This window comes from Lineus longissimus, chromosome 1 (assembly GCF_910592395.1).
Source record: "Lineus longissimus chromosome 1, tnLinLong1.2, whole genome shotgun sequence".
In the NCBI taxonomy this organism is placed as follows: Eukaryota; Metazoa; Nemertea; class Pilidiophora; order Heteronemertea; family Lineidae; genus Lineus; species Lineus longissimus.
Window position 1 is genome coordinate 6,426,714 of NC_088308.1, and position 243,793 is coordinate 6,670,506.

The 243,793-nt window shown below is 40.6% G+C and overlaps 6 protein-coding genes and 1 long non-coding RNA gene across 20 annotated transcripts; 4 read left to right on the forward strand and 3 right to left on the reverse strand.

Moving 5' to 3' along the window:
* Nucleotides 1–20,655: 20,655 nt before the first annotated feature.
* LOC135487054 (allatostatin-A receptor-like) lies at nt 20,656–183,403 on the reverse strand. Of its 11 annotated transcripts, XM_064770392.1 has the most exons (8): nt 182,713–183,403; nt 169,130–169,173; nt 141,154–141,215; nt 114,287–114,358; nt 85,582–85,625; nt 62,642–62,756; nt 29,601–29,658; nt 20,656–25,750 (listed from the first exon to the last, which is right to left on the reverse strand). In XM_064770392.1, the coding sequence occupies exon 8, from the start codon at nt 25,676–25,678 to the stop codon at nt 24,581–24,583; it is 1,098 nt and encodes a 365-aa protein (XP_064626462.1). In that variant the 5' UTR covers nt 25,679–25,750; nt 29,601–29,658; nt 62,642–62,756; nt 85,582–85,625; nt 114,287–114,358; nt 141,154–141,215; nt 169,130–169,173; nt 182,713–183,403; the 3' UTR covers nt 20,656–24,580. The 11 variants fall into 11 exon arrangements, with proteins under 11 accessions (XP_064626462.1, XP_064626453.1, XP_064626496.1 ...); XM_064770383.1 differs by lacking the exon at nt 169,130–169,173; XM_064770426.1 differs by lacking the exon at nt 114,287–114,358.
* Nucleotides 183,404–194,000: 10,597 nt separating this feature from the next.
* LOC135498581 (uncharacterized) lies at nt 194,001–198,082 on the forward strand. The gene is made up of 3 exons (XM_064788886.1): nt 194,001–194,521; nt 195,400–195,600; nt 196,137–198,082. Exons 1-3 carry the CDS (start codon nt 194,421–194,423, stop codon nt 197,764–197,766), a joined length of 1,932 nt encoding a protein of 643 aa, XP_064644956.1. The 5' UTR covers nt 194,001–194,420; the 3' UTR covers nt 197,767–198,082.
* A 2,423-nt stretch (nt 198,083–200,505) lies between these two features.
* On the forward strand, nt 200,506–204,403 carry LOC135498584 (plasma kallikrein-like). The gene is made up of 7 exons (XM_064788900.1): nt 200,506–200,528; nt 200,954–201,015; nt 201,519–201,777; nt 202,359–202,489; nt 202,729–202,875; nt 203,234–203,373; nt 204,154–204,403. The coding sequence occupies exons 2-7, from the start codon at nt 200,958–200,960 to the stop codon at nt 204,316–204,318; spliced, it is 900 nt and encodes a 299-aa protein (XP_064644970.1). The 5' UTR covers nt 200,506–200,528; nt 200,954–200,957; the 3' UTR covers nt 204,319–204,403.
* Nucleotides 204,404–204,731: 328 nt separating this feature from the next.
* LOC135487102 (actin, non-muscle 6.2-like) lies at nt 204,732–208,642 on the reverse strand. Its single transcript, XM_064770486.1, has 2 exons — nt 208,481–208,642; nt 204,732–206,125 (listed from the first exon to the last, which is right to left on the reverse strand). The coding sequence occupies exons 1-2, from the start codon at nt 208,604–208,606 to the stop codon at nt 205,121–205,123; spliced, it is 1,131 nt and encodes a 376-aa protein (XP_064626556.1). The 5' UTR covers nt 208,607–208,642; the 3' UTR covers nt 204,732–205,120.
* A 4,026-nt stretch (nt 208,643–212,668) lies between these two features.
* Nucleotides 212,669–214,681, forward strand: LOC135498592 (uncharacterized). The gene is made up of 3 exons (XR_010449108.1): nt 212,669–213,040; nt 213,549–213,836; nt 214,486–214,681. It is a non-coding gene; the product is annotated as an uncharacterized LOC135498592 (long non-coding RNA).
* A 42-nt stretch (nt 214,682–214,723) lies between these two features.
* Nucleotides 214,724–220,103, forward strand: LOC135496900 (carcinoembryonic antigen-related cell adhesion molecule 5-like). Its single transcript, XM_064786472.1, has 13 exons — nt 214,724–214,766; nt 214,939–215,226; nt 215,626–215,910; nt 216,031–216,315; nt 216,435–216,719; nt 216,839–217,123; nt 217,244–217,528; nt 217,649–217,933; nt 218,054–218,338; nt 218,458–218,742; nt 218,863–219,147; nt 219,264–219,551; nt 219,796–220,103. Exons 1-13 carry the CDS (start codon nt 214,724–214,726, stop codon nt 219,813–219,815), a joined length of 3,204 nt encoding a protein of 1,067 aa, XP_064642542.1. The 3' UTR covers nt 219,816–220,103.
* Nucleotides 220,104–220,403: 300 nt separating this feature from the next.
* LOC135487110 (atrial natriuretic peptide receptor 2-like) lies at nt 220,404–243,197 on the reverse strand. Of its 4 annotated transcripts, XM_064770504.1 has the most exons (25): nt 242,992–243,197; nt 242,115–242,216; nt 241,266–241,429; nt 240,522–240,774; nt 240,177–240,322; nt 239,727–239,885; nt 230,609–230,744; nt 229,726–229,820; nt 229,192–229,327; nt 228,399–228,495; nt 228,058–228,154; nt 227,491–227,559; nt 227,300–227,380; nt 226,781–226,885; nt 226,391–226,462; nt 225,492–225,636; nt 224,768–224,917; nt 224,306–224,480; nt 223,661–223,801; nt 223,259–223,382; nt 222,854–222,922; nt 222,376–222,550; nt 221,851–221,949; nt 221,436–221,527; nt 220,404–220,890 (listed from the first exon to the last, which is right to left on the reverse strand). In XM_064770504.1, the coding sequence occupies exons 1-25, from the start codon at nt 243,155–243,157 to the stop codon at nt 220,831–220,833; spliced, it is 3,108 nt and encodes a 1,035-aa protein (XP_064626574.1). In that variant the 5' UTR covers nt 243,158–243,197; the 3' UTR covers nt 220,404–220,830. The 4 variants fall into 4 exon arrangements, with proteins under 4 accessions (XP_064626574.1, XP_064626583.1, XP_064626568.1 ...); XM_064770513.1 differs by lacking the exon at nt 221,851–221,949; XM_064770498.1 differs by lacking the exon at nt 220,404–220,890 and having other exon boundaries at nt 221,444–221,949.
* Between the last annotated feature and the right edge of the window lie 596 nt (nt 243,198–243,793).

The window sequence follows — 243,793 nt, forward strand, 5'->3', positions numbered from 1 at the left end:
CAATCTACCAATTTATGGTTTTACGAGCAAGTGCATCAGCCATTCTCATTTTAGTTTCAAATGTATCAATCTATAGGCGATGTTTTATTATTTTGTTTACGAATGCCCCCTGATAGATGGACATGCCTGCGCTTTTTACGCTGTTGATACTAAATAGCGTACTCTAATGATTTTATCGGGATCTAATCGGCCAGTGTCAGGCACATATGAAACAAAATGTCATTGTTTCGATGGTAACAGATGAATGGACCCTTTGACATCACCCGAAAGTACCACCCGTAATTGAAAGTAAAACATAAAAAATAAAGTCTTTTCTGATAGATCTTGCCAAAGGCATTTTGGCTCACCTCTTGTCACTTAACACACAGCCATGGGCAGCCGGTGTCATAGTTGACGGACATTGTATAGTTGACACCGAGAAAGAGCATTGTGACCTACCCCAAGGATAATCAAGAGTAGTTTACCGACCAGCCTGCGTCATTTCTGCCAGGTCCAAAACAGCTTGATCTTCGCGTATGGTGCAGATCGATGGACCTGCCAGCGCGATTTTGGCCAATGAAAAAGTTTGCTCGGCCTACTCGGATTGGTCCCGGCATCGACTATCTGACTTGTAAGTTATGTAGTCATCGTGATACAGACCACACCTGTTCTCTTGACTACTGGAAAGTACGAAATAAAATTGTTGCTTTACACATTGGAATAGTTCTCATGTTCGTAATGGCGACACAGAAGCGGGTGCAATGATTTCTTTTCGTTTCTCGTTGAACCGTTTCCCCATTGTATTTTCCCCGTAAAACTTAAGCCTGAAGCCTTTCTCCTACTGATAATAAAACGTGAGTTCCAAATTTTAAATAGTACGTTACTTGAACAATGATTCCAAGCTAACATCTTCCAGCTAACCGCAACACAAACTTCCATAAAGTTCACACAATGAACGAGTTAGGAAAATTCGGGCGACTGAAAAAAATCACCAACATGCTAAGTCACCTTCGCTTCCCAACTAATTTGTCACCTCAGGCATGCAAGCGGCATTGTCAGCGAAGGAGGTGTATACATCATGGTTGTTAGTGCGATGTTGACTCGGAAGAGCTTGGATGAAATGTACTACATAGAGTTATATCAAGTTTCCACCGCTCGTTTGCAAGGCAAATATACCGTTAGCAGAGATATTGTCATTTCAAGCTGTTTGTTGATGGTGGGCGGAGACCCTGGTTGATGGTCGTGGATGATACCCGGGCCATGTAGAAAAGTATTGGGAAATGAAAAAAATGTTTTGTTTGAATATCAATTGATTCAATAGAATGAAAACGAGTATATGTATATGCAATGTACATTGTATGAACACACTGCATTTATAATGGATTATCAGCAGTTCCTGCATGGTGTCGAATAATGACATAAATGCCATTGGGGCTGCTCATTTAGTACGTACGCATTAAGGGGAGGACCATTTTAGAATTTTTAGGCGATTTTAGGCAATTTTGCGTACACGTACGTACGGGCAGAGTTACATCGCGTACGTACATGTATGTACAAATGTACATGTACATGTACGCCAGGGGTGCTTGCGTACGCTTACGTACTGGAGGAGAAGGCCGTAAAAATCGAAAAATCGTGCGTACATGTACATGTATATGCGTACTGCTACTGGCAGTTACAAAAAAATGTACTGCACAGAAAGGGTGTTTGAGTACGAATTCCTCAGAACCACATGTATTGGTGAACGTACATCAAATGAACGATATTAAATGAAATTGATAGTTTTTCCATCGGGAAAACGAGTATTTATGTTCACGTAATAGCTGGTTTATAATAGCGCAATATGTTACTTTACTGTGATCTAATGGGGAACTTGGGGAATGACCAGAAGTGAAATAAACAACGCCGACAGTACTAAATCTAAGAATTAACTTGACATATCGTCGATGTTATAACGTAACCCTGATAATCGCAAATGGTGGTCACTATAACGTAATTACAGTTATCGCTTTTGTGGGTGTAAGTGGTGAGTGGATGACGGCGGCCTCTTTATCGTGAAAACCAAGGGACCAGTGGTGATGAGGTTGAGCAGTATTTTGTCGTCTTGCCAATCCAGATGAAGGGCAGACGGTCGTTATACTGGCAAGCCAATGTCATTCTTAACTTATTTTGATGACATGGTATTTCAATCATCATATCCGTCCCGGATTCTCAATCGAATCCTGCTATAGACGCCCGCCTGAGTCACCATTTCCTTCTAGCTTACGAGCAGACCATATAGAGGCGACCAGACAGATTCTAAACCACCGTAATTTGGCAGGGTCGATGGTATGGTACATGTACTGTACATGTCTCTTAGCATTTAGTGTTTTTCAAAACCATAAAAAAAAATTCTGAAGTTGATTTGGTGGGCTATACCAAGTTGTCCGATGGCCAAGACGCACTACTCTTTTCTTATGACATATTTTTTTTAGTGAGTCACTTATTCCCCGAACATTATCTAGATTGTCAATGCATTTTTCCCCGAAGCGCAAAATCCCTGGAGGTAAAGCGATGGATATAATTTTCGAAAAATTATGAATTCAAGAAAGGAATAATAAAGTGTATTTTGAGCCGTAATTCCTTCCGCCATATGAGGCAAATGGCAAGAGTGCGGGCGTTATTTGTCCGATAAATATTTTAGATGTTAACTTTTCATACCACTCAGTCACTTACCTAAAGTCTTGCATTCCTGACTAAACTATTGAATTAGGAATAAGTTTCCATACATGAAAAAAGAAGATGAGATGCATAACTTTTCCGCCTTCTTAATGGTAGTTATAAATGTGAGGAGTGTGCAACGCGAATCATGAACGAAACTGTTGGATGTACATGTAGTAATATTCTCCTAAGAATCAAAATGACACTATTTTTAAAATGCCGGTGATAGATTCATATTCTAAGAGTATATTTGGCAAAGTATAGGCGTAGCTGCATGGAGCTGTCAATTGTTTGCTTGATGTTTTCGAAAATGCCCGGGTACCGGATACCGGTATTTGGTATTGGAGGTAAAATAAATAAATTACTGACCCTACATACGCATTAATACGGCTTCTGTAAATTATTTTTTACTCAGTGTCGTAAATAGCGATATGATGATGTAATGGGTGAGAAATATCTTATTCACAGCCCACAAAATGTACATTGTTTACTTTCAATTAATTTTCCGTTGGGTTCTGGTTTTTTTTGTGGGCCAACCGCGGCAGGCTTCAAGAAAACCCCCTCTAATGTCGCAAATCGTGTCTGTCCACCTTGGTGCTAATAATAGCTAACACATGTATTAGCCGACAGACGCGCTCTGCACGTAGATCTGATAGCCCTGCTAAGCCGGTAACTGTTTGTAATTAATTAGTATATCAGACCTACTTGTATAGGGCTGACATTCTGTGATATTCATCTGAGGATGTTTATCTTTTGGTGATTACCACCATTACCTCACGTAACTTGCCCCGTCCCTTCCTGCAAATTGGTCGGTGGAAATATTATCTGCGGTGAGAAAACTGGGTAATCTACCATCTGCAGTGAGGTTGCGGTAATTGAAAAATGGCAAAAGTTATTCTTATTATCAACGACAGGATTCTGTCGTAGCACGATCTTCGCCTCAGAATAAACTGATGTTAACTGTCCGTTTTTCGCATGAGTTGTCTGTTCCATTAATAAATTATACAAATTGGATCGTTATTCTGCACCAGCCGATTTAATTCCATAAAAAAATTCATGTTAGAAAATGAACGGCCATCCTCTAGCTATACATGTACGTTTTCCCTAAAAGCTCCCAATAGGTGGCCAGTGTGTAGCCACTTTTGGCCAATCACAAGGCAGACTCGAAAATGTAATGCATGAGTCTGCACGTGACAAACAACGGCCTTAATCGGCTGTACGATGTTTAGTGCATAGGCTACAACGATTTTTTACGAACTGGATGCTTCTTACACCCTCCGAAAACCAAATGGGGCAAAAACTGCTCAAAACCCGAAAGTTATCATCATCATCATCACTTTCTCTTTTTTCAATGTGAACATAGAGTCTCGTCAATGCAGAAATCATAATCTAGCAGAATTAAATCTATACACGAATCCATCTTATTCATCGTTCGATCATCGCGTGCGGATTTCAGAAATCGTGACCACACGTACCATCGGCATTATTGGTTGCAAATTGAGTCTTGGCTTGTCCAAATTAGACTTTGCGTGCAAGTAGATATATTTCTTCAACCAATTCACTCAACAATTTAGGCTGCATGTGATTATCGGAATGCGTTGAGTGTGTTAAGGTAGTGGCGTGATACAGTAGATTACGATAATTTCGTAATGATGTTCACTTTCTCAAAAATCTAACACGTAAGGCATTCCGATAGTCGAATCGGGGAAGGAAAAATATACAATTCATTTGCATTATCAATGACGCTGTTTAATTTGTTCCTTTTTATTCAAGTTCTTGAAATTTTCAATACACATGCAGTCAGTCTTCCTTTAAAGAGCGTAGACGATTTGTGATCCGTCACAGCAAAACCAGGCGCATGTCGCTCTGAGCTTGGCAGGTTGAGACGGACTGTTTGTTTATTTCTCTATTGTCTGCCTTTTGTGAAATATGAGCACATCAATTTCTCCCATTATCTTCTGGTGTCATTTAGGCTCATCTTCTGTGCGACATGCGCCTGGTTTTGGTGTGACGAGTCACATTTTCTAATGCAACATTTCTAACACTTCCGCCGTTTCATTGGCCAATCAAAAGTAAACAATCCGACTACTTCGGTGCAGTTTTCTGATTTGAACCAATGAAATAGCTGTAATGATTTGGGTATAGTGGTGTCGGCCAATTTTTATTTACATCAAAGGCATTAATTTTTGAATATGTTAAAACCGCTCACCGCTCTTAAAATGATGAACAAAGAATCAGGGTGATCGACATCTACACAGTGTGTCCCGAAAAGAATTCAGATCATGTCGAAAACGATTGTGAAATCGCGCGTGACATATATTGTAATGTAAAGAGTACCACGTTACAAGTGAAGCCGTGACTCTATTGTATGTGTAGACCCATCATTGCCTCATTGCATCAGCAGTAGCAGTTCTGGCTGCACTCATTTCATTGGCAGCAGAAAGTGTTCTCTATTGGCAAACTGTGCTAATTACCTTGAATATAGCATAGCTACTCATATAACAATGATGCCAATTACACGGAACGCAGTTACATCAATATATTCAATTACACCTTTGGAAATTGATGCCAATAAATGCAATCGGATCCCCGTACCAAACACTAAATATCCGATACCAAAGCAAGTAAAGAATCAATATCATCATGTTTCCTATTGGCCGTGAGAGGTATCAAACAAACCAACACATGCCAAGTTCCCGCGTAGATTTTCGCGGGAGATTTTCTCAACATGACCAATGGCCAGATTTATTCTCACAGGGATCAGACGACATGAATTTTCTCAAAAAACCCGCGGAGAAGGTATTTTCGTGTTTTCCTGTGATATATGCCGGTGTTGTCTGTTTTTGCTGGGAACTTGCGGCGACTTTGATGGGTTTTCCAAAAATATAGTCTCTTCGGGCTTCAAGGCAATTACAACAAAAATATCATCGTTGTCTCTTTTTCTTTTTTGTACCAGCAGTTTGAGATATCGTTTTTTCTCTGTTGACAATAAGCTCTGATCTGAGGTCGGCTGAAGGTTTTGTTGTCCCCCAACAGACAGGCGATTCTTTGATGCAAGCCCAGAGTTAAGACATTTCGACATGGTAGTGTTTTACGGCGGATTTCTCATCTCGCGGCCCGGCCAGCCGTAGTCAAAGCAGAAAGACGATTTGCATTCAATATGATGCGTTGAAGTCTTTATTATATCAAAAGCTACGTGATTTGTAGGGTTTCTGTGTTACACTTTTTTAACGTTCCTTTTCGAAAACAAAACATCAGCGAACAAATTCTAAAAACAACAACAGTTTTCAGGCCAAGTAAGAGCAAAGGTACGCTCTTAAAATTAAATAGTAAAAGTATTTTTACTACTCTGGTATAAGTTGCTATTGCACCGACTGTGAAATTAGTTGTTTTAACTACCAAAACTACCATTTTAATGGTAGTTTTTACTCCTTTTTTAGTTTGAACATCTAATTAATAGTTTGTTTTTACTTTCACAATTGGTGCAAAAGGAACTGCCAATTATTTGTTTTTACTAATAATTTTTGCAATTGTACACTATCACTTCCCAAAATTTTACGACACCACCAGTCATAACATATTAAAACTAAAGTCTGTTTTTTCCACATCATTTGGGGCTCTTGAGCAAGATAGACTACTGGTTAGATTTTTATTTGGTTTTTATTGATCTTAGATTCGCGACAAACAGAATTTGTTTGCGTTCAACACAGCCATGACAGTGTAGAAATTAAAAAATCCTTCATCGATGCTCAATGGTAATAAATCCGTGGGTCAGGGTCCGCTGGATAGACACATCAAAGAGATGGACTGGATAGTAAAATTCGGTCTGACGGGCCGGATGCTCGAAGAACCTTAGATTAGAATAATATATCTGTGATGTCAATTGATTTGGGTTTCTTTGTGAAATATATCGCCCGCGCTGTTATACAGAATCACCAAAGTTCCCTCAAACTGATATGAATGGACGTGATGGAATGATAGCCATGCAGCAAAATGAGTACGATATACCAGCTCTGTTATTCTAATCATGATGAGATATCCGCCTAGTTCTTGTCAGGGTTAATTGAGCAGCTCGCTTCTTCTGTAAGCAGCTCGCATGGCTGAAGATTTACCAATCTCGGTTTGATATTGTTTCGCACGGTCTGAAGAACGGCTCCGGAAACTTGCACTAACCGAAAATCTATGACCCCGCGGCGGGAAACTTGGCAGAAGTTGGTCAGGATATTGGCGATAATCAATCGTCTTTTAGAGTAATCATGACCGTCACTGCATGTCGTGTGTACCTAAAGAAATCATTATGACATGTCCGACTTTAAGTCGTAAGCACATTTAAGAAGGATTTCGTCATCAGTTGTGGCACACGGGATAGCGAGAGTGAAACATCAACCCCCTGAATTCAAACTCATAATCGTACCGTAAGGTGCATTGGAATGTCATTGCAACCCTATGCACATGTAGAACCGAAGCTAATATTAAAGTAACTGGTAACGTTTCTTGTTTGTCATTCCAACCAAAATAGTTTGACGCCTTCGATAGTGGTAAGGCAACAACACAATGGACTCTTACATGTATTATGTTATTTAAATAACAAATACAGTCTTTTGTACATTGTACTTTAAGTTCTTTGGTAACATTTTTCGATCAACGACAGTTTTAAGACAGAAATCCGAAATGTTTATCACAGTCTCAAGGTAGGAGTTAGATTTACTGCAAGGATGAGATAGGAGAAGATGAATCACATTTATGGTCTCGTTGGTCTCTAGTTCCTTGAGTTAATTAAGAACTCTCGCCTTTTATGCTCTTGTGTCTTTCTCTTAATTAAGTGATAAACTTTGAATGGCATCACAGTTATTCATTGCAACACCATCAACATGATCAAAGAATCTTTTCCATGCAACGAATCCGTCATGTTTTGTCGTGATCCTCTAACCCCACCCTGAAACCTTGGTTGCAATGTTTCATTTGTATAATGGTTCATATACTAGTCTCGTTTTTGTTTTTGCGTGCGACAGTCATGGAGGTATAGAATGTGCCGGAAGCAGCTTCTCGGTGGGTTATGCCTAAAGTAATAAATATATAAGGCGATCGATTTTGCTAAAATGTCTGAAGTGTGAGGTGTTTCAGCATAGAGTGGAGCTGTCATTTTGCCAAAAAACCTTTTTGGTCTAAACTTGAGTTCAACCGAGGCGGTGTTTGGTTACCCCAAGTTCGGTGTCAGTTCCTAAGGCCCACTAAGCATGATCTAAAGAAATTGATGTCGTGATAAGATGCCAGCATTTCAAAGTCAAATGTACTACTGACGAAGATTTGCGGCGATAAGAACAATTTGTCTTTATGTACAGCCTTCTTATACGTATGCTATATGAGGCGGATCCATCACAGCTATCAATGTATTTCCGGTTGAGATGAATGACCCAACTTGATCATGTTCTTCTCTTCAGTGTACCAACCAGGGACTCACGGGAAACTAGGATGCCTTTCTACAAAGATTGCCATGATGAAGCAAAGCCCGCTGAACTCTCGCTACCAGAAGCTTACTTCCTACAACTGCGAAAGTCAATCAAACAGATCAGAAGAACGTCAATCAGAAGTCGTACAGTGAAATTGAATTCCCATCATTCCTTAAATATCTTCATCTATTGTCGTCAGGGCCTGGGTATTACTTGGGGTTGTAACCATGGTAACTGTGAGTGAATGAGACAGACACGGAACACTAGATAACCAATTAGATCGGCAGCTAAGGGTAGTTTGCCCAAACAAAAACGCCCTCCTCCCCAGGCCTACATGCAACAGGGTTCCCCGCTGGACTTTTGAATGTCCTAGGCTAGCAGTCTAAATTTAAATAGACTCGGAGTTTATCCTAATGAGCAAAATGCCATTAATTCCCCCTCGCCATACGGTTGCTCATTGCCGTGTAAGGGAATCAGACAGAATGGATCCGGACGTCCGCCAGAGATTGCAACTTGAAATCGAATTACGCATCACCCGGGTCGGGATACTTGCAATAGGGATGCACCTGGAGAAGACTGAAAGTATATGCAATTAAATTAAAAGCTTTGAAGCAGGCCTCACTGCATGATGACAGCACTGTAGGTTACAACGCAATGTCTACTTTCTCTTCTTCGTGTACTAGTAAACCAGGATTTCACGTAATTTGGTCCTTTTCCTCGTGAGCCTGCCGAACAACTGACCCGAACAACTGAACCCTCTTCTCCATAAAGTCGCTCATTGCCGTGAAAGAAAATCAAACAGAACGGACGTCCGCCAGTGAAATCGAATTCCCCATCAATGTTGCCACCTGTGTCGTGTTACTAAGCACGAAACTGTCACTGAAGGCGACAGAGGCCATGGAATACAAAGCCAATTAAAAGCTAGGTAGCAGACCTCGTTGCCACTGTTGTAGCCGCAGGGCTTTTTATCATTTTGGATGAAGATAACGCGTGATGTGATATATTGTAGGCGGGGCTGGTCCACAACCAATACTCTTTTGACATGTTTGAGATCACCTCTGATCTTAATTCGACCTTGTGCGCGGTCGTTGACTGTGGGCGAGTTACCTGACTCTAGACGTACCATCTCACGATAATAGACCGGATATTTGTCCAAGCTCATCGGCAGTCAGAAGGCGCACAGACAGATAGGAGCCCCGCGATCTCCCTACCAAGAAAATAATGGATACTGATGGCGGAATAATGGCCGAGGCAGCGCGAGTTATCACATTGTAAGTGCATCAGGAACCATGAAATCCGGGCATGAAATATTAACCTCGAGGCTGTTCAGAATGCTAAAGTTGTTTGGGTAATTTCAGATGAACTTTGGTTGATTTGTTGTCATTGTCTTTGGCAACGCATGCGTGTAACATGATGTTGGAAATACATTATGAGCTATGAATGAAAGATGGATTGGCCGAGAATGACCTTGCTTCTTTTTCTCAACCGGCGTGTTTTCTACGGTACCGCGTCCAAACCGCCTGAAATATTCTTCGATAAAAGGACTGAGTGAACTACATGTAGGAGGAAACTGGTAGTCCGGCACATCTGAGTGCTTCATTTATGCTTCAGCGGCACAGTGGTCACCACTTCTAGAATAGCGGGTTGAATGCAAGTTGAATGACCAAGCACATAGCGCTCACACTGATCTGGGCAAACTCCTTCGTCTTTGCGAGGCCTGGTCCCTACATTAGCGAGTAGTCAGAAGTGGCTAGAATGGACTTGTTAGATTTTTAAAATGCCACATGTAACTCACTTGCGAAAGTGACGCCATTTTATTCTCTGCGGACGAGTTTACGATGAATTAAGTGGTTCTTAGCCTCTTCACTCGTTGTATGAAGTTGATCACTCCACCGCTACGCATTTCCGGTATCCTTCTCAAATAGTGCATGAGTGTGTCTGGTGTTGTGTAAAGACTTACTTTCTGGTCAAAATAAGGAGATTGAAGTATACTCATAATCGGATCGCATAAAAGCTCCTGGGTGTTAGGCTGTACTTCACCCATTTCATTAGTAAACTATCGTGTTTCTGGTTTTACCCCTTAATAGATCGTAGAAAAACGCCTTATTCGTTATTTCCAGCACGTGCACGGACTGGCGCTAGAAAAACTTCTCGCCGCCCGAGTGCACCCCAATGTCGCCCTTACGTCAGCCCCGATAACACGACAACCATGCCAGTTCCATTATCGTTGCTAATCTACACAAAAACGATCTGCTGCATGGAGGGCTTACTTGGGTCCAGTCGCTATCGGAATAGCGGGTGTTCATTAATTCAGTCAGATTTGTTAACTTTCCATGTGCACTATCGATGATAGGAACTGTACTTCTGTAGATAGGAAAGAAAGCTGAGCTACCGACAGCTTGGCAATGATGGCCTAAACAGTTCCATTGATCCCCTAAGCATTGACTAAACGTTAAGGAAAGAACCTATCGAAGGTTGACCATGCCATCAGGCAACGGACAGACGTCAACACACATCTGATATTGGCAATGCTGTCTTAACAATGCCGGCGAAAGAATAAAAGACCTAGAGTGCACCGGACATATCAAGGCGGGAAAAAGATTTAAAGATGTTTTCTGCCAAACATTTTCTCAATGTCAGTGCGGGAGCGTCGTTTGTTCATTTCTTATTTCAAATTGGGTTAAGACATCAACGTCGATACGGTTCAGTGGACAAAGAGTCCGTGGCTTGATCTGTCCCTTTTCCAATACACACACTAGAATAAGATAAATCAACTAAATGATGATTTATATTATCAGGAATCACACTCATATAAGCTGTCAGTGTTTGATGGCGTCCAGAATAGGCCCGGTGCAGAGCGTTGCAACAATAGAGGGGGAAGAAAAGAAAAAACAACATATATTTCAGGACTAAGATAGCCTACAATGGGGAGGGTGGGGACGAACAACAATATAATTATGACAACAATAATATTTTGCCTTGCCTGATCCGACGTAACCTTTTGTCATTGGGCATCTTCTACTTATTGCAATCGCATATGAAAAATGAGAATTACTCAAGGACATTGTCCGGCCTTCTTACAGGGAAGTAATCGAAAGGACTCATTCAGCATAATGATTATTAGTCGCCTTTGGTGTCTCAGCCTGAACAGTCTTAACTGATTTGAGATGGTGTTATGGCTTTGCGCTAGTAATTGGTTTGAGTGCTAGTTAATGTTCCATATCTATAGCTGAAGGATATCGACGATGTTCTTGAATCGGATGGGAATCATTAAGTGTAGATTAGGAAGGTAAGTAGGTGAGTAGGCGAGTATCGCTGATATCTTTTCTGATGTGATTCGTTACATCAAGGTTGTTTGGTACTTGGCGCTCTCTTGTCGTAGGCCTACTTGTAAATAACTGATGGTTATCAAGAGCACATCAGAGTACATGTATGCTCGACGCTAAAAAAGCCAGAAGAACAGTATGTAAAATGTACCTACAATTTTTATCATTACGAACACCAACGACCAGAATACTCACAACATAAATCTGAAAACAGCAACAGTTGAGGAAGAATTATTCGCTTGCTGTTACACCAATGGATATGCTGATGGAGGCAGTATCACTCATCAACTTTTCACCAATACCACAATAAATGAAACACTGCGTAACACTGGCCTTTCAATGACCCACAAGAATATCAATTCTTGGCTATAGCGTCAATGCCCTTAAACACACTGCAGGGAAAGAAGAAGATGTTTGGCAGTTCAGGAGAAGGAGTCGTTGCGCCGAAGGCTTGGCTGCGCCAGGGTCCCCGTGGTCTTTTTTGGAAACAGAATGAGGATGGGACCGCTATGGAGTGAAGCAATGTTCCTAGCCACTCCTGGTGCAGCAATCGGCGAATTTTTACTCTCTCTCCAGATAAAGAAGACGAAAACACCACCACCTTTCATTGGATCCTCATGAACGTGATCATGCATAAGAGCAGAGACGCCCAATTTAGGAGGGCAAAACATTCCGTAACTATTTCTTGGATATCGAAAGATGGCCCTTGATGTATCTGAATTTCTTTGATCTATTTTTTCATGTAAAGAGCATTCCAAAAGAAACATTACAGAGCAACCTCCTTTTTTTAAAGATCATGTTTCGTGTTTTATTTGAACCGCGGTTTATTATAGTGTACGATTTATACCTTGTGGTAGTGTGGCAGGTACCCAGTCTTTATATGCACAACGCAATATGCACGTACTGAGAAACAGAAGGAGGAAGCAAATATCGAATTTATAGAATTTCTAAGTAGCCTGCATGTATTGTACAATATTTACATAAGCGTGTAGGTTGCTGACCGTTATACGATCATTTTGGTATTTGCCAAATGGATGGAAACTCTCTCGTGAGTGGATGGTATACCCAACACATATTGCAAAGAGGGCGTTCAAAACACTTGAAACGTCAATAGCCATTCAGGCAGTTATTGCTTCATAATAAATCCCACTGACAGTGTCATCAGTTCATGAAACACGACAGCAATTTCAACAGAACGTATATGAATATTACGGCTGTTTACATGTAGTAAACGTAACTAAACCGATCTACACCGACCCGAACCGCTAGATTCTGTTGCCGCGTAAGCGCGTACATACATGTACATATATTTCTGAGAAAACCGTGTTGACGAGCCTAATAAATTACCACCCCCAAGTAAATATCTTGCGAAAGAAATATCCCCGATATAGCACTTTCCCTTCATGTAATTGCCCATATAAAATAGTGACACTAGAGTAAGGCTTTTAAAACTTGACATCATATCATATATCATTAGCCCCGTTACTGCCAGTTGACAAATTGTTCTTGTCGCCAGTTATCATTGAATCATGAAACTTTATCCCAAGTGAATCTAGAAAGACATTCTACTTTTTGGTCGTTGTGGCATACTAAGCTTTTCGATACACTCCCTCTAAAACTATCCATACTTTGGATAACGAAGCGTTCTCAGGATATGCGATTGATAAAAAGATGAAAAATTAAGAAATGATGTGTAAGGTAGTTTTTACCAAACGATTTTTTTTCTATAGGCATTATTTGCCTACATGTAGTGCGTCAGACTTTATTACAAGAACTTATTAAGTGTATAGAGACTTAAAAAACATAGCACAATGACTGAAATTGTATGAAATTCTTAAATCCACAACCCCAGCCCTTTCAGAAGTTCTCGCCTACAGGCATTTTGACAGGTACGGGACACATATCAACGGACATGTCAACGGGCGATTAAAAGAGTCCCGCCTGAGAGTGATCTATGACAACATAACATGATATGATATTTGAACAGTTCGCTGCTTTTAAAGGAAATATTGGAAATTTGAGATATTGAAAAACTTTTTTACCTCCCGCCTCCGCGCGCCCACTCTTAATTGCAGATGTTTTCTGCATTCATCGTTTTTTTTTAAAGTTTACATGTATACGAGTCCTTGCAAACGCAACGTTTCGGTAATGACAGACATATCATTTTGTCAAGAAGATTCCTTTCAGAACAATGGCAATACGTCTTGGAAGAGAGCACAAGTTCTTGGGAAGACAATAGAACCATACTAGTAAATCGTAAGTCATGATGATCATTTCCAAGGGAGTATTCGAGTGGTCATTCTTGATGATGTTGATGGGAGCAGCATTGCTACGTCGCTTGGAATCATGGAGAGTTAGATGAGAGGACATTTTACGTGATTAATGGGCTGGATTTTCATAGAGCTACTATACAGCGCGGGCGACCAATATGTCATCCAATCAAACCTGCTCGAGTCCAGGAGTGCCGAAAACAGTTATTTATTTATTGCGCAATATGCAGGATAACTAACGAACAAAAAGCAGATATGAAATAAATTTAGCCTCACGAAGAGTGGAGAAAACTAATAACACGGCGCTATGGAATTTAAAATGTTTCATAATTCCCAGCAATATGACGCCGGCGTAAGCTTATACAAAATATACTAACAGGAAAAAATCCCAATCGACACGCGGACGGTATCGATAAAATCACATTCCAATATTTCTATATTGACTGCTGATGCGCTCTTTGCGCCGAAATCAATATGTGATACATGTATGAGGTTCAATAGTGAGATTCCTTTTTTTACTGAGAGGCATTGATAAAATCAATGGTGTCTTATTAACAGATGCTATGAACGGATCGATCCATCAGTTTTTGTCAACGATGTCCCGAGGTCAAATTATCCTTGTTCCTGGTGGGTAAGAGTTCCCATGGGGAATATACATTGCGATTTCTTCACGATGGGGTTGCAATACAAGGTGTGGTCAAATATTTTACGAGTGTCGCAAGCATCACATCTTTATTTCAAGTCCGGTGAAGGTCTATCGCAATATGGTTGATTCCCCGCGGGTTAGACATATTGAGTTGAGCACTGAACATCAACCAGGGCATTACATGTAGGTCTAACAATATTTGACGATTTGTAATTATCTCCTTTCACATCAACAGATGCACATAGTTTTACCTTCATTCGTCATTCACCGAGTCCCCATTGTCTTCTTTCAGTAGTCGCACTGCTAATCAGAATCGTCCATCTCCTTGACCATGAAAATTGATTGGAAAATCTCGTCGCTTCGTAGTTGCTAACAAGCATTTGCAATCGACATAGTTGATAAATTGACAATTCTAACCGCTCCATTGGGTAACGAGAACTGGCTGCTAAGTGACAAGCTCAATGATCACTGCAACGCGCTGATGGTCATCAATGGATGTCTTCCGAAGTCTCTTGCACAATCCTTTCTTCAGCCTCAGGTGCTTGAGGACATGACGTAGGATATTTTGAGTAACAGCTCAATCACGCTTTACATGTACTCCAGTTCACCATGCACCATTGCCTCGTCTTAAGAATTGCAAGTTGGTCTGCTGTGCTTACCTGAATGTGAATCCATCATGTAAAGTGAACCATTGAGAGATGTAATGTTGCAACTTCAGACAATGGCACGTTACTAGTACTACTACATGATGGGCGTGGCATCACTTTAATCACTGTACTGTCACAGTGTGTAGTCTACCATGATTGAAGACTGTTGCTTTGATGGATGTGAACATATACTTTTTTGCTATTATTTTCTTACAGGTGAAATAAGGCCCTGACGATTTAAGAATAAGATTAAGATGGTGATGATGACGACGACAACAATAATGATGACATATTTGAAGTAAATGTAGATCACGACCGTACAATCAGACATGCGACTCCACATAAAACTACATCATCCTGACAATAATGTCAGGATGAATTTTTGTAATTCTTTCGTTAATAAACGTGCATGTAACTCTGAACTCGCTTGATGATCTTCGCCGCTAATTCCAGAGATTCATGAGCAACGCAAATACAAGTTATTTCTAAACTATGTCAGACAGACAATAGCAGTATTTGATGAGCGAACTTGTAACGAAAAATGCAAATGTTCTTTAGGACGCAGCGCAGGCATTATAGGCCAATATTGCCTTGAACTACGCCATATTCGGCCTGATAACGATTCATTAGCCGTTTTATTAGCGCAATAAAGATGTTGGTAGTCAACAACAAATTATGATATTTAACCTGATTAAACAATGCGGCAAGCTGATGACAGTGGTTCTTAATTAAACAAGGTTTTTTTTATCAATAGTGGCAATCTGATGTCAGCTTTCTGTAGATAACGCAACTTTACGACCATCCCAGTGGCACGAATCAAGTGTTTCATAAACAATAATATCATTTAATATGGATGCATTTTCGCGAATGGATCTTTCTATTCCGAGCAAATTAATCAGTGGAGAGTTGATATAACAAATCTCCTGCACGATTACGAGTTTTAACGGACAAGTCGACACCCAATTGATCAAAGTGACTGTAGATAAACAATGGCGATATTCCTGAGACGTTATAATTAATGTGTATCATGCACTACATGAGCCTCGCTTATTTCGGTCTCTAATCTTGGCTTATATGATTGGAACATACATCACAGTCATGACTTTCTTTTTATCTGATTACTTGTAATGAATCTCATCAAAATGTCACTCTTCATGGACTTTTAGATTGAGATTTGGCTCTGTTCTGACATCACAAAGAGACATGATCGAGTTGTGGCTATGATGTCAGAGGTTGTTGAGAAGAACATACATCTTCCGCCAAATCCATTCCACCTTGGCACTCGGAAAGACATGTTCATCAGTGACAATCCAGTACATCATAATGCACGCATCGTCTGTGTACATTTAACGTGGAGTAGACATTTATTCGTCGATCTTGTCGGTACTACTTGGGGCAGTGCTTAATAGATGCAATGTAGCTGGAGAAATGATACTGTGACGGTTGCACTCAATCACTATTTAGGAGAGGTTAGTGCACAAGATATGAACCAGAAACATGATAACACTTGATTGTGGAAGGACGAAAACATTCCTTGCCGTGAAGGACAACAACCATAGACTGCACATGCAGGGCAAGAACTGTTTTGTTTAAAGGCGTCAGCCTTTTTTTCTCTAGCTTTTGTATTAAGAAAGAGGAAAGCAACACCACTGGGAATTAAAGCTTTGATATGAAAGCAAAAGCTGCCGCCAAAAGCAAAAGCAACTGGGCCTCAATGTCAAAGAAGCGACAGTTCAAGTATAGAGAGCAACCTACGCAACTGATGGAAGCGACTGCCGCTGAAGAAAGTGATAGCAACGACAATGGAAGCAACAGCTGCTTGCTGTATAAACCGATAGCAAAGGTGTAATTGAAGCAGAACCTGCCGTAGAAAGTGACAGTAGCTGCATATATACATGTATTTTGGAAGCAACAGCTGTTACAGAAAGCGACGGAAACTAGCGTGTCTTATGGGAGCGACAGCTGCTTTAAGAACGAGAGCAACAACTGAGGCAATAGCTTGCAACAGCGGCTGTATGACTAGGAATACAGCCGCTGTGTTACGGAAGCGACAGCCTCATCAGTCGGTGTTATTCAGGCAAAAGAAGCCTTTGCTCTATAAAGCCCATCGGTCACTTTCGAATTTATTTATTGAAGATAGGGAAAGCTGTATTGTTATTTGAACATGTATCGTCTCGAGTATATTGTACGGGAAGCAGGCCATGAAACAACTCCTTGCTACTGTTCTTTTTGACGATACACCGAAGACCGACAACGATATCTGAACCACAACTGAAGGAGAAAGCCCAGCAACAACTGAATAGCAATGCGAATTAAGGTGAAAAACACCGCTCCCTCCAATACTAAACCCTCCAACACCGCAGAAACCATCAGCTTTCTTAAGTGTTTAATTGCGTCGATCCAGCGGCAGTTTCTCAATTCAACAATACGACGAGGAGATGAAAACATTCAGGGAAGACAAATCAATAGCCATAAATCTGGATTCTCCATCAAGGAAATGCATTATCTCTCCCAAGTCGAGTGGAAGATGGCAACGAATACACTTTCTCTTCAGTTACAAGTGTGGCTTAACATTTTTGTCGATACCGTCTGACTCTCCTAAGTACGTTTGTTAAAATGTCGTTCCAATTGTCGTGGTATTGGTTGCGATTGTCACATCGAGTTGATATTGTCATTCAACAATAATATCCTGACATTTAATGGCCGGTGACGCGCCTTTTTATGATTTTGACCTTGGTTCAGACACTGAGCACTCTCAGCCTGATGATAAGTTGATTTTAAAGCACTAACATTTAACAATTTTTATTACATTTTCAAATTCTTACATCTTTGGCATAATTGAATTATATATCATGTGTTATAACATGTATAAGTAAGTTCTAAGTTCGAATCTCCCCTCCTCCTGATAGTAGGTCTAAATTCAACACTGAAAGGGCGTGTTTTTTACGTCCTGTAGGATTGACGGTCGAGAAAGCTTTTTTGCGCCAGAGCAATGTGGTTGGGGCGCATAGTTAACGATGAATGACTTCACAACGTCGTCAGACTTTCATTAAAACAAACAATAGGGCCGTTTAGACGACAAAAATAAATCCGGATGCGATCCGATCGAACCCGAATCCGGATTTTCTTTCTCTCGTGTAAACGCAAAAAGATCGGGATCAATCCGGATTTTTTAAAAACCACCGATTGAGTAGGTTTAATCCGGATCCGATCGGAATGCGGTCTTTTTGCCTGTCGTCTAAACGGCCCTAATACCATATGAAGTTTTCGCTTGCATTCTCTGTCTCCCTTTTGATTTTTTTGGGAAGCAAAATGAGGAAGCAAATTTTCATGTTCAAGTATTACCCGATGTTTAAGTGTAAGTTAAGCCTACGCAGTCGCTCTTGAAACAGACCAACGTTTAGTGCCTATTTCGTTCCGATAATTCTTGAGTGCTTTGTTTACGACCAATTTTGATTGTAGACTAATTCTGTGCTGCTTTCATGCCTCTCATCGGCTGTACTTTCTGCCTCCTGTCATCTCTTTATCATCTGACAAAATATTGTTTTGTTAGTTGAAGTACGACTGTTACGTGAAAAAAAGGCCCTTTTCGTCGGCTTTGACATGGAGAAGCAGCTTTCAAAGTGCCATTTGAAGCGTAATGCATGTGCGTCATCTAACGAATAGGGTTGGAAAGTGGAATTACTCCTCTTGACGGTATTCCGCTAATGCAGCCGAGAACACAGATGTCGCAGCGTACAGAAAACTCAGTCAGGTCGTCTTCTTGCTAATTACTGTAATCATGTTCCATTCCGCAAGTCAGAATTTGTCAATATCTTTGTTCAATTATCGACGTGCTTTTCAATGAAAATGTCTCCAAGTACTCACGATCTGTCACTTACAGTGCATGTGAATATCGCTTATCCTGCGTACGCCTTAAGAAATCGAAAAGGGAACAATGACACCACTGTCATGGTTCGTTTCAAGCACACATCAAGAAGAGAACTAAGTCTTTCTCCCCGACATGTGTCTTGTCACAAAGCATGGTTGGTTACATGTTCACTTTATGAGAAATGATTTCAAAAACAACCTCACAGTGGCCGACAGTATACTGCAGATCAACTTGTAGACAAAAACCCAACGGAAGCAAGATCGACGTGTATACACCATTCCAGAAATGGGGCGCTGAGTGTCCGAAATAGTGATGTCATAAGGGGAAACTGTAGGCCTTATGGTGGAGGAACAAAGGAGATAGTCATGGTTGACCAACACACTTGAATGCCTTTAATGACGGACAAGGGGGAAAAAGTTAGTTCCAATGCAAGCCACCAATTTCGGGAAGCATGTATATGGAGTCTACTTGTTTTCATTCGTCGGTCCACCATGATTGAATTTTCTGTTAGATTTCCACGTCGGGGTTTCGTATCACTCCCACATGTCCGACTCCGACTTCAACTTAGAAGCTTAACGACATGTAAGGTCCTCTTGTGACATTTTCGAAATTCGATTTGAACATTGTATGCGGAAACTTCGCCTAATTATTACGAAACTGAATTCATAGACAAGTTCGCAAAGTCATTAAATACATTGTAACTCTATCAGTTTGCGAAAGATTATTTGAAATAAGCAATAGGCCTTTGCGCGAGCCAGATGTTCTATGCAGTGTAATTTCAAATTGAAGAGGTGACCCACGACTTGGAATACGATAGAGTTTTCCATCTGGAATTTCAACTATTCTTATACTTGTACATTTACTTTTTCAAACCTGGTCATATGTAAATCTGAAAGGTTCTTGCCTCCCTATGACTGTAATTCAACCTCGAAGTCAGTGATGCGTAGCTTCTCTGAGGTGAAATTTGTTCCCGATGTCGAAAGATGGTATTGGATCTAATTAACTGATTGACAACCTATCAGACGTTCAAGGTCACATGAGCACATGTTGATTGGTGTAAACATATGATTATTCTGCGACCTTTGACCATCTGATATGCAGACAATACGTGACATCCAATACGATCGTCTTTGGTCGAGTGTACAGAGAACGAGAAGTCGATGCACGCCTTAACTGAAAAAAAGAAGATTATTTCCAAAGTGCTCGCTACATGGGCGTCCAGGTGTCGCGAACCTTCCTTTAGCGAATGCATCGTGCTAGACGTTACTTACATGTAGACTCAGCCTTAGCAGTCTGTCGCCGGGAAGATTTTAATGAAACTATTACTCCACACCGTGCGCTCCAAGTCATTGAAGGCGCCCGTGCTTACATGTACGTCATGCTTACAACCGTGCAGGCGGGAACATCCTTCCATATAGCAAGCCTTTGGATTTCTCCTCTCTCTTCATGCGAGTGTTATGAGGAATACGGACCACCCTAACGCAAGCTGGAGTTCAAGTCGTTTTCGTAAAGTCCCTTAACCTGCCTATTGTACTGTGGAGTACAAACATTTAAATGTCGTCATTATTGTATAAGAGGTGTTTGAAAATAACTTTAATCGACGATTTTAATAAAATCCAAACTCTCGAACCCCGGGAGGGTTCTAGTGATCAGACTCATCCAGTTTGGTTTCGGTGCACAGTACCATATAAATGCATGACATGCGCACTATTGGATATTGAGCGAAGTTGAACTCACTCCAGTCGTAAAAAAGAACGCAAAACAACTTGAAAACAATAGGATTATATTTCTATAATCATATATACCTTAATACATAGTCTTCAACTACATTCATAAGCACTATCATACACAGGTTCCACAAACATCGGACAGATTGATGTCATGATTATTGTGAAGGCAACGGTAGGGCATTGAGGCAACTTATAGATGTTGGGATGCTCTATAACAACGTGAATATAAGATCCGGAAGAGATATACTTATCATATACTTTAAAACGGAACGCCGTTCGTAATTACTTCTGCTCCAGGACAAAAGGGATGCAGTTATACACAATGCCATAAGGACAACTTTGCTGAAACGTGGTTCCAAGTATTTTTATACGTATTTACACAATGGAAATCTTGAAATTTACATTCAGGACGTGTTTAATACGAGATTGAAAATTCTCAAATTCAAATACAAATTTTCAAATTTTTAACGAACGGCGTCGGCCTTTAATAGAATGTGAGCCAATCACAGAGTATTTTTTTAAGTGGAATGATTTTCACAATTCGGCAAACTGGCATGACTTAGTAGACGTCAACATAATCCACTTTTAATGATCTAAGAGTAACAAACATGCAGCTAATTCGTATTCCCGTTGAGATGATACATAATATGGTTTAAAAGCCTACACGCGTCGTTTGCGTTCAGTGATAAAACATGTCTTGTCTTCTGCTGCAAGTAAACAAAAATAAATTGCCACTGTCCAGTAACCATACCAATATCCTTCCTGTACACATCTGCAATATTGGGATTAACATTGTATTTACACAATTGAAAAATCTCAAATTCTCAATTTCAAATTTCAAATTATTAATGAACGTTGCAGGCCTTTAATCCAGTTGATAATATTTGATGAATGAATATATTCGGTACTAAAAAAGGGTTAAGAACCTCACGATTTACGATATTTACGCCGGCATATGAATAACAAGTCGTAAATCTAATCGTAGAGACGGACAATCAAGTAACTTATATTTATATCTGTTTTTTTATCCATCTCTTTCGACGCCGACTCTGTTGTTTCACTTCAGAGACGGACCTTGAATACATAAACCTGATATATACTCTGGTCGGTTTGGCTTCAAATATATAATCGATTATGAAGTAAACGATTTTTATTTTAACATTTATAGTTCCAGGGCAAGTCAGAATTCATTGACAAAAAAAATAAACCCTACAACTCGACTAAATGATACCGTACCATCAGAATGAGTGGAGCCGTATCAGTCCCTGCTTCGAACCAGCATCCGCAGCACTCGGGCTACGCCCGTTGTGGGTGATACCTGCGAACGGGGCTTGGAGACGGTTTGTTTTCTTAATGTGAAAATGATGCTGAACACAAGGTTGTCCACGTCAACATCTCATCATGATGGTTTATTGCGGGGGGGAAGTTACTGCATATACAACCAAAGATATTCACAGGCGAGCTTAAAATTGTTGATACCCCCCCCCCACAGCCTCTTGTACACGTTTAAGAAATTTGTCCGTTCAATCTGTGCAATTTGTGCGTCCTTTCATTACGTCACATGTTGTACTTGCTTTTTGTAATCTATTTTTTTCCTGGAAAAATTAAATGGACTCCTCACTCAGCTCCCCTATGGCGCTATCACACTAGCAGTAACTTCTGCTGACGTTTGTAAATTTTCACCAACACGCTGGTGTGCATTGACATAAGTGAAGTGTACATGTACATGTAGGTTTGTTAAACAATGTCTATATGTTAAAAGCACACTAGTCACACTACAGTTTATGACGTATAGTAGTAACTTATGACGACGTACATGTACAATGTACGTGAATTTTCATCCTGGTGTACGCTGACATAAGTTAGGGGTATGTTTGGCACATGTACGTTGTATACATTGTACCAAGTATGGGTTAATCTATACTTGATTGTACGTGCATGCGCAAACATCATACAATATGTATTTCGGCCTCTGCGTACGACAACGTACATGTATATATTCCAGCTTTACCAGCGTGCTTATAACGAATATAGTCAAATTCGTCATAACAGATATGTGCCTGTTTGTCCTGAGGCAGAAAATCTTTAACTATACTGACCAAGGTGGAGCATCCGGACCAGGTGGTGCCAGCCGGATACGTCACGCCACAAGTTATTTGAGGTGTTTCGAGAAAAAGTTTGCTACGTTTACATGTGTCTTACTGAGTGAAGTACTAGTTGAAAATTCCGTGACAAAAACTGCCGCACTATGGTTTAAGTCTTTCGATATTTTTTTGTTAAAATGCGGCCGTGCGACGGAGTCCCACTTAGTTTCAATAAACGAATACCGCCGTGACGTAAGCGTCTGGTCACCAGCCATCCGTATGAGCGGTGAATCGTGGTTGAGTATAAAATTTATAACATATAACGTCTCTTTTCCATTTTTGTGCAAAAGATTTGAGGCAAGTAAATATCATTTCCGACATTTGAGTCAAAGTGCATCACACCCTCAAGGTGAAATGATGATGCCGGCCTTGTTCCAGTTCCACTGCTATTTTTGGAGGAATATGACTCATCATGTTCATATTCCTCTGGACAATAGAGGGGTCGCCCTGCTACTGACGAGCAAGTAGAGTCAGGACAGGATGAAACTTTTTATACAGGTCACTGGAAGAAACATTTTGTATGTTGGAAGCTCAGGCATTTCGATATGAATGCAATCCCTGAACCAAGTTAATTGAAACAAACTTTACTGGTAATGTAAACCACCGCAAAATTTGCGCGCCTTTTGATTTTTACGATTTGTGAGAGTGTCTGAAAAAAGAATTTTTACGATTTTTATTTGGCTGATCACTAAATTTCATTCCACTTTCAAATAGGCAACAAAAATCGCGAATAAATACCGTTCGCGAAATCCGCGAAACTAAAACGCCAGCGAAAAATTGGCGGTTTACAGTACCATTTAATATCAACTAATATTCTGGCTGCGGTGCTCAAGTCCAAAACAGAGTGCGGGTGACACCATACATGTTTACATGTACTATGTACAGTGTTTCTCTCATGCCCTCAAAGTAGATAATTATACATACTGCAAAACTGAGTGGATATAATACATTAATATAATAGATATCTCACTGATGGTGGTGGATGTCCCGGATGTAGTATCCAAGATGGCGGAAATGGCGGATGGATCCTTACGACTATTTACATCCATGTTCATGCGCGCTACGTTTTCGTTGAAATAAATCCGGTCCGACAGCTGCCAGAACTACTTTGTCCACGTGTCTACATGCAGCATGCATGGCATGACTTATATTGGGATTCTACTAGTTCGTATTCTGATGAGATTACGCAGATATAAACAGGGCTGACACAGACATTTTTATCTCACGAAGTTACCTAATATTATAGTCTATGTAAATATGTACACATTCTCCACCGAACGCGCGGTATATATATCCATGTTTTGGTTAATATTGTCTTTGTACAAGTCTTATAAGAATCTTTAATCAATTATCTGTAACTGGCGCCTTGTGCTCGAAAGTAGCGCCACAATCATCTTTGTCTCATGCACATCATAATGACTCACCACTGATCAACATATTCATATCATGTATTTACATATTCATGCACAATCTTCGCACTATTACATACACAAGAATCCGTTAAAATCCCTACAGAAATAGTCAATAGCACAAGATTATACATTGATAAAATATCCATGAGAATGCTAGAGGTCCGGCGTAACACGTCCTTTTGATCAGGCGACTTGTACTGATATATCCAATAGGGGCCAGCACTGCTCTTCGTGGCGGCAGCACTGTCTATTTTAATTGTGCACTACATTGGACGACATGTGCTGCAACTAGAGAGACGCGCTGGCTCCTATTGATATATAACAGTGGTATTGGTAGCTAGAAACTGCTTCCTTTAGTTTTTTCTCCAATTTATTGCAGCAGTCTTATTTAGAGATACACAACGGTTACAGCCCGTTCTCATTGGGAGAGGCCCCCGCCCCCATGGACCTTAGGCTAGTCGCGCCAGTTGTACCTGTTAACAAGGGTCTGGTGTTGGTGCGCTCGAAATCCAGCCTTGCATTATGCTTCGTCGCCAAGCAGAGTATCTTGCGGAATCCTTTCCTAAAATTCTCCGAGAGAAATGCATATAGAATAGGATTGACGCAACTGTTGGCATACGCTAAGATCCTCGCGAACGAATGAAATATATAGAAGTACTTTTCAGTCGGAGGATTCTGTCTCCAGTACAAGATCATAAAACATAAATGATTCGGTAGCCAACTGACCGCGAAAATCACAACTACAATAATGACCATGCGCGTTACCCTCTTCCTCGATCTAATGGTCTCCGCTGATTGGCTGCCAGCACCAACGCTGTAAAGTAGTCTGTTAAGCATAAAGCCATAAAGGATAATGATGGCCACCAGCGGGAGAACGAAACCGAACGCCAGGAAGGTTGTGAATAAATCCCGTCTTCCCTTCGGGTCGAACGGTATACACGCGGCCCGCTCGCTACCTTCGTGAACGTAGGAAAATATGTTATACGCGAAGCAAACTGGTACGTTGACTGCTAGCAGGATAATCCACGTGATCGTAACACAAATGTACGCATTCCGCTCCGTTCGGAGGTTCATGGCGGCGATAGCGTGCACCACCGCCAGGTACCGGTCAAACGACATCAGCGCCAACGTGTATATACTGACGTAGGCTGTCACGAAAGTGACATACTGAACGATCTTACACCAAATCTCACCAAATGGCCATACGGGAACAGTGACTGAGACTGTCGTGAATGGAACACAAAATATAATAAAACTTAAATCAGCGATGGCCAAACTAACTATGAGTATATTGGTTGTATTCCTCATTTGTCTGTTAGATACAACTACTATAATCACGAGCAGATTGCCAACGAATCCGACAATTGCCACAAGACTGTATATAATAGGCACTGCAATCTGCATTGCCCGCTCAAAGCTATTATTTCCTTCTTCTTCAAAACCCTCTGTGCCGTTCGTGCCGTTCGTGCCGTTGGTGGCGTTCCCGTACAAGTCGTCCACCATTTTGCCACGTGATGCGTAATGTCCCGGATATGTAACCTTGACCTAGTGCCTATGCAGCATAACGACGCCCACCTGTAAGGAGAAACAACCGTAGACTTAAACATCCTTCCGAGACAGAAGTAGTGACGTCACAACAAAAAATGGACACAAGGTATATGAATAGGGACAATGAAAGCTGATACCAATTTTTGATTGGCCCTCATGCAACTGAATCTTTTTACTACTGTTGTCATCAGAATAGTTTTTATGGTTCAGAATCCGCATTTAAAAAGATTCTATCATCGTTTAAGATGTTTTGAGAACGAGACGTGCTTGATGCCAAGCAAACAAAGGTAATTCTAGAACATTTGATTTGTAAATTTGAGGTCAGATCACAATAAAACAAGACAGTGGAAAGCTGATTATGTTTTGTTTCTGTAAAATCCGAGACATTTTGAATTTACCTGACTGAAGCACGGAGTTACATGTATGTAAAACACAGTATAATTTTGCACCTGATGTAAACGGTTGTATCCAAATACGTTTTGGAATAGGTACGACACTTTGATGGCCTCACACATTCCTCACGTCAATACGTCCATGATATACACAATGCACAACTTGGTAGCTCAGCCTATGTGCCAGAATGATATACCACTTCATAAATATTTGAACTGGCTTAGGTGCAATTTTCTGCACTTTAATTCATTGGCCAAGTAGACTTGTGAGTACTTCAGATCACATGTTGCTCATTTAAAGCAGAATAGATTGAGTTTTACATGATGGTGCTGGGTATGCTTACTTAACGATAATAGTTATTTGGGTCTAATTTTCTAAAGACAGCTAACCTAAAGGAGATAGAAATTATTCTATATATTAAAAAAGGATTCAGAGGTGATGTCAGTTAAAGTGATGAAATAGGTCAAGAGTAGAGATAAAGATGAATAATTTGGAAAAATCAGTCACATTCCTGTCTTTTTTTTGCCAGTTGAGTGATAAGATAGCGACTAATAACTTGCATTCATGCTGTGGTACGTGTCCCAAAAACGTACATGTAGGATATTTAGTAAAGGATCTGTCCCTATCCAGTACCGCTGTTGATAACATTACTTACATGTCCCGTAATGAAATGCATCAAGTGCCCACCGACTTATATGAAATATGGTACACAGTTTAAGACCACCATCAAGCAAAACTCTTCATTTAGTTTAACTTAACCTTCCTCCGTTCTGGACGAGCTGGTGATGTAGGATCCGAGTGACACTACAGCCCACATCGTCATCGGTGGAGACTCAATGCATCCCATGCAGTAGATCAATACAATGGAAGATAATAACGGCATCCAAATGTCTTTTTTAAGACAATGCATGGTTGTGCACTAAACCTGATAAGCCAAGATAACTGTTAAGGGGCTTTTGGCAGCAATTGTAGCCTATCCTTCGCTGCTTTTGAGCCGGCTGATATTAGAGTACTTAACATCGTTTTCATTCGCATGTTCCCAGTTAATGTCTTAAACTTGTGTTCCAAAATCGACCCCATATCTTGGCTTATGCTTCAGTACACACAATTTTACAATCAAGGGGGGCTGTGGAGAACCGTACACCAGATCTAACTTAAAAATGACGTGCAATATGTGGTTATCAGTTGGATGAACACGTGGTATCATCGAATCAAGATGAAAAAACGTTTGATAAAAAATGAGAAAGGGGAGATTGAGATGATGCTGAGCAGTAACATCATATATTTACGGATGTTCATTCCTGCCTGTGACTACTTCTGAAACTGTCATTTAGCACCCAAATAAAATTGCCCCAGAGAATGGGGAGTAACTTGAGTTTTAACCTTACTCGGATTTGACTACGATTTTCTTCTTTGTTTTATCAATGATTGGCAAGTCTGATACTCTCGGACGTGTGGACTATCTTCACACAAAAGGAGAAATATATCCTACTAGAAAATTCAAACTGTAATTTCGTGTATTTCTTATGAATTTAATACCACGTGGTCATCTAAACAGCATTCGAAAAAAAAGAAAAAAAATTGATACCAGTGTGGCACACGCCAAAAGAAGTAGCTGTACCAAGTGATTAAACGTTCTAGTGCACCAATTAGAAGAATGCAATAGTTGCCCATTCACCGAGCCAATCAAAATCCGTCTTACTTACGTCACCAACAAGACTGGGCGTCTACTTCTACAAACTGACCAGGTGGACATGTACGACGAAGAGACAAGGACGATGCTTTGAAACACACAGACAGCTACAGTAGCTACGGAGATTAATCATGGTGGTACAGTTGCCATCAAATCCAGTCAACACCAACCTGCGTCTATCCAGGGTCAACATTCAGGACAAAGGTTTTTTTAGTGCATTTTATTCCACCGTTGTGATCCCCGGTCCGTGCAGTTGGCATGCAATGGGCGGTGGCCAAATATGGTGTGGGTACGACGATACTGGAAGCTCCACATTGCACGTGCGCATTATGTTGCCATGTATGCACGTGCGCTGTGTTTGTCGCTACGACGCTGGAACAGGGGGAGACATGCAATATCGCTGCAGCTGCGTACGGCGACCGACGATTTAAAATACGACGACACACAATTTGGCCACCCCGAGAACGACGACGTTAAGCTTTGGAAGCTGTGTGAGGTTTCATTGTCAATCTTCGTCAACATTTTGCGATGACCGAAGCACATTTTTCTCGCAATAATCCGTCGTATAAAAGAGCCTTTTAGATTCCTTTTGATCCCCTCCCCTGCCCGGCGTCCAGGGGTGGGATCAAAGTCCGTTCTCGTTGGTTGATGGGCCAAGAGACCTCAACGTCGTAGCTCCAGTCAGCAAAGGCCGTGTGTTCGTTCTCTCAAAGTCCATTCTACTGGCATGTTTGCTTCCCATGCAGAGAATCCGACGGAACCCCTTCCTGAAGTTTTCTGACAGGAATGCGTAGAGAATGGGATTGACGCAGCTGTTACCGTAGCAGAGGATTTGAGAAATGGTCATGAAGGCGGCGAAGCCTGCGGTACCCGGGTGGGGGCTGTATGATATGTACATAAAAGTTATATGGTTAGGGAGCCAGCTAAGAGCGAATATAACTACGACGATGACCACCATTTTGGTGACCCGACGGCGACCTCGCATGCTCTCTGCTGATTGGCTTACGCCAGGGGCGACGCCATACAACAGGCGTTTCAGCATGAATCCATACAAAATTATAATAAGTGTCAATGGAAGCAGGTATCCAAAAACCAAAAAAGTCGTGAACATGTCTCTTTTCTTGTGAGGATCAGGGATGCAGGCCGCTCTAGTTTCATTATTATAATTGTATTCAACGACTGAGAATACAAAACACACTGGAATGTTAACAGCAAGTAAGACCACCCATGTTATAATGACGCCTATGTAGGCGTTACGCTCGCTGCGGAAATGCATGGCGGCTATAGCGTGGACAACTGCCAGGTAGCGATCGAACGACATCAGTACCAAAGTATAGATACTGACGGACGCCGTTACAAAATTCATGTACTGAACTATCTTACACCACGCCATTCCGAAGGGCCAGTAAGGCACTGTATAGCTTATAGCTGAAAAGGGCACACATATGATAATAAAGGACAAATCCGCTACAGCTAGCCCTATGATAAGAATATTCGTCGTGTTGCGCATTTGTTTGTTATTAACCACAACAACTATTACAAGAAGATTTCCAACTACCCCGACGATCACTACGATGCTATACACGATGGGAACCACAATGGCAAATATCCGGTCGAAGTAACCAGTTTCGTCGTCGACCTCCTCTGCGCATGCGCCGGTACAGTTTGTCCCATTCAAGGTCATGTTGCTTTGCAACGTGACACCTGCATCCATTTTGAAAATATCGCCGGCGCCGGGAATTTACGACGAACACAATCCAATTGTTGACAAATCTAAGTTTTCTAACTTGCCTTAAGTTAGCAAGTCAGCGACGACCATGCTTCCAGATTCTTGGGCACGGCGACATACCTGAAAGTATAAGAAGTCGAGAGTACATTAACAATAACAATAATCATTGGAAAGCAAACGGTTAATCATTTAAGTCTACCAAAAGCTGTAAAGAAAGGTACACGCACATGCAGATACCAAGTATGTCTTCTCGGGATTGTCAAAATTACGACCATGTCCTCACCAACATCCCCGAAATTCAGTGTGAGTAAAGGCACTGAGAGTTTCATACAGCACATCATAGTTGAATATGAAAGAACGACGAATTCAATTCCACGACTAAACCGCTCTGTTCGTTGTTTTTTCCAAACCATCTCTTGTTGACAGAAAACTTCACCTGCCCGCTCCAGTAGTTTCAATTTTGAAACCATTGCACGTTTCAATTCAACCCAACACACAATAGGCTGTGAATTTGCCTGTACAAGAAATGGAGCAATCATAGCTATGTATACCATCGGAGACAGTCGAGTTTCCGACACCGGATATGAGGTCAAAACTTGATCCGGTGAAGCAGACGACTTATCGATTTGGTATCCGATGAAGTGATGCGGGTTCCGGTTTCGGGGTGAGCCTCTGCTGGCGGAACCATAACCACAATTCAAACTATTCAATGGGGAATCTTCTTCATAGCAGATACCTCTATTTCCCTGATATTCCCTAAGGACACCAGCATATCAAGTTAATCAAAAAGCTAGATTTCGGATACACGAAGTTTCGGCTGTATCGATTATTGGAGTTTTGAATCACGAATACACCTTTTTAATTTTGGCTTTGAATAGAATTAAGAGAGGAATGAAAGTCACAATACTACATTAGTGATACTAGTATACAAGCATTAAGACCATGCGGTTGCATGGTTCCTCTTCAGTGGAACACAGTGGGATCTGGATGGTCATTTGACCGAGATACATACGAGCCTGCTCAGTTGAGCCTTTCACATATATATATCCCGTTACCCATTGGTTGGTGCGATGCAACAATTCCTAGCTTTTCACGTTAGAGTATAATATTAAAGGATAAGGCGCATCAAAGTCCACGTAAAACATGAGATGCTATGACACTGTATAACAAAATAGATAAATCGTATTTTCCCCGAAGATCGCGGGACCGATTGTTAACATAACGCTTTAAATCGGAATATTATACAGCAAGTCGGACATTTGACGTAAAAGATTGGTACCAGGTCGAGTAGCTTGAGATATGGGTGTCTTAAGGTGTGTGGATATATGTGCGGTGGACTATTAATACATGACAAGATATGCGCTAGTGGACTGTAAAATAGATTTACGTCAGTAATAAAGATTACCACAACGGCACATCGGGGGGGAGTTATCGACCGATATGTTTGATCGCTTGCAATGCCTTGGTATTAGGAATGTGTTATGAGACGTCGGCAAAGTATTCATCATGAGTTCTTTAATATTATAGTTCGGTCTGAGTTTTAGCAAGCGGTAAATAATACCATCAAAATAGACTTGATTGATTTTGATACCAACGCCCATGTTCTAGGGGGCGTTTCATTTTTGATTTCGGTGGCATTGCTTCAAATAACTTTCTTGACCATATTCACACACAATTCGACCACGATTTCAAGTACAATGCATGTTTATATCCTAATATACCTCATATCCTTAAATGTCTAGTTTTTTTCATATCCTCGAATTCCATACATGCCATTTCTTTCACCAAAGCAGGACAGCTAAAGGAGTATTTAACATTTCGGCATAAGCTCTCGCGACTCTCGTCATGTTCTGTAAAACGTCTGATAAAACAAAGAATATCATTTTGTCAATCACAGTGATTATCCGGCGGCCCTTCATGACAAGATAATTGATTTCCCCCATGACGTGTAAAAGTATGACGGCAACCTCTCGTCCGCTGACCATTCCCCCAGGCGAAGACTCGCCTTTCCAATGGTGCACTCGGGCATATCTGGTGGAATGCAGATGTTGTCGCGGTCATGTTTTTACCATTTCATCAGGTGTTCCCTGAATCAACCTCAAAATGATCTTATTCCAGACTTTTAGGACATCTGTATATTTTGTTCAAGAAAACAGGACCACATCTATTTCCAGAGAGGGCTGTCAGATAATGACAAAACAAATTAAAAATAACACAAACTTACTCCGTAAAAAGGACTTGTAGAATTGATTTATTATAGTGATTCGTCAGAAGTGGCCAGCAAGTTTGATATTCATGTATGTCAGAATTGAGAGATATGGTAATGGTTTTCCTTATTAGTTCTATTGCGTACCCTGAGCGAGGTTGAGATCAGCAACTTGTATTACGGATCCATAGATTATACGTAAATGTACACGTGTAAAGCACTGTTGAAAGAGGACGAATTTTGTGTACATTTCTATCTGTATACGTATAAGGATCCATGATACATGTAAGTCCCTGATCTTGGTCGAACGAAAAACTGAACAGATGGTCTAACGATTAAACTCATTTGGACCCTGGCGTGGTATCTGGGGTCACAGCATCGGCTTTCCTTGACACGATGTAATTGATTTGACTGTCGGAGTTTACCCAGAATCAGTCATAGCAAGACTGACACTTCTCTTCAGCAATCACACTGATCTTTCCCAGCTGACTCTTTTATAATAAACCCGAAAAGTCAGCTTGCATTAACGCCACATCCATCTGTGGTATCGAGAGACAGACGTGAGAATAACGAAATGGCGTACCAAATTGAATTCCGCATCACGTCCGATTGAATTTGGCCAACACTTCTAAATTAATGCAAGCCAGAGGCTTTGTGTGCCGGCATGAGCTTATGTGGACATGATGTTGCTCGAAGGTGCAGTGTTGGCTTAAAGTTAATTTCGCACGTTCAATCTTAGCCTACTTTATTTGAACGGCTAATGAAAATGTGCCTTCTCATTTCCTGTTCTAAACTCAGGCGCAGTTCAATTCGGTCTGCTAAATCTTTGAACAATAAGATTGCTTTCAGGAACTTGTGCATGGGAATTCCATAGTAATGACTCGATCCATCAATTACTTTGATACCGGCTGAGGCGCCAAAACTTGAGGAGCAATACGTTATGGTCTTGCAAAATTCACTTTAATCCTCATTTATGTTTAAATTTTGATTCCAGCAAAATTGCTTTTGCTAATTTCCATATCTGTTGCTGACATCGAAATGACTTCTAATTTATAAAATTCGATTGATTCTCTGCTGAATCAACTATTTTTACACCTCTAGCATGGCGACCCTAGTAGTCAGGTGGTGATGGATCAACAGAACTGTTTATGTCCTACAGCAAAACAGACCATTTAAGCACAGCACCAGCATATTACGCCTTGCAAAGATTCGATCTAATTTTCCCCCTTCACCTCTTCCAGACCATGGCAGTAGCTAATGCGCCTGATTCTAGAGTAACTAAAGACAAATTCCCTGGCCTACATTATAATTGAAGGATCAGAAAGGAGTAGGCGGAATTTTAACAACTCGCTTTGGATTCTGAATCTGTTCATGAAGGAGTATAAGGACACTTTTAGCGTAGCAAAATAAAAGCAGGAAAGTAAAAATCAGGAGAGTGCAAGAAATGATAGGATACGAGATGCGGTGCATCCAAGCGTTACAGGTCGAGGCATCAGCAAATGTCATGTTTACTCAGCTTAATGTTCAGATTTGTTTTTGACGAGTAAGACGTCACGTTGATTTGGCATTGATTTATTTTGTCATAGAAGACCAACCATCAGCTAGAAACTGATTGAAATTTTCTTTATGCAGATTGATTTCATTCCGATTCCTTTAATTTCGCGCCAGCTGAGCTATGGTAAATCTTAGGAGGAAACAGTTAGTGCAGCGATGTGATCAGAAAGTGATTATCTCCAGAATGGTAGGCGATGACGACAACAATGTTTCGTTGATGCTTTACGAGATGACTGCTCTTCACTCGTATGACCCTCACAGAAATCATTCCGAGAATATCCCAGCCGTAAACAATCGCATTCATATTCTGAGCTCATTTGGCTTTTTGCGGCAGAGAGCAGTGATTTTCGTGATCCAACTTGCAACACGACAAAGCAACACATTATTGCAGGCTGCAAGATCGTAATTATCTTTAAGAGCTCTGTGACACATGTGGGTCTTCAACTCATCATGGCTAACATTCATGGTGAAATAAAGCTGTCATTGGCTTCATCACTAACAATGGCTTCATGACTCATAAAATATGTACTTTACAATTGAGGAGGTGTACTAGGACAGTGCGACGTTGTGCTCCGAGTGCGACTCGCATGTCTTGATCAAATATAACACGCCCGATTGGATCTCATTCTCTTCCTAGTCAACAGCTGGGCTATCGATGGGCCAATAACGTTGCTGCTGCTTAAATTGTCGGAAATATCATACAACACTGTTTGCTGGTTTTCTTTCGACATTTCACCTCCAGCAACGCCTACCCGAGTCAATATACCGACGTGTATCATCCTGTTCCCTTTAGTTCTCTTTACTGTTTCATACAAATCCCCTTAAAACACTGTCGAAGAGTGCAAGATAAAAGGGAATCATAGGAAGCGAAACAAAGAACAAGTTAGACAAATCGTTTACAAAACTTCTTTGGCTTTGATGGAGGAGAAATAACCTTGGAAACTTCTGACAACAAAGTTGGCTGTGATAAGAAATAGCACCATTCCAAAGAATGTCCTCACACTTTGTGTCATAGCTACTAAATGTATACTGCAATATGACCAATTACGTTTTATGACCCATAACCATCATGGCCCGATTCCACTAAAGCGTTTTAGCGTTGCGTTCGCTGCCGTGACCTAACTCGGCTCCTGCAGTAATTTGCTAACTATTGTAGAAACTATCCGCTGGTACAATTTGCTGATGCTTCTTTTGGTGATGCTTCTCTTTCCATTACCTACACTGATGAGTAATTTATATTACCAAATTACCGTTTACAGCGACAGTGGCTGCAAGGGGATCATGCTTTTAGTGGAATCAGGCTTTGCTTACCCTGTTAATACACTGTTAAGAGAGAAACGCCCTCTATGCCACCACGCAGCCAATTTCATGAATGGCGTCGCAAAGAATAATGCCTGGCACTGATAAAAACACTAAACCTATCATTATAATTCACCGAAAAGACAGTAAAGTTGAGTTATCGAGCAAGCTATAGTGGTTGCCTATCCTTGTGCATCAATTCTAATTCCTATCTGCCACAATAATGTTGATTTATCCTGAATTTAGTATTCTGACGGGCCAAAAAAGCACACCACGATGAAGAATGGGGCAACTGGCGTAGAGCCCCGGAAGTACGCCTCTCAATCCAGGACTGTGACAGCCACCTAACGAACGCAATATCTAATGAACAGCAGTCCCCCATGGGTGGGTGAAATAATGAAATATGCAAAGTCTCGAGGGCCCTCTCGGCTAATATCCTATACTGATTAGGTAATGGGATAGAAAGGTCCCCGGACGTGCAGGCCATAGTAAATATATAGTTTTTCTTCTCGGCCGCATTTCGTTTTGAGTGGTTGGTCAAGTTGACAACTGATGGCCAGGTTTTGTAACAGAGTATATACAAAGTGCTTAAATTATTTTAATCTTTGGTATAATAATTGACTGGAGTTGCGACTACATGTACGGGAGATTTGGGCCAACTCTTCTGAATTTTGATAACGGCGGCTTATGGTCGGTCCCCGCTTGACCGACATTGTTTGACTTGTAACAACTTGTTCTATACTGTCAACTACTTTCGAACTAATCTGCCCACCCTTGAGAACTTAAAATGCCTTAATGTGTTAAGTATGTCAAATGCGACAGATTTTTATACCCTGAAGGGTGTACGTGATCCTCCCATGAGTACGTGTATCCTCTGTATGTGTCAAATTGAAGAGAAGGCGTGGATAAATCAATTATTTAAAAAAAATGCAGAGAACTTATAGTATACCCAGAGCTGGGTGGTGCCTGATAGAACTTCAGTATTCCCAAGACAGGCTGATGCCACATCTACGTGCTAATGTTCGTATCAACGGGATGTGAGATACTTGTGATATTTGCGACTGGGGAGAATATATTAGGGATACAACTTGGCATACAATTAGATTATTGAATTATACGTAGACAGGCAAACGGTTTACAGAGTATGTTAGCCAGTCAGTGCATTTTCAACTAGGGCAGGTTCCAAAACGGAGAACGAAGTACAAGCTTCGAACCAAGGGTTTTTCTCGTGCCATCAATTCAATGTGGTAAATTCATTTAAAAACACTAGAAGATCATATACATTTGTATCTTCCATATTTTGTTGTACAACCAATCTAGGAAATTTTCAGAAATTTCCATAATTCAGGGGTTGCAAACCTGCCTTCTATCACATTTCTCCGAGACTTATAATATATCAAAATGGCGTGGAAATTGATAATATTACCGTATCATTCCGTGGCACTTCGTTTTTGGCTTGGCCTTGTACATTATTGTCTAGACGTTGAGCAAATTTCGATAGTTTTAGTTGTAACAAACCTGAAGACAACTCAATCTCAACCAGACCTTGAGCTGCTGAGCATCATTTGAAAAACAACACTCATCTGCAAACGATTTCTTTAAACGCATTTGTAGGTCAACCATATTGTCAGATTCAGACATTTCAGAAAAGGTACTTTTTAACTTTTGATTTGTTGCTACGTGTATTCCTCCTCGTTTAACAGTCATTCTTTTGTACACTGTCCTAATAATGTGAAAGGGCAAACGCTCAAAGGTAACTAACAACCTTTACTTCCCTTCATCTTCCCTTACAAGAAGCAATAGCTCTTTTGATAACGTCCACCGCTGGTCACAAAATTCAAGTGCAAAGCTGGACCGGACATTCAGACATCCCTATTATATTATTGTGTCGGGAAATATGAAAACGGATGAGCGCCATGGCCTGGGGATAGAGTCATCTTGATCAGCGGTTAATGTCCTGTACAAAGGCAGGAACCACCAACGAGAGATTGATGAGACCTATTTGTCCTTGCTGGCAGCCATTTGATCGTGACAACTTTGATCGAGAGAAACTTGTTTGGCGAATGGACGTTTTTGGTTAGTAACCAACGTACCCGAATGCGTATTTGTAATCATTTGTTAGGTTAGGTTGTCCGGAAGAGATATAGGTTCGTGTAGTTGTTCGGGGGCTCATCGGTCATTTTGTAAGTAGTTCTTTCATCAGGCTTACTGGACTTTGCGCAACGAAACGAAACGAGCGAAATGGGGGAGCGACCATTATGTTTTACCCCGGTACGTGATGACCCACACCCACCCAGGCAGCTGAGACACATGTCTTGTTGGACATGCTTACCGATTTTTACTAAATAAAAGCATAACTTCACTTCACACATTTCGGGGTTGAAAATGTACTCACGTAAATTACCAAAATTACATGCCAAATTCGCACATGACCTGTTATTTCTCAAAGCTTGGAAGCTCAAATGTCTGAATGTAATGTATGCGCGTAATGTATACTCTCAGCAAGCGAATAGTTGTGATCGTCGGTTTTTGATACGAATCGTTTCCTGTATGGCCGTTACAAGCCGTTGTCTGAATATGATGTGAACCTGTTTACCGTTCAATGCTGCTCCCTGTGACGCTGTACCCGCAAATGTTCAATGAAAAAAAAGCTGATAATGACTTTACACGGCTTGTTCGCATCGTAAACATAGTGGTACCCGGGTTAACTGTCTTTGCGTTTGGCCTAATTTTACAACGATTACTCCCTATGTAACCACGATCTAGAATGGACAGGCTGTGTATTATGAATAGGAAAAGTCACCTAGGGACCGTTGCGTAGAATACTTTTTTTGCGAAATATTGCGCAAAGTCCGGTAAGCCCTTTCATCACAGGAGGACACATTTATTTGTAGCAACATGCATTCGTTTTTGCCTAGGCAGTGGCAGCAAAAGGATAATTTGGCAAAGTGATTTGTGTCGTTTTGACCCAGTCCTAACCACCGAGTAATCATTTTCAGAATACTTCCCTCTTGTTCTGTCAATGTTTATAATATAATCATTTGATCCTCCAACATTAAAACCTGATAAACCCGAGTGCGTTGTTATCAGAATGTACTATAATGTAGTTTCACGTCATATCATTGCTTCAATCTTTACAATTTCATGTACATATACAATGTAGCAGTACACCCGTTTACATTTTTTCATTTAATAATCAAATAACTGAGTTGCATTGAAGGTTACCTACAAGCACCTTCTTAGGAGATGTCAAGAGCTCTCGATGATTTATTTAATAGCCACTTGGAAGCAGTCAAGTAGAATTTGAGGGCATTCAACCATTGATAGTTTACGATTTTCGTACCAGCGATGTTAGTGAAAACGTGACGTAAATATCGTAGCGGTAATCATTCCTCATTGGAGAGGCTTTAATTGCGCATGTCGCGGCAAATACTGAATCTTTCATTTTAGTCAGGTGAGCAAAGAATATAGCGACGCATACATGAAAGTAAACACACCAAGATTTTTTACCCACTCACCGACAGAAAAATTGTAGTTGTGAAAGGAAACCCTGTCCATTAGATAAAGTGTCTTGGTAAAATGATTCAATCTACCAAAATTAAACGCCTACGAAAATTTGGTAGTTTTCAGTACCTAATACATGGCTTGTTTTCGGATGTAAAAAATATGCCAGTGTTATTTCTCTGATATACTTGGAAATGACTTGATCGAATATATGTAGCTTAAATGTAAAGTTGAATTTTATTCGTGACTAAATCTGTACGGATACTGGGCGCCGATGCTTCACCAGACATCATGGTTCTCGCATTTTGCAGACAGGGCAACCTCACCTCGAACATCCAGACATATAGATTTTTCACAGGTGGCTGATTATATTTTCTCACTTGATCAGCATCTTGTGTTCTAAGTGATTCTCATACCAGTATTACGTCCAATTCAATTACCGCGCCATAATGACCACCGTTAGCACACCACGGTAACGAAATTTCTCCCAGTTCCATCAGCGGCGAAGAGTCCCCTTCATCATGTTCATTGCTACCTCCCCCGAGGCGGACTCAGACTCGATGGCATTAGTCGCCAGATCCTCCCGTAGAATATGAATTGCACACGAAGTTACGGCTGAATGTAGCAAGCAATTTGCATATATTCTTTGGCTCTATTGGGAGCCGGGGCAGAGTAATCACTTTCACTGCCGAGGGCCTGTTGCAGAGTCTACCGGAGCGTGCATGAGGAATGGACGTACCAATTGATGTAAAGTAATAAATAGCACCACTAACACAACGAAATGAAATACTATTTCGCATGCAAGTATATTTTTATAGCAGTTTTTTTCATCTTTACTGTGACATTTTTTGCACCAACTGAGTTATTAAGGGCATTGCTATCAATCAGTTGGCTGCCAAGTCACCTTCCACTCTTATAATGCTATCCACATCTACAGTTAGTTCCCATCATCAAATTGCACACTTTAATGTCCATCAAGGGAAAGAATTTTTTTTGTACATCCATTCCATGATAGTCCAATATTTCAACAAAACACAACACTCACTCATTAAAGATTTGATGAATAGTGGTTTTGCTGAAGCTTTGGCAATGAATGCCTCAGCAAAACCAGACTCTTCATCAAATCTTTAATGAGTGATGTGTTTTGTTGAACTATTGGACAATCATAGCATGGATGTACCAACATTTTCTCTTTTTCTTGATGAACATTGTAGAGCACTGAAAAACATTTGGACTTTTCATTAACAATAGAGTATGTGTTGTGTATTTGTAGCATTTTAGGCATGTATAATGTATAATGTATCATGTATTATATATGTAATTTTACTGTCAATAAAATTAAGGAAGTATTGGGTGGCTATGGGACATTTGACCAAATGGTCTCGTTTCAAAAGTGATAAACTTATCCACATATAGACTTTCATGTCGACCAATGTCAGGGACATATCCCCTATACCGATGCCAAGGTCAATGACATGCATTTTCATGTGTTCCAAGGTTACATGAAACTAGGTCAAAAGGTCAATTCATCCCATAGTCACCCAAATACTACTTACGTCAACAGTTTGCGTTTACGTCGATACAATGTATGAAATATACCCTAATGTACATCAATAACCACCGCCTCTTCAAATGGAAAATCCATAAACTGGTCTGGATGTTCACACTTGTTTGGCTAGGCAGGGCTATAATAGCCTAACCTCTCACTACCGTACCAGAATAATAGACTATCTTTGGCGGGCCGACCACTTTCTGGTCACGTTATCAGCATTGTAAAAGCGCATGCAACTAAATTTCTGTATGAGGTGGTCTTTAATTAGATTGCACTTAGTTCGATAAACAATGTCATGTTCTACGGAAACATACCGAAGAGAATCATGAATCGAAGTCATTTCCTGAAGTGTCTTTCAAATGAACGTAGCTTTAGGGAAATCGGATGCACGAAGCCCTCATAAACCTTTCTGTACTATGAAAGTGGGATTATACATTTCGGAGGTCCACAAAAGGGTACCAGTAGGACTAATGCAAGTATCAATTCGTTTCTTGTACCCCCCCCCCCCCCCCCCCCCCTCCTCAAGGGTAGTTAAGCTATCACCACTAATCTTTGCCGATGCTTGAGTAGTATTTATTTTTCCTTTAGTGAAAATTTGGCGAAGCTGGAAAGAATAAGGATGCTAATGTGTCGATGTCTTGTCGAACATACAGCCTTACCCAGTAAAATTAGTTCGGTTACTTTATATGACGGTGATAACTGATATATTGTTGATGGTGATGTCTTGACGAAAGAAAAAGTAGCATTGGTGAAAAAAGGGTGATGCTTGAGCCTTAAGATGTCGTTATAGGGTGATAAGGTGTCGTACCCTTGAGGAGGGGGGGGGGGGGTACAAGATACGAATTGATACTTGCATAAGTAGGCCGTCGTCCTGCCTTATTGTGACTTGTCATGCACAATCTGCGAAGCGCCGCTTCCAATACCGCCCTGGAACATTGACTAACAAACCATTAGAAATACCCGCTGGTGTGGCTACAGATCTTTAGCCAATGACTGTGACGACCTGTGCATACAATAACATTTAAATAACACTGTTCATAGAGTATAAATAGCCAATTATGATACATGCAATATATGGCACCCCAAGAGGCCTCTTCAAAATGGCACCCGATACCGGTCTTCACGAGGACGACCTGTATGTGAAATCACGTCTGGATAACGCATGTTCTCACACCAAAGCCTCAAACGGAACATCGTCATGAAACTTTAATCATCTCTCGCATGTTTTCTACCAACCCTAATGGCTATTGTTTCACCTGTGCACCCCTCGGGGAAAGTGGCTGACCGATGAGGAGTGAAGAAGACTATTAACCCTTCTTGAGGGCGTTTCTAACCTCCTTTAACAAATCGGACATTGTCGTCACATGTACACGAGACACTAACTACAATGTTGACCCTGGCGTAAGTGGGTGGGGACAATGAATTTGCTGAGTGAGGCAATGTGTAGTGCAATCTAAGAGGTGAAAATGAATCCCTCGCAACACGTGGTAACTCTTTATATGCCTACAGCATAGAAACACACAGCGTCAGTTTATAGGGTAAATGAGAGGTTCCAGACCCATACAGATTAGAGAAAATACAAGAATACAATAATACAAAAATAAGAATCTGCATTTGATAAATTTAAGCGATTTAGACATCGGTGTCTCCTCTGTTAGATATGTAAATGATATCCTGACCCAGTGCAGGGCATGCTGTTCTACAATACCCTAAAAAAAGGTTTTGACCATTCGAAACAAAATTACGGGTTTTATGGGTAATGCAATAGAATGCACACAGGGTGCTTTTTCCAAAAGCTGAAAATCTTTTGAATAGGGATTTTTCTTTTTCTCATGAGTGCAAATTTAGCTGAGTTCTCGACGGGACGAATTGGAAAAATCAATCAGCTCTTCTTGCCAATGATCCAGCAAACAAGGAAATCAGTATCACCAAGAGAAATTACATCGCCCTCGCAGGTTTATTTAGCAAACTTGGGCAGGAAAAATACAGCGCAGGAAACTGCATCGATCGCTCCAATGGCTCAACCAATAATCATCCAGAGCTTGAAGTACGCATCCGCGTGCTGCGTGATTCTGTTTGATTTCGAATATTTCTGATTAGCCAATTAGTATCACAGGGAGTCCGGAATTCGATGTAATGGCGAATGGAGAACGACTTAACATGATTTCCTCGAATTCTATTTTGGTGGTCATGGTGAGAGGTGCTGTCCTGAGTAAACATCGCGAATGACTTGACCATCGAATGATGACAGATTAAGTTGCTTGGCAGCACGTTGTGAACAACTAATTCGAGATATGTTAAGAAAAGTTGTGATGTCAGTCACTGGGAGGTTTTTTTACATATCGTGACTGTAGTGAGACAGAAATACGTCTAACTTTCTTTGCCATTTTCCCTTCGTCTATATGCTTCGTCTAATTCTGTCTCAACCAAAGCCAGTAAATCTTTCACAGTCGGCATTATATAGTAATACTGGGTATGCGTTTCTCTGATCAAACTAAGGCTCTCACGAAAAAATTGCTTTGTCAATCTGGAAAATGTTTCTTAGTTTCCATCTTGCAGACTTTTTCTCTAACTTTCTTACGTTGCATACTTTTTTAAAGTTATGTATCTGTCATCGCTAGTAAGATCTCCAAACTGTTCACACGTTTCTGCTAATTATAAGAAGATGTAATTTTAGCTGTCATGCTAGTTCAAATGAAATACACAAATGATTGAAATACGTTTTTCCTTGTCGTCTGCTTTGGTCGACTGAAAATAAGAAGATTGAATCAATCCGAATATAGCCGGAGCTTTATTTCACAAGTTGAAGTTCAAATCAGTAAAATTGGCAAAGCCGAAAATATCGTCAACGTAAACAATTTGCTCCACATTGTATATTATGAAGTCAGCCCATTTTTTTCGAGCAAAACATGGATACTGAAGATTGGAAACCGCCGACAAACGACGAAGAACAAACAGCGAAGGTGCGTCGTGTCACGGATGTTGTTTGCACTGCATCCGTGGTCGTGTTAAGTCCTGTGCGAATTAATTTACGCGCCACTCGTAAACCATCTACTTTATGAGTTTTAGCTGTTAGTAAGAAAGAATGTCGGCGATAAAATATATTTGCATACATGTACTACACGTACTACATGCAATTTGTACCTCGTCATTCGTAGCTCTGTGAGTGTAAATGTTTGCGAACCTGGCTATAAGACGAGTTTCGCATCCCCAACGAACTTCGAAGGTCTGTCGTGTCATTAAGTCTTGTGCTAATTGATTTACGCGACACTTGTAAATCAATAGGGACGGAGTTTTCGCAAAGCCCTACACCAACACACGTGAAGTAGCGGAAAGTGTAAGTGTCTTGTTCATAACCAAACAGCCGCGCGATCCGACAGTTTACGCATTCAGAACATGACAGATGACATCGAAATCGTTGCAATTCTTAAATTTGTAAGCAGTCTGTGGAAACTGCTGAGGCGAAAACCTGATAAGGCTACTCATCGCACTGCGACGGATGCAAGTTTATTAAAAGATGCAACGTACGATTGCCAAGAGTACATTGCCATTATTGTACTTATGTGATCATTGAATCGTTTCAAGGCACGGTTCAAATGTATTTAAAGAAAATTGAGGATATGGCTAGGCCATCTGTCCCTTTTGTAATACAAGTTTATTAGAAAAACGACCTCCCGGAATTCCTGTCTATGCCTGTAGCATACCAAGTTTGATCAACCTTTACATGTAGGAAAACGACATAAATGATACTATGATCAATGACTTTTTCATATCAGGAAACATTGAATCACAAAGAATGAGCAAATGGAAAATTACATCGAATCTAAGCCCTTCTGTCGACCTCGTTAGATCACTCGACACGTTGCGTGACGGAAATTAAATGGCGCACCCGGCCCTGTCGAGGTGGATTCGGGTGAAATAACTCATACAATCTAGTTGACCTAATGATCCCGGTAAATAATCAGAGTCAATTTGATTTCCACAAGCTTCAATCGCAACCTTGTCAGAATCAGTTAAGGTTAACTCAACAAACAGGCCAGTGTAGACTAGACTTGAATTCCGGCTAGTAGGACGGCTACAAATTGTACGGCCATACGAACCTAGACTTCACCCACGCGTCGGCAATATAACTAAATTCTAGCAGTTCTGTCGGCCAATATCCTGGGCCAATAACTGTCATGAACCTGGCAAATATCGGAAACATGTCGGTTGAGTCTAAAGCCCGATTAAGAGAAGAATACACGTCAATTTCGCCTACAAGTGGAAGCGGAGCGATTTAGGCGTATATTCCATTACAAGCACGCGCCCATTCCCGTATTTGCCAATCATTTGACAACACTGGACTGGCCATTCCATATATTGTCAACAAGAGGTCTTGGAGAAGGAATGTAGGTTAAATCAAGGCAAACGTGACTTTGAGGCTATGAAATGTACGATATAACGAGTCCTGCTTTACTGGATAAATATCAAGTCAAGAACATGTATTTCCTTTAAACCCGAATCTTGCGAAACTTCGTGACTATGTTTTTTTAATAGGACTAACATACAAAAGTATTTAGGCTAAGAGGCGAACGCTTTGCTAAAACTGTTCTTGATACGAATACACGAATAAATCCCGTGGGGAAGCTTAGTTGACGGTTTTACAGGGTACGTTTGGAATAAGAGGCAATTTGCCAGCAACATTGATCTGGTGCATGAACGAAGCGCGTGCTGGGATAGGGATAGGGATGAAGGTACGAAGAAGGCAGGGGAAGACAATTCCGGCTGGACGACATGACAACATTTGATAGCTGTTTGCTGCAGCTAAGGAAACACCTGCAGTTCCCAAGCAAACACCGACTCCGCTATACACAGTTTCACACACAGTGCCATATGCCAATAACTTCGAAAAGCCCAGAGGGGATAATATTCAAGTTGTATAACAGACATCATACCGCGTCCCACGACAAAGTTGACAACAATATTGGGATATGTCACATCACTTCCGCCGCGCGTTGCAAACGTACACTTATTGGTGTGAAGTTCGCATCCTCAATATAAATGTGCAGGCAAAGCCATTGACTGAGGCGATATGTGTACCATGCCTTGTGTCAATAGCAGAACGACTATCCAGACTATTTAGCATACATCAAAGCAGTGACCTACGGCACCTTACTATTGCCTACGCTTCGCCGAACATTATACCGTACAGAAAATCATAGAGGTGCTTGATGAACTATTAAAATATGCGCTGGAGCGAATATCACCAGATATTACTCTTTGAAACTGGAAGCGATTTTTCGGTCGAGCTTGCTGGAGATTGGATAAAGGGATTAGATTCGTATTTGATACAGCTTGGAAGGTTTTTCACGCTTATAAAAATTGACTGAAGAAGTTATGTCATCAAGCACAACTGGGGAGTTGGTCACATTTAGTGGTGTACGTTCTCTTGGCACGCTGTAATGGCGCTTGATACATCAGACACAGGAGCTTTGTGCAAACACCGCACTTAGAGTACATAATTATACTCGTACATTCCTGGATGGCATTTCTAGAAGAACCGGTGTGGCTTTCAAAGAACTTAAATTTCTGGCTAATCCTTCGACGGGCGACGCAAAGTCGAGGTTACTTGTATCTGATGTCTACATTGTATGCCGGGGCAAACAAGATACCCCACGGAGTGAGAAACAAGAGTAGCTGGCGTAGACTCGACCTCTGGCAGAAGACTGCGAGGCAAACAAAGACAACTGGGCCAAAGGACCCCCAGAGAATAACACATCCAAGTGCAGAGCGAAGGCCGAAGAATAAGAATTTGTTGCATTCGCTGCTCGGCGTGATAGGCTCCTCTGCATTCGCAGTGGCGGGACCAAAGCTATGGAATGAGCTGCCTAATAGTGTTCGTGGCCAGAATACCCTGGGTCGTTTTAAAACTGCACTAAAAACTCATATTTTTAAGAAATTCTTTTGTCATGAATCCTTTGCACGTATTCTTTAGTAATGACTTTTATTCTATCATGTATTAATGTTATGTTTTATTATAAATTGTAAAGCGCTTAGAAGTTTAACAACGTTAAGCGCTATAAAAATGTTTTTGATAATAATAATAATAACAGCTTCCACACGTGGAAGAGCTGCGCTATATTGATCACTACTGACAGGGATTTTTTCAAATACCTTCGCTGGCATGCAGGAGGAATTTGATCAAGCTCCCATTCTTCCAAAGAGCGAACAAAAACTTCCAAGAAAAAACGCTTTTCATATATCCCTTTCTTCTAAGGATTTTATCAACAAAACGGGCAAAATGCAGGAAATAATATGCCAATTCAGCTACAGATAAACAAGTTTTGTTCATTTTTGGCATCAATAATTGGAGGAAAAACAAAGAATCTTTGCAGTCTCATGATCAATCAAGTGAACAAGGAAGAGCGAGTTTGTTATTATCTTGTTTCCTTATTTTTTCACTGATATGCCGTGTCAGCAACGAGTTAGCAATCTGATTAATAACTGAGGATTCGTATGATTGAGATGAAATACTAGTGAGGTTTGGCAAACTTTACGAATACGAATTATGAATCATTATTTATCCTAGAAAGGTACCGCACGATCATTGTTTTTAGAGCTGATGAACGGGTCTGTTTGAATGCAAAATTCTCGTTACCAATCCATCGAAAAGTCTTAGACGCAGGACAAACTTGCTGAGTCATTCGTTTCCATTGTCGCAGTGTCTGTTTTTCAAGCAGCGCAGGACTGGCCGTCAATGACCTTCAAATAAAGAACACTGGACACAACCGACTGCAAATGGAATGTCGCTTACTATAGAACAAAAACTTTATAATTCCTAATGCCTTATTTTCGTAAGATTTGTGGAACTTGACTCTAACGTTCTTACCGACGACTCTAACTCTCACTATCAACTAAATTCTTTTTAAACATCGCCTTGCTTGGAGATAAAGAAATAATAGTAATCGTAACCGTGTTATTCTTACTCAGTAATCACATTAACTAAAATCACAATTTTAACGATGGGTTCTCCTGAACGCCATAAAATTGCTGCATCTAATTTGCTCCCATAAACTTTATTTAAGCAGCCTGCGTGCAAGCTATCAATTTCTTTGATCAGTGCGGCTGATTACATTGACGAATGCACACGGAGTGGAAGCAGGCGCACATGTAGTGTACATCACCAACACTGCACAGTTTATGTTTTGTTTCAATGAGATTGACATTGAAGCAATTGGAGGGCACATTTTTGGATTAAAGTGATTTGATTCCACTTGGGTGCCACTTAATTTAGAATCTCTTAATTGTGTAGCGAGAAATGTGCCATGGATACAGGAGTTATAGTCATCATGCACTGAACTGGCATTAGCGGATAAAAAGCAATGCATAAACTATTGCGTTTGTGAACCAATTCAATTTGAGTTCTTTTGCTTGGTTGGTTCCAGCTTCAGCGTAAGATACCATCAGAACATGATGTTTCCGGAGGACAGGAGTACTGATGGTTGTCTTGTACACAACTGCGGATCAGCAGAAAAGCTGCAGCGTCGCAGATGGCGGGAAAGCGATCTGCCTGTTTTTCTTGTATGTAATAATTTAATTGGTCTTTAAATAGGAATAGGGGAAGTTTGAGAATAAAGAGTTGCTCGTTAGCCAACTCAGGCTGGCCCTTTCAGTAGGGGCCGACACTATATCAAGCAAACTTCGTTCTTTGTACTTCGTTGTTCGTGAGGGATGGGAAACATGTTTATCACAGACTTGCGTACTCCTCGTTCGTAGGCGTTGAGGCACCTGCCATTTTGGTACGCCCTCATACGGAGATCAGAAGCACTACATTTATTAAAGCATTCTCGGTCGAATAAAAAATTTGCTTGGCAAACTCCGGGGAACTCTTAAAAAGAAATTGCAAGATGAACGCCGTATATAGGATCACAAATTTATTGTTTGCAGTTAACTGATTCCGAATGATTTACTGAAATGAGATATTGAATTGGTTGACATGTTCCCAATCCAAAGCTGTAATTGGCACTGTTTCGCTGATAAATCGAATCTTTGGACTAAAGTGGCACAAATAAGTTCAATTGGTATTAGTATAGTTATCACATCAATAATAATGCAAGTACATATTATCCAATTTTTAACTCCAACTAGGAGATATATTTGAGATAGTTATCGGACCTAATAACTGTGTTGTCTGTTCAAATCAGAACAGCAATAAGCGGTATATCACTATCAGTGCCGTCACATGGTTGAACCCAATGAATGTTACAACCCTTGATTCATATAAGGCCGCATAAAGAAAAGAGTAGTTGTCGATCGTTCCTGCCAGCTCCCACGAAACGCTACATTATCATGTTAACGCCACCTTATCATGTTATCAAAAGGAGAAATACGTCTTCAGATGATATTCAATTTGTATTAGACCACTTTAACGAAACTGAAATGATTTTGAATAATGAAAATAAACACCATCCACCTAAGCGAAGATTTTTCGAAAAAAGGATAATCAAACAATGTTTTTGTGACTTAGCACAGCCGGACATCCGCCTTCACCATCCAAATTCATTTTTTTCTTGCTCATCCTGAATGACTACACCGTTCTCAGATATTTATGATGACCAACTTTGCAAATGTCCAGCTCCAGTGCACTAGGTCAAATACTTCAATTAGAAAATAAGCATCATTTAAATCAGAACACGTATGGATTGTAATGTTGCAATTTGTTTTGTAAGTAATCACCACTAAGGGTATCATTAGGACCTAATCTGTAATCGATATTATACCAGTTATATGGGAAATAGATAATTAGCCACAAATTAGTAGTCATCCTGATATTAATGATCAGATGATACCAGTGTATCAAATTTCGAGGCGGATTTATGCTGGAGAGAGCTATATGGAACTCCGTGCTGAAGGCCATCCCATTAAATGTAATCCATAGATCAGAGTTTTCTTCTCCGACTATCAGGTTTACCACAGAACTGAATTAGAGCCTGTCACTAACCTAGAAACAACGGCTTTTGAGCTTCTTGAAATCTTTAAAGCTCTTGGCCAACACAAATATGCGCACCGTAAAGGTTTTTCGGAAAAATGAAAAACCCCTACCGGTAATGGTTTCTGAGATTCTGAAAAACCATCAATTCGCAGAAAAATCTCTAGTGAAACACTCCGTGACCAACAGGACAACTGTGAATGAAAGCAATGTATCTTATGTAATGCTTTTCTACTTCTCAGTCATGTCAACCAAATGTAGAGAACGTTTCCTTCTGAGAAATTAAGTTATCTTTAAACAGCTCTCCACGTTAGGGATGCTACAAGTGTTATCTTTACGCGTTGGCAGATTACAAAGAAGGTCTTCAACTCCTATGGGCCAGTTAAACACTTTCTCCATTAAGATAACTGCAGAAGATGATAGAATTCGTTTATGTGGTTAAATCATCAACTACCAACTTGTTTATCCTCAACTTCATTCGCAAATAAGACATGTTAGATTGTAAAGTGACTACAGTTATCTTTTTCGTAACTGCTGTTAGGCTTAGAGCGAATTGGTTATCACTGAGAAGGCGTTTAGAATTCAATACGTTCGGTACTTCGACTCCTTTGAACTTTAGAGGTTCTACGTTTCTGGAATAATATGTGTTCATGTCAAAGTACACTTTCTGCTTTTGTCTTTAGAGAGCTGCATTGGCTTCAAACATGTTAACGGCAAATCCCACCATATTGTATTCATGCACCCAAGTCGATTGCTTTGATGTCTTGATCAGAGAACTTACACGCAAACTCTCTCTCTTCTAGAGCCAAATATAGCCCTCACCTGTACACACATGTACATGGTATTGCGAAGTATTGTATGTACATCAAAGTGATTGTCAAATCAAGGGCATCAGCGTGTATAAGTATAGAGTTGTAATTTAAGACCCAGTCTGGCCAGCTTTGTTTCGACAAAGAGATTGATACCGAATAGATGATAACCGAAGCAGTCGGTAATGACTAAATATATGAGTATAAGAACAAGATTACCATGTGCATAAAAAACCTAACTTTACCGGTAGCGACAGTAATACAAAGAGATAATTTAAAAAACGATAAGCAGGTTTGACATTTAAGTGGAGAACTACTGCTGTTCTTGGAGGCCAAGTCAGTAAAAATGATCACCAGAATATTTTAGTGAAAGCGTTGCGAAAATATGAGCGGAGAGTTGCTTCAAGAGTGATACACTTGTAACTTAGTACCATGTCCTACATAGCCCAGAGGGTCTCGTTAACCCCCGCCCTCATTAGTATTTCCAAACAAGTTGATTCAGCAGACTACAAAAGGAGGAGATGATTATCAAAATTAGGTTAATGACTCAAAGAGAATGAGGCAATTGCTTGGAGATCTTGTCAAGAAAAACTAACTCACTCCAACAAGACCAACATACACACACGACATCTCCATTACGTTCCATTACCGTCTTATGTTCTAGTTTGTATAAGAGAACGGTTCATGTACAAGGGGACGTGCATTATGGAGATTCGTACTTTGCCTAATCAACCCCCCTGAGACATTAGCCATGTTCATAGTAATAGCTTGAGCTAAGATTTAATTACTTTTGATGTCGAACGACCTCCTTTCTTTTAAGTTGAACCAAACGTTCGCACAAGTAATGTGAAGTGTCACGTAGATGTGCTTAGCATTCACATCAAACTTGATAAAGCGAATTTTAATTACACTTGCGTGCCTACATGAATATACAGCTTTAGGATATTTAAAAAAATATTTACTTGGGCCACATGGAAATACACTGAACACAATCGGCGGCGGACTTAACACCATGGCTGGGTTGTTCAAAACCACGTTAGCTTTAACGTTCATGTACTGTAGTCGCTAATTCTCAACGCGAAAATGTTAATGTTAATGGGATTAAAGGGAACTGGAACCGCCGAGCGATTTATTCAACTTTTCGACTTTCACCGCCAGAGAAAGTCAAACTTCCAACTTCCTATTCGAGTTCAGATTTGTAGCTCCGCCCCCAGTGCCCGAGCATGCGCAGTTCAATTTGTTATTATTGAGAATCATGTGAGAATCACGTGAGTCATGCAATCTTTCATTCATGAGTTTTCGTAGTAAATTCCATAGTAGTGACGTCACTCAATGATTGACAGCTGGGCGCCTTTTTTTATATTCATGCCTCGTTCTGATCACCCGATACGCGGGAAATGAAAACGAGGTCATACGAACTGGCTTGGCAGTTCCAGTTCCCTTTAACTGAACGAGATAACGTTATCCCTGATTGTCAGGAGACATGTGAGTAGCCCTATATGGATAACGCTGGATATTGTGCTTTTGAACAACCAGGCCCAGCAGTGCCAGTTACTTTGCAACTGCTCTAACTGCGATACCACTAAACCACAATAGCAAATCGGAACGCGACAAGCATAAATCCATGTAGGGGAACTGTAGAGCTCGTCAAGAACTTTTCTTCATAAATAAAATTCAGCAGCCATCTTCTCCATTGCTGTTATTAAAATGATTCAAGTTTTTCCCCTCCCATTTGAATTCAAAACCGGCGTTCACCTTCGATTTGTCACGTTGATGTTTCCCTACCCGTGAAAATGTTTAGAATAATCAAACTAAAAACCATGAACCAGTTTCATCTGACGTCAGCTCACCAAAAAAGGATACTGATATCAAAATTTTAAATTCAAATTGGAAATCAAGAAACAACATTTCTGGAATGATTGTTTTTTTCTTCACCAACTGATTATAGACTAACAGCCAGATAAAGTATGTAAATTGCGAAATACAATCGCGAGATGATTTTGTGGCTTACCGTGCAATTACCCCAGAGACGTGTAATCAGTGTTTACTCATGGTCTTTAGTGAACTCGGAGATTATTCAAGAGTTTGCACAGTGGCCATTTCGATCGATTTGGTGGAAGGGGAGTAATTTCATCGCTTGGTATGAAATGACTTTGGCGGTGAGAGGGATTGACGGTTGTTTCTGCGGTATTGGCGACGTATCATTTTACTATTTCATACGACAGGAATTCATATAAGTGTTTACAACAGCTGCAGACAGGGCCCGGAGTACATTCTTAGTTGTTCCCCATATTTCAGGGTTTCCATTCTAATGAACAGCTGGAGAGACCATAAGGGGAAAGAGAGAAATAAGAGTCAATCAATTTATCTTTCAGCATACCTTTTCAAACGATGGGTGGGGGGGGGGAGGACCCCAAGAAACGAAAAGAAATCCCTCAAAACGTGACACTAGTTACTGAATGAGATAACGCAAATTTAAAGTCAAAACCAATTGAGAAGTTCGTGACTCCGCACGCCTTCTTTTCAATTTGTCATCAATGAGTGAATTTTACTAATGCATCTCACCGGAGCAAATACTTATAATATCCAAGATCTATAGCCAGTTATCAATGACAAGAGGTATTGTTATCGAATAGAAAAAGGCAATTAACCAAAGAACATAACATTGTCAGGTACGGACACCAAAACATTAACTAAAGCTGCCGGCTATAAAATAAACGGTGCAAATTTTACGATAGTTAAATCTCTTTTGTCCACGATATTTGGCTGCAGGCAGTACATTCTTTACCGCAATACGCTGAAGCAGAGTCTTTCTATATATAGACTCTGGCTGAAGTAACAACTAAGGTTCATAACGAGCATCAGGCCGTAATGTCTGCCACATTGAGGGCTTCACATTTTAATATATACTAAAATACGTATTAATAAAGCTCATCTCGGTTTGAACCATAACAACATTAAATGAAATGTCAACTGAAGCCATAGTTGTTGCCTTGCAATATATCAAACCTTCTGCGAGTTCTTATTGAGTTGAACTTTGGTTCTTGGACTGAATATTGGACTGATTATCTCATTATTTCATCATTTACAGGCGCGTTTTGTTGTCAAGTGGGCGGGAGACGTAATCACCAGACGGTATCTTGTATCAACTCAGAAACAGCTGCTGGCGATAATACAGCCTGTATCGAGAGTAATCATGGTTTCATAAAAATGTACGAAATCTAAAAAATATTTGATAAAATCCCATTTTTAAATTATGTTTTTGCATAATTTATAGCATTAGATTAGAGGATCACTAGATCTTAATGGAAGCATATGACATTAATTAGCACATTACCTTTTGTCTTTTTCACAAGGTAGAGACAAAAGTAATTAATTGATAGAAAATAGCCTACTAATCAATTCCCCCCAAAATATAAATGGAATGCGAAGAAATTTAATTAGTTTTATAATTCAAACTGGGTCCTTTGGAAATGAATAATTCAATATTTCATTTTGACGCGAAACATCTTTGTGAAGATTGTTGAAGGAGCCAATTCCAAGAAGCAATAAGGGAAAAAAGTAATTTGATTGTAATTTGAGATTTCATGACTGCAGATTGCCTTTGGCTAATGAAATGAACAAGACTTTTGAATTTGTCTGCATTAAGGGAGTGCTAAGCCGAGTTTTTCAAGGACTTTTCAACAAGTATTATAGTATCGCCGCTGGAGTTACTTTCATAAACTATGATTGATTTAAACAGTTTGCTAAAAATGTGAAGCAGATTTGCCCGAGATCCACTAGCCAGGGGATTTTTATACATTTTTACATTTTTATATTTTTATTTTTTACTCCTTTAGGGGACGACGGCTATACATTCACCATGACGTGAGATTCAATCGTATTGTATCTTGTGATCCGGCTTTCTTTACATAGAATTCACGAGCAGTAGAAATTTCATCTTGAACACAAATGCCAAGAAGACTGTAAATGATGGACACGATCAGCCCTCAAGTAATAAGAAGTGCGGTTACCCACAAAGGTCTTTACATGATTACTGCTCCTCAGCTAAGAATTCTAAATCACCTTATTGATTGCGGTGTTATTTTCTAATAATGGATGTATTTGTCCCGTTTTGACGTGTTAAAATGCGATTTAGTTCTTGCTCACAACACAAACTGTTCACCTGATGACTTCGAACCCTCCAAATCCAGGGTAACAACATAAACACACATTTAAGTGGGCGAAAACACAGATAATAGTCTAGGAGAGAAAGTAAAACGATATCATTACCGGTGTGGCGCGCTGACCGTTGCGGGAGAAAATGCGCAGTAACGTATCATATGTCTTTACAAAAAAACCACTTACATGTAACTGAGACTCCTTAGTTAGTAAAGACTTGAAACGAGACTAATATTTTCCCCACCAGACCTGATTATTTTTGTGTTGCTATTGCCCTCTACAATCACTTAAAGTTTAAGAAACAAGACGAAGGTTTTCCCTCAAGAAAATTACGTATAAATTGCCTTTAGGGTAAATATTGGCAAGGCTTCAAGTTTTGCAATTGGCAAAATTTTATGGAAAAAAATCACGACGTTTATGTTCACGGCTTGTACGAGATTTTTTTTCCGCTTTTCGAATAGAAGAGTATATTTAGCAGATGGAGAATATTCACAAATATCTGCGAAAAAAAAAACACCCGCAAAATGTTAACTGTTTACGGTTACGTCTATTTGCCTTGCCAGTGTAGACTTTTCGACCCCCATGAAAGCTATTACAAAAATATGCTCCGATGACCCTTTGATAAAACATTAGAACAATGGGAATTTAGGCCAAGGTGCGTGCCGGCTTTGTAAAGACAATAGACCATGCATTCGGCTAGGCCTGAATTCTTTTAATCGCGATGTAAATGTAAGGGGCAAAATAACGCTGCTAATACTGTTGTTCAAATATGCCGCTATACCGGTAGTGTCACAAAAAACATCAGATCAAAACTCACTGACGTCATGTTCAAATATACCCCTGATCCTTTCCTCAACAACATGCGATATAATACCAATTATAAAATACTTATTGCATTACTCTAAAAATAGTCAAAGACCCTCAAAAATATCAGGCTTGTTGTGGACATCTCGCTCCTTTCATCATGATCATAAACAAAAGGATCATTCAGTACCAAAATAGACTAAGACACGTTTATCTGCTTGCCCTTTAAGCCGGTGACCAGACTAATGACACTCAACAATTAGATTTAGATGTACTTATGTTACTGTATGTACAAGTATTCAAAATTAACCAATTGAGATGTATTATTACGACTTTGATCAATCTGCGCCACAATCGGCTGAAGTTTAAACAAAATTTCCCGATTTTGTATCCGTTCACGGATGCGTAATAACGAGTTAAAGGAGTTCGTGTTCTGGTGCATCAGTCCCCGAATACAAAATCTGGAGAAAACAATTCATACATCTGCCGATCTCGGCGCTGATTCAGGTCCTCACAGGAGTATAGTAGTTCTGCTTCATAACCACAGACTAGACAAAACTATGTCTGACCAAAGGGTATAGTTTTCACGATAAAGAGATGATAAAATTACCAACCCCGGATAGGCAACAGTAAAGTATCTCACTTGAGGGAAAACAAATCAACAAACATGTAACTTCAAATGGATTTTGTCTACAGCTTCTTAGTTCTTCAACAAACAAGGTATCCAAGAAACATTACATATCCTATAAAAAACTAACTAAGCCGGAGACTTTCTCGATAGATAATCCAGCGGACCTTAAACCTTATTTCCCCCATGTGTCATTATTACAGTTGGATAAACAGAATCGTGATCCTAATGATGATGATCTTCCGCGATACCTCTAATGAGTTGCGTGTAAAAAAGTGAAGGAATCAGGCAATGTTTGCTGCTCTCATTAACCTTTTCGTTGACGTGGTCATTGATGAATCGTTTTCTCTACCTCCTTATCCGTCCATTGAGTTGGTTAAATGGTTTTATGATGAGTGTTGATAATAAAGGAAGATTTTGCCAGAGCATAGAAAGATATCTTCCTTCTTGCCAATACAATATGTTGCTGTATATTGGAAAACGATACGGAACAACAGGACAAGGCCAATGATCAGTGCCTGCTGAAACGTGTCATATACATTCTTGTTGAATCAGGTTTGGTCATCTTGATGCACAATTAAGGCTCCTAGATCGCAAATTCCCCTCTAAATGAGCTCTACATGTACATGCATATCTTGACCACAGGAAGGCTGCTAACGTGCATATCACATTATTTGACTGCGATTTAACGTAATTGTTACCCTGAATCACCCTGAGCAGACACTTAGAATTCATCCAATTTCATGCATTACATTTGTTACAGTAGACTACACCGTTTTATGCAACCCAACAAATGGGTCAATTGTACTTTTAGGTTAAGCTTATACGACTTCAGGAATCCCTAGTAGGATGCTTATAAGATATAATGTTACCCATTGGTGTGAACATAAGTTGATTAACTGCTGCAAGCCTACGATGTACATAAATGTATTGAAATTATTGGTTGGGTTTAAATCAATGGAATTCACCATCTTCAATTACTTATGTGCAAACAAAACAGTTCATTCGGTCAATTCGATGAGGCCCACAAATATGGATAATATAAATCTGGCGAATACATGTGTGTTTCTTTCAAACAAAGAAGAAAATGACTTACCTCTCTTTCGTATCAAAGGACTTTATATGTAGATAGTGAACAAAGTAGGCCTGTCTGTTTCAAAATGGGATGTCTATGTGGGTCCACTTCGTTTAAGGCAACTATCATACCACAAATAATAAGTATAGCAATGATCTAAATGGTATGTAGAGAGACTCTTATACCATGGTAAACACGGTCAAATTTCATTACTACATCATTGGTTTGAGAAATAGGCTAATACTCTTTGCAAGTTTGATTTCACGATAATTTCGGAGACTGCAAATTACACCCATTACATTGAAAAGAAGCATCAAATTACGGGTCGTGGGATCGATTGTCTTCGAAATTGGCAATCAAATGATATTACTAAATTTAACAAGAACTTCAACTCCAAGTTGATACATGTATACCAATGCTCTATGCTGCTCCTGGAGTACGAACACAGCCACGACAACGAATAAAATCTACGGAGCGTATTGAAGAAAATGATTTATAGTTGTGTTCTGTGAAATAATTTTCTTTGGAATCATTGAGAGCTCTCCAGAGTAGTTCGAATAGGGGAACATCGTGTCTCCTAAAAATGACATTTCTATTTCAAAAACAAAATCATTGTTTCAAAGTCTCATCGCATCGGCTATGCTTTTGATGACAAAAGCCGAATCACCTGTGTCATGGCGGCCATTCACTGGTAGCCCTATTTACACGTAGTTACGCCAACTCATGGGAAGCAGCAATTTTCGACCGGATGCAGTGACATATACCGGCGTGAAGGCGTGGGCGAGTAATGATTTGGATTGAAAAGTTCACTTGGTTCATATGTCAAACTCTATGACATAATGTTAGCTAATATTCAACTTCTGAACCCCTATTTTTGTTTTCTGTTGCTTTGTAATAGGGTACCTGAATCAGTTTTGTCGTAAAGGTTAGAATATAAAATCGTCAAAATGATACTTCTTCATGTGTTTCAAATATCATGGTACCGACATCAATGGCGACCTATCACAATAGAGAACAAGCCATCGGTTTTATAATGATACAAATGACGGTACGTGGCACGTACAGACCACTGTGACTGCAGCTTATAACCTTTCCTTCACGAAATACGTATACATCACCAATTCGAAGTGCGCGCTATGCGGTAATTGTTGGTGAAAGCCTTGAAGTTAATGGATGTTTTTTTGGCCAGAGTTTTTCTGGTGGTGCTTATACGCAGCTGTACATTCAAAACAGCTATTATGGTCATTAAATTCCTCAGTGAGATTAATGATGCATGATTTCCGTTCCCTTGGCTCACTATTAAGCGGAACCAAATCAGATTAGTCCGACAGCTGCAAAAATATCGCCATACTCCAGACTATACGCAAATGAATTGGGTTTCACCAACATATGTCAGCCAAGTTTCCTAGCTTAAAAGCCAAAGGACGGTGGCGAAGTCATTTCATTCGGTCCAAAAGTGCAGAGGGCTATTTTTGATAAAAGTTTATAGTCGGGGAACTTGTTCTCGGTTATTGACCTAACTGCGTGAGAAACTTCTTTTAAAACGGACCATTCCCTTTGAAATTGGAGGAAATATCACTTTGAACTAAGATTTGTAAAGAAAACGACTTTCATATATTTGCTATTTTCCTGAAGAAATAAGGTTTTGCGAAAGCAATTGCCAATCACAGTAATATTGCGGTCATAAAAGGAGATTGCGCTGCGAAATCATTTGTTATAATGTACCAGCAACTTTCATCAGTGATGAAAGCGTAACATGGAGAGAAACAATCAATTCGTACCAACTGTCCCGATTGGTCATCCACTCAAGAATATTTTGGTCTGTCTCGATAGAGTTCATATCAAATCATTGTCCTTTTAAAAGTTCCACTTGTTATATGCGTGGCAGGGCTGAAATCTGTTCACATGTTCACATGCATGCGCAGTGTACATGTAAAGGCCGCAATGTATAGCAAAGTGGTTACAGGCTAATTCAAAATGCCGGAAACTGGTAAGTTGATGTCAAGAAATCACCTTGACTCCTGTACGTGCTTCGTAGTGTCTGCAGCCACTGGGGTTGTCTCAAATATCAAACGATTTCATCGCTTTGGCGGCCAAGACGATAAAGAAGGAAGCAATAACTGTTTTTTCGTGTTTTTCTGCGTTAGGAATGTAGGAAATGGTGGCAAGAAAAAGTAATAGAATATGGCAGACCAACTTTCTTCATATGACGCTTGGAACTTTCGTGGCAATATGCTGATTGTTTCTGAATCAGCAAAGCAGGAATGATTTTTTAGGTGGCATTACTGCCTCTCAGTCGATTCCTAAACCTTCCCCATTTTCAACTATATGTAGCCATGCGATATTCTAAATAAATACATATTCCTGTACATTACATCAAACACATCCAAAACATAATGGCGTTCCCCTGCGGCCCATTACCCAGAATATTTTTTGCACTACACGAAAAATGTATAAAGAAAATTAAACAAACCGCCGATACCTCGATTAGAATAAGGAAACTGTTCAGCAAGGGACATGATTTTATTCCAAGCCCTTGAATACATGTAACATCAGTATCAAATCCCTTATATGTTTTTCAAACCTTGTTTTTGATATAGAAAGATCCCGCGGGATGGTTTAGTCCTTCAACGGCTGGGGGAGTGATATATTTATCATTCGTATCAAGGGATGGTCGATAACCATAAACTAATACAATTAGCCGTATTTTAAAATTAATTTTCTAATATCTATTCCCAAACCATCGAACCGTAGCATAATTACGTTTTTTCCAAAGATTTGATGTGGCTTAAATTCGCAAGGGAACTTATATGAAGCTAGACTGAATAGTAATTAAACGGTGTTATCATTTTATTAATTTAGACTAAAAAAGACAGAATATCGGTTTTTAGGCATTTTAGAAAACACTTTCGCTCAAACGCGACGTTCTATGACGAACGAACATTCTGCCGCACCAAACTGGATTATACATAAATTAATGAGGTTCTCGTAAAGGGATTAAACACCTCATTATTATACCGTCATTAATCTGAGAGGGAACGTTGTTCGAACTCTTTTTTGGACAGGTTCGTCGACCTGCAGCCAATACGCCAAAATCACAGTGTACCAATGCAAAAACTATAGTGCACTACCTGTAAATCTTTCTTACATTTTTATTTGCTTTTCTTGCTTAGCCACCATTTTCAAGCATATCACGCCCGCTGTAACTGATAGTGGCATCCGTAGCACCTGGGATAGCCACGGATCTGTGTAACTGGCTTTTCAGGGTCAAGTCTGGAAGAGACAGCCATGCGAGAACAAAGGTACTACATGTATTAATCCGCTTTTCTTTCTTAGTGGCATGAATGTATTGACAACTTCAGAAGGTTTTTTTCACCCATTGCAAATATGGTACTAATGTATCTTTTTGTCAAAGGCGTTTACTTTTTACCAGGAAGCTGAAACCGAAGCCGTGACATGCTCTCATCCGAGATCTAACATCTTGACACACATGGCTCCGAGATCGCTCATTCCTTTTAACGAGTTCTTAAGCCTGCATGTTGACTTGATGAGGGGATTGGACGTTTCACTGCAACTGCAACTGCGGACGTTTAACTACAGTCTTCATTTCCCCCCGTTGGACCTGAAGCGAACGTGGCTGTTGCCCCCAATACCATTCGTATATAAAGTAATCATTCCAAATATCAAAGGGTTTGATAGTAAACCCTATAAACAGACTATGATCTGACTATGGGATTGATCATGTACATCGTAATTGATTTCATCAATGAAAAAAAATCCGTATTTCTTGAAACGTCTTTCTAGCGTTGGTTCAAGTTGTAATTTCAACGATATGCGTGCATCATTAATAATGAACCGTAGTTATCGAAAACTACTTTGCACAAAGACAAGCAGTCTGTATTCAACACGGATATCACCTGTTCATAAGGAGATGTCAATGTCTTGCCTCATTTCTTATAAAACTAATGGAAATTATTCGAGCTTCCTTCCTGTGAGTAATGATGGGAGCATGTGAGGAAAAGGTGTTTTTACTTCTTTATGGAGTTATTAGCTTCAACTGCGATCCACAAGATGCACAAGATGCAATTATTTGATTAAAATAACTATTTCTCGGTTTTTAAAAGTGTAAGATAGAAGGTGGTCTGACCAATTCGAACTGCGTTTGGTCTTACTGTGACGAATCGATATTTGTGGCGGTCAGAGGGTTTGTTCACTTCTGTACGCGGAGCACTCGAACCAAGGGTTGCGGCCAACACGACATTAATGACACCTCATAGTATCACCAAGGGGCGATGATTTCGAGTACTTCGTAGCATCTTCCACACAAAGTAAACCATATAATTGGTAATTGTAACTGAAAGGCAAATTCTTTTCAATTTAAATGGTCTACATCCCCCACCCCCTCCCATTCAGACACGGCCCATCCACAGATGAAGCGCATTTCCGTGGGTGTCGATGTCTAGGCTTCATGGCGTTCCATGCAGTTACTGATATGAGACTGATCCCCTAATCTAACACTGTCAGAACAAAATTACCGGTATGTTATTGAGTAAATGTCATGATGGACATTTCTTCATTGAAACATATCGCAATGGAATGGCTGGTGTATCAAGTTCGCTGATCGGTGATTTAAAATAACAACAGAATCTGAAGCAATAGCTTATCGAGTAGCCTGGCAGAGTCCAATTTTATCAACCAATGCTGCTTGATTGAAACATATCGGCAACAAACCAGAGTCTGATATCAATTTTATAATGGACACGGACAAAAAATGGTGATAAGGAAAACATGTTTATACTCAAAACAATTTTTCATCAGGAAATGCTGCGAAAATATTTTTAGTTCGTGGACATTTTTATATTAATTGGATTTCTTAGAAAGCCTGCCATGGGCTGAAAATATCGGGACCACATTCAATTTAAATGCACCGAGGTGGTTTATTTTTTGATGCGAAATATTCAGAAATCGTTATTTTTTAACAGATTTTGTTCGCTTAGCTGCAATTGCGAACTGAACCCGGGAATAGATTGAAAATATTGATATAAACTCTACATTAATCCCCCGACAATCACATAAAAATAATTTCAGCGACATTAGAATCCAAACTCTATATCTTTGTCAAGAACCAAGCTCTCGTGAAACTTTTTGGAACATGGAAATTTAATTGAAATCAGCGTAGTCGTTTTGGCAAAGGCTAAAACGCTATCCATTTTGAAAATGTAATAACCTGATGGAGTATTGGTAATATCTTTCCCCCAGACATAAACCATAAGGAATTCAATGGATGTGATGTTTTGCCATTTTTAAATTGAATGTCACAAAAAGCCATGTATGTTGTAGCATTAGTGTTGTACATTGTTCGCCTGTCAATGGTTGAACGAATGGTATACCAAGTGCATGATATCATACATAACGGGGTAAATCAGAATATGATAAGATAAGAGATGGGAATATACACATAAATGATGATGGGAATTCTGTTTTTTTCTTCTGTTGCTTGGCACCACTGGTCGGTCAGAGGTACACCTGCCGTGACATAACTAAGTGGGTATGAAAAATGACTTCGTATGTAAGCCTACAAGTACAAATCTGTGAGCAATCATGAAGTGGGCGCAGCTAAATTTAAGCAATAGTCTGAACTGCATTGGTACATCTTCCAACTTATCGGCGGTAGGTCTGCATGTATATATACCTGGCACAGCAAACATCTGCCAGCATGTTTCGAAGTGATACACTCCCCTCCAAGCAAGTTAAACGAAACAGTACAGTAGACAATACAACTCAATATATCTGAGAACAATGATGCGGGAGTGCATTCTGAAGTCAAGTATGTTTTGACAGTATCGGCCCAAACAAATCTCACAGTATACGAGCCTTGGCTATTCTTGTTGCGATAACATTGCAATGGACCTTGTTTAGTCACAAAACACGGCCATTCTGGATTATCAGTGAAAGGAAACAACCTCATGGTCCAAAATCAATACTTTGTAGCAACTGCTGCAGAGAAGAAAAATAAGCTTCGATGCCTTCCGTGGCTTTACCGAGAAATTCCCAACCACCGGTAGTCATTACAAGCATGTAGTTGGACAGGTGAAAGAACAAACTCCCTATAGCACAGTCTGCAAAATTTGTCAGTTTCTCAAGAAACGGTTAGTCTAAAAAAGCCAGCGTTGATGCAGTGGCTTTCAGATGTTTTCTCATACAGCCAAATATTTTGAAGTTGTTTCGTCATTTAACCTTATGGTCCATCGTGCCGTCATAAGACTGACGTTGTGCCGGGTACCACCGTATGTCACAGCTACTAGCAGTCTTGTGACAACCCACTCCCTAGAGAAAGTCATCGTCAAAGATATTACGGATTAGGTAGAGATAATTATGTTCGTGTGACTTGCTGGTGTGATCTGGCAATCGCAAAAATCGAGTTGTTTAGAGCCAAAATCTGATTTCAACTTTGCCTGCAAGTAATTTGCAGGTGAGGCACATGTATAATCTATGAGTGGCAAGGTTGCTTCAAGTAAGGTAAGATAGTGGATGCATGCCTACCTTTCCTGACTTCGACGGAAACCCTCCAAACAGATGTGATCCCACGACGTACGCGATACAGCTAAAAACTGATGATGCCTCTGTGGAGGCAAACTATGCTTAACATGGAACAGATCTGCAAATAAAGAACGAAAAAATGATCAGTGAATTGTCGTTTATGTCCTTTGAACGCTACGTTCAAATATTAAGAGTATGTTGTAAGTCACAGCACTTTATATCGTTCTGATATTAATAAGCTGTAAATCACAAAATATAATTTTATTAATAGGCTGTATATCACAGGAAAGCTGAACATGTATGTCACGAAACCGTCGTGTAAAAATAAAGTTGCAAATCACAGTACATGTACTTTCATCATTAAAGGTGGAATCACTGACAGTACTTTCGGCATTCAAGTTGTAAATCACTGACAGTACTTACGTTGTTCAAATAGCAATAAGCTGTAAATTACAGCAATACTTTCAACTTTCAAATATTAATAAATTGTGAATTACTGTATTTTTACCGTTCATAAATTCACTAAGCTTTAGCAATAGGTTGTAGTTAAGCACCGCAGTGTCAACAGTAGCAATATATAGAGGCAAGCAGTGAGAAGTGCTTTTTTGAAGTAGCTTCTTTTTCAAACATTCGGTATTTAGTTGATGGAGGTTTAAAGGGGGAATGAGGTCACAGTCTAATTCTATATTAAATTTTGAAAGGTCAATAGTGCTTGAATCTATGTCACTATTTAGTGTGACGATGATATTGAGAGTGTTATCGCCCCTGAAAAATATCAAAGCATGCACATTGGTTACTTATCATATATGCATCAGAATGTTAGAGAAGTGTTTTTAAAAGTTAAAAACCGGAGTTATGTCGTTAAATTAACAATGCTTAGTCATGTTAGCTGATCACATGCGAAGTATGATAAAAATAATTACCGAAATCCAAAAGATATCACAAAACTGAAGTTGTATCACAGTGCACGTAAGAAATTCGCTAAGATCCTAAATGAACCGACGCCTTCGGAAAGTTAGTCCACCTGTTGCCCGAAGCTTCAGATTGATTGATACAGTAAATACACGTGTTTATCATTCTTCAGCTCTACCTCATCAGAAATGGGTATTAACCTCACTGAGAGAAGGTAGCCCATGTAGCAAAGATGTTTACTTTTCTGACTTAGTTTAGTAAAGTGGATGTTTGTCTGTCGAGTGGAAAGGGCTAATAAGATGATATGGAAGTGTCCATACCGTGTTATAAAGGTCTATCGCACGCTTCGTTGGTGATCGCATACATTGTCAAACCTTCAGAAAATTTATAAAATTTTGAGGGGGGAGTTTTCCTAAAATCTGTAGTTTCCAATACTCCTCATAAAAGTCGTAACCTTTACAAATACTCATTTCTTACTACTGGCTAAGATCAATATCTGCATAGTTCAGATCATCGATATCAGGGTCAGGACTGGGTAAGAGAATTTCAGACATTTTCTAATATTCTGTAATGTTTATTTTGTGCACGATCCCTTATTTCGGTCGAGCTTTACCATGTAAAAGGTCAGGATCGAGCAAATACCCGATATACTGCTGCCTTGCGGAAATGCAATGCTGGTGTGGACAGGTAGTAAGTAGTAGGAAAATCATTCTGCATGTGAGTGATGATTTGATTACAATAAGATGTCGGCCTCTTTGCTTTTGAGATTGGTTTACATTATGATGTGATAATGATAGCGGGCTACAGGAAAACACTGTACTCAGACGAATTTTTGAAATTGCCTGCAGCCCAGAAATGATAGATAATGGCAATATTGCTGATCCGCAGTTGAAAAGTGTGCGCAGGGAGTTGCATCACCGAGGTTTTGCAAACCGATCATGGAATACGATATATTCGCTTAGAAAATCGTAACGACTGCTTGATATCATGTTCAGGTATTTCTTAATTGAATCGTTTGATCTAGTTGATTGATCTTTAATCTTTACAAGATACTTCTAAAGATGCGCGTTAACAAACACAGTTCCATTTGATAACAAATACATGTAGGTGAAGTAAGTGCAGAAATACCCTTCTGTGGTGAGAAGAGGAAAAAAATCGCTCATTCCATCTTGACTTCTACATATTTTAAGATTCACATGTTAGTTGTTCCTTATACTCCAACAATTTGCTACGATTTCTTAACTTTCTTTCTCGGTCGGAGGGTAAGCAAGGCAGAATAATGCATAGAAGCAAATTCTAAGGTGCAAGCTTATATCAAAAAGGATTGATTGTAAATTCATACAATTTGATTACTTTGCTTTTAAGGCAACTTTTATCTTTAGTGTGTCTGTTAGGAAGATCATGGTTTTAGCCAGGCCTATTCACGGCGGGCTTTCTGAGTACGACTGAATACCTCAGTAGAAACCTTTTAGTTAAAAGTTCAACTGCTTTCAATAGAAAATTGGACATGACAGATTTTGTAACATGACATGAAAATTACGCTTTTATTCCGATACTGGTATAATATCCTCAGGCGTTCTCGCGCAAAAACCTGCCAACAATGCCTATATTATGATACCTGATACACCGTAAACGAAGTCGTCACATTTAGTATTTTTATGTATCGATCCGTCACAAAAGATGATCCGGGTGTAAATGTCAACTCACAAAGCACCAATTCAAAGTAACCTTATCAAGAAACAAACTAAACGAATGATAAACACAGCAGCGGAAATATGAGTTTCGGGGGATTACTGGGCTCCAAGTACAAGTTCTAAAGTACAAGACAATGCCTACCGCCTTTCTTGGTAAATTAGTCGGACTTTTTATGTCATACTATATTCTGGCGGCTGAATATGACTAAGAAGCTGTTGGTAGAATACGGCGTTCATCCTCGAACTGATTGCCTAGGAAACCGACATGTAAGGCACAAAAATCTTATGAATCACTAAAAAAATTATGGGCTATCCATTTTTCAGGAAAATGATGGGGTTTCCGCGCCATATTCCACCTGCAGTCGGACAAACATCATGTGACGTCATGGTCATTACGTATATGAAATATCGGCGGCGTGCATGTGCTGTTTCTCTAAATGTGGTAAGCTTATCCGAGTCAAGAAATGTATCAAGCTATCTATCATGGGGGGTCAGAATCCATCTTTTGGCTACGTTTACCGGGCTTTTACATGACAGTGCACACACAAAAATAGGTATTTTAGTCCCAATTTTCATTTACCATAGGTAATTGTAGGCAGGCCTCCGCTAAACAAAAAGTGTCAGCATTTCCTTATTAAAAGCTCTTTGCTTCGAACATTGCTTCCATCGTCTTTTTTAGATGATTAAACAGGGACCCGTTTTTGCATACAAGCATATTCCACGTTCCAGTCCTAAAGTAGTCACAGAGTAAGCAAAGATATCGATGTTTATGACAATGTACAGACACGCGTCTTAAAATAAGTGTATTTGTCATGCCAAGCGATAACCCTGGGAGCAAATACTTTCCCTTTTATTCCTTTTGGTGTAAACAGTTTATATCCTGTTGTCTGTTCAGCTGAATAGCTGACAGGTAACCAACAGTATCGTTTTCAAAGTGATATGTCACTGGCTTAACCTAAAAGGATACTGCGCAACCATGAGGGGTTAGTTTTAACAGAAGCCTAGGCAATATGGCCATTGTACAGTACATGTACTTGGAATAAATCTCATAGATTGGTCCATCGATATCATATAAGTTAACTTTGGTTGCATCCGTCCGCTCTGTCAATATGTCATTCTATCATGACAATAACCAGAGACAATCCCTCCTTAGGGATGAACCTGATACATTCCACTATTCATTGGTAGATATTTCGGAATTTTCGGATACTATTGACAAAGTTCTTGAATAACCAAGACAGACATGACAGAGCGAGACCATTAGCTGGGCGAAACATATTTCCGGAGTTGGTCATTTTACATCTCTCAAGAGGCCGCCATTCTAATCCTAGACAAGACAACTTTATATTGACGTACGGATTCTCTTGAAATGTTCTTATTTCACTGTCAGTTTATTGTCTGAGAGTCGCTCAAGTCAGATGCCCCGAAAAACAAATTCATTACACGTCTTATGTCAAGAATAGATAAAGACTAGTATCTATTATTCTTGATTAAACCTATGCAAATCCTTGAAACTGACAGCCCTATTTTTATAGACTTGCTCCAAACCAAGTTTTCAATTCTAAGATTTTAGATTCTTGCTCACTTGATACTATATTGTCTTCTGAGACTTGAAGACATTCTCTCATGAATTGTTTTCAAAATGGGTCATGCTTAGTTGCGTTAGTAATGGGATTAACTGAAAGTATTGTTAGCTTTACCTAGGACCGCCGTAGGCATAATGGTTCCAAGGATAATATTACATCAAAGAAGCAAATTAACTGGTAACATAGACAATGCAACATAAATCGAAGTCAGTTTTAATAACTCCCCCATTTCTATCTTTTGCAGAGAAAACTGGCAAATTTAATTTGCAGAACAGTCCTTTCCAGCGAAGCCAGACACACCACATGAGGTCCGAACCAGTAAAGCATTTCACAAACAACCCACACCTGTGTGATCCTCAGGGGACCGGTAATAAAAGAACAGGACAAAGGCATCACCAAAAAAAATACGTCTTTGTACCACATCTTTGTAATAGCACTACATATAGAAAAAAGATCCTTCAGTAAAAATGTAACCAACATCTTTAAAAAATCCTATATCAATATCCGAGATTTTCTCTAGGTGTGTTTTTTGTACCATCGTATTTTGTTATGTTCTTGCGGTGTGCGTGTGCGTGCGTGTGTCTGTGGGGGAGATGGAGGGGCGAAGGTACTGTGCGTAGCAAATTGGTTAAGACCGACAGTACTGAAAGCCTAGACTTTGTTTTTCACATTTAGGGTAAAGTGGTAAAAATGATAACTACACAATGACAAGCAGCTTCGATGGACGCCACAAAGACTTCTTTCCGTCCATTAGTTACTTTGTCAACAATGACACATTCAATATTATGTGACAAGTCTTCCTGTCTAAATGTCATGCTTTCTTTAACGGTCCCAAGTTTTGATAAGAACGAAATGGTATCTTCATTCGACATTGTTATTGTGAGTTTGTACTAAGCGATGTGGTGAAGCATTGCTTTGATGCCATTAAAGTAAATAGTTCCATTGCTATCGAAGAGTAAATGCACCAGTGCCCGTATACAAAATCAACAAGGACGAACAATTAGAGCTGCTAACTTCTTTTTCCAGCCTGATGTAGTCTTCGCAAACATCGTCAGCTTAGAAAAAATTAAGTAACGCCTCTGCGTAGTGTAAACAATTCTTCTTTTCATCTCGCCATCATTTTAGTTTTTCTACATAATTACATCCAACAAGTTGAACGCAATATAAATCAATTAGTCACTACTGAGGTTTCAGCTGTAGAAAATCTCCTCTTTTATCTTGATTTAAAGTATTTAGGGACTCAAAGGCAACAAGATATAACTGGTATAAGACGCAACGATAGTGTCGGTCAGGATATATTATTCATAAAATCCCGCTCCAACTCTTTGTTACAATTTTCCTAAATTTACTAGTTTTCTTGAAACTTTTATCAATGCTGCTTTTTAATGAAAACGGCAAGAGAAGGGATGTTGTTCAGTGAATGCATGATTACAAGACCCAACTCTCTAACTCCCATTACCATTGATTTTCACAGAATAACTTATTGATCATTTTTAAGTGAACAGTACATTACGGAAACTGATTCTCGCAGAAACAATCATTCACCAATTGCCCAGATCTTGCATCTTCTCTTAGCGCACCTGTTACAGTATTTAACAGTTGGAAACGCAGCTGGCATTGGGAAAGGACAGCTCGGTTAATTTGTTTTAGTGGAAAATAAATCTTGTTGGTGTCTCGTTCTGACGAAATGCAAATTCATTCGTCTTTTTTGAAATGAAGAATTAGAACATGGGCTTTTACAATTATCTTATTATGTAAAGATGTACTAGAAAGATCGCCATGTCAGATACTCAAATAAGGAGTCAAGTAAAAATTTTCAAAACAAGGATTCCCAATTCTTTACCTTTCTTTACCTTTCTCTACAATTCTCCTTTACTTCTGCTGCTTTAACTCGAACAGTTAATGCAACATATACATTATATGAAATATGGCCTTGATTCTTGGGCCTCTTCTTTGGATCTAACCATTTTTACCTTTAAAACGAACGGCACTACTGAAAGAAGTTTGTAGGAAAAAATAATTTTATACATTGTAAGAGCTTAAGCATGGCTAGTGGTATTAGTTGTCATCAATACTATATCCGAAGGTTTTTTTTTTGGATTATCTGATACCTCACTGTCAGTATTGATTGTCGCACCAAAACCGCTCGGGTGGAGCTAAAATATTGGCCAAAACCGAGGCGTATACATTTAGCTCCACCCTCGCGGTTTTGGTTAGACAACCAATACCTCCAGTTCGGTATCAATTCCTTAAACCAATGATCATACAAAAGTATTAAGAGAAGTTTAAAGAAATTCCTTTGATAAAGCGTTCTTTCTCACCTAGAGATTTCCACGCTGTCGCCAAGGTAACAGCTTGAACTTCTATTCACATCTCTTTAACGTGATCTGCGTATTTCCTGTGCAGACGCAGGGTCTCTGCAGGGGATTGAGCAGTCCACTGTAGCGTCAACAATTCACAGGAAAGTGGAACGCGTAGAAAGGATATGAAAACCATTTTTCCATTTCTATTTTTCTATATTGATGGATTAATCACATGAGTCGGGGTTGGACGATTTGAATGAGATGAGAGACACGAATGGGTTCGTACAATGATACAAGGGGATTATTGCACGACTAACGTATCGGTCTACTTTCTACATTTTCGCCGGCGGTGAAAGTGCACATTCTTATTTCCTGTTTATAAGTTTAGCGCAGTTATCCTGATTCGCCCTGATGAACATATGAACAATAGGGCCCACAATAGGCCTCTTTTCAAAAACTCTCGTAAGACTTGATGATGTATTATTGCTTTGATACCGACTGAAGCGCGCAATGGCCATTGTATTCATCGTGATACCAATTTAAAGCATATCTTCACGTTATCGATATCACGGTGGCTAAAGGTATCGGTTTGCCTAAGAAAAATACGTGATTACCTGGAGATGACGACCCAAAAGAAACATACAAAATATTAGTTCATTTTGAGGGGCGTAAGGCCCGCATCTATTATTTTTATCCGATTGTACCCCTCACAACACTGTAATAGGAGTGTTTTGTTTCTATCGGGTTGCAAAAGGCACATTGTAAACCTAAATACATTTTCTCACCGTGGAAATGAGGGCAAATGTCAATGCCAGCTCTCTGGGTATGTGGCGGGGACGGTGGTGACTTCGTGTTGTTTTACAACTCGGTCCATGTTCAGATAGCCCATGTCAAATAGACTTCATCAGGATATGGCCTTAACTCCCCAATGTGTGACTTAAGCAGTTTAAGTACTCAGTGCTTGAATTATCAACAAAGAATGTTACATTAGGCTTAGTTTGCTGATATATTAACTACCTAAATTTAGGAAACCCCAATGCGTTCCCGACACGCCATGGGGCATCATCTCAATCTAAAACCTCTATCAAACCGCGTAATTACCGTGACTTACATACCTAATAGCAATATAATAGCCTGTAATTGTTTCTTCCATAAGAAAAGTGGCTTACGATTTGCTACTTTCCTATTACTAGACAATTGACAATTCATATTACAATGATGGATGTCATAATGACACATGATAACAGTAATAGTGCTCTGATCAGTCATCAATATCTTTTACCAGGAGTAACACAATCCTGACAATAAATGAAAAAATAATGTGCCGATATTACTAATGATTAGATAGCATCATTGTTAGCCGTCTTACATCGGACGGAATTGAATATTCTAGACTCACAGATCTAAGACCGGTTCATCAATTTGAAGCAATTTTCAGTTACATGTAAACATGTTAAACGATATCAAACGGTTTCTCATATCGACACGACTTCTCAGAAATGTCAGAGGAAAAGATATTTTGTACAAAGTACTTGAAAGCGGCTTTACCCCATCCTTTACCCTTACTTCAGTCTTTCCCATTGACTAAGATGCAATTTTCATTTTAGAGTTAAGTTAGATTCCATCATAAGAACGTACTTCTTTCAGTTTCCAAAACTACAACTTCCGAAACAGGCAGTTCAGTGCGTTTAAATCTAACTGCGTCAATTATTTTGTTCAATCATTTCATCAAATTCCGGAAACGTGATAATTTCTCTCCGATTTCGAATGTGGTTATCGGAGCCTTTCACCAATTACGGCAGAAATCAAACGCGTGCAATCGTAAGATACGTGTAGGACGAAAGAAAATGCAATTTAATAGAGGTTAAGAAGATACGAATCCGAGTACAATTAATTCTTTTTTTCGCCATTAACTTAAATATGTCATGCAAATTGCACAGAACCCCTTGGAAAACGCTTTGAAAATGAAGTACGAGGTCCCTCTCTATTGGTGGCCCTTCATTTGCACAACCAAGCAGTAAAAATGGATCTATACTTCAATTATATTTTTACGGCTATTTAGAGCGCTGCATTTGCTGCACTTTCATAAAGGAGGTTTTTTAACGACGTTTTCTCCTGCAGAGTTGCTATTTTATAGCGAATTGGGCTGTGCGCTGCATGAATTAAACCATCTGACGGGGAATGCTCACTTTTTTCTGAAACTGTTGATAATGCTAGTCCTCATCACGAAACAACAAAAAAGATTTTGCCGTTAAGTCGTGAAGTTGGTTGGATCAAATTAATTTGCTCTGACGAAAAGTTTGATAAAGTTGCCTCTAGTTGTTTTGTGGTAGCATGGGTCAAGGTTGAATTGGTTCCAGATAGCTATGAAACTGCCATCCCGCACAGAGTCATATTGACCCGTAATGTATTGACATCAGCTTCCAGACAACGCACGACGGGCAAAGGCGGTAACCGGAAAAACGCTGACCGACCGACCTACCGACCTACCAACCCAAGGAGTTTCGTAGTTGAGTCTTAGGTCTCATAGGTCAATGTGATATATCCAACCCACGATAGCAGGTCATGTGAAATGAAATTGTAAACAAGCGCACGTGCGCTGTTCAAATGACAACAAATGCATGTTGCCCGTTGCAGTTCATGCATTGCATCGGTCGAGACACTCGATTAGAAAAACTACAGTGCATAGATTAGGCCCAAATCATGTTTTTATATCCACCGACCATGTAGACAAAGCATATCTTTAGAGTATCGTTATCAGTTCCTTACCGCGTGGGTTCGTTTTCCCGGTATAATTGACTGAATATGCTGCTGTCAGACATGTCGGAATCCATCACGTCCATTGCGCTGGGCACTACACAGATACATGTGCTATAGAAAAGCGAAAGGGATATGACGGTAGGTCGGTAGGTCGGTAGGTCGGTAGGTCGGTCGGTCGGTCGGTCGGTCGGTCGGCGTTTTTCCGGTTACCGGCAAAGGCTACGGAGGCAATACCGCTGGAAGTTCAGTATGGCACAGGATATGAATTTATCTAACATGCTGTGACAGTTACAAGAGCCGCAAGCATATGACACGTGCCAGTGTTAAGTTTGTCATGAATAATCTTGAGGGGAAAATGTGTTGTTGTCATGATATGCAATTCATGCATTGATGATGCAATGACTATTGCCATACACTGCTATTGTTATGCATGATAGGGACTGTTATTACATTTATAGAGCATTCGCAAAAAACGTTTAAAGGCCAAAACAAATCCGCAGCCCGTCGTAGTTTTTCAACGTAATTAATTCTCCTTTAAAGAGAGGCCCACGGTCTTCCACTGCGCCGCTGACACAGATATGAAACCGAGAAACTATATCAAGATGGTTAGTTCCCTTGCATGAACAGTTGCAAGGATGACACTGTTGATGACACTGTTGGTTATACGAACAATACGCGGAGCTGGTTTTGCATACTTGTATATATCCAAGCCAGTATATGCAATTCCCGTATGCAATTCTAGCAGAGTAACTAGATAATACATGCATGTTCATGACAAGATTGATTAATGGTGACGACGAGATTATTTAGTGCAGGGCAGCAGTAGCGCTGTGGAAGTGCGTCAGCCTCATAATCGAGAGGCTGGTTTTCTTCGATGTGAAAGGTCATAACATCTCTAGCTGTCTAAGGAACGAGAGAAAAAATATATAATAAGATAATAATTCTCACGAAAAGCCATGTGAGCCAGGTTCGATCAAGTTTAACGGAAAAGGAAGTATAAACATAAGTATAACGTGTCACAAGTAGACATCATTGGTAAAGGCAAAACAGCGACAGAACACAATATAATATATCCCTACAGTAGGCCTAGACATGGAACATAATAGTTATTTCGCTAATCGATATTTTTCTAATTGCATGTATGGATTTAGAAAAAGGGGAGTATTCGCGGGATGAAATGACGCTTAATCGCTTCTTGAAAGAGTTGAGTGCCGTTATTTATTATGCGTTCAGGAAATACATTTCAAATGTTTAATTAAATTGGCATTACAGCCAGCAATCAGTTGCTCATAGTGGACGTTATTCAGCACAAATAATTTAATATTATACTCAATGAAAACCATTTCCCGAAAATGCAATTTGTGTAAAAAGCAATCTATCGATTTAACTCTTTTTTTAGTATTCTTTAATCTACCACTTGTGCTTAATAATTGTGCAATAAATGAAATTTAATTAGCCTGCTCAGAGATATTCGCATTAAAATTAAACCAGCTCTGTCAACAGAAGTCTCTCCTGGACGAGTCAATTATGATTCGGATTCGATCGAACACTTTTGGCAATACTCCCGGAATGCTCTAGGCTTGTGGTTTCCACCAGTCGACACAGCGTTCTCTACGCAGTCATTTCATCACTCTCTCCCAAAGGTCGGCACGAAAGCGATGACCAAATAGCATGCATTATGTAGCGGTCCCCTGGCCCATCAGGATGCGTGACCCGACAACAACTATTGATAATAGTCCTTTTCTTCAGTGTCTGTTGAGACTCATTGTCGAATACGGAATACCCTAGATCTATTGTATATAATAGTAATTCGAATGATTTCATTAATACGCCATGCTCATAGAGCCTGCAGTACATACATACATGTGCATTTCAATAAAACTTCGAGCGCATGTACCCACGCTGGGTATCGGTTTGCCAAAGAAAAATACGTGCTTACCGGGAGAGGAAATGACGACACAAAGGAAAAAGACAAAAGATTTGTTCATTTTAAGGGGCGTTAAGGCCGCACTGATTATTTTTATCCGATTGAACCCCGTAACACTGCAATGGGAGCGCCTTGTTTCTATTGATTTACAAAGGTAAACCAATACGTACCTTTACCCACCAGGGTACCTTGGTTTCCACTCCAGCGGGAACTCGCCGGCAAGTTACGAAGTCACCGAGAGGGACATACTCTCACAGCTAGCACAGCAATACTATTCACACTTGTAAGAGAAAGTTATAACTGAATCAAACACAACTTTTGCTCATGATCAGATAAACGTTCCATACGCGTTATCGTGAGTCGGAGACTCCAAATTTAACCCTTCTGCCTTGCATTTCCTCTTCAACATCTTCCCTGAAGACGAAGAAAAAAGGTAAATGAATCTGGTTGTTGAGTGGTTAAGTAGGTACATGTAGCTACCGTTTAGGGAGAATACTTTGCTCTACATCCGTGAACTGCCGGAAGAAAAAAAAGTTTCACAGTTAGAATATGCCTAATCAGCAGGTAGCAAAACAAATAAATTAACTCGCTTTTTCATTTGTTTTGAAATAATGAAGATTATTGGTTGCAACATCACAATGTTGTCGGCTCCGAAAGCATTGCTTCATGATGAATGTCGTCCCAGGGCTGAGTGAGGCATTACATTTAAGCGATATATTTTGCTGATAAGAATCTTTCTTTTTAGCACCCAAACAACGAATCAAAACCGGATGATTCGAAGCAAAAGTTTTATGATAAAGCAAGGTAGGGAAAACTAACACGAAATCGAGGATGCAGTTATTATTTGATAGCGTCTAAAGCATCACCGATATACATTTTTATCTTGATATGGTGATTATAACGTCCAAACGTCGCCTTTGTACCAAACTTTGGTGAATATAGATAACCACTTGCCCAATTTATATCTCATTTGGGAGGGGCTTTCACGAGTGAGACAGGACACTTGTACTTGAGATGCTTTGTTCAGACAAGGATATGCTTTGTTCAGACAAGGATTATAAAGACATGTCCATTAGATGGTATATGACACCAGACGAGTAAATCCCGACTAATGGCTTGGAAAAAGCGAATGACAGTATTAAATAGAATAAACGGTGCAGTCTGATAGGGGGCAGGCTTATGGATTAGAGGCTGGATAGAGAAAAGATGACAGACGGGCAGGTCATAATGGAAATTCTACAAAGTCTATGGATGTTATCGAATAACACTGCGACGTGTTAGGTCGTGGATTAGGCCATTTATACCGCCGTGGCATCGGCACAAAAAGTGGTAATTGTGACCAAGGTGAAAGGCAAGAGAGACTGTTTTCTGTTTTCCATCAAGTTTCCATCAAGTTTTAAACTGCCCCAAGCCCTTTGAGCAGAGGCAAACCTTGACAAATTCAAGAGACAGTTGAAAAGGTTACTTTTTGAGGAGTGGAGAGGGTCGCTTTGAGCGTGGTTTAATAAACCGTGGAAAAGTGCCATACAAATGACAATTACTATTATTATTATTATTATTGTTATCTTGCCCCTGATATGATCAGATCTCCCTGATCGGCACTCTTTCATTTTCTAACAGCTCACCCATATAATACCGGAAGTGATGAGTAGTACACACAAACTAAATTGTCCTTTCACCCTTGTACCATGCTGATCAAATACCTATTATCATTCTTTCCCTCCAGAGATTTTTGCCTTTGAGACAGTTCTCAGAGTTCCATTCGCCACCGTCTTGTCGGTGCAGGAGGCCCTCGCAATGACAACGCGACCTCACTAAGCAAGAGAAGTAGCTTGCGATGGACTGCTACCTTTAGCCGAAGACTAAAACCGGCGTCTGACCGGAATTTAAAAACGCTTAACCGGCCATGGAGGAGTTCAGGCTTCCAAAGATTGATACCACGGATAACATACTGCTGAGCGAACGCTGATGACTATGACAGAGAAAACCACTGAGGACATTTTTCTCCGACTTCCTCACATTTTTTTTCGGGACGGACAAACCCCGCCTTGCCATGAATATGCAATCAAATAAGCGCGCTGATGTGACACTTGCATGTATACTTCATTGTAATAATTATCTGCTATTTGCATTATTCAGTGAGAACAATTCATTTCAACATATGTTACCAAATGTAGTGAATTGAAATAATATTATGATATTTGTCGGTTTTGCCATTCAAGCCTGCTTGTTTACTTGGAACAACTTAAGGTGTATGCCTACGATAGCATGTCACGTTTACGCTTTTGACTGCAAAATCAAATGAAATCTAATGTATAGTGCTTTTTAGCCGTGTTTAGGTGAGTCTGTTGTAAGCTCACAAGTCATCACAATTTTTAGAATGACCTCTTCAATCGACAATTGACATGGAATCCATACACCTGGGTACAGTATACCGATGGTACAGTACATTATAGTCTCTGCAATATGTATCGCATGAGCGTATATCGTCGTGTTTCTACTTTTAAATACTGACTCTAATCGTAGTCATTTATTCGTCTAGATCTTCTTCCCACCGGGGTTTAAATAAACGATTATAGATCAACAATCATAGTTTATATTGCCGTGAAGACCTTGACGTAACCTCAGCTCCTTGGTTATACTCCAGGCTGGCTGGCGTGAGACATCTACAGAGTGGCTTCCTGAGTGGGGTCAGGAGATCCTAATGTGATTTCCAGTCTTAATGCATATTTCATGGTGTAGACTCCCAGTGGAGGTCAGGATGACCTGTACGGCCAAGGAGTGAGTGGAGATAGCTGAAGTAGGAACTGACGACATGATGTTGTTGTTTTGTAATGGTACATAAGGTTGTTTCAATGGTATGTTGTCAACTAATACGGGCCAACTGCACCTAGCATTTCTACTCCATAGTATATGCATATATCTTCCAAAGTTCCTTTGATACACTGAACTAATTTAGTTTGAAAAATAGACAATTGCAACGAGACAGTTTTATTTAACGGCGTTCGTTGTTGGCCGATCGGAGATTGAATTCGATCGATTGATTTGAGCGATTGGAACTATATTGAAATCTAAAATTGACAAAATACCAGTGTCACGAATTAACAAAACGGTATCCGCCCAGTGTCGAAATTCGCCAAGAATACTTTAAAATTGGCATTTGAGGTGCATTATTGACTCAATTATCGAATTGGATCTGCTGGGGGCATGTATTCGATATAAGGCGGTTTACATCGATTTCTTGATCGATTTCAATTCACTGATGGGACCTATTAGGTTTGTAGCAAGGAAACCATATTGAAGTTACAGGAGAAGTGATTGATTGCCTGGATGTCCGGTCGCCTGCACTTCACATAAGAGGACTGCGGCCCTCTAATTTTATCTCTATCGGACTAATGGTTGTTGTCAGGGAATTCAGACATGTCAAAATTTGAGCACAGATATCGAGTCTCAGGAACTAATGATGAGATTTGAAGAAAGTATGGTTTCCAATATCATGCCTCTGATGTGTCTGACAGCGAATTGAGCGGATCTCTCACATATTGCCAACTCAACTCGTCAAGATTCATGTCAATACTCGGAAAAAAGACAAGAAACGAAATACGAGACTTGAGAAACGACATATATACACACACAAAAGAATTGTGAGATATGTTCAGTCTCTGTTGTAAATGTCATAGACTGCAATATCTCCACAAAAAAGCTTTCGGAGCATCGAGACGCATGCATTACTAGCATATATGACATAATTCATGATCGTGGAGCAAAACAGATTTTTCCACCGACCCCATTTTTTTGCTACTCTTGAAATATCAGTTGTAATGCATTTAGAAGATGTATGTACGCGAATGCGATGAAAGTTGGCAAGAGCAGTATTTGTAGTCTAAATGTACGCACACAACGTCGTTGTCGAATTGTGTCTTCAATATCCAATTTTAACTGGTGACAATACAAGCTCGACTGCACCATTTTGTTTCGACGAATCTCACGCTTCAAATTGTTAATGAAATTCCGATATCAACATAAGGAAAATTCAATTCAAGTTTGAGATGAAAGGTATTTGCCAGATAAATTACATGTACGTCAAATAGTATTGTTTGAATATCACATCCAATACGCGCTTCAGTTAACGCTGCCACGCACACGGCCGATGAGCAGACGTGAGATAGAGATATCAGGTAAAGGTGTCAAGCCCGTCATGTGTAGAATTCTTCTCAGAAATCAGCGACTGTAACTAGTTACAGTATCAAAGGAAGATTTTTTTCTTGTTTTCCTTATATCGATAACCTTTTACCGTTAGGGTTGTCGTGATGATTGACGTATGTGCGAGGTTTACTTGCATCTCCAATTACAAAACTTTACAAAACTTCATTTTTTCCTGACTTTTATTTTTGTTAGTCGCCATTATTCGCAATATCCATGCAGTAAATCAAATACCCGCGAAAGATGGTGGCTTCCAGTATTCGGATTCGCAGGTCTTGTTAGAGACTTCATTTCTCCATCAAGTGGTGGTTTCGAAAGTCAGTTGTAATCAGACAACTAGGCTATACCCTCGTGCCATCAAAGTGCTTTCATCACAAGTATCAAAATAGAACTGCGCTTTCTGAAGTGTTTACTTCGGCTTATTGAACAAATACACCTTCCAATTGAAACGCAATTCTGTTGAAAATGGCATGCTCTCCAAAGCTTTTAGGCTGTTTTCTTTTAGGCCGTTATCTCCTTTATCGAATAGCAGTGTTTGAATAGGCATGTTACGGGAATGTTATATCGATGCTAAAAGGGAATGGTGGCTTGAATAGGCATGTTACGGGAATGTTATATCGATGCTAAAAGGGAATGGTGGTTTTAACTGTCAAATATGTTTGTGTGCTCACTGCAAACTTGAATATTGATGCTGCCTATTATCGCCAACCCTACCTCAGTGAAAGGAAATTCTAAGGTGAAGGTAAGTAAGATGTCATAGCCAACATGAATGGAGGGACACTCTCCATGCAGTGATCCATTGACCAACAGCTTTCTATCCTCCCACTAAGGCCTTTGTATTGTCCCTTGAATACACTCATCGAAACCCTGCTGAAACTGGCCTGATTTGGAAAGATATATTGGCCATTACATCGATGTACATCACTCCAACCGTCCCATCTCTGTCTACACATTGCCACCTCGCCGCCAAAGATCCTATTTAGATTTGATACCTAGAGGAAATCCCTCACAGCACAAGGGGTTGTTCATCTCACGTGCGAGAACAAGACAGTGGCCAAACAATTTGATCAATGTGGCGACGGTTTCCGGTAATTTGCCAACAGTACTTGTCAATTTAGTCAGTGACATGCTCCTCCAGTCTAATTGTACCATCGGAAATATGTATCAACTAAGTGGCCCATCTTCATCTGGTAAACAGAGTAACTGTTCACTTAGCAAGATCACTTCATTATCAAACTTATATTGCTTAAAGTTATACGTTTAACCTTGAAAGGTGAGAGAACTATTTGCATTATGTCAAGCAGACTACTGAATAAAGACTTGAAAGAGAAAACGCGGAAGGATAAAACTTGGAAGAAAAACATATGTAATGAGCCCCGTTTTTCTGAGCAGGTTTTCTCACTCACTTGACGTTATCTCTTCAAGTGCACTAAGCGTGAAGTAAAGTAAAGTTTGCGTCAAATTACAGACTAAGGTTTTTTGAACAACTTGGCCTTGATAAAATAATGGTAACCAAGACAGTTGATGGTGAAATAAATTGCTAAAGTACCACCAACCACCACATTTCTGCGAAAAAAAACCAGCGAAAATGACTAAATGTTTCATATCCGGTAATAAAAATCGTGAGATTTTATCGAAATGAAACACGAGTCGCAAATATGAATATAGGCGCAATTTTACAGTTTACAATAATTAAAACTTGACAAATGGAACGTCCTATAAATTGTACTTATCATGGAGGTGTTTTGACAATGTAGCAAATGACGATCTAAAGTTCAAATTGGGGACACTTCATGAAATATTTATTAGGGATGCCTAATATTCGCTGCACCTGCCGCTGGATTGCAAATGTTGTATATTATTCATACTTGAAGTATCGGGTGTAAGCAGTTAAATCGTTGCTTTGTACCGTAAGACGGCATTAGAATCATTCAGCTGATTTACCCAGCTACATGTAGTTCAGACGGATTTACAGATCAACATTTGAGTGGTTATGAGACTTTGTTTCGAAATGATTTAAAGGATGCTGGTACTAGCCGAATCGAATCGAACATGTCCTTTTTGTACGGCATGTACTTTTTGATAATCGATAAGACTTACGTGATCAATTATAAGAGTGTTTCAGCTCGTATATAGATTGGCGTCTGCCATGAATGGTCAAGAGCCACGCCGCGCCACAGATACATCACTTCGGCGTCCTTAAGTGTCCTTTATTAACAAAATGTCACTTGCGAGCGACCAATTGCAAATGGCGCCTGTAGAAGGACGTCAAGGACACTTCAATTTGATTCTTGAAGTGAGACGACAGGTGTTTCTAAAAAAACCAACATATAGTAACACCCCATCTCATTTTTGTAGCCAGCTATACCTATAAAGGACAGATGATGAAATGGCCGCTATCATAAAAGGTAAAGGCTACGGTTTATATATGCTGTACTGTGCAGCAAGTAGACTGAGCTGACTTGACATTCATTATTCATGCCAGTCTCTTCTGAAACCTCTTTGGGGAGCTTCGGTAGTTGCTCAGCGCTCATTGTTTATACTGTTTGAAGTACACACAACTAATGGTTATGTGTTTTTCCTTAGGGCACTGATTTAGAATCAGTTTGTGGTTCCACACAGAGTCGAACAGACACAACTTCATTTTACCCCTGGCCGCTGACTCCACTGGCTGCAACAACAGAGAATGAAGAAAAAACAACAGAGAATGAAGATGACTAGATACTTAAATCCCATGACAAAACACGTCTGCATCTCTATTCGCGTTCAAAGGAGACCAATTAATGTCCCAGCCGAAACACCGCTTATATCGTCCAGCCTTTCATATCGTACGGAGGAACATACCCGCGGAGCATAGGGATGACCACCCGCGGAGCATAGGGATGACCACCAGCGGAGCATAGGGATGACCCCAACTGATATTGTTGATTCCAGTAACGCTGAATAGCAGATTCCGAAGCAATATATTTGGAATAGCTTTAAATCATATCATTTTGTTGATTGCCGTTGCTAACGTCCATCAGTGCCTGTACCCTGGAGGCCTACTCGCCAGGACACATTTAAAACGACTACAATTTCTTTTACACTGCCTTACGAGACTGAAAGAGAAATTCTGCATCATACGAGTTATCCCCAAAGGACACAAAAAGGCTGCTGCAATGTGAGAAGGTAAATGGTGCTTCCACTGATCACCCCAGACATTTATCATCGTAATGCATAAAGGTGCTACGTGAGGGAAATGCCTAATTGGTGTAACCTCGTTTGGCAAGATGTGGCAAGGAAGAAAGAAACCTTGCAAGAGCTGCTCGTCGCAATCTCCAAGCAGACGCGATATTCAGTATATTCTTTCTGCCAGTTTGAAAGTATACAGTCACGTAAAAGTAAAACGGTTCGACTAAAAAGTTTAAAGGGTCTATTTCAACCAATGGCATGTCTTACGTTTTCGTATCAAGATGTGCATTGGGGGTCTTAACGAAAAGGCCGCCAAGTCCCGAGCTATTCGGAGGCATGTATAATGGCGGCCAATTGAAGCAGGGACGGAACGGCGGCCAATTGATACAGATGTCCAGTCATGCTCGAGGAGAATGAGGCGTTGGGATGGAATTGCCGCTGCAGTAGAACACATTCTTCTTTCGAATCGACCTTGGCGATTCAAGCTATTCAAAATGTAATCGCAATATATTCCTCGACTATGGTAATCCTCGCAGATCCAACTGAAGCCAAATAAATGAAATCGCCCCGGGCAACACAAACGTCACCCAGGGTTTTTTTGTATGAAGTGCAAGGATGTGTTACCACACTTCAACAACAGACATCGGGAAGACGAGTCGTTTCATACTCCTTATAAAGGCATTGCAACCGAATGTTAACATGATTTTCATGATCGATAAAAAGTTTTGTAACACTACATACTTGGGAAACATTCTGCGTCAACGAAGGCGACATCAACCCTTGTGGCCCGACTATAAATAAACGTGTCGTTTCAACTTTGAAAGTAAATTAGACTCACCTCCCCAATTCTGCAGCTATTGCACAGCTTCCTCCTTTATTTTGATGTCAAATGCTTAATTAATATGTTTGTTTGTTAATCCACACGGTGTAACTTTATCCCAATTGCATCAGCACCACATATATCGATAAAATCGAGCTGGGTCCTATTCAATGCAATAATAACAGAGTTTAACACTAAACAGGTATGACAAGGCAATCGGTCGCAGATGGCGTTATTTATAAATATCGCTATATATTCGCCTACACTTCCATCTGGAGAAGTGTCTCGTTTTGAATTCCCCGCAGCGATATAAGCGCAGCTGTCAAGCCTTCAATCGATATAAAGTAGTCGTTGTTACACTTGATATACCATTTAATTTAGAGTAGAAATGATGAGCGCCTATATACACAGGCGTTTGTGAAGGGCGTTTGTGAAGGACTATGATTCCAAGGACTTTCTTTCCACTTACACCACCACCCATGCACTCTGCAAACGATGCACAGCTAATGTACGCCTCGTGGATCATACACAGTATGACCCCATTACATTGTAGTGCTGTGTACATTCGCTGTACATCGTGCACATAGTGCTGGATGGTAGTGTAAGTGGAAAAATAGTCCCTCGAATCCTTGTTCTCCGCAAAATCCTGTGCCTATAGGATGCGCGATGCATCGCGCATCCTATAAGGAAACATATTGTTCCATAGTTTTCAAAAGTTATCGGACAACATCTTGTCATGATTGACACTGCACATGATTGAAACTGCACTAGAAATACACACATATCATCATTACATCTTCCTACAGCAGCAAAAGCGGGAAACCGAGTGGCTGGCACCGGTGTGCAAGGGATAGTAGTCCTAGGGCTGATAGTCCGTGTAACAATAGCCCACATTGCTAAATGTTTTGGTTAGGGTTAGCGGTACAATAGATCATGCTGCTTAATTGGTCAAATACAATGCTACCGGACTATGACTCCAGGGGGACTATATCCGCTGTCACACCGGCATTGGCTCGGCTTTCGGTGGCTTTGATTGTCATAACATTTGGAAGAATGTTTACTATGAGACAAACCTATCTTCCTGACTATGCCGGGCAGCATATAAGTTTAGATAAACAGCTCAATCTAGACATACCCCACCCAGTACAGAGCTTAAAGTTGCAGGTTGCCAGCTTTCAAAAACCAAACAATAATCTATCAACAGGGTATATTTTAGATTGTGAAACCAGACTGTGGAGCAATGAATCACTTTAAGCCAAACAAAACCGACACGACCAAACGACAACATAAACAAAGGGAAAAATGTAGCTGTTCGAGTCGTAAGATTGATACATCATAAAGTGAAGATCAAATATTGTGAGAGTGAGCCCATGTAATCTAGCTAGTTGATTGATATGTTATCCTCGACTAATCAGTAATGAAACAACGTAAAATTTAGATGGATTGACATGAGAGTTTTGATGTGATCATAGACACCCGCGCAAATCCGAGTGGGGTTACATTTAACTTGTCATTTTAGGAATTGAAATGTAACAAATTATTGCAGGCTCTACCTCGGCGAATCAGTGTTGCATTTTAGAGCCGACACATTTCAAGTGAAATACGTCCGTACCATAACCTATAGAGGAACAGTCGCCTGGCAATTTCGAGAGGGGCTGGGATGAGAAACAAGTTTTTGTTTGAACCAGCACGGCCAGGCCTTGCCTATGATAAATTAAAAACCAACCAGGTGTGTTACCAAGAATACATGATAACACATACCTCATTATCGTACAATGAAATATTGACAAGCATTTTTTATATAATGCCGACAAATGAACAATACAAATATATAATTCAATAACTTTTTTGAAAGAGCCTTCATAACCACCTGCATGATATTTGTGATAAACTTCAGCGGAATGTGATATATTGCACGTAAAGAAAATTATCGACAATTGCAATCCGTAGCACATGCTTTATTGTGTCTTTTTTATGCAAGATGAACTTTTCATATTTTTTTGGCAAATTTGCTTTGGAAGCAATAGTTTATGGGAGATCCAAAGTTGCTTAATCACATTGTGAACACAATTGGGCCAAAAATGTAATAAATATTGCCACCGTCCTGGGGATTTCTTTGAATATGATAATCTATCTAACGGCAATTTGTGTTTCATCCGTCCTTTTGATGATATACTACAGTGCATCTGAAGATTTATTGAATTAAACCGATTTTTTGTTGCAGAGTGTTTGCTAACGTGATTATCAACAGCTTTTTATCAATTATTCTAGCCATTATGTTAAAGCTCACAGCCGGTGCCTCATGGACCCACTCTTTATCCCATTGATATTGATACACGCAGCCACATATTTAATAAAGCGTGGAAATGAATGATTGACCCCCAGCTGTTCGATAATTGGATGTAAATATTAGAATGAAAAGAACAATGCATCACTATGTGTGAAAGTAATTTAAAATTGAGACGTGCATGCTGTTATATTACAGTCTGACACTCTCAATTAGAAGGCAAATTGCATATAGTGATTAGTATATCATGTGAACGACACCGAGGAACTCTGAAAGCATGTTTGTATTATGCGCTTTTTCCAATGACAACTCCATCCTTTTCGAAGAGCATACGGAATAGTTGCATAATACTGGCGTTATCGACAAGATGAAAGATGGCGTATTCATCTCCTAGCCTCATGTCCTTTATTGACGTATTTTTAATCAAAGGAATGGCATTTTAATCCCGAATAAATTCCGGAATCCGAATGAAACATGTATCTATATCTAAATTCTCAATACTGTCTCACAAATGTTTCGCCCCACAAAAACAAATATTTTGTTCTAATACCTACATGTATAACCTTTACATTTGCATTTTTTCATTTCTTTTGCTTTTATTTCGTAGACAACATCTTCAGTACTCTAAAGTCCACAAATAAGTCTCCTCGGCGTCTTTTTCCTGAAGTAGCTTTTGAAACAAATAATACATAGAAAAAGCGCCTTTCCCTAAAAACTGCTATCAAGGACAGCAGATAATCATCATGACAAGTACAGTAAAGCCAAATACCCCACTCTGTTCGAGCAATGTGCAAAAGGGCTTACACAACGCGGACATGACATATGCATTACCAGATGGAAACAAGCAGGCTTTCACGCCAATTCAGTCACCCAGATTCAGCCACGAGACATCGGAAAAACTTAAACTAAGTAAGATGACATATTTCGATTATCTTAAGTGAAATATTTCATCAGTTGATGGGTGTAAATGAATTGTATCTGACGTTGATGGGAGCTGGTTCATGAATCGATTCAGTTGAGGATATGAACAGTTATTAAGTATTCTGGGGAAGGTCGCAGTTAGTGATGATGGCTGGTGTAGAACGCTTTGGGTAAACGTAAGTAGTATAGTCGGTAAGTCCAATAAGTGTTGAAATGCCTCTATTTATAGATTTCTAGGAAGTTGTGTGTCGTGTTTGCACTTAAGGTAAGTAGGTCCATGTATGCAAATATACATTTAGAAATGAAAAAAGAAGTAAATTCAACTGCAATAAAAATCCAAATGGAATGAAGAGACTCACCAGTTCTGAGCTGAGTATGTCTTTGGCCTTCCTTTATTCGTTTTCTGGAATGACACAAGGATAGGAAATTGTAATCATCGTCTAGCAAGTATCCAAAGTGATGGACGTCATGTGCAGTCACACGTCCGTCAAGATATGGGGAGAATGGATACCTCGGACCAACGCGCAACTGGCACGACGTCCGACCCGGATAGGGTGGGTGGGGTGGGTGAAAGAAATCTCTTTCGTCCAACGGCTGGTGTCGAAATAAGAATGAAATGCCAAAATAAGTTTCTCAGCTCTACGTTGTAACCCGTGGTCTCTTTTACTTTGGCTTGTATATCATTCGCGTTATACGACACCATCGTGTGTTTTTTGGAGAAGCTCGCCAACTCTGCCTCCGGTACATCTTCCGCCGTTGCTTTCCATCCGAGAATCAAAGGGAGGATATCTTTTATTTAAACGAATGTTCGGGCTTTAGGCAAGCTGTCACGGGCTTTGTTATTCCGATTTTTGCAGATAATGGCACGAGGCCTTGTCCTGTATTTATATATGAGTAACACACCTGCGTCACGTGAGGTGATTTCAGGTGACTTGAATATTCTGCCAAACTCCTTTGTCCAAGCCCGCAGCTGACCCGGGATTTAATTTATCTTTCGAATTGAGCCGACCTGGTCTGGCTCCTCCTTTATCCCTATGACGTTCTAACGACAATGGCATGTTGCACCCAAGCTCAGTCGTGACCTGCATGGTGGAACTCTCTAAACTAACATTGACTTTTGTCTACAGAATTTAATACCTACAGTTTGACAATGTGGTTGCTCGGTACTCGCACTCAAATTACACTCCAACCAGCAACTAATCATTACTGATGTAGGTACTAAAACTTACTTCTTAACTTCACTTAGTTATGCTACTTTTACCATACAATGACTCCCTGTCATGAAAGTCCTTATCAATTATTGCTCTACGTGCTATACTTGAGTATCAAGTATAATTACTCAAACTCACATGAAGTTCCGTTTCATGAGTAAATCTTAATGCATAGTAGCCCTTCGCTATGCTATCTCTCTCACTGCCATGGTCTTCTTCTATCATGACCAACGCATGACGTCACCACTTTGGATTGATACATAATATAATGCTATCATTGCCATGGATTGATTTGTTTAGCCTTGACTTGCATACTATAATATCAACATTGAAGGCAGAACGATTATTCCATGTAAATGTCGTGTAAATTTTACGATGGAAGTAACTCCTTTGTTAAGATAGTGAGTGCAGGAGCTATATCATAGAACGAAAATATAAAATTGCATTATAAGTCAAGTCACGACATTTTCTGATCTCTGAAAGACAATCATGGTGTTTTAAGAAAATTAGCAGACATTCGCCGTACAACACATGCATTTCTCTTTCTCTTCTATTTGCTTTTTTGATCTTAACAGATAGACAGTCCTGATCTGGTGCCAAATGTCGTTGTGCCGAATGGCCAAAACTTCTCCCTTTTGAGCTGCCAGTTTTGGGTATTGGTGCAGGCGGAGCTCTATCTATTCTATCTATTTAATAGATGGTGTCAAATTCTACAGTGGCAGGCGCACGCAGTCGGAAAAACAAACGCGGTATGAAGAAAGCAAGTTAAAATTCCGTGCCAATTGCTAGTCCACTTGCTGCTAAAATTTTTTGTTTGACAAGTGTCGGTTATTTAAGAAGATTTCTGACAGGTGTTCCATTATTGGATTAGGAAGAAACAAAGTGTCGTAAGCTTATTTTGCTGCTAAGAGTTATCGACAGGGTGGCTTATCGTGTCGTGTTTTATCACAACTCTTACCGGAGTGTTAGCGACAAGATAAATCCATACAACTAAGGCTCCTTCGAAGCTAAAAAAAACTTGGGGAAAATGAAGGATGGATGGACGTGTCAAGAACCGCCAGTCGATTGATGGCTGTTCTTCAACTGAGGTACATCTTATTTGATTTTGGACCATTTTTGACGCTAACACTCCTTTGAGGACTTTGAATTGCATTTCGTAACCGGATACACTGTCTGGAAGTTTTGTTCTGATTTCAGCCGATTGGTGTTGATTCTATCGAACCAAGAGACGATTACATGTAATGAGACACATTGTGGCCACCGCGATGCCTTAGTCGATTTCACGTATCAACCCTGACTGAGGTGAAATATTTTTTGAACATCTGTCGAGAATCTGTACCACAGTCAACGCCTGTTACAGCCAAGCCATTTTGTAATCTTTTTGAGTGCTTTGGTTAATGCATGTTCCCCCTCATTGCTTTATAGGAAAACAGATATGACATATGACAGGTAATCCCTCATCAAAACTTCATAGACCTTTTCCTGACTGTTGCATGAAAGCACTGAGATCGGTGACATTAAAAAGTTAAATCTCACGAACAGTGGAAATCATTTCCACTTAAGGGTAAGCATAGCTAATAGCACTGCGAATAAAAAATTGTGGTATTGCAACCGCATCTTTTTGTGCACATCGCTGTGTTCAGACATACTCTGTGCGTGCTTGTTCATAAACTGGAGAGAACGTCAGCAATAGATTTTAAAAAAACGCATCCATCTTTAGCAGTCGTGAGTACAATAGCATTCCGCGAAGATGACGTCACTGCAGCTGCTGCCCTCTATTTCCCCATCGCTGAATTACAGGCAATGTCGGACAAACATGCGGTTTCGTAATGGATTCAGGCTTTCTAACTGGGGCAGTTAGATTCAATCTGGCACATGTCCGAGTGTTGGAAATACTACATAATTGTTCTGAATATTTCTCTCTCTGACTCTATGGTATCATTCATGTTAAAAACAATGCAGGGTCAAAGATAATTGACTTTGAAATAAGCTCAAATGCGTAGAAATAAGTGTCGATGTCCGACTGTCACGTGACTAAAACGTCATCAATATCTTATGCAAATGACCTTGTGAGCTATAAATAGTAACTTCGCGAAATGCTATTGGGTTCTATTTCACCTCACAAGCATTTGTGAGGCATATATTTTATCACCCCCACTGTAATACGCCTCCGATCATGATTTCACCCAATAATGCGCTGTGCATACTGGCGGTATGTTGGTTGTACATCCAAAGGTAATGACCCATTCAACAATAGAAAGCTCAAAAGCAGCGGAATGCTTCGTCTTCATCATTTTGATTAGCTCCTTTCACAACATTTAGGAGGTGACACGGACATTTTGGGTGAGGAAATTACCATGGTTCCTCAATTTGCCGATCTATCATTCTATTTGGCAGTGTACACTGGAGGCCAATAGTCAACGATAATTGCTCTGGGCCACAATGGGGGCTAATTGTAAAAGCAATGGTGAAAGCTTTGGGCGCAATCATAGATTTCACCGGTTTATTACTGAGGCCATTGGGTGTGTAGCTCTTGGGAAATCAAATGGGGTGTTTTTTATGCTGGTCATGATTGCTGAGAATAATGGAGTGACCTGGCAATGGTATTGACGTTAGCAAGTGATAAAGCAATGGCAATACCGATGATGCTATATAAGGGTGTTCCGACATTATTCCCAGGATGTATCCAAGTGCATTTCGAAGGCCATAAAATATGTTCGAAATTGTTAGGAGGTGACAAATGTAGAAGAGTTATACAAATTGAATAACGTTACCCTAAACTTAATATGGTGGTCTCTTTTTGGTAATTGTTGTAATCAGGGAAAAATTACTTCAAAACTATTCAGGGTTGCGGAACTCTATCAATTCTATATATATATTCTACTTATTTAGGATATTAAAGTTGGAAACTCTCATCATGTTTCCTTAGTTCAGATGAAGCTTAGTGTATCAAAGACTTGTTACCATGAATTAGTTATCAAACAGTATATGTACCGCTAATGATTGTTAGCTAAGGAAACAAAACTTCGAACAGCTGAACCACATTAACCTAATCCGTCTTGCTGAATGTGCTTGATGAGTTTGTTCCTTCAGGTTAATCGCTTGCTATTGCTTCCGAAGACCGAGCACGTTTGCGAGAATTGATTAGGGCAGCAACATTTCAGTTAGTCGTCTCGCTAATCAAGCTGATCGCGCTAATACAGAGTCAGCAGGATGATGGAGACGATTAATTAAATGCTTTCGAGACAGTTAGGGTGCATTATTGAGACCACCGATTCACAGCTGCCAAGATCCCAAATGTTGAAAAGGCGAAATTTGCCTCACATGCTGACGGCTTTGACAAACGTCTCAATGTATTTGCTTCGACATCGTTGATTTTATTCTATTCAAAAATACCGTTTTAACTGTCGTTCTAGTTTTCTTGTGCTGCCTCCGCTTCGAAACAAGTTTCAGTGAGACCATGGCAATCCTCCGTTAAGACTTCAGATAACACACAAGAAGGAGAATCGATTAAGTTACATAAATTTTATCAGATCATAACAATTAAAAGCACACCAATCCCCCTCGTCTTAGATCCATTTTCGGATGATATATTTGACGAAGTTGGCTACTCATTGGTTTATGTCAAAGAAGTAAACAGAACAGGCGACCTTTCAGCATGGTTGTCATCATTACAATAAGACGACTGAAGCCAACAATCAGTGGCCAATGGCAGTCATAATGGGCAAATGCCAAGATTGAGCCGCGGGACATACAGTGCATGTTATGAACCGGGCAGACCATTATAGGACAATCAAGCCAGAAAATAGCCATCTTCCTTTTCTAGTCATAGGAAGGGCCAGACTCTGAGGCAATATCTTTGTACGACAGCTAATGTCCTGATAATGACACGGCTTGGTAAATGTTTGACTGACGACTATCTGACCAGTCATTGTGTACATATATGATATCATGGTCATGTTTTTCGTAATAGGAGAAAGCCATATCCGAACTGAAGAAAACAGGATTTGAAGATAAAACAATTTATCGATGGTCAACTGGTCGCATTGCTAGACTGAACCTTAACAAAACTAGTCAGGTAGTTCCAATTGCCCGTGACTGATAATAATTTCTTGCGCAACTTTTTGGAATATGGTACAATGCCCTTCCGCATGGTGGTAATTCTATTTTGATGTCTTTGTCATGTCCTCGTTCATAGCCTACGGGAATACTTGTACCGGTGCATCTGGCTAATGAATCGCGATAATTAGTTCAGACAGTAGTCATATTTGAAGTGAAGCAGACATGATAATCTACTTATGATTAACTTGATTACAGTGAAGACATTTTGAATGATTAGATATTTGTGGATATGTTCTGGTTAATCAGACGTGTTTGCAGACTAGGTGAGTAGATTTATCAGTGACAGCAACATACACGTCTCTGAAATAGAGACAGATGCAACACAACTTCTAGGACGAATGAACGTTTCCTGGATTTCTTTAAATTGCTAAACTTTTCGGGTGTTCTGTTTTTGCGGATTCCATGAATAACCTATATTCGCAAAATAATATTTTGTTATTGAAAAAAAGAAATTTGATAATCGGCCAAAATCAAAATCGTAAAAATTAAGGTCATTAAAAAAAAGGCAAATTCGCAAGACAGCAAAGTACAGAGATCACAAACATGTTGTGGTTTACAGTGGGCAAGAGTTACATTTTTTCATAAGCTTGGTCGAAATTATCAAGGTCACCTAATTAGGTTGTTAAAGCACTCTCATTTAGAATTTTCGTCTCAGTCATGACAAGGGAGTTGAATACGATTGATCGAACGACATCAAGAAAGACTGGTTGCCCCACTTCCTACTCGAGTAAATGTACGTTATAGGGCAAGCTACAGTTTGTTGACCAGATGACGGTCATTCAGCGGGCATAGAAAAAAGATGATGGTCATTCAGCGAGCATACGTATCGAAAAAAGATTTATCATCATTGGTTTTGACAAACATAACCAGCAAGAAGTGATAAAGGTAGCTATCGAATCGATGCAGACCACAAAAACTATATCTTGACATGTCAAATACGTGTTCAGAAGTTGCATCAAGTTGTTTGTGTTAGCCAAATAGAAATGCACTAATAGTACTAACACACTCGGGTACAAACTACTATATGTGGTAAGATATTGCGTTTCCTCGCGATTAGTTGGGTAAGGAGAGAGAGAAAAGAAATAACTCCAAACTGCATCCCTAGTGTCTAGATACCGGACGTATTTCATTACCCTGTATCTTTTTCCTAGGCTGCACTTTTAAACTGATAGCTTCTTACATGTCTCACGTTGAATTCGTTGCATAAAACATGCCATATTCCTCTTTTTGTCTTTGGCTTCTATGTTCTACCGACTGCTCTTTGAATGGTAGATGGAAAAAGTCTTGATTCTCATCAATTAATGTACACCTGGCAATAATTTTCTGACCTTTCCAACCGAAGGAAGAAAAGTAAAATCTACAATTAATGCCGTCAACAATCGAACTAAGACTGAGGTAGTTATCAAGCACTGATTAATCATTTTAATGCCGAATGTTGGTAGCCTCACACACTCGTGTGCACATCAAAGATATGGGACATTATATACTTTGAATAATGTTTTGCATCAATCAAAATTTCAGTGAACATGGTTAACGAACTACATTCATGTCTTTCTCCGCGTAGAAATCTGAAAACATAGACAGTCTGAGTTAATAGGAAAAGAACCTACTTTGTTTAATCAACTTGTGACCAATTTCTGAATTTGGGTATTAGCCTAGCGTTCGCATAATCATTCAATTCTGAACTGAGTTCACGATATTTCCAAGCCCTTTTAATACACATCTCGGCAGCTTAATCTAAATACTGATAGGAATCATTCCTTATTCTGTCTGATATCAATTTTATTGTAATACATGCTGAGCAGTGCGAGACGGAGCTGCCAGTAAGTAGCTATAATATGGGATCATGAAAAAGTTTTAATCTTCCCTATGCTTGGCAAATACTGTTATGAAGATTGGCATTAATTTCATTAATGGACTGGGAGGCAAAACGTGTATCATGTTCATGGCTGGGTAACAGATACTGTCCTGCTTATCATATGTTTGCCTTGAAACTTCACATTTATTGACAGCTGAATTATATCAGGCAGCCTGTTGGTTATCGCAATATGAAGAGCTGCTTTCAAATTTCCGTGCAATATACTGCAACACAGTCACGCATACCCAGCGAATTAAAGATTGACAGGATAAATTAGTGTGAGTTTTTTTTCACATTTCCAATCAGATTTTTTTCTTCAAAATGTTTTCGATTGCCTAATGAGAGCTGAGATTATAATTTCAGATTTTGTTTACAATGACTTACACAACTTTAGCAGTTCATAGTTTAGTGAATGAGTTTTTGTTTAAAATCATCCTCCAGTTTCGAGAAAGTACTGTTAAATCAGTGGCTTTTGATTGCCATGAGAAGTGGTTGTCATACATGTGTAGGCCGCCAATCACCGTAATCAAACAACACTTTCTAACAATAACTTTCAAAGTTACCTTCTAGTTTTGAATTGGCGTTTACTGTTGCGAACTCTTCAAACAACCCAGTAGGTCTATATGTGGTGCTAGCAACATTGTTAGCTATTTCCTGTCGAGATATGTTTTTTAAAAGTAACTTTCTGTCCATTAACTTCCAAGCTCATTTATGTGAAATAATCAAATACGATGTACTTAGTAATTGAAGGTAAGGATGCAGTACAAATCTTTCGGTTGATATGGTTTGTATATCAGTACCAGCTAGTGGACACAAAAACAATCATCTACAATATCAAGCTTTCCCTTCAGTAACAACATGAACAAGGTGATCAATAGCCTCGGACGCCAGCTGCCACAAAGGTCAGAAAATGTCGGGGAATCTGTCATCACTCTCTGCTCTACTCCGTGGTAGACTTAACCTTCATTTGCATGGGATAATCACATTATGACATGACAAAACATCCATCCTAGTACAAGTTTTTAGTGTAACGACCAAAAGTTCTTTTCACGATAGCACGATCTACGATACAAGTAAAATTATGTAATGCTGTTAATTCCTATTATTCTCTGCATAATATTTCGTTACTCAATACATGTCCATGCAATGACTTAATACTAGGCCTGCGAATCTAGGTCCTTGTTTTCTTCCAATTACCTCACATGTACTTTATTATTCGACCTGCTATCACTAACATTCTATGAATGATGGTTGCCACTGTTTTGATACAATAAAACATGAAATGAAACAAGAAATTACCCCTTGCCAATATTATGGTGAACATTGAAGCGTCATGTTCAATTAAACAAAACATCATTTTCTGTTTTCAGTTTTCTGATGACAACTTAGGTAAATCTAAAACATGCTTCATCAGACATCCGTACGGAGACTCTCCCAGTGGGATCAGAACATACATAATGGCTTATTCACATCGAGAAACAGCGAGGTCAGGAGAGATACTATTGGAATGTTCTGTCTGTCATACCAAATTGACTGCCTTCGGTAAACGGACTGCTAATCAAGAGAAACAATGACATATACATGTATTTAAATGTGCTGACACGTAATTTAGACACGAATTCGTGTACAGATACGTGGATCCATTCTTTTGGGAGTTTTGCGGATGAACATAATTACACGCTAAATGTATGTGGCGTATCGAATATAATTGGCATATTTGAGAGAGTGGCGTGTGGACTACTAGTTATAGGCTGACAGACGCGACGACCTTGTTGGCTTGTTGACAGCTGTGTGACGCTGGGTTTATAAAGGGTTCACTCTGTCACTGTTACGTTTCACTGGTCACGAGTTAAGGGTTGATGAGAGGTACCACCAATTTGGCTAGAACTTGAAATCTAAAAGCAATTGAATATATTTCAAAACAAATCGAATGGCAATTTCAATGGTGGGAAGTTGTTCTTTGTTTTCTAGAGAACGGCCTCCCAGGTTTTTAATTTCCATTTAAAAGTTGACTTTACGGTACCAAGGTATTTTAGAATCGGCATTTTAGAGCGAATCTGATCATCGTCATCTTGAGACAGCCAGTATGCAACTTCCCCTGCAGGAATCCCGGCATATGCGAATCAATCAGATAAGCGAGCCATTGGGGTATGGTCCCTTGACTTATCTGATTCCAGTACGAGATAGTAGGTAACATCGCCCATATCGAATGTCCCTATCTTGCCATTTGTTAGGAATGACAATCACAATGACTACCGGGTTTTCCTTATATCTGGAAGATGCGATCAGGTCTCGGGGGACATTCGACTGACTGTAGAAGTGTTTGAGAGACACGACCAAATGATCATGACACATTTATATATACAAAGTCGATGCCGTGAATGCTTCAGAGAGTCAGAGAGTGCCTAGTTAGCAGAAGTGCAGCAGTCGCTATACCTTTGGCTGAGGGATGGTTGGACACGCCATAACAACAGAAGCCATCTGCTCGTTGGCTCCTTTATGTAATTAAAGGACGCCAATCCACCTGTCCAGCACGTAGCATCTGATATAAGAGACCAACGCTGATTGGCCTGGCTGTATTGGGTACGATACCTGATTTCTTATGCCAAGATAATTACCCCGTCTTCGGCACCGACGTTATTAAGGGAATCACTATGACCTGGGTATCATCATCATCATCATTATCGTAACTGTCGTCGTCATCTCCATCGTCATTGTTATCATCAACATCATCGAATCATGACCAACAAACTGAGATACAATATAAGTAAGATGTAAAACGCAATGGACGGGTCACGCACAACCCGAAACCCAGTAAAGGTAAATGGTTTAAAATATGGGTTGATATCGGCAACATTCTATAGGAAATATTTTCTCAATAATAAAAGATAATGAAAAACAAAATCAATCAAACCAGAAAAATCCGTTATGCATTTGAACGCAAGAAAATATTGATCTGTTTTACTTCAACGTGAAAATAACAAATTGGGCCATTATCTTTCAACGATTTACCTTTGTGAGTTCCTTCGAGGACACAAGATGCACCAGCTCGTAGGAGAATAAAAACCTTTCATCATTGTTACACTGATTTTTCCGAACATGCCTCAGCTGCAAATTCTATTTTCATGTAATGTTCCCGCGCACTGTAGCCAAGGGCGCAAACAACGCTAATGGCTATTGGCAGAAATGGGAGATGAGAAATTCTAGTGTGGATTAGATATGACAACGCATGGGAGTCGTGACGCTGGGAGAATTCATCGGAGGGGTAATCTTGATCTTGATCTGTTGTTTGTGTCCTAAACAGGACTGTACATTGGCATCTCTATACATACCAGAACAATGCTTCTTTAGTGAAAATAAAAGTATGCTTGTGCTAACGAATGATAGTGTCCTCGGTATTAACATTGGCTTATTGACGACGCCAATTTTTTTAGTTGAGTCTTACCAAAATCACTCTCCATAAGCGACGTCGACCTATAAAGTATCTACAGAAAGGTGAAACAGGCCATTAAAATCACTTACATGTAGGAAAGGAGATTCACTAAAAATGTACATCCATTCAGAAAGAGTAAAAGATTTATTCGCGGCTTTGCTGCTTTTTAAGTCACTGGTCCTTTACAAAAAGCACTTACATGCACTGCTGATGACTGAAACGCTCTGTGACTCTTTTACCGTGTCGTGCAGAGTCCGGAGAAAAAATCGACTCATGCAATCTTGCATGTAGCTTTATCGTTAGAAATCACTGTTTTTTCCTCCTCAGTTTCTTGTTTAGAACATTCCTAGTTTTGATAGTCTAAAGCTACTGTTGTGAAAAGCAATTTGCTGAAATTTGACTATTTTATCAAACTTCAGTTGATTTAATAGCCTCTTCGGAAATTTGACCGGACAGTTATTCAAAATGGCTGCAGTGTCCGTTGCCCTTTCGTACGCATGGTACCGAGATTATATTTGAATCTAAAGGCGGTGCCAACTAAATACTTCCAATGGAGATATGCATATTCAATTTTTATGTCTTTTTTCACATCAGACATGCCAGAGGTCATGGTATCTACTGATCATTATCTATTTAATAAATCATTTGGAACTGAGCTGTGCGAAACAAATTTGCAATAACTTAGCCCCCTGGTCTAGATCTACCCTGATTCGTGGTATTGTAATCACTTGCCCGGTCTAGCTGGTGGCAACCATCATTTTTTTTCAATTCGTTCACTGCCAGAGCAATCATTTATTTTGCCTGTTGCACTTAACCAATTTTTTTTTAATCAGAAAAATCATTGAACTTGATTTAATTTTTCACAAAAATGCTTCTATATTGACCATAACATTAAAAAAATTAATTGATGTCTGAAGAATATCATGCAGTGCTCTGAGTAAAAATTCGATCCTCTGTCGTTTTTGCCCCCCAATCGCCAAAATCTGCATGTTTCTGGTATATAACGATTCCAAACCCTGAAAATGCCAAACAGCTGCCCCACACGCTACGCTGTTGCATTCAAGTTACAGTACTCGTGTCATCTAGTGTTATGGTTGAGAGCCCTTTCGTTTCACAACGAGTTTGGCAGTGCTGATGAGAGGTTTTTGGTTCAGAACGTGTTTGGCAGTGAAAAAGTCAAAACAATGACCCAGCCCTCTGGGATACCGTGACGGACAGATAGTTGCTCAAAAAAAGTCGCGAAACTTACTAATATCGAGCGTCCACTCTTCCTTGGCGCAATCTCATTCTCTGATCCACCATCGTATAGTGAACAGTTAACGCCAAGTTAGTAAATAACCTCTTTTGAACAGCCGAGTCCAGGGAGGTAAAGGAGGAATCAGCCCAATTAGGAATTTCGATCAGTCTTGTCATCCGCACTTAAGGCATTTGTATGATAGATTACATTGACGTCTGGTTCAAAAAGCAACAACTCGTTCTTAGCCTTCTCTGGGGATAACATATTACAATGTGGCGAATATTTTGACGAATTTGATTAATATAGCCTACGGCATCGGTGTCACCCTTAATAAGCAAGGTGGTGAACGACAAATGAAAACTGAGCCATCGAGATCAAAAAGCACGGTTACCGGACAGGTAATAATGTGAAAACAGTTACGAATTCCAAAGAGAGGAAGTAGAGATACATGCCCCAAGCCGAGCAAAATATTATAAATTCACAGACTTCAGGTGTCCAGGATATACGTATCAAGGCTGAAGTAGTATTCTTTCGATATCATCATTCGGCTAAACTTGTCAAATCTAATAACAGGACTGATTTCAAGACATGATATTGTCTCAATTACCCAACCCGAGTCTGTTTTTTATTCTTTTCACACGTTAGAAGGCAAACTACTTAGTGTGTATTATTAAGTGTATTATTGTTTATCTTGTGAATCAGTCGAGATTGCTCCTCGTAAACTCACCCCATAAAGACAGAGAATGGACCATTTGCCAAAAAACTCTCGGGCAGCTGGAAAGGAACCAGGCCAGCTCGCTACTGACCGAACAAGGATAACAAGCTAAACCAAGGGGTCGCCCACGTGAGCTGAATTGAGCAGTCGTAATGGCAACCAAATGGGATATCATGCCAAATGGCTGTGAATTGTTTTATGTGGTGTCGGCGGTTGACAATATTCGCGGGTTAAACCGTCATGTGGGCAGAGGTGCGTTAACGTTAGGCCCAAAAATAGAATCTCTGGGGAACAAAATATTCTTTAATCCGACTCTTAGGTATGGGCGGTTGTCTCCATAGGACCACCCAGCATAATCTGTCAGAATATGGTAGAGCCGGGCACTTAGGGGAACATTTTCGACTGCTCTACCGGGATGATGGAGTCCATGCCATGCACCAGAATCGATCAAGCGCGAGCAGTGAAGTTTATTTAGGTATGACAAATTTATTGCAAACTAGGAAATTCCACAAAGAAATCCCAAAGATCCCACAGCATCAGAACCTCATTTCGACATAGTGGAATCAACTTGTGTAAGGAACCGCTGAGATAAACATTGCAATTGTGGGCTTATGATGTTCAGCTTCAAATTAAATTTCGCCGCTCCTCGCCTTAATTGGAAAAGGTGTATATGTCCGTTGTCAGTATATGATACTCAGTTTTCAGGAAAATGACCTCACTAGAGGTCTGCTGCTTCCCAGAATTGCTGTAAAAAATATTCTATTTTTGTTCTTTTATGATACAGAAAACTCATTACAAAACATTATTATGATTAGAAATGAATATCAATTATCGTGGTTTCCCAGACATCACTATCAAAACCTTTTCATATGCGTAAAAAAGGTAATAAAGAATGGTGGGCTTATGAATAAAGGATGTTAGTTTGACTGGCTATATATCAAACGTACAAAAGAATAGACATTAATGATACCCGAAGCTCCCTTAATAACCCCAGTGTTTTATATATATGTCACCGCAAGTATAGCATCGCGCAGGGCTAATATCTGGTTTGCTTTACCAAACAAATTCGTATAAAAAGGAATAAAATGGTGACCGTTGTGTCAAGTGCCAGACATGCCAGAGGAGAGATGATATAAATCACGATATATCAGCTTTCTCAGCCTGAATTCTGACAACTGAATTTGACGTGGATATCTTTGGGCACAATGAAAGAAACAATAGCTTACTTGGTGTAGGTTTTGTGGCGCCATGCCGAGGTTCTCCAGAGCTTGCTATTACAATAGCTAGCATTACATCGAGAACTAATGAAGATACTAGGATTGGTGGCCATTACAAGATTTCCTGTCAGTTTGTTTGTTCTTCTTCAGAGATCTCAAGACTTTTCAAAAGTCTCTTCACTTAGTATGATCAGTCCTCTCTGAGCTGAGAGCACACAGGGGCAATTTTACGCGAGAGCATGGTCAAGAGATCTACGACATGATTTAGAAAGTGACTAAAATGTTACAACCTCTGTTGGCGCCTTGCTTTACCAACTAAATTCGCATGGCAGCACGCTCTTCAGCCAACTTGACAAATGTAAGGTATGTGACATGTATGAGAGAGGTTACCTTTGGTGAAGGTGTACACTGAATGCGACCATAACCTTGACCTCTTGTGAAGGTCAGAAAGGCTGGACAGAAGAGTACATTGTAAACCGCAAAATTATTGCGTCTTTTTTGTTTGTTATTCGCGAAATTTTTCCAATGAAAAATGTTTTTTTCACGATATTTAATTTAGGAATCGAGGTTCTTCGCGAAATCCGCGGACTGAGTAAAAAATGTTTTTGAAAGTTGATAGTATTTTTTTCAAAGGCCTCGTTTCTGGATTGCTTGTAATGCAATGCACACTTTAGTCTAGTGTTTTTTGCCTGCGTGCTATTTCGTCTCACTAATTACTTAATGGTAAAGAGTTGCCAGTAAATCTTCCTCAGTAAAGTATTTTATAGTAAAAAAATTGAATGAAATAAGAGCTAAATTTGATCTCAATTTGCATAATTTGCAGACGAATAATTGGTGCGTTAACACTGGTTATTGTGACAAAAATCGTGTTTAAGAGCAATAAAATAGATTTAATGTACCGCGGGGAACACAAATTGGTGAACAAGATCTAATAAAGCCTAGCAGAATTACATGATGCCTATTTTCTTTTGAAAAATACTGATGTGACCAATTTTACTATTTTATTAGTTTGCGTGTGTAAAGGTTCCACAACAGAAAAAGTGTTCGGGGGGGGGGAGACTTGTAGTGCCCACTCAGGCAACTCAATTCTTGCTTGAGAGAAACATCTCCTTCATTAAATTTTAGGACTTTATTACGTAATGATTTACAATAGTAGAGTTAGAACGCAGACATTACTGCTATTGCTGAATGAGCAACCGGGCCTTGCATTGGTTACGTACATGTATGCAGCGACGTACATTGTATGTACGTACATACAGTTTTCATCTAATGGTTCAAAGAGGCACCAATAATTGTGTCACGCAATCACATCATCAATACCGTAACGGTACGTACAACATTAATAGGAAGGCCATCAAAAACTCATCAGTATGATTGTTGTAATCAATTCGAAGTCGAATAAAGTTCACGCCAAGGTCATTGACACATAAGAATGTGAACAACATTTCTTCACTTTATGACCAAGAAGGTATATCACTGTGTTCTTGTGATCTAGACATAAAGTGATTTTCTCCCGGCCTCCTGATTGCAAGTTTTCCTCAAAGGACCGACATGTGTTAGATGGTAGTTATAATCCAATACTAACGTCCTACAGTCATCATTAGGTGTTGGTTTGCTGCGGTATCTATCATATTTGCAATCGATGTTAGAATTGGCTCACCTCGACATGTCATTAAAAAAACGGAGTGGCATTTTCACAGCCCCAAAAACGATATCCCTCTGGAAAGCATTTGCATAACGGAGAACGTTTCATGAATCATCCAGAGAGCACGGAAATCTATTTGTAATGAAAGGGATTGAGAGCCTGAGCCAAATCAACAGATGACTAACAGCGACCAGACAATAATAAAAAATCTATAGATCAATGGGCCTCGTTCTCTAAGTTCGCAGCATTTCAATCGTCAAGCGCCGTAGTTACAGCTTATGCCATCTTACAGGAGATGCTGTAACAATTTTTGTTTAATTCAGCCATTTGTTTGACTAAGATTCTTGTCCACATAATGTTTTAAGTATTTGCAAGGGTTTGCCTTTTCCTGGTTCTGTGGCAATCCCGCGCAGGGGATCCTCACCAGAATTTTGCGGAGGTGTGCCACTCATGAGGATGATTCGAAAGGCCGGCTGTGATGTTCGAGGCTACGATTTGTCATGAGAAATGCCACGGTGCAAAGCCTTCCTACATTACAAGCCATTATGTAGGGCAGCTTGAACGGTTTGCGCCATTATCAATGCACATAACGACGCTGTTAAGACAGGCTGTCATGGGTCCAGATGAATTAATAATGTATTGCCAATAAAATTAATTTATTAGCCGATTAATTTATTAGGTGCACTGCCTACTTCGTTTTATAGCCACTGAACATTGCCATCTGTTAGCAAGTCCAACATTTTTTATAAACATTAAACATGATGAAAACAAGGAGCGGACTTTTAATGAGAAAGCTCAAGAGGCAGATGCATTGTCCTCTGCATAGCCATGATTTGTTTTCATCGGCAATCTTTGCCTATACTTTTTATGCTCGGAAATGGTCGGGAGAACTGCTCGGCTGTTTGAAGATCGCTGAAAGGGCTCCTTGTGGATGGATTTGCCAGAGTAATCGATTGGCTAAAACTTTGGTTTCCCGCGGTTTCTTTACCACTTCTCGAACACCACGAGTCAGAACGTTCGAATATTCAAGTATCCCATATCGTATCACGGTGTCTCACATAACATTTAAGAAAATATGGGAACGTTTTATGTAGTTCAGATGCTCTCACTGTTGACATGTTGTCGTTCGAACCAATCCGATCACTCGGATTAAAATGGGTCACGTGGTTGGTTAAATCAATGTAAATTAGGTCTTCTTCATTATAACATACTGCTGAGTGCAAATAGCATTAGTTGGGTTCAGTTTCAATTTCGTCATCTTTGTCAGGTATGTGTTAAAATATGTTGTCACAGTTTATGTTAATGTGTGAATATGTACCCGTGCGTAATTAACAACACGAGTTGCATATTAGCGCGCTAACACTAATCAAACAAGACAGAAAACTACTCCCATTATTTATGTGATGGTCCCACGGGTCGATAGCGCAATATAATATCCAATGAAGTCATTGCATTTTCTAAATCTGCCGATTCATATCAGAGTGCTTATGAGAGCGATGTCGATGAGGTAAAAACTCGCAATCGTTATTAGGAAGGAACTGTTTATACCCAAGGGCTTAGGCTGCGGATGCGGGGCGCACTAGATGCATATCCCACCCCGGTGGAGGGCACTATGATTTATGGCAATTATCTTCGGAAGCACTATAGTCATCGTGAGACAATACAATAGTTTGCTGCGTGCGTTGGAAGAGGAAAACAATTACAAAATATCTCTCTCACTGTGGCCACATTGGGCTCTTGCAATACAAAAATCCAACAATCTACCAAAATGTACGGAAATCTTTCAGACAAAAATAGCGGGTATACCCGGTACTAATGGATCAGAAAAGGAACATATTGAAAGAGTAACAGCATAAGGAATAACAACACAAGTTTTTTTTTATAGCAAATATTCTGTAAATATATTGGCACTTAAATCTTACCCTAAGCGGAATTTTTCTATTGTCGTTGCGCTTGCGATTTAACCAAGTCAACAAGAAACCAGACAATTTCAAAGGAAATGAGTTATCAATATCTGTCATCAAGAAAAATGCGATACTTCCCCCAAATTCACCATGAGCTAAACATACACTGTTTGCCTTTTATGTCCCACATTCTGGAGACAGGTCATTTGTCACCAGGGAAATAAGGCACTAACGGTTATACAGTAAAAATAAGACCAAGACTATCGATCATAATATGTGTATTTTTTATATCTTGATTCACGGCGGATTGCTTGTCATGGTTTCCAACATGTTTCATATCAACCGGTTGTCCTAGAAACAATGTTTGCAGAAAAGCAATTAATCACTGGTTTCTGCCAAGGCGGCCAGTAATCCATTGTTTATTGTAATAATCTCCAATATCTAACATGAGACTTGGAACTACTCAGCGACTTAGTGCTGACGCTACATCAGGATAACGTACGCTTTGTCACTAGTAAACATATTCTCTGACCACTCTTTTGAAAAATGATTTTATGTACTCGCTTCAACTTTGCAGTTGTGGCTTCTCATACTGGTGGGATACTGTTGACCAGAAATTACCGGTGATCCAGGAAAATAGAAATGCAGTCTCCCGCTATTTCAGTTTCAGAATCCATGCATCATCATATACAGTGTGCTCCGCATATGTCGGAACAGTTTTAGATTCTTCAAAAGATCTGTCATCCTTGGAAATGACCCAAGTCCGACCTCCGGCTATGATGTCCCAGCACTCTGGGTGATCACCTCGCAGTTGCAACAGTCATGCCGTACCCGAACGCCTATCACCAGCAACCGTAATGGCATTTCTAGCAGTCCACCTAATGCGAAAACTTCATGACCAGAATGCTGAGTGCAAACATTATCCCACAGTCTTTTTTGATGCAACATGGAAATTATTCTGCATAATCTCCGTTCGTAACGGAAGGCAACGTTTCCAATTTACGACAAACTCAAGCCTTTATAGGTTACCATGGGAAAAAGAATTTTTTAAAATCTCCTTTAATTTGATGGATTGCACGGTTCTGGCAGCGTTGTCTATCTTTATGATGACGTTGTAAATCAAAACTTCCTTATCACTGGTATACTGGTCTTTGGTGATATCACCCCAACAGAAAGTGACACATTGCACCTTAGACATATCTTCATTTCTCGAAGGACAGGTTGACAGAAAGCCCTGGATGGAATAGGAATAATTCGTTCTGTAAGGTTAGAAAACGTTACTCTTCTTGTTGATATAGATTTTGAACGCACGAGTTATGAAGATTTGCCAAAATTCCAAAAGAGCACAAATCGTTATTTTACATTTCTTCATAATTTTGCATGTTAAATCGCACCGTTCCTTGGCGACGTCCGGCATTTTACCAATAACATAAGCAGATCTGGCGGTACTTTAGACGCCATTACCAAAAAGCTTGTTGTTCCACCTCATACTGAACTTACAGCGGTATTGCCTCCGTAGCTTCCGCCGATACGAGCAGATGCACACCGTGGCGTAGCTCCCCTCGACACCCCTAGTCCTGAATACCGTACGGTGCATGGTAGCGCTGTCTTTGAAGAAGAATCGGCTTACCTTGGCAAAAGCCCGTTAACCAGGCCTCGATAGCGACCAAGTAGGCCTAGCATGCACACATGTCCTTAGTCTGATAGAGATCAAGGGAACCAGATATCCTACTGGGTAATCCCATTTGATCTGCATCGATCATTCTGCCTCCTCCAATAACCTAAATCAGCGGCGAAATATTATACAGGAAGAAAGAAGACGTTCACTGCGCGATTTGATGTTTCTTGATTGAGTGGCGTAAAAGGCGCAACCCAATTTCAGAACATGTGGCGGTATTCCACCATATTTCGATCCATCACAATAAGAGTCATGTTGGCTTACCCCTTGTGGGATGATCCTGATCCGTTTCTTTTTCTACTTTAATCTTTGAAATGTACGTCAATTTCTACCCATGCTAGAGAATTTTGCAATCAGTTCATTTCTTAGCTGAGGAGGAACGTTTTGACACAGCTCTAACCGCCAAATTTTGTGGCCTGCTCCATTACTAGTGGCAACGATGCCGCCGATGACAAAAGGCCGTATATCCTGCGCTACCACTAGTATCATGCATTTTCTAGAGCTTTTAGCCTCCAATGCCACTCTTCAATCCATACTTAAGAGATAGACAAGCTTTCGCACCATCTTAATCAATTAGGATACATTTCACTTGCTCCTTGCGGCTCAGCACTGATCTGCAGCTTAACAAGCCAGACCTGTCCATCAGAAACCGATCGATAGATAAAGATCTATTAGCAGTCCTTTTAAGTCGAGACATCCAAGCATTTTTTCTGGGTGCTCAGCGGTGTATGGATTCAGCCGGTAATGCATTTACCTTGTGTCGTTCCGGGGGACAGAATATTTGTGGTGTAATGCTTGACTCGGCCAACGATTTTGTTGTGGTTTGTGTCGAATGACTGTCCCATGTCTCTATGAGGGCATCGATCATCTTGACCTACAAGGTCACAATAAGAGATGATGCATCATAACCCCTTTACATCAAGGGCTATGAACATATGCATCGCCATTAGTTCGAAACCAGAGACCAGGTTGTATACGGGATATTTGACACCGGATCGTTCTTATGCACGCATGCCAACTTTAATATTTGATATTTCTTTATCTGACACTGTCATTGTAGGCTTACGTTCTAGCATATTCATCCTTGTTCACAAACATGATAAACTAGCGTAGAAAACACGACTCTCCAATAAGTGGAGTCGCGTGATTAATTCAGCATAATCGACAAGAAGGACCAGAACTGTTGATAGGTAGAGCTGACTGTTTAATTGACACTACGTCACACTTCACACTAGGATTTTTTCCATTGATTCGAGACGTTACAATTGCATGATAGTTAAGCTGCGTGCGTGCCAACTCCGCGGAATAAGGAGCACTTTTTCCCGCATCAATGCAAGAAGCGTTCTGTTGACGCCCGCTTGCATTGCGGAGATCTCTGAGAAAAGATATCCATTGATTCACACAAGAAGCATTTTGCTGGTATAAGATGCATTGGAGAGCATGTTTTTACAGCCTTCTCCGGTCTTCTTTTAGATATACCGATTCGTATGGAATCGTGATGAAGTTCTTTAGAACTGTATTTGCCCCAAACCGAACAGTGGTTATTAGTAGTTGTTAATACTAATATCTGCTTATACTTTAAATAAAGTAAGGATTGCTGTGGATATCATCATGGGCTTAAAACTGTACATAATACCATTCTAAAACATATTGGTTGCAATGTTTCTAACGTTTGCTACGTTCAATATACAGCACCTACCTTTGGCCGTATAGAGCGGATTTGGTTTCGCAACCATAACCGCTTGGGTTAGTACAAAATTTGAAAGGACTTGAAAAAAACACACCGTCAAAATCAAATTTCAATCTTTTGTTTGAGGCATTTTGGAAAAAGAATTCGATACGTAATTCAAGTCACTACTGTCTGCTCTGATTATCCCGCCGAATTCCGATCGGCTGGAGCCATCATTTCGACCAAAACCTCGGTGATTGAAGCGCCTAAAATTTGGCCTCTATTCTAACTCCTCAAAATTTTTTGGCAAAAGTGGAGAAAGTTTTACGGACAAAATATTTACTTTATCTCATTATGATCACTGGCGATGGCCTTTGAAAAGTACCCAGAGGGGTCCCATCAAAATGTCTAAGTTCTGCTTCCATCTCGTATAACTACGATTATTCCATCCAAACAGCAATGTGATCTCCATCCTTTAACAATGAGGAAACTGAGCTAGGCATTGTCGGCAACCGCGTGAGATGGCTTATACCAGGAACACCATGTAAACATTATGGCGTTCTTCATGTTTCCCCTTATTAGTAACTGATATGGCCTTAATGAAACGCTGTGAATGGTTTGAGAATGAGGAGAGCGCGGTATCGGTTTTTCCCTTGGGGGTGGGTTCATCAGCCGGTCGTTGGCTACCACTCGAAAAACATATTTATCTAGTATTCTTGGCTCGGAGAAGTTTATCTTTCATCCACGTTCTTATCAGCAATGCATCATAACACAAAACAATATTGGATGATATTTGTTGTTGGTTCTCAGTAGTGCATCAAAAATGTCTTGCTGCATAACTGGGGTCTTCTCCGTCCAACCGAACTTGGCAGCAGGTGAATGTAGATTGGCGCATGCGGTTCAATGGAATATTGAACTATTGTACAATCTGATGAAGCGACCACAAGTTAAGGATTATTGTTGATTTATTATCATTGCCTGACTACAGGGAACAATCACGGCGAAGGTAGGATAATTGATGCCATAAAAAGAGAAGATAATGGCGCGAACTCCTATTCATCATGCTACACCTAAGCCTCAAATGGGATATTCATCTAGGGTTTTTTTCAATGAAAAGACTCAATGCTTCCTGAATGGCCGAGTAGACGAGGGAACAATATTTTTTCTAGAGTCTCTTGAGGTGGCTTATGTCATTGAGATGCCCTGATGAGGTCCCTTTTACCAAAGTCCGCTTCCTGAGGAGGAAGCAAGCGGATAAAAGCATGCTATATATAACACCAGCATAGCGTCGATTTGTTGATACGAATCCGTGTTGCTTGCAGTTTTATGAAGTCGTTTGATTTCGAAACGAAGACGAGGAACAGTGGCAATATATTTTCTTGATACTATAAAAGTATTGCCAACAAAACATTTCATAGCAATTTAACTGTGCGGGTATTTCATTGCTGACAAAGTGACAAGGTGTATTAATAAAATTTATACACTTTAAAAATGATACTACCGCTCATTCAAGGCATTATACATGTATGGCCTTCACTTAAACCACTGCACGCTAACTCAATTTATTCGAATTTAACTTCATTGACCTTGGATATCGCATGGTCAACTATCAAATCTCGTACACGAATGAAATTTCCTTGAAACTAATCAAATCCTTATCATGCAATCCAGTCATCACATTTGAACAATGATGGATATCTCCACGCTTCAATCGGATTACATTCGGCGCGAAGAGCTAAATTGATGCTAGGAACCACGTTACAATGAGATTAAACTTGGAAAGATACGAAAACGTGGCCGCGTTAAATACATCGCTTATAAGTGTAGAAGGAGGGAGAATCGGCCGATATTGATAAGTGATCTCATTCCACCTTGATATGGTTTTGACTCTGTCCTCATGAGACCAATTTTGGATGAATTGAAATTCTAAACAAAAACGACGTCGGGTTTTCTTCATGCAACTTTGTTGTGATATAGACGTGTTTTTTTCGCTTTTGCTTTTTACACCAAAATATGTCATGTTGGGCTAAAGTTTTGTTTTGTACATGGGAGTTAATAAATTAAGAAATCAGACATAATCTCATACTCTTTCGTAGCTGCCTTGTTGTCTCTATAGCCTCAGTCATGTCAGTATCACTGACGCTGAAAGGGTGGATGTCGTCCTGGGTGCCGACAAATGGTACCCAGGTTCGAGATCGACTGGACAATAAGCACCCTGGGTGCTATTACACTAGACAAACAGCACCCAGCTTCTTTTTGACTGGCTTACGGATCTTAGGGACGAGGACGTTTCTTGCAATCTCGTTTTATCTCCACCCTTTCAGCGTCACTGACACTATTAGTTACATTGTATGTGTGTTTAAGGAAGTGTTTGTGTCGTGTCTGTGCTAAATCATCAGTTTTGGGTTTGGTACGTTCTGTCTTAGAGTAACAGCCTAAAGTGCTGTCAAGGACAAGTCCGTGGTTCTGTTTTGGCGAGTGAAGTATTGTCGGTGCTGAGTTAGAGCAGTAGCGGGTAGCACTCTATCTTGAAGAAATACCCAATCTAATGCCTAATGATTGTGACCGAGTTGGTGAGATGATGTTGAAATAATGACAACTTATCCTTGATGTTGCCTATTGGGAGACACGTCCCATCTTGTAATAATTTTTTTAATGCATCATTCCTGGTTTCTATCATTTGTGCTTCATCCACGCTTCTCATGGGTGTCATCTTACACGTGGTGATAGCATGGATTAATCAAGCAATGACACCGGTTAAGGCCGATGTGATCATGATGCTAAACTGGGACAAGTATTGTTGGAGAAGGAAACTAACTGCGGGAGTATGTATTATGTCAAGAAGTGGTACATCCATATTGCCTCTTCGATTATCCAGTCTTTGACATAAATCAGCCACTATTGTAGGCCGGCAATGGTTTTCCAGAATTCTCCTCTGCTCGCGATATTTCCCCATATTTCAGAATCTCCTGCCGAACTTGTAAATCCTTACAGCACGCCTTCTCTCAGAGTTCCCCTGTATCGCACCAATCGATGGTATCATGTATCTGCGAATTCCATCAGAGAGCCCAAGTCTTTGCTCAGTCCCTAACAAGATTAGCCTCAAATCACTTCTCAGCTCCATTCATCGTTTACTTGTGCGTTATCTCGATCGCCCTCGGAGTACAGACTCCCTAAGCTGACAAAAACATCTGTCCGGGTGGCTGCTGATGCCGGGTCATCTGTAAACCACGAAATGACTAGATGTAATCGAAACGAAAAACATGTAGAAAGTAACTCATGTAGCAGATTAGAGTGGTATGATGACATTGGTTCGAATGACAGAGGAAACTCAAGCGTAACAGCAATTTATGTTCTGCAGCCTCTCTGTAGCAGAAAATCACCTATCAAACAAACATTACGGTGTTGAAAAGTTCGTCTTTTGGTTTAAGAAGTTTCTTTTGTAACGCAGTCTTTTATCTTATAAATTTCTTTATTATCGCATAACAATTGTATATTCTACTGCTTGTTCATAGTGAGGTTTCGTAACCATCCGGTTAGGCCCTACGACGACGTTTGTCTATTGTTCGGGTGAACTCACACAATAGATAAACGTCGTCGTAGGGCCTAACCGGGTGGTTGCGAAACCTCACTAATGGCTCATAGGTCTACTACGTGTAGTGGGCTTACCCGTCAATAGGGTTCCTTCCATTCCTAAATGCGCAGAATAGGTACAAGTTAGCAAAATTTATCTCACCAGGAATGAAACGATATTGTGATAATAAGTAAACCCTGAATTTAGCTAGTAATTATTTTCTGTTTGAACGTATTTTATATAGAACGCTATCAATCAATTACTTTGTAATTTAAATATGTATATTGACCTCCTGTATACTACAAATGTGATCGATGGAGTGAATAAACTTACTTCCTTACTTACTTAGAATGATTTTTCATCCAGGTGCCGCCTGCATTCTTACAAATTCTAAACACACTTTTCATTTCATTTTTATTTTGCTGTTATTTCATTTCGTCATTTCTGATTTCGCGGTTTACAGATATCCGCCGATTAATCTGATGCTGTTGATTGCTATGCTGGCTAGTGTGGATGGGTTCCATGCCTTGTGGCCGTTGAGACCATCCATCAAACCGGCGCTGTGACATGTTGCGTTTCACTTTGTGCTAGTTTGCACACTCACACTGTGAACGTGTTAGCCACCCTCGGCCTTGTCCGGTGGCAAACGACTCAGATCGATTTAACACGGAAATTTGCAAGGTGTCGTGCGGTTTTACGGTAGGAGATGAGTAATTACCACGAGAACCAATTGACAGGCACTCGCCATGCTTCGCTTGCGGACTATGCAATGACTGGTCTCTTTTGGAGCTTTATCAGTTGATGAAATAACTTATTTTATTTTTTAACCATTACCTGTTGTGTAACTGTGATCAAAATGCCAGGTCGTTCTTGAAATAAAATCCGAATCTCTCAGTCTATTGATCATTCAAGGTCAGGGGTAGAGTGTATAACAACTCTCAATGAAAATGTTTTTGTATTGCGAAATCATGCATACTCCTACTTCTCGTGAAGATGGAAACGATGAACTCGATATCACCTGAGATCATGTTTCCCTCAAAGAAACGGACGAGAGATATCAGCATCCTTGAAATAATTTCCCTGATCTTTTTAATGTCGAAGCAAGCGCGAAATTCCTATATCTGCTGTCTATAATGACAGGGTGGGATCAATGAACTAGCGCAAATGGTGTCGGATCCACTTTGACACTACAGTCATTTATGACAACTTCTATTTGAACTATCGATTTTATCAGAAGATGTCACGAAGATCACGAAGATTGTAGCCTTGCTATCATGGGAGATAATGATGTACCATCATTCACTTCAGTAGACTTCGCTTGAAGTCACCTACGACCTCCACGCCAATTGAATCATCAATATCATTAACGTGTCATTTTTACATTTTAAGACTATTTCTTTAATCCTTTCCTCGCTTGTGAAATATTCTAAGCTTATGATACATTCAGTCACGCTTATCTTTATACTCAGTAAGCAGCTTACGATAGACTATTTTTTTAGTTGTTTTCAACTGAACTGCCTTGAAATATTTGATACTGGTATTTTGCAAAGGATGCTCGAACCGTCTTGCATCAGACAAGTGCTGCCATGTAAACAGAAGCAGATTCTCTTTCTGTGTTAGCTAATTTAGGGAGATATTTTGTAACATAATCGCCGGTATGTCTGGCTGGTGAATTATTAGTAGCTTGATGCATACGTACATACGTGTAACGACAAACAATAGAGCAGGTTTATACTTTGCATATATTACAAATGCGTGTTTTGGGTAGGAAAATACTATTCTCCATCATAGGATCATTCTACCATTCTCCATCATAGACTCATTCTGCCATTTCCATCATATGACCACTCCACCATTCTCCATCATAGAATCATTCTACCATTCTCCATCATAGATCATTCTACCATTCTCCATCATGGAATCATTCTACCATTCTCCATCATAGAATCATTCTACCATTCTCCATCATAGAATCATTCTACCATTCTCCATCATAGACTCATTCTACCATTCTCCATCATAGACTCATTCTACCATTCTTTATCATAGGATTATTCTACCATTCTCCATCATAGACTCATTTTACCATTCCTACCATAGAAGCATTGATGGCCTATGGTAGCATCTTTTGATCACAGTCATAGATAGTATAATGGAAACGCTTTCCTGTGTAAACGACATCAAGTTGTCTTATCCGAACTTTTCATAGCAGTTTTAAATATCCAGTCTGTTATCAACCAAATACATTTACTGGGCATATGGGTCTCACGGAAAATCGACCACTTCATTCAGAAGGAGGTTGCCTCCTAGAATATGTATGAAACAGACTTACAATAGAAGTAAACGTACATTCATTCCCGGAATCCACTCCGGTCAATATGACTGATGTTGAAGCCGATGTCTACAGCTCTTGAGGTTTATTGCCATCAAGGTCAACACCATATCAAATAAAGTGAATGAGAAATTGAGATGGAACCTATCAGTTCGTAATACTTGTTGGTCTGCGGATCATCTCGTTGACGCTTATTTCTTTCTGTTCACAGTAAATACATGTAGTAAAGCAACAAAGTGGGAACTGGAGTGGAAGAGAGGCCCGCCGGTTGAAGAACTCATCGACGGGATAATAAACACAACTGTGTCAGTGATACATGTAAGCTGACACAATGTAATTATAAACATAGATTCCCAGAAAAAAAGAGTGGGAACCAGCCAAAGGCAACGTTTGATTAAAAACAACCATAATCTTACTGACATGACCTATAGTTCTGCTTGCAGCCACGAGTTCACTAAGCGAAATGTACATATCCCTTATTGGTTAAGATGACCAGTGACGAAATTATTTTGGCCACATTTATAAAGTTATTAGATAGATGAATTCATGCTATGATAAAAAATAATATGATACATAAAAAACTGTTTGTAGTTCAGAATCAATCGAGGGGTCAATACTATTGTTGACCCCTCCCCCCCCCCGATTCCAGCAACAGAACATATTCATTGATCCGTGGTTAAAGGCGAACATACTTTGAAATTATCGGAAATAAAAACTGCATGTCCCCGAACCAACTGCGCTGAAAAACCCAATAACTAGCGCCTTTTTTCCGTCGAAGGTAATCAAGCGTAAGACATGTATGAGTTCTTATTGATTTAGCCTAATGTGCCGAGGAATGAAAAGTCAGAAATTAAGTTAGAAACTCTCAGTTCGACGAAGGAAATAGATTTGCATGTAGGATTGGAGACTAATATCATAGAACTATGCTCAAATGCTCTTGGAAGAAGTTACAGGGGAAAAAATGGAAAATTGATTGGTACAAAAATCAAATTTGTTGAAGCAGATATCAGATGGCCTTTTAGTAGCACTTCAATTTTATTAGATATGACGTCAATATACGGTGATATCTATCAGAGTGCCCCGCAAACGAGGGATTCAAAGTGCATATGACGATAATCGCTCCTTTGCGGTCGCTGTCATCGCAGCCGTAACCTCCGATCGAGTTTATATCAAATCCAGCGATTACCGGTTTTATCCGCAGACGAGAGTTCCTTTTATCGCACTAGCAGCGATTATTTTTGCAGGTGGCTGCCATTTAAATTTTCTGTGTCATAGGTTTCGCGAACAACATCGACTCGCAAAAATAAAAATCGCTAAAATGACACATGTAATCCGCAAAATATAAATAGTGACATTTTTATTTTATCTAGAATTTTGCGCCAATAACAAAAATCGGCGGGCAATATATTTGCGGTTTACAGCAATGTCCATATTCTAGTCTCCTGCATTTGTTCCTTATAATATCCGGAAATAATCGACTAGCCAGCTGAAATAAGCAAATCTGGCAGCCTCTCACGGTCTATTCAGAGGTCGTCCTTTTGATCCACCACTGAAATGGCCATACAGATTCATATCGATTTAGTTGTGTTGCCGTTCTCTGTAAGGGCTACATGCCGTGAATCAAATAAGCTCTAAACGATTATAGGTCACTACACTGGTCGTGTGCTTCGTTGAACGCCGATATTATGTTTCTCAAAGTAATACTGACGTACATGCGTTCTTAGTAATATCTGGTTCAAACAATGTATGTTTGTAGTAACATGCTCAAGGCCTTGAAAACCCCTGACAGGCGTATCAGATTTCCAAGTCGTGCTGGGAAAGATGAATATGTAATGCAAGAAATATGTTTCTGCTTTCTTACCAAGGAAAAAACTTAGCTCTTCATAAGAAAAAGACAACATTCTTAAAAGAAAATAACTTACTAAAAGAATTTTAGTAGTCGATGGAAACTACGAACATTGAGTAGAATGGTGTCAAAATTTGAAAACGGCTCACTACATGCAGTACCATTGAATCAAGGCCATTGAGATGACCTCTAGGTAATAAAATGTCAACTGCCATTCGCAGTCAAGGAAGGCAATTATCCAAGTAATCTCGCTCAGGAAACGAGGGAAATCACAAAACTTGTGAGCTGGTGACAAGAAGCGCTGCAGAATGGTACAGAAAATTGACATGTATCCACCATGTCAAGAAGGCAAAACTATAGGCATTACATTTGACACATTAAGATTTTGAAAACTGAGATTTTGTTTAAGCGGCGACTGTGCTATTCAAGAGGAGTGGCAGTCTTTTATACGCAGGGTATGCCAATACCAGGGCAGGTTTTCGTATCGGCTATACACCGGTGTCACTAAAATAAGTAACATGCTAGTTGCACGATGGCCCACAGAGTATAGAGTCCTGAAAGAAAGAACGTTCATTTGGCTCTCTTTCAAAATGAGCCAAATTCAACATGAACAATCAACCTACCAATTCAAATATTTCTTCGGCCTATGGCGTGATATACCTGCTAGATTCCTCACCCTGCAAGTAGCACAGAATCTGCAAGTAGAAAGATCACACTAATATAAGGCATACCTAAATAAGGCGGGTTTAATGAGGCGGGTTGGTTTTGGCAAGGACACACTATACATCATAAAAATACGTAATTATGGGTCCGTGGTTTAGGGCAATGAAATAAGTATGAGGGAAATTTATTTAATTTGCATACGTCGTTGCACCTCGTAAAAACAAGTCATGATATTCATTCTCAAAGATGTACATGGAAATCTACTTAGGGCATGACACGGCCGATGGAATTTATATTAAGATGTTATTTATTGAATTTTGATGTGTTATTGAATTCTTATGTGCGTTGGGCGCATATGCATTCGCCTCGGTGGCCAAACCAATATTCTCAGATTCAATAAGTACCTTGGGTGTACTCGTCTGCATGTGAGCTAGAAATTGCCATGTTTTAAAACGTTATTTACATGCTTTCAGACAGTCAGAAAAGAAGAGAGAGATAAGAAATATTGCCGGCTAAAGCTTTCTCGCGATTACCAATTACCAGGCCGGATTTTGTTTGGGTGAAATAGCCCTCAGTTTACAAAACACAGGATTCCAGTAGAGTCACGAAAATGAAGAAAAAAACACTTTTCAGGGACAAAAAGAATGATTAACAGGTAGATTTGTCGAGGTGAGAATATGATGTTTCGTTATTGGTTTCTAATCCTACGTTTCCAAAGTCTGAGCATTTTTCAATCTTTTATGTCCGCCATTATAGGCCAGCGTTGGAAAGAAAATACTTAACTTATTTGGAAAGAAATGTCAATTTTATACATCTCACCCCTTTGTTTGTCGCCTTTGAACAAAATGCTATCTACAGAAAGCAATTTGTTATTCAAAGTGTTCAGCGAAAGGAAAACTTCTCACGAGAATACAAAAACTCGCGGAGAACAAATGTTGAAGTTTACCAGGGGAAATAATTCATCACGATCTCCAAATCATATTCCCATAGATGAAAGAACTAATCAAAGCTGCCGCTATTGTTTGCAATGGTTTGTTGGTTTCATCTAAATTAGGCGTCCCAGGTGAAACATAATGATGTGGGTCGAATAAAACGCAAAGTTGTTGTGAAAATGAATTATATTTTCAAGGCACTGAGGAAAATAATATTCTGATACGATGAGGTACATGTATATGATCTTCTTAAACAATCTATGTTTTCAAGATCTTGTAAGATTGTAAAATGTATGTATCATTTAAACAAAGATCGTAGAAGACCGCTGTAACATTGTATGTAACCCAAGAAGTCAACCAAACTAATCAAGGTACGAGGCACGATGTATTACGACCAACATCCGCCCTCTCTTTCCGTTTTGTTCGTATCATTAAAGAACGCCATTGACCAATGAAAGTGCTGGTCTTATTTCAGTGTCTTTATAATACCTCTCTGCTGCCAACATGGCCATAGGGATATAACGGCGGCAGCAAATGGCAAAAAAGCAACAACACGTAACCTAATTCGATTGCCAGTGGCCATAAAGATCAGAAAAAAACACAAAAAGCTTGACACTTGTATTATCCTCTTGAGGTAATCCAAGTTGAATAATTCATGAAATTACTCACCACCATTTAGTTGCGAGGGTAAAGTAATTGGAGGCAAGCAATTTTTCTAAACTCTTAAAATGGTTCCAACTGGTTGCTGATTGGGGAAAGGCCAAACTTTCAAGGTAATGTAACTATAGCTGGAATAGTAGACGGTGATTCCTGTGTTTCTGGTCACATTATCTGTACAATTAAATAGAAACGAATGATTCTAATGATAAGCGAGGTTATCGAAATATCGTACATCGTTAGAGTCCGGACTCAGTAGTGTAACCTTGTTTCTTTGAACTGGCCATCAACTAACCTGCCAACAGGAAGCAGGGAAAGGAACGGAAATAGGTTGTCCGAAAATCTTAGACCTGGCCTACCTCGTCAGTGATAGGCACCGAAGTAAAGGCTTACATCGTCAGTGATAGACACCAAAAAAAGGCCTACCTCGTCAGTGATAGGCAACCAAACAAAAGGCCTACCTCGTCAGTGATAGGCAACAAACAAAAGGCCTATACCTCGTCAGTGCTAGGCACCAAACAAAAGGCTATGTGATAGACACCAAACAAAAGGCGTACCTCGTCAGTGATAGACACCAAACAAAAGGCGACGCGACTCTAATATCAATTAGCCAATCTGGGCACTGCATGGTCGGCTTAACCTCATATCTCATTAGCTATAAACTCTCAGCCTTTCAAACCTTATTAGTATTGATCATGTAGATCAGCGCTGACTGGAATAAATCAGTTTGACAGTTTACTAATGCCTCATACGCAACGAGCCCACATACACGACAGACGAGTAGCCAAATTGACTGTTATGTGATCAGCGTTTGCTTAAAGAGGCAGAACGGTCATTCAATGTTCATGCTTCGCTGAGTATGATACGTCCAGGAGCTGGCGCAAGGTGGTATTTAGTTCATCCATACATATTCTGAGGCTTCCAGGTATTACTTCAGCTATTTTTTTCGGCCAGGCCCGCATGTGCTTTCAGAGGCGATCGTCCATGAATTGTTTGGCTTCACTAAGTAAATCCACATGTTCAAGAGCTTGGCGTAAAGGCAGTAATTTGGTGCATCCTGACAAATTTGAGGAGAAACTTGATTGGTTTATCTATTTTCTGTTGCTTTATGATCAGGCGAAGACATAAAACCCTTGGATGGTGCTTTAGAGACAGGGCGTCTATTGATGATCAATGATGCTTTAATAGGTAATAAAACGACAGAAGAATGTCAACACCTGGGGTGTACCTGGTGGCATTTGATATATTCTTACAAATTTGAGTAGAAGCTGAGAGGGTTTCAGTTATTCTTTGTCGATAATAAACTGAGCAACCACATGGCTGCTACATGTATGTGCCCCATGCTTAATTCAATGTCCATTCAGAATGATGGCGTTCACTACATGTTAAAGCATTATCAATGGTGAAAGACCGGCAGTTACTCAGAAAGTTTCGCAGACTAATCTTGAGTAGAAATCTATAGATTCTTATTTTGGATTCATCATTTGATAATGATTAACCACAACAAGCCAAATCGTACATGGAATCCGTCGTTTTGTCTTTGGTTACCGAGATTGTTCCCAATACAAAGCCATTCACGTCAGCAGCGCATTCGCCAGTAACCCACCACCACCTTCTAGAATCCAATTATTAGTATGATGGACGGTGGTTACAAGTACACCGAGACAGCCGTACTCAAAGGTCGGTGTCTGAAAGAAAAATCCCCCTGATCTATCTACCATCCTCAACACCGGAGCCGATAAGAGGTCTATGTGTACTAAAAGCCTCTATTCTATGACGTATATAATAGATTGCTGGCCTTTGGCCTCAGCCTACTACTACTTAAAGCAATATCTGATGGTACATGACAACGTCAGATTCTATGATCACTGCCAGTCGGGACGGATTATCTACAAAACCTTTACTTGCCCCAGGCGTTCTCTGTCGCATGCACTTTTTCCGATATTCAGATGAAACTCTTAGCTAATTCGGGCCATGTTACGGCATTAGTACGGCTGCCTCCTCTTATCGTCAGAAACCAAGAAAGTGGTGGTGAGTGACGACCTAAAAACCCTTAGGTCAACGTGCAGTTTATGTTTATCCTGATGTGGGTTACTTCTTGGGTTGTGAGGTTTGATCTTTGAATTCCTCATCGTTTAATTGGGGTGAAGCAGGTGCCGTTAAAAATGTTCTGAGGATCGTGGTCGTTTTTCAGGCAAAATCGAAATCTCACCTTTTCTAATTATCGAGGCTTGGATAACATGAGTGGCACAGACCACTAAAAAAAAAAAACCTATTAAAATTCCGACCAGGTTTAGTTACTCTGTGATGTAGACATTGTGTTTCCCGTTCACACAGCACAACTTGAAACAGTCATGGGCACCTATGTGAAAACGCAATGCAGCAATGCAGCAATGCTCTGACTCCGTCTATCACGTATTAGTATAGATTTCTAGTCATTGGGCTTTGTAACTTCATATCAATTTCAAGGCCGATGTCATCTTCGAACCTTCGCCAAAGTCAGTGGTGAATCGTGCGTAATCACCACCAAAAGTATATAGAGGTGTAATGAAAACTCTTAATAGCGTTATGTGATAGCCTGCCTCCTACAGAAGAAACGACGGAACAATTTGAGATGATCGTTTCGCAGTTACCTGAGCCTTTTCTAAAGGATTCAATTGTTCTGAACCAACTATAGGGTTCATGGTACGATCAATAAGCACTTGAACCATACTGAGCCTATTCGGTTGTGTTAACGGGCTTTGATTTGATTTGACATGAATGGAAGATGGAGCAGTGTTGGACCTTCTTGTGAGTGATACTATGCCGACTAGACGGGTCCACAGCGCACAAGTGACATAATATTGGGAAGAGCTTGTAAAAGTGCCGAGTTTTGAACGGCCCGGTAAATACCTGATGAGGGAAGAGGTTCTCAATCATACATCTGAGCAGTTTCGAGGACACTAGACGGTGGCACGGTACTCAACTTTATTTTCGTCTCATGAAAAGCATCACCATGTACTTAATTGAATAATCTAAATCAGACCATCAACCAAAATTCAGTCAGGCGTTCCATTGTATTGCAACAGAACATTTCATTTATAGCGCTAGTTATGTTCTTCTGACAGCAACGTGGCAGGACTTCTTTAATCTCTTTCCAGTTCGCTTCGGATGTGACGGGCTTCAAAGAAACCAGAATAACAAGGGGAAATGGATGAGAACACACTTATATATGCCCAAGCATGCCTCATATCAACTCATGTCAAAGGCAGGAAGAAAAAAAGAGGATTCGCCGAACCTATACAAACTTTGAAACGTCTCATTGCATGAAGACAAACAATAGTATACTATGTATCTTTATCTTCCGTGATCCCGCATACACGAACTATTTGTCTTATTTCGGTCTATCAACATTGTCCATATAATAGGATAGTTTACTCGACCGCTGTATTATGGACAAAGGCCCGGTGTAATCCAGGATTGCTTGTATTCTTTGAACTACTATTTATCATTCGGCCATCTTTATAGACACATCATGCCTGCTGCTCCTCATATCGTGACCAACCAGCGAGCGGTCCTCGCGAAATCCTGTCTAATCAGAGCCATCGAATCGTCGGGAGTCTCTGGTATGGTTAATTAGAGATCCTTCTGCCTGGTTTGTCACGACTCTGGTCTGAACGGACTTTGGGCGCAAGATTGACCCGGACAAAATGCGTAACTAGATTCAATTACGGGTGAAGGAAGCGGCGCTAGAATAGATTCTCAATTTACAGTATTGTCCGTATCTTGCAAAGGAGCGTCCTGGGGGAAACCACTGGAAGTCATCGTCGTGTCATGGTTATAGTTTACATTGAAGATTCATGAGGGAAGGCTAAAGCTAACTAGGGTTTAATTCCCTCGCGAACAATGCATAATGCTTGCGGTCGTAGTCAAGAAGGAATCAAAACACACGATGACAATATGTTCCCTTGCGGTATTAGAAAATCACAATGATGTTTAACGCCGATAGATACACAAAATGTCAGTGACTGTTGATTTAGTTTGCTATTGCTAATGCACAAAAGGACGGCGTGCGTCGAAAGCGGGATCGGAGTCCACCGTCGGTCAGTGACGGGCGTTCGATAGGGTGCATGATGTTGTAACTTAATTCTCGTCAACACCAATCGGGCCTGTATATTAAGCAATAATTGCAGAGCCGAATTATCATAATTATGCCGTTCTGTTATTCAACTGACATTTTACTTCAAGCGCCGTAGAGATCCCTTAATAGCAGATATGAGCCCACTTACTAAAAGCTTCAGGACCTACTGCGAATAGGGCAAACCGTTGGAGTGCGAAGCCGTACAGTAATGGCAAGTAATAGATAGATTCGGAAGACCTATCAGCGCTGTAGCTATATTCAACTGTTCATCTAGTAATCACCTTAGGGGAGGGGGCGTACATATATAACGAGATAGCCTACAGCTAGACATTTAAAGAAAACTGGACAACTGCGTATATTTCGCGCTTGATTTCAAACCACGTTTGATTGTTTATGGGTGTCGTGCAACCGGAATGGACCGATCCCCGTGTTTCTTAATTCTATCTGATTCTCTTCCGATCTTCAAAACCTAGAACCAGCCTGGATAGATAACTTTTTTCCTAACCTCAGCCGAAGTTCGCTCCATATCCGCAGATTGCGAAGAAGCGACATTATGGTATAGTTCAACTGTATCACTTATCAAAGGAAAGATAGGGCATTATTAGCTCCTCGCGTCGTCTTTTTATTTCAAACTTATCATATAGCCGATAACACCCTTAAGCTAGGTGAAATTTGTCATTCGCGTGGAAGGCATTTCTTTCCATTCACAAGGCGGCATGTTCTTTTTCTTCCGTACAGCATATCAGATTTCTGTATTTTTTTCACTCCACTGTATGTAATCTGTCACAACAGATAGCAGACAAATTCTAGCTTGCACTTTGAATTTGAATGCGCCTTTAAAACCAATTCGTTTTTTTCACAACCATAATCACACAGTCGTCATTTTATGTGAAATGTTTTTCCAAGGTATATGAAACCTTCACACACATCAGTGACGTCACATGAGTAATCCTTTAAATGAGGGTCTGGAGAAGACAATAAGGTGGTTTCGCAGGCGCCCGGATAGCGCGACGTGAACGTTTACATTTAAGTCTAGGTGGCAACCCGACTTCATTATCTGTTTTTGCCTGCATGGATAGGCGATATCGACTACAAAAGCCAGTTATTTACAGCACAATATTCCTAATAACTATTACAGGTGCTGCTCGGGATGTACGACTTCTGTGTCAGTGAAAACTCGTCAAATTTGCTGTCCGTTTGCGTTTACGTGTATCGAGCCCGCTATCCGTCTTTTCCCTCCGTTTACGCGTAGGGACGTTGCGTACGACGTCACGACACCGCAAGTAGTGATGACGTCACCGCTGCTAATTGTTCACGTTACTCTATCCGTGCGCCTGCGAAACCAATCTAATGACATAGTTTTGGTTCCGTCGACTCATGAACATATTAATCAAAATCACGATTTCTGTCTTGCTGTCTTGCTGAAATTCATTGTGTACTTTTAAATTGTCATACCCTTTACTGTTGATAAGACGATCAAAAAGAGCTGAATACAAAAAAATCAAAGTCTTTTGCATGTAGTATCAGTGTGAAATAACGCCTTGTGTACCGCAAATATTTGAATAAAATATCAACGACCTTTGTATTTGCGGAATGCGAAATGTCTACGCTTTTCCCCATGAAAAAGATGATTGCGCAATTTTGATTGTCTCTTATCTCTCTTTGATGTCTTCAAAGACTACGAAAATAATACAACCGCGGAAATCTGTTGGGTATAAACAGCAGGGCTGATTTCAAACTTCTTCATAAAACGACAGAGTAATTCGATTCATCCTTAGTGAAGAAAATATGACCAGCTGTATCACATGTCTTTTTTTAGCAAGAAATGTTCCCCAAAGCCTTTCTGAGATATCGAGTGCTTCTTCTTCTATTCGTCCTGACTTCTTCCTGCACTTTGTCAGTGGTGGGGGAGATCAATTCGATATCTTTCGTTGCGATAACTGTCGGTCTGTTCGCTCAGCCGTGAACGGAAGCCCCGGGCATGATGGATTTCCGATACATTTGTACACATAAGGAATGACTACATACGTTATTCCTGGACGTTAAAGTGCCTGATATATTACAGGGACCTATCGCTGTTTTAAACAGATTTTATGTCATAAAGTGATTTTATTTCAAACCCTACGTGTCTGTCCGAATATCGCTCACGTGTAATACACGTGGACATGAATCCTGAATGGTGTGGGAGGCACGGCGCGTTTTTGTGTCACCAGTCCGCACATTATCCTTTTGCAATATCGTTAGAATGAGCTGCATGTCGTTTCAACTGACCAGCTTCAATTTATGGTAAGCCAAAATGTACGAGCTCTGACCACCAAGATGATTGAATTCTGGAAGAAAAACCTGTCGCCGACTTCAGCCGTGATCAATTGGCAGGAGCTAACGGGTGGTAACGGCGCCTTATTGACTGGTGATCTGTATCAAAAGTTGTTATTGAGATGCACTGGTGTGTTATTGCTAGATGTGACGATGGCCGCAAGAGGAACAGATGTGACAGACGGATATTATGACATTGCTTTATACAGTTGCATGCCACGTGCCAATACAGAAATATCCGATTCCTTGCAAAAGATAAAGTGACCCATTTTCATATTGATCCTGGCTAATAATCATCAAATCGCTGACCACAATCAGTACTCAGCCTGGTATAAACCTCGCGCTTCCCTGCGCGATCTCGTGATATTTGGGTGGTCGATCGCTCCGGTCAACCTTGTGTCAACCTTGTATCAGGAATTGGCGGAGGCGCAATGACTTGGGACAAGGCCGCATCATCAGGACTGTGTGTGTCCTCCAAAACAGTCGGAAAACCAATGGTAATGATGACAATGTTGCCTGCTGCGCAGCTAGACGGAAGCCAAGGCTCTATAATGCGTGCGTGGATACCTGCTCCGGGGTTGACAATCTTAAGTCTTAACTCGTAACATATAAAATGAGGAGAGGGATACATTTATCTTATCTTGACTCCCCCCCCCCCCCGGCCCACAGCAATTCACAATCGTCTATAGTGTCATTATCACGAATTCCACTATACCAGATTACTGAGTTTTCCTTTGTGCCTCACCACTGATTCTTATTGATGGGGTTCATAAATGATATACCGCAGAGTTCCTATATGATATTTGATTTCACTTTTTGTTCATTTGATATATGGACGAACCCTAGCACCATACTTCGTGATTTGTCATATTCAAAGGAAAATATCAGAATGTGGCTGACATACAGAAATTGCCCAGCTGTAATTGCGGCTGTCATTCGCAGAAGTTAATTGTGTAGATGACAGAATGCATCGACGGCATATACAATTGAATTGGTGAAATGAAAGTATGGGATAGTTGACCGCCGGAACAGGGCAAAAGTGCATCCGGTCCAGTTAACATGTGCGTCCACCGGTACAGGGAAAGTACTTTCGGTGCAGTTGATACAGATGTCCGCCAATACAGTTGGGAGAAGTGCATCGGGGCAGTGGGCACAGATATGTCAGCGAGTACAGTGGGGAGATGTGCATCGGGGCAGTGGGCACAGAGATGTCAGCGAGTAAAGTTGGGAGATGTGCATCGGGGCAGTGGGCACAGAGATGTCAGCGAGTAAAGTTGGGAGATGTGCATCAGGGCAGTGGGCACAGAGATGTCAGCGAGTACAGTTGGGAGATGTGCATCGGGGCAGTTGGCACAGAGATATCAGCGAGTACAGTTGGGAGATGTGCATCGGGGCAGTGGGCACAGAGATATCAGCGAGTACAGTTGGGAGATGTGCATCGGGGCAGTGGGCACAGAGATGTCAGCGAGTACAGTTGGGAGATGTGCATCGGGGCATGGACACAGAGATGTCAGCGAGTACAGTGGGGAGATGTGCATCGGGGCAGTGGACACAGAGATGTCAGCGGGTACAGTTGGGAGATGTGCATCGCGGCAGTGTCACAGAGATGTCAGCGGCTACAGTTGGGAGAAGTGCATAGGGGCAGTGGACACGGAGATGTCAGCGGTTACAGTCGGGAGACGTACATCTGCGGACGATACGCCAACTAATGGACAAGTACATGTACGTACGTTGACGCGCAAGTGTTCAAGTGAACGGATTCACTCACGACTTTACTTGGTGGATAACGAAATCTCTCTCCTGTTTCCAAAAATAAAAGAAAGATTTTCGCGGCTCTTATTAAAATTCGAACCGAGACTATTCGCGAAATCTAGAAATATAAAACTCTTGCAAATATTTTGCGGTTTACAGTATACTTATAAGCCCTTCCGGCTCATGCAGTTGCCTTCCTTAAAGAGAAGAACTCCTTAGAAATGTCCTCGTGGCTTATGTCATTACGCTCCAAAGGGTAATCTACATTTTGTAAGTACATGTGTGTTGTGTCGGTTTGGGTCATCAAAACTACATTTGCTCGCGTATATACCAGCTGCAGGTGCGCCCTTAGACAATATACTTAGTGTAAGGATGTCATTTATAACACCCGTTTTACCAAATTTAAGGTCAGCCTACTTAAGTGTTACAATGAAGATTGCAAGTGTGACTATCTCTGATCTGTCCTTGTGGTTTGCCCTCAACGCACTCGTTTGAAATATGCAAAGAATGAATAAATCTTGACAAGTATGATTACTGTGCGTCCAGCTTGTATTTGCAAGGGGGCATAATATGGATATTCAGAAACAAATGAGCTTACTGGAACATTTGCAGTAACAAAAATGATATGAAGACAAGGTATTTCCTGGCGTAGAGGGTAACGCAAAACGTAAACTTCCCAAGCAATGGAGTTAGCATAATGTGTTTGTCTACAGCACGACGTCCACCAATCAATTCGTTTATCATCAGTGGTATTACTAACCCAAGCGGCCTTATTTGGTAGATCACCACTAATATACCAAGTCGTTATCTGGCGCCACCCTTCATCAGTTAGGCAAGGGAGTATAGCAATAACCCGCCCTTCTCCCGAGTTCGTGGCAACCAGCCATCGAAGGGGTCCTGCAATCGACCGGGTAAATGATATCCTCTAGACGACCGTATCACCAATAGAAATCTTAATTACACCGACCGCAAATCGATTACGAGTCCTTACGGCCTTAAGCGTATATAAATCTCTTTTTATAATTGGTGAAATATAGAATATCTCCGACAGCGATATGGCTGTAGCACGTTGGCGAGTCAATAGTCTGGGTCTACAGAATTGTTGTAAGGAACATCTCATCCCCCACACACATGCTTGTATATTCTAAGTCAACGAGCATATACGTGGTGTAATTCAGCAAGTCATTTCGTTAATAGCATAGCTATTTAACCATACGTGTACCGAGTGCTAATATTTCATATATGTAATTGACATCAAGTATGTTGCCACTTGTTGCTACTTGAATACGGTGAAAATATCATTCGATGGAGTAAATCGACTTATCAGCGCTTATAGCAATCCTTTTCATTTGTCCCGGGTGCAATTTATAATAACTTTCCGGCAGAAACTAATATGAGTGACCCTTAACCGTAATGTTTGATATACATACAGATATACATCAGCTTTGTCAAGGAAAGGGCGAATACGCGTTGCATCGGACAATTCTTGCTTGTGACAGAACTGATTCTACACTGAGAAGATGCCTTGCCTTCTGTTTATTTCAAGACTAACAAGAAAACTTAAAGGAAATCTGATCAAACAAAACATGCGATTTTCCAAATAGCTTTTGGCCTTGATCATTTGCCTCTATCTGGTAGCGTTCATATCTATTTCGACGATTCTTTGATTCCTATCAGAATCTTCATTTAAATAATATTTGCTCTACCGTGACTTCTGTGTGTGTGTGGCTTTATCAATAGATAATAATATTCTGTTCGTATTTTTCAGTGGCTGACGTCAGTTACTCTGGAAAAAACCTTGAAGAAGCTAGTTACCTTTGATTCAGATGCATTGGAAAACCGTACCACTGGATCAGATGTCGGCATAGAAGAAAAAGCATTTCGAATTACTCATGCATTCTCAAGTTTTACGCCTGTTCGGTTTGTGAAATTCTAACATTTCTTTTTTGGGCTCAATTAGAGATTGTAGAGAACTCCAGCGACGTGACACGCAGTGAACAGGTACAACATGTCACAGACTCATCGATGATGAGGTGGTAATGGTATATCAAATCCGCCACAATCAATCTGAATCAACGATTTTCATCATATTAGTTGGCAGTTCCAGTGGCAATTAATTATGTGTCTTTCGTCGTTAGACAAGTGACGTGACCAGACTAGCTGGCCATAAGATTTATTTTTCGTCATTGAACACCATAGGCAACACAGACCGCGACGATATACACTCGAATGAACGAAATCGTAGTTTCAGGTGATTGCTATTGATATAAAATACGAAGTACGTTTTGTCTAGTTGCTGGAAAATATTCGAATAGGCAGTAGAGATAGCACTGTAACTCCTCTAAGACGTCTACATTGCCCAAGTTTGTTATATTATGGCAGTTAAAGAAATCACTTTTCACGGTGGCTGAAAGTATTGGTTTACCTTTGCAATACAATAGAAATAAGGCCCTTCCATTACAGTTTTGGAGGGGTGCAATCGGATAAAAAAATGCGGGCCTAACGCCCCTCAAAATGAACTAATAATAATAATAATAATAATAATTGAGTTCTTATATAGCGCATTTCCAGGTTCCCTGCTCAATGCGCTTTTGGGACTACATTATTATCATCCCGGTCTCCACAGAAATCAATCTGGGGTTTCAATGAGCGCTCGATTGAACTCGACCAGTAGGAAGTTTCTAAGTGGCGACTCAGCCGGGAATCGAACCCACGACCTTCCGGTTATGAGACCGGCTCTCTGCCATTGCGCCACCCCGCTTCCAGTCTTTTGTATGTTTCCTTTGTGTCGTCATTTCCTCTACAAGTAAGCACGTGTTTTTCTTCGGTACACCGATACCTTCAGCAGCCGTGCTTTCGGTTTGATCCAAGAATAAATAAAACCTTTTCAAATCTTCGTTATCCGCGAAATCCGCAATACTAAAAAGTAGAAGTTGGTAAATATTTTCTCGAGCGGCAAGGCTTGTTTACATTCGCTCACATTTTCGGTCTATTTTTTCAGATGCCCTAATTTGACCATTTCGGTGCCAAATCCTCATCATGGCAAGGTCCAAGATTATTTACACCTACATCCATAGTGAAATGCTAAAACCATCCCGTGTATTAATAATATATTATTTGCACTTGTTGATTCTACCAGATTTGCCTTGACATTAATTCCACAATGGAACAAAATCCGCCTTTGTAAACGACATTTACATATCGTATAGCGGAGAAAGTCAATAAGTTGATAACCAATATCACTGAACACATTCAGTCAACATCTCTCCTTGTTTAGCAATGCTAATCTTACATGATTGCACCGGACAATTTCCGATTCAGAAAATCGAAAGCCTTATTACAATATGAAATGAAGGCTATATTCTACAGTACAACTATGGAAAACTCGATTTCAGTCTTGAATAATTAGCAGACTCGTGGACCAGATGAGTGATGAGGGTGATAAATCTAGTTGGGCAGCAGCTTCAAGTTTTTCTGTTTCAGAACCGATTTTAATTGTGAAAAAGAACACAGATGGGCTAGATAAAGGAAATGATAGATATACTGTACATCAAATAATTTGATTTGTATTTGTTTTAGGGTATACCAGGAAATTTTGAGTTACAGTTTGTGAGTTCATATAAAAACGTATCGCTGTACTTTTGTGCCGAGGATTATACAACAAGAGTATAAAAGAAGCCTGGTGAATACGCTTCCACGCCATCATCAACTGGAAACCGGCAGTTCTAAAAACGGCTTCATCAACTACAGTATTCTTGATAGCTCCTTATCTGTACAGGACGGTACATATTTATTTTTGCCTGGAGCATTTGTCCCTTGATACAAAATTGCGCAAAATTGGCTTTGCGAAGGCGTTGCTGCTATTATAGAACGGATTCAACCCAAAACGTGGTCGTCTTTATCATTGGCGCGGACATCTGATTTGACATCCGGAGCAAAGAGTCATTTTTCTCGAGGAAGTTCATTTTTAACCATGGATTTTCCTTTTCATAGCGTAGATGGACACTTCAAGACAGCCTCACATATAAACAATTTCACTGGCAAGAAGCCTGCAAAACTTTGTTGTGAAATGAAAACTTTGCCCGGTATTACGTCCCAAAGTTTAATGCGCTTTTTTAGGCCACCCGATACAGCCTGGCGACGTTCGCAGAAAATGACACTAGAGATCCGGGACATAAAATAATGACAGAAAAATAATAGCACGAAATCGGATCAGTGCATTGCTCCTAGCGCATTTAATCATTATCCGAGTGCATCGATGCAGTAACAGATCCTTAAAAGAGGACAAGAAATCGAGAATTCTTCTTCCATCAAGTTTAATGCAGTCTTTTATTCAGATTTTTAGGAATTTAATCTCATTAGTCGTCTCCCTACTTCCTATCCTGACAGTTTTTCTTTAATGACTTGTAGATTAAGGTAGAGTTGTGGTGCCGCGTCTGTAATCGCAAACCGATCTTCCGATTCGATGTTCCCAGATCGAGCATCTTGATCAGTTTCTCATGACATCCTGATTATCAGTTATCACCCTATTCGGTCTCGTATCAATCATTGTACACAATATTTATTCAGGATTCTTGTGAGACTCATTGAGTTTCTTTCAATCGGCTTAACCGCGGTTTGTCACCAACTTGGGCACAACTTGCTCATGATTACAGAATCATGATTTTTTATACGTTGTTTGCAACTGATAAAGGAGTGGTTCACCGGGAGGACGTTCTCCTTTCGTACGAGTCATTATTTAGTGATTTCGCTTGGGATGGAAAAGAAGGCTTGCCGTATAAATGTGAAAAATAGATAGGAATACCGGCCAAAGGACACCAGCCTGACCACAAAGCTCCGGGCTGCGTGGTGGAACTCTCAAGGACAGCCGACTTCGTAACCTGGCCAAAAACGGACGACTGTCCAGCGTGCAACTAAATAATTTCGAGCGTAGAGGAAGATACCAAACGAATTAGGAACGTCAGTTGGTGCGTTCTCTTTCGAGGGACGGTTATAAACTATGTGACGTTAATCTATTTCTGTACATTCCAACTTCATCAACTATGATGAATAATGGACAATCAAACTTCTAAGTTTTCCTTCAAGTTGTCACCAAAATGTTGCTTCCTGGAAAATCAGTCTTGAATAGACTTTTGTCATATCCAAACAATATCTCATTTTATAATAACATGCAATTAAGTGTTGTTATTATTAAAGCACGATGTCTGCCCATAACATATCAAATTTCTTTTGAAATTGCAAGGAAACCTTAAGCGACCTAATATTGTGGTATAGAATATCGCCTTTGAGCAGTTCCTTTCAAGCTTATTCCTATGTAGTTTTAATACGGCTTTCTCTATAATCTACCAAGAGATTACCATGGAAACAAAACTATCGTTTTAGACTAATTTGGCACGCCTGTTTCTTGTATGGCGGCTAGTTGCTGGGGAACGTCATGCAGGAACATCGCCGTGTCAGTTTGAATTTCACCTTTGTTTCACGTCAAACACTGCAATGTGTCCTCTTCTACAAGCTTTCATTTATGTGAGGAGAGTGATATACCCATAATTTGGGCAATGTTTCGAATATCAAAAGCGAAATCTGTACAATGTTCCAATTACTAATGGCGTGCTTTTTATGTAAGAATGTAAGATTGTTGCCTTATAAGATTTCCAATCATGTGTACCGCGATGGCAGTTTGCTATATCGGCGTGAGCTAAAGTTCGACCACGGGAGCACTCGGGCAGGGCGAAAACTTTCCGCACCCACGCAATGAGTTATGCGCGCTAAAATGACGAATACGCGTTTTTCCCCGCTCCATAGAGTTGAAACAAATTATAGAGAAACGTCCAGAATTATAAGAAAACTAGTTGCAAATGAACAGGAGAGAAACAAGAATTGAAGAGGTATGACTCTCCCAGTCCTTAAGCTGTATCCAACAAACCAGTCTGTGTACTCAATCCTGACGGTCGGTAAGTACAATGTAACCGTACGCAATGTGGTGTTTTTTTGAGTTTGGAAAATCAGCTCTCGGAAACTCCGACGATCTGATACTTGATGACTTCTTCGTCTTCTTGCCGTTTCAGAGGGACTTATTTTGAGATAAACCCCTGCCATTTTAGTATCTATGGCACACCTCAAATGCCCTAAATGAAGCTGCGTCTGAGATACACCAATTTGCAGTGAAACGTCCTGAAAAACTGTTTTTCTCTATTAAAGATAATGACGCCTACACTAGTCCCTCCCTTGAATGTCGTATGTAACCTTATCACTTTTGTAAGGAAAGTGAAAAAATACAAGCAGACGATATTCGCTCTATTCAACACTGCACATCTTTTTTTGTCCTATCTAAAAGAAATTCAGTTGCTTTGCTTATATCAAAGGTTAACTAATATTCCATACAAGATGAAACACAGGCAAATAGCCAGAATCTTGCAAAAACGTTATAACGAACCAGTTGACCGACTTTCTTCACCATGATTGGATCCTTTCATTCAGGACTAAAGATCAACATCTTCTCTCATGTGGTTTGGATGACATTTCAATGTAATCATTGCACTCAGCAGGGTCAGGTTACAACAATACGAGTTTGCCGAAAACATAAATTGTTCTTTGCTATTCTCCAGATATAACAAGTAAACCAAGTTCAGAACTTACAATAAAGTTGTCTTTGATGCACCATGACGCAATAATGCAGAAGGAATTGTACTATTTTATGTTCTACACACATTACATAGCATAACAGCTTTTGTCTACCCTCACATTGTTATAGTATCCGCACAGACGCAAGGGTCAAGCGATACATTCCTCTCCTTCTTGTTACTTCATAAAATATACATTTGGCTTAATGAGAATGTGATAAAAATAACAAGCTATGACATGTATGGTAATCACCTGCTACTGTCATGTATTTAGTTCAGCAACTTCTAAAACAAATAACACTCTGACACGAAATCACGGTTTCCGCGAATAGATCGTTCGTTATTCATTACCAAATTTCATGTCCAACATTGGAACAAAAGACGGTAGGCACTGGATCTGGCCTACTGGCTGCAAATACTTCGGGCCCCTTGGTTAGGTACGATGCAGCTGGATTCGTCACTAAGGATTCGTGATAGTTCGAAATTGATAGCAACCGCGCTAATAAATAACATGCTTGGAAACCAACGCAGGCAATTAGCATTTCGATATTGGGTGTTCTGCGTTCTGCGGATGGTCCGCACATCATGCGACCAAGCATAGAATAATAGGCTTCACACAGCCAATCGTGCTCCACGAGACTAATGCTAACAATTACTTAGCATTTGCTGCGGTGGCTGTATCGTAGTCAGGTCGAGTGAGGAGATAAAAACAGTACAAATAGAGTAATTGCAGGGCGTAACTCTACATTCAAGTGAAAGCGCACGTTTCAACAAACTGATTGAGAATTGATGATGAGATGCATGACGCTTTTGTCCACCACACCATGTACTAAAACGCAGAATGGTTCAGCTATCGGAACTTGAGATAGAGGGAAACTCCGACAGGTAAATCTGGATAGAAAAGGGGCATTTTCAAAATATGACCAAGTCTCACTGACGTGAGATAAAGACACCGATTTGACGACTACATAAATAGGAGGCACACGAATCCCATTCATCCATTTGCTCTGCTGAGGGTATTAAGAGAATACAGAGTCATGGACATGATGGAGCCAAGATGAGTAAATAATCGGGCCAGTATCCAAACGTTGCAGCAAAATATCTCTATTGACTCTTGTAGATCTGTTGTTATTATATGAGTGGAAATGAACGGTCAATGAGTTGTAGTAGAATCGGGTGTCGTGGATAACGAAATAATAAGACCTTGGCATTCTGTAATACAGAGGCAGTCATGAAGGAGATATTAGTAAGGTTTCGCGATCCCGAGCTGATCCGAGAATCAATACACTTTCCCGTTATCAGATATATAGAAATGGGTTTCGCATTCCAGACCGAGATCCAGCAGTGATTGACGCTTTTTCACGGTTTTCAGTGCTTCAACAGACTGTTTAATAGTGTAGTACGGCCTGTTTTTCACGTTGTCTCGACTTGCTATACTGTATCTGGTCAATCAAATGTGAAAAAAGCAATTTGCCGCCGAAATGTTCCACAAATTTGCCATGATTTGTTCGATTGATCCCACGGTCCCACGGCCTGATTCACGGTATCCGCTTTCGAGAACAGGGAGACCTGCCCAAAAACCGATAACATGATATACACAAAAAGTTGTCATTCTTGGTGAAACGGTTCTCGGAACGGGATTGCGAAACCTGGCGTAGTACTCTCCGGACGGAATCAGGTTGTGATATGAATATTTCATCGACCCTGAACGATGAAGTAGACTTCGTTCTATTCTTCAGACAGTCTCGGATTATTACTTCAGTGTTTATACTTCATTTATAAGGACTCAACACGTAACAGAAATCCGTTTTTACGAATAATGAAAGTGAACTTCGCACAAAAATCAATTTTAACGTATCTATCGCTTTCGTTTGTGATTTATTCAAGAGAATTAATCAAAATGGTGTCCCGCTTTGTGGCTTCTGGCACTTAAAACATATCCTCCACAAGATTTATGATACTAATATGAAAACAGTCACTTCATTCAATTGCCTTTGCAACTATGTGTTGACTAGACAATATTTATCAATTTCACCAATGTGAAACGTACAGTATGGATAAACAAATTAAGTCACTAACTTAGTTTTTGTTCAGTCAAAAACCAAAATATGATATTCCCTTGCGTCATATCGCATTATGAAAACGACCTCCGACGATGCAAGGCAAAAATATTCCAAAAGCCCAATACACGTCTTCTGACGCAGGCATAAAACTATTCATAATTCATTTACATTTAAGTGGTTCATCCAAAACCATCATCGTTTAAACCCCTAAAGGCGAAATATACTAACCACACGTCATATTCCATGTCCCACGTATAAGCGAGCTGAGCATATTATACAGAAAATTTCAGTAAATGAATTACTGTCGAATCTCGTTTATCTAAATAACATTTATGTTGCGCGCGCGGTGGAAATCATAGTCATTCAATATGATTTTTGAATTTATTAAACATTTTATGACTTAAACTAATTTTCTTAAATCCATGTGGAGTACCAGCTTGAGTTTGTATCGGTAGCGCTAATCATCAATGTTCGAGAACGGCCTGGGGCTGTTAATTATTGATTCTGGTCAGACTCGGAATGTGATATTTTAATTGAATCTCCCAGGTGCGTTCATCGGTGCAACTACATGCAGCGTCTATCGGGTGGCTAAACAAATATGCACTGAAATTTAAGCACCAAAACATCATGATCGAAGCGCTATATATGCTAACGGAATTGTATTTTGCACACATTTAGATAACAATGTGATTTTCTAATGGTGCAATTCTGAAGACATCACTTGCCTAATTATTACTCTGACGAAAAAAAACAGGCATGAAAAATAATCAAATACCAGGGAAAAGCACATTTGCTACGACAACAACCTACTTACAATTTCAAGTTCCCTCTACAAAGAAATATGGGTTAAATAAACGTATGTGCTACACAGCATCGAACGGTTACTCATGGTTTCTTGGTTCCGGGCAAATTGGGGAAAGTAGGCCTACATAAACGTCGACCCGCTCTTTGATTGTTCCGTCACAGGTGCATATAAAAATAACTGTAACCTTATATAGTGTTGGCACATACTTTGCATTCGATGCATGTGCAGGAAATTTACCAGAGAGATATAAAAATATAGACAGCTGCCCATGAGTGCAGATCTGTCACGGGATTGTTAAAAAATACAAAAACAATGAATGCAAACTTTTATTAAGCAAGCTAGTAGAGAATCTGCCAGTGACCTCTTTTCCGTGATATGGCGCTGGCTCACAAAACTTGCCCAGAGCTTTATTACCGAACTCACTCGTTTAGTCATAATGGAGGCGATACGAACGAAATTCTAGACTAGGCTGGGTTATTTGGTATCATGGCTACTCCGTAGTTTTGTCACAAATACACCTGTTCAGACTGTTCTATCCAGTCAGGCATGTACAACAAACCGAAATGCCATCTTCAATCGACCGCTGCCTGCCGTATACATAAGAAACCGTATCCTTATTGGAGTGGTATGACTGGTGTCGCATCTGTTTTATATAGTCTTCCCAATAGGATGCACCAGAAACAAGATGATACACTTTCATCTCGTATCGACTTCCGATCAACGAAGCCTGAAGCATATGTCTGGTCTGCTTAATTCCTTTGGCCGTACGTGGCCCGGTGATTTTAGAAGGTCAGAAAAAGCGTCAAATTTCCCGGATCAATGTCTTCAAGCTGAGCTCCACAGGACCGATGAACCTGTTATGTTGCGGGAACCAGTCCTGCATAACAAGGTATATGATAAATTCGAGTGGTTTTTAGATGCCGTTCTTTTCAACAAGGCATCGGAATTGTCGGATATCAAGGTATTCAATCAAGCAGATGACCTACAATTCGAGGACTGTGGCAACCTCTACGGACATATTGCATACTAAGGTCAAGGACTGGGTAGTCTTCAACCCTGAGTACATATAATTGCTGTCAGTTAGTTTTGTTATAATGGATACGGCCCCAATCATCCGCTGGCATAATGCTGGTAGTAATGAATCAACGACACCTCAGAAAAATGAAACGACACGTCTAGGCTGCCTCCGCCATTATAATTGGGAAGGAACAATCACAGAGACAGGCAGGACAGGTCGGGTATGGCATCGATGCGTCTACGCATGTCAGTATGAGGATGTGACTTAACAGTCAAGGCATGACTTTAGTATTTTAACATCAAACATACAATAACCATGGAGTGTGCTTGTAAGGCGCCTTAGTTCCTTCATCTCCTTATCTATACGCTGGTTGCTCGATCAAAAGTGATCAACAACTTTGCGGTGTGTCAATCATGTTTGGCTCTTGTCAATGGTATTATCCAAACATCACAATATGCAATCTAACGGGTTTGTTTGGACCTATTATCATAAGTTTTCCATGATCATACTGAAGTTGAGGTGTTCCCCGCGTATGGTGTTTTATATGATTAAATAGAGAAGTTGGAGGTGGAAGCTGTTGGAGGCTGTTTCCTATCACACACCGACACATTTCGACAATAAGTCTTCTGCCAATATAAAGATGCACCACGACTCTCCTTACTTACAAAGCCGTGTTGGCCATTCCACGAAGCCATCTTGGTCATAATTCACATTCAGAGGTGGATAACTCTGTCTTTATTTGATCTAGTCGAGTCGTGAATTCAATAAAGTGATATCAGTCTATCGGAAATGTCAGACGATCTGCTTTTTAAAAGCCGGACATGTCCTTGGCAATCTGGTCGAGTCCTCATCAAACCGAGAAGAAAGAAAGAAGCCAACCATGGCAATGTGATAGGGCAATGACGTCGATGAACCAGGTCCTCAACTAACCTGCGGGCATGACCACAGCTATAGCTTGGCTGGTGACTCCTGCTTATCAAGACCGATCAGCCTGCGGCCAAATTCCTTTCGAGGTGCTTCAGTAATGGACAACTCTGCTTGTAACGTAGTGTGACATTGTCATGGTGTGAAAAGGATTAATGTATTTTTATAGAGCATTTTAAAGCAAATGTATAGTTAAAACGTTTCTACATTCATCCTCAGACTATTAATCCAGAAAACCTTTCTGTAACAGCCACAGAGCGTAGAGTACTGCGCTACGATTGGGCCATTTCAGACCCTTTGAAAGTACCGATGGATCGGGAGTGACACTGGCCCCAGGCCAGCCACTGGCGTGCCTTGAACCCATGACCTTTACATAAGTGATTGATGAAGGTCCGAATATGATAAGTTGAAGCCGCCAAGACACTAGTCAAAATCACTAGGCCATTTGTTCTGACAACAACCATAGATCAACGACGTGTAGATGCATATACTTTGACTGGCTGGAGGTTTATTAAGCGGCTCCCCGTGTCAAAGACAGGGATTCGTTGTCTGATGGAAGAGGCTTTCGGCAACTTAAGTAAAGCTCTCTTGTCACAAAGGTATATCCTGTTAATGGCAAAGGCGAGAGGTACATGCAGGGTAGTAATGGTCGTGTTCATTGATACCAAGACCCGAGTTACTGACCACAAGGAAGACGGTGAAAGTAACACCTCGCTATTAATATAGGAAATTACTAAAAATGCATAGAGGTCATCTGTCTTCAGTGGTTACGTAGATTGCCGCACTGAATGGTGGATCGGCGTATCAATTCTGGTTGTTCACAATATATCAGTTAGTATTTCAATACAATAGACATCAGGAGAGACCATGACTTTGCTGTTAGGGAAATATAGGAACACATGTCAATCTGTCTTTCAGCGTTCTCAAATATTGAAGGGAAACATTCAGACACGGGACACTGAAATACGTTACACTTCTCCATCGTTCTAACCGTTGAGCTATTTGAGGTTCCCGTTTATTTTGCAATGTTTGGCACCATTAGATCCAACATCGTTCATTTTGACTTTATAGGACCCAACATTATTAACTCATATAGCTTGCACGTACTGATATCTAACTGGTGAGAAAGTTTTCATCTGTTGGCATTCATAACAGGGCTAACATTTTCTTTTGGTTGGTACTTATACAAGGCAAACAGTTACGAAGGAAACGTCACTAAGTACTCTCATAACAGCTAAGTTGATATATTTCAGGAAGTGCCCCTCAACATGTTAAACTGCAGTTAAAATCATAGAGTAAACACTTAGTTTTTAGTCTGTTTAAACTCAATAAATCCTGAAAACATATGTTCAAGAGTAACATAATTGTTGTCATTAATCATTAAGTGGGACAGAATGCATTTTACGAGTACCATCGCTGACATTTTAATTAAAAAAACCAAGAGATGATGCTGAGGTAAATGCTATTCAGTTTACTAGTGCGTCTACTTGTCTATCTAAGTTACAAAACGTGGATGTAGGGGGTATACACGTTTCGAATAGGGATGAAGCGTACTCAGATGTTATGCAAGTTTTTGTGCAGTAACAGACCAAACGTTACAGAGTAAAAACTGGTAAAACAGTGAATAACACCTTTTTATCAAATGAAGTCGGGCCAGAATCTAAATTCACTTCGAACTCCAAGAAATGTCTCACTATCAACGAGATCAATGGACTCAACGTGCGTGGTTGTACGACATTAAACATGTTAAAGCACCGATTCACAAAACACGATTTCTTGCAGTATAGTTCTGTAAATTGTTCGTCTTCGGCTTGATTATTCAGATAAAACGCACGTAATTGTGTTCTCGTGTTATTATAGGATCAAAAGAAGAGCTCGGCTTCCCGCTTTGTGCGCCAATTCCTAATTTAGATCGAGCCTTATGGCGGAAGTGCGTTATTTTTTCTTTATGGTTGATATCTCGGATTTGTCAGAAAAGGGGCGAGTGTCAATTCATTGATTCTTTTTCACAACATATCCGGATATGTATATATAATATGAAATATGGTATATTGCAGTTTGGCACAAATTCAGGGGATGGATGAAAATTGTCTGTCTCAGAACATGAAACCATATTCATGCAAAAAGCAATGTTTAAATTGATATTTAGGCTGGATTTGAAGAGTTTTCATCGCAATACACTGCCCAATTGGGCTATTTTAGCGAAATGTTACAGCCTAATAAAGGACTGCTGCCTATAGGCATTGAAGACGGTCACACATTACAGTTTTTGTGTTTTATCAATGGAAACAATTGGAACAGGGGAAGACATTGATACATGCCAATTCGACAGTACGTATATGTCCGCTCTTAAAGCATATGGCAATGCAGCTAGCATGGCTGGTCGATCCGATTGTAATTGTGACAGAATAATATGAAACTAAAGTCAACAGCATTTTAATTTCCTCTGAATTCATGAGTGTGTACTGTACTCTGCTTGAAGTATCGCATAAACAGTGTTAAACAGTTCAAAGTCTTAATTGTTATTTACTCTCTATCAATCATTCAAATCTTGCCCGTATAGTTCTTGATCATGGGTACAATAGATCATGAGATATTATATTCCTTCATCTCAATTCAACAATGTTGGACAGCTTTAAGCTCTAAAACCTGATTGATACCTTATGCATCAAACGTTTTTTTAAACTGTGCACCAAGTCACATCCAGCATGATCAATCATCAATTACTTTGTAACAATGATTCTCAATAAAAAATCTCAGAAGGGTACTAAAAAATAGCAGCATGGCTTTGTGTTCCGTGTTGTATTGCAAGGCTGAGCGGGCATTGATCTGTCTGTGGCTGACAAGGAAGATGTTCGGCAGGTTTTTCAAACCCCACGACGATATAATATTTGTATGTTGTGTCATCGAGTGCTGTGCTAATTCATGTAGGCGACAGTCGTAACGTGACTCATCTTGTACTGAAGGGACATCTTGGGCGAGGGATTTTCCTAGCAAAGAGGATAATGTGCCGACTTGACACCATGCGCCGTCACTTGTTGTGTTACACTGATGCCGTTCTCTGATAACGATTTTCACTAGTGTTGGAAGATAGTTTTGGGCATGGCTTGCGAATTTCAGGCAGGCCTAAGGTTACACCCAGTTTTAATGCATTGTTTATTGCAGTTAAACGAGTTTTCATTTATCCTGTTTGGAGAAGGTGCGATCCTGCTGGAAGCGTTTTTGTACAAAGAAATAACATATCTTATGCCCAAGTTGGCCCTAATAATCGGACGAGGAATCATAGAATTTTTGAAAAAATGTGATAAAGTGCATGCACACTAACGTCATTAGCTTTTCGTCATTGGTTGCTCTTCGTAATGGTTGCGAAACCTGCTTATTCTCCATACGCCGTGGCGATCATACCATTAAACAAGTACCAGCAAGAATTACAGAAAACCGATCCAGAAACATTATATTCTACTCAGAATCCATAAGTTATCTTGTATCCGAGCCCTGATGATGTGGTTTTCCGGATAAACACATCTAATGGGAAAGTACATATCGTCATCGGATGTTGCGCTGCGGTCAGTTTTTCCTCGGCCTTATAACGATTTCCTTTGGTCAGGAATTTGCGAGGAATAATTATGTCCTATTATCGGCAGTTTCCTTGGACAGCGGTATGGGTACAGACATTCAGCCAAATTGCACACCGGCCACACTCTCCTACAGACCTACACAATTCTCGCATATTTATTTCGAGCATACATTAGCTTCATTTTGTTTTCACTGTAACCTTAGTTAAACGCCGAGAGGAGTGCCTTTCAGCATTCTAAAATTCCTTCGCCCCTTCTCAAAGATTAACCAACCACAAAGAATTTAAGCGAAGCTATTGTCTACTTCCAGCGGCCCGTAACCATCATTAATTTACATCACCACACTGTTATTGTGATAACTTAGTGGTCTAGATTTATTGTTGCCGATGCTGAGAAAGGAGAAGGCCTGGTGATAGCCATCAACTCGCCCACTCAAACAGCGGCACCCCAGTGGCCGCGGATGGAAAATGTTGTACAAAATTGGCCAGAGTTGGCGAAACAACAATCATTAAAATGTGTGATCCAACCGATAACGTACCCTCGAGGCATGAAACCCATTAATAGTAGACCACGACATACAACTAGTGAGAGCGGAGTACACACAGCTCAAACCTAATGCAACGGGATTCAGCAGATAGTACAGCGTGTCTATCATGTGATTTTTCAGAAGATTTGTTCGGATTTCCGTTATAGAGAAGGAAGGAAACCGATGGCAGATGGCGGTCCACTCCTCTCGCAATTTGATTGTTCACGGATGTTTATGATCTGCGCAAATGCTAATCGCCTGCCATATATACTGGACTGCTTATACATTGGTTAACTCACAGTACAATTGCATCAGCGAGTCATTACGACATTTGGGGGAATATCAAAGTATCGAGAGGACTGTGTTTCTCCGTGATAAAACAATTGAGTAAATAAGACTGAAATAGCTGAGATCTGATGTATCCCAAGTCGAAAATTCCGATGTGGTTCTCCTAAAACTGTATACAAGATCTTACATGTTACTGAGAATCTTATCAGAATCTTTAACAGGATTTTCGTCCGGGGATGTCGCAGCTTCGGACTTCCTAATTTCGTTGCAAAGAATGAGGAGGCAAGGATGGACTGAGAGACGATAGAGGAATTACTATAAATGTGGGGTACATAACCAACTCGTAATTAGGCCACAGGCCAATATTAATAATGTAAATCAATAACTTGTATTTTCGAATTTCAAGGATATTCAGAAATTAAATGTTTCTCAAATTCTTCTTGTCCATCAAGTTAAAAGAAAACACCTATACAGCGCTACAACGAATCTGTTCGTATAACACATGACTCCTCTGTCATGACTGATGAAGCAAGCAAACGTCTCATCTTCTCTGTTCAGTTGAAAATGTGCTCATCGGTACCAAAGATCAAACGAAATCTGCCATGAAAGAGCTGCCTTAATGGGAACGTATTTATACTTGAATGCAACTGGTGTGGGTCATGCACCAAAGATCAAAAGCAACCTGTACGCACCTTGGAATCTTCAGGAAGCTATACTGACGGGTCTGCCATTATAATAACCAAGGTTAAGGTAATTCAAAGCGAAGCGTGACATGTTTAGGAAATGGAGAAGCAGCCTTGTCTTGTTGTGTGAAAATCGCATTGGGCAGAGATGATCTCGTAGGCGTATGAACGGTAGCCGCGTACAATCGATAAGTGGTTATGAGTTGCAACTCGTCCCCCTGTGTTGATATGATTGAGTCAAAAGCACATTTCAAGGCGGGAACGTCGTTTGCGCCAATAAATGCCTTTAACGGTTTGCCGTTCTGAGTAAAAAAAGTTAATCAGAAAAAAATTGTGATACATTGAGGAGATATTGTGCGCCAATCGAACATCAAAAAAGTGATAGAAACAGCTAGCGAAGCCATCCTTTAGCTGGTGCGGTCCTATGATCTGTCTATCAAAGAGAAGGAGACGCATTGTGTAAACAATTGATCACTATTACCTTCAGTACGGCAAGGCTAACAATCAAGATGGAAAATTCATTTGCTCGAGATAAAACAAAAACTTACAGTCTCCTTTATTCCGGATCGCGAGGTAATCACTTGCGTTCTCCCTCTATCCTCTTATAGCCCTACAAAGAAAGAAAAAGGGGAAATATAAGTTACATCCAAGCAGCCGAGGAGACTTACTCGTCTTCGCTTTCTGTCCATTTATACGCAAATAATGCCAATATCCTGGGGAGACTGAAAGAATGACAAAGAATCTAGAGGTTTGCATACAAGCTTTGTTATGGTGATGTGATTATCATGGCTCGTTTCTGATAGAAACGCACCGCTTTTCAGTATCGCATCCCCAAAAGGGAGATGATGTTCTCGGCTCATTGTTAGTCAGGAAACATGATGGAGTTGTGACAAAAAGAGGATACCTGCTTGCATGCCTACGACAGCGGGTCATTAGCCATTGCTTTTATCATCCATTACCACCTTCCCTGTGGGGGACTCCAGGTTGAGCGATAGTGGACGGATCGTATTAGCTGCTATCATGAGGGGACTAGCAGGAATCACCTTCCGCTCTTCGCCTGCATGGCGAAGTTGCTTCCAACTCGTAATGGCTTTACCATAGAAAAGGTAAGTTGAATTCAACGTATGGTTCCAAAAAACACAAAAATTCTGAACCAATACTTTGAACAGATGTATTGAGCTCCCGATTCAAACTATAAAATTACAGCACGCCATCAGCTTCGAGGGAATTCATAGAGGAATGCTAGGGAACCAAAACGACAGATTGACACGTGTTTCTCTTTATCCTATTGGAAAGTCATGGCCTCTCTACTTGTCTGTTGTACATTGAAACACTGAAATATGGAGAACAACCAAAAAGGTTACACCGGCTGTCGATTACGTCATTATTCATGCAATTCCAATTATGATTATGGATACATAAAACATAATTTAAAAAAACACGGTTGTAGCATTTCTGGTTGGTGCAAAAAGTAGAGCAGCCGTGCGCTATAATGAATAGACTTAATAAATTGGCCATTTTTGATCAGTCGAGTCTGTTATCTCGAAGTATTACATTTTATGGTCAAAGACCAATCTTTTCAATCTGACACATTTCATTGTCAGAATAATATTACGGTATATTCTCTTTTATCTCCAGTGAATTGGCAAGAAAAAACAGATCCAAGCTGCTCGCCGTCCAATAAAGAAACATGAAAATAAACGATCCGGATGTGTTTTCCTCATGCAACAAACTTGCGCTCTCAAGTGGTGCATAAAAAGTGCACTTTAGAAACACAGATAATTATCCCTCTGTCTTCTCCCTTGAGAAGATAAACGATGAGAAATTGGTAAAAAAATGGAGATGCATCTTCAGGATATTGGTTTGCCTCTCTTATTGGAGAGAAAAAAATTAATGATCGATCTTGATAATCGCCTTCATATGGATGGATATGGCTGAGACATACATCTAATGCAACAATTAGGTTAAAAACATCTTGCACTCCTTTTGAAAGACATTTGTCCGATATTATTGCAAATTGCCTTTATCAGATAGGGAATGGCAAAATAAAAAGGAAATAAACAAGGACATAATTCCTCTGTGCTCCTTCTTTCTGTACCATTATTATTAAAAAAATCCACCAACTGGAAAAGAGTACAATTTGGCGGCGAGTGAGCCCGCGTTTGATCATAAATGCTGTGACGTCATGTTGATTTAACCTTTAACATCCAACATGGATGAATTTATCATTAGAAACAGTTGTTTAGACAATATCAAAATTGCATAAAAAGAAAAATAGTGCCTGGTCGTCACATCTAGAAAAGCTTTGTTTGAATCTCGTTTTGTTATCATAGTATCATTAATGTTCGTTGCATAATTTGTTACAAATGACCGTGGGAATTGAAAATCAACACTATGTTCATTGCTTGATCGATATCAACGAGCGTACCCACTGGTATACCGCCGAGTGAATCAACTCGATCGAGACGATGGCTACAAGCTGTAATACCAATGTGTTAAAAACCAGATATACATAAGAGAGCAGCAGTCATAGCCAGTTGTATAACTGTCTCTGTCATTTCGACCTTCTGACACCGGTCAATTCATTTGTGTTATCAGTGTCGACTTAAGTGCCTTCATAAACCATGTACCATCTGTCGCTGTACCATTAACAAATGTGATCAAGGTCATGCAGAGAGCTTCGCAGAATGATTTTCGTGCAACGAACACTATTGAATCGATTAAGAGTCACCTGGCAATGCCTGATCGTGACTTGGAGACAGTTGAAGGTGCAGGTGTTTAACATTCGTGGTATAAACAGTACGGATGTGATCAAGTTAGCCTTCAACATTTGCTTGACAGTGCTTTCATCAACCCGACCCGGCCATTAGCACTGTATCTACTTGGCCAATAGAAGTGTCCAAAACGAAAAACACCTTCCGCCGTGGCCATTACCACACCGTGCGAGTTCGTGACAGATTCCACACCGCCTACAGCCTCGGTGTGATGCCATCTTCTAGCAGGTAGTTAATACGATACCATTGAGCAGGGTATTGAATCACGATCTGTCAGCCACTTCATCAGTACCTTAGCATTCGGTAACGTGATAAGGGAAAGAGTCGCCTCGGAGGCCTCCACCCACGGGTTGGCGATCGGAGAAATGAATTGCAACCGTGCTGCGCAGTTGTTCTGTTCTTTACCATGTTTACAGCTCCACACACATCATATAAGTGACTTTAGATGGGAATACCGATGAACTGAGCGGTAGATCATTCAGCGAAATCTCACGTCCCTTGCCTCCGATGGCATATATATAAAGGAACTATGCAGAGGGTATAAACGGTATACGAAGACAGCTGCCAACAAAAGACCTGCCAGTTAAAGTCAGTATCGCCTGCTCAATCTAATGCCAACTCACTTTTCGCACCTCAGTCAGTATCAATGCGAGGATGAACAAAACTCCCAATTGATGCATGAGTGATAACTATGGCATTCCACTCCCAGAGCTTTTGAATAGAAAGCTAGGCTCTACTTGTGCCATGGCTGGTGTTCGGCAGACCGAATCTAGCGTATACTGAGCATTCTCCAGCGCCTGAATTTTGAACGGGAAATGAGATATTTTTGTGGGCAGCGAAAATATAAAAGTAGACCATGAAAACGCTGGTCATGCGGAAGTCGCCTTACGTCTGTGGAAATCTTGCGCCATCTCTGTCACAGATTGCGTATGATTCAGTTTATTCCCATACGTTTCAACTTCAACGCCTTTTATCAATTCGCCAAAAACTCTCTTAATTTGATAGAGTGCACATGAAGTTACCCGTTATAAGCTCCTGTTGCATTGTATGATGAAATCACAACATTTTTCTTTAGAATGTAGCAAAATAATGTACAATTCCTCAGGCGCACACAAGACACTTTCTGTAATCGTTTTGATTTTTATGTCCAACGGCCATCTTGAGCCAAGCAATATTGCATCCGTCAGCAATCATGGCTATACTCATTTGAATTACAAACGTGGCATGGTATCGCATTCGAACGAAGTATGCTAATTTAAGACCTCAAATGTAGCAGAGTAGCAGTCAGTTGATGAACGTGACAGCGCAACATCGCCCAGCCAACATGACTGATGGTATACATATCAAAATCTTCGATTGTCCCAACTTTATATGCAGATTGCAAAATCTAGTCTGCCATATCACCACTGTTCAAACATGCCGGGTTGACTTCATGAGAACAATATGGCAATTACGAGTCACCACAAAAAGAAATGCTTTGCAAGGAAACAAGAGTTGCCGATTACAGACATGCAGTCGCAAAATTTGCTCATGCTATATCTTATATATTGTTTCAGTCATACAGTTGCTGCAGAGCCTGGAGTATAACATGTAAATCGAAATCAATTACTGGTAAAGCTTATTTATTCAATAAAAAACTAATAAAGTCGTAAAGTTATGAGTATTCACCTGAATCACGGATACATCCGTGCCTGAATACAGGATCCGACATCTGTGACCATCCAATAACGACACTACTATTATGCATGGTCACGCCACCCCATGTGCTCAGTTCACATCCAATAAATCATGGCTGGCTGAGGTCAAGGTCAAAATACCGATGGATGCTGGCGAGTCATTAAGTTACTTGAGAACAGGACAAGGTACTTTAGATGGAGGAAATGCTTGCTAATCAATCACGCATGCTGCACGGACACAAGCTAACCTTTCGTCTCAGTAGTTTTTATCAAGGACCATTCCGTGTCATGCGAGGCGAAGCAATAATTAAGCGTAACTGAATTGGCACTTGTACCAGAAAAAAAGCAATGCCGAAACGGTCTTGCAGTGCTACAGGCTGCATTGTTTATAAATAGCGATAATAAGTTCTAATTAGATTTTCTCCAAATAATCCTGGTTATCAAAGAAGGATAAACCAGCCATAATTGGCATTAGGACTTCTTTCTTGGGGATTCAGTTATTGTACGAACATTGTCTTTGTCAGCGAATTACTAAGGGCAATTGTGAACGGGATGATGAAGATAGAATTCCTTGCACTTCACCTCTGGCTCGACACATGGTGCATTTTGAACAAAGTACTTGAGTCACGTGGGTATCTTGAAGTACACGAACAGAAAAATTCATACGACTCAAATACTAAATGGCAAAATTTATTGACAGCGGCACACGGTTAGCAGCTATCTATTCCATTGAGAACTTGTTTGACACGGTGCATCATTATTAGCTGGAATCCAATAATGCCAATCGCAACTGTAGTGCTAGTGATAGGAAAAATGCGCCTGTGTTTCTTTTGTGTTCGGATGTTATTGGCAGGATCACTATTGGAAACTCCGATTCTCCATTGCCGGTATGTCGTCTTGAAAAAGACTCTGGATTCTTAATCAGCTGGTACATGTAGGAGCATAATCGTGGTGAAACAGACGGGCAACGGGACTGCTACCGTCCACAGCGGGTTACTTTTTTCAGCAGGTACCCTTTTTAGTGCGAATGTTATCGTCGGTTTCTGGCCTGCCTATGTAACTCCGCGTGCATCATTAAACTGGATCGGTTGCTGAAGGCAAATGCATTAACTCTGCTCGAAGTCAGCTTTATTAGGTTAGGTAGGAATCAAATCAAAACCATTAGACCATTTTAGAAATGTGACTTTCATCTCTTAAATTGACTAATTAAGTGTTGGAGTACCAGTTTTAACGCTATCAGATACGATTTAAAACAGGCTCATATTCGCGATTTTATCCCGCGACAGCTTTTGAGTATACATGTACAAGGGCGTTGCAGCTACTTGATGTCCATCATTTAGAGTCTGCTCTATCGTAATCTCGATCGGATAGGTGCATAATAAGACGACCCCCAGTGAAGACGTTTCAGAATATGGTAGATAAATTCACCTACAAAAAACTCCGGAGACAAAAATTAAACAATCGTTTTCAAAACCTTTACCAATGCTATAACAAACCTACTCAACAACATGGCAGGCATTCAGGTCAACTTAGGTTTCCGCGCTCTTATAAAACTGTATCATAATATTTCCTTGCAGACAGAAAGCAATAATCTCGAATACCGCGGCAATGTCAAAGGTCTTGCCACGCTGTTGTGGCGTTTTATATCAGGGAGAACATCACGTCATGTGTTGGACACCTTATTGACTTTGCCCTTGAGAGGCTGGTGGAACATTAATATCGAGGTGGTAATCGGTTATTGAATACTACCATCATGACGCTACATGGCCACGGAGGTGGAGGGATCTATGAGTGATTGTCCGACTTCCTGACTGGAGTCAACCCTTTGCGTTACATACATTAGTTGGCATCTATTTCTAAAGCTAATTGATAAGAAGTGATGCGTGCATGTATCACTAATCACTATGAAATTACGGCGATAGCTTCTAGGGAATGCCATCGTATGAGTTGAAACAGCGCTAACTGCTTCCATTAGGGGTCAATAGGCCTTACCAGCAAGGCCCAATAAACGCAATGCATGGCCGAGAAACCTCGGGAACTATGTTTTCCCGTCGATTGTTGCTATAGAGATAAATAGAGACTGTAAGGGTCGGGTTGAACCTTGATTTTCCAATGCACTGTGTTTCCTCGACGTTATACGCTGGAAACACAGCAGAAACTTATCGAAATTAACTTAGCTATGGTTGGGTATGTGTTTTCCGGCGGGAGCACTGCAATAGATGAAATAAATCTTGGTCAGTCTCCTAATCAGACCCGTTCAATCATCGATCACCGTTACTAAGACGGAGTACAAAAGAGCTAGCCGTGCGAATAGATTATGGGTAGAGCTGGAAATAACACGTACAGTACAGCTCGAAAGTATAATATATACAGCATTAGAATATTTTCCTCAATAATGACTGATTTCGTCTGATATTGTTGGGGAAACGTTGAGAAAACAATACCAGATAGGTAAAAAAATCACAATATGGCACGATCCATGTATACCGCGGTGCAAGTTAAATACTAAGTTGTTCGATGGTCATGACGAAGTCATGTTCCGGCTTGACTTTTATTTCGACTTCGTTGTAATTAATCAACTGGTCTTAGATTGGTGAAGGTAGGTTTTATCAATGGGTAGTGAACAGGTTTCATCAATGGACAAGTGATTTCTGTCTCTGATAAGCGTTACGTGATATACTGAACAGCGCGTGATACGGCAACAAATGATCTTTCCTCGTCTATGTCATCCTTTACAAAGCTACATACTAAGTACGGCGCACGCCAGATGCGTGATTAAAGGCAATCAACCTTGTACGTGTCTCCGCCCTTTCAATAAACCAAAGCTAAGAATAAGCTATCACGGTTTATAGTCGTTTGATGAGTTTATGGAGATTAGGAAACCGCGAAATGAATAATGCTGCCAAGCCGCATGCTTGGTCATAGAGACATGGCAATAAAAGTACAAAGAAAAGGTATACGAACGATTTAGATGGCGCTATTTTTTCCAAGGTTAAGTTGATTCGGAACAAAATATTTTCTTTGAGGTATAATGTGACCTCGTTGAATATGATTACCGAAGAAATATGCAATAATACTTACTAAATTTGCGCAACATCAGAAAAAAAACCTTCTGATTTTAAAATCACCTAACTTCTCGGTTGAAATATTCATTGGACAACAAAGACACAGCCGCCATCATTTGGTTTCGGAAGTAAGAAAATTTCGAGCGTTTTTATCATCATCATCATCATCATCATCATCATCATCATCATCATCATCATCATCATCATCATCATCATCATCATCATCATCATCATCATCATCATCATCATCATCATCATCATCATCATCATCATCATCATCATCATCATCAACTCATCAATAACAATAAGCATGGAGTAATTCTGTGTATGTTCCCATACTCTTCCCTTTTTCATAGATTACCCAGTTTTATCTATGTTTCGGTGAAATCAAACGTGTTCTTGCATCATATAAAGGCGTGGAACTTTGACAAGCAGCCCTGACAATGTTAATAATTATTGGCAATGAAAGGACAGGTGTATCCATAATTACAAGCCAATGACTTGGTGGGGTGGTGCAATAAGTCCAAACGGAAGATTGGTTCACCGTATTCTGTCATGAAAGTAGGTTTGCGGCTAGTTCGAAGAAATTAGTTTGTGGAGTAAATATGCAGAGAAACACGTGGCCTGGCTAATGTGTTGGGCTTTTCCTGATTAAATCGGGACTCTTCCCATCGTTGCATTATGCAAACACGTCATGAGGTATTTAACCGTTACTGTCATTAGGCATTGCCAACATGATTGATCCCCTTTCGTCTGCGTACTGTAAAAATATCAAATCCGTTGCGGGGTGCCTAAATGGCATCACTGGTGGGACCAATATGCTCATTACCATAAACGACCAAGGAGTTACAACGCTCGGAAAAAACTCAATCTGCCTAAGCGAAAGGGGGTGGTGGCACACATGCCGCGTTGTCCACGGATTTGTTGCTTCTACGGTCAAATTACTCCTAATTCTGTTTCAACCGAGAGTGTACCAAATTAGGTGGATTGCCTTTTGGTTATAAGTCCCCGTGGACCAACTATTTTAGCTCAGTCTTCGCCTCATATAAAAAGCTTGATGAGACTTTCGGTCCAAAGCAAACCAGGTCCGGGAGAACTTCCTTTTTGTAATAATGGTATTTTCGCCTGACTGTAAATCAAAAAGCTTTAAATTGCAACCAAGAAGTAACGGCTTTAAATTGCAGCCTAAAAATAATCATTTGCATACGTCGACAATCTGATTCAAAAATGCAAATTTTGTTTTTGAAAAGAAAAAGCGATAAAAACCTACTGCTTTCTCTTTGAAGTTTGCGAATACCGATATTGGTAAGGCAGAAAATAATCGTCACCGGAAATGTTAATAGCAGAGAGTTTCTTTGAGCAGAAGATAAAGAAGGTAGTTTGTTGGGGGGTCTCAAACATGTTGTCGGTAACAACCTCTACAAAATACTTGGGGCATGCGAGTACATTCATCACTATTTTAAGCTGACATTTTCACGGTGACGATTCAAATTGAGTATGCCAGGCCTGGTTTGTCATTATATTTGTCATATTTTACGATATCTTGTTAGAAATTGAGACTAATCGGAAAAGAAATTAGCCTCATTTTAATGTTGTTGACGAAGAGCAGGAATCATTAGAGAAATAAGCTCAATAAGGACCTCTCCTAATATCACCATCCGTTTCTTTATTTCAGCTCAAACTTAACTAAATTCGATTTTTATTTCATCTAGCTCTATAATCATGTTTTCATAATTCACGGCATCTTCTGTGGGAATTTCGTTATCAGTCTTTGGGGAAGGTACCTGTCTATTTTCGTTAGATTACGCCTGGAAATTGAATCAATTGATCAGATAACTTAAAAGCAATAGTCAGCCCGAGTTGGGGGACTAAACTTCAAAGATTAAGATGAGTATAGTCAAATGACGACATTTTACGCAACAAAAGCCGGGATGCAATAGTGTGGTGGATGTTTTAAGAATTAGATCTAACAATGCTGGGAACAGGGGTAAATTTCCACGAATGTTTTTAAAGATTAAAGTAAATTACAGCTCATGCAGATATTACACTTTCGGAGCAAAAAAAGGCAAGTTTGGTCTTCACGTTTGGAAGAAAATTATTTCTTTTCTGTCGTGATTGAGGTATTCTGCGAAGGAGTACACATGAAGCCTTCAAAGTGTCGTCTTTTCGTTTTGTACTAAAGTGATATCAAACGATTAGATAATGTCTAGCCAATCAATATCTATACCCCCAAAGCCCTATCAGTGGTATATAATACCATATCAGTGATAACTTTATGGTTTCCAATTGATCAGGCGGATTACTCTCGGTTCCTGCGTTCTTTTGATGGTGGCTATTGTGTGTGATGATCAAGGGGAATCGCCTGAATCCAGGTTTCTGGAAGTTAGTCTAAGTCAACGACTCTCAGCGACATCAGGTTCAATTGACGTTGTGTGGTCTTAAGACAACATAGATACTTTCCGGTCGATGTGTCATGATGACATTTTGAAGCAATAATACGTCCGAATGGCAGTCCCAGTAAATGAAATCTGCGAAAATACATTTAGTACCCAGCGGTCCTTGCCTCCCAGGACTTCCCTCTATTGAGTAATTCGAAGATGCCAGTGATAGTGAACATATTTATAGGCTTACAGATAATGAGATAATGCCCGCATTTTCTGCACGAATGCGTGCTTATCATTTGATGCAGTTGCTGCATTACCATATTTATGTATCCGCACTCTTACCCGATGAAGATTGTGATAAATCCAAGGATATTGCAATACCACGGTTTCTATGTGGTAGGCAAACATTTTCAAACTGGAAGATAGGACGCTTTGATAAAGTGCAAGGATATACGATAAGCACGTTTTATTATCGTCAGCCGTTTCGGAGAATTTAATGTGGGAGCTAAGTTATTCATTATCATTAGTCACAGAGAGTCGAACCACCACACGGACAGGTATCTACAACTAGAGTTGTAGAGCATTTGAAATCCAGCAAATATAATGATTGACAAAATATGCCACATTCAAGATGGCTGAGAACATGTGATGAAAAGGCAACTACATGTACTAAAAGATGATGCGAGTGTGACATGAATGGGAGGAACCTCGATTGAACCATCCCCCCTTGGGTCTGCAATTTGTGAGAGAAGTCCAGAATTACACAACTGCATGAAATTGCCTCCTCCAGTCATTTTCTGATACAGATGACACTCTATTTTTACTCGACAATTTCATCACAAGCCACTTTTGTATCCACACACAGTAGACTGCTGCTAGTTCAAAGGGAATACACTTGGAAATCCGTTTGACCACTAATGGCCTTTGTTTTAAAAAACGGGCCATTAGCTTCAGGCGTATGGGAAATACTCTCCCTCGAGACGTAGGAAAGATCTTTTAGATTTTCAGTTCGACGACGCTGGACGAGTTCGTGACTTCAGTTTGAATTACAACCAAGATGAAATGTATGTGGCTTTCTCCTGATTCTGACAGAATGGCAGATTTTCTTTTGAATCCGGTCGCGAAGGATATTTTACAATGCTACATAAAGATGTCACTGACCAGATTCTGTAATTACTGATGCCATGTTTAATCCATCAAAATGTAAAGGTAGGCTAATCAAAAAGTACTTTTGCGTCGAGCTGGCCTCAAATGTCGTTAACCTTCAGAGGCATCACAATCACTAGAGAGCCGTTCATTGCTTAATTCAGTGCCATTGGACCATTGATCCCGACTGCGCGGACTCGGCATTAGGTTTTTTCAAGAACCCCTTTTACAGATAAAATGCATTCCATCTGGAGTACGAGACTGAATAGATGGTGCCGCGACCGCTTTTTATGAGACGTGATCATCAGTAGGAGCTTATCAACGAGAACGTGGCAGTGATAAGGTGTCCACGCCGACGATTGATGACAGCCGCTCTGCTGCGGTCTGAGTGGAAATTCGTTCATACATGTATAGCAACGACGCCTTCGCCAGGCCAATTCGCGTCAATTTGTGTCACTGGGGGCAGAAAGCTCCCGGAAAATGTCAATTTGTATCGTATTTGTACAGAGAAGAAGCTATCAAGAGTGTTGGTGATAAGGTCATGCTTTAGACCGGCGAGCCCTAGTTGTTGCATACGCAGAGACATAATTCGTTAGCGCATTACCATTGGAACTACATTACTACCGGAACGACTTAGAGGCGATGGTGCAGTTTTTAAACCATGCGAACTTTTTCATGCCAAGGAATTTGTTGTGAGATGAACTCTTTAAACCAATAAGATGTTACTCACACCAAATGGCGTGTCAGCAACTTATTTCAATATATGCCCTTTACACAGCGATCCTCTCTGACAACCTTGTCACATCTTTAGCTAACTATCATATCCTATTACCATTCATCAGAACGTATCCGTGGAATCACTTTGCATGTGGCGATTTCCTGTGACTAGACCTAACAGGCCTCTTGGCTTTCAATTGGTAATCACGGTATCATCCAACGGCGTCAGACCGGAACACTCGAGACAAGGACTACCACGCCGAGCGGAACTCGACCAGAAAAAGCTTTCGAGTAAACGTGTACTCATCTCGGAAATTGCACCTCCCTACGTCATGTTGAATGAGCGAGAACGAACACTGATTAGCCAGATTGCCTGTTGCGGAGATGGAATGGTGTACATTTAGAACGCATAATATGGTGGAGATATTGCCGGGACTCCATAAGATTGATTGTTGTAGGAGTTTTTGCCAATTGCAAAAGAAATCGTTTGGAAATCATTTCTGCTTTGTTGATTTTTCATTTGACTCAGCTTGAGTCGAGTGACGTTTTCAATTTCAAATTATTGCAATGCCAAAGATTTATTGATTTAATATCTTTGCACTCGTGATTGCTGGAAAGTCGTATCATAGGCTACATCTTTTTTGATCAATTCTATACAGCTCAATCAAAATACAATAAATAGAACGAGATTGTAATGATCACTGTGTATACACACTAAGTATTTATCCAGCTGCTTGTTCTCATTCCTATTAAAATTTCTACATGAATCTAACCATACCTACAACTAAGCTACGATAGCTTTAGCTGTGCTTGGGACCCTCGAACACGTTAGCGATACATGTATTACTCTAGTCTCACCGATTTAAGACCGCTTCGTTAATAATAACTACGAAAACGACACCAAGGCCAAAACGGAACATGACGTCATGAGCATCGGAAAACGCGCTGACTATCTGATCGCACATTTTGAATGGCATCAACTAATATTTGTACATGTATATCATATCTAGCTTTTTTATTAATTAGAAACGGTCTCGGATCGGTGAAACTTAAGTATTAGGCTGCTAGTTTCTAAGTCACAACTGAATATTCAAATTTTCTTCTGGGATCCATAGCACATATTGTCCATGCAGCTGTAACTAAGCTACGACTCCTGGCAATGCTTGATATCATTGACTGCACTATTATACGACTAAACCATTCGACTACATTGTATACCATTAACGATACAATAAGCAGAATATACATGTAGAAGCTGTAAAGCAACCGGCCAGGGAAAGGATTAAGTGGATTTTGTACCATAACAGTGTGTATACAAGTTTGATAAATGTCACATAAAATGTCACATTGGGTGATATGAATAAAGACTAGCAATTGCTTTTACTGAAAACCCCATGTACATTTACACTAGGCCTTTCTGTACAAAACTGAAGTAAAATCGTTTACTAGTCTTTATTCATATCACCCAATGTCACAATGTTCAACCACAATCGTCCATTGTACCCGCAATGGTCAAGCTTCCTTCAGCACATGAGGTGAATGTCGACGTCTGTGACTGTCTCGGCATATTTCGCTCGGTTAAAGCCAGCGGCGACATTTTATTCATTATTTGACCGACTTGTTTCAGTCGCCTCGTTTGACCTCTAAAAAACATCAGCGATGACCACACTTCGATTATCATCAATTCAATTCGCAACACAAGTTTGTAGGGGTTGCGCAGTACAATAATCTGAAGTCATGCCCGTTAGAAATAAAATCCGCCATTTTGCTACTTCACGTCTCTGCGGCGATCAGCTCCGGTAGCAAAACGATTGAACTTGGCCTCTATCACGGTGATACATAGCAGTCGAGGAAGGAGCGATGATTCAATATCCCTATAAACGACTCCAAACTGACGATTCATTTTTAGACCCCGGATAAGTGCGGTACTGTGTCCACAAAAAAGGCTCTCAGCGGCCACAGGACGTCTTGATCAAAAGCCTTTTACTCCAAGTGGAGCATAGGTCGCCAACAAGACGTCTACTGACTACTTGATATATGAAGGAACATGTTCTGTTGGGTGGCTTTATTGTTCGATATTGTGCTCCAAACAAATTATGAGATAAACATCAGCCACAGACGCGAATTTCAGCGGGCGCTTATTTGTTTCCCTATATCGATTCAACCAATCAATACCTAATGGCATTTGAGTATGTTACCTGATTCAAAGCTGTCGATTTTGGACGACAAATCCGATGGATATGTTGATCCTTTCCTGTCATGGCGAATTACGCGCATTGCAAAGCGAAGCTAGAGGAAATACCTCGGCGAAGCGAGCATAGTTTTACAAGGTTTAGCATTTTGTGACACAATCGACATACAGCCGCCAGAGACTGAAGCCATATGCATCCTTCCTTGTCGTCACCTGTTATCAAGCAAAGCAAATCAAAGCCTTTTATCTATCTGCCGCCAATATATTCCTTTTTCTTCTCCCATAGCGGAATACCGGCAAGTCCCGAGCAACATATTCTTCTTTATGGACATCCTTTACGGCAGCTCTCGTGCATCATTCTCATAAAGCAGCCGCTTCTTCTGTCATTGCGTGAAGTCAAGTTTCCTCTGTTTCTCATGCCATTCGTCTTTGTGTCAATCTCTCTCCATTGTGCCTTACGTAGGCAACATCACTTTTGAGTCACGCTTAGTTACGTCTCATGATTGCTGGTAATTAGAACGTCCTTGATGGATATTTTCACAACGATAATGTGCATGTCGATGTAGTTTTCAAAGAAAACGGCAGCCACGACGTCTTGTGATATTCAAAATCCAAATGACATAAGATCACCTTCAATGTCGTCTTTCTGTTGATTTGGTGTTTTTCAGAACCGTGCGAAGGTTGTATAATCCTTTTGTCGACCTCCGTTGATAGTCTGCCTAGCCCACTCGCTGTAGACCATGTGTCACATGATTATATGACATTATGACACACGTTCTGCAACTGATGCGTCAAGGTAGATCGTGGTAGGTCAAATAACGATAATTATAGTGGCTCAGTTTCGTTTCCTGCTCAATGTCCTTGATGCTCGGATAAGAGGCCGATGGAGTGGTTTTGAATGCTCCTCATTCCTGAAAAAGTCACCCAACAGTAACGTATTCTATGATGACGTATAAGCCCCTGGTTATATACAGACCCTACTTCCAACACCTCAGATACATTTGTGACTATATAAAGCTTGTTATGGACACCATTGTCCCCAGACACATTTATACAAAGGAGAGATTTGCGAAATTTGTTGCAAACATCGTCTATGTTCTGTCGGGGGATTTCTGGAATGACGGAATAAACACTGTGACTTACACGAATGACAATCATGCTGTCGTTTTGAATGCAATTAAATTAAAGCCAAGGTAAAGAAAGGAAAATTTGTTGCAAACATCGTCTATGTTCTGTCGGGGGATTTCTGGAATGACGGAATAAACACTGTGACTTACACGAATGACAATCATGCTGTCGTTTTGAATGCAATTAAATTAAAGCCAAGGTAAAGAAAGGAAAATTTGTTGCAAACATCGTCTATGTTCTGTCGGGGGATTTCTGGAATGACGGAATAAACACTGTGACTTACACGAATGACAATCATGCTGTCGTTTTGAATGCAATTGAATTAAAGCCAAGGTAAAGACTAAGGATATCAACAAATCATCAGATTTGTTGACTGTACAACAAAGAGTAAACGCCCCATCATCGCCGAGAAAAATAACAAAAGCGAGAAAAGCGAACACTTTCATACTACTGGTATTGATCTAAAATCATCTTGATTGTGAAGATGATGTATTCTTGAGAGCAAGACGAGGAGACATGGTGATTGCATAATATATTAATGAACTTGCACTCTTGCACTCTATCGGATGTACAGCAGTCCTTACGCACATCTTATGTGATTTACAATCAGAAAAACTCGCCAATTATCTCGGATATCTGCATATGTCTGCTGGGATGCTAAATCGAATCCATCATCATCAATCACCGATATTCAATTTTGACATCAATCTCTGACAAGCGAAGCAAAAATGAGCGAAACATCCGCTTGCTATCTGATTTCAGGCGTAAATGATAAATTTTCCATGTCCTCGCATGCAGTTGTTCCATATTTGCAGGCACTCGATTCAGCTTATAAAACATGTTGATACAATTTGATGAAAACCGCTGAGTAGAAAACTGTGTGATAAAACAGGTACGTTTTAAACACATTAAAAATATATAACAAATGGGTTCAAATACACTCCACCTTTTGATATTTCAAACCCGTGGTGGATGAAAAAGGTAACCATTTAATTGTAGCAGTCGGGACTGAAAAAGCGCCAAATCAGAGTGTCGCTAGCATCCGACTTTCGGACTTTCATCAACGTTGTAGCAAAGTCATCCAAACAACTGTTTTCATTGATCGTTGTCCTACCCACGGAGGAGAAAACGCGCGCGTGTTCTGCTGCGTCCGCACTGCCGTGGGCGGTGCCCTTATACCGTGTAACAGCGTGAAAAAAAGGAAGAAACATTAAGAAAAAGAGTTAAGAAGGTTAAAAAACTTTATCGAACGTGTTTAAAATCTCTTTTATTGAATTACTGGTATGCACGGTGTATCAAGTAATCCAAACGCGCTTTCATTGCCTTTTCTCGAGGTATAAGTTCTATATGACGCAGGAGTGATAAAAACCCTGAATCTCAGGATGAGGATATTTTTCGCTTATTTTATTGGGTTTTGTGTGATGCAGATTGACGCGCGCCAAATGCAAACCTCGAACATACTGGTCTGGTCGTGGCTTCTAATCTTTGCATCATCTACTAGCAATCATAGGCGAATCTGAGGTGGCAGACCGCCAATTGACCACGCCTCCATCACTGTGACACTTTACATAACATAGCCAAAGCATCCACGAGACAGCAGGGTCTATGCGGGAGTTTGCTTTAGACGACTGCGGGTAGAATCAAAGGTGATGATTACTGGCAATCTTCTTAAATGGCGGCGTGCCTACTTCCATGCCTATCAAGCAAGAGAAATGGCCATAGCATACGTTCATCGCTGAGAACATAGGCTGGCATGACTTGGATCATTCATCTGTCAGGACCAATGGCTGTGTTCTTTATTATCCGTGGGAAGGAGATGCATTATTCAGTGTTGCCTGAATAATGTCCGGCTCGATTAGTAAGGGTATCATTTTAACGTCATGGAGATGGCTAGAGCACGTAGAATAAGGAAATGTCGTGAATCACACGACTCTGATCTTTCTCTCCAATGATAATACATGTATTCGCTTGGTTTTCGAGAGAACGTTTAGTGGTTGTTTCCTGTGTTCTGGTTGGACTGGATTCACATGTTGTCATTGAAAAGAATATGGTTACCGTTATGGTCATACACAGCGTTTGGCCTCTGTGACCTTGAAAAATAGGTCACTGAAATAACCCTGTTGGTAGACATGTTGGTTTTCATGACGAAACATCAACGGGGCGAAAAAAGAACAGATCATTAAGACAAAGCGTGAGTAAGCTGATCAGTATATTCATCCCAATGTCGTTGATAACAGGTATCGCCGGCTGCTAGCGCAGGCAGACAGATCGATACGACAGATCTGTCATTAGCTAGAGACGAACCGGTGAAATTAAATTCGTCGTATTTCAGCAACACATCGGAGTTGAGTTGAATACATAATTCGGCGGTTAGCCGTTGAATTTTAGTTGAGCAAGGGTTGATCATATCGGCTTCTTTAGCTAAGTTAATTGTCTAATAGGTGCTTGATTTTGTTTCGAATGCAATCTATGAGCTAAAAGACAATGAATCCGCTGGTTCGGGAAGCGTAAACAATGGATAGGGATTACGAATTACGAAAAGGAAACAGAAACAAATCCGTCACTATGACGTATACATGTGTAGGTATGTATGTATGTATTATACATGTATACTATACTACATAGCACAATATTCTGGAGGGAAAACATTAATTTAGGGGAAGTGACTTCATAGTTCATCAATATAGACAGCCTGGCACGAAAGTTCTTGTTTCCCCAAGGTGTCACGGGGGCAAGGCCTCGGTAAGATATACACATTACAAAACCGAGGCGAGATTATCATGTAGTTGCCATCTCTTTCTCATTAAAGACCCAGTCCTACTGTCCTCATCAAACAAGTTCAAAACAATTTCCCTTTTTCTCGCCGGTGTCACTATTTGGCAATCGCGTGTTATTTTGGAAGCAGGTGGCTCAGAAAGACTAAAACCAATACGGAACCTGTGTCACGACAGCGTTTCCCCAAGGACTTAGACTCCTAATTCTACTCATCACGAGGAATTGGTTTCCCTTCGTTGCCGCCGTCACCATCTGAGATTTGATCGCATGTTTTAATAACAGGTGTCTAGGAAAGGTGAATCTTCCACAGCGGATAGAGGCAAACGATGTTCCACACTCTTTCTCCCTCCGTGGCTTTTACTCCAAAATCATCAACAACATGTGATAACATGGTATCCTTAATAAAAACTCTTCTGAGCTACACGTCAGCAAAGCAAGCATTTATCAGAAGAATGTGATTCCTCTCACGAATTGACATCGCGTGTCGGGATTGTGAGGATTTATCCCTCTCTCCATCCTCTCTTCACGATTCTGTATTACCCTATACCCTTCTTTGTGTTCACTAAAAGAGTACACAACGTCGCTTATAATCTATTTTACCCTTTACGACTATTTGATATGTACTCTTGAAAGTCCTAGAAATGTCAGAGGTTACAGTACCTGAAAAACAAGTGCATGCGTTTGTACTGTGTCGACGCTATTTAGCCGGCTGAAGTGCGTCACTCTGTTACACAAAGGCCTACTGCATGTAGGTCTATTATAATGTACGTGTTGTTGTACAGGCGCCCCTGAACCGCGCCGTCGGCAAGAAGAGACCAGGTGAACTTCTCAACAGAAAAAACCAAACTTTTTGGTTCTTACAAGACATTCACTGAGTGACAGTGTCACGCTTTTGAGACAGTTAAATGACACAAGTCAACGTACAGGAGACACGCAACAGCTTTTTCTTTTTAATTTGTTTTCTATGGGGATTGCTATTGCTTCAATGTGTTCGTGCCAAGGACGCGTGTTGAAAAACGGAAATCGATTTAGAGGGATCGCAGTCTCCAAGGAATTTTATGAAACACTTTCTGTTCGCAGGATGTTAACTCTCGAGAACAGATTTTGATTTCACCGACTGAGAATTAAGGTATCATGTGGCGACGCTATTTTGCCGGTTTCGGCGACTGAGTCGTTTTTACATAAGCCTATTACGCGTAAGATATGCCAGAGAAACGCATGTTTAAAGCCTATACCGTTTCGTGTAAAAGCATTCCATTGGCGTTGCATGATAAATCGAACAGAAGGTTACCATGCTTAAATCAAGTAACCGTCACCGTATATCGTCGAAACTGATCACTGCCACCGACGAGGTCATCATTACCCATCATGGTGATAAACAGCTGACGTCACCCCTCCACAAACCGGTATTCGAAAAAGCTGGATCGCTGGACTGCTGTATTCACTGGTTTGTGACGCATGGATCACCACCGCCTGGATTGGGAATCGTTCGGAAAATGGGATATGATATTCATTGTAACGTATATATTGGTTTCTCATCACCACGCTCACGTATAGCACAGTTGCAATACTCAGCCTCATGCTATCATTATCACTACTGCCTAATCAAATGCCCCGGCTTAAGTAAAATAATCATTCACACGTTGACTTGGGAAGTTCTACAGCAACAATACAAACCCTCTGTCACCTTTGTAGTCCGGTGATTTTTCTGGTGAAGAGTCTGAGAGCGAGGAATCCATGTTGGCAGTGCCAGTGTGTGCATCTGAAGCACATGGTGGGAAAGCTAAGGGATTTGGGAATAGGCAGTCCAGTAAATACTGCAGTCGAGTGATCCAGCTTTTTCGAATACCCTCCACAAGACAAAACACAATCTCGTCCGATTAATTACTTAATAGTATGCTGACACTGGCTACACCCTCGGCTAATCAGATATGCTATCAGTGACAATGATGACCAGTAGCGGTAATCATTATATTGCCCATGCGTGTTTCTAGACAGGGAGTATGGAAGGGACTGCCTATTTTTGGGATAAAAGTGAATGCGATAAAATGTTATTGTAAGGAGTTAGGCTTACTAACTTTTACCTGTGGCCTTTTTAACGGGCTTTTTTTCAACGGTAGCCTTTTATACCGAAGCATTTTTACCTCCTCTTACTCATACATTCATACATTCAGACATTCAGACATTTATAACTTTTTCTTGATGTTATAGACTCCAAAAATACACAGCACTTAAAAGTCCTGCGTAAAGAACTATGGTAATGTACATGTAGTTTGTTTTTTTCTCAAAAATGCGATCTCTCCATTAAGATATACTGCCTCCAGTAAATCGAGGTTCCATTCATGCACTAAATCGACGGCTTGATAATAAATCTTCGGAGGATTAACGGTTGCTCTCTCTGCCATTGCCACTGTCCCTGATTTTCTCATGCCTATTAAGCTACTGAGAACTTTAATAATGTACCCTGCATGCACTGATACGTACATTGAGATGGGGGGGGGGGGGGTCATAGACGATTTCATGACACTGTTAGTGAACGGCTGGTAAAGCAAAGCAAGTTAGGTTGATTGGCTTTTCATGATCATCATGGGCTTGTTCTGAAAACATGAAAACAGGCTGATTTATTTATCAGGAATATTTAGTGTTGTGCTGGCTTCAATCTGATATACCACCGATCCCAATGGCCTAGTGGTTACGGCGTCCCGTGAAAGGGAGGTGGAAATTTCGAGCACTGTTGGTAGCTCTTCCCGATGCGGATGGTTGGTTAGCAGCCAACTAGTTGAATATAGGGGTACAAGCTGCGTTTCTGCCAGGTGCCTGGCGTTCTGAGATAGGGGTTAAGAAATAAAGAGTGCCTCATAGGCCTAAGCTGGCTCTTTCATCGGTAGGTGATACCAAGAATTCATAAAGACTGAATTCTTACTGATACTATATGGCAAACAAACTTTACTTTCACTGGCTGTGTCCTACCACACTATCATCAACAGTTTGACCCTGAGATTACTTATATCATAAACATTTCCTTCGATTTTAATTAAATTCCAAAGACTGTTTGCTTTTGGAAAATCTATTAGATATTGCGATGGTACTACATATGTAGGCTAGCTATTAAAGAATTGTTCTGAAAAGCCTGTTAGACTGCCGAAAGTGTGTCGTCTACGGTTTTGACAATTTTAATAACCTCGTTTCTCATAATCAAAAACATCCGATGTTAGTATGAACTGTAAGGCGAGAGAACAACTAGCTAGCTCCTTCTGAAATGCTTCACTGCGTAACAGTTGTAATTAGTTGTGTCGTACAGGAACATACTGAATGGATAACAAGTGTTGTTGGATTCGACAAACACGCGCTTCTATTGTTCTGAAGTAATAAGGAGAATTACAGCAAGCGAACATACTGAATGAATAACAAGTGTTGTTCGAATCGACAAACACGCGCTTCTATTGTTCTGAAGTAATAAGGAGAATTACAGCAAGCGAACATACTGAATGAATAACAAGTGTTGTTCGAATTGACATACGCGCTTCTATTGTTCTGTTGCAACTTCGAGCTGGTAACAGAATCTAGCCTCAATATATTCTTTTACACGGTGATCAACTTTGCCCCTGTAACTACACTTTTAAAACTAATTAGTAAAAAGAACTATTTTAGTTGTTTTTAACTATAAAATAAAAAATCTTGACCATTTCAATGGTTATTTTTACTCCTTTTATAGCTAGAACGACTAATTAATGGTCAGTTCGAAAACTATTTTTCAGTACTGATTTCACAGTTGGTGCGATAGGAACTACCAGAATAGTTGTTTTGCTAATCATCTGAAGGTTTACACGCACAACACAGTACATTGCCTATGGTATTAAAAAGGGGAATTCAAAATTGCAAGTAACTTCGTGACTGCAGTAATAAAATTATTCAATCCCAACTTCATATTTCAGAAGCTCTATCGTGATGTCAAAAGTCATTTCGGTTGCTATGGTTATACTTGTTGTGTATTCAGTAAAAAATGTCTTCCCAGCCGAGTTCTGAAGGAGATGCAATTACGTCGTTTCAAACCTTGATGGCAATCTTGAACATGATGAAGATATTAAAGAGCACACTTAAGGACAGGTTCGTTGGGATTTATTGTTGACTTGTATCAAGAGGCTGCTTCTTATTCATGATAACCAAATGAAAGTATCTTCATTTTGATTCAATGAATAAGAATATATGTATATAACTTTTCGATCGCATGATTTCACATTATTTCGTCAATGGCCTGATACGCTGTATGTGGACATGTCATCGTTTGTCCAATATGTTAGACGCAGGTGATAGCGAATATAATTACCAATGGGGAACATTTGAAATAGATAAAACTGCCCTTGTAAGTGCTCGAATAAAGGGAATAGTAGCAAATCAAGGCTGTAGTTTTGTATGAAATATTAATCAAGCACCAACTGAATGTTGGAGACGTATATATTGAGTTTTGGTGTTGGATATGCTGGAATATTTGTTTTCACTCCCTCTTCGAAAATATTTGTTCAAAGTTCGAGTGCTCCTCTTTCATAGAGTGCACTGCAATGATTCAAGGTTATGAATGTTTCAATAATCACTAAGTAAATTGCCTAAAAAGTTATGAGGCAGTTTCGGCCATCTCCATGTTTGCCAGTGTTGGCTCTCCCGACCAAAAAGCAGTTGTGTGCCTGAAGCAAGCGTGTTAAAAGAATATACTACACAGAATGAACAGTACTATGCAAAATATAATGTATAAAATGAGAATTGTTACAGATTTTTCCATTTTGTACAATAACCCTATTTCACGTGTATTACCCTCATTATCGAAGTCATCGCCAAGAACCAAATGTAGCTTGAATTTTTTTCAACATGGCACGAACATTACAGCGCATTCAATCAGATTCACTGCATCAAGAAGCTGAATTCAATCCGTTACGGATTCGCTGTTAATGGGTCTGATATCGAAGGAAAAAGCATTCTAACTTCATTTTAATTCAAGTGCTTTGAAGTATGATAAAATAATTTCCTTCTTGAAGATCAGGGCGTTTAATTGCCTCAGCTATATGGACGAAATAAGCAGTTAAGTTGAACATGCGCCTACGACGAGCTATAACAATCTGAAAACATGGTAATACTATTTGGTACGAAACACTTTTAGTACCCGTAAATAGTGCATTAAGGTCGCTGTTGGAAAAGTAAGTGGTAACCTCATTTCAATTAAAGTGGCTTTTGAACTGCTAAAAATAAGTTTCCGAATACACATCGGTCGGTGCATTGTCTCCCCTAGCACAATCGGTGAAATAAGCAAACAAAGAAGGGTAAATAGGTAAATACTTCACGCATACACTTCAGCGTGCAACCTGCTAGTTATACTATTTGCTGTTAAACACTAACATAATGGATAACAGTATGCATTGCCAGTGCAATTAGCTCCCCGATGGAGTCATTAATCAGTCTTCACGTTCTGGCATGTTCTGACGGGGACTTGGGTTAATTTTGGAGTTTATGATAGTACTGGCGGTACATGAAATTGTTCTCATAATTTGCGTAGGAAATCTTTCTTTCGGCAAAAAGATCAACAGGTGATTAGTTCAAGATAGATGCACCCTGGCCAAAAGACTGACTTCAGGCGTGATTAAGCGTAACTAGTGTAACCCTCACGTATACGTATAGCCGCGTTTTACTGCGTAAGTGTTTTCACCATGGTATCATTGGCCTTCTGAATTCGTCGCTGAAGAGACTGTCGAGTCATTTCCCAGGTCCGAAGTCCCGATAAGATGCTTGATCCAATAGTCTTAGTTAACATACTTTCAATTATCTTATTCAGTTTCGTATGAATGTACATGTACATGCAAAAGACAAGACCAATATCGAAACTGAATAATTGTATTTAGGGCCTACTGGTGACTCATCGACGCTCCAATCCATTAAGGGCACCACTATTTTTGCTAGAACTTGAAATCCTAAAGCAATCAGATCTCTTCAAAAATGAAGTAAAAGCCCACTTGAAATATGGGAGACTGTTCTCTGGACACAAAACTAGACTCCTGCCCTTGAAATTGGCAATCACTTCGATTTGAAAGAGTTCTAAATGCTTTATTTCAAGTTTTCGCCAAAATGATGGTGCCTATGGTCGACTGGGGCGTCGATGTTTTAGTAGCTGCATTATATCAGCTGCGATAATAGTGACGTCTTCGACTGGGAGCTACTTTGATCAGACATCGCCAAATCTAACTTCCACGCAGCTGCATATGCAATAATGCTATCAAGAAATGATAAAAAACACATGGTCATCGCCCACAATCATTGTATTTTCAGAAAATTATGATTACTCATCTCGCGATTTCGCGATTTCTCATCTCGCGGTTTTCCTGAATCAAATTCGGATGCGGGCCAGCTGTGCGAAAGAGCTCAAGGACCGATTCCATTAGGGGGTTTTGCCGCTGCGACCGGCAGCGTGTCTTGTCTCGTATAATCAAAAGCAGACGCTAGTGCGGTTGAGGCCTTTAGCGATACTTCCATTTTCCTGACAAACGCGTTGTGCAGCCACTTGGGCCGAGATTAGTTTTGTCGCAGCGACAGGGCGTCATAAATAGAATTGAGCCTTTGCGCCTGTTGCTGATTCGGTAAACCTGTCCAAGTGACTCAATATCACGATGATTGGTGTCCTCAGTAAGTATTACTCAACAGACACATTTACTAGGGAAACTGTTTGATTAATGTTCAGGGCGCCGCCTGATATTGGCATTATATAAGGGAACGATGTCATGGACATTACAGGGTGTCACAAAACCTGTATCGCTTCAATAGAGTTACGTGGTCAAGCAATCTAAACGCCAAATGTTTTATTTCTAGCATTCAAGTACATTAGCTACCGGTCTTTTCTAATAACACTGTAAAATCAGAGAAGAATACTATACACATGTACATGTATCATCGTGTTCTAGGCAGTAACCGACATGCTTGTCGATAGGTCGAACATCACATCACCGTTCTTGCCACAAGGAGCAACTAAAACCGCGGAGGGCATTGACTGCCAAGATTCAGCAAAACCTGCAACTGACAGCATGACAACTATGTTATGGATGAGATAAAGACGCCTCTTAATCTGATTCAAGGAAGATGTATTACTCAGGTCCCGGGAGGCTAACCACTCGCAGCATGACGACTATGATTATTGCGACAGGCAATCTGGCGGCGGAATGTGGTTTCAAATAAAGCTGGCGGTATCAGGATTTGTGACTTTGATGAGATTCTGGATAGAACTTGAACGACTCTTTTTAATTGACCGATTTTTTTAGAAGATATAGCGGTAGTGGCAAATAGGTTTAAATAGTCCACCAAATATTTCCGTACACGAATCCATATCAGATCCGCAAAATTTGAGAGTTATAATGAAATTGCCACCCAATTTGCATATTTTTTTCTCCTTTCGGACCTGCCTCGAAAATATTCTTAAATACCTTAAATCACAAAGCTTGGCGCTTTCAAAATATACAATAAATGGTGGCCTGTTTAAACATGCTTCAACCACTGAAGGAAAGCGCATGAAGTGTTTGCTTCACTTTACTCCCAGGAAGCATCCGTTTTGCACGGAATTGCCTGTCAACGGGAAAATTTAATCTGTTTCGTTGATGAAAATGACAACCTTAAACCCTGTTTCAACAGATAAAAATCTATAAAGTGCTTTATCATATTCTGTTGTAAGCCGCATAGTACCATTTGGGCCTGAGGAAGATGCATGAAGCGGGATTATTCCCGGATCTCCTTATACAAGCAAATGCCAACCGTTACTTCATCATGATCATTGTCACATCCAAGTATCGGTGTATGGATTTTTTATTCATCAAAAAAGCACTCGAAAATGTCAATGCTGCCATCATATTACCACTGGTACTATGAGATACTACAGTGACAAGGCACTAACAAGCTATCATAGGATGCAATGATGTTATGCCAAGAGCAAGGAAGCAATCGTTATGACATTGAAGGGAGATTAATAACCCATAGAGTGATGTCAACAGAGTCGTTTCATATCCTAAAGCCTGGTATCACATCAAAGGCAAAGGTTAGTATTCCGTTGTATGCTGAGACATCAAACAAGCCATTATACTCAAAGTGTCAGGTTTAAATCAAAATTGCAAAAATGAAGATTTTAAAAGGCGAATACAGCTTTTTTAGGAGCCCGTACTCGAATGGTTTCGAAGTCTTTAAGGTCATACCACCATTTCTTAATGTTAAAGTGCATGTTTACTTTGAAAATATAACATTTCACCAGGAAACTCTTCAGACTTTTTTGCTGAATGAAAAGTTCGCCGTCGGCAAACTGCATTATATTGATGGAAAATTTCTCCGAAATGCTACACCAGTTACAACCCGATGTTTTTTTTTAATGGAAAATAATTACATTAATGTCGCCGAAAAAATAAATTTCACAAATGGAGACACCTGATATGGTTAGCTATTCATATCACGACAGGTGTTAAATTAGATGTGTACCCAATAGTCTCACAGATGGCAGCACAGAGGGCAAACAAGACGATCGGTCATGTTTTCATGTAAATGTCTATATTCACATTCGATATCGTCAACTTCTCGGACGGTCAGGGTCACATCATACATGTCGCATGTGACAGCAGCAAAAAGGCCCTACCATCGGGTTCAAGAAATCCTATAAAGACACCCACATTTACTGAAATAAAGTTTGTAGTTTTGCATTGTGAACCTGATATAAGATTTAAAGTTGTTTTTAGGATCAAATTCTCAAAATAAAATTGAACAATTTCATGATATTACTATTAAACAAAATAATCTGTTCCACGAACGCGTTTGCGGAAACTGACCTTTATTTTATACAAAGATGACTAGGCCTACTGAAGCTAATTTTTACTGTTGATATATCTTAGTTTCAATCTCAATGGAACGTAATCGAGATCTATTGCCGCCTCATTTCTCTCCCACTGTCAGAACAAGTTAAAGTGATCGCAGTTTAATCTTCTTTCGGCGCTGTGTCGCGAATGATATATTGCCGCAACCGGATACAAACAATACAGTATAAAGGCTAAGTGATATGTTTGCCATACTAATCACATGTTGAAAGCAGTAGATTTAATCCGCGTCGCACGCATGAAAGGTATCAATTATGGTAAAGCCACTACAGTCTCCTGACTGTGGTAATGGAAGTCTGAAGAAAAATGAGGTGCACGATCGCAGAACAAATAGCTAAAGATTAAGTTAAGATACCTGGGCTACAGCGTCGCATATGAGAATTAAGCCCGCGATAAAATTCAAAAAGAGGCTTTGCTTTTTTATTCGTGACAGCTCTGAAGCAGTGTAAAAACGCTGTTATGGTTATTTGTACTCATATTCATATAAAAGTTACATTCTTCCAGGAAAGCGTTTGCTCTTAAACCAGATTTATTGAGGGGGGGGGGGGAGAGGGGATAAGATCCCTTAGAGCGAAACCAATGATACGTCTTTATATAACATATTACAAGCAGTTCAGACCCGCCGATAGTTCGTTCCAACTATATGCCCGCTCGAACGATCTCCAAATAAGAGCGAAACTTCATATCTAAGTTATGGATCAAGTAGCCACTGCTTCTAATTACTGATGCTAGAGATGCGTGTGCAGCCCTGCTGTGCATGTAAATGTAGATATCTAACGTCATAATGCTATTAATAGAAGATGATAGACAAGAAATTACTTTTTAACGATTGTTTATGGTACATACTTCATACATTTCCATATCTTATTGGAGCAACGTCCGTAATAACGTGAATGTAATGACCTGGCTCGCTCTCGTTTCCAATTGCTTGTTATTTGTTTAACTGATTGCTGGTCAAATGATATTAATGTCAATGATGAACTATCTGAAAATGAAACGAGTCCAGCATTGCAATAACTATCTACATGAATTCAACATAACAATAGAAACGACCAGTACCACTGATGATGAATTTCGCCTGAATTGGAATAAGGAGAAAGAACCACTTGGAAGTTTACAAATCGAGGCTAAACAAATCAACAACCTGATTGATATTCGCGTCAAAATGTTCGAGTCCGCTTTCAAAGCTGCGATATGTTTGCCTTACTAATCACATGTTGAAAGAGTTAGATTTGATACAAGTCGCGCGCATGAAAGGCATGATCAATTACCCCGAAGCCGCTCAGGGCTCTGGGGCCTCGTAGTGGAGGTAATATACGTTCTGCCAAAATGGACACCAGGCGCAGAGCGGGAAAAAAATGACCGTATTAGATGAATAATTGGACAGGTCTGTCATGTGAGGACTTAAGTAAACATGATAGACTCAACCTCCGATCCTAATGGAACGTCTAAAGATATTTAACTGTCTACGCTGCAGACATAGCGATGACTTTGCCAGGATCGGTGAAGATCATGAGATGGATCTGCGGCCAAATTGTTTCTGTTAGCAACACTGTTAATCAAGTTCTTCTGGTACATTACATGTACATTCAACCATGTCACATTGCATTCAAACGAATCATTGGCGATTGTGGACCAGATACAACACAACATTTGATTTTTATTGGACTCAACTGGGGCGTTATACAATGTGCAAAGTGTAACCGATGCACACATTAAAGAAGAATTTCCTACAAGCGTAATGATACCGTTATAGTGAGAGAATATTGTATGTCTGCAGTCCTACCTTATCATTACTGGCATTGTAGAATGATTGCCGAGACAACTCACCTGTTTCAAAAGAAAAGGAAAGGAAAGCACTGGTTAGTTATTTGATAAATGTATTCGTAGAAAGGAGCAAGTAACCATCAAATTTTACTGACTTTTATATTGTCATTATCATGAGATGAATGGCATTGTTCCATGTTGCGAGATTGTTGTTCTTCTTCATGTTCTTGTTTGACGTAACAACAACAATGGCTCCAGGAAATTCCTTGACCCCTTTCCTCTAGCATTTCAAACATTTTAAATTGCCCCAGAGTAATTTTTTCGTGAACCCAGTTCTTTCCCATTCTTGGCGAACAGTTAATATATAAGCGTCGACGCATCGATGCTTTGATTGCTACAACGCTGAAGTAATATTTCACTGTTTGAATCAGTACATCAATTCAAACATCAGAAAATGAGCTCAATGCAGTGTACAGTAAAAGCAATGAAAATCGGTTGCACGATCAAGAATGGTCTTTAGCGTTACACTGACAAATAAAGATGACAACATCACGTTTTCATAAACTGACCAGAAAACGGCAACCGACAAAACCCCCATTATAAAACACACTGCAGTCGTCCTCTCTATGATGAATACTCACCAATACAAGAGCTAACAAATTTACCAAAATCAAAATGTTTAAGTCGTTCACATTCTGTTATATTTTCGGAAAGCGCTGCGTGTAAACCTCACACCCGCCTACACACTATCATTAATATCAATAAAAGAGTGGAAGTGCAGGTTTGAAAGTCAGCACAAGAGCCGCCAAGTGTACTCAGCTCAGCTTTACATGTAGGCTGTTAATGTAGTTTATTGATGTGATTCCGGGTAGACATAGTTCAGTCAATTCAAAACAAAATCCAGAGTGTTTCAACAACATTTTTCAAAATGGTGTTTGCCCCGTCTGTCTCATTACCATTTCAAACACTTCAGCAATTAGCGACAAGAGTTGTGTTAACCCGCGTAATCTCAACGTAATAAAGCCAGTTTAGTGGTGATGGTGGTGATGCCGAGGGGGGGGGGTGCTGTTTTACCTGCATTTAGTTATTTGTTATTACACGCTTCTAAAACTTGCTGACACAGCACATGGACATTTCATCGATCTTGAGATGAGACTTGCGAGAAATACAAAAACCTACATACTGTACAAATTGATATAGGCTTGAGTAGCTGTCGCGCGAAATCAGATATAGCCTGGATTTTTATTCATTACATGGTATATATTGTACATACCCAAGGCGATTTTATTTGGAAGGCCTGCCTGATAATTATCACCGTGTGCCCGTCCAGTCGTTTATGTAATACACCAGCCCACTCTCTAATAGATTCAGTGATGGCTATAGACCCGTCCACCAGAGGCTCATTTGGCAAATGGATTTCTGCTAGACCATGTATTAATAGTATTTCCCCCTGGCCTTCCCAAAAGAATATGGTGATGACGAATTGTCACGAGGATTCACACCAGCTATGAGCAGCGGCTGTGGTATTTATTGTGACAATTTCTTTGTTCGATCCTGCAGCTACATTCAGTGTGGTTACCGAGGAAATCATAGCAACATCTGATCTGTCTGGTAGAACAATTCGTTGTCTAAGCGCTTTCGGCAACTCCAAAGGATCGTTTGAAGCTTCAATTAAAATTTAGAATAGAATAATCGCTATGTGTAAAACAACTTAATTACAAAACGACTATCGAACTTCTTGGAGGCAGTGCATGTTATTTCAGCGTCACGATTCTTGTGATTAATATATTGGTTTCTTCTTAAATCAACGGTTTGGAACAGATTCGTCTGGTGTTCCCTGTACAATGGATTGTAATACGCGCCGTATGGACTAACTTGTATGTAACAGCTAAAAAAACTGTATCTCCTCTGTTGAGGGCGCGTTTGGCATATAGTAAGATTACGTACTTTCAATGAAGTTGAGCTGGGCAGGCCCACGTATTCATACCCTTAAGAATGTGCGCTCGTTGGTGAATTTACTTTATCAGTGCCCATCTAGTACCTTGGACAATATGAGGTGCATTTCTTATTTAAACGTGGGGAAAATCATGCCTGAAGAATCTTTTTACCAGATGTACACAACGTCATTTCGTTGGAAGACTTTTAACATGACAGCTTTTTAAACATCACTGCAAAAGAAAATTCGTCTACTTCCAGGACAGGCCAGCGGAGGTGGAAGAGCTTGCTGATTCCGGTCAAAATAAGGAACTGATTCTCCAGGGTGAAACCCAACAATAATTGAATATGCGTTTTGTCTTCTCTTGGCAACCTATATACATGTACAGCGTAACTCAATACAAACTCGACTTCATCTTGGCAGTACCAATCACGAAGAGGAAATTACATTTCGCACCTGGCGAGGCTCGCACATTCGTTGAAGGAGTTATCTCACGACAACTCCACGGAACTCGCTCTGGAATAAACGCTGGTCTGCTCATGCGATTTACATCGATTGCGTCACATCGGTTGCTGTTGTCGAAGGGCCGCAAAATTTCTCTGTCCATTAACGGAATTTCTCTCCCAGCGGATTCAAACCGTTTCATCACGAGACCTAGCCGTTATTTATTCCAAATTAATAAATGTTATACACTGTAGTCAGTAAACAATATAATGGTAGCAATGTGTCCTTATGTCTCCTTGAGTTAAAAGGTTTGGAGAACACTTTGCGTACATTCGAGAAATAAAGTTCTCTGGAAGCGTTCCTTGGGGAAGGAAAAGCTGAGGTTTGAGACGCAACTGACCATGTCATGTATTAAAAGCGAACTGGGAGATATAGGAGTGAAACTAAACGCCAGGCCAATTCACATCCAGAGAGTTGGCAATCATGAAAAAATGGCGAAGACTGATGCAAGGGCTTTGGGTTTGTAAGGTTTACAGGTGACGCGCAAGAGAGTTACCTTGGTAACTGAATATGATATCATCATTTGTTAGGCCCTTTATAGTTGAGCCAATAAGGGAATCATTATCGCTAGAATATTTATCAAATAACACTCTCCTTTCGGAATGATATGACAAATTGATGGTGTTTTTTTTCACAATTGGCCCATTAGAAGCTTTCACGCAGTGGCATGTGTCGGTGCGCTTTTTCTTGTCAAAAATGCAACATTTGAAGTCATGTCACTGTGTTTTCGGGGGATAGCAAATCCTACAAGGTTCTGTTTTAAAAGTGCCACCAGCACGCGACAATTTTCCCAGCGACGAGCGATAAAAAAACATGTCCGCGACAGCAAACACAAAGTGAAGTTGTCATCCCCGGGATGTTTATCCCATCCTATATGTAGCAAAATAAACTTGCGCATGAGTAGGTATGTTTGTATTGGTGGTCATTATGTTATTTACTACATTATGGTCAATATGGCCACCATCCTAATTTAGTTTCAGAATGCAAATAGCAGTAGTGGTAAGAGACGTATTGACCTTGTGTTGGGTGAACTGTCTATATTTGAATAGCGACATGATTATTCCAGTGTGAGCACGTTATTTTAGATGCGGACCCTACTTAATTAAATACAGCGATCGGATCGGAAGTTTATTGGTCCCAGAACTTTTCCGGCACTGCGAGGGCTGTCGTCGGGCCCTGAAGCGAAAGCGCAATTACCTCATTGCTGAAGAACTCAGACCTGATAATTTACGACCATTCCTGTCTTTGTTTGCTTAGTATCGATCAACAAGGTGCTGACTGTGAGTAAGAGAGGTCAATCTGGGCTAAGCATCTGATCAAAGCGAAATGGCACCCGGGTGACCAATGCAGAAGGCAATGTCTAGTGGCGCACTGCCGTTAACATGGTTGATGAGCTTTGGGAGTTATTTCAGATGCGTAAATGGCTATACGGCCAGACAGATGAATAACATGCAGATACCAAACATTGATGAGTTGGGCTTATTTGACCAGATTGGCAATTAGCACAAGGAGTTCCGAAGTCAAATAATGACTAGAAATGGGAATGTGCGAGGCGACTTTTTTGTACTTCATTATCAATGTTTAAAAAATTTAAGCTCCACCCAATTAACAAACAGCTCTTGGTGATTGACAACCAATACAGACAGTCAAGTATCAATTTCTATCCTAAAACACCTCGAATATATCAAATACGCAAATACTGGCATACCACTTTATCATATGTGTATGAATGAGCGAATACGTGGCGTTGCATAATTGACAGCCATTTCAAATATAGAAACACTTGCCTGTTTCCAATGCCTCAGTTGCTAACTGATTTTTGACGAGTGTGCTTTCATCACTAAGGCCACTCACTTTATTGACTTTATCACGAATGACAACAATATCGACATGGTGATTTATATTCTGCAAATTGCTATAAGTGTCCCGGCCATGAAAATAAATAAGGACTCTGGTCGTTTTATCCTTGCTACCATTATTAATCAATTCATCCTGGTGTGACATTGATGTTCAACAACATTAAACTGTCAATAACCAAGGTAAAACAAATAAAGTTACATGTTTGACATTATATTTGAAAATACAATGTTATGTTATGTACATGGTGTACGGTCGACATCAGTTGCCAAAGCTTTTCATGAATTTTTGATCAGCGCAACTCAGACAATACACCATTGTACTGTCGGGTGTTGTTTCCACTACATGTAAATGAAACGTTGCCCACACTACCAGTTTTGGTCGCCTCGACGGAAGCAAGGGGTTATGTTTATATGACGTTTGATACAATGCCGTGTACACTTGTCCTTAGTTCGCGAACTGAAAATATGACCCTTGAGGGATGAAATAAACGACGAGGGCTGTCGGAGAAGGAAGCGTAGTGGTAACATCAGCGCCTGTTACCTCTGAGGTCCCGGGTTCGATTCTCGGTCGGTCACGACACGCTCGAGTGAGAGAGAGGGCGACTCTCTTCGACAGCGTAGGTTTCTCCGGCGTCTCCGGTTTCCTCCTACTTACATTACAAGCACCAAATTTGGTTATAGAGCTATAAATGGCCTGGTTGACGCTCGGCTCTCAGCTCAATTTTTTTTAAACACGACGATCTGGTCAATGCCTACACACATAGATTGATGTGACTACGTGATTGTAAACATAATCTTTTGTTAAAATGATGTTAACGTTCACATCGGACTGCAATTAGTGCCACTTAAACACCGCACAGAGATACAATACACAGGGGAAGCTACTGGTATCAACCGGCGAGAATAACGACCGTGTTACTTAGCGCTAATGGTTAGTGCGTGGGGAATACTGTCATAGAAAACCCAGAGGAACTTAATGCTTTTATCGGGTTCGATTCCATATCGAGATATCACATCGCGCTTTGACGAGGCGACTCCATCATTCGCTTTTTAATACGTTTTCTATAAGACACACATCGTGCTCTTCGAACTAGGACTAAGTTGGGATGTGAACGTTTCATATATTCTACATGTACTTTGCGGTCTTGCCTATTCAGAAACAGAAAAGTAATATAACTTGGTCATCATCACCTAGTTTTTATTGTCAAATGGGCTTAAATGTGAAACCGCCAGAATCAGATAAAGTCTGAGTGTAAAATGCGACAAATGTCGCACTAGCTCAGTCATTTTTAGTTTAGTGGGAACAAAACATGGAACCATGGGCCATGGGAGCTAGGGGCTCAACCCCCCCCCCCCCCCAAGAACCCAAACAAGCGTGATTGTTCCTGATGCAAACCTTTGCTGCAGAATTGCCGGGCCAGACCAACATATTGTTTCACCCACAATACCTTAAGGCCAAGGGCCGATGATGGGCGACAATCTTATTTCATTGACCAACACCATGTTCATACAGGACTATTACCATCATATTATAGATATTGTATATCACATTAAGCCCATTCCCTACTTAATGATAGCATGGGAATATGACAATTTCTACCAACTGCTGGGCACACAAGCATAAATATTGAGCTCTGTTTGTATGTGGGGAAAAGACAAGAGAAGCCCTAGAGGACTAATTCGAGGTCATGGAAATGAACAACAAGGCGAGCCTGAGGCAGCCGAGTATGACAAGTTATGGTATTGGGCGGCGACAATGGTTGGTAAATGCCTCACGGCTTTGGCAAGCCGTGTGTCCAATAATTAAGAAAACCTACTTTTCAGTAAGAAAACCATGTTTTCTTCCATAAAAACCCAGTTTCATTGGAAAAGACATGGTTTTCTACCATGAAACTAAGTTTTTTTGTTATTGGACGAACGGCGTGAAAAAGCATGGTTTTCTTCCATAAAACGAGTTTTTTTTTGTTATTGGACCAACGGCTTGCCATACACGACATCTTGATCGTGAAGACTTCGACACTACGGGTCTACGCCCCCCCCCCCTCCCCCGCACTCCCTGTAAGGACAAAGTGTGACTTGTGTGATACTATAAACCCCATCAGCAGTGTGTGACCGGTAATGCACTGCTGATCCCATGGATGGAGTCAGATAGGCTAATATTAAATGTTTTGATTTGATAGTACTGTAGATATCCAAGAGTATGATCGAAGAGCCAGTTTAATTAGGAGCCAACTATATAGGGAGGTTAGGACATGATACAAGCCAAACACAGCCACAATGTTACTTTCTACGTTTTGATATTGCGAAGGGTTCTGAACCGTTCATACTGCAATGAAGGTGGACAATCAATGTCGCAAAAAGAGCCACAGGTCGTAGGGTTAAATATTTGCCCAGTCGAATAAGAAAAATGCTTTGAAGTCTTGGTATTGAGAATCGATACACTGCGCACAGCTACCGTACGTTTCATCAATTTATCGATCAACTTCGACGAAAAGTTCAGTAATAACAGTCAAACAGCAAACGAAGTATTTCCGATTGGGCGATGCAGAAATCAATGAGGTTTAATTACACCTAGGGGGTTTGTCGATTTTTTTCTCGCTCTTAAATTGTTTGTTCAGGTAATTGTCCCATAAAAAATATATCAATTATACCTGATATTAATGTCGTGCGATTTAATTAATACGTTTCATACTGATCTACATTGTGGGTGTTGCTGTGGAACGGCTGATGCGTGTCGCATGAAAAACCGCAACCCGTGGCACTAGTTTCGACAAATTAACACATCTATTGCGTATGGGCTTTGCCGTATTGTCATCATGTTTGGTAATATCATTCCCCGCACTTCGCTTCCTACCATTCCTTAGGACATTCGGACGAGCAAACCCAGCCTGCCTGAAGTTGTTTTTCTCAGGCTGAGCACGAAGCTACTAATCGCAAGCTACATTTACTGGTATTACACGCGAAGCAAGGAGGACATTTTCAAGGTTACCCGATTTATAATTAACCGCCTCTGACTGGTCGGGAAAGGCCTACTTTAATTATCATCCTTTAAAATAATTTTAAAGTACCTTTGAGGCGGCAGTGAACATCGGTCGTGAAGACTCCTCCTTTTTTAAGGATGGATAAAACGCAGAATGCCGGCAGATCGCATGGCTCACTGTGGACTTTTAGCATTATTTTCTGTGGGTTTGCGCGATGACCTCAGGAAAGAGGATCACATTTCCAAGTAATCCTACCTTGAATCGAGCCAAACCGAGCCATGCCCTCAAGAAATGTGGTGCTGATGCTCCAGAGTGTAATAGCCAATGTGAAATAATTGCGGGCTGGTCAATAATGAAGATGCTGCCAAGAGGATGCTCAGGATAATTCGACCTTAGTGATCAATTTCTCTCCAATTTCGTCAGAATAAACATCTGGTTGCTGCTATTAGTTGCCCACACGACTATCATCGAATAAGGCAGGAAACGAAACAGACAAATCCATAACCTTTTTTCAATCAATCTACATATGCCTTCATCATCAGTCTAATAACTTTTCAGTCAATAATTATCTGCCGCTAAGGTAAACAGTGACTGGCAGCGATAAACTGAGCTACAAAGTTCTGAATGGAATCTAACGAGACCATCCGTCCAGGCCTTTCCTGGTAAGGCATTGTTCATTTGAAATTGTTCAACAACGGATACGAGCTGCCCTTTTCATTAAGCTATCTTGCAAAGGATATGCAATTTCAATTTAATCGGAGATTAATTGCCCTGTTATAATTATTTATGGCGTGCGTTATTCTGCATCTAATTGCAAATGCACGCAGCTATCAAGCTGATGTACCAGAACTGAAATCAATAGTGGCGGTGTTGTACTTGAGGGAAGTACTGGAATGCCTATAGAATTACTAGAAATAGTAGAATAAACCACACAATAATCAAATATACATTGTGAACAATCCCGATCAATTCTGAAAGCCAATGTAGTCCAACATTTCAAAAGTCCAACTCTATATAATATTGTTAACAAATTGATTGATCGATGCTATCATCCCGATCCCCATGGCCTATAGTGGTTCCGGATGGTTCGACGGAATGTAGATGGTTCGAGATGGCAGATGATACATAGGGTACAAGCTGTCTTTTCACCAGGTGTCTGGTATTATTACGCGAAATCTACAATGTGGCTGGCATTTTCGTATGATCGTCGCGTACACTACTTGTATAATACTTTGCTGTTCCGAACTATCCTGCAACTCTTAGATACATGTCATACTTGCTATTTTTTTAAACTGCTGCCTCTGTCACGTGTGTTGTTTCAAATCCTGATAAAAACCTTTTATTCCAGGGAAATTTCATCATACATGTATTGGCAAACTTCTTGCTAAACATCTACATCTATACAGTCATTAGATTTTCATTACTCTTGGCTGACGTTACATAGGCCTCATTCGTTCACTTCCCACATGTCATGTTCCAGCTTTACTTAACGTTGCTCGGTGAATGCACGGCCTTGTGGCATGCATTCAGTGAGGAACGAACGCATTAAGGGGAACGTGACATGTGGGAAGTGAACGAATGAGGCCTATGTAACGTCAGCCTTAGAAACGAATAGTTACAAATAACTACCAGGAATCGATAGCCGATAGTCATCAATCAAGGATAGAGCACTTTCAAGTTTGACATGTTTTTGTATCAGTTATATTTTGTTCAGATTCAAAGCTTCCATTTTGATCATGATGATTGTCATGGTCTCAACAACTCGGCTTAAAATACATGTAATCAATGGTTTTAGGCGCTTTAGCAATCAGTCGATTTGACGTGACTGTAGTGAAATGTCGAAACATGTAACCCGTTTATGACGAAGGTGTAAAAACGACTGATCCCAGGATGAGTTGAGATCTGAGTGACAACTTAGGTGACAGACTCTGTTGTTTCCGCTGCAACATTCTGTCATAACCATTTTGCATCAAGGCAGTTTTTCACACGCCCGGTCCCACGAGCAGGCGGACCGTAACGCACCAACAGCAACATAGTCTGTGAGGCCAAAAATAACAATTTTTAAAAGATGGCTTGCATGTCCAGTGTACTCGACATGATGATCGTATTGGTGATATCGCCGAGAAAAAAATCGGAATAACGCGTGCCGGCTAGCAGGAATAGCCTATCGGTACCGGTATTCAGTCAAATTCAATTTATTCTACCCGCAGGATGATAACAATAATTAGGGTATTCACACTCTCTCCCGTGGGATGGTGACAGCAGGAAAATATCGATGTGATCCCCAGGTCAGAATAAATTGTTGGATGTAAGCCGTTTGATTATCTACCTGTCAGTGATGTTCTGATGGGTATAGATTAGCAGGATCATGTGATGATGAACTCCCCGGGTTCATATAAATTGACGGGTAGACGACGAGTAGACTGGCGACGCAGACTCCGCCTGTACTGTTTATTCCTTTATGATTTGTCACGGTACTAGCGCGTGTGTGTTGGGGGGGGGGGGGGGGGGGGAGCCGAGGTTCTCATCCTAAGTATTTCCCCCACTCTCCCCCTAACTGGTAATCAGCCTGATGGAATTTTACTCTGGTCATTGGGAGGACTGAAGAAGATGTAATTGGTTTGGGCTGGCTTGTGAATGAACAGTTGAATATTCGACCGGATATCATTTTGAGATACCATGTACATGTCGGGTGATTGAAGATCGCATTAATTATCAGACGCAAATGTCCTCTTCTATGGAGCCAGGCTGGTCGGTATGTCAATCCGCTCATCAGTTGATGTCAAATCAAGCGGAAGTCTATGTACTCTGTCTATCCACACATGTTCCAGCATGTCGTTCTCAATCGCGTGCCAGTGGGATCGTTTTTTTTAGATTCTGAACAATCGATGCGGAGTCGTACTTTTGTTAAATTCATATTGATCGAATATGCATTTGTTTAAACTCTAAATAGACTTTGTAGCCAGGAGGGATTTATCTGACTGAATTAGACTCGAATTACCCCGGGGTACAAGCTTGACAAACACACTCTTGGCCAACAGAGAAACGCATTTAAAGGCACACACCCTTCGTGTTCATGTACATGGTATTTAATTGTGCCACGGGTAAATAAAAAAACACACACTGTAGAACAGTACTGTACCGAAACCAGACGTGTCAAAGTGATGATAATTTACTTAAACAGTATTATCTATATCGAGTTTGGCTATATCGGTGAATATGATTATACAATGCACAACCACAAAGTGTCGGTTGACGTTTATAATCGATGGGTATTTTCATAATTGAAAAATCGCGTGGGTTTTGTATGTGTTCACATGGCAGCGTTAACAATCAGGTAGCGTATGGATATATGATAATGTATCATAATTGAAAGACTAAATTTTATTTTCTCACTGCACTCTAAAATAGGCCTACAGCAAAAATCATAAATTTCATCGATAAACATCAAAGGGCTTTCTGAAAAACTGATTTTACGCACAGTTAAAGTAAACATGTTTGCGAAATGTGCCTCGACCAGATTGACTTGACAGTAAAGAGATAAATGAGATTAATCATTTCATTTAATTCTAAGATGTCTGATGTAGTGTATTGTTTGAGTGAGCGCACCAACGATGACCGCCTCTTTAGAAAAAGTCCCCAATATTTGCCAACAATCGCCTGCAAACAAGCGAATTTTATCGAAGCGACCCGTCGAAAAAATATGGCGGCGATGCGTTATGAGATTTTGTTTGCGTCACCACTATGTATTTAGGTGTCCGCAAGGGCGTTACGGGGTATCAATGCAAGCCATCACTTGAGCACGCACCTGAGCTCGACTTCAGAAGAGGGCTCAGCAGAGAGTCTGGCAGCCTGAAGACACATTTCCTTCAAGTCAACTCGGTGTGCAAAGACCCGACAATACATTTATATCCAGTCTGATCTGCTGGCTGATATGTTTTTGAATCACCCGGCCTTAGATCTCGCTGACGACAGCTTTGAAATAAAATTAAAGCTTAATTTGACACAAGACTGAGCGGGAATTGAATTATGCAAGCCGGAAGGCGCTCTTTTGAGAAATTTAAGCTGGATTACAAATTCTAGTTTTAAGAAATTGCCCTTCTCTATCAGTTCTCAGCTGTTTGATATCGCTGCCTACGACTATTGTGCATTTACCTTTACAAAGAATACTACATTGTAGTATAGAACGGAATAGTACAGAAAGTGGTTTCATCTGAAATATAAGAGCTGTACCAGATATAAGAATTATTAAATGGCGTCGTAATCATTTGTAGGAAATTGATCTTGATTAACATAACGGGTGTCCCTTTTTGAAATTTTTCCATTTCATTATATGGCATACACTATTGTAAATATCTATTCAGTTTTAGTTCATTTAAAAGCTCCATGGTGCAACAGCAACAAACATACTTTTATTCAAACATACATCATATCCAATTCACAACGTAGCGCTGTTATGTATTTCCAATGCACTTCAAGTAACGCTGATGGTTCCGAAGCACACTTTTAATGTTACATACGCTAGTTTCACCGGTTTGAGACGGCTTCATTAATCAAAACTAAAACAAAGGCAAGGACAAACAACGACGTCTCGACCACCGCTTTTGGAGCGAGACTTGAATATTCAGATAAGTAAATCTATAGGACTCTTATTCAGTGGATTCAAAATTATCGTCTTTCCCAGTCTTCTCGACTACTGTTGCGAGATCTGACGTGAACAAAGTCACTCCGGAGGAAGCCATTGAGGACAGTGGTGAAACTGTAAACATTGCGAGTCAGCATCATTCACGCGCATGATATGGTAGTAATTACCTTCGTCTCATTCAAAAATTCCAATCTATACACAACAACTTTCTTAACTCATAAACTGCTTCCGATTAATACGTGCTGATGGCAAATGTTGATTAACACAATTTTAATTATCTCATGAGCACCGTTTTGCGCTGATGGGTCGTTTCAACTGCGCGGAGTACGTCATTTTAAATTTGCAGTCTTTTTGGTGACACCTAATAAAACACAGACATGCCAGATTAAGACACCGAATTCATCGTTTAAGATGTCAAGGCGAGGAGCGCTTATTCGTAATACCAATGGACCATTTTTGATATCTTTACCCGACCATGTTGATTCCTAACCAGCTTTTGTTTTCCGTAATTCAAAAAATACAGTGAAGACATAAGCTCCAGTGATAAACATGACCAAAAACATGGATTGCAAACTTTACCGTGTATGATGCCCGATGTCCTTTGGAATTCAAGTCTCATTTATCTTATGCATGTATATCTGGTGTAAATCATATTGATCTTTAAAATTATTTTAATTTCAAAGATAGAGTGCTGTTTTTTTGCTGCTGGCGAGTGACACGGAAGCGAAAGAAAAGCTCAAAGATTACCAGATGTTTTCGCAATTAGGCACATTGCGCCAAAAGCATTGATAAAAAAAATTCAACAACGTTTTGTGACTGGTAATCAATGAAGAACAAATGATTGTTTAATTGATTGAGTGGCTGCTGTTGTCTTAGAATGCAGATTTTGTTGCTGGCATAGGCCCTCCATCAAAGTGGCAACCACACAAAAATTCTCAAGGTATTTTACTAGGTTCAGATCGCCATTGCCCAGCTATGAGACGCGACGAAAGTCTCCATAAAAGCCTTTTTGGTTCAACGGTTAGAGTGCTGGACTTTCGTGGCGGTCACGGGTTCGACTCCACTTGATTCCACTAGATTTTTTCCCTTTTTTTCTCTTCATTTTCTTGTTGTTTATTCATTCTTGCACATATAATATTATTATTATTATTATCATTATTGTTGTTATTATTATCAATATCATTATCATATCTTGAAGAAAACTCCCCTGAACCCGAATTTTACAAACTCAGTAGTATTCAGAAATAAAGTCATAGCTAGTCTTTAAATTACTGAGTAACATAAATTTAATCCCAATTAATATAAAGTACCGTTTTACTTAAGGCAATAAGGGTCATTTAAACATTCTATTTCAAATGAGATGTCACATATTAAAATGGCTACTAAAACCGACAAGAATTTTGTAACAGAGGATGTCCTGGTTGTATTTATTATTGATGCCTATCAGTCACTCATTCCGCCTGGTTCTCATTCATTTTTCCGAGTATACAAATAAAAAATGGTACGGTACCTTTGTAACAATGTCACCGTAAATTAAAGTATCTCCCTTCTGAATTATTTTATCAATGTCTTTTTGATTCCGTAACGGCCATGCTGAAAGTAAGTTTGACCCTGCGATTTTGTCAGTGAATTATCAAGAGATCGGTACGAAACGAATTGTTTCATAGGCCTACTTACCGATTTGAGAAGTTCCCAAATGAAATCCAAATGAAGAAGTCGTACTACTCCAAGCTTTGGGTATCAACGTGAGGTTATCCGCATAAAACGAACAAAAAAGTCAACCATAAGGAATCAAGCCGTAAATGCTTAACCGCGCAATGGGCGACTCGTCTCAGTCTCGCTGAATGACATTATAAGGAGGCAAATATGCGGTAATACGGTGGCGCAGGAAGTTGATGTCATAAACTAGAATGACCGGAGCAGAAAAGTGATACAATCCATTTAGAATCCCTTACAGTGTTTCAGTTAGAAATCATATCACTTTATTTGTCACACTTGGCATAAATACCTCAGAAAATGATCGTTGAGTCTGAAGGCATCTGTTGCTCCCCGGTGTGCTGCTGGTACAAGCGTAACTGTCGTCCCCGCCGCGTATTTCCCGAACCAGATGGCAGCATCGACCGAGGGAGCTCCGCATCAACGCTGCTAATCCCAGTTGAAAGGTTCGCCAATACTCTTCCGCAACCTGCAAATGGTAAACTCCTGTTTATCCTAGAAGCCTTGAAATGACATTAATTCCACATCGATTCGCCCTATTAATCTATAGCCATATATCATATTCTTTTGACTAGAACAATGGAAGTATTCTTCAGGTTGGTATTGACAAAAGATGGAGTGAGGACTGCGCGCCAATCCTCCACCGAGAGATGAAAACACGAGCGGCTTCAGTCGTTACAAAAAGCGCCACCACATCGAAGGACCATAAATCGCAAGGTTGCTGCAACCGCTCAACATTTGCACACTGATGGGGTTATTGTCTTCGATTGAAATGGCAAATGAGGTTAATTTAAACATTCTAATTAAGCCGTGTGTGCCCTCAATAAATGTAGTTTCACCTTGTGGACATTTCTCTTGAGATTTTGGCGTCTTTCCCGAATCTTGCAATGCGATGGTTCTTGAATGCTCTTGGTAAATATGGTTGTGTAGATGTGACATTTTACCGGAAGAAATCTTGGATCGGGTCACATCAGGTGTTTCGGAGGACGCCACACCTTAAAAGTGTAATCCATTTTTTAAATTTCAACGTACCTTTTTTCGAATAAGGGGCGTGTCCAGGATTCCGAGGAGAGTGGGTCTGAATGCACATAAAAGGTGCCCGTACTGGGTCAAATAGAAGGCCCTGTGCATGAACCTATGTAAAAGGAACGAAAATGCAAGTGCGTAGGCCTACGCCTCTGGTTTTGGCCAATGACCAGTGCGTCACGATAGGCCTTGTACTATTGTCTGATGTGGGATTCCATGATCGAGTGAAATGTCACAACACCAATTATAACGCATGGATTGCTTTGTTACCATTGATATAAAAGCTTTTCAGTCAGTTGTAACTAACTATCAGCACATTCTAGTGGCATCCAGACGGTACTCTGTTTGTTGTTTATACATCCATTAACATCCATTAGTCCTGAGTAAATTAATTGATATCAATGGTGACGATAATGACGTTTGACTGATGACACGGAGCATCCAAACCGTAGCTAAAGCAATTACAAGGCGAAGGGATTCATGTAATAGACGGAGCCTGGTGTGGGGCGCCTGTTTGATCCGTTTCAGTTCTCTCTGCTGGTTTTTAAGGGACACCTGTCATTTGTAAATCGTTTGCTATCCCGTTGAGACCCTTCAGGTTTAGTTGCATCATGATACTGTAAGATGATGGCTTAAACATAGCCTTCCGAAAAGGCCGAAGCACACCACGTAAAGCACCGAACGAGAGTTTTATACAACACATTAACACCTAAATAGTACTACATGTATTTGATAGATCGTTTATTTTGCCATCATATATTCAGTTTATATTTCGACCCTCACACCCATGTCATCACTTGATGACTCCAAAATGGTTCTCCATCGCAATGAACAGGAAACAGACTGTCAATTACGCTGATTTATCGCATAAAAACAATGCCATTAAGTAACATTACCAATGAAACTTAACATATCTGATGGTACAAGCAGTTACATCCATGTGTCACCAGAATACCAACTAAAAGCAAATACGACATTCGAGCTAAGAAGCAATCTTCAGTGTGAATAATGATAAGATATGATATTTAATGTATATACGAGGCCGTACTAGAACTGTCCAAGCCGACAGGGTTGGGGCATGCCGTCTTATTCTTGGTATACTTGGTATACTGATCACTATCGTGGGTAAAATACGTTTGGCCTAAATCAGCTATTTGATCATTTCAATTACCCCCTAGTAAGAGTAGTTGGAGGAAAGCGCAAGTATGTATCTTCAATAGACGCCAACCGCATCAGCAGATAATTTCTCAACCAAATGGTGGTTGATCGTGATGATCATAGTTTTTTTACATCGGTGTCGGTATCGAGAAAACGTTTGAGTGGAGCCAGGCATCCAATTAAATTGTACTTACTACGGCTGTAGGCCTACAAACTTCCGCGCAGTCACGTCAAAACGAAGAGGAAGCTCACTCGCCTCGGCCCATCCTTTTATCCCAAAAGTATCTGCTTTGTCCCCGGATATCATTATTTGAGTCCATTATTGGTGATAATCACCTCGACCTGGGCAATTTACCTCTCCAACGCTTGGACGGGTGGTCGTTTCCCCGACCATCCAGCCTGTTTACCTCGCAGGTGCAACCAATGATTGGCCGGTTTTCTATCTTGAATGTTGTCCCAATCCTTGGCTGTTCTCCCAAAGAAAGCAATGCAGGGTCTGTATCGCCAAGATGTCACGTGAGGCAGGTGTTTAGTGTCATATTACTAATAAATGTGTCTCATTTCGTCGCGTTTCTGAGAATTGTTATCAAGCCATTATGATTAATCTAGGATTGCTTCAGAAGAATGGAGGTCTCTAGCTGGCCATGCTGGCTAGAGGGCAAACATAACCAGTTGCCGTCACACACCCAAACCGCAACAGTTGTTTTGTTGGTAAAAACGCGTGAATTCAGCGTGTTTCCCAGCTACATACTTTATTCACAAAGAAACAAATGTTAGGCCCTCTAATGTATTGTATAAATGAATAAATTCTCTCCGAAATTATTCGTCAAGAGATATACTTGGTCGAGGAATATTTGTTATTCTTCGCATGTTGATGAATCTAGTAGTACTCCCCCCAGTGAAATGTCTGTTTATATGGGCTACGCGTGGTGAAGCTGAGATTTTCTACGTTCCCATTATAAATGTGGCATGAGCGGGCAATTTCGCTTGTTGTTTCATCTGCACCTCTATTTCGGGGACGATATGGGGAATACATTTAGACTATATCGCAGTTTCAAAGCCATACACCATTATAAACTAATACCATGTGACAGTGGGATTAGATTTCCATATTACTACCCCTACGAAACCCGAGCAGCTTGGCGGATGTCTCAAGATCCCGGGTCCACGCAGGAAGCATACCTCTGTACAACTCCCGATCGATTCCTTACCGTATGTTCAGACGTTTTCCATAATGTGTGCTTTCTCACCACTGATACAGTCCCTCATCCGTACGGATATCCGTAGAAAAATACCCATGCGCCACTTGTCCTGGATCATGACATCCCCATAATGTTTCGTTTGACAGAAGAGCTAGAGGGTAAACTTTTGATAATAAAAGAAACGACGGTAAAAACGTGTCCACGCAAAAACTCGCCACCTCACTGATACGCCTCAGCGCCAATGATTAAGTACAAATAACAGGTTAAAAAAATTGTTGTCTGATGTACAAAAAAGCACGTATCTGCGATTCCCTTTATCGTTATCGCTCAACCCTTTATGTATCTTCGAGCTATGTACGTTAGATATGGAAAGCAACGGTTGATAAGCAAACACAATTTTCCAGGTTCTTGGTTATATTCCATCGTAGTTTTTTTTCGAGATGTTGAGAGTGCCGCTAGACCTGGCAAGGAATGGGTTATGTCAATCATGGTTAATTCGCGTTAAAGTGGGAAGGATAACGTAAATGTGCCCGGGTTGGAGCGGCATCATAGTTTGAAGAGACATCAAGACATTAAAGGATGCACTCCCAAAGCTATGTGCACCGAAGTGTTTCTACTTTTCAATTACTTCTAAGGGTAGGTTTTCGCCGAATGCGATTTTGCTTGAATCGCAATTGTATGCGACATCGCAAAGCAAAAAATGGGAGGACGGAACCGTAGCTCACTAACACAGCAGTGATAACGCGTTCTCGCCATCGCACTCTACGTAAACCTATTCTAACAAAGAATAGGGGAAACAACCTCCTCATGGTAATGAACCGTGCGTAGTATCCGCTGTTTGCACTCAACTAGACGCCCCTTGTGATCCCTGTCAGCACTTAATGATGATCTATCGTCAGAAGCTCCTAAATGAGGCCCATAAAGCAGTAGGCATCAACCGAATTACGCCAAGCAAGAACGATTGCTCCTTCGATAGCGAAAACAATCACAATGGCTTAATTGGATCCTTGGCGCCTTATTTACCATTTACCATGTTGACCGATATTTGATGCAAGAGTTTCCGTCACGAGAGAGGGTGCAGAGCAACAAATTATATTTCTTTAACACGATGCCCACGCTCAATAATTCTGTACAAACGTGTTGAAATGAGATAAGGTGTCACTTCTAAATCACTTAAGACACAAATGAAATTAACCGGGTACACTATAAGATACTGCTATGTAATGTAGTAGAAATAACATCATCATATTTCATTTTGACTGATTTCCGGCCTTCACTGCTACTGATTATAATTGCTTTCTTCTTGCACGAGGTGGCAATCATAATTTTGATTTCTAATTTACCGATGTTAAACGGCGTCCTGTTTTACGCCAGCTATGAAAACAGAGCAAATTCTAAAACCTCATGAGGGAACACGTCCTTTGAAGAGTCACCGAAGTTAACGTTGGTGCAGTCCATCATGATTCGTCGTGTACATCATTCTTAGGTCACTCTTATAAAGTTGTTTCTGTTTTAGAAAACCATCGATGGTCGGCCAACACTACTCTGCACCTCGTAGAGGTTTATAAGCGAGGTGAAAATCCCTTGGAGCTGTGTAGTATCAATAAATGAGCAAATCACATAGGGCGGAACACATGGTAGTATTGTTTCCTTCGCGGTGGCGTTAAACTGCAATGGCAAAAACAACGAAGATCGAGAAAGAATTATGTCTACTGGGCATGTTTGGCTACTCGGGATTTGTTCTTTTTCCCTCGACACCATTATCGATGGATTACAAGTAGGCATATATATTTCGACTGATCGTGATTGCCCGAAGGCAATAATGAACAATACCACTTTGAGATATTACGGACTCCCTGCTCGGTACTCAGTTTATGGACCAAGATGCTAAAGTTAGGCATGACAACATCAAGCGAACGACTCAAGCCAATTTGCGCCGAGAGCGCGTCAATTTATTTCCTTTTATCCGATAACATACGGTGGTACTTATACAGGTCAACGATATTATGTAAACGAAGTTTGTGGTATAATGGACCAAGAGAGGTTGGCTTTCCATGATTGTCCAAAGTGTAGTAAACAAGGAGATGGCCGACTGTTGTTTGGTTGTTTTGATTCTTCAAAAGTGCGGATAAGTTGCCAATGGTATTTCTGATACCAAAAGAGTTGAAGAAGGAAACGAAGTACTCCCCTTAGCACCGGGTTGTACTATTGCCAAAGTTTCATTTATTTCTTACATTGCCGAATTTCAAAAAGCTACCCAATGAATATCTCACAAGAGACAAGACCACAATTGATTTTTAAGCCTTTTAGCAGTTAGATTGTCAATATTTGACCGCGACGCATCAAACACTGCGTGGGGTTGTGAATCTGAAATTTTGATATGATATTTCGGACAGTCGGGCAAGTAAATGCTGAAAAGTAAATTGGTAGTTGACCATGGAAATTTTTTGATAATGGACAAATTGGACAGACATTGATATTTCCACCTTTTTCAGCCAACTGGCAGAAAAATCTCAAAACACGCCCCCTATTGCCAAATTAGCAAAATTCAAAATTAGTTCTTTCATCAAATAATTTCTTTATATCTGTAGACTTGCCACAACAAGTATTTTTTCAATATCTCTCCAAATATGTACTTGATAGTTAAAAACATACTCGCGTCTAATTGATAGGTCTGGACCCTCCAACCTATGAATATGCATTGGTGGTATTGTCTCACAATGAATTTGAGGCGGTAAAGTGACATGCGTGTAACTCTTTAATCCGAAACTATAACGAGAAATGCAAATTGAAATGATTTAATTTAATCTAATTGAAATTGAAATACACTGTAATTAATATGTTTTGTTAAAAATTGAAACACTGAAAGCTTGTACATGTAACTATGTGTAACTTATGAATGTATACGTCGACTTTTATTATTGTCATCTTGTGTAACATTATACAATACGGTTTTTGAACTGTTTGATAAAGTTGCAGGCAAGAAATAAACGGAAAATAAACTTTCCTCGATATAAACGGTTATCAGATATCAGACTCTTCATTTTGAGAGAATCGGTGATGCATCTGGTAAAATTCCGCGCAACCTGATGCTTGTCGAATTGGTAATTTGAAATCCCGCCTCACCATCCACTGAGAGTTGATTTATTAATCAATACCACATCTCTTTGAAAAATTTTCTAGCGGCGTAAAACAATTACTCACCGAGCCTAACCTTTGACTAGTTCTTAATGCTACGGGGTGACCCAAAAAAGATTATTTACTTTTGATTTTAGATAATTTCCAAAATATCAGTCATAAATTCACCAAACTTCGACAACATGTAGCTAAGATGGTTGGTTTTTGGTCTCCAGTTTATTTGATATCAGTACCTGCAGAAGTGAATTCTGGGTTCTTCCCGGGATCGAGCCCTGGCCCTCATTGTGCGGTAGCCGGCAGATATGACACCTAGGCTCTGCGGCTACTAGTCATGGGTGGATTATTACTGTGGTCCGAGAGTTTGATCGGTGACCAACGACACACTATTTAACTTTACCAGTTCGCGTCAAACTCCTCTTTTTAGGTCTACGAATTCACGAGTACCAGAACCAGAACTTGCTCAGCTGAAGAAGAGCCAAAAAGTGTAATGCCTATTGTGTAACACAGTGGAAACGTACTGATTTTAGCTACATGTGGCTGAAATTTGGTAAATTAATTATTAGTCTCATGGGAGTATTATTCAAAATCAAACGCGTATAACATTTTTTGTGTTACCTAGTACTAACGGCAGCAATTGTTGCAAATGAAAGATGCCAAAAACTCTTCTAAGACAGTCAACCCCTCATCACATTAATCGATTCCCAAAGAAGAAGATCCTGAATGAATTGGGGCATAAAGCTTCTAACTGGAGACATGGCGCTCACAAAGGAAACGCGGACGATTTGATAGTTTAATCTTTTATCATATACACCTGCACCTTCCATTATGTCTCCATGGCGACGTGACAATGCGATACAGAAATGTCTCCTAGCTCTCGCCTTTTTATTTCAGCTAATTTCTCAACCAGGGTTTCTGAAAGATGGGGAAAGGTAAGGTAATCCTATTGAATAATATATTTTTCGATGGTGGCGTAACTCAATGGTAACATAATTATTTTAAATCGGGATGCTTATAAAGTTAAAGTTTGGGTTTATATTCTGATATCAACTACGATATAGGTTATCATCCGACTTTACACTTTAACCCCGGTCTGTCCTGAAACCTTTCAGTAGACCACAGATGAGCTGCTCAACCAGCGCTAAAATCTGTGCATTTCTGACCGGTATCCATTTATACACCTGGGTGCAGAGAGGCAAGTAAGACAAAGAGACCTGCCTACAGTCTCACGCCGACAGTGGGGATCGAACCCGGGACCTCTTGACCGCTGGTCGAGAGTCCAAGCCACTACACCACAGCGGCTTATAGCGTAATCAAGACATCCATAGCGAATCGCTGCTGTTTTGATGAATAAAAAACTCGGAGACATCTCAGTATTTGAGGTAAATCTCTGTCGAGAACCCAAGAAAAAAGAACAGGTTCGTCAGATGGAATGTTTTCTGTATTTATTACTAAGTGTCTCCCCCACAGGCCTATACCCCTCCCACTATTTTGCGAAGTACATTTACTGGTCATCCTTATCAGACGACTGGCTGAAATAGCAGGCTATTCCCCATGTCTGGCAATTGACCTTCTATATTAGTCAGCGAGATCAAAGAATGAGAGATAATGTACCGCATCCGATATGGCCAGGCAGGTCAATACGAAATAATCTCTTTATTGGACCAAAGAGAACGCACGTGATCATGGATGGTGAGGTCAAACTATGTCAACTTTTGGATCTATGTCAGTTATGTTTTCAATACCACCAAGTCGATATGCAATTGGTGGTTGATTTGATACGTCTGTGGGTTATTGTTCTAACGTATTGTAAAACACCACCACGTTTTATTCATTGCTAGTTAGTTAGCTTTTTCTGATGATATAAGTAATGCCAATCATACCCAAACAAATCCATTCAACTAAGAGAGTAGCTTCACGGCAAGTATGGCTCACTATAATGCCACGGAAAAAAATCGGCGAGAACGGAATCGGTCACCAGCAGTTTCCATGGTTCACCATGACCGCCCCTGGGTTTTTCTCATGACCCGGGGCATGATACATGGCGTTTGCTGTTGTAAATTAGTTTCCTTCGACACACAACTGGGAAAAATAAGGCTTCTCTGCCATGCTTTCTCATCACGTTGTGTTTGCACTGTACAGAGACTACGGGCTACTGCCACATCGCTCGCTTCCTGTCTTAAATTAAACCCATATTGGAACGGCGGCCATGTTTACTCAGGCTCCCTTGCGAGATCTCATGGCAGGATGTGATCCATTGGATCAAGTCTCCAGGATGCTGTATCATCTTCCATATGTAAACAATTGTGTGTTCTGACAAATATTATATATTTCTATCATGGGGGTTTCATATAACGTCGCGGCATTTGGAAGCAGTTGGATGTGTCCAAGCCCTTGTGTCCAATCGCCTTTGGTTCAAAATGCTGCTCTCGACCGAAGTGTCAATAGAAATGAATACGTTATTTCCGATTGCTTGATACGATGTCGCTCACCCCTAGATGTATTTTGGTGAAATTAATCGCTGGCGGCTGTTTGGTTGGGATTAACAAAACACATTGTCTCAGTAGCAATATTTCAGGAAAAAAAGGAGCGTTTGAGGCCAGATGACATCGGACTTGCTGAGAAAGCTAGCACTGTTCTCGGTAGTGCGAGTAGCCACATCATGTTTTTTACGTCTCATCAGTTCAATATATATTGTCACTTAAAGGAAGCATATAACCATCAGAGTCAGAATGATTATTTATATGTTGTTGCATTAAATGGCTTGGCTGAACTTTAACAATTCAAATGATAAAGTAGTTTACACAAAAGATGGCTCGAAATATCGACCCTCCCGATTTTTCACGTGTTCATTATTCTGAATCAGCCATAAACAATTCGAGCACTCCCCGACCCCTCCCATCCGACTTCAAATTTCGATTCAGCGGCGACGACTTTGGGTGTAAACTTGTATATGATTTATGCAATTATTGCTAAATAACAACAAGTTGTATTTACTAAAAAAGTATAGTATTTCTTTACCTTCAAATGACCCTTATTATAAATTGTTGTAGCCTGTCAGTAACCCCCAAGCGCGTTATCCCTGCATTTCATTGACAACCTCAATATGACCCCCATGAAGCGAAGTGCGCGATATCAACAACATTATCTAATTCTTGATTTCATAACTTTAATTGATATTATTTGATTGACTTTCTGACCCCTATTATTGACATACGCAAGTTGTTATGTAATTTACACAGAGTGAATGGAATCATGTTTTAGTGGCAATTAAAAAGAAGTCCAAAAAAATTACCTTTGTGTTTTCAATGAAGTTCTTGGCGATAAGTAACGGGATGATGGCTAGATAGAGGAGGGCGAAGTAGGGTCCTATAATGTCTCCCTTTTTCAAATTACATGTAGTCAAGGAGAAATAGATAAAGTCATCTTTATTCATGTCATCTTTCGACAGCTTGTACTGAGCATACGTGTAGGCAACTCACGATTTACCACCATAATTCGTAGAAAAAGTGCCCTTTAAGGATTCAGATGCCCTTGGGTTGAAATACCAATTTTACTTTGTGGAAAACCTAAGCGACTGCATTGATGAGGACGGAGACACTCCTCCTGGACTAAGTTCGACGAACTATGCTGTTGAGGATATGGGTGTGTCGTAGAAAACAAGCCGCACTCGTCCTTTGTAACTCATAACTGATCTACAGGTTACCAAAACATAGTCAGTTGATTCAAGTCATCAATAGCCTTCCCATTGGTCGTAGATTTGGACCTGCAGTGTAGATTATTCTCGCGGTTTCGCAAATAACCTAGAATCGCGAAAACAAGAATCGTCAAAAACAATTTTTTTGTGGAAAAACCGAATGAAATGTCGTTAATCCGCCCAAATAACAATCGTGATTAGGATTTTTTCAGAAATTATCACGAATCGCAAAAGCAGAGAAGCCCAAAAATATAGCGGTTTTTAACGCTGAAAGGGTGGATGTCGTCCTGGGTGCCGACAAATGGTACCAAGGTTCGAGATCGACTGGACAATAAGCACCCTGGGTGCCATTACACTAGACAAACAGCACCCAGCTTCTTTTTTCCTGGCTTACGGATCTTTAGGGACGAGGACGTTTCTTGCAATCTCGTTTAATCTCGCGCCGTGGTACTGGTACATATCGACTGATTGTCAAGACAAATACGCAGCAAATCCGTTCATTTTGTCATCACACAATTTTTCATTCTCTGAATAATATCCCTATAAATGTGCTTTCAAAGACCTATATGTATTGTCTTATTGCACCTTATTTTTTGTTATCTGTACAACGGAAAGTAGTACGAATAAACATATATATATATATAGGCCTAAAGGCGTTTTTTTCTGTTAATCTGTTCTTTTTATTTCGCGCACTGCTAATGCCGCAAGTACACGGCGCGAGATAAAACGAGATTGCAAGAAACGTCCTCGTCCCTAAGATCTGTAAGCCAGGCAAAAAGAAGCTGGGTGCTGTTTGTCTAGTGTAATAGCACACAGGGTGCTTATTGTCCAGTCGATCTCGAACCTGGGTACCATTTGTCGGCACCCAGGACGACATCGACCCTTTCAGCGTTTTTAACAGCTGCTTTGTTTAAGCTTGTTATGGCCTACACATATACAACCGTCATGCATTTTCACATGTTAACAGCTGTGCAAACTCATTCAAATCAATACTTTGCATATTTCCACTTGTTCAAATTCATGGTATAGGGCATTTTTGAAAACTACATATTTAACGAAGGTGTTGCTTGGCCTTGGTCTAGAAACAGGTTTTCGAGCCAGCCATGGATTTAACATTCAAACCTCAGAACGTTGACCTGTTGAGCACTACCGATGACATGCCGTGTCTATATGAAGGAAGGCTTATACCCGTGATTATATTTGATATTACATATGATTAAGAGGGATACTAGGAACTTTCAAAGCAATTAAAGGATATTGGCCTACACTATCTGGATCCTCACTGATTAATGCTTTGGATATTGTCCTCTTCAACGCAATGACACGGTTTAACGAAAAACACGATACGACATTAAACCCGAATTGAAACACGGAAAAACGGGAAAACGGACTCAACGCTCCCAATACATCTAATGGAACTGGGATCTCTCTGATATTCCAAGCCAGGCAAAATGTCTCTGTTTAAAAGAACCAGGAAGGCCTCTGATACAGTACCAATCGATCCGGCATCGACTGATAGCCAACCGGGCCTTTTACAACGTATCCGCAATGGGTAAGCGATGGAATTTATCTTTGGCTTTGTGGATGTTTTTGATATCTAATCGATTTCAAAGCTAATGAAGATACTAATACCTGTACCATGGCCGTTTGATACCGTTTGCTTGGCAATACCTCGACCCATGCCAGCAATGACGTTGTGAAGTTCGAGTCTTGCTATTTGTATGCAATTCTTAAACCAGTGGGAGCGTATCTACGTTGCCCGGCACTTATCTTCTTCCGGTGTGTTCCGGGCTATAATTACTTTCCACGAGCCTTTATGCATTGGCCACCGAGATGCAAACAGTTGGTTGGAAAATAATAACCCCTGACCATACGGCACCCAAGGAGGGGGAGGCTTATACATGTACATCCATTTCAGCTCTAATATACATTATTTATCGCAATGCTATCTCATCGATGCCATGATGGGACACTCTTTGGACTTACAAATGGTGTTCTTCATAGAGATAGTAAAATTGAGTGGAATTGATTGAGATGGTGCCCTGGTAGCAGATGTGTCTGCTAAGTGATTGATTCCAAGTCTCAAGAACCACGAGTACTCTACATTCACCGATCTAAGACCGGTTGTTAATTATCCTTTCGATCAATTTGCTCTTCGTCTATTTCATTAGAAAACTATTGTTCTGAAAGTGTTCGAGGTTTTTCCAATGTTGTTTCAAACTGTTTGAATGTAGAACAACGCGTTATTGGTTATGTATGGCAAGCACACGGACTGGTGTGGGCAACATTTCTCGTCGCCCAAATGCAACTGAGATCGGACTTCACGTCCCTCACATAACAACACAACATAATAATTTCCATTATTGTCATAGTTACGGGTATTAGATACCCTCAATTCGGTATCAGTTCCTTAATTATTTTCTTTTACAGACTGCCACGCCTCACCACAATCGTTACCAGACTAAAAGACATTCAGAGAAGCAAAGGACTGGTTGCTTTCTGCTTTTTCCTGGCGGTGTACACAGACTGTTCGACTATCAACCTCGTCCAATCCTTGGCCCCAGCCGTACTAAAGAAGTTCTACTACACAAGAGATTGCAATTGCTCAGGAAGTTTCAAGAACTACAACAGGTTTGCGTTTATACCGACATAGCTCGCTTCAAAAAATCATCAGAATAAGCGAGAGGCCATGAGATAGGCAAACAGAACCAAAGTGTTTTACTTTACTTCAGCCTGTTGGATGGAATTTTTCATGTGAAACTTCGACCACACGTTCCCATATTCCCTAAGATCGGAGTGCCAAGCTAGATAAATAAATTCGATCTAGAACAATGGAGTGGGTTTCCTCAGAGATCATAGGATCGAAGAACTCTGAACTCAGAAATATGAGATCCTCGCCATACTCGTAGGTTATTGCTAGTGTTTTGATCCTCTAAACTAAGGTGGTTTAGCCATTGATTGTTGCGGCAACTCCATTGCCATCTGCCTGATCTCTTCAATGTTACTCAACTTCATGCGAAGATGATAGATGGCAATAATAATAGTTTGCACAGAAACCAATTGTGATCACCTCCCTTTACCGTAGACATGTTCTGATGATATGAAGAAGCAAGAGTAACATTACTGATTTGTTCTGTCAAAGTGTGATTGTTTTTCTTTATTTCCAGCGGCACGGCGGTACATACTCCAGTCATTCCGCCAAACAATCACCCCGCAAAACATTTGATCGGGGGCAAGGAATATCCTGCGTACTTCTGCCAAGAAAGAACACGATATGACTGCATCACGGAGCCTGAGATTATGACACGAAATGCTATGATGGTTGGGGCACTAGCTTCAATTGGTCCTCTAGTGGAACTGGTACTTACACCTTTGGTGAAATTCCTCTGTTTAAAATTCGGCTACCAATTTTTCCTACTCGGTGCTGGCATTCTCCAATTTGGCGGGAGCTGGCTTTTCATGTTTGCAAAGGAGCATAGCCATCTGATGATAGCCAGGGGTGGATTTCAAGGGACTGTGTCGACTATTGTATGCATTGCGGGGCCCCTCATGGTCGCTGAGACATTTGGAGAGAGTGGGAAGATGAAAGTACTAGGTCTTGTGTACGCAATGGCGCATCCACTGTCGGCGATGACGATCAGCCCTCCGGGGAACGGTGGTTTCCAGCTCGTGGGACCGTACATACCCTTCGGGATTGCAGCAGCATTAGGCTTCGTCAGTCTACTTATAATTCTAACCGTTTTGACGGGGGAGAGATTCAAAGGTCATGGAGATCAAGAACATTACGAGGAGTTACATGATGAAGTACTTGACTGTGTTAGCGCCTTTTGGAAATATCATGACCACAAAGGCAAATCTCATGGGCGGTCATCATCGATTGAGGTTCAACAGGAAGCACTCCATGAGATAGGGGATGAAAGTTCCTCAAACGGTAACAGTGATGATGAAACTTCGTATCAGACAAAGCGAGGAAAACACGCATTGGCGAAAGATAGCTATGCCGTGGCGAAAGCTACCAATAATACCACACCAAAACAGGCCAAGGGTAGCACTGAGGCGTTGACTTCATTCCATCACACGAAATCATATGGAACCTACGAAGAAAATAAAAGTGACATTACCGATGGTCATCACAGCAAGATACCCAACTCGAATGAGATTGTTGTGCCCATAAATGACAAGTCCAAGAAAGTCACAGCAGGAAAGTGGTGTGGTAACTGGGTCATTCTATCGGACAAGTACGTCCTGGTTGTATTAGTAACGTCCTTCTTCGAGTGCGTCGCGGTGAGCTGCATTGCTGCAACTTCGCCAAACTGGCTAATCAACGTTGCTCTTGCCGAGCAGTACCAAGTAGGCGTGGTCTTCGGACTATGCGGGGTCGTCCAGTTAATTCTGAATCTAACGGTTGGCATGATAGTGACCAAGGGTCGGTTATGGTTTGTACTCTTCGCCTGTATTCCTCTGCTCGCCGCAGCTCTGTTCATCTATCCCAATTTGTCGTCAGTGTGGTGGGCTCTAATCCCCGAGATGTTTTACAGGTCAGCTGCAGGTATCATTTTCGGGATAACTTCGAAAATGCTGTCGATACACTTATCGAAAGAATATCGGGCCGAGAGTAATGTGGTGGGTATGGCGTGTTTTGCTGCTGTTACCACGTCTGGGTATGCATGCGGAGCCCTTACTGGTGGCATCCTAATATTCTACGACGTGACGTTGATCAACATCTATCTTCCACTTGGAGTATTTATGATAGGGTGCACCGTAGGGCCCTATTACATGGTGGAATACAACGTGTAATCCAACGATAGTTTTGTATGTACATGTATGACCACATAGGAATAAATATATTCTTGCCATACTACGCATTTCTTCCGACGTCATGTTTGTAAAAGGATGTTGTCTGCTAGCGTTATAAAACGTGCATACTGAGGCGGATTTTATGAACCATCCCATTGGCAGGCAAAGACTTACGCTTTCTGTGTTTTGCCAAGCTGGAAACCACTATTCATGGTATAACAATGAAAAACTTTAATTAAAGCCACAAGCCATGGGGAATAAGAAAGATATCGCTCGATTGCGGGTAAAATTGGTAATCGCTGGGTATAACTATTCATCGCAAGTACCAGGTACCTGCGATGACACCACAGCAAACCAAGGAGGATACCGCGGTGATGTCATATCACGTGATCACATCCCATATTAGTGATCGCTATGGCCAATCAGATTCAGTCTACTGACAGCACCAGCATTGAACACATCTCCACGTCCCACTGTCTGGTGCGCTCCTGTACACAAAAACACCAATAGACATGAAATATTGCAATACCAAGTATGGATTCTTCCTGTGTAAAATAAAATTTACAGAGCAGATTAACTTCCACGAGTAAAAAAGACGTTTGGCGTGGCCAAAGTGCGGAAATAATGCCTCCGCTAAAATACACTACGAAATACACTAGGCAATGCACTACGCGATACGCGGTAGAGATGCAGTTGAGTTTGTTATTGTTTTGACTTAGAAGCCCGGCCATATCATAATATATTCATGTATTCATGAAGTATAAACTCATTTCTGTCCCACACAACTCAAAGAACAGTCAATTTCTCCTTTAATCATCACCGAAAACGCGATATCCGCAGGAAGATTTCGTTCTAGTGTCCGAAAATGCATGATCTTACAGGGGCGCTAACTCGACAAATAGAGGGGATCTATTGGGATCTATGCGAGTTTTAGGTCCTACAGGTCTCGAACTTGTAAAATCTGTAAACATGCCTCCAAATCCCATTATGATAATGAAGAGATTGCCCCATATCTTGGAGACTGTTTTGAAACCATCGCTAATTTTGGAAGATCGGTGCCCGGCTATTTGGTTTTAAAAACCCTATTTTTCCCCATCAAAACAGCACTTTTCATTATTCAAATGATAACTTATTGTCTGAAGACTTATTTCATAGCAGAAAAGTACTAATAACTCTGATTTGATGCGAAAAATCTAACTTTGTTTGATGACTTGATTTTCCCTTGGCCGTGGATCGAGTTTGTTTACAATATGCAGCGCCATCTTGGAAAAGCCGTGACGTCACCGCGGTATCCTCCTTGACAGCAAACAAGATATGTTTGCATGATCACGGGTCGCAGCGACGAAAATCGCTTGTTTGCGGGGTGCTTTAAACATGCCTACCGCTTCGCCAGGCCACCAGGTTAGGACGTTGGCTTACCACTACATGTATGTGTAAACAAAGCTTAAGGACAAAGACATGAATTATACATTCACATCATGTATGCATATGGGATGAGCCGTCAACGCAACAATACTATGAATATCATGACAGATATCTGTAGTAGTTCTATGAAATAGTCAGATATTTGTGATAAGTGGACAGCTGTCTCTACTCGTAGGCGCAGACATAGATGTACATTGCCTTGAATGGGATGGTTTGTAAAAAAAAGCATCGCGATTATAAGTGGGAATGTGTAAAGAAGTGTGGGTTTAAATAAACAAATGCAACGATTCCAGTCTATTCAGACGTTTCGTATAATTGGTACTTGTGTAATGTGTAAAGAAGTGAACAGAGATACTGTGTACATTTACTACTATAATAGGCTTTTTGTACATGCATCCTTCAACCGACTAAAAGTCGTCTACGCAGTATGTACAGAGTGCTCAAAAAGTAAACAATCACATTTCACTACCCTAAGTCTCGAATGCTGGTTCGAGTGGATGGGGAATCTTTCTAGAGGAAAAATGAGACCAAGCTGCCTTAATGCGTCCAATAGCTTTAGTTTCGGGATCAATTTTGTGACGCAAAGTCGGGAGAAATTTGAGCCAAAAGAAACTCGGTACATATGTGTAGCGTATTTTTTGCAGCTATCATTGATTTCGTACTCCCAACAAGAGCAAACGTCAACATTAATTAAAAGTCGCGGAAATCTCAACAGCACACAATATCCTGTCCAGTTCAACAAGTGTCAGTTCCCTTTTCAACGCTATTGGATAGTGGAGATATTATCGTAGCATAAGGACCGTTGGCGTTTTTGCCGATGAAGATAGATAGACACATCAAAAGTATGTAAATGGTAAAACTGGTAGAATGGCCCGATTTTTATTTTGAAATGGCGCTGGCTTAAGATAAATCAACAAATCACGTTCCAGTAAGGAAATTGTTGTTTTGTTCCTACCTAGAGTACAATATCGCTGACAAACTTGTTTTTATATGGCAATTTGCTCTTTCTGTTTGACTCCTAGTGCATGTGAAATGGGTAGAAAGCAAGTGTTAAAACTGTTCATCAAATTACAGTGTACTTCATATACGTGAATGGATGCATGGCTTTTTTACACACCAGACATGCCACTTCGGATAAAAATATAGTCCCAGCCAGGGTAAGGGTGCGTCTGTTAATAGCCAGACCAACTACATCATCATGGTGTAAGTGGTACAGGCAACTGAAAGTCATGTTGTCATTGTCTTGTAATGAAAATTGGCCATTATGCTATTCCGTATATAAACAAACCATTTACAGAGCGATCATATCACCAGGGAAGTTGTGGATACAGGGCGAGGTGAGTATTCGTTCATATCAAACTTGCATAAACTTTATGATCGCTACTTCTGTCGTGTACATTCCAGCACAACAGCATGACGGTTTATCTTACCGTGTGTTTAGTGATGGAGTTGGAAACTTTATTGTTAGGCACATTCAGCCCTTTACGGTGGCAACTTATTGGGCCACGCCCTTTATTGTACTAACGATTATAATAACGATTACTAGTATGAGTGAAATCGCCATACGGTATGCTCCTGAAGTTTGAGAGTGATCAATGGGACGCATCGTTTTCACTGACCCACCCGATAACACTAATTCTTCTACCTTTTTGCGGTGGTTATTGGGCACTTGTTGGGCCAGTAGAAGTTACCCGATAAGTTGAAAGGCACTCATCACTCACATAGTAAAATTCACTGCAACACTGAACTCATTTGTTTTCAGCATTATGGACGTGCGAGTTATAATATTCGCTTTGGCAGGATTGCTCGCCGCAGTCATTGCCGGTAAGCGTATAAATATCTTCAATCATTTATGCTCCAAGTTGGGACTTATTTCAAAATTTAGAAGCGAGCACTCGATTTCACTATCCGAACCTTGCCAATTGATAGTGTGATGTAACTTATTCCTGTTGTTGCAGAAGGGGACTTCTTAGCTTCAGCTTCAGCTTCATATTCTTTAACCTGAATACCCTGTGCTGATTTTAGTTACTAGTATAAGTATAGTGATATCAAACTGTTAATCAGTAACGGATGAAAAAATTATTGGACTACGTGTAGATTTATGGTTATACTCTACAATGCAGAATGTGCTAGTGTTTCATGAGTTGTCACATTTTACTCCAATTTCTATTCAAATAAGATATTTGTGTCTCGATTGTCTCATGACTGCAATTGTTTCCATGTGGACCTATCAATGAATGACAGCCTTTGAATTTGGATGATCTTAGGTGCTATTTATTTAACGCAGATTCATAATCTTCTAACCTTGTTTTATTGACCTAATCTAGTACCTGCAGACAAGACAGAGGAGACGGAAGATCTTTTCGCAGTTGGTGATCTTAGTAGTATCGACAACATTGAGGAGCTCCTGGGTGAATTCACCACTGAGGAGATACAGAAACGAATAATCTCCGGCCACAGGTCGAAGGTCGGGGACTGGCCCTGGTTGATCGGTATCCACAAAGCATACATCCCAGGGGTTATCTGTGGTGGCTCCATTGTTGATGCGACAACCATTGTAACAGCGGCCCATTGCTTCGGACACAGGTAACGATCTTTGTGGGAAAAAATATTTCAAAGTTGGAGAGAGTTGTTTTACATGCTCAACATTCTTCAATTTCTAACACACACCTTCATCTCATTGTGTACATTTAGTACTTGTACATGTCTAATCATCTGTACTTGGCCAACTCGCTTGTGCCAGGATCCTTTGTGCAACCATCACATTTCGCACGTTTCTTGCACGGATCTGCCCAACATTGTTGCTACCTTATGATAAACAAAACAGTGAGTAAAGATCCCAACCGCGCTATGACCAGTCTGTTCGCCGAGCCACACTGCTCCGTAGCTCTGGTTCTGTGCCGATTCTTGATGTCCATTTGCTTGACATCTTGAATAGACATACATCTGATTTCATTTGGGTATCAAATATTAAATGATGTACGTAAGAAATCAGTCTCACTTCTGAAGATTAAGATTTTGTTATGGTCATGTGTAATGCTCATCCCATGTTTTTACTGGCTGCTCCCTGGGTGTAGACTCCGATGTTAACAGGGCATGGCCGTTGCCACTGAAAAAAGCCTGCTTATGTGGAATGTTCTGATATTTCTTTCTTTTTATACTCTCAGCCAGCGTCCATCTGATTTCACTGTCCTAGTAGGCGAAACCAACCTCCGTGCCATCAAATCGGAACAGAAGTTCAAGGTTATCGCAGTGAGGCCTCACATTGGATACAGATTTAGAATGGGACCCGATTCTCGTAAGTTGCGCATTGTGCGCGAATATGATATGACCCCGACTACGTTTCAGTTTAAAGGATGACTTTGCTAAATGTATGCATAATAACTTTTTTCGCTCTGCGCCATGATTTTATCTTTATCTTTTTCATTTTATACCAATTCACCGAAGTCACCCGCTCGACAAAACTCAGTCAAAAAAACCCAGGGGTAATGTTTCTGTATCACAAGGCCTATAATATCGATTGCTGTCCACTTTCAGCCAATGACATCGCCATCTTAAAGTTATCTCGACCAATCACATTTAGCAAGGCGATCAAGCCCATTGGCCTTCCATCAGGGCCGCATGATGCTGCAGCTGTAGATACAGCCTGTGCTGCAGGAGGATGGGGTAGGACGCAGGCGAGAGGTGGGTCTCTAGAAAGTGCGGTGGCGCAGTGGAAGAGCCTTGAAAGGCCATGTGTTCAATACCCGGCCAGTGCCGGTCATTTAAGGAAACATTCAAGGTCAGGCTTACGCCGTTGGTTTACTTTGGTGGTCGTTTCACTAAAAACGACCCACGCCACTGCCGTGCAGGCAGGAGAGGAAATTGGCCGTTTTTGCGGATTTGCGATGGAACACTACACAAACTTGTAGAATTCGCATTGAATCACTGCGTCAACACGCATACGCTAGATTAGATAGCATGCAGCCGTCGGTAAAATTTATACACGCATTGTACACTGAAAAAACATACTCAGTGTATTTCTGACCCATTTCTCTTTCAGACTGGGCCTTAGAGATGTTCCATGTGAGTATCAAGATACGGCCAATGGAAATCTGTATGAGGATGTACTCAAACAACAGATTCGACTACCCCGGCGGACGGGTCTGCGCTGGTGGACATACGTTCAGTAATGTTTGCGTGGTGAGTTATATGTAGCATTGTATTACTTTTGACACTACTTTTTGTATCTTTCTAAGTCTTGAAAGCCAGGTTTTTTCATCCACAATTTGATACTTGTAAGTTGGAAACTGTGTTCGTTGGCCACATGCGTACTACAGAGTGTATCGATAAAAATTATACTCTTTAAAAATTGAGGGCAGTTGATTTTTGAGACACCCAGTATATCTAGCGATGGATTTCTATGAAGATATTCACTGGGCAGCTGTAGCCGAGAAATCAGTCACGTGCACCATCATTAGGCGAGCAGTGATAGTTTACAAGTAGTGTGTGAAAAGTGACTTGCACGGTATTTGCGCTACTGTTCGCATATTACGAACGATAGTTAAGATAAGGATAAGATATCCAAGTATATCCAGTGCATTATTGACAGAAAGGTTCAGATAAGCTGGGAATAATGCACGGTACATGCAGGACTCGACGCTTAACGTCGCTCTCCTTGTCTCAGCTGCCAGTTGTAGCTGCGAATTCACCCAGGACAAGTAACTCATCGATCTAACAACCTTATGTAGAAGATCAATATAAAAGTTTCCAATGAAAGTCACCACCAGTACGACATAGCAACCACTTGAATGTCTTGGGACAACTGATAGAATTGAAACCAGTGACTTGTCTTAAAACAATGGCATTACAATGTAAGATAATGTGCCGATGGGGATTGCTTTAGGTCTGGCATTACTTATCGAAATACTGATTTTGGTTTGCTAAGGTATGTAATAACACGTCTTATCGTCTCATCGACAGGGTGATTCTGGTGGACCTCTGGCCTGCAAGCGTCACGGCAAGTACGTGCTTGAAGGTGTCGTTTCGTTCGGGGCCCATTTCTGCGGTAAGCAGAGGCGAAAATACCCAACAGTATTCACGAGGGTGGCCGCTTACCTTGACTGGATTCAGGAGAACAGGCATTAAACATAGCAGGTTTAATATCTTGGACGATTTGACTGTACATGTATTTATGTTTTAATAAAAACTGAAAGGCAATCTTCTGTTGTCCGATGTTCTTGGGAAGCGCCTTGATGTACTGGTTCAGGCTCGGGTCTCCTCGAGCCGGATCCATACAGGAGTCGAAACGGGGTGTTACGTGAAATACCCTACACCAGTCATGTAACCAGCAAGTGACGGAACATGACGGCGCCACGATCGAAGAGAGGCCCACACGGCAGACACACTGCATGCAGGAATGGTCAAATGAAATAGTCGTTTTGAATGAGGAAATAATTTCTTTTCAATGGACCATGCCTTATTAAACAGGAAGACAACAATTTATATAATAGGAAAATGTTTAATTTTTTATATTACAATTTTATGTCGGCAAAAATAATGCCTTCAAACATAACAGTAACATTGGCAACTAGATCAAATTATTGCCATTATGAAGTGAAATAAAGGTGAACAGTGATTTAAGCGTGTGCGAATTGGTTGAGGGGTGGATGTGCGTTAAAGGAATGCAGTGCAAATGTGAAATGTGCAGGTGCAATAGAGGAACCCTTTTTCTGGCATTCGCGTTCATCACGGTCAAAGCTCAGTTTAAGGAATCCGGTAACGTAAAGTGAGGCACATGAAATATTAACTCGTGGCCGCCTTTTAGACGCCAACCCACAACTGTGTGTCAAAATCGAGTTTTGCCAAGTCTTGCGAAGTCCGAGAAAATGGATTTCGATATGTCATTCAGAGGTGACGGAAAGGCTGTAAGAATGAAAGTTCAGTGCACTTAGAAACATTTTCTGTGGACGATGGATGGGCCGGATTCATCATATTCCTGCTTGCTGATCCACATCTGTTGGAAGGTGGAGAGAGAGGCAAGGATGGAGCCACCGATCCATACGGAGTATTTCCTCTCTGGTGGAGCAATGATCTTGATCTTCATCGTAGGTGGGGCCAAGGCGACAATCTCTTTCTGCATACGGTCGGCAATACCTGGGTACATGGTGGTACCACCAGACAATACGGTGTTAGCGTACAAGTCCTTCCTGATATCAACATCGCACTTCATGATGCTGTTGTATGTCGTCTCATGGATTCCGACTGACTCGTTTCCAATGAAGGCGGGCTGGAAGAGGGTTTCTGGGCACCTGAATCGCTCATTTCCAATGGTGATGACCTGTCCGTCGGGAAGTTCGTAGCTCTTCTCCAGGGAGCTCGATGAAGCAGCGGTGGCCATCTCCTGTTCGAAGTCAAGGGCGACGTACGCGAGTTTCTCCTTGATGTCGCGGACAATTTCCCTCTCGGCGGTTGTGGTGAATGAGTAACCGCGCTCGGTGAGGATCTTCATGAGGTAGTCGGTAAGGTCACGACCAGCCAAGTCGAGACGAAGGATTGCGTGGGGAAGGGCGTAACCTTCGTAGATTGGAACAGTATGGGTGACGCCATCGCCAGAATCGAGGACGATACCGGTGGTACGACCGGAAGCGTACAGAGAGAGCACAGCCTGGATACCGACGTACATGGCTGGGCTGTTGAAGGTCTCGAACATGATCTGCGTCATCTTCTCCCTGTTGGCCTTGGGGTTCAATGGGGCCTCAGTCAACAGGACTGGGTGCTCCTCTGGGGCAACACGGAGTTCATTGTAGAAGGTGTGATGCCAGATCTTCTCCATATCGTCCCAGTTTGTGACGATACCGTGCTCGATGGGGTACTTCAGGGTGAGGATACCTCTCTTGCTCTGGGCCTCATCTCCGACGTAGCTGTCCTTATTGCCCATACCAACCATGACACCCTAAAACGACAAAAAACAAGAGAGGAATTAGACGAAAGTGACAGGTAGAAATAACGAAGTTGGGAGCTGTTCATCATGCTTTGACAATAATGACAAACTAGAATAAGGATGGTTGGTCGATAAGCTCGAAGAATTGGTTGCTGAAGATGTGGTTCAAAGTTCTTAGAACTATTTTGGTTTACAAATAATATTTGGGCAATACATTCATTTCTATATAAAAGTTTAGTCTTTGTTTATTTTTTGTAGTTAAACTTCAAACAGCATCAGTAAAACATTGACCGAACAAAATTTTCGTGCGTTTCAGTAACCATGACTAATACGTTGTGTGTGTACCAGTGTAAAATGGCGAATATATTCGCATGCCCATGTATATGCGGTTCATATTAGCCCTTGCATCCCTCCTTTAATTACACTCCACTATTCCAGGTACATATTGGCATACTCTTCAAAGGTGGATCAACCAGGTATAATCAATACATTTATGCTACAGGTAAACACTTATTGACATGGGGATGCAAAAAACTTTTATCCAACAGCTAATTCTTATTTAACAATGTTTGCAACTTGGCTCAGGGGTCCGAAATACCTGACTTATAGGAAATACAAGTTATGCATGCATATTTTTTATACAAACAGGTGAAGTTATAAACCTGAGTCATGGTTATGGCTTAAGGTAGCAGTGGTGCACACTGCTAAGAGTTATTAGGAAGTTATGATACCTTGTTTGGTGATCAATAAGCTCTTCCAAGGATTTCTCATGGACCAAATAATCCATGGTTATGTTATAACCATCATACGAAGCATCGCAAATACATTAATTTCTTAACACAGTGTATTATAGTCGGCATATTTGTAAGCTAAAATACATTTTGAATCTTTGATGAGATAATTTTTGAGAATATCTATCATTATCTAATGAATCTCGTTGCAAGGATTTTTTTCAAAACGACAAAACATTTTTCACACACTTTTCTGAGGGTTTTTTCCTTAAGGTGGTGATAGTCTAGTGCACAAGAGTCGTGACTAAACCATTTCTCCAATTACGAATAAATTTCCCAAATTGTGTTTAATATACAAGTTATCAAAGATAACGAAAGAAAGCTGCTAAATCCTTGCTTTCTTGCACTGATATATAAGACGAAAGAGCGTGGTGAAGGTTGCTTGGGAAAAGATGAGAAGGAAAAACACTCTTTTCCGCAACCTAAATCAATCAATCGCAAAGATGACAAAAGTCAATTCACGGGGAAAGGACGGGACAAACTTAATCTCTACTTGATCAGACTGAGCCACCCGGGTAGGATTATGGGTTACTCTGTAAAGCATTTATTGCATTTGTAAGCTTCTATCGAAATGGCAAAGTGGTCATTTACACATTATACATTTTGTGCAATACGTGTCTTATAATTCATTGTTAGTTGTATCAGGATGTTTTACTAATAGGCATTTTGATAATATAAGTCTTCTCTCATTTGCACCTCAATTTCCACCATTACAGCTATTTTGCTAGATGCTGCCTTACTTGGTTACTGCTTGAGATATTATTTCGTTCAAAAAGTTTTATAAAACATGACAGTGATTGATCATTTGATGCAATACATCTCGAATAAAATCGTTAAAAGATGAAAATAAATTTGAGTACAGTCTCACTTTCTGGTTTAATAGAAATGACTCAGATTTATGAATTAGAACGTATTCCTGCTTTAGGTTTTTGCCGGGCCGATCAAAACTCTCCCAATTGTTTTGAGCGTGTTGAGAAAGGTTTTCTATAACTGCGATTCGAATCCGAAGAGTTATTGATCATATTCCATATCAAATACACGTACACCTACTTTCAAAACATGTGAATACCATCAATAAAATACTAACGATTTACCAATGCTGTTACATTTATAATAATTGTTTTAGTTAATTACTTATACATGAGGCACTTTAAACGTTTATAATTATTAATTGGATATTTCAAAAATACAATGTAACTGTGGTATCGCCTAAAATATGCATTTCATATATCGATGTCATTTTCACAATTTAATATTCGATTATCATAAAACCCATACCTCATACGAATCATTAAGTAATTGACAATCTCGTGTGAACGCATTTCAGATGCTGCTTAATGCTATCAATAAGCAGACAGGTGATGGTATGGGAAAAATCTGAATAATCATGAAATTCCATTGGGTACAGGACTTCGTTCCTAAAGAGGAACTTCGGCCCTTCAATTCTTCTAGCCCGGGGAGGAGGCTTTAACCACCCACTGAATACAACTTCATAAGCTACAATGCTCAGGAAACCCCTAAATATTGCTGTTGAGTCCAAAAATTGAGCTGATGTGAAATAGGATTCAAATCTTACCTGATGTCTTGGACGTCCGACAATGGATGGGAAGACAGCTCGTGGGGCATCATCTCCGGCGAACCCAGCCTTGCACATACCGGAGCCATTGTCGATAACCAAAGCAGCTATGTCCTCGTCACACATTTTGAAAGTTTAGGTTTCTCCTTGGAGATGTTCACTTGAGGCTGGCAGGATAGGTTCTGTAGTGAGCAAATCTTTGCAGCTGCTTTCTTTAAACCCCTCACCGCGTGGTACGCGGCAAGGGCTTCGCTAATCCCATAAAAGGTAAGCGCAGGAATGATGTAGCCAAGGGTTCGTTTCAGCAATGCTCGGGCCATACTACCTGTACTCTATGATAGTACCGCGTACTAAAACCTCTATAATAATCTAGCAAATGAAGAGTGGTATGGACTTCGACGTAAGCTTTCCCTCCTCGAGGAGGGCTTACTGCCTTTATTTGGCGCCCGGGCGAGCGCAGGGGTTTCCTGAGCATCGTAGCCTTACTGAACCCAGGGGAATGCGCTGAGGCAGCGTAGCTGGACTTACAAGGTCCCTCGGTCGTCCCTTCCCAGGATCGAATGGTTTATCGGCGTATCTAAAAGCTAATTTAGAAAAGTTGATTATTGCAATTTTTCAGATAACCGAACTGCAATCAATTTTTGGAGAGTGTGTTTTTTTCATTCGATCACCTCTCCTTTTATTGCTCGAGCCTCACACTATGTATAAGCTACCTTATCTTATTAACTTATTAACTTGAACAAGTCAGCCTGAATTTCTTGACTGGTGCTAACTTATGTTAAAACAAATTATCGGTCAGGAATGCAGGCAATGGTCCATCATTGATTGTGGTCCTCCAAGGACAGTTTGGATCCTGTAACCAAGAGGTAAAAGGGCGGATGATTTCACGAAACTAAGACATTTCTATTAATTCACTGTCAATATATTATCAAGGCGAACAAAATCAACCTCTCGCGTTTGCGTTCAGCCATTTTCAGCAGACAACCATGTATTGCGTGCGCGAAAGTAGGCCAACTTGCTATTCAGTGTCCATGATATCAGTTTCTTCAAGAGAAAACTTCTCCCGGGTTTTTCATTTTCAAATTTCTTATTCCTATTCCTTCAATCTGACTGCCGGAAGAAACACCTGAGTGCTACTAATGACTAATGGGACATGGACAATATTCGATCTCTTTAAACTACCAACAGCAAACTCTACAAAAAAAAACACGCAAGGTGTTGAATATCAGTCCGATAATGGAACATGCCAATGAAATTTTAATCAGAGGTAATTTTGAACAATGGACAGCAGCTCAGGGAAATAAAACATTTGTCTGATTTTGTTGGGACAAATCGTGCATATCAAAATCGTCATAGCCATTACACAAAACATGTACGCATGTAAAAAGAGCTATCATTCCTGAACAAGTCAAGTTTTGTGCCCCAAATCTGGACATGTCAAGAATTGTATGGTGTTTGTTTCAGAATTCACATCGTAATTAAACCGGAATGCAATTTCAACTCTTGATATCAGTATTTCCAGAATAGCCGACATTACCTACCAATTAGCGGGACTTCAGGCAAGAGCTAGGGGCAGGTCCATGAGCCTGCTATTTGGTGATTTAGGCTACTCTTGATATAAGGAAGACGTGTGGCCTACATTGCCAAATATAAAAGCAGGACTTAGCCAAGAGCTTGAAGGAAGATCAAGAGCGTGCTCTTCGGTAATGGAGGCTACTCTATACTGATAGCAAGAGTACATGTAGACAACGCTATGAATGACCGATATGGATTTTTATTAGCAATTGTTGTGATGAGCTGGTCATACAATGGCGAATTAATGAGAGCCCGCCGTTAAACTTTTCTTTGTCCATGATTTCAAGTGCGATTGACTAGCCTGAATTCACTGTTGAAACGTATGCCACTGTCGAATTATATAATATGTCCCTGATTGTATATGAAGACAAACATACCGCCGGAGCAAAGCACTCTCTATTGCCTCTGTGGATATCCTAATTGAGATTGTATTGAACTAAAACTAATGGGAATAGCCTATGATTTAAAATATGAATAGTGGGAAGAAGCGTGTAAATAGATAATAGTGATGTTGCTAGGAGCCCGGTATGACGCGTTTAGCATTGAAGCATGTGAAGTCTTTGTCCATTTTACACTGGCACTTGTGCCCATTTTACTGAAAACTTCTGTGGTGGTGATCTTTTAAGTGTATATCTGAATATCAAGGATTTTGCAGTAATATATATACATGTATACAAGTAGTGTTAGTCACCCCACAGGGAGTGCAGGTAATTGATTAATCCCCTGCATAACGAAACAGCAATGACTTGGCTTCTGTGAGTGGTAAGGAGAATTGACAGTGTCCGATTAAAAATCCCTCATTACTGCTCCGCTGAAGTAAATTTCCGAAAATAAACATAACGTTGCATCAGGATAACATATCACCTGCAGACGTGCAAAATTTCGAGACGAAACACTACCCCCAAATGGCACTTTATCATCGAGCCGCCTTATAGTATTATGATATAGGCCTAGATACATAAATGAAAAGCTCATGAAAACCTAAAGGATTGTCCATAAACATCAAAATATGATTCACAATCCTCACAAAAAGAAAACTCGGGCATACATTTACTTTACGGTTTCATGCAGTAGTGGTAGTCATTTTTCTCAGTTCACCTGAACCTGAAATATTACCTGGAAGGGCAAAATATCAATAAGCCTATACCTGACCTAGCATACCCTACAGTTTACATGGCGTGTATGATTGCCTGGTTGAGTAATAAGACCGAGATTTTTACACATACACCATTAGAATACGTTACTCGCTCAACAAATGCAGGCACCTGTTTATAAATGAGATATAAAAACGTTATTTCCACTTTGAAATTCTGAATAATCTAGATTAGCGAAAATAATCGCGATTTTTGTATTGATAAGAAATCAAAAGGCTTTCTGATGAACATCTTGAACTAAACTATAGATTGGCGGGAACATTTTGCGATTTAGTGTACCTTGACCGAGCAGTAATTAGAATTCAGTATTGAAGTATTTTGTATTGTAATTGTTTGCATATAAGGCCTGGACTAATTATCCCAGGCTAATAAACCTATATTTTGATAATTGATCAATCAATGTATACTTTCTGGATGTCATGGTGATATTTGATTTTGATCAGGTTTGCACCATTGATTGTATCGCCACAAAGAGAAAATGTAATCCAGAATCATACAATAATATAAACAAAGAAATAGGAGGACGAGGCATACGACTTCATCGTACTGTTTCCAAGAAGAACTTCACCAACGCCGATATTCTACCTTTGTACCATTATGGCATTGGGCTGGCGATTGGCCTGAAGTTTGGCCATCCAGCCATATCACCTAAAGATAAATAAATTAGTGGCAATAATATTTGTGAATTAATTGTATGAAATCAGCTGAAGCCAATACAGATGCGTTTACATCCCGGTGTTAGTGTCCTAGGAGAATTAGTACGACCATGAAACTTATAATTTATGGTGTTTACCTGCTGATCAATAATTTACAGGATACGGTTCATGGCTACAGCGACCAAGTGCCTTAGATTATCATGAGTGTACGCATGTGCCATATAGGCGTTCATGGTTTTTTCCCTAAGGACTCACGATGACGTTTTTGCTGTTGGCAAATATCCATAACAGCCATCCCACAGCGATCACCACGGAGCGATATTTTAACATATCGCCATTCCGATGACGGATGGCGCGGATAATGATTTCACAAACAGTTTTTGTGCATCATCGAATTGCGTGCGGTTGTCCTTTTATCACCGTCTGTTTTCGCATTAATAAGCGGGGTAGCCATGGAAAGGCCATAATAGTGTCCCGGTAAACGTTGAGTAAGTTCTGTCACCACATTAAGTATAACGTACACCCCATAAACCAATTGCGTGTATCAGTGATATGCATTTCCGCTAATTGAGATTTTTCATTATGCAGTTGAAAGGGAAGGAAGTCCGACGAGATGTAAGCTATTATATTGCTTAATGTTCATTGGATAAACTGGTCGTTTGCAAGCGATTCTCAGATAATGAGGGTGAAGCCTGGCAGGACCTTTCGAGTAAGTCAGGCAAAAGGATCATTAAGTGATTGGTTTTGATCCGATTATCCTCGTCCCATCGCACAAAGCGATACATGAACGGACCACAGTACAGATAGCATCTTTGGCGAATATCTTTTAATTTAATAGATCTACATGTAGTGGACATTCGAGGAAATTTCACATTGTAAGAGGGGATTGCCTCAACCGGATCTAACTGCTAAATGACGAGTGATAAACGAGTAGAGGGGCAATAACTTCATATTTTTTATTAATGTGCAGCTGAAACCACACGTGCATAGTGCAGGCCAAATGCCTTCAAATGTGATGGAACTCTAGCCGGACGCATTACCAAACATCCATAATTCGGTGATTACTTCGATAAAAAACCAATTAAAGTGATTTTACATCAGGAGAGCAGAACAAATCAAAATGTTTTCAAACATAATCATTTTTCTTCTCGTTGTGATCAGCGTTCAAAGCCAAGGTAAGCTCTATCGTTCTTTTATGTGATCTTTTATGCATACTGTGAAAGGTCAAATTATCGCGGGCGTTTCATTTTGGCGAATAACATTCGACCCACAGCGTCCTACTTACCTACGACTCCGTTAACTACAAGTGTCGTTGGAGCAGTCACAAATGTCTCCCTGGAAGAAGTGTCTGGCCTAATTGTATTCTGAAAAGAAACAATGCTTTTTTCTTTCTGTGGTTGCGTACACAGAACTTAAAATCAGAACGTGACAAGTCTGCTGAAATTTTGTGAGTCACTGACGATCCCAAGGTTGACTGTGCACTCGCCACTGAAGATCTCTCGAGACAACGAGTAGATGTAACATGTGTAGATGCAGATGTAACAATTGGCATGCACACAGCACGAGGGACATTTTTAACCCGCCATCGTGTCTTCCTACGCATAGACGAACATTATACGGCACTAGCTTTAATTTCCCTCGGTTGTTATTCATAAAAACTGAATCATTTCAAAACTCTTTCAGTTGCACCTGATCAGCCTTCACTAAGGGATGCAAGCAACAGTGTTGTTAGTGAGGTCACCGTAAATCTTGGAGAAACTTTCACGTTCAGATGTGTAAAGGGAGCTGGCGGAGTGGACCCGGACTCATATGAATTCTACAAAGGTGGTAACAGGGCTACAGACGGTGTGACAGGCGCGACATTAAGCAAGGTTGCAGTGAAATCGGACGGCGGTTGGTATTACAAGTGCAAGGCAGTAAAAGATGGATTAGCCAGCGTCGAATCTGTTGGTGTTGTTCTAACAGTAAAAGGTAACTTGTTGTCCGTTGAGGAACTTCATGTAGTCAAGACATTCTTGCAATTGAGTGTTTTAAACGGCTCATGATGCTAAGTGTGAAGCATTTTAAAAACACAGTTTTGAACTCACTTTGTCGTATACCACAGTGCACAATTAACCCTCATTGCTGTTATTTGATGAATGAGGTGACTGCTACTAATGACTGCTACGTTCATCTATTTTTGGCAGTGTCCTGCGGCGTGACATGAATTACTACCTTTCTCTTAGGAATGTTGTCCTTTGCTCTTTTGTCTAAATATAACGTTCCTTTGCCGTTGCCGCTGTTCAGACCTATTGACCATCCTGCCAGTGAAAGCTGTTTCATAGCGGTCAGTGCTGTTAAGATTTGCCCTGATGGCTCTTTCGTAGTTACTGTAGAACGATGGGAATTTAGGCCCTGGTACATTAGTGAGAGCGGGATTTGTTTAAAGAAAACAGAAATCGGCCATGTATTGGGCTAGGCCTATATTCTTTTAACTGCGCGGTAAGGGGCCAATAACGCAATGAGAACACTAGTCCAGTACCAATCGTGAGTTGAGCGCAAAACTTGACCTCTTAGACACTTGCCATAGATACTGCTGTACTTCAAAAGTAGTATGAAAAATTCTTTAACAATATTACAGTTCCTCCGCATAAACCCTTGATCAAGAATTCCGCTGGCCAAGTCATGGCATCCTTAGCACTAAACGCGGGACAAACATTCACATTCACGTGCACAAAGGCGGATACGGGAGTTGACCCGGACGCGTGGGAACTGTTCCACAACGACGTCAAAATAATAACCGGTGTGACAGGGGCAACCTTATCGACAACGATGGCTGATAGAAAATAATGAAGACGTGAAATTATTGGTTGAACCCAATGCCGACGAGATATGGCATGTCTCAGCTCCAGACGCGCCTGTGTTGGCTTGAAAGATTATTTTAATAGGCGGGGTTGTCGCTGACACCGATAAACTCTTTTGATTGTGGAAATAAATAAAACTCGTACTTCTGTTGTTTTGGTGTAAAAAAAATCATAAAAACCGCAATCTATTCAATAAACATACTGTGCGTTATCAAAACTTTTAATTTCAGTTCCACCAGAGAAGCCTTCACTAAGGGATGCAAGCGAAAGTGTTGTTAGTGAGATAACCGTAAATCTTGGAGAAACTTTCACGTTCAGATGTGTAAAGGGAGCTGGCGGAGTGGACCCGGACTCATATCAATTCTACAAAGGCGGTAACAGGGCTACAGACGGTGTGACAGGCGCGACATTTAGCAAGGCTGCAGTGAAATCGGACGGCGGTTGGTATTACAAGTGCAAGGCAGTAAAAGATGGATTAGTCAGCGTCGCATCTGTTGGTGTTGTTCTAACAGTAAAAGGTAACTTGTGGTCCGTTTAGGAACTTCATGTAGTCAAGACATTCTTGCCGAATTGAGTGTTTTAAACGGCTCACAGAATATGATGCTAAGTGTGAAGCATTTTAAAAACACAGATTTGATGTGAACTCACATCTTTGTCGTATACCGCATTGCGCAATTAACCCTAATGGCTGTTATTTGATGAATGAGAGGTGACTGCTACTAATGACTGCTACGTTCATGATGCAGGATCGTACACTTGTGAGGCTTTGAAAGCAGGACTGCGAAATGTAGCATCAGTCATATTGGCGAGTCTCGATGTTTTTTTATTATTCGTTGATATTTCAAAAGTGTTCCAGTTCGGCAATCGATTGACATCACATTTTCGCTTTTAATTAAATAGCACCCGTTTAATTGCAGTCCCTCCGGACAAACCCTTGATCAAGAATGCAGCTGATCAAGTCATAACATCCTTAACACTGAATGCTGGCGAAATATTCTCATTTACCTGCGCACAGGCGGCGAGTGGGGTGGTCCCGGACGCTTGGGAAGTGTTCCACGACGATGCCAAAATAGCAACCGGTGTGACTGGCGCAACCTTATCACAAACGGTGGCTGGTAGTGATGCAGGATCGTACACGTGCAAGGCTTTGAAAGAAGGACTGGCAAGTGCGGCATCGGATACATTGGCGCTGACAGTCAACGGTGAGTCTCCATGTCTTTATTATTCGTTGAAACATGTAACTCAAAAGGATGCCAGTTCGGTAAACAACGATTGACATCACATTTTCGTTTTTCATATAAATAGCACCCCTTTAATTGCAGTTCCTCCGGACAAGCCGTTGATCAAGAATGCGGCTGGTATAGTCATGACATCTTTAACACTGAATGCTGGCGAAACATTCTCATTCACGTGCACACAGGCCGCGAGTGGGGTGGTCCCGGACGCTTGGGAATCGTTCCACGATGATGTCAAAACAGCAACCGGTGTGACAGGGGCAGCCTTGTCCAAAACGGTAGCTGGTAGTGATGCAGGATCGTACACATGCAAGGCTTTGAAAGCAGGACTGGCAAGTGTGGCATCGGATACATTGGCGCTGACAGTCAAAGGTGAGTCTCCATGTCTATATTATTCGTTGATACATGTAACTTAAAAGGGTGCCAGTTCGGTAAATAACGATTGACATCACATTTTCTTTTTCATCTAAATAGCACCCCTTTGATTGCAGTTCCTCCGGACAAGCCGTTGATCAAGAATGCGGCTGGTATAGTCATGACATCTTTAACACTGAATGCTGGCGAAACATTCTCATTCACGTGCACAAAGGCCGCGAGTGGGATGGTCCCGGACGCTTGGGAAGTGTTCCACGACGATGTCAAAATAGCAACCGGTGTGACCGGCGCAACCTTATCACAAACGGTGGCTGGTAGTGATGAAGGATCGTACACGTGCAAGGCTTTGAAAGCAGGACTGGCAAGTGCGGCATCGGATACATTGGCGCTGACAGTCAACGGTGAGTCTCCATGTCTATATTATTCGTTGATACATGTAACTTAAAAGGATGCCAGTTCGGTAAACAACGATTGACATCACATTTTCCTTTTCATCTAAATAGCTCTCCTTTAATTGCAGTTCCTCCGGACAAGCCGTTGATCAAGAATGCGGCTGGTATAGTCATGACGTCTTTAACACTGAATGCTGGCGAAACATTCTCATTCACGTGCACAAAGGCGGCGAGTGGGGTGGTCCCGGACGCTTGGGAAGTGTCCCACGACGATGTCAAAATAGCAACCGGTGTGACAGGGGCAACATTGTCCAAAATGGTAGCTGGTAGTGATGCAGGATCGTACACGTGCAAGGCTTTGAAAGCAGGACTGGCAAGTGCGGCATCGGATACATTGGCGCTGACAGTCAAAGGTGAGTCTCCATGTCTATATTATTCGTTGATACATGTAACTCAAAGGAATGCCAGTTCGGTAAATAACGATTGACATCACAATTTCCTTTTTCATATAAATAGCACCCCTTTAATTCCAGTTCCTCCGGACAAGCCGTTGATCAAGAATGCGGCTGGTATAGTCATGACATCTTTAACACTGAATGCTGGCGAAACATTCTCATTCACGTGCACAAAGGCCGCGAGTGGGGTGGTCCCGGACGCTTGGGAATCGTTCCACGACGATGTCAAAATAGCAACCGGTGTGACAGGGGCAGCCTTGTCCAAAACGGTAGCTGGTAGTGATGCAGGATCGTACACGTGCAAGGCTTTGAAAGAAGGACTGGCAAGTGTGGCATCGGATACATTGGCGCTGACAGTCAACGGTGAGTCTCCATGTCTATATTATTCGTTGATACATGTAACTTAAAAGGATGCCAGTTCGGTAAATAACGTTTGACATCACAATTTCCTTTTTCATATAAATAGCACTCCTTTAATTGCAGTTCCTCCGGACAAGCCGTTGATCAAGAATGCGGCTGGTATAGTCATGACATCTTTAACACTGAATGCTGGCGAAACATTCTCATTCACGTGCACAAAGGCGGCGAGTGGGGTGGTCCCGGACGCTTGGGAAGTGTCCCACGACGATGTCAAAATAGCAACCGGTGTGACAGGGGCAACATTGTCCAAAACGGTAGCTGGTAGTGATGCAGGATCGTACACGTGCAAGGCTTTGAAAGCAGGACTGGCAAGTGCGGCATCGGATACATTGGCGCTGACAGTCAAAGGTGAGTCTCCATGTCTTTATTATTCGTTGATACATGTAACTTAAAAGGGTGCCAGTTCGGTAAATAACGTTTGACATCACAATTTCCTTTTTCATATAAATAGCACTCCTTTAATTGCAGTTCCTCCGGACAAGCCGTTGATCAAGAATGCGGCTGGTATAGTCATGACATCTTTAACACTGAATGCTGGCGAAACATTCTCATTCACGTGCACAAAGGCGGCGAGTGGGGTGGTCCCGGACGCTTGGGAAGTGTCCCACGACGATGTCAAAATAGCAACCGGTGTGACAGGGGCAACATTGTCCAAAACGGTAGCTGGTAGTGATGCAGGATCGTACACGTGCAAGGCTTTGAAAGCAGGACTGGCAAGTGCGGCATCGGATACATTGGCGCTGACAGTCAAAGGTGAGTCTCCATGTCTTTATTATTCGTTGATACATGTAACTTAAAAGGGTGCCAGTTCGGTAAATAACGATTGACATCACATTTTCCTTTTCATCTAAATAGCACCCCTTTGATTGCAGTTCCTCCGGACAAGCCGTTGATCAAGAATGCGGCTGGTATAGTCATGACATCTTTAACACTGAATGCTGGCGAAACATTCTCATTCACGTGCACAAAGGCGGCGAGTGGGGTGGTCCCGGACGCTTGGGAATCGTTCCACGACGATGTCAAAATAGCAACCGGTGTGACAGGGGCAACATTGTCCAAAACGGTAGCTGGTAGTGATGCAGGATCGTACACGTGCAAGGCTTTGAAAGAAGGACTGGCAAGTGCGGCATCGGATACATTGGCGCTGACAGTCAACGGTGAGTCTCCATGTCTTTATCATTCGTTGATACATGTAACTCAAAAGGATGCCAGTTCGGTAAATAACGATTGACATCACATTTTCGTTTTTCATATAAATAGCACCCCTTTGATTGCAGTTCCTCCGGACAAGCCGTTGATCAAGAATGCGGCTGGTATAGTCATGACATCTTTAACACTGAATGCTGGCGAAACATTCTCATTCACGTGCACAAAGGCCGCGAGTGGGGTGGTCCCGGACACTTGGGAATTGTTCTACGGCGGTGTCAAAACAGCAACCGGTGTGACAGGGGCAACATTGTCGAAAACGGTAGCTGGTAGTGATGCAGGATCGTACACGTGCAAGGCTTTGAAAGCAGGACTGGCAAGTGAAACGTCGGAGATATTGGCGCTTACAGTAAACGGTGAGTCTTCATTCCATAGCCCTGTGTGATCTGATGCCTCTTGCTTAATAATACACCATGTGCCTTGGTCTCTCTCATTCAAAGGTAGTCCTGGTAAGCATTCGTTTTCGTTGCAGTTCCACCGGACAAGCCATTGCTAAGGAACGCCGGTGGCCAAGTAGTAACAACCGCAACAGTGTACGTTGGCGAAACCATCACATTCACCTGTACACAAGCAGCAACCGGAGTAGTCCCAGATGCTTGGGAATTCTACAAAGACAGTAATAAGGATACATCAGATGTGATAGGCGCGACATTTAGCAAGACTGCAGTACTAGCGGACGGCGGATTGTTTTATAAATGCCTGGCATTGAAGGGCGGATTGGCAAGTGTCGCATCAGATACTCTGTTGTTAACAGTACTTGGTAAGTTCTGTCATTTCATCTTCATCAGCCCTATCGGGAGGAAAAATAAGTATTTTCTGCACTTCTTACCAAACTACCAAATCGAACATGAGCCGTCGCAATATATTATGGCATATCGCAACATGCGCTTTCCATGTCTCGCTGGTCTTCCACTATGTTATCAAAATATGGACATCAATCTAGAATGTTACTATCCTGCACGGTTGTCAAACGAATTTTGAATCTAAATTTTAAATTCCTGCAGTGTTTGCTGATTTGAGATGAGCTGCATTGGGGCAAACTGATAATTTGCAGCGTCAACTGCTGGCGTGAGAAACGGTGTTATTCTAAGATTTATGCCTTAGGGTTGATATCCGGAAGAAAGGTAGGTACGATCAAGGAAAGGCAGATTAGCGTTATCTAACTGTTGAACATGGCTGATTTCGGACTTGACGACTTCACATTGATCCAGCCGGACAGACTCTTGACAAATAGATGAGTTTAAAAACCGGGTCCTCGATACTGTTTCGTGAATTCCGTTCAACGCTTTCCGTTAACTATTTCTAGAAGCAACAGACTCTTAAAACCTGAGGTAAGTAAAGTATGGATGCAAGTGCGGTCAAATCGGCCTTTATCTCAGGCTGTTCAACAAGGTAAGGTATTGCAGAGTGCAAGGACGTATGCAAATAAAAGTGCTTCGTAGTGGAGTTCGTCGTGTACATTGTGCATGGAATGTTGAAGTAGCACACGTACCCGATAGAAGTCAACACAATCGTATGAATTAAATTGACAAGATAAAATTTATTATACTAGTTACGTTTTACCACGAGCGATCGACCGCTCTAGTAATACGAGATGTCGACGAGAAACACCTACTTATAACAGGCTGGCTCTCTCAAGCGCGGAAGAAGGTGATGCTGCTGATGCATAAGATTGACTTCATCAATTAATGAAAGTGATAAATCGCCAGTTTCTGTGTCCATTTTGTCTTTTTGTGGAAATTTGAAGAATCCGTTTCTAGCGTGGTGCTAGTGCAAACATGCAGGATTGCTGGACCTTTTAGGGATCGGCAAGGAGCGTCCACCTCAAAAATAACAACAAGTACTGCCGCGCCCGAGTGCGAAGATTGCGCTTTTAATACAGGTATGTGATAGTTATGGTAGTTCAAGGAATGATCCAAAGGAGACTCCGTTTGTATATCATGAGTCACACTTCTCTAGATCAAAGTATCACTTCTGTTAGGCAACAGAGCCGGAATTATCTATAGTTGTTGAGATTTTCGTCCAGGAGCTTTCGTCCTTCATGTAGCCGTTTCCTCTTGAAGACCTTCCAACCAATATGTGGTCATTTTCCCTTTGCCCTGAAATACAAGAAGATAACATTTGCTTCAGATTACATCAAAATTTATTGCTTTCTACTGAGTGAAAAAGAAAACTGGTGGCGTAAATGGTCCAGTAGCAGTTAAAGCGTTATCATGGGATTTCACTTGGACACGTCACACGCAACGCATTGCTATGGATAAGTAGCCTGCATTAAGAATAATGACAAACTAAAGTTCAGTACCTATACTACGCTATTAAGAAATACTGAAAGGCTTGCTTCCATATGAGCGTTTCACGATACGTTTCGTTAACAATGCCTTTTGCATGCTGAATCATCCATCAAAAGTGCTGGACACTATACCCTCCACGGCCATTTAAGTTGTGAATAACAACTTTATTCTGGACTTGTGTGTCCCATTTTTTGTAATGGACTCCGACGTCGAACGTCATCTTATCATACAGCATCCTGATTCAGTTCCCCCCCCCCCCCCGCCAGCCCTGGAAATCAAGTTGGGGTGAAGGACTGAAATTCTTTAATATGTCATTGGTTGTTTCCCACAGATGGGCCACCACAGTGACTTACTTTGACATCAATATCACCTCGCATAGAAATGATGAACCCTCCGATTGATTCCAGCAGTTTATTCGTTGCAGCACTGATGTGGATTTTTAAAGCTGAAAAGGAGGATCTCTTGCATTTAATATATGTCCTCTAAAAGGATTTGAGATGGGAATGATGGTAGATTCAATGAAATACCCTATTCCTGAACCTGTTCTCTTGCTAATTTATCACAAATGCTTGGTCTATACAATGATCTACATTGTAGTAGCAGACTGTAGAAATCTATATTCGGTTATTGTAGACAGAATGGGATGTGGTACACTTGACAGGAGGCTGGATACAACCGGGGAGGCCGGAAGCCTCGACCGAGAGCGGTTAGCAAGCAACAGCGGGGTTGTAGCTGACACCCAAGGGTGGATCCATGACAAGGATTTACCTTCACCCAGGCTTTCCATTCTTGAAGCTGTATTTACCGTGTCGCCGAACAGGCAGTACCGAGGCATCGTCGTCCCAACAACACCAGCAACGCATGGGCCTGAATAAATGCATTCGCTCGATTATATAGTGTCATTCATTCAGTGGTTCCAGCACCGCCACATGGGGTGACACAATGCGATAAACTTTGAACAGAAACATTCAGTAGCCGGGAATTCAAAGTCATCCCATAGTTCAAATTCGACCCATGTGACGGTACGTAATCGTCGTGCGCTGAGGGGTGAGGTGGGGTACGGTGGGGATGAGTGTGGTGGTGAGGGGGAACTCAGATATTGGCTACATCCCTAGTTTACGCATGCAGGTCCGTCTATGGGCTTATCTGAAGAAGATAGCGACATGTTAAATACTTCAAAGTTAGTGACAAGCTTGTCTTGAACAACCGGGCCCCGCTCTCTACTCTACATTTAAGACAAAAAGGGTAAAGGCAGCGTAGCGCCGCTGGCTATTAACAAGTTTGTGCACTAACCCGAATGGGCACCAATCCGCAGCAGGAGCTTGTCAAAAGGACGGTGCTTGATTACGAATGTTTTGACGACGTTAAGAAGGCCCAAGGACATCTTCCCAATCTCGGAGGCATGTAGGTCACCGTTTCTCTTAGGCATGCCGGAGACTACCATGTAGGCATCGCCGATTGTTTCAACCTGGAGAGTCAATAAGAAAGCGAGGTGCAGGAAACTGAACTGATGTGACGTAAACACTTGTCCCTCTGGCATGGAAGTCCAATGCACAATGTAGGCTATGACTATCACTTTCACACCGGATTCACTCACGTAAAAGATGCATGAAGCCAAAGGTAAGAAGCCAGTGGAATTCCAACAATACATGTACATGTACATCTAACATCGAATACCAAATACTATCCGGCTTCTGCATAATTTTGTACATGAACGAACCAAAAATGTATGTCCCGTGGCCTATTGTGATATGTTAGAGATTTGCAGTACCTTATAGACGTCGAAACGTGATATCTCAAAGTCAAATGCAGAATAAAGGTCATTCAGGAATTCAACAATCTGAAAAAAAGATATTGCGTTTGTGAACCTGAGCCAAGGGACAGTTGCAGCAAACGATGACATCCAATCTAGACGGAGAAGCTAAAAAAGGTTGTCAGACTTTGTTATTACTATCGGTAACCATAAGGTAGAGCGCTTCCGATATAAACCGATGAACGCAAAAACCTGGAACTTTCGGGATGGCGCAGCCTGTCACCTCTCTGGTCGAGGTTCGGTTGACGGTCAGTCCGAACACGACCCTCAACGACAGTGTAAGTTTTCTTTGGGTCTGCAGTTTCCACGTACTTACATTACAAACACCCATTTAGGCCACAATTGGTGAGGAATAATACTTACTTCTATTGGTTTGCTCTCGGAGGAAAGTTTAGTAAATCCAACGATATCGCTAAAGTATATACTGACGCACCCATATGACTCGGGATCCACTTGGCCCTTGGCTTGGATTTGCTTGGCTATGGACCTGGAACAGGCGAGATGGATATTTATTCAACCATTGTTCCGACATGAAAGCATATCATTATGTAATTGTACATTATAAAAGGTCCTAGATCGTCGGATCGTATAATGTGTGGCACTTGGTCTCTAGGCGTGCAAATTAATCTGCCTTTAAACATTGCACAGCAAGGGCTAAACTCTCGTGGAGTAACCTCGAACAGTGTTAGGCCGAGACACCGACCTTCCTCGGCTTTGAAATACTTTTATTTCCCCAAACACTCTGCTACTCACTCGCCTACTCACTCTGGAAGTAGCCTATGGAGAAGATCTTCTGTGCGCTTTTTCTCCTCAAGATATTTTGCCGTCCTTTGTTCCACCAGGTTCTCCAGGTCATTAGCATATTTTTCCATACGCCGAATCAGGACGTCCATGATGTTCGTCTTCCTTTTTATATGAAAATAAATCAGTTGTTATAACCTTAGTTTGGGAAACATCAGAATATATCCAGGCAGTGCTTTAGTGTGTAAGACTTCGTTCAGACGGATCGGCGCCTTCAACTATACTTTAATTGAAGATCTGAAGAGTTGTTCTGCGGATTTTGCAAGCGTGCACATCATATCGTGCACGCAGTGTATCTCTTTGAAAACCACGAAGGTGAGGAAATATCGTCAAGAAGTGACGACTCTGTACATTCGATGTACACGTTTCCCCAGTGCACTACTACCACCGACCCGTTTCGTTAAGTTACATGCAACCAGAAATTATATTGTCGATTGAGCTCTTGCCATGCTGAAGAGTTCATGCTGCGGAGAATTAATTCACAGTTTCTTTGATCCATTGAATTTGCGGGCCACACATGTCTACAAAAAAGTAGACAAGGAGGTATCTTTTATTTCGTCACTGATCATAAAAATCTTGTCTCGCCGGATATTAAAAGAATTGGCTCACCTTGTACCAGTGGCCTTAACGAATTCCGAGACTATTGCTTTGAGACTGGGTCTCTCCGTCGGATAATCCGCCCAGCATTTTTGTATCAGGATGGCAAGTGGACCTGAGCAGTTGGATGGGTCAAGAGTTGGACGTACGGGTGAGGTGGCTCGATTGATGACTGCTGCGACAATGTCTGAAAAAATGTTTGTTAACGATACTTATTATAGGCCTCTTTGAAAACTGGCCTCAAAGCAAATCTTGAAGGAGCTCGAGCATTTTTATGTTTCCACATTTTGCCCGATGATTGCCAAACCGATAAATCAGATAGGATCAAACTTTTGTCCGATTATACTTATCCCGAACTTCAGATGCGAATGAAATGGCGGGTATTTGCGCTCCTTAGTTTCTGTTGAACAAGCGCTATATAATAACTTTATGATCATTTCATGTAAATATACCTGTTTTTCATACTTATTTTACCTTCACTGCTGTAAGTGCTCTCTGACATATAGAATACCCCGTTCCTTTCAACAACCTCCTGAAGGATGATAGCCAAGCTGTAGATGTCGCCCTCTTTTGTGCTAACTTTAACTAATTTTCTGAGAACTTCCGGGGCAGTCCAAAGAAGATCTGAAAAATATCACGCTATCGTATTACATTACAGGTGCTGGTAATACGCGTACGTACCTATACATACACGTTTGTGCTTTTTGCACTGATTTCGCAAATTGTGTACTTGTACAATGTAAAGTATTACAAATCGCAAAAAAATCAATGATTTGATCCGCGACGAAAGGGATGTATTCAACACAAGCACGCGTCCTAATACAACAAGGCATACTGACGTCCTTCCGTGTAGGAACATGAACCACAGGTTGTGTACACATCACCAGTCCCAATAAATTCACTACGTAGCCATTCACGTAGGTGTCTCCTTCAGGGGTGCAAAAACACCATCACACCGTAACAGTTACATTTCAGGGCCTTGTTTTTTGCATCATAAGGAAAGTTTTTCGCAGAGCCCCCGAAACGCTGGCAAGGCTCCTCGTAACGGACTCCTACATAACGATGTCGAACAATGTGTTTGGGCTCAACTGGTCGCGTCATCGTCATGATGAGCCTTGCCCACCACTCGACTCCCGATTCGGCCAAGGACTCTCACTCTGCCTGCTAGAGCAAGGTGCACTGCCATAGAGACAAATACCTTTGGCTGGCTTATTGTCCCTCATGTACCACTCCGCGGGACCAAAATCCGCAAGCTTTACCAGGAAGCGGTTATCTACCAGGCAATTGGAACTCTTCAGATTGCCATGCGTTTTGGCGTAGGAATCATGTATGTAGGTCAAACCCTGAATAATAGATTGATTGTGTTGTGGAATTTGAGTGGCGAAGTGGATATTAACACATTGGTAAGGGGTCGTTCATCATAAACATCAACGTGTTGCACATGTCTAACAATTAACAATGTTAGGATTTGGTTTGACCACCTCCCCTTGTCCTAACATAAATCACAGACAAGACGGTTATTACCAATTTTTCATATGAAAAGAAAATCCTAACACGCCCTTTACCCTCTACCCCCACATCCCCACCGTGGTTAGGATTGGGAAGTACATCGATGTTGATGGACAATCCTAATATAACTTCAATGATGCCTTCATGAGAGGCATCAAAAATAGCAAAAAGGCTATCTCTCATGCCCATAAAAAAGGAGCGTTTGTAGCAGATAATGGTGTTCGCTCCTTCACTGCAGTAAAAGCAATCATGAAAGGGCACCGCCAAACGGAAAAAACTGTTTTCCTGACAGGGAAGTCATTGTAGTGCATACGTAGTGCAATGTGTTCAGGTGATCGATCATTGGGCAGTACGTGTTCGTTTTCCCTTAGACGGATATTACCTGCTTAAAAAGTAACTAAAACTACATGCATCTCATAATCATTCCATCAATCGATATCGTGAACTGTCGTGATTCTAAAACAACTCACCGAAACATAGAATCCACATGAATCACATGAATCACAGGCAATGTGAAGAAATTATTCGATACCACCTAAAAGAGTAACCAGCCTAGTTACCTTAAGATCCCACCATGTCGGATCTTACCTCCAGGATGTCATTAATGAGTGAGAACTTGAAATGTAGGTCCATGGCGAAGTCAAAATTTTCAAGAATGTCCTGAAGATTTTAAAGTAAACAATTTTCAACACCTATCATGCCCATGGGTATGTAGTTTTAGGAAGAGATAAAAAAGATACTTCGAAGATGTCTAACTAAATTTACTTAAAAACACAGCGAGCTGCCACACTGTTTTCACTGCTTTATTTAAGTTAAAGAAATCATGACTTAATGCGAGACCGTACGTTCGCCGATATTTGTCGAAAATAATGTTGTTAAATCGATTAAAATAGCTCGACATAGAATCTTATTGAAACGTAGATCTTTTAACATGGCTCAAATCAGACTTAACATCTCTTGCCTGAGAAGGCGCCATACCTGTAAGCTCCCCTTTGGACAATATTCTGTAATGAGCAAAACATTACTGGGTTCGATACAAGCTCCAATGAAACGTGCCACGTTAGAATGAGTTAGGTCATTCAACTGAAAAAGTAAGATATTCAATCACAAAACCTATTACTTTCATGCTGAGGTGGGGAAACGGCAGTTCGAAAAAACCACTATCGGTACTGAAAAATACTCTAAAATAGCTGATTATTAGATAGTATGATGGATAAGCAGTACCAATGGAAACATTATTCATCTATGGTTGTCTAGTCGCGAGGAGGACGATTTTTATAGGAAGTATTATAGGAAAGTGGAAGAAGATATTATTGCTTTTATTAAGAACAATCGGGTTACTCTTCCAAAATCTATCTCTACATCAGCGATTGACGACGCCTTTTGATAATTCATTAGTCATTAGACATTCGCCAACAGTTCAACTGTGCAAGTATGCTCAGAACAAAAAATGCCTGTGGCCAAAGCGTAAATCACTAGAGATAGGCCTTTACCAACCATTTTCATCTCCTGTTTGAGGGCGTTAGTCAACTTCACTTCCTTCACGTGAATCATGTGTTTCATGGCAACTATGTTACCCTGAAATTAACAGTAAAGTGACTTACAAATGAGAAATTCTGAAACATGGCGCAGGTAGGGATGATGATCTACGAGGTTTGATTACAATGATACAGTCCAATTGCACTTGCCTGATAAATCCCAGTTTCGATAAATTGTTGGTCGATGCCCGATTTGTTTCCCAATGAAACAAAAGAAACCTGAAAAACAAAACAATTTTTTTTTTTCAATCAATTGTGAGACTTCAAAGAAAAACATTTGTAAGATAATTATAAGGTTTTTCGGGAGCTGAGCGACAACAAATTCCCGCAAATAGGAGCCGCTGTGGACTAGTGGCTCTCGCCTTGCGGTAAAGAGGTCCCTAGTTCAAACCCCACAACCGGCGTGGTGAGATTCGAGGCTCGAGATCCCTTTGCCTAACTTGGCTTAAAATAATTCGGCTGACATTTTGGTAAGTTTGTCGTCGCATACGTATTCCATTGGCCAGTGATGTGTTAAACAGCGAATAAGATACGAAAGAGACTGCTTCCCAGTGGAGCGACGATCACCATGTTACTGCAAACCACCATTTTGCACCTCTTTCAGGGGAATTGCGAAAATTTCGGAACAAAATTTCACAGTTTTTATTTTTGCCGATTTCAAAACTCCTCCAGCTTGAAATCGACTGAGCAAAAGGCACGTGACATATACCAACTTACTTGTGACATCATACTATTCGCTGCCTTGTTTTGCTTTATGTCGACCCTGTTTATGCTCCATTTCATATCATTAACCGCTTTTAACCATATCATTCTCCTACAGAAAATAAAACACTGAATAGAGAAGACAGGCGAGGACAATTAACAGATGATTCTGTTTAACTTTAGCGCCCCGCAAACGATTTTGTCGCTGCGACCTGCGATCGTGTTGAGACAAATATATCTCGTTTGCTCGTGACTTTGACAAGAATTATGAAATTTTACATCACTGGTTGACCACAGCCTATCGCTGACACTTCGTTGATTAGTAAAAACGACCACGCCGGCTTTGCCAAACTCACCTGTATATGAAGTAGACCGCAGATACAACCAGGACCATCGTGACGACCAGGGTAGCCGTTACCGCTGCAAGGGTTATCACCAATCGCTGCTCTTCCGCTGAAATGAGAGGTCGATATTTGAAGGAAAGTAACTATGGTCAGGCTAGAGGCTACTATGTACCTCGCTCAATCACTGGCAACACTGAGCAAAGGAAAATTCACCGAACGGGTATGACCGACTTAGTTACCGGCTTATACAAAGAACCGTCCATCCGGTTTTACTTTTTTGGTGAGGCCCTGAAGCCAGATACTCAACGTGATCTTTTATCGTCAAATAAAACTATAAAAACCGAAAGGAACTAAGAAAGTGCATTCGACACTCATCTTACTGAGATTTCTTGAAAAAAGGTTTCCGTGAAGTCGTTCGTGGTTCATAAACTGGTATAATTCAGACAGATGAAACCGTGTGATTAATATTGTCTACTGGCAATGAATCATCCCAGTCAGTGCATGGGTTGACGTATGATTCGAACAAAACATATTCTTAGGTCATCCTTGCAGATGCTACAAGAGGATCTCACCAGAATATCGATAATAGTTCGAACATTGATGCATGTATAGCTGTTAGAGGGAGTTCTATGTCTACCTAAAAGGAAACATGCACCGTGTCAAAATCCTATCCACAAATCAAATACTTCTTTTCACCCTGTTACCCCGTCGGAGATAAACAACCATCACAACCATCCCCACCGGCACAGGATGAGTTCATTTATTAGGCAGACGCGTGTGGCAGGTTCGACGCCATACTTCTCACCTTCTTTACAAAACTCATTTTCGTATCCGCAGGTTGGCCTATCGAGTGGCGCCGTCGTCCTTCCCCCGGGCCAGAGCACCACTATCCCTGGCAGGAACTGGAAACGAGCATTGATGCTGAAGTAGTGTCCTATCGTCTGAAAACATGCGTTAATCGCCTTTTAGGTACTGAGCCCTAAAACTGCATGAGTGCTTTTTTAATACCACCCACTTGTGCAGTTTTAGTTCTCAGCGCATTATGATCAGTTAACAAACTGAAAAACAAAATTTAAGTGAAATTAACGCTAATGTGTAAAGGTCGGATAAATAATAATCAATTTTTCTCTGTTTGAGTTGAGGGCCGGTCAGGGTTAGCAGCAGGAATAAGAGAGTGGGTTAGGGGTAGGGTAGTCAAGTGGATATTAATGACTTTTCACAAACCCCCGAAACGCCAACGCGAATGCCTGTACCGCCTGTTCGGAGCTCGGGGATTTCGGGGATTTGCGAAAATTCACTCCTGACAGAGGTCGAGCTTACTCCCATATACTCCTACTACCTGAATTTCTCCTGTCTTGAAGCTCTGGAGATGTTTGACTGTGAAAGCTTGCTCACGATCACCGTTGGCATTCAATGTCAGCGCACCAGTAATACCTAATGATGGATATACGAGAAGAAAAAAAAGTTTCTCAAGACTTGGTCAGAAGTAACTTCAAATTAAACCCTCAAATGGGACACTCTTTTTCAGACATCGATGATCGACATGGAAAAAGAAGCATTAGCGATTCACTCTAAGTAACCTCAAAGATCAACATTTATTTGCCTGGTTAATTAGCAACCTCCAGCGGCCAAGTTTTGAAAAACGCAATGCCACGTACATTATCAATAACTGAACCCTTAAGAGATGATTTCTCTCTACTAGATCTATGATTTGTGGTTGATATCACGCTCCGCCACACTGAAGTGATGCGCTACACATTCGTCAAGATGATGGAGAAGCAATTAAAAAGTTCATGGTTTCAGTATTAGCGCACGTTTTCATAATCTAGAACCGATCTAGGCCGGTTTTTTAATGCACATCGGCGTTCGGTGCCATTAATTAAGCTAGTTCGATTCGGATAGACACTACACTGGCGACACCATAGTTGTTCGATGGTCTTCCCCCATGTGCCTGTTTGGCTTTGGTTTTGATTTCTTGCTAATTGGTCTCTCTTGTACTGGTCTTAGATTTGTGTACTTAGAGTATCATCTTGTACCAAGTAGTCTTGCTGTGTTCACACTCCTTACAAATAGCCCAAATTATTCAAATGGTGCCATCGAACGTGACATCCGCAATCAATGTTACCTTGAGACATCTGAAAATGCATCCGAGGTCACGTTGCCCTTAATACAACCGACGAAAATACTTCCTGTCTCAAGATCAATCATGGTGAACAACTTACTATCAAATGACCGATTCCACAGACGCTGTGAGATGAGCGTGCCGTTCTTTATTTCACCTCCCTCGGCTAGAGTCTCATTGACAGACCTGGCGAACAAGTAAACCGCTTCATACACATTGGCCGCTTGGTAGGGGACCTGTTAGGGAGAGAAAACGTATAAGAAACAAACCATTTGGCGACATTGACTCACTTGGGTGAATAGTGCAATGTTGCTCCAGTTGGTGACCGTGACAACACTGGTATTAAGTCGCCTGCTATTTCTGTGGCGAGGAATGATCAAGGCCAATGTTTGTGTGTGGTATTGGGAGATCTTTAAAATATTGTCGTCGATTAGTCATGCACAATACCTATATCAAGCAGTGGTGGATTTGAGGGTTGCGCATCAAGTACAAGCCCCCCCCCCCCCCCCTCCTCCTCAGAGCAACAATATATAGTGCTTCAGTCCAAGTTTAGCAGGTCCCAGATATGTCCGGAAAACCATATATTTTAAACTTATAAATCAATGTGTTTCTTGGTCAAGGCCCTCGTACCAACCTGGTTTCAAAGATGGCACCTTCACTTAACCCCACCCCTTCCTTAGAGTAAGCCCCTTCTAAAGATTTCTATATCCGCTACTGTCAAATAGTTTTTTATTCGATTGCACACATCACACCCTTTTAAAGCACAGATACCTGCCAGCAATATTGTGATGGCCCCTAGGTTGCTGATCGAGGTGAGGTAAAAAGGTACGATTTTACGACCATAACTCTCAGCTAGAAAGGCGAAGCAGGACAGCCTTCAATTCATCTGAGCACACCCAACGTACGCGAAAACGGACAACTTTTAATCGCTCTGACGACATGTGCGCAAAATTGAACTTGAATTTAAAGAATTTTGCATTGTGTGAATACGTACTTGCTATAAATTTCAACAATCATGTTGTGTTACGTAGACTCGTTTAAAAATACCATAAAAGCCAAGTTGTCCGACTCGTGTTCATCCGACCGTGAGCTCAATATTTGACCAGTGAGGCTAATTCGACCGTCAGCTTTCAATCGCATTTTCGTGAATGGGTCAATATAAATCTGATTGAAAATCACAATGTGAATAGATGTGTGGATTGGTCATTTCTCTGACTTAACTTACTCAATTAGAGGCGTTGTATTTGGCTGCGCTGCTGGTACGACAGACCGGTTTTGGGAACACAAGCGTTCAGTTGTGTCGATGTCGAAGCGCTGGTTCAAGATTTGTAAGTTCAGCCTGATCTCGCCACAATTTTTTCTCCACAACTTTTGCTACCATTGTTTGATATACTCGGTGCAATCTTATCTTGTCATTTTCCTTCCTTGCATATACCAGACATATTGCCGTGTCCAGCACAACTAATACTGCTCAACCACCGCTGACAAACCCGTTTATTACAAGATTCGACGTGAACACCATCATGGTGAGTTATTTTTCTCAATCGAAAGAAGTGACCATCTCAAGCTTTCCTTGGTTGCTCATACATGTATTCTTATGAAACGTTTCATCTCTGCAGCAGTGGCGGATCCAGAAAATTGGGAATGCAGCGTGTTGGGGGGGGGGGGGGGGATGAGCGATGCCCCACCAATGAGAACTCATGATAGAACTGAAGGTGCAATCCTGAAAACGAGGGGGAGGCTTGTACAAATCTTTACTTCTTGGGGAGAGGTATAAAAATTATAGGTCAGTCACGAAAATATCTGAAAGCCTGTGCCCCATTGTTGACGAATATAATATCGTGAGGACTTAATCAATAGTCACGGTCCCACATAAAAATTATTGGCAAGGTCACTGCAGGCAATAGTTTCAGTATTGTTGTTGTATAAACATGTCTCAAACATTATAAACGGCCATATTTTGTGGGGTTACATTGGGTTCTTGCTGGGGTAATGGTGTCCATGTCCGATTCCGCGTTTTGTGGACTTGTAAATCAGTCCAGCAGTGACACTCCGTTTTGTGGACATGTAAGTCTGTCCAGCAGTATGGCGACGTTTCTCCCAAGCAATTACCAATAAGACATGTACGTGGCCTTAAAGTAAATATATGATAAGCAAACAATAACGCGGACGGCTAATGTGACTACGGAAGTGTGGTCGAGACAAAACGCGATGGATGCATTGGAAGAAGGAAATCAGCAAAGAGTACCTGGAACTGTCTGTCCAGCTCTCGTTTATGAAACACTGAGCGATTTGAAAGACGACTCCTGAACATATCGCCCATTATTGAATGAAGCGGCATTCGAATTGTCTCCAATTTTTCAGTTGAATAATGGCTCTATCTGATGTGGTTTCGCTGCCCCGTCCCAAGAATCGCGCCAACGCCACAGAGACCACTTCTGCGTGAAAACATCAGTTTGGGGACAAGTTTCCTGGTGGATCGTAAGAGCAGGCCTTGGTACCAATAAATCAATATTTGAAATTTTGAATTTTGAATTTTGAAGTCACAACATTGGTTTTCTTCAAAATTCAAAATTCAAATAGCAATATTTGTTGAATTTTGAATTTTGAAATTTGAATATTGAATGAGCCTTCTGGGCTTTCGTAAATTATGCTGTTGGATTGACTCTCATGAAAATTCATTCGAACATTGTTACTCTTTGTTTCAAGTGAACCTTTGCAAAAAATGTTCTTGTTCAGTTTTCAATGTGCCAATTAATTTGCCGTTTGGTGATGGTATTGTCGTGATTTCACAGCACGAGATGCAACACCAATAGAGTTATTTGTCTGGGTTGTGGTCTCAGTCACAGCAAAAAAGTGTTTCTACATTGCATTTTCGTGCAACATTTAATTACTCAAAATGATGCAAGGATGCGCCTTATTGACATTTATGTGTTTTCAAGAGGAATTTGTTGTAGACTCTAAAGGCTTAGTTTTCTCAAAATATCTGCATTAGTTTTTCTTCCTTTTTTCTTAAGGCAGGCCTAATTTACCAGAAGGCCCAGAGAATGTTTTAGGTAGGATATTATTGATATTTTAGGCCCATATCAGTTTTGAGAACAATTTCCTCTGGAAGACAATAAACGTCAATATTAAGTCTTTGCACCATTTTGATTGAGCGGATTTAGGATGAAATATAAGAGAATGCTGTATTGGTGTTGACAGACTATGCCATTGTTTTTGGTCAGCAATCGGTTCTTGCCAACTTGAAAGCGATATGTACATTGTTCTGTTGTTATAATGTCACTGCCACAGGTTAAAGATAAAGAGAAGGAAACTGCCGAGAAGACACGCGCAAATGCAATGAAGGGCCGCATATCAAATGCAGGTAAAATTCATCATCCCATTATTCAAACACCAAGTTCACCTTGTACTGTATCACGTGTTCCTTATATAATGAAAATACCCATGCAGCTCCAAGATGAAAAAGAAGTCCCCTTTTACCATCACAAATCACAAGGAAATCTATCTTCGGATAAAACTGCAAACTTATTTCACTGGCTCACATCTCGATCAATCATCATGACAAGGCTAATCTCACAAACAATGCAAACTCTCGAGAAGGCGAGCCTTCATCGTATTGGCGTCCATTTCAAACCACATTTCATTTTCAGGGCCAATGGAATCTGATGATGAGGAGCCTGCTCCGGAGTGTCCTGTTCCGAAAAGAAAGAAAAAGGCAAGAGAGGATGTCCTGTTCCGAAAAGAAAGAAAAAGGCAAGAGAGGATGTCATCACCTACCTGGAAAAGAAGAATGATGCTGAGGACGAGGACGAGAAGACAAGAAGAATTGGATGTCAGGCGAGAGGAAATGGAAATTCAAAGAAAAAAACTAGAACTTGGGGAGTGGCGTCTAGAAATGGAAAGCCAGGAAAGATTGAACCGAATGAATCTGGAGACGGAAGAAAAGAAAATATTCTTGGGTGTTTTGAAGGACAAATTTGGCCAAAAGTTAACAGAAGGGTAGGTAAATTGATGGATGCTTTGTGAATAAGGTTACTTCCCGATGTCTAGCATATCCTAGACGTAACTGAGATTCTATAATCATAGGCGCTGCCATCTCATGCTCGTTTTGGCTTCTAACTATTTGTATTACCAAAAGTGTCCCATCAGAAGCGGGTCTGCCGTGCTGTATAGTTCTCGCATGGATTACAAATGGCCCGGCATGGACCGACTCTGACGGGACTCTGAGGTAATCAATTGAGGTTATGTAAGGTAATCATCAGGACACAATAGGATGCAGAAATAAGTACACGAGAGTAAAATTCAACTATTTATCAGTATATTTCCATCGTTTTGACCCAACTAAGGCATGATCATGAGTATCACAAAATAGTTTGACAAGATGCTGTAGTGATCATGAATATATTGTTATCTAGTGTTGAATTTCAGACCTTCACTTTGGGTTCACTTGCATCCGATACTACGGCAACTATACGAGTATATACTTCATGTACCTTCAGGTACTCTTCGAGAATTGGCTGTTCAACACCATAAAAAGGTCCAGCTACGCAGCCATAAACACAGGTATGGCAATTGGTAAGAATTGCCCCGACCATGTAATACTTTCCTACGGGCTGGAGATATAGTTTTTGATTTTTCCTATAGTCCAAGAAGGCAAAATACTGCATTACCTTGCCGAAGCCCCATTCAACTGACTGGGGGGAAATGTTCATTCTGTGATTAAAGTCCTGCTGCTCGGGAGTAATGTTTGCCCCTCTGGATGGGCACATGAATTGCGGCCAAAGCGGGTATGCAGGATCCCCATACAAGTAGTACATGTTGTCTTCATTATCAAACATTCTCTCCAGTTGCGGAAGAAGCCCATTTTCTCGAAGTAGAAATGAGTCATGGCGCCTGCCCTCTATTGGTCCAAAAAGATTGGCGATAAGTCCATTTGGTATCACAATCGACCGAAACTTCAAACCATGTACCCTTTTGTGGCCGTTGTACACTTCTTGCTGGTCTACGCCAGGCCGACAAATGGGCCTGACAGTTCCATCTATGAAGCCCCAACATCTATCGAGGGGGCACCACCTCCACTTACAGCAGCTGATATAGAATAGGCACATAGGTGATCAGCATCAAGCCACCATTGGTCCAGATCAGTAAGAAGTCCATGAAATTGTTCATACACGTGGTCCAATGCTGCATTAAAAATGCAGCTGAGCTCCACTACACTTCGGTCAATTGTTCTCAAATCACACAGACGATTTGGATATACCATCCTCTTCAGCAACACGCAAAGTACCTCGGTGTCCCCTACCCGAGTACCATTTGAGCACTGTGTGTAGGGAGGGAATTGCAAAGCGTTTCTCAGCTGTAGTAACTCAATCCTGTCAAAACGAAAGTCCTCCAAGCACTCTTGATCGGACAGGCCTTCGAAGTTGAATTCCCGTCTGTTCCGTCGTCGACGGGCAGGCGGTATCCTGCGGCCGTCTGCGTCGTAAAGCAGAGCCACATCGAGGTCGTCCTCTACCACTCCTGACCAGTCCATCTTGTCAAATGTAATAATAGGTCGTGCCTCCCCTGTTTTATAGAGATCAATAGTCATGGCACATAACATTATGCAAACATGGTCAATTCATCTATTGAATTCCTAAAAAAATAGCGTTATCGTTCATAGCGTTTCATGTTTAGCGTTGGCTTCTTAAACGAAATTACGATGTTCTTGACGATAACGCTATAAATAGCGTTTGCGTTGGTGTTACTGTTAGCGGGACGATCTGTTAATACCTATTGTTACGCATGAACAAACCTCAATTGAATGAAAAAAGTTCCGTTACAAAAATAACAAAAGGTTACAACCCCTTTCAATCAATTTATTCTTGCGAATTACATATCATTTTCGGCCACAACCAAACCTTTTCAGTATCTTGTGTATCCTCCGTTATTCCTGATGACTTCAGGGCACCTGTTACGCATACTGTGGATTAGGCGTCGGATTCTTAGCTGTGGGATGTTATTCCACTCCTCTTGCAGGAAAGCTGTCAAATCGTTCGTATTCGTCTGTTCAGTCACCGTACGATACACTGCCCGCTTAAGTTGGTCCCATAGGTGCTCAATTGGGTTCAGATCCGGTGAATTTGCCGGCCAGACCATCCGCTCGATGTTCCTGTTATTCAAGAAATTGTCAACGACTCACGTCCGGTGTGGTCGCGCATTATCGTCAATGAACGCAAAGTTGTTGCCGACAGTTACTGAAAATGGCACCACGTGAGGAACACGGATTTGTCGAAGGTATTCATTGGCATTCGATCAGGTTTCCTTGGATTTGAATCAGGTCTGTCCTCTGTCTTTCGTTGATCCCAGCCCACACCATCACGCTACCACCTCCGAATGCTGTGACAGGTTGAACACAGCATTCAGCATGTTGCTCTCCTCGGCGACGCCACACCCTTATCCTCCCATCAATGTGACGAAGGCAGGCTCGAACTTCATCACTGAACATCACTGTGGCCCACTGCGCTCTGGTCCATCTTTCATGACACCGGGCCCATGCAAGATGCGCTTGTTTGTGACGCACGAGCAACAACGCTTTTTTGACAAGACGTCGGGCACGAAGTCCAGCAGTATGAAGTCGTATTCTGACTGTCCGACAGTTGATCCTTTGTCGATTAGCAAGAAACATGTGGTCCCGGATTGCAGTAGCTGTCACCGATCTGTTTCTCAGGGCCGAAATTCTGATATGGCGATCGATTCCTTGGGTTGTGACTTTGGTTTCCAGTCCTGGATAAGTCCTTCGCAGAAGCAGTCCGGTTGAATTTGACACGCAGTTTCCTAAATGGCATTCTAACTTACTGTCATCCTGCGGTCAAATTCCTTCACTTAAGTATTCGCCTGAAGGACACTAATGGCAATAGCCCTGTTCTGCTCCGACATTCCTGGCATGTTTCAGTGAGTGTCAAACCAAAACTAAAAGCATGGCCGACACTGCCAGTCAATTTCAGTGAACCTTGGATCAGTTTTGTTATTTTTGAATCGGCACTTTTTTCACTCAATTGAGGTTCATTCATGCGTAACAATAGGTACAGCGCTGTCATTTTCACCCGTTATGTCACACTATGGTATCATGATATCCTGCAATTTTCATTGCATTGACGTTGATACTTTAGAAATGAGGACCAATTGTTTAGGGGGAACTCACTTTTGTTGAGGTGTTTATTATAATTTTGGCATACTTCAAACATACATATTTACTTGAAGAGCAAGCTCTCTCGATTAATTTGACACCAACAGATGGTGGATTGCGCAGGACAGATTTTTTTGGCTCATGTGAAATCTGACTTGCGCCAACATTTCAGTGGTTGAACAGGGCAAAGGACAAAGAGGAAGCAATCTTTAACATTTTAAATTTCATTCACATTTGAAGATTGACATTTAACAGATTCATTTTGTAATTTTCCTATTTGTGTTCAACTGTGAATAAAATTTCATGTTGAGAATGCTTCCTCTTTGTCCTGTTTAACCACCGAGAAGTTGGCGCAAGTGATATTTCACATGCGTCAATAAAATCTGTCCTTCGCAGTCAACCATGGAAGGGTTATGATTCTGATGGCGTCAGATTAATTGGGAGAGCTTGCTCTTCAAGAACATATGTATGTTTGTGGTTAAATGCCAAAATAATAAAAGGTGTAACATTTTTATTGAGCCACTCTGTATATACATGTACTTGCCAAATAAAAGTTGCCATATCACAGCCTTCGTCTCTTGTCCTTCGGTCTCTGAGCGTGGGGATGAGACAAGACCACCATTGAATATTCATTGGTTGGAGGTTCCAGACCAATCAATTAGACGCGAGTATGTTTTTAACTGTCAAGTGCATATTTGGAGAGGTTTTGAAAAGATATTTGATATGGCAAGTCTACAGATATAAAGAAATTATTTGATGAACAAATTAATTTTGAATTTTGCAAATTTGGCAATAGGGGGCATGTTTTGAGATTTTTCTGCCAGTTGGCTGAAAAGAGTGGAAATATCAACGTCTGTCCAATTTTTTCGATTATCAAAACATTTCCGTTGTCAACTACCAGTTTACTTTTCACCATTTACTTGCCCGACTGTCCAAAATATCATATCAAAATTTCAGATTCATAACCCCACGCGGTCAAACATTGACAATTTCGCTGCTAAAAGGCTTAAAAAATTAATGGTGCTCTTGCCTCGGATCACTCTCGAAATGTTCGATTAACACAATACACTGTCTCCACGTATAACAATACACGGTCGGCCTTTTCTGATTCCGCGTGCAGCCACTTATTCCTTATTCTGAGTTTTGCAATGAGGTAGAATGGCTTTATGGGGTATTTGAAACAAGCATGTCAAGTTGAGGAAGTGATTATTGCAAGGGTCGCCTCGAAGAGCACAAGGTTCCTGAACGATCAAACTTGTTTTTTTATGATTCGCACGTCCCGTCCTTAGGACCGTGCCGACCTCGCGTCATTGAGCATGGCTATCGATGTTAGAAGAATACATCCCAACGAGGGAGGGCTGAGATGAACTAATTAACTAATAACCTGCTGAGATGTGAACAAGCTCTCAACTGCCTGACAGACAGGTACGCTACTTTATCGTTGGCCTCACGAGTTTTTTTTCCTGTAAAATCATATAGGTGGATTTATCAATAAGTGTGGATTTATCAATAAGTGTCTCTCTTTCTGAGCACTAACAGCTGTCAATGTCAGTCTATAAAGGGGAACCTATTTTTCTTGTTTCAAATATGTTTTATTATATACGTTTACTAGTACTAGTACGTACATCTGACCACGCCTATAGGTCTGCAGCTCATGGAGTAGCATGAATGATGCAATAATCTGGCAATTGCAAGCGTCAACACGCTCCTCAAAAGTATCCCTATCGTAAACTTGTTTACTCGTGTCAGACAAACATTGTTTATTAGCATGCGACAAAGAATATGATTTTCTGACCGAAGTAAGCTATAGTTTATTGCTTTGAAAATCGGAGATGAAGAGTCATTTTATATCCTCTTTATAGGCTGTGTCTGTTTCTATATCATTTATTGACAAGGTTTGGATCATTTGTATTTTATCAACGTGATAGGCATGGTACACAAACATGACGGAACATGGCGAAGAAAAAGTCCTTCAACAAAAACAACAAGTTCTAATCTTTTTTTGTGTCGCCTGGTACAGAGCATATGTAGAATTTCGATGACTTACCTGCTCTCCTGGATCGTACGAGAAATTGAAGTACTGTTTAGCTTTTGTCTTGACATCTTGTTCGAAGGCAATGTACTCCTCGCCCGTGTGTCGATTGTAGTACAAGATAAAGAAGAGTGCTGCATAAGCCTTCAGGGCGTCATCATCCCTTCCGTCATTCTAAAAAGACGAGGCATCCATGGCCACGAGGTGAAAAGTGTTAGAGGGATAAGCGGGTGACATGTTTTCAAAAACGACCTTGTTTTCGCTAAAATTCATCTCCATGGCCCTTAAATCAGTTAAAATGCCATTTCTTATTTTGGAAAAAAAGCCCAATTAGAGAGAAAAAAATGAATAGTCATTAGCACAGGCTGTTGAAATAAATGTACATTTCTAACAAGAACTCTCTCAATCTCAAAAACCTGCATATTTTAACCATACATTAAGTCATCTTTTTTCCAGAAGGAATACCTGTTTCCAGTTAAAGTCGCCATATGCCCTTTTCTGCGGGTAGTAGATAAGACTAAAGAATATGTAGTTCCCATTGATCAGGCCTTGGTCGTACGCGAGGAGGGCAATCTTACGCACTTTGTCACCTCGAATGGCTAGGATGATGACTAGATATGAAAAATAGAAAGACCAGCATGAGAAACAGATAACTTTACACAGCTGGTGTATCAAACTGTATGAAACATTTTGCCATCACTCAAATGAAAGAGTTGTAAACAGGTCTACGTAAATTTTTCACTATAAATGTACCAGGCAACGATACAAACATGTGATAATGTGTGTAAAGGCAGAAAAAAAGCCTCTTACTTCTGCTGACCGCTGCACAATTCTTCAATGCCTCCTCCAGGCTTACAGGCTGGTCGTCACCAATCACTTCCGTCCTGGCGACAGTCACGTTGTTATCACTCATGACCTTCTGTATAGCATCATTGGTCAGGATCCACACGATGTCCGGGTGCTTCTCCCAGATGACGCTGACACGGGTCCATCGAAATGTCTGTACCATTTCATAAACCATGGCAGCACTTTTTTCGAAGGTTCCCAAGAAACGGGTAAGGGTCTAAAATTTAAAAACGAGGAGTTTGACAATGAAAACGTGGTTGATTCTGATTAATTGACATGTCGAATTGCTTGATTCTACTCGACCGTTCCCCGCTTTCGTCGCCGTGGCCAAACTACGCTTGGCTCAGGCGGTTATTGATGAGTAAATATTACCCGCTGGATGGCTAAGCGATATATTATTGCATGGAAATAGATCCTTTTAAAGAGAGTAATAAGATGACTTTTTGATTGAAATTCTTGAATCTCAGTCAACCTAATTCATGAAAACAAAATATTTCTGGGGTTTTTTTTGTTGTTTAAATGGCCGTTTTAATTACTTGCAATGTCCAAGTACCTCTGTCACACGGTGTCATTGAGAGGAGATTGTATGAAATTGCTCAGCATTCTAACTGAAAAACTGAATTAGGCACGCTGTCTTGTGTCACGCTGCTTGAGCGTCGACTGGCGAGGGTCAAGTAAAACGAGCACTTGCTGCAAAAATTAACCTACCCTAAATTCAACTTTATCCAACATCTCTATGCCTTGGCATACCCCAGAGAACTCTGGCAGGTTTAGGTAGGCGGCAAGTCTTCCGATATGACGACACACGTTAGAACACTGGGGCCCGATCACCACATCGAACTGTTTTGATTGAAGGGCTGTGTAGGCATTGCCTGGTAAACGGAGTTAAGGTTGAAATGAGTCGAAGTCTAGGACGTCTTGATGACAAAGACTAATATTTGTCTAATAAAGACAGAAATCTTCGCCCGGATATGTCTTGGTCATAGGCCGCGGTTGAAATGATAAGAAGCTTCTATGCTGTGGTCTTCCAGTGACTCGGACTCTCGCTAGCAATTCATAAGAGTCCTTTGTTTTCGAAATGTTATGAAACCTGCCTCTCATTTGCCCCAGTGTGATACTTGTTGACACTAACGGGAAATATTTGTCCCTCGATCGAGACCATTTTGACGACGTACTACACGTGCGCGTCCCTAAGGAAATTGTGCTACTGCCTTTGACATGCATCGTTCCCACGGTCATATCAACCGATATCCCCAATCCTCCCAGTGTCACAGTTTGTTAAACGAATATTACGCGATGGACAATGGCAAAATGGACTATACAGTACGTAGTTAACTCAACTTCTGGGCATCCTATAAAATCTTGTCACTAATTTCAACATTTTGATGAATCTGACACAACTCTGAAATAGGTTCACGATTTATTTTCCCATGTTCTCAATTCCATTAGGATAGCTGAAAATACCAAAAAATATGAATGATACTTGTACTTGCTATATATTGGATGGGTATTTTAGATATTTTTGACAAGTTTAGGGTGCAAGGCCAAGGGGCTCACCTAGTCCTTCTCTTGCCTTGCATCCCGTATCAACGAATGTCACCGAGAAGTTGTAACCTGGTAAAATACCGCGGCGTTCGATCTCCTCCAAAGCACTGTAAACTGAAAATAAACCAAATGGGGCGCTGAAAGAAATCTTCTAACTGATCTCCTGCAAGAGACAAGTACTGAGGGAAATGAGATTAAGAAACAACAATAATATTTGTCTTTAATAAATCACCTAGTGCTCGGTTGCAAATGTCGGTTGCCTTCCGGCTATTTAGCAAGGTTTGCTGTTATGAAGGCAACATCCAGTATAAACATAAATGCTATCTCTCATTTTCATACTATTTATGTTAACTTTTATTAATAAATCATCTTATTTTGCAAAATACTAGTAAAAAACAACAGAATAAATGCACATTTTTATATTCTATAGTTTCTTAATTAGTGAGAAAGATGGGCACTCAACCATTCCTTGCTTTTTCAAAAAGTGTATTTATTTTTTTAGAACGATTAACATGTTTTGTTTCGGAGAATGTTTAGTCTGACTCACTTAATACGCTTTCCAGGGAGTATCTTTAGTATGGGACGGTTTATAATTGATTAATATTCAAAGAGAAGCAATCTGAAGTGTGACGTTTAATAAATTACGGCTAATCAATGTATAAAATGCCCTCCATTTTCAGAATTGGATCTATGTGCTAGTCTTTCTGAAAAACGCTACGTTGCATTTTTGTTTAATATGTGTATACATGCTTGTATATATAGGTGTACATGTGTGTTACATTTTGTTTGAAGACCAAACTTAACAATATTGATATGTAACTGGTAGAAAGTTCATTTTCTACGAGACAAAATAACATAAATAGTACTGGTACAAATAAAGTTGACTTACTTGCTGCACCAGACATCTCCTGACCGAAAGGAAATTTGAAGTAACCATCGGACTTTGGAAGAATCGCCAGCATGTTCAATGTCACGCCAGAACACGTGCGTAAAATAGTGAACGAACAAAGTACACAACAAAAAATAATCAGTTTCAATTCGCAGCACATATTCATTCAAACTGGAATTAGAATCTCAGATAGACAATAGACCTCATCCGAATATGATGCGCACGCCAAGCGCAAGTGACCACTAAAATGGTCAATGAATGGAAAGGCCGGACGCTCTTCTGGTCATCTGATCGAATCTGTGATTGGTTATCATATACGATGTAGCAACATCGCTAATCACGCGTCGTATTTATACACATGCGCATCCTCATTTTCATAGATTATTGACATACTGTAGTCTCATATCGGTGGAAGCGGGCACTGCTGATCGCGCATGAATACAACGTATTACCTGACTTTACCCCTGTGTCGGAAGAACCACCGCAGTGGTTCACCGTGTCCTTGCGAAAGACACCTAATTCTACATTGATGCTTTCCTCCACACTGGAGTATTTAAATGTAGGCGCCAGTTTTGCCCAGGAAGTTCACATGCAGTGGGCCAGCATCGTGCTACAGAAAGCAAGATACTGTAAGTCCAAGCCTGATCAGCCTTTTCGGTGGCTATGCAATAGCACATACGTCATGTTTACTGTCATGTCCTCCACGATGATGTTTTTTTATCTAAGTTGATTGTGGTTATGAAACTGAATTATGATAGTGAGATGGAAAGACAACAGGGGAATTATTTTATGTGCATGTTAC

Bases quoted from the DNA above. Each gene is read 5' to 3' on its own strand.
- LOC135496900 (XM_064786472.1), top strand. From the start codon at position 214,724: ATGCCGACGAGATATGGCATGTCTCAGCTCCAGACGCGCCTGT. The intron at 217,124-217,243 runs GTGAGTCTCCAT...CTTTAATTCCAG, and splicing joins ATTGGCGCTGACAGTCAAAG to TTCCTCCGGACAAGCCGTTG. The intron at 218,743-218,862 runs GTGAGTCTCCAT...CTTTGATTGCAG, and splicing joins ATTGGCGCTGACAGTCAACG to TTCCTCCGGACAAGCCGTTG.
- LOC135487110 (XM_064770498.1), bottom strand. From the start codon at position 243,157: ATGAATATGTGCTGCGAATTGAAACTGATTATTTTTTGTTGTGTACTT. The intron at 225,637-226,390 runs GTAAGATCCGAC...TCTATTATTCAG, and splicing joins TCATTAATGACATCCTGGAG to GGTTTGACCTACATACATGA. The intron at 224,918-225,491 runs GTATTTGTCTCT...GATATTTTTCAG, and splicing joins GGACAATAAGCCAGCCAAAG to ATCTTCTTTGGACTGCCCCG.
- LOC135498584 (XM_064788900.1), top strand. From the start codon at position 200,958: ATGGACGTGCGAGTTATAATATTCGCTTTGGCAGGATTGCTCGCCGCA. The intron at 202,490-202,728 runs GTAAGTTGCGCA...GTCCACTTTCAG, and splicing joins TAGAATGGGACCCGATTCTC to CCAATGACATCGCCATCTTA. The intron at 203,374-204,153 runs GTGAGTTATATG...TCTCATCGACAG, and splicing joins CGTTCAGTAATGTTTGCGTG to GGTGATTCTGGTGGACCTCT.
- LOC135487102 (XM_064770486.1), bottom strand. From the start codon at position 208,606: ATGTGTGACGAGGACATAGCTGCTTTGGTTATCGACAATGGCTCCGGT. The intron at 206,126-208,480 runs GTAAGATTTGAA...TTGTCGTTTTAG, and splicing joins TCGGACGTCCAAGACATCAG to GGTGTCATGGTTGGTATGGG.
- LOC135487054 (XM_064770417.1), bottom strand. From the start codon at position 25,678: ATGGTGGACGACTTGTACGGGAACGCCACCAACGGCACGAACGGCACG.
- LOC135498581 (XM_064788886.1), top strand. From the start codon at position 194,421: ATGTCTCTGTTTAAAAGAACCAGGAAGGCCTCTGATACAGTACCAATC. The intron at 194,522-195,399 runs GTAAGCGATGGA...TTTCTTTTACAG, and splicing joins TTACAACGTATCCGCAATGG to ACTGCCACGCCTCACCACAA. The intron at 195,601-196,136 runs GTTTGCGTTTAT...CTTTATTTCCAG, and splicing joins AGTTTCAAGAACTACAACAG to CGGCACGGCGGTACATACTC.